A 288,358-nucleotide genomic window follows, 5' to 3' on the forward strand; every position below is an offset into this window, starting at 1 on the left:
TGACATGACAGTATCGTGGTGCCATTTTTTGTGGTGCACGGGTCCTCCAATCATGACACACGTTTTTATGAACTGTCTGAGTGATGCTGAGGTACTCCTTCGGCCAGCAAGATCCCCAGGTCTGTACGGACAGAATGTGTATGGGAACAGCTCAATGTCAAATCCGTCACTGTACCAGTTGGTTGGTAGGTTGATTTGGGGGAGGGGGCCAAACAGTGAGGTCATCAGTCCCGTCAGGTCAGGGAAGGATGGGGAAGGAAGTCGGCCATGCCCTTTCAAGGAAACCATCCCAGCATTTGCCTGAAGCGATTTAGGGAAATCTATGAAATCCTATACCAGGATGGCCAGAAGCAGGTTGAAACCATCCTCCTCCCAAATCAATCCCGTGTCCTAACCACTGCACCACCTCACTCGCTAACTGTATCCAGGATATTAAGGAACAGTTAAAAGAGTTGTGGGCCAGCTTGCCAGGGGACGCACCTTTTATGACACCCCTCCCATCAGTGGCCACACTCAGACCACAGTGAGTACAACGTCATACTGACAATTGTGCTCATACTGGCAAGTTTTTCGTAAATTTGATTCAAGTTTGCAATCACTGAAATAGCACCTCATACCCTTTCAACCTGTTAAGTTGGTTATTGTCTCCTCTTCCCCTTATGGGTGTTTCACTGTTTTTTTCAGTCAGCGTATTTTTAATATGCTCGCTTCCCATAATTGATCAAGTTCGATAATATACCAGGTTGGTTTAGTAAAAAAAAAAATTGTTTCGTAAACAACTGACCTTATTTCTCGACATAGTCGCCTTTGACGGAGATACACTTGGTCTAGAGTTTCTTCATCCCATCGGAAAAATAGGTTCTGTCAGACTCTGCAAAATACTTGTTGACTGCAACTATCATTCCTCATTTGAGGAAAACTTCCTATCAAGCCAAAGTTTCAAGTTAGTGAGCAGGAAGAAGTCACTTAGTGTTATGTCTGGTGGACAGGGTGGATGAGGAACCAATTCTAAGTCCAGTTCATTTACATTCGACATTATAACCGTTGATGTGTGGGATGGTGCATTATCCTGGTGAAAGAGCACAATTTTGCGTGCCAGTCTTGATCTTTCTTCAGCCAACGCAAGTTTCAAATGATCCATCAGTGAAGCATAATAGGGTCCAGTTACGGTTCTGCTTTTTTTTTCAAGTAATCTTTGAGGATCATGGCTTGGGTATCTTAAAAAAGCTGTGACTACCCTCTTACCAGCTGACAAAATAGTCTTTACCTACTTCAGTGCACTTTCATCAGCCTTTGTCCATTGTTTTGACTGCCGTTTTGACTCTGGTGTGTAATGATGGATCTAGGTTTCATCAACAGTTACAAATCATCGCAAAAAGTCTTGGGGATTGCGATTAGACATTGCCAGGCATGGTGTTTAAATGTTGCGCCAGATGCGCTTTTGGTCGACTCTGAGCAATCACGGCACCCACCTCACACATACCTTCTTCATACACATGCACTATATTACGCATTGACTCAGCTGAGATGCCTACACTCTCAGTAATGTCACAAATTTTTATTTGGGGGTCGAGCATTACCTTATCATGGATTTTGCCAGCGGTTTCCTTTGAGGTAACCTCAACTGGGCAGCCGGAGCGCGCTTCATCATCGGTGTTTTTCCGACCATGTTTAAATTCATTAATCCAAAAGTAAATGGTCCTCAATGATGGTGCAAAGCCTGTGTGAACTTCATCTAATTCTGTTTTGATTTGTGCAGCAGCCGAATCCTTCAAATGAAAATTCTTTATAACAGCATGAAACTCGGTTCTCTCCATTTTCGATTACAGTCTATATGCTCATCAATTCAAACGCCTGTCAGCAATGAACTGTGCACTATAGATTGTTGAAATCATTTAAGCGATTTTTGGAATAATCACGCTTACCAATCATGACGGCACAGCACAAATATTCTATTCTTTCATGGAAATTTACCAGACTTGCCAAACAACCCTCATATATCTAACGTGACTGGAGATCTCGCAGTTGCGCTTCATTCGATTCTGTCCGTCATTATTGGTAGTGTGTGTGTGTGAAATCTTGTGGGACTTAACTGCTAAGGTCATCAGTCCCTAAGCTCACACACCAGTTAACCTAAATTATCCTAAAGACAAACACACACAACCATGCACGAGGGAAGACTCGAACCTCCGCCAGGACCAGCCACACAGTCACTGACTGCAGCGCCTTTGACCGCTCGGCTAATCCCGCGCGGCCATGACAATTGCAGAAACGGTGATTTCGCTGTTGACACTAGCATTTTCATAAAAGGATACATCGAGGATGATCTACAGCAAAGTGTCTCTAGGATAATAAATTAGACAGGAAAATGGTTTAGCGATAATGCTTTGATCATAAATAAGGATAAAATGGTACTGTTGAATTTCTGTAATATTAAAAGTAAAGCTTGAACAAGAGTACAAGCTGAGTTAGGGAACTATGTTACTGCACAAGCTCCATACACAAAATTCCTAGGTATGTGGGTGGATTAGCACTTGAGATGGGTTGGTTGATTGGATTAAAAGAGGGGGAAATGGACCGAACTACGAGGTCATCAATCCCTTGTGCCGAATAAAACAGTGCCACAAGTGTGAGAAAAAAAAACGAGACTGACAACTCAAAACAAAATGAAAGGAAAAATCACAAGAACGATGATGGACAACAAACATGTAAATGGACAAAAGAAGACAAGATAACCACAGAAACGCAAGAAACGGGATGAAGATATTAAAACAACAAAGCAGATTACTATGGCTAGCTGACCATGAGAATAAAAATGGAGAAGAGAGCCACTCTGCAACACATTAAAACTCCACCCTAGAAGCGGTAGGGTGGAGGACACAGAGGAACAGAGGACATGCGCTTAAACTTAGATCAAATGATAAAACCCAACCTCACGAATAAAACGTAAAACTAAATCAGCTGATGAGGCGTTGGCAACGAGTCCTGTAACCCAAGATTTCGTCACTGGGCAGTCAAAGTGGGACAATGCGCTAGAATGTGGGCCACTGTAAACCAGGCGCCACACCGACACTCAGGTAGATCTTCACGGTGCAGGAGGTAACCGTGGGTCATCCAAGCGCGGCCAATGCGGAGCCGGCAGAGGACAACTGATTCCCTGCGAGAGGCCCGCATGGAAGACTTCCACACATTCGTAATCTGCTCCATGACATGCAGTTTGTTGTGTGTACTGTTATGCCATTCCGTTTCCCAAAGCCGAAAAACCCTACGGCGTAAGTCAGAACGCAGGTCAGGTTCAGAAATGCCCATCTCCAGAAGCAGTTTCTGCGTAGCCTGTTTGGCCAGCCTGTCGGCAAGTTCGTGGCCTGGAATGCCCGACGTGTCCTGGAGTCCACACAAACACCACTGAATGACGGGACCAGACCAGGGCATAGATGGACTCCTGGATGGACGCTACCAAAGGATGGCGAGGGTGACACTGGTCGATAGCTTGTAGGCTGCTCAAGGAGTCGGTACACAGAGGAAATGATTCCTCGGGACATGAACCAATATACTGAAGTGCACCAGACATGCAGCTGTGCAGTGAATACCCTGCAACCATTGGGCAAGGAATGACGTTCAAAATGGCCTCTGTGGACGTAGGCAAAGCCAACATGACCATCAGCCATCGAGCCGTCGGTGTAAACCATTACAGAGCCCCAGAACACGTCCAGAATCGAGAGGAAGTGACAGTGGAGAGCGGCTGGAGTCCTTGGGGTCATGCGAAAGGTCCAGACGAATCTGCGGCCTAGGTATACACCATGGAGGTGTATACAGACTGACCTAGATGGGAGGTGATAAAGGGAAGGACTCCAGACTCGAACTCGGGACCTCTGTTTTCGCAGGCAAGTGCTCTACCAACTGAGCTACCCAAGCGCGACTCAGGCCCCATTCTCACAGCTTCACTTCTGCCAGTATCTCGTCTCTTATCTTCCAAACTTTACAGAAGCTCTCCTGCGAACCTTGCAGAACTAGCACTCCTGAAAGAAGTGATTTCTTCTTTTCTTTCAGGAGTGCTAGCTCTGCAAGGTTCGCAGGAGAACTTCTGTAAAGTTCGGAAGGTAGGAGACGAGATACTGGCAGAAGCAAAGCTGTGAGGACGGGGCGTGAGCGGTGCTTAGATAGCTCAGTTGGTAGAGCACTTGCCCGCGAAAGGTAAAGGTCCAGAGTTCGAGTCTCGGTCCGGCACACAGTTTTAATCTGCCAGGAAGTTTCATATCAGCGCACACTCCGCTGCAGAGTGAAAATCTCATTCTGGGAAGGACTCCAGTTCAGACAGAATGGATCGCACACGAACTGCAATCGATAGCCGTGACCTGGGCCGCCGATGACAGAGATGAATTACCATGGGTCGAAAAAGGAGATGATAATTTGGATGCTCAGGAGAACTACAAATGTGTGTAAAGTAACTGGCGGGCAGAAGTGCACGTCGGATCGGCAATGAAGGGACTCCAGCATCCACCAGGACACTGCTCACGGCACTCTTTCTAAAAGCTCCCATCGCTAGGTAAACACCACAGTGGTGCACTGGGTCGAGTACATGCAACGCTGAGGACGTCGCCTAACCATAAATCAGGAAATTGTGGATAAAAATCGGGAACGGGCCTCAGAGACCCTACCCGTATAATGTGGCAAGGATATGATGTCACCAGGTGGTGTCATACGCTTTTGCCTAGAGCAAAAAAGACGGCAACCAACAAGGTGTTGGCGTCTGGAAAAGGCTGTCCGGATGGTGGACTCAAGGGACACAAGATTATCAGTGGTAGAGCGACCCTGGCGGAAGCCACTCTGACATGGAGCCAGTAGGCCATGTGCCTCCGGGACTCAACCCAACTTCCGACACACCATACGTTCCAGCAGCTTACAAACAACGTTGGTGAGGCTGATGGGCCGATAGCTACCCATATCAAGCGGGTTTTTGCCGGGTTTGAGCACCGGAACGATGGTGCTCTCCCATCATTGCGATGGAACGACGCCATCGCACCAGATCCGGTTGAAGATGACGAGGAGATGGCGCTTGTAGTCAGACGAGAGATGTTTAATCATCCGGCTGTGGATCCGATCCGGCCCAACAGCTGTGTCGGGGCAATGTACAAATGCGCTGAGGAACTCCGACTCTGTAAACGGGGCGTTATAGGGTTCACTGTGGCGTGTAGTGAACGAAAAGACTTTCCTTTCCATCCGCCATTTGTGGGTGCGAAAGGCTGGGGGAGCAAAGTGCTCAGAAAAGTGCTCAGCAATCCCGTTTGTGTCGGTACCTAGCACGCCAGGGACACCTGTTGGTGTCTGGTACCCAAACAGACGTCTGATCTTCGTCCAGACGGGGAAGGTGACGTGTGGCACCCAATGGTCGACACGTACCTCTCCCAACACCCTTGTTTCCGTCGTTTTATAAGCTGGCGTACACGTGCACTGAACCACTTAAAGGCTATCAGATGCTTTAGGGAAGGGTGTCGCGTATGTCGCTGTAGAGCTCGCCGACGCTCTGTAATTGCCTCGGCGATTTCCGGCGACCACCAACGGACTGTCTCTCGTCGGGTGCACCCTAAAGAGCGAGGGACCGCGTTTTCTGCCGCAGAAACGATTGTGGTAGTCATTTGCACAACCATCACACCGATGTTACCATGTGGAACAGAGTCAACGGTGACATCAGAGGTGAAAGTTTCCCAGTCTACCTTGTTTAAAGCCCATCTGGGCAGACGTCCATGGGCCTTATGCCGGGGCAGTGACAGGAAGATGGTGAAGTGGTCACTACCACATAGGTCATCAAGTGCTCTCCAGTGGATAGATGGGAGAAGTCATGGGCTGCAGATTGATAAATCAATGGCCGAGTAACTACATCAAGCCACACTGAAATGTGTGGAGACCCCAGTATTTTAAAGGCAGAAGTCGAACTGAGACAGTAAAGTTTCGACATATTTGCCTTGGCCAGTAAGCAAGGTGTCACCCCACAAGGTGTTACGGGCGTTAAAATCTCCCAAAAGTATTAAAGGTTTAGGGAATTGATCAATCAATGCAGGTAATACATTCAGGGGTACTGCTCAATCTGGAGGAAGATATACATTGCAGACAGTTATTTCCTGCGTTGTTCATATTCTGACAGCCACAGCTTCAAGAAGCGTTTGAAGTGGCACAGGTTCACTACAGACTGAGTTTAGGACATAAACGCAAATTGCACCTCACTCTCGATTATAGTGGCTACAGTTCCCGTAATATCTCTTATAACCATGGAGGGCAGAAGTCCGTATTTCTGGGAACCAGGTTTCCTGGAGGGCAATGCAGAAAGCAGATGTAAAGCTTAACAGTTGCCATAGCTCAGCCAGGCAGTGGAGAAAACCACCGCAATTCCACTGGCGGATGACATCATCGTGGGACTGGGAAGGCATGGAACATTCAATGAGGCAGTTCACGTCTCAGGATCACCTGCTGCCACCGACTTTTTGCCTGAGCAGTCTATATCCACTGTGTCTGAGAGTCCGGCGAGATCCAGGTCCCCAGCAGACGCTAGAATCTCCACCCCACTCAGACGCAGAGCTTGTAGGTAGCGGTGGTGTGGGTGCCACTGCAAGTTCTTTGTTCTTAGAGGTCTTCTTTTTGGATTTCTCACGCTTCCCTTTGGGTTTCCCTGGGTGGGAGGTCTTCACTGAATCAGTCTCTGGGACTGAGGATGAGCATGAAGTCCTACGACCAGCTGCTTTTCGCCTCTTCAGCTACTGGCAGGTGTCATCTTTCCCACTAGCAGAAACCTGGGAAAGGAGTGACCCAAGGGCCCCTTCCTAGTGAGAGGGGCTGAAGAAGCCTTACGCTTCTCTGGCTCAGAAGTGGGAACTGAAATCCCCCATGGTTGGGGGGGAGAAAGGGTGTTGCTCCCGAAGTAGGTGGTACGGGAGCAACAGGGAGGGAAGTGCCCCCCACCATCAAGGGAGCAGGTGTAGTCTCTCGGTTCTGAGAGGCGACAGAAATTCGAGTAACTGATGGGGTAACAACTGTTCTTGTAGCAGCGGTGTATGAGGAGGTCATAGCCACAGGATGCAGGCACTCAAATTTCTTCTTAGCCTCAGTGTAGGTCAGTTAGTCCAGGGTCTTATATTCCACGATTTTCCTCTCTTTCTGTAAAGTCCTGCAGTCCGGCGAGCAAGGTGAATGATGCTCTCCGCAGTTGACACAGATGGGAGGCAGGGCACATGAAGTATTGGGATGTGATGGACGTCCAAAATTTCTACAGGTGGGGCTGGAAGTGCAGCAGGAAGACATATGACCAAACTTCCAGCACTTAAAGCACCACAAAAGGGGGAGGGGGGGGGAGGTTACATGGCTTGACATCACAGCGATAGACCATCACCTTGACCTTCTTGGGTAATGTGTCACCCTCGAAGGCCAAGATGAAGGCACCAGTGGCAACCTGGTTATCTCTCGGACCCCAACGAATGCACCAGAAAAAATAAACACCTCACTGCTCTAAACTGGCGTGCAGCTCGTTGTCAGATTACAAAAGAAGGTCCCTGTGGGATATAATACCCCAGACCATATTTAAGCTCTTATGAGGCATGATGGTAACAGAAATATCCCCTAACTTGCCACAAGCGAGTAATGCCCGTGACTGGGCATAGGATGCTGTTTTTATCAAAACTGACCCAGAGCGCATTTTAGACAAGCCCTCAACCTCCCCAAACTTGTCCTCCAAATGCTCCACAAAAAAACTGAGGCTTCATGGACATGAAAGATTCCCCATCAACTCTCGTACATACGAGGCACTGGGCAAATAAGCTTCACTGTCATCCCTGGCCTGGCATTCCTCCCATGGTGTGGCCAAGGAGGGGAATGACTTGGGGTCATATTTCTTTCATTAAAGTTAGACTTTGCCCACTTAGAGACTGCTGGCGGCGGACCACAAGCAAGAGATGACATACTACACTTCATGGCATGTCATCTGCCCTGATGCCACCCACTCCAACCAGGGACCCTCTCCACAGTCGCCACTAAGACACAGCAAAGGCCACCTGGCAGGATGGATATTGCCGGGAGTCCCAATGCCCCAGGGTGACGAGCATCTCCTCCTTGGCATACGTGGGGAGTTAGCAGTACAGGCATCAGCAGAGTGACCCCTGTGTTGTCAGGGGGCTATAACCAACAGGGTACATGGTGGCCCCACCACAACAGACTGGCTACCGTGCTGGATATGAGGTACAAAGAAGTCCATGGTCATCGGCGGCACAGACAGTGACACTGCATAGTGCATGGTGGAAAAGGCATGTAGGAAGGTGTCCTTGCCCAAGAGATGTAAAAAGGGAGGGATTGCAATGCGACGACGGGGAAGTGGGCTAAAGATCTCAATGTACAATGGACACGATGCACCTTGTATGGCGCCCTTCTCCAGTTGGCTCACTCTTCGGGAAAATTTTGAAAAATGGAGGCCAAAGCTACAGGGGACCATCACATAAAGGCAGAAACGTGTGAGACTCCTTTTAGTTGCCTCTTATGACAGATAGGAATACCTCAGGCCTTTTCTTACCCCCGGAGCTGCAGGGGAGTACTTGACATGGGAAAAGCATCTAGAAGTTCTGACCAAAAAACTAAGTAAATGCTGCTTTGTGCTAAGAATGTTTTGGGACTGTTGCAACACTGAATCACGGCTGTGTGCCTATTATGCTTACATGAACAGTTTGCTTAGATATGGTGTGATCTTCTGGGGAAATAAAGGTATGGCAAAACAATCTTTCAAACTTCAAAAAAGGACTATAAGAATAATGAAATGGGTTCCCTGTAGAGTGTCATGCAGGGAAATATTAAAAGAAATTAAAATAATGATTCTTCCTAGCTTATACGTCTATGAATGTGTCTGCTTTCTGAAAACTCACCAGGAATTTTCAACATTAAATAATCATGTCCATAACCATGAAACAAGGAACAGAGATCATTTTTATATTGACACCCTCAAAGGAGCACTCTACCAAAAAAGTGTAAACTATCAGTCTTAAATACTTTTTCGTGCATTTCCTGCTACAGTAAAGAAAATTAAAGAATTTCATAAATTCAGGGTAGATCTTAAATAATATTTACTAACACATTGAAGAATATCTGAATATGGAAAAGTAATATTATTTATATATACTGGTATTAAATATTTGTATTTATTATCCAAGTTTTTCAAACAAATTAAATATAACAAATTATATTGTAATTCAATACAATACAATGTATATTGTTAACGGATGAATTAAGACATTGATTAATTGATTGATTGACTGACTACCATACAATGCTGCACTCCAAACGTACATTTTCAGGAATTTCTACCGCAAATTAAGGTCTATGTTTGATACTAGTAGACTTCTCTTTGCCAGGAATGCTCTTATTGCCAGTGGTCGTCCTTGCCCCATCTGTCACTGGTTAATTTGCTGCCTAGGAAGCAGAATTCCTTTACATCATCTACTTCATGACCATCAATCCTGATGTTCAGTTTCTCGCTGTCCTCATTTCTGCTACTTCTCATTACTTTCATCTTTCCTCTATTTACTCTTAATCCATATTCTGTACTCATTAGACTGTTCATTCCATTCAACATGTCCTGTACTACTTCTTCACTTTCACTCAGGATAGCAATATCATCAGCAATCTTATCATTGATATCTTTTCATCTTCAATTTTAATTCCACTATTGAACCTTTCTTTTATTTCCATCAATGCTTCTTTGATGTACAGACTGAACAGTAGAGTGAAAGAATACATTTTTGTTTTACTATCTTTTTAACCCGAGCACTTTATTGTTGGTCTTGCACTCTTAGTATTTCATCTTAGCTCTTGTTCATGTTGTATACAGGTGTAACCCCTCTCTCCCTGTAGATTACCCCTATTTTCCTCATAATTTCCAACATCTTGCACCATTTGATATTGTTGAATGCTTCTTACAGGTCGAAAAATCCTATGAAAATGACTTGCTTTTTCTTTAGACTTGCTTCCATTATCAACAGCAATGTAAGAACTGTCTCCTGGTGCCCTTACCTTTCCTAAAGCCAAACTGATCATCATCTAACACATCCTCAATTTTCTTTTTCATTCTCCTGTATGTTATACTTGTCAGGAAGTTGGATGTATGAGCTGTTAAGCTGATTGTGTGATAATTCTTGCTCTTGTCAGCTCTTGCAGTCTTCAGAATTGTGTGGGTGATATTTTACTGAATGTCAGATGGTATATCACCAGTCTAATACACCAATGTGAATAGTCTTTTTGTTGCCAGTTCCCAATGATTCTAGAAATTCTGCTGGAACATTATCAATCCATTCTGTCTTATTTGATCTTAAATCTTCATTTAAATTCTGATTCTAATACTGGATTCCCTACCTCTTCCCTATCGACTGCTGTTTCTTCTTCTGTCACAAGAGATAAATTTTCTGCCTCATAGAGGCCTTCAATGTACCCTTTCCAGATATTCACTCTGTCCTCTGCATTTAACAGTGGAATTTCCACTGCACTCTTAACATTATCACCCTTGCTTTTTATTTCACCAAAGGTTGCTTTGACGTTTCTATACACTGTGCCAGTCCTTCTGACAATCATTTCTTCTTCAATTTCTTCACTTTTTTTCATGCAGACATTTCATCTTAGCTTCCCTGCAGTTCCTATTTATTTCATTCCTCAGCGAGTTGTGTTTCTGTATTCCTGAATTTCCCTGAACATTTTTGTACTTCATTCAACAATCAACTGAGGTGTTCCTTCTGCTACCCAAGGTTTCATTGCAGTTACTGTCTTCGTACCTATGTTTTTCTTTCTAACTTCTGTGATTGCTTTTTTAAAAATGTTCATTCCGCTACAACTGAACTGCCTACTAAGCCATTCCTTATAGCAGTATCTATACCCTTGGAGAACATCAAGCGTATCTCTTCATTCCTTGGTACCAATGTATCCCACTTCTCTGAGTATTGATTCTTCCTGACTAGTCTTTTAAACTTCAGCCTACTCTTTATCATTACTAAATTATGGTCGGAGTCTATATCCGCTCCAGGAAATGCCTTAAAATCCAGTATCTGATTTTGGAATCTCTGCCTGACCACGATGTAATCTAATTGAAAGTTTCTCATGTCTCCTGGACTTTTCCAAATATACCACGTCTTCTTGTGATTGTTCAACAGATGATAATGATGATGATATTAGGGGTGTGGAGAGCTGAACTACGTGGTTATCAGCACCCATACAAATCCCAATCTTTTCACTCTCCAGTCTCGTCACTTTATAGTGTGATGATGAAATTGTGAGGATAACACAAACATCCAGTCCTCAGGTACACAAAATTCCTGACCTGGTCAGGAATCAAACCCAGGACACCATGACCCAGAGATAGCAACACTAGCCACTAGATCACGAGATGCAGACTCTCGAAGAGAGTATTCAATATTGCTAGCTGAAATTTACTGGAGAACTCAATTAGTCTTTCTCCTCTCTCATTCCTACTACCAAGCCCATATTTTCCCATAACCCTTCGTTCTACTCCTTTCGCTGTAACTACATTCCACTCCCCATCACTATTAGACTTTAGTTGCCTTTTACATACTGAATTACATGTTCAATCCCCTTTAAATTGTAAGATATTTCCAGGGGCAGATGTGGACTCTGACCACAATCTATTGGTTATGAACTGTAGATTAATATTGAAGAAATTGTAAAAAGGTGGGAATTTAAGGAGATGGGACCTGGATAAACTGACTAAACCAGAGGTTGTACAGAGTTTCAGGGACAGCATAAGGGAACAGTTGACAGGAACAGGTGAAAGAAATACAGTAGAAGACGAATGGGTAGCTCTGAGGGATGAAGTAGTGAAGGCAGCAGAGGATCAAGTAGGTAAACAGACGAGGGCTAATAGAAATCCTTGGGTAACAGAAGAAATATTGAATTTAATTGATGAAAGGAGAAAATATAAAAATGCAGTAAATGAAGCAAGCAAAAAGGAATACAAACATCTCAAAAATTAGATCGACAGGAAGTGCAAAATGGCTAAGCAGGCATGGCTAGAGGGCAAATGTAAGGATGTAGAGGCTTATCTCACTAGGGGTAAGATAGATACAGCCTACAGGAAAATTAAAGAGACCTTTGGAGAAAAGAGAAAATTAGTCTTTCTCCTCTCTCATTCCTACTACCAAGCCCATATTTTCCCATAACCCTTCGTTCTACTCCTTTCGCTGTAACTATATTCCACTCCCCATCACTATTAGACTTTAGTTGCCTTTTACATACTGAATTACATGTTCAATCCCCTTTAAATTGTAAGATATTTCCAGGGGCAGATGTGGACTCTGACCACAATCTATTGGTTATGAACTGTAGATTAATATTGAAGAAATTGTAAAAAGGTGGGAATTTAAGGAGATGGGACCTGGATAAACTGACTAAACCAGAGGTTGTACAGAGTTTCAGGGACAGCATAAGGGAACAGTTGACAGGAACAGGTGAAAGAAATACAGTAGAAGACGAATGGGTAGCTCTGAGGGATGAAGTAGTGAAGGCAGCAGAGGATCAAGTAGGTAAACAGACGAGGGCTAATAGAAATCCTTGGGTAACAGAAGAAATATTGAATTTAATTGATGAAAGGAGAAAATATAAAAATGCAGTAAATGAAGCAAGCAAAAAGGAATACAAACATCTCAAAAATTAGATCGACAGGAAGTGCAAAATGGCTAAGCAGGCATGGCTAGAGGGCAAATGTAAGGATGTAGAGGCTTATCTCACTAGGGGTAAGATAGATACAGCCTACAGGAAAATTAAAGAGACCTTTGGAGAAAAGAGAGCCACTTGTATGAATATCAAGAGCTCAGATGGAAACCCAGTTCTAAGCAAAGAGGGGAAAGCAGAAAGGTGGAAGGAGTAGATAGAGGGTTTATACAAGGGCGATGTACTTGAGGACAATATTATGGAAATCGAAGAGGATGTAGATGAAGATGAAATGGGAGATACGATACTGTGTGAAGAGTTTGACAGAGCACTGAAAGACCTGAGTCGACACAAAGCCCCGGGAGTAGACAACATTCCATTAGAACTACTTACGGCCTTGGGAGAGCCAGACCTGACAAAACTCTACCATCTGGTGAGCAAGATGTACGAGACAGGCGAAATACCCTTAGACTTCAAGAAGAATATAATAATTCCAATCCCAAAGAAAGCAGGTGTTGGCAGATGTGAAAATTACCAAACTATCAGTTTAATAAGTCACAGCTGCAAAATACTAACATGAATTATTTACAGACGAATGGAAAAACTACTAGAAGCCGACCTCGGGGAAGATCAGTTTGGATTCCATAGAAATGTTGGAACACGTGAGGCAATACTGACCTTACGCCTTATCATAGAAGAAAGATTAAGGAAAGGCAAACCTACGTTTCTAGCATTTGTAGACTTAGAGAAAGCTTTTGACAATGTTGATTGGAATACTCTCTTTCAAATTCTAAAGGTGGCACAGCGGTAAAGTACAGGGAGCGAAAGGCTATTTACAATTTGTACAGAAACCAGATGGCAGTTATAAGAGTCGAGCGACATGAAAGGGAAGCAGCGGTTGGGAAGGGAGTAATACAGGGTTGTAGCCTCTCCCCGATGTTATTCAATCTGTATATTGAGCAAGCAGTAAAGGAAACAAAAGAAAAATTCAGAGTAGGTATTAAAATCCATGGAGAAGAAATAAAAACTTTGAGGTTCACCGATGACATTGTAATTCTGTCAGAGACAGCAAAGGACTTGGAAGAGCAGTTGAACGGAATGGACAGTGTCTTGAAAGGAGGGTATAAGATGAACATCAACAAAAGCAAAACGAGGATAATGGAATGTAGTCGAATTAAGTCGGGTGATGCTGAGGGAATTAGATTAGGAAATGAGACACTTAAAGTAGTAAAGGAGTTTTGCTATTTGGGGAGCAAAATAACTGATGATGGTCGAAGTAGAGAGGATATAAAATGTAGACTGGCAATGGCAAGGAAGGCGTTTCTGAAGAAGAGAAATTTGTTAACATCGAGTATAGATTTAAGTGTCAGGAAGTCATTTCTGAAAGTATTTGTATGGAGTGTAGCCATGTATGGAAGTGAAACATGGACAATAAATACACTCCTGGAAATGGAAAAAAGAACACATTGACACCGGTGTGTCAGACCCACCATACTTGCTCCGGACACTGCGAGAGGGCTGTACAAGCAATGATCACACGCACGGCACAGCGGACACACCAGGAACCGCGGTGTTGGCCGTCGAATGGCGCTAGCTGCGCAGCATTTGTGCACCGCCGCCGTCAGTGTCAGCCAGTTTGCCGTGGCATACGGAGCTCCATCGCAGTCTTTAACACTGGTAGCATGCCGCGACAGCGTGGACGTGAACCGTATGTGCAGTTGACGGATTTTGAGCGAGGGCGTATAGTGGGCATGCGGGAGGCTGGGTGGACGTACCGCCGAATTGCTCAACACGTGGGGCGTGAGGTCTCCACAGTACATCGATGTTGTCGCCAGTGGTCGGCGGAAGGTGCACGTGCCTGTCGACCTGGGACTGGACCGCAGCAACGCACGGATGCACGCCAAGACCGTAGGATCCTACGCAGTGCCGTAGGGGACCGCACCGCCACTTCCCAGCAAATTAGGGACACTGTTGCTCCTGGGGTATCAGCGAGGACCATTCGCAACCGTCTCCATGAAGCTGGGCTACGGTCCCGCACACCGTTAGGCCATCTTCCGCTCACGCCCCAACATCGTGCAGCCCGCCTCCAGTGGTGTCGCGACAGGCATGAATGGAGGGACGAATGGAGACGTGTCGTCTTAAGCGATGAGAGTCGCTTCTGCCTTGGTGCCAATGATGGTCGTATGCGTGTTTGGCGCCGTGCAGGTGAGCGCCACAATCAGGACTGCATACGACCGAGGCACACAGGGCCAACACCCGGCATCATGGTGTGGGGAGCGATCTCCTACACTGGCCGTACACCACTGGTGATCGTCGAGGGGCCACTGAATAGTGCACGGTACATCCAAACCGTCATCGAACCCATCGTTCTACCATTCCTAGACCGGCAAGGGAACTTGCTGTTCCAACAGGACAATGCACGTCCGCATGTATCCCGTGCCACCCAACGTGCTCTAGAAGGTGTAAGTCAACTACCCTGGCCAGAAAGATCTCCGGATCTGTCCCCCATTGAGCATGTTTGGGACTGGATGAAGCGTCGTCTCACGCGGTCTGCACGTCCAGCACGAACGCTGGTCCAACTGAGGCGCCAGGTGGAAATGGCATGGCAAGCCGTTCCACAGGACTACATCCAGCATCTCTACGATCGTCTCCATGGGAGAATAGCAGCCTGCATTGCTGTGAAAGGTGGATATACACTGTACTAGTGCCGACATTGTGCATGCTCTGTTGCCTGTGTCTATGTGCCTGTGGTTCTGTCAGTGTGATCATGTGATGTATCTGACCCCAGGAATGTGTCAATAAAGTTTCCCCTTCCTGGGACAATGAATTCACGGTGTTCTTATTTCAATTTCCAGGAGTGTAGTTTGGACAAGAAGAGAATATAAGCTTTCGAAATGTGGTGCTACAGAAGAATGTTGAAGATTAGATGGGTAGATCACGTAACTAATGAGGAGGTATGGAATAGGATTGGGGAGAAGAGAAGTCTGTGACACAACTTGACTAGAAGAAGGGATCGATTGGTGGGACATGTCCTGAGGCATCAAGGGATCACAAGTTTAGCATTGGAGGGCAGTGTGGAGGGTAAAAATCGTAGAGGGAGACCAAAAGATGAATACACCAAGCAGATTCAGAAGGTTGTAGGTTGCAGTAGGTACTGGGAGATGAAGAAGCTTGCACAGGACAGAGTAGCATGGAGAGCTGCACCAAACCAGTCTCAGGACTGAAGACCACAACAACAACAACCCTTGTATACTTTCTCTACCTGTTCATCTTTGGCTTGCAATGTCAGTTTGTATGCCGGAACTAACGTTGTGGGGTTGGTTTGTTGTGAAGTGTTTCAGGTTGTCTTGGGCTGCATGGTGGTTTGTTGTACTTTACCTCATGCACCAAACACTTAAATAAGTCACCACCTGAACACTCCTTTTATACACCATGACCATTGCTTATTGAATATTCAGTTGCTGTTAAGTATTATTAATCAGGGTTCAGCTAGTCTGTTCCCTGAATTAGTGTGCCATCTTCCTTCAACTTGGTTCAGACTTCACATTCTTAAAGGCTGCAGATAAAGCACTGAAAATTAACTTCTCTTTCTCATTCACTCCACCACATAAAGAAGAAGTGAGATGCATTTCACCTTCTTACATGATCTTCAAAATTACAAGTCAGTACATGATAAATGAGGACAGCTACCAAAACATATACTACCTCTCTGTACTGCTTACATAACAGATCTGATATTCAACTTGATAATTAACAATTACAATACGTACATTATCTTTGACATTTTGTGTTCTTAGGTTTCTTCTGCACCGTCCACTCAATGGATCTCCTATCTCCACCTCAGCAGGTAGGGTCATCTGACTGCTACCCAACTCTGTAAAGTCACTGGATCATTAGCTCTGGTATAAGCACCTATGATGAAAACACCTCAACAGTGGGGTCCTCAGCACTTATCAACTACCGTCAGTCATGAACATATTTTCTCTGACATTCAAGGAATGAGATGTATCATTACAGCTGTTGATTCTGACGAGAACAACCCTGTCATTGAACTGTTCACAGTAGCTTATTCTCTGCCCTACCTACCTATTCTTATTGAATCCTACTCTCATTACACCATTTTTGCTGCTGTTGATATTACCCTGTACTTATCTGATCAGAAATTCTTGTCTTCTTTCTATTTCACTTTGCTGACCCCCATTACATCTAGAATGAGACTTTGTACATCCCTTTTAAGATTTTCTATCTTCCCTGTTCAAACTTCTAACATCCCATGCCCCAACTCATAAAACATTATCCTTTCACTGGTTATTCAAGCTTTTTCTCGTGGTCACCTTCCTCTTGGGTGTACCCTCCTGGAGATCAGAATTGGGGACTAGTCTGGAATCTTTTGCCAATGGAGAGATTATCACAACACTTTTTAATTACAGGCCACATGATTGTCCTGTGGAAAAACATTATGTGTCTTTAATGCAGTGGTTTCAATTGCCTTCTGCATTCTCATGCCACTGATCACTGCTGAATCTTCCACTTTTACAGGTAGTTTCCCACCTCAAGAGCAAGAGAGTGCTCTGAACCTCTGTCTAGTTCTCTGCCCTCTTTGACAAGGCTGTTGGTAAAATGAGAGTGACTTCTTATGCTGGAGGTCTTCAGCTGCCAATGCTGATGTATTTTATTCAATTTTTAAGCTGTGGTGCAGTTTGGACAAACGATGTTTTGATTACTAATCAATGACACTATCCCTAGGCCACCGGCTTTAAATAATTGTAGAGAAAAAAAAAGAAATTGTTAAGTAAAAAACTTCAAAGTGCCATTTCAGGTGTCATTAGCACTGCCAGGTGTCATTAGCACTGAAGTTAGCCAATCAGTTCATTGTGCACATAAATTCAAGCAACCTGCCAGATAGTGTCATCAAACGTGTTCTTTGATTGGTTTCTTCAAGCCCAACACAAGTATCAAGGTGTGATGCTTTGAGCATCACTTAGGTGCTGCGCACGGATTGCCAAAGAACGGATGACAGAGTTCTTCTGCCATGGCCTCATGGTGAAACGGAGCTATACAAGTTCCATGAATATTTGAACAATATGCATGGGAAGATACAGCTCACGCTGGAAGTAGAAAAGAATGGTGCTATCCCATTTCTAGACGTCGAAGTGTACAGGAGAACGGAGGACACAGTGGGGCACAGAGTATATCGCAAGCCTACACATACAGACAGGTATCTGCATGCCCAATCCTACCACCACCCAGCGCAGAAGAACTCTGTCATCCGTTCTTTGGCAATCCATGCGCAGCGCCTACGTGGTGCTCAAAACATCACACTTGAGCTAAAAAGGTTACGCACAACATTTCTAGCAAATAGCTACAGCCATAAGTCGATAAACACAGCCTTGTCAATGAACACAAGCAAGAAAGATAAGCAAGAAATAGACAAACTGCAGCCAACAGTGCACTTACCTTATATGAAAAACATTACTGACTGAATAGGCAAACACATTCGCCGTGCTGGGTTGCAGCCTGTCTTCTGTAGTGGTCGTAGGATCCAGGACGTGCTAGGCTCCACTAAGGACAAGGTGGATGCATTACACACTGCAGGCGTTTACAAGGTGGAATGCGAATGTGGAGAGGCATACATCGGCGAGACTGGTAGGCCAATAGCAACGTGCATTTGGGAACACGAGTGTTATATTCGTCTAGAGCAACACAACAAATCCACAGTGGCAGAACACCAGTAGGACTGTGGAAAAGAAATAAAATTCAGCAAAGCCTGTGTGTTGGCCAAGCAGCCAATTATGACGAAACGCAAAATCAGAGAGGCCATCAAAATACTTAAACACCCTAACAACATGAACAGGGAGGATGGACTCAGGCTTGCCCCACCTTGGCTGCCAGCAATCAGCACCCAACAGACCACACTGTCAACATGAGGCACGAGCACTACCGGCGAGTAACTGCCGCCGCACGGCCAACATCCAGCAGTTGGTAAACAGCAGCAAACTTCTCATTCGACGGTGACCACCAATCATGGTACATAACACAAGAGCCAATAGACAACAGGGGTCACGTTCTCCCCCCACCACAATAACCTATTAAAATAAAGCTCCCTCTCCTTCTTCCTTAAGTGACCAATGAAACTAACTACCTTTTTAAAATTATGACATAATGGCATGCGCAGTGAACACTAACAAAAAAATATAAAGAACACTGCATAGCTAGAACGCACCATTAGCCCCATAAGAAGGCCACTGCAATCGTGGCCAAAACGTTGGATTTTCTCCACCAGCAGTAGTTTTCACATTATGACGCGGCACTATACCCAGAAAACTTTTATGTCGAATTTTTCTTTTGTTTCTGTCATTGCATATCTGACGTATCGACTGAACAGCAGCAGCAAAAGACTGCATCACTGTCTTACTCCCTTTTTAACTGAACACTTCATTCTTGGTGTTCCATTCTTATCATCTCCTCTTGGTTCTTGTGCTTATTGTATATTACCCATCTTTCCCTATAACTTACTATTCAACATAGGAATAACTGTTTCATAATTTGACCAAGGTTTCAACACTTTTTTTATTTTATTTTAAGAAACTCTAAAGTTATATTGCGAGAGGGCAGTAGTCAAAGTTCAGAGCAGATATTCTCAAGTCAAAAAATTAAAATGAAACACATTCCAGCCTTTGGCACATATGCCTTGCTAGGAACAACATCAGACACAAAGTGGAGAAGCAAAATTAAACTTTAAAAATCACAATATTGCTCATTACATTCAGCAATGCTAAATCTGTGATTTAATAGTCACAGACCATCACTGCTTGAAATGTACAAATATTTTGTAACAAGTATGAAAAGGCTATATTCCCAGATTCCATGAGGGGGCAACTGTTCACTCTTGCAGATGCCTAAATATAAGTGCATTGCATTTCCCAAAATCCTTCCAATATATCTAAGTTTTCCATTCATCTTTGCTAATACTGATTTGATGTGATTGGCTCATTTCAAATTGCTTCTTAGTATTACCCTTAAACACTTTTATGTTGTGACATGGTTGATAATTTCACCAACAATTTTATAATCAGATACCACATGGTTGATGCTCTTTGTTGTAGGTATTACCTTTCATTGATTCACATATAAAGAGAGCTGTCACTCTTTACCACATGGGAATTTTGTCCAAGTCTTTCTGCAATTCCTTATGACCTCCCAATAATGATACTTTTCTGTACACAACTGTATCATCAGCAGACAGTCTTATAGTACTTCTGGTATATCATTGATGCTTAATTTTTTTCATCCCCTTCATTGCTTCAAGTGAAACAGCACTGACAATAAGCTGCTACCCTTTTATATTCTCATCTCTCTACATTTTACACTCTCATTGGCCCCATTTGATTAATGTAGATTATGTGTCTTGTCTCTGTCATTCAGTCTCATCCATCTTAAGAGTTTAGAAAATCATCATTCCATCTTGTGCTCTAATGGGCATTCTATAAGTCCACACTGATCTGAAGGGTTGGTACTTTTGAACATCAAATCAAATAATATTCTAGTTCATTACTTTCTACTGGTTTCAGTAATGCCGAACACATCAGACAACCTCCTATTGGCTTGAAAAGGAATTACACTGCCCTTATAGAAAATGTTTGCTTTGTTCATTGTAGGTGACAAGTTAAAACTTATTGGTGGATTTGTGATCAAACTCAGAGTCCTACTAGTTGTGGGCAGTGTGCTCATTAGTCACATGCTCTATGGAACATAATTGCAATCCTTTGCTGTGAAGTGGAAGAATTCAGTTTACAATTATATGTTTTCACAGTTAAAAGTACAGCAACATGCATAGATTCTGGTGACCAAAGTAACTGACAGATTTATATTCAGGGTGCTGTCTTGCAATTTTTGCAATTCAGTAGAGGTGTTTCCAATGTTTTCATAATTTTGAACATATCACCGTAAAATGGTTTTTTAAGTGTAGAGTTCAAATTATTATCTTTTATGAATGTATACAAGGGTAAGTAAAAAATTATCTGCAATGTAGCTACATCATTTATTGCAATACAAATAGGACATATATCTCGACATCAATTTTCAATTCCCATCGCTTTTCAACGCATTTGATCCATCATTGCGCAAGAAGGGTTTTGCCTGAGCAGCAAGCCACACATGTACTGGTCCATTTCTTGGTCCAAGATGAATCAACGACCCCTTACTGCTCTTCGAGGGGACTGAACAAGTGGTAGTTGGAATGGGCAAGATCAGGACTGTACAGAAGATGAGCCATTAATTCAAACTTGAGTTTCTGAAGTGTTTCAGTAGCGTGGGCAGCTGTATGTGGCTGGGCATTGTTGCGCAATATGTCACCTTTCAACAGTAGTCCTTGGCATTTGCTTCAAATTGCATGCTTCAGCCTGTCAGTAAGCATCTCACTGTAAGGTGCACCACTTATTATTGTGCCACTCTCCTGTTAACATTCCAGTACTGGGCCTAGTGCATCCCAAAAAATGGTAAGCATCAGTTTTCCTGCAGATGGTTGAACTTTTTCCTGGTAAGTAATTGTGGATGTTTCCATTCCATACTCTGCCATTTACTCGCAGGCTTGTAATGGTGAATCCTCGTTTTGTCACTAGTAATGATTCTGTCTAAGAAACCATCATGTTCATTACCATAGTGATTCAAATGTTTTTGGCAGATGTCCAAGTGCATTTGTTTATACAACACTATCAGATGTTCAGGACTCATCTCGCACAGACGTTATGAAACTCAAGTTTATTGTGGATGGTTTTGTAGGCAGAACCATGACTAATTTTCAGACAATGCAGCACCTCATCATCTGTCTACCAAAACTGTGTCAAATGCACGCTCAATGTTGTCACCATTTGTGACCAGGGATGGTCATCAAGCTCCTTCCTCATGAGTAACAGATTGGCAACCATTTCTGAATTTTGCAGTCCATTCTTAGACACTGCACTGTGGCAAGACACTGTCCCTGAATTGTGCTGAAAGATTTCAAATGGACTGCAGCCCCCAACACACCTTCTGATCACAAAACCCGAATCACCTCTTCTTGTTTCTGTTTGGTGAAAACTTCTAATGGAGTGGCCATGGCCAAACGGCAATAAAAGGGAGGCAAATGGAGGAATTATGATCAAACTTTTGTAGAAGGACAGCAACAGCATAACAATAAAGTGTACAAGGACAGAGGTCAGAATGAATAATACAAGAAGAGTTATGTCAACATTGCAGATAATTTTTGACTTATCCTCATATATGTAAACTGTAAGTATTTTGTTGGAACAACTACTGCTGTGTATATATGTCTCTTCAGGGTACACCATATCCCCAAATTCACACATAACAACAGATTACTGCTACCAAAGAAGCGGGAACAATTGACAACGACTGACGTGCAGTGGTGAATGACGGGAAAATTGTGGACTTGAATAAGCAGTCTGATATTGAAAATATAAGCTGTAAATCTTTTCAAGACAAAAAAATGGCTAACTGTCATTGGTACCCAAACGTAAGTGTATCAATCTGCATGTGTAGGTACACTGATTATGACCATCTACCTCATGGCTCGTATGTCTACCTATGGCATGGATAACAGCACCGATGCATTATGGCCTGGAAGCAACGAGGCCTTGGTAGATTACTGAAGGGGGCTGGCACCACATCTGCACACACCAGTCACCTAATTCCCATAAATTCCGGGGAGGGGGACGATGAGTTCTGACGCCATGTTCAATCGCATCCCAGATGTGTTCAATCAGGTTCAGATTCGGCGAGCTGGGGGGCCAGCACATCAATTAGAGCTCACCACTGTGTTCCCTGAACCACTACATCACACTCCTGGTCTTGTGACATCGCACATTATCTTGTTAAAAAATGCCACTGCCATTGGGAAACATGATTGTCATGAATTGGTCATCAACCAGTGTATGATACTCCTTGGCTGTCATGATACCTTGCATGCGCTCCACTGGGCCCATGGATGCCCACGTGAATGTTTCCCAGAGCATAATGGAGCTGCTGCCACAGTACTGGTATCAAGGAGCTGTTCCTCTGGAATTTGACAGATTTGCACCCTTCCATTGGCATGATGAAGAAGGTATCAAGATTCATCAGACCATGCAATGCTCTGCCACTGTGTCAAAATCCAGTGCAGATGATCACGTGCCCATTTCAGTTGTAGTTGCTGATGTCGCGGTGTTAACATTGGCACATGCATAGGTCAGCAGATGTGGGGCCCATCATTACGAGTGTTCAGTGCAATGTGTGTTCACACACACTTGTACTCTGCCCAGCATCAAGATCAGATGTTAGTTCCACCACAGTTCACCGTATCTCTTGTTTTACCAATCTGTCTGCCTACGATGTCTGACACCTGTAATGAGTGGTGGCCACCCATCCCCACGATGTCTGGATGTGGTTTCACCTTGGTTTCGCTACATGTTGAAGGCACCTCAGCATTCCTGGAACACCCAACAAGTCATGCACATTCTGAAATGCTTGTGCCAAACCTTTAGGCTACCACAATCCGCCCTCTGTCAAACTCAGATTGATTGCATACCTTTTGATTTTATGCACGGACAGCATGCTCACTGATAGTACATGCACCATGCATGTGTCTGATTATGAGACATTCTTCCCCATATGATGCTGCTATCGCCTGGATGGATATATATAGATAGTAGGTCGGCAGTGAAAATGTTCTTGCTGATCAACGTATATCAATTTAAACTAATTAAAACAAGTAAGTGAAGTGAACTGTAATTTGTGGTGGCAGAGAACTTTGTCTGATTGGTCATTAAAACCTTCACAGCAGTGTCTGTAGCTACTTTGTTGTAACCTGCCTGATAAAAAAAATTAAGTGCCCAGAAATGGAGAAGGAAACAAAATAAAATTTCATGGGTTTAAAGGGTACATGATGTTATTTCAGTGGCTGCAAAATCAAGTCGAAGTTAGAAACATTCTGGCAGTATGAGCCCACTTACGAGCATGATGTTGCATGTCATCTGGCCCAGATTCATCCAATGATTTGTTTGCAACAGTTGTCTTAAAGCCATTGTATTCTCTCCTGAGGCAATCTGGCCCACAACTGTTGTAAATGGTCCTTGATATCTTGGATACTGCCACTGGCATGGGGTCTGTTGTAACCGAGACCATTCTGCTCATGGGGTGGCCATGAAAGAAAGTGCAGCAGGACCGAATGGGAGCGGCCCGCGAACAAACAAGACAGATTAATGGGAAAGGACGGACACACACAATGACAGACGACCAAGCAAGACACCAAGAACAGTAACATGCAAGAAGCAATGGGTTCACAAGTGAAAACCTCACGAAATCAACAACATCCACTTGGACATGGAAACGAGCAAAGTAAACATGATGCCTGTAAGCGAGATATTGAGAGACTCACACAAATGTCAGACTGCAACACTGAGTGAGAGGCAGGCACTTAAATACATGATAGGGTACATCACTATTGGCCACTGGGACCATGTGCTCCACAGTGGCACCCTCACATTATACGTGGGCCAGGAGTGCACGAGGTCTGGTGCAGATCCGAAACCCACAACACTCGGTACCAGATCCCTCCCCCCTGAAACTTGCACGTAGGGGTGGAAATGCCCCGGACAGTGCCGCGGCAGTTGGCAAATGGGAGAAGACCCGGGCTCGTCAACCGCCATTGGCGGGGAGGAAGGGACGTCTGAGGTGCCCATGATGGCCGACCCAGAGGCCAGGGCAGCGGAGGAAGCCACCAATCCACCTGGGGGTGGGGAGGGCTGGTGGCAGGCTCGCAGGGAGGCAGCAGCCGGGGGCAGTGGCGGCTACTTGAGGACCATGTCTGTACCCAAAGGAGGCAGCAGAGGAGGAGGCGGTGCAAGGAGTCCCACGGGGTACAAGGATGGAGCTGGTTATGATGGCAGTGCTCCAACCCTTTCGATGTCTGCACTGACATCACACGCCACCCATGGGCTGCGACGACTGTGGCAGGTGTCCAACCTGCCTTGTTTCCGTACATGTGGGCCCACACGGCCGCCCCAGGGGTGTAACGCTGAGAGGGCCGGAAGTGGGGCAGGAGGCAGATGGCATCAGTAAATGGAGCAGGGTCCACAGCTGTCGCCCATGAAGGAGCTGCACCAGACTACATCCGCCAATTTGCATGGTGTGATAGGTGCTCAAGAACAGGATGAGGGTCGATGTGGTGGGAGATGTTGCAACTGCCTTCAACAACTGTTCTTTAAATATGCAGGCAAGCCTATCCACCACGCCATTGGAGGAAGGGTGGAAAGGTGGGCTATGGACATGTTTGATACCGTTGGCCTGACAGAGGTTGTGGAGGGAGGATGCCGTGAATTGGGGGCCATTATCGGAGGCCAATGTGTGAGGCAGGCCCTCAATGGCGAGAACCTGGGCCAGGGCCGTGAGTGTGGCCTCCGTGGTGGTGGAAGCCATGCGGATGACATATGGATATTTGGAGTATGCATTAACAATAAGTAACCATATGGACCCCAAAAACGGGCCCGCAAAATCGAGATGGATGCGATCCCAGGGCCAGGAAGGCACAGGCCATGGTGCAAACAACTGAGAAGGGCTTGCCTGGTGACATGTACACGCAGTGCATCCACGGACCAGGCGGTCAATATCGCCATTCATGCCAGACCAATACATGTGCCGGTGTGCCAAAACTTTCATGTGGGATGTACCCTAGTGCCCACGGTGTAACAAACTGAGGACTTGATGCTGCAAATCCTGAGGGATGACCACCTGATGGGCATCCAACACATGGCCAACGGAAGGACATCATCGACCATGGAAAGCCTGCGGGACAGGTGGCGCCAGGGATTGAAATCAGTCCGCATCTTACGAAAAGTATAGGAGGGCAACCCATGGACCATGTAGCAGAGAACCTGCTGCAAGATAGGGTATTGACGTATAGCCATGGCAATGTGAGCAGCCATAAGAGGCAGACTGACCAGCGCATCCCGGCAGATGGAATCAATGTGAAAGCAGAGGACCTCCTGTTGGTCAAATGCAGGATCGGGGCCTGCTGGGAGATGTGACAAAGCGTCTGTGTTAGCATGGTGAGCAGTGGGCTTATACCAGATGGTGTAAGTGTAATTCCGTAAAAATAATTCCCAGTGCTGGAGACGTTGAGCCGTCCACTCTGGAAGGTGAGAGTGGGGTCTGGAAAGCTTAACTAAGGGCTTATGGTCAGTCAGGAGGGTGAACTTCGCCCCAAAGAGATAGGTGTGAAATTTTTGGATGGCAAACACTATCGCCAGGGCCTCCTTTTCAATATGGGAGTAAATCTGATGTGCCGGGGTCAATGTCTTAGATGCATAAGCGACGGGATGTTCTCAGCCATCGGCATTCTGATGCTCGAGGATGGCTTCGATGCCAACACATCAGCCGCCAAAACCAAGGAGCGATCCATAGAGATGGGAGTAAGGCAAGGGGCGGACTTCAACATTGCCTTTAAATAGAGAAAAGCCTGGTCACAGGCAGGAGTCCAATCGAAAGGTGCCCCTTTGTGATGCAAGTGATTGAGGGCTTGAGCAATGGAGGCAGCCTGCAGTAAGAACTTTAAGTAATAAGTAACCTTGCCCAAAAACATGTGGAGTTCAGATAAGTCCTTTGGATGAGGAAGGGCCTCAATGGCCGTGACATTACGACCCAAAGGCAGAATGTCATCTTTGCTAAGCCAGTGGCCTAAGTATTCCACTTCCAGCTGAAAAAGACACTTGTCCAGGCGACAGCATAAACCTGCAGATTGCAGAGCATGAAATAAGGCGCTGAGTTTTTGCAAATGTTCCTGCCAGGAACGCCCAGTGACCGAAGATGTCAGCCAGATAATTCACGCAGGTGGGGATAGGCTGCATAAGCTGCTCCAGGAACCGCTGGAAAATGGCCGGCACTAAAGAGACACCAAACAGAAGGCACTTGTACTTGTATAATCCTAAAGGCATGTCGATAACCAAGATGGTCTGGGAATCAGTATGCGAGGGTAACTGGTGGTATGCCTCAGCCAGGTCGATCTTTGAAAAGTACTCTCCCGCCATCAAGCTTGGCGAGAAGGTCTTCCTGTCGGGGGATGGGGTAAGTGTCTACAAGGGACTGAGCATTGACAGTAGCACCGAAGTCCCCACACAGCCGAAGGGACCCATTGGGTTTCCATATGACCACCAATGGTGTTGCCTAGGCACTGTATGTCACAGGTTCCAGAACGCCAGCAGCCCAGAGCCGATCAAGTTCCCACTTGACTGCTGGCCGTAAGGCACCAGAAGGGGTCAGGCCCGGAAAAAGTGAGGCTGTGCATCTGGCCAAAGTGTGATGTGCACCTGAAAATCAGAAGCACATCCGAGATCCATTGGAAACAACTATACAAAAGCTGAGCACAGATCGTCCAAGTCGTGAAAAGGAACAGCCATAGAAATGACATTAACTTCATCGGAAATTGAAAAGCCAAACAGTTGAAATGCTTTCGGGCCAAAAATATTCGAAGCCAACGTATGGTCGATGACAAATAGAGTACGGAGTGGGGAACATGTTTGTATGTCGCCTGGATGATGAACTACCCACGAAGGGGAATTTGGTAGGCGACCAAATGCTGAGAGGGAGGTGACAACTCAGGAGAGCCCAGTCGGGCATATGTCACCATATTAATCAGGGAGACAGTGGCACTATTGTCGATCTGAAAACTGACATCCTCAGTGAAAAGGCGGAGCTTCTGCACTGATGGGTCATCCAGTGGGGCAACTGATTGCTGAGCATGTACAGTATCTTGAGGTCCAGGAGGGGCAGGACTGGAGTGAGTCGAGTGACTACGACAAACCGATCAGATGTGGCCCTCCTTGTCACACAGTGAGCACATTTTCCAGCAGTGGGAACAATCAGCTCAAGAACGTGCAGTAAAGCACTTTGGGCAAGATGGAAGTGGGTCATGCAACCAGCGACGAGGGGCGATCGGAGATGCTGATGCCATAAAGACATCGGACAAAGAGGAGTCCCAACAGTGCTGGCCTCTGGTGGCTGAGCCGCACCGACGTCGTCAGGGCAGAAACCACAGAGATGCATCGATTGCCACCACTTGCAGCCGCGCCATGAGACACTTGTTAGCCACCTGAGCAATCTCAAATGAATGGGCAATGCAGAGAATCTCTTCCAAGGAGGGGTTATCAAGCTTCAACGCCACAGTGTGGACCTCAGGATTGGGAACCAGCTGAACCACCACATCCCAGATCAGGGAGTCTGCACACAAAGCCTTACACTGCTGATTGGTGCACATAAAATCGCATCAACGGCTGAGACCCTGCAAGTCCATGACCCAGGAACGATACGATTGACCAGGCTGGTTTTGGTACTGGTGAAACTCCAGCCAAGAGGTGACCACATGGTAGCGTTTTGAATAATCTAAAGGCATATCTCCTGGAAAGAGAGAGCCACAGGATCGGACAATGGTGCCAACTTGCGACGAAAAAAGAATGCTGCAAGGAGTCAAGCCGTGAAATGTTGTTTCAGCCGATGTAAGTATGTTTCCCAGTCTTCTTTAGCATCATTAAATGGGGTGAATGACGGCGGATCTGGGAAAGCATTGGACACCTAAGGACTCAGAAGCTGTTGTGGTAGTGCATTCCTTGCATCAACTATGTCCATTAGCAACCGCAGCAACTGCTGTAAGATGTCTAACTGGAGCTGCTGTTGCTGCATGAGCTTCTACTGTTGCTCCAGAAGACAGATCAACTTTGCCTCCATACTAACAACTACTACCATTTACCTCATCACCAAAATGTTGTAACCGGGACTGTTCCAGTCACAGAACAAAAGTGCAGCGGGGCCAAATGGGAGCAGTCCGCGAACAAACAAGACAGATGAACTGGAAAGGGTGGACACACACAATGACAGATGACCAAGTAAGACATCAAGAACAGCAACACACAAGAAGCAACAGGGTCACAAGCAAAAACCCCACGAAATCAACAAGGTCCACTTGGACACGGAAACACGCAAAGTAAACACAATGTCTGTAAGCAAGATACTGAGAGACTCAGGCAAATATCAGACTGCCTCGCTGAGTGAGAGGCAGCCACTTAAATACATAATAGGGTATGTCACTATAGGCCACTGGGACCACGTGCTCCACAATTGTGTTCTCACATTATACATGGGCCGGGAGCAGTGCAGCCATGGCTTGTGGCGCAATGGTTGCAGAGACCTCTAGTGGTAATCGAGGTCCATGCCATCTTGTGCGGATTTGAAACCTGCGGCACTTGGTACCAGAGGGTCAACATCCAAGTTGGTCCCACACACATTCTATCAGCACATCTGAGGATGTTGCTTTCCATGGGAGTACCTAAACATTGGGAACGATGACCATAGCAGTCTGGTCCCTTTAATCCCACAAACCAACCAACCTAAACATTGTGCAGACAATTCATACAGTTACATGCTGTGTGTGCACAAGCTCTGTCCTGTTGAAAAATGGCACCACTATACTGTTGCATATGAGGAAACACATGAGAACACAGAATGTCCATGATGTACCATGGTGCCATCAGAATCCCCTCAATCACCAACAGCCATGACCTGATGTCACACTCAAACACTCCTGTAACAACACTATGCCTCTCCGAAACAATAAAAGAATGGGAACTATCCCTGGGTCACTGCCATGCTCGCCAACAATGCTCATTCAGAGTAGTGTAACATTGTGATTCACTGCTGAACACAATGCCACACCATCCATCAGGTGTCCAAACTTCCTGAGTCACAGCGCGACACCAAACGCAGCGATGCAGCGATTTGTGTTAATGGCAACCTATGCAAGGGACAATGATTCCCTAGACCAGCTGCTGCTAGTCTCCGATCAATAGTTTCAGATGACACACAATGTTGTAGGGAGCCCATTAACTGTTCTCAGATGGCAGATGTGACATTAAGGGGTTGCAATGACCTCCCTTGTGGTGGTCAGACTTGGTTGAATGAAACATTGTTATCGAGTATGCATGCCCCTCTTACTCCCATGCAGTCCAACATTAGGCCATTGTAACATCATAATACCCTACAAATTGCACGACTCAACCAGCCAGCTAAATAGAGACCCCCAGTGAGAACCTTTTCACACTCTGTGAGGTGGTGCTGACACTGTTTCATAGGAGTACACAGCATTGCCATGTCCTTCACAGTGATCACTCAACATCTGATACATACCCTTCACCTTCATATATGCTTCTATGCATGGTAACAACACTTCAAATAATGCACTCTGGTGGCAGTTCTATGTGTAAAGGAGTTTTCCAACTTTAATCATTTACATAACCACTACCAATGGTGTGTGTGTGTGTGTGTGTGTGTGTGTGTGTGTGTGTGTGGTGTGTGTGTGTGTGTGTGTACGTACATACAAAGTTACTTCAACATCTGACTATCTGACTTTGTCTCCTGGGTGCTTCGCTTCTTTTGTCATATATATTATATATAATCTAGCATCAACCAATTTTTTTACAAAACTGAATGGAATGGAAGAATTTAAGAAAATGGTGAAACAGTTATTAATGAAAAATAGACACAGGGATCAGATAGAACAGAAATACAGGAATCTGAGAGAACTGACAATGAGAGAAGAGGAGGAGAAGGTCCAGGAGGCAAAAGATAGAAAAGAGCGAGGTGGCACAGTGGTTAGCACACTGGACTCGTATTCAGGAGATTGATGGTTCAGTCTCGCATCCGGCCTTTCTGATTTAGGTTTTCTGCGATTTCCCTAAATCACTTCAGGCAAATGCCGGACAGTTCCTTTGACATGGCACAGCCGACTTTCTTCCCCATCCTTCCCTAATCCAATGAGACCGATGACCTCGCTGTTTGGTCTCTTCCCCCAAATCAGTCCAGTCCAGTCCAGTCCAGTCCAGTCCAGTCCAGTCCAAAAGAAAAGAGGATTAGGAATGTTAGAAGTAGCAATTATCTGTTTCTAAGAAAGAGGTTAGGGTGCACATTATACAAAAAGCTAATGACAATATAGAGGATGCCAATAATACTCTGAAGCGATAATTAAAATGTCAATTTGATGAATAACAACAAAATGCCATGATCCTGAACACTTCTCTACTTAATGCAAGTGAAGAGCACAGCAGATGAAATTAGGTTGATTTAAAGATACAATTATAAATGAAACACACATGTTGAATTCACAAACAATTTATTACACAGATTTATCAGACTACTGCAAATGTGAAACTAAGCACATCAATTTTTTGGTTTCTCTTACACATATTCATTATTAAGTTATCAGAACTGCATAGCACTTACCTTAAAACTGATCATGAACATGTGTCAATAGATTTTTATACATCCTCTCTATATTTGTTACTGTTGCGGAAGACATATGGTATTGTAATATTTCGAGAGCATGCTTCTAGAGTAGCTGCAGTTCTTTGGAGCACCAGGGTGCAAAGTATTGGAACTACTGCCGGATTATTTTTAAATGCGAACATTTTTAGGTTAGGCTTTACCATGACTGTTACTGACATTAAATGAAACAACAAGTTCACTGTTACCAGTCACCATTTTATTTATTTCCACGACACATTTCGAAGGTTTAAACCTCCATCATCGGGTGGATTTACATTAGTAAGTATTACATTTGTGTGTGTGTTGTGTTATGATTTTTGAAGGAACTTGTGGCACTGCCTAGTGGAGAAACAAGACACTATTTCAGAATACGGTTTAGGATTACTTTTGACAAAAAATTAAACTGATATCTAATGGTAAACAGTAAGTAAGTAAACGAGAGTACCTTCAGTGGTCACAGGTTCCTTCTGCTGTCGTAACACATCACACTTATACTGCCACATTTGTAAACAAATATGGCGTCTAGAACCAGCTGGGTGCAAGGTTTGTATAGCAGAAGAGAAGACATGATCGCAAAGTGCAAAGAATATACATTGTAACAACATTTTTGCAGAATAATTGTTTTAAGCATTTGGTGGTGTTTGTTTTGAGGTGTCAAATATATGTGTGTGTACTTCAGGTGGCATATAAATCCAATTCTGACAAGTTAAAACAGCTAAACATTCGTACTCGTTTATACAATCAGGTGAAATGTTAAAATGGCTTAAACTTCATACTTGTTGATAACAATTAGGTGAAATGTTACAGACTTTAATTACAAGGATCATATTGGCTACAACAGTAAAATCATACATACATTACAGTGAAAGAGAGAGAGAGAGAGAGAGAGAGAGAGAGAGAGAGAGAGGGAAGAGTGATTATATGAGAGCAAACATTTACATGGCAAGGGGTCCTAAGATTGCATGTTGCATATATTAGCTGCCTAAAGGTTGGCCGATGTTGTGGGGTAACTTCTGGCACACGAAACCCACTTCATCACACAGGTGTGTACAAAATTGAATGTTTGGACTGTGACTGCTTCTACATGGGCCAGACAGGCAGATCATTTGAGATTAGGTTCAAGGAACACATGTCAGCACTAAAAAACAAAAAAATATCACATATCAGCAATAGCATGTTAACAACACAAGTATTAGCATCCTACACATCCAACCAAAAGGCAGAAAACTAGACATCCTTGAAACACTCCAAATATACAAACATCAGAGTCCATCTTAAATGACAATATTTACAATAGTATCATCTCCGTTTTCAACAACTGCCTACACTCTTAAAAATGCACACACATCCACACACACACACACACACACACACACACACACACACACACACACACACACACACACACACACCTAACATTTATCATAAATATTGACAGCTGCAAAGAGTACAAGAGATTGACCTCATTCACAGATAATTCATCACACCAACAGCTTGTACCCCTTGCCAGCTTGAAACTGTATGTACATCAACTACTGGCACAAATGTATATCTATCTGCATATTTTATAGCACTGACCAATGTATTACCCCAACCTTTAGGCAGCTAATATATGCAACATGCAATCTTAGGACCCCTTGCCATGTAAATGTTTGCTCTCATATAATCACTCTTCCCTCTCTCTCTCTCTCTCTCTCTCTCTCTCTCTCTCTCACTGTAATGTATGTATGATTTTACTGTTGTAGCCAATATGATCCTTGTAATTAAAGTCTGTAACATTTCACCTAATTGTTATCAACAAGTATGAAGTTTAAGCCATTTTAACATTTCACCTGATTGTATAAATGAGTACGAATGTTTAGCTGTTTTAACTTGTCAGAATTGGATTTATATGCCACCTGAAGTACACACACATATATTTGACACCTCAAAACAAACACCACCAAATGCTTAAAACAATTATTCTGCAAAAATGTTGTTACAATGTATATTCTTTGCACTTTGCGATCATGTCTTCTCTTCTGCTATACAAACCTTGCACCCAGCTGGTTCTAGACGCCATATTTGTTTACAAATGTGGCAGTATAAGTGTGATGTGTTACGACAGCAGAAGGAACCTGTGACCACTGAAGGTACTCTCGTTTACTTACTTACTGTTTACCATTAGATATCAGTTTAATTTTTTGTCAAAAGTAATCCTAAACCGTATTCTGAAATAGTGTCTTGTTTCTCCACTAGGCAGTGCCACAAGTTCCTCCAAAAATCGTAACACAACACACACACAAATGTAATACTTACTAATGTAAATCCACCCGATGATGGAGGTTTAAACCTTCGAAACGCGTCGTGGAAATAAATAAAACGGTGACTGGTAACAGTGAACTTGTTGTTTCATTTAATGTCAGATTATTGTTTTGAGCTAACTTTAACTTTTTGTGAACAGTCATTTACACATAACTATGTTCATTTGTAGAGATGCACCATTATATTCATACACATTCAGAGATTCTTCTGCGGTGGAAAAGGAGTTGTCAGTCCGATACGATTACAGTTTTCATGTCACCGGGTGAATAGTCTCAAAGGTTTGTATGGCTGAATATCTCATTTCTTTCTATGCCACACTAAGATTGTGTGATGGATAGTGGAAGTTATTTCCCCTTCTAGTCTTATATTTATGCACTGTACTGTTACTTTCACAATGTAATTGTTGGTGACAAACTTCATAAGAGATCAAATATATTGTGGAGATTTGTGAATATGCCCAGTTGTTTAAAGATCTGTCTACAAGATATTTTAGAGTGAAACACCTACTCACCTTAGAATATTCTTCAGTGCAACAAATGCTTTCTTCTCAGTGAGGAGTTGCTCAACAATATGCCAAAATAAATTAGTTAATGAAAATATAAGATTTATTCTAAAGATAAGGGTCATTTCCTTACATTTAAATGTTGGCACTCCAGAACAAAGTAGAACAAATGTAGCACCATCTATTGACAATAGCACAGTACTCATTGTTTTGATTTAGTAGTTGTTTGATTGTAGGTGAAAACAAACACTGCTTGCTTTGAAAATTGCTGCTCCTGCCAATTCCAAAATGCATGTTGTGTAATTCAATTTTTGTGTCCAAAAGAATCTACAGCTGCTATACTTCACCACAAGTTGTTCCTAGTGAATGAGTGAAGGGAATAATCAACAATTACATCAAACCTTTAAAAGTGGCTGTTCTAATGTTCATGATAAAGAGCACAGTGGCAGGCTTTATATCACATTGAAATCATGCAATAAGTGGACCAAAAACTGTGATTTGATTTGATAAGTGGTGTACTGGCTGATAAATTTTTTCATGTTGGACACACTGCTATTTACGCAATTGTCAGGGGAAGGCTCATATATCACAAAATTTGTGCAAGGTGGGTATAGAAAATTCTACCAGCTAACACAAAGAGCAAAGAATGTGTAACATACAAGTGTTTCTGGACTGTTATTAACATGATGGATATGATTTGTTTTCCCATAGGGTTACTGGTGATGAGAGGATTACCTACACCAATGCAGAATCCAACCAAAGGTCTATGTAGTGGCAACGTTACATCATAAGCTCATTACTAGAGTTCAAAAGTGATGGTTCACATTTTCGTAGAAAAAAAGGCAGAATTTAGCTGACATGACTATAAATAGTATTAAGCAATACGCTATTCATATAAAGTTTTCTAGATCTACTTATCTTTCACTAACATATACCTTAACCCATTCCACACCCCTGAAAATTCTCCTTCATGATGAGTACTAATAGAATATAGTAAATCAATGAATGAATCCTATTTCAGAGAGGAGAGTAGGCTCTTAAAAGAAAGAAAGAAGACAAATGTCAAGTGCTTTGGAAATATTCAGCACCTGGAGCACAGCAGGCATGACAACACCCTTGGCAAGGTGACAGTATCTTGCACACTGCAACCAGAGGGCTAACTAAATTAAAAATGAAGTACTGACAAGGACCACATTAATTTAAGGCTATAGAGGCGTTTATGAGCAACTGTAACTTTTGGTTTGGAAAAGTTAAAGTTTTCAGCTATGTATTATGCAACTCAATGTTAAGGAACCTGAATACTACTTAACATTCTAGCTATTCTGAAGATTGTTGCCAATGATTACACTAGATTTATTCATCATTATCTCATGAACTTAGTAATGCCTAAACTGCTTCAAATGTTCCAAACACAGGGGCTGTGATCATAATTACACACTTTCATCTAGGAATATACACTCACAGTCAGTCTGTCAAGGAGAACAATATAATGGTATATCAGTAATTCAGTATGACTACCATACTATCACTTTCTGTTAACTTTCAGCTACTTTTGACCTATTGCTGATATGATATGTTATGGTGTCTCTTCACCAAAGGTGCCAACCCAAGCAAGAAGAACCTTTGAAAATATTAATAATTAAAATAATATTATAAGTCAGAGTTTTATTACTTAAAACGACAAGGAGAAGAAAACAATAATTTTACACAGGCATTCTCACGTACAACTCTATAATATTCATTTCTTACCACAAATATTGATTCAGTGAATATGAGTAAGCACTTTAGGAAGAGAAACATGATGCACATTATATATCTCTGATATGTTATTTATATAACTAACTCTGTACAAAATATATTATTCAAAATTAACAAATTGGACACTTTTAGTAAGCCATAGAAAGTTCACACAAAATTAAAAATTGGAATGTTTCTCAACTATCATGATAATATTAAAATACTCCAACAGTCCATTTGGTGAAGCTCTCCCTATTGTCATTATGATTTTGTCGTCCCTAAAATGACAGATTTCATTTTCACTGTAGGCATAATTTGCCTCTATATCTGTTACAGAGACGAAATATCAATCCAAAACATTACAGGCAGTTAAGTGAATTATTTGTAAATAAGCGTCTCTTTCTGATAGCTGGAAAAGTCACTCCAGAGCGACGTACAGCTGGCCTAGAGAGTTGTGCTGGCCCATCTTCAGTGGTTTCTCTCAGCTCTACAGAGTTCCATCTGGATTGTTGGAGTGGAACATCAACTTGCACTGTGGGTGTGGCAGTTGAATTGATCTTCTGTTCTAGTTCCAGCAGTTTCTGGCAATATAAAAACACATTGTAAACTCATACAGAGGACAATTCTGATCAAAATTCAACATGATAATGTAATATTTTATGCAGAGAAATGACTGGTCTTCACATGGCAAAAAGTAGATAGTGTTCTCTTATGAGCATGAATGATAATATTCAAATTGGTGTCATATGAATTGCCTTGAGACCCCAAATTTATTCAAAGAAAGGAATCTTTCATATCAAATTTGAAAAACGTCTCATTATAATTAATAAAGAAAAAGTGGACCCTGTCAATTGCAACACATGCATGTATGTGTCCTATTCTTAACACTGTATAATGCATAAACAAATGGTTGTCAGTTCATAAATTTTTACATTTTACACTGAAAACATACACGGTCACATTTTATGATGTAAGATGCAAAAAAGTAAAGGATGCCAAAACTTCTATTGCGTGGGGGAAATCAAATAATTGGGATCAGACTGCAGTCTTGGCCCCATATGTAGAAAATTTCATGGATAGTTTCACTAGAAATAATAACAAACATTATATCACTAAATCTTTTCACTTAGAGCTCTCAAGCTCTGTTTAAAAAATTCATGGTAGATTCATTATCTTACAGAAATTTTATTAGCCTTACAGCAAAACATTCAACCATTTACATACAATCACTTAACGAAAATTTGTTTTGTACAGCCTGAATTGTTTCTGAAGCATCTGGGTTGTTCATGCATGAGGCTATTCATAAATTAATGTCGATCAACTGTTAAAATTAAAACAAATGCTTGCAGCTTCATGGTGCTTTAGTAGTTGGAAAAACAGACTTTGAAGGTCACATTATGTCTGTCAGCTCTCTGTTGTGTTTGTCAGTCTGTAAGCAGCAAGCAATTGAAACGGACAGTGTTATTTCATCTCCTGCCAGTTATGAGGTTGCCCACTTCCTGCAATCAACTGAGATTCATCGTCAATTGTGTCCTGTATATATGCCTGGTGTTATGAGTGATGATGATGTGAGGAACTGCTGCAGTAAATTCAAGGCTGGTCGCACATATGTTCATGACGAAAGAAGTCGAGGAAGTCTTCACATGTGACTGATGAATGTGTGCAACATGTTGATGAAATTGTGAATGTGAGACTGGGGTTTGCAACCACTGAATTTTCTCAAAATGTGTCTCATATTTCAAGGGTAACCCTCTTCAACACTATCACAGGGAGGTCAAGTTGCCATAAGTTTTGTGCAAAGGAGGTACCAAAATATCTAATCGATGTTCTCAAAACTGAAAGAATGGGTTTGGTGCTGGCATTCCTTCAGTACTACAATGGAGTGGGGGAGAAATGTCTGAACAGAATAATGACTCAGGATGAGACATGGGTGCAGTATGTGAACTCTGAAATTAAGGAACAAGCCAAACAGTAGATACACACTCATTCCCCCAATAAGTCCATAAACTTCAAGCAGGGGCTGTCTGACTGCAAAATGACGGTTACATTTTTTTGGATCACAAAGGAGTTTTGACAATGGATTTCATGAGGGTAACAAGTGAGAATACTGTGACATCGTTTTGGGACTCTTACAAAACTCTGAATGCCAATCCAAAACAAGTATCACCGGATGATTACTGAAGGAATCATTCTGCTTTACAAAAATGCATCTGACCCCATATTGCAAACTGAATGACGGAAAACCTCAGACACTTTTAGCTGGGACATTTTTCAACACCTTCCCTATAGTGAGCCCTTGCCACTGAATGACTTTCACCTCTTCTCCAAGGTGAAGACTTGGCTGACTATTTGACATTTCACAACCAATGATGAGCTCAAGAGTGCTGCCAAAAACTGGCTGATGAACAGGTGGCACCATACCCCGATGAAGGGATGAAGAAGTTGGTGTCACAGTACAATAAATGTTTGAATTTGGGTAGAGATTATGTGGAGACGTAATGTCAACATGTAAGTACAGGTTCTACATTTTTTTTAGATACAGTATTTTACTTTGTTTTAACAACGAATTGGAGGTTAATTTACGAATATGCCTCATATTTGTCTCAATATTCCTTGCAAAGAGGTTTTGTTTACCATTAATATTGACTTCCCAGATAATGACAATCAATCCTAGTGTGAACATCTACTGTCTTCTGGATCTTACAAATTAAGTGACTAAATTGTGTTTTGTGTAACTGCATTTTGTATAGTCCATAGCTATTCCTACAGGTGAGTTATTTAATTTCAAAAAGTTATACAGTATCAGGAAAATATTTATTTATCACCCCAAGTAATCATTGTTGCCATCAAGTCAAAGTATCCATACATCTTTGTTGTCAAGAGACCTGGTCTATATTACAATACTGTAAATTGTCTAAATACCTGTTGAAAGTAAATTTTGTAAACACAGAAATTTCTTTCTATTTATTTGGCACCATTAGGAACATCCCAAAATTTTGAACTGTTCTGTTGCTTTGATAGGGGATGCACTAACCAACTGAAAAAACAGTTACAATTTTTTGATAATTTTTAATGTTTATTTTCACTCAGTTTATTTTGCATTCTAAGTTGATATTTCACCACTTCCCTTGGCATTCAATCTATAATTGCAGTGTGCATTATCTCACTTTGAAACATCAAGGTTTAGTTGCTCAATGAATCTCTAACCTAAGAAACAATGTGTGTGCATGAAACTTCCTGGCTGATTAAAACTGCATGCCAGACCCAGACTTGAATTCAGGATCTTTGCCTTTCGAGGAAAAGAGCTCCACCGTCTGAGCTATCCAACTACAACTCACGACCCATCCTGACAACTTTACTTCCACCAGTATCTAGTCTCCTAACCTCCAAACTTCACAGAAGCTCTCCTGCGAAACTTGCAAGATTAGCACTCCCTGAAAGAAAAGATATTGGGGAAATATGGCTTAGCCACAATCTGCCACCAGATAAGAGATGAGGTACTGGGGAAGTAAGGCTGTGAAGATGGGTCATGAGTCATGCTTGGTAGCTCAGTCAGTAGAGTACTTGCTCGCAAAAGACAAAGGTCCCTAGTTTGAGTCTTGGTCCAACACACAGTTTTAATGTGCCAGGAAGTTTCATATCAGTGCCCACACTGCCACAGAGTGAAAATTTCAGTCTGGAATGTGTGTGAACGTTAATTTTTATATGTAAGAGTCATTCCTTGTTTTTAAGGAACACCTCACCTAAAATCTTTATCCAAAACCCTTAGAGAATCAAAGCTTTTTCACACAGCTCTGAAGAGATATTCATTATCAGTCTTGGCAATGTTTTGCAAATCACAAATTACACTACCATCACATTAGCTAGGCTTGAGGTCTTCACTAATGAGGTGCCAAAATGAACTGAGCTTGGGTTAGACATATTATCGGTGGCAACAAAACCTTGACATGCACTTCAATACCTGCTGGCAGAGCCCTGTCCACATCTTTCATGTGACTTTTCAGCTAACACACGAGTGTATAATTGGATCTATATCTAATGTTTCCTGAATTCTGTTACCTGTCCAACCAGTCAAGTTAGACAAATAGACAATTCATCAGTGTCACAGCCCTTAGAAAGTGTGCAAGGAACATAGTTGCCTGACTGCTTCATCACTATCACATCCATGAACAGCAGACTGAAGCATTTTGACCACAGGCAAGACAGGATGTCCCTGTTATGAAAAGTGTCCAGTTTCCCTTTGCCCATGCATGGCGCACAATCCCCTACCATCTATCACTAAATACAAAATTAATCAAACACAAGAATATTCAAAATAATTAACGGTGCAAATATATGAAGTCACCCACAGAAAATATTTCAAGGAAGATGCAATACATGAAAGTCACAGATCAAGTAAAGAGAGTAAGATGTGTGTACACTTTAACAGTCAAATCATAACTAAGACTAGTGGCCGTTAGATGGCTGGCCGCTTAGGTGGTGCTGCTGCTGCTGCATGGCTGGCAGACAGTGCCACATGTAGAGGACGCGCGTAACTGCGTGGCGGCACTTTGAATGATCGGCGAGTCACAACACTTTTCCCCCCTTTGAATTTTTTGCATGTCTTGATGCAGGTGGCCTGTAGATTGCTAACGTCCATAGGTGTTGTTTGACTTGCCATAAAGCCTCGAGGAGGAGGCTTCCCGTACGGACGGAAGTGTCTCCGATGATAACGGGTCGAGATGACAGGAGACGTGGGGGTCGAATCTGCTGTAGCCCCGTGCACCAATCTGCCCATTGTGGCAAGTCCAGTTGTTATAACAGGAGACATGGGCGATGTGTCCGTGTCCGTAGGAGGAGGAGGCAAGTAGACTTGCTCCGACAGATGATGGTCATCTGGTTCCTGGATGGGCACGTCTCCTGGTGGTGTCAGTTCTTGTGCTGGCACCAATATGATGGTGAGAGGACTGTGTTGTGAGTAATAAGAGATTGCAGTATCCTGAGCGTCACGTAGAGCCAAAGGTGGTGTAGCGGCATCTGGAACAGGCATTGCCGGCACACGAGGCCGAAGCTGGTCTGAATGACGCATTGTAACACCCGTGTCCGTCTGGATTTCATACAGGCGTTGGCCACGGTGTTGTAAGATGTGGCCAGGACTCCATTTTGGCCGCCTGCCATATCCCCGTACCCATACAAGGTCATAGACGGTGAACCGGCCAAGCGAAGGCACCCACAGCCGTGAGGTGCAAGGCCGCAGAAGATGAAGTAGCATGCGGGGCTGTCGGCCATGTAAGAGCTCAGCCGGGCTGTGGTCACCCATGGGGGTGAAATGGTAAGAAGCCAGAAGTGGGAGAAGCGCATCATCATCAGCAGTAGAAGTCAGGAATTTCCTCATCAGAGCCTTAAATGTGCGGACCAGTCGTTCACTGTTTGACTGTGGATGGAACGGAGGGGCCTTGACATGCATGACGCCATGACGGGCACAAAAATCCACAAAATCAGAAGAGGCAAATTGCAGACCATTATCAGTAACAAGAGTAGAGGGAAGGCCTTCCAAAGAGAAAATGCGAGCTAGAGCATTGGTGGTTGCCGCAGAGGTAGGCGACATGCAATGGACAATGAAAGGAAAGTTAGAGTAGGTGTCAATAACGAGAAGCCAATAAGTACCTAAAAAAGGTCCCATGAAGTCAGCATAAATATGATCCCAGGGCTTCTCAGGCAAAGGCCATGGTGACAAAGATGACTTCGGGGCGGCGGCCTGTGACGCACAAGGGCCGCAGGCAGCGACCATGTGTGCGATTTCAGAAGTGATGCCGGGCCAGTACACATGACAGCACACCAGAGATTTTGTGCGAGAGACACCCCAGTGCCCTTGGTGAAGGAGGCACAAAACCGAAGCACGCAAAGACGCAGGTACCACAACACACGGCAAAGCATTTTCGGTGGAAAGGAGGATAACACCATCCCTACCCATGAGGTGGTAACGCAAAGCGTAGTAGTTCCGCAATGGAACAGAAGTCTTAGCGGACGGACAATCTGGCCAACCCTTCTGAATACAGTGTAAAACCCGGGAGAGGGTAGGGTCAGCACCCATAGCAGCTGCTAGCCGGTCCCCGGTGATGGGGAATCCATCCACAACTCGCTGCTCGGCAACATCCAGGTGGAAACAAAAAATCCTGTCCCTATCGAACGCCAGATCAGGACACATGGGAAGGCGAGACAGTGCATCAGCATTCGCATGTTGAGCCGTTGGCCGGAAATGAATCTCATAATTGAAACGAGACAAGTAAAGAGCCCAACGCTGGAGGCAGTGTGCAGCCTTGTCGGGAAGTGATGTTGATGGATGAAACTTGGATCCATAGAGAAAAACACCAAACTTATGAAGAGCATAAATAATGGCCAAAGCTTCTTTTTCAATTTGAGAATACTTTCGTTGGGCATCCAAAAGCGTTTTGGAGGCATAAGCAATGGGTTGTTCAGAACCGTCAGAAAAACGGTGGGCAAGCACTGCACCGACCCCGTATTGAGAGGCGTCCGCAGCAAGAACAAGATGTTGGCCAGGTCAATAAGTAGCCAGGCACGGGGCCTGTTTCAGCATAGTCTTCAATTTCTGGAAAGCCACATCGCATGATGCGGACCTGTGAAAAGGCATGTTTTTATGCAACAGGTGATGCAACAGCTGAGCCACCGAAGCAGCAGACGGTAAAAACTTGTGATAGTATGCTGTTTTCCCCAAAAAGGCCTGCAGAGTAGGGTGAGGAATGGCATTGATCGCAGTGACAGTTTGCTGAAGCGGACGGATACCATCCCGAGAGAGTTGAAACCTCAAATACGTGATAGATGCCTGAAAAAATTTTGATTTCTGAAGATTACACTTAAAATCAGTAGTCTGTAAGACATGAAAAAGTGTGCGGAGATTTTGAAGATGTTTGTCAGTGGTGGAGCCAGTGCCAACAATGTCGTCCATGTAATTTATGCACCCAGGGACAGTGAGCAACAATTGTTCCAAGAATCGCTGAAAGAGAGCAGGGGCGCTGGCAACCCCAAATGGCAATCGTTGGTATTGATAGAGGCCGAAATAGAAAAATACTGGCCTCCAGCAAGTTTATTGAACAATTCTTCAGGTCAAGGCATAGGGTAAGTGTCAATAAGGCATTGAGCATTTACAGTGGCTTTGAAATCGCCACAGAGAAGAATATCACCATTTGGCTTAGCAACAACAATGACAGGAGAGGACCACTCATCGGAAGTGTCAGGAAACAAGACCCTGAAGCAGTGAGACGATCCAGCTCCCGTTTGACCTGATCACGAAGGGCCACAGGAATGGGCTGTGCCCGAAAAAACTTAGGCTGAGCAGTGGGTTTGAGCGTGATATGAGCTTCAAAGTCGTTTGCAGGGCCTAACCCAGGAGAAAAAAGGGACCAAAATGTCATGGACAAGGAATCAAATTGAGCATAAGGAATAGCATCAGAGACGATATCAACAGAGTCATCTATGGAGAACCCAAAAACGCAAAAGGCATCGAAACCAAAAAGATTCTCCGCGTTACTATGGTCAACCACAAATATGGGAACAGTGCGAACAACAGATTTGTAAGATACCTCAGCATCAAATTGTCCCAAGAGAGAAATCTTCTGTTTATTGTAAGTACGTAATTGCCTAGTGACAGGTGACAGGATTGGAGAACCCAACTGAAGATACGTCAGAGAATTGACGATAGTGGCAGCAGAACCAGTATCCACCTGCATGCGAACATCTCGACCAAGTATTTGGACAGTGAGGAATAACTCCCCTGAAAGGGAAGAAGTACAATTGACAGACAACACAGAATCAGAACCAGTGTCATGTTCATGAACATCATGTACGCGGTCGGATTTGCAAGCGGATGACACATGACCCTTTTTTGTGCATTTGTGACACACGGCCCAACGTTGTGGACAATCTTCTCGTGAATGTTTCGTAAAACACCGCAGACATGAAGGAAGTTGCCATGGGTTTTGCTGCAGTTTCTTAGAGATTTGTTTATGGTTAGGCCGAGGCTGTGCTTGGGAGCATACTGCAGCCACGTCGGCCGGCGGGGACACGCCACACGCTTCGTCAACATCGCACAGAGGTTGTATTTCCCCGACGTCACCCCATGCCTCTATTTGTGCTCCAGTGGTGCAAGAAATTTCAAAATACTGAGGGATGGATAGGACTTCATCGAGAGTCAGATTTGCCAACTGAATGGCATGTTGCCTAACTTCTTTGTTGGGCACTGATCGGATAATAGCATCCCGTACCATGGAACTGGCGTAGGATTCTTTGTGAACTTCAGTAACAAATTGACACTTTCTACTGAGGCCGTGAAGTTCAGCAGCCCAAGCACGATAGGATTGATTCAGTTGTTTTTCACAACAATAAAAGGCAACACGAGAGGCCACCACATGTGTTTGCTTTTGAAAAATAGGCGGATAGAAGTGAGCACATTTCAGCAAAGGAGAAAGACGCAGGATCTTTCAAAGGAGCCAATTGCGACAACAACCAATACATTTGAGGTGAAATCCATGAAAGGAACAGAGACTTACATGTTTGTTCGTCCATGACATGAAATGCCAAGAAGTCCTGTCGAAGACATTTTTCATAATCAGACCAGTCTTCCACGGTCTCGTCGTAAGGAGGAAAAGTAGGTAGAGACAATGACGAGAGACGCCCCGCATTTGATGCCACAACGAAATCATGAATCACATTTGTGAGAAGCATTTGCTGTTCTATGAGACCTTGCAATAGTTGCTCTAAAGTAGCCATGGAAACATGTGGGTCAACGATGGAAAAGAATAATCACTACCTCGTCGCCAATTGTAATAACTTCAAGTTGAACAAATACATTTCAAGCAAGACGCAATACATGAAAGTCACAGATCAAGTAAACAGAGTAAGACGTGTGTACACTTTAACAGTTCAAATCATAACTGAGTCCAAGTCTAGCGGCCGCTGGCTGGCTGGCCGCTTAGATGGCGCTGCTGCTGCATGGCTGGCAGACAGCGCTACATGTAGGACACACATAACTGTGCGGCGGCACTTTGAAAGATCGGAGAGTCACAACACAATGACTATTAGGGAATTACTTCAAAACCCAAAGTACCATTCATGAATTATATCATTAATAATTTTGTAAAAGCTGGAGGAAACAGGAATCAAATAAAACTGAATCAGACATGAATGTCAACCTGTTAGAGAATGTGAGTATGACGCGAGCTAATAAAATCTGTATTTGCGTAGCTCCAGCATGCTGGATTTTGTGGGACAGCAACTGATTTTAGATTGTGATGCAAAAAGAGACAGCCCGAGTTTCAGCTAACTGACTACATAAACATCCATTTCAGTTACAACACTATCTCTTTTTGCATCGCTGTATTCTTGAACTTTAGACATACTTGCTCACATTATATTTTTAAGATTTACCAACTTGTGTTAATATTCATGAAATGCAGTGCTAGGTATCACTATATACCCCTTGCTGTACAACAGAGCTTCAGCTGCCTCCACTTTGGACATATCAGGGGGGAAAATCAAGAGCCAAACCAGATACTATAACTGCTATAGTTCCCATTCAGTTCAGTCTCATAACACACAAGATTTTAAAAATCACACCTCACACCCGTTGTTAAAAATTTCAACTGCAACGGCAAGCTTTTCGTCACCAGCAGATAATGCACACAGTATCACAGAAGGAAATGGCTCAGGAATAGAGTACTAATCACACAATCTCATGACAAGAAGGTCTAGCTTTAGAAAATTCTTATTTATTTGCTAATACGGTTACTTCTGATCACTGTTATGTTCTCATTTATATGGCCAACACAGCTCACATAGTCAACATTTCTTACCCCTTCTGATCATGAAGTCCAAGCAATTAAATACTGTCACACCACGCATGTGATGTCAACAATAGTCGCTGGTAGAGCACCCACCACAGCCTACATTCAATCAAGTGATAAGTGCTGATGGAAGTATGGTTTTGGGTGCACCCTGAATCAGTGCTATGAATTAACAGTAACAGAGGAGACCAACACAATGCCAGGTATTTCCACAATAACGCTATAGATACTAAAGCTGTTCTCAATACTTATATCAACAGCCACAATTTTCAATGCCTCCAATTTTCCAAAACTCCTATTTGCCAGTGCCACAATAGAAGGCACAAGCTACAGTAACTAATCAGCCAAATCTGGAGATATCAGTCACAACACTCTGCTTCAGAGTAGCATTCAAGATCTAATTCATGACATATGTGAGACTGTTTTAGCTTTGACACAGCATGTTGGTCAAAGGTGTATTGGACCCAAACATCATACCACTCATTTGAGTCCTTCCAAAACTGGACTCTACGTGTGTACTATTCTGCAAGTCACCTCTCATTGGCCTAGATAAGGTGGAATGAGAATGCAGTTGACAAGCTCTTGCTCAGCCTGCTATAATACGCTTCAGTCTCCTCTACCCTACCTTGATAAAAGGTGGAAAGACTGATGCAACTGAGGAACTCAGTGGTCATTGCCTTCATTGTTCAAGTAACTTATGGGAATGTAGCTGTGAAATATCTTCAACAACAATATTTCAACAAGTATACACCTGTCATTTTCAAGACACAAATGAAATGAGATATCACACTGTGAATGGAAACTTAAATCAGCTAAAAAAGCTAAAACTAAGCAGCAGAATGTTGGGCAGCAACACAGCAAAACTGAGCCTGGGAAGCACTGTGCATCCAGCCAGTCCCAATAATATGCTTGAATTGGTGAAGCAACCTTCAAGTTGGACCAAAACATACTTTTAGATACAAAATCCAACTGTTGGCTGAGTATAACGGATTCTCCCACGAACAAGAGCTTGACTGATGCAATTAGTGACAAAAGAATTAAAGTGATGCACTACTTTGGCAAACCTTGAAACAATATTATGGTCTCAACACTGCAACAAAAACAAAATAACACATTGCAGTCTCAATAACTTTTGCAAGCAGTGATACATTTGCACCACGAAATGGAAATGTGAAACTTGAGCTCCTCCTGGCATACCAAATGTTAAAATAACTTACAGGAATGCAGCTGAGTAAGATTTGGCTAAGTTAACTATTGATAGCATCTGACGCTGGTTACCTTTGGCTGCATAGTGATGTTAGTTGTTTACAGCACATGTTGTCTTTCTGCACTTTGTTTCCAGATGATGTAGCATTATTCTTATCCACAGGTAAGATAACAATATTAGGATTCACTCTGAGAGAATGCAAAGCTGGGCTCTCCGCTGTTGCAATACAACTCTTCAGCAAATGCACCCTCATCAGCACATGATTTGCTTCTCTTCTAACCTCCTCAGCTGCATTCAGAAGTAGTTTTAAAACGTACTGTTCAGCAGAACATAAAATCAACAACAGGGAAACATTTGGGCACTGGGCTTCAGTTGACATTAACAGTTGTCCATCATTTCATTCGTGCCCTGAAAATGACAGGATGTTCACCTGTTGAAATATTTGAAGTTGATGAAGATGTTACCTGGTTTCATTCCTATAAGTTATTTGAACATTCGGTAAGCTGGAAGTAGCTTAACACATTATAAACTGGATGCCATGGTGTGGTTATTGTTGCAGTTCCCAGCAATTTTCATATGATGCACATGAAATGACCGTGCCTTCCTTATCTGAATGTAGCTGCACTTCCTGGTCTCTGCTGCTGATGAACTGGGCAGGCATGTTTCTATGATATTCTTTAAAGGTGTGATATCTCTGGAAACACTTGCCTTTATGTAATGGTACTTCACAAAACTGACAGTAGTATCTTGGTTTATTCCTTTTACAATGCACTGTACAAATTGTGCATGGTCCTGCTGGATATTTCTTTTTTCCACTTCCCACAACAGCCCAAATAGTACATTCTTTCAAGTTCCCTGACAATCGACCAAGTGGATCCTTAGCAGGTGCTTATTTTGTAGGTCAGATTGCTTCAGTTTCCTCCACAGTTGTTGCACCAACTTGTTGATCACTTGTCCAGGCTCTTGCAACTAATTTTAGGAACGTTTTTACTTTTTTTAAATCAGGGTTTATGTTATTTTACACTTCATATGTGTTAAACAATGCATAATTTATTAGAAACAGAACTACTTTCTTTGTCCATTTATTAACTTTCCACATTATCCCACAACATGAAAGATATTGATAAGCTTTGTCCACACCTTTCATAAATTTATTGTATATCACAATACATTTTGGTTTCTGCATGATTACCCCTTGTCGTGTTTTTTTCCTGTCACAACCACAGATACACTGTAAACTGCTGTTATCATTCTCACCTCCCTTTTATCTTTTCATACCTGTAGCAAAATGTCACCTTTCTTTAGAGATTTGGCTTCTGTTTGCAGACATTGAGGGACACCTCTATTGTTTCATATTGTACTACAAACTCTTGTTTTCCTTCCTAGAAGTGTTTTGGCAATAGGTGTACTGTTGTAATAACTGTCTTGATAAACATGGTGCTGCATGCCAAGGTGAGGTGAAAATACAGAGAATAGTGTCTTGAAGATTTATTCCTTCCACAGTGTATATTTCTAGGCTGGAGACATATCCACTTACACTTTCGCAAACCATACAAACAAGCAAACCATATCTCATAAGTTATCCCGGATTATATGCCCAGAAACGAAGCTGCCCTCTGCACGGTATCACTGATTCATCAAAAGAAAGCTCCTCTTCAGGTTTGTATACAGTCTGAAATTTATCTAGGCGGTACTTTAGCACAGCTTCAACTTTTTAGAGTTGTTTCCTTGACTGCTCTGTAATGAATTGTCAATGAAATGCCACAATTTCCATCTCTGCTCAAATCAACTTCCACTCATAGCTTGCCAAAAATCAGTGACTGTATTGGAGGACCTGTTGACCAGTAGTCCTTCTAATAATCTTTTTTTATTTGCCCCATCAAGATAATCTTACACAGAATTTTTTTACAATTCAACAGCAGAGATATTTGTAAATTTGGGAGACTTGGGAGATCCTTTATAAACATTTTTGTTTTGTTCCTAATACAAGTTTGATTGTGTTGACATCTGATTGAACAATTCATCGCCTTGAAATAATTCCTCAGTACTTATAATACCACTGATCTCGGTGGCCTGGAATGCCTCTAAATGTTTCTAAAATAATGATCTTGTCCTCCTTCAATCAACTTTCACTGTCAGAAGCTTCATCACTTAAATCGTTCATGATTATTTCACTTTGGTTGATTACTGTCATGTTTTTTCTCCTTCACCTCCACTACCACTGTTGGTAACAACCTGAGTCACTTGGAAAATCAGAACGATTGCCCACAAACAGTTCAGCAAACAGCCTCGCTTTTCGTCAACTGTTTCCACGCTATACTGCAAAAGGCAAGAACTACAGTACTGACTATTTAGCAGTACTGAATGTTGACGGTAAAACGAAAGATAAAAGTAAATTCATACTGCTGCTCACTGCACTGAACCCTCCAATTCATACATAAGTTATTCTAAATTGAAATAGTTACTGGCATGTAAATTTATGTGATAACAAGTAAATCTATGTCTGCCACACATAATGTGTTAAGTTTCATCAGCTATGTTTCCCATGGCTTTCCCATGTTAACTGAGTAATTGTAGCTGTCATAATATCACATTGGATGTGTTAAGATCTGCAGCAGATAGTAGAATCAGGCCACTGCCAAGTCATGATGACATCACTGTGTGTATCCCAATTTTGGTGGTCAAGACACTGGCGAGACACCATGTTAATAGTGTGCAATATTGCTTCTAGGCTTATAAAAGACTCAATTTGGCAAAAAAGAGAATCCACATGTTTCTTCAGGTATTTCATATCCATCTGAAGTTGCTTACTGATAATTGGTTTCTGTAGGGCTACCAAATTGTGTAGGTGTTAATTGTCATATTTCAGCCACTGTTCCAAGTACCATAGTCCTTCACATATTTTGTGGGGTTAAGAGTGGATGACTTTGCAGGCTGAACCTTTCTCAAACCAGGAACAAATGTGTGCAGCCCTGTGAACACAGCTATTGTCAGTCTTGGAAGACAATAGTGACAACATACTCACCATCAAGGTGTAGAAGAAACAATGACACTTGATCACTGAGAATGTTGAAATAAACATCTTGGTTTATGTTCAGTGTAAATTAAATGAATGGGCCCAATTCATGGCATAAAAAATACCCCAAAACATCATAGAATGACCTCTGGCTTGGTCTACACCCTCCATAAGAGGCAGGTTAAAAACCTCATTGGACAAATAGTGCACTTGATGCCTCGCAACATTAGAAAACAGGGAAAAATCATAACTCTTCAGACAACACTACGCTCCTCCAGTCTGCAAATGTTTAGTTTCTGTTTTTTGGCCCATTCAGATGTCCTTTGCATGCAGTACCCTTTGCAGTGTTTACATAGAAACTGATTCAAATGGATGTGCATTCACTCACAGCAACAATCCCTCTTGCATCTGAAACCAATTGTCATTGACAAGGTGCAACATTCTTCTCCAATCCCGGTCAGTTAGAATGTTTTTGCAACCACAGTTCTTGAGGTGTGTTAGTATGGATATAAGGAACAATGACCACTTGTAAATACATTGGACAGTTCATACTGATACACCAACACTGGGCAACTTCATCCACAGTGTTGCCATAGCCACTTCCAAATAGGATGCACTACTTTACGGCCATGACTTATGTCAGTGGTGAGGGGTCACATTACTGCTTGATATCAGTTCTACATCACCTATAGGGCCACAAAATGACAAGTGTACTTGGGTGTCATCCCAGAACAATATCCAGGATATCAAGAACCAGTTACAATATTTGCGCTTCAGGAGAAGATACAATGGCTTTATGAAACCCTTCCCAACTAAATAAGTACATTCATCCATGTCAGAGGGAGTACAACATGATATTGATAAGTGTGCTCATACTGTCAAGTTCTTTGTCAGCTTGATTCAATTTTTTTAACATTAAAATAACATCGCATATCCTATCAAACAGAGAAGTTTTATTTATTTTCATCCTTCTGCTCTGGATGCTTCAAAAGTCACTGCCAGGACTTTGATTGCAGCCTGTCATGGTGGACTTAATCAAGACATCCTATCCTCTGCAAGCCTCCTCGGCAATCCGATCGACCTCTTCATTTCCCGATATCCCTACATGTCCAGGCACCCAGCAGAATGACACCTGCTTACCCTGCCAATGGAGCAAGTACAGTTGGTCATATATCAGCCAGACCAGCTCCTCAGCTGGGTACAGGTACTGTGACGATTGTAAGGCATTAAGGGAACCAGACCAAATGAGAAACCATTTGCCCTGAAAACAATACATCTGCTCCAGTAGCTTCAGGATCACGTGAAGCTCTGCTGACAAAATGATATACTCATCAGGAAGGTGAATCCTAGTGACACGGTCAGGCAACACGACTGAGCAGCCAAGGGAATTCCCTTGCTTGGAACCATCAGTGTACACTATTGTGAAACCGTGATGCATATCTAAAATGTTAGAAAACAAAGATTGAAATGTAAAATCTGGTGTATGATCTTTTTCTAAAATTTGTCAAGTCTAAAATAAGTCTGGGCCTCCAGGTGGAAATCTGCTCCCACCGCAATGCAAAACATGAAGACCGCCCGCACCCATCTCTAAAAGGCAATCCTGTGCACAAATCCCATAGAGCCTCACTGCCTGTTGCCAGTTACAAAAAAGCCTTTCTAGTGGAGGCTGAGCAACGGTATGGTAGGTGGGTGTGTATGATGGGGACAGTGTTTTATACACCTGGCGCACTGTAAGTAGCCATTGCCTGACATGAAGTGGCAGTTCACCAGCCTCTGCACAGAGGCTTGGTATGGGGTTTGTTCTGAATGCCCCAGTGGCCAAGCGAATCCCTACATGGTGCACCACGTCCAACATCTTTAAATAAGAGGGTCTTGCAGACCCATACTCCATGCACCCATAATCGAGCAAAGATTGCACAACTGCCCTGTAAAACTTGAGCAGACAAGTGGCAAAGACATTTTAAAATACTTAAAACCTTAAGTGACCATTTTTTCATGTCCTTAAGATGTGGTAACCATGTAAGCTAAGAATTAAATATAAGGCCCAGAAATCTCACTGTGTCTTTTAAAGTAAGGACAGTGTCCCTCATCCTCAACTCAAGAAAGTTTAAAATGGAACGAGAATGGTTAAAAAGAACACATACAGACTTCTCGGTGGAAAACTTAAAGCCACTCCTATGCACCCATTCACCCAAACATTGCAGAGGTAGTCAGTCACAACTGACATGTTGTCGTTGCAAAGCTTGAAGAAGAGCAAAACACAGAGAAGTCATTCACAAACAAAGAACATTGGACAGGACTTCTCATTTTGGATGTAATACTATTAACAGCTATGACAAAGACAGTCACACTTAAAACGCTACCTTGAGGGACACCGTTTTCCTGCTCAAAGTGATCAGAAGGATGTCACCGACTAGGTGTCTAAAATATTGTGGCGAGAGGAAGTACTGAACAAAAATGGGTAGACAACCACAAAAACCTTATTCATGGGGCTGCCTCCAAGTACTATCGTAGGCCTTCTCGATGTCAAAAAATATACTTACAAGGTAATGCCTGTTGTATAGCCGCCTCCAGGAGGGCAATGTTATCAAAGACGGAGCGATACCTCCTGAACACACACTGGAAGTGACTAAGGACTTGCCTGGAATCTAAGATCCAGACCAGGCGGCGGTTGACCATCCACTCCAAAGTCCCCATGCAGTTAGTGAGGGCAACACCATGGCAACTACTTGGGTATGTATGGTCTTTCCCAGGTTTTAAAAGAGGAATTAAAATTGCCTCATGCCATGAGTTGGGAAAGTGACCTGACACCAAAATGGCATTAAAAAGTGCAAGGAGAATATCTTTATTTCGCCTTGTGAGGTGTCACAGCGTACTGTAATGGATCCTGTCATGATCAGGGGATGTGTCACGAGCTGCAGACAATGCAGAATCCAGCTCCCACATGGAAAATGCACAGTTGTAATCTTCATTAGAGGTGGACCAGAGGTCCAAACTACACGTCCCAGCAACCACTCTATGGTGCTGCAAACCTGGATACTGAATACTGTTGCAGTAACTGTGCCAAAATACACCACCATAGTCTTGGCAATGTCTCACAGATTGGTTTGGAGAGTGCCCTTCCCCATTACAGCAGCCATGGGGCACTTGCCTCATCTCCCAGAAATTCTCCTAATAGTCTCCAATACAACAGAACTGTTGGTGGAATGATCAATGGTGTTCAGAAACTGTTGCCATTACCTCTTCTTGCTCTCTTGTATAATTTGGTGACACTTTGCCCTAACCATCTGACAGGCTGCAAGATTCTCTGCAGTTGGTCAACACTTGAACCTATGCAGAGCCACACACCTGGTCCTGATTACAGAGTGGCATTTGGCACTGCACCAAGGGACAGGCTGCCTCTTCTGTTGTTCCGTGGACTGTGGAATGGAATATTGGTAATATGATCCACCTGTGCCTTGGCGTTCCCACAATGTTCAAACTGGGCCAACTGGCTATAAAGAGTCCCGTTGGCTCTTCCGAGCACCAGTCGTGGCAGTTTCTTTTTAGGTTCAACCCCAACTGCCAGGTGAATCCAGATCGGGAAGTGATCACTTCCGTGCAAGTCATCGACCACTTCCCATTGAGCAGTGTGAGCAACAGCTGGAAAGCAAAGTGAGAGATCAATGGCAGAGAACAACCCAGTTGCTATGCAGAAGTGAGTTCTCTGTCCTGCATTTAGCAAGTATGTGCATGATAACACAAGAAGCCTCTCAATTGCTCTACCCCTGGGGCAGGTAGTTGTAGAGCCTCAAAACACACTGTGTGCATTAAAATTACCACAGAGGATGAAGGGGTGGGGCAGCTGTGTAATAAGGTCAGTTAGAGCCTCTTCACCAAGTGCATCATGTGGGGGCAAGTAAAGGGAACATATTGTCAACGGATGACACACACGCACTGAAACAGCAACTGCTTGTAAAGTCATTGTAAGTGAGAGAGGTGAGAAGTGGTAATAATAATGAGCGTATAGCATTGGTGGCCGGGAGACCCCTCACGGGGCGGCCGCTATGGCAACTTGCAAGTGAATGAGGATGAAATGATGATGAAAGACACACAACACCCAGTCATCTCGAGGCAGAGAAAATCCCTGACCCTGCCAAGAATCAAACCCGGGACACCGTGTGCGAGAAGCGAGAATGCTACTGCAAGACCACGAGCCAAGGAGTGGTAGTCGGTGCTGACAAAAATACCTATGCCTCCTACAGCTCTCTCTCCACTCAGGGCGTCCTTATTGTGGAATACATAGCCTTGTAGCTCAGGGGTGTATGACTGATGAAAATGAGTCTCCTGGGGACACAGATAGAGTGGTCTACCCTGAGATAAGAGACGGAGTTCCTCCACATACGCGTACTGAACCCCTGCAAGTTCCACTGTAGGATGGGAGCCATTTCATTGATGTGGTTTTAATTTACCCCTATCTTTGCACTGTGGAGGTGAAGCACTTGTAGAATGAGGAGGAGCGGAGGGGCTGCCTGGACCCAAGGCATCTCTTAACTTCATGACGTCCTGCTCACCAGTCACCAGTCTGACGGTGATCGGGACAGCTTTTGACCCAAACGTCGTGAACCTTTCCTGCACCCTGTGCCTTCATGGATGAGGGGAAAATGGGCCATTGAGAGGCTCTATGTTTGTTGTGTGCCTTCTTGACACTCACTATGGAACTGTTGCTGGTCTTTTATGTTGTGGCTGCTTGGATTGCTTTATCCTTACTCATTTTGTCTTGGCACGTACACATGCAAGTACAGGTGCTGGTGGTGGATGCTTGTACATTGGATGACGTCTGCGTCGAGGTGTAAACTTTACGAACAGGTTGCCGTGCCATGGAAGCATAACAAGTGGTAAAGATGGGACGTTTTGTCACCTTAAATTCCTTTTTGACTTCAGCATAGGGGATCCACTTGGTGACTTTTAGTACCTGAATTTTTTGTTCCTCTGCAAAAACAGGGCAGTCTTGGCACCAGACTGGATGGCTCCAAGAGCAGTTAACACAGACTGCTGGAGATTGACATTAAATCCCAGCTTCACTGGCTGCCTTTCCATATTTCCCATGAATCACTTCACCCCCACAACTCAGCGTTGTGTGACCAAAATGCTGGCATTTGTAGCACCGCATGGGGTTAGGTACGAAGGCCTAACCCTAAGTTGGAGGAAATGTGCTATGATGTGGTCAGGCAATGTTGGAGAATTAAAGGTCACAATGAAGGTGGCGGTCTTCTCAATTTCTCCATTACTCCTACACATCCTTTGCTCTATGTCTACTATCCCCTGTAATGCCCATTCCTGTTTAAGTTCAGCTATGTCACGGCATGTGACCACACCCTTGCTAGAGTTATGTGAGTTATGCAGTTCAACAGTTACATCATATTCACCCAATTTTTCAGTTTTCATAAGTAGTTCCACCTGCTTTGTCCTGTTACTCTCAACCAGTACAGAACCGTTCTTCAGCTGCTTAATAGACTTCAGGCTTTCAGGAAGTCCTTCTAAGCCTTTATGGATATAGAAGGGGGACATGTTTTTAAATGTCCCCTCCTTCCTCTTAATGAATAAAAACACATTTTGGTTTATGACTCCTGAGCCCTGTTACTATAATTCAACTGGTGCAGGTTACCAGGAGGGCTAGCCTCCCTTATTCATTTGGAGGATTGGGTGTGAATACTACCAGGCAGTAAACCTTTCCCATTGGGAGGAGAAGATGATGAATTCGAGGGTTCCATCTTGGTCCCAGAAGCAGCTATGGAAACAAGGTCCACTTAGACAGAGCCCCACATGCCTGAGTAAGCCTTATACAACTGAGGTGTGGCAGGTTCCCCAGAGGTTGCCTGCTAACAACTGTTCCATCTCAACAGCCATGCATTTCATCAGAGCACAGCACGCCTAGAGATTGAGAGTTTTTTTTAATAGAGGTTTTTACCATCCCCATGATCCAAGCAGTTAAGCGACGATCCCCATTCCCTGCAACACACAACATTCCACTGCCACGCCATACAGTGATCATTGACATATGCCCAGAGCTAATGGTAACAGGAGACTGGCAGCACTTACCGTTCCCCAGCTCAGGAATCCCAGGGTCACCAGGCCCATACTCAGCAAACAAATGCTGAGTCCCTGAGGGCTCTTCCATTGGTGTGGTGGCATGTTTTAAGTGCCCACAAAATGAATTGTCCACACTTATATTTTATGCTTTGCTGACAAGGTCACCAATTATATGGGTAACACTTATACAACACATAACATAATGCATATAGTGTACAGAAGTCCTTGTTTCTCCATGAATACATTTGAAAACAACATACAATATCACAATGCTGAGAGTAACTTCAGATATAAACTTTGTTCTAATCATAACACATACTAAAGTCAGCTGTCTGATCAATTATTCCCTAAAGGTAATGCAGTGTGTGTATAACTTCCATAACCATCTCTAACATATGACCTACTGGGTGTCAAATTCAGGATTGGGGCCCCCTACAATGTTGAGAGAGAGCCTCTGCATTAAGGTATTGCAACATTTTTTGCATAAAAACTCATAATTGTATTTACTTGTGAATAAAGAACACCACTGCAATCTTTGTGGCCTCTTTCCCACAAAATGTGTTCTGGCAATGAGGTAATTAATAGTGATTTATGACTGCTTACAGGATGAAATTTTAGGCTGTACAAGAAAAGGTGAAATTCACACATCTAATACACAATGGACAATGTTTCCTTCTCTATTTGTATATATTTTGTCTGTGCAGGGCTCCAAATTTTTTATACCCATGAGATCACCTTAGTTCCTTGGAGTCTTGTCCAGGATAGGAAAACCATTTGCTGTGGATACCATATTAATTTGTCCACGGACAGAGAAATGAAAAGTTCAACCAATTAGGTTCCTTTCAGAATATGCTGATGCAATGGCTTCATACTTAACAATCATATACAACTGCTCACTCAATGAAACAGCCATACCCAAAGACTAGCAAGTCACACAGGTCACACCAATATTCAAAGAAGACAGTAGCAGTAATCCACTAAATTACAAGCCCTTATCGTTAACATTGATATGCAGTAGGATTCTGAAACATAAATTGTGTTCAAACACTGTGAATTACTTTGAAGAGAATGGTCTATTGACACACAGTCAACATGGATTTAGAAAACAATGTTCTTGTGAAATACAACTAGCTCTTTACTCACACAAAGTGTTGAGTTCTACTGACAAGGGATTTCAAACTGATTACATATTTCTAGATTTCCAGAAGGCTTTTGACACTGTACCTCACAAGTTTCTCGTAGTCAAATTGCGTGATTATGGAATATTGCCTCATTTATGTGACTGGATTCGTGATTTCCTGTCAGAGGTGTCACAGTTCATAATAACAGATGGAAAGTCGTCAAGTAAAACATAAGGGATTTCTGGCATTCCCCAAGGTAGTGTTATAGGCCTTCTGGTGTTCATTATCTACATAAATGATTTAGGAGACAATCTGAGCAGATATCTTTATGATGCAAAAACTGTTAACTGACCCTAAATAATGAAAAGTATGAAGTCATCCACATGAGTGCTGCAAGGAAACCATTAAACTTTGATTATACGATAAATCAGTCGAATCCAAAGCCCGTAAATTCAACTAAATACCTAGGAATTACAATTATGAACAACTTAAGCAGGAAAGAACACATATACATGTGAGAGGTGAACCAAAGACTGTATTTTATTGGCAGAACACTTAGAAGATGCAACAAATCTATTAAAGAGACTGCCTGCAATACTCTTATCTGTTCTCTTTTGAAGTACTGCTGCGTGGTGTGGGATCCTAACCAGACACATTTAGTGGAACACATCAGGAAAGTTCAAAGACAAGTAGCACGTTTTGTATTATTGAGAAACAGGGGGCGGGGGGGGGGGGGGGGGGGGGGGGCGAGGGAGAGTCACTGGCATAATACAGAATTTGGGTGGACAGCATTAAAACAAAGGCATTTTTCGTTGCCATGGAATCTTTTCACAAAATTTCAATCACTAACTTCCTCCTCTGAATACAAAAGTATTTTATTGGTGTTGACCTACATAGGGAGAAACTATCTACATAATAATTTAAGGGAAATCAGAGCTTGCACATAAAGTTATAAGTGTTTGTTTTTTCCTCGCACTTGTCAAGATTCGAACAATAGGGAATTATTGTGAAGGTGATTCTGTAAGCCCTCTGCCAGGCACTTAAGTGTGATTAGCAGAGTATCAATGTAGATGTAGATGAGAACCACCAAGACGAAAAATATTTCCCATTATAGGTCATGACCCCACTAAGATGGTTAAAGTATGAGCAACTAATTTGTACAACACTTCTATTGTTATTTGGATCTGAGTAGGAATTTACTATCTGCTTTAAGTTAAAAACACTCTTGCATTAATGTAACACTACAAAGCCAAGGAAAATATATGTTGCTGAACTTATGAGATAGACTGATCACAGTGTCCACTTGTAACAGAATTGACAAATGTTTTTCTTGCAAATAGATGATTAATTTATATGACTTGCACATTCCTGGATCCCACACAGCCATAATAGCACTTAGCACTGCTGTACTACAGCTGTGGTGTACACTGAACATATCACCTGTTTTGTGGCAATACTTGCCCTTTTCATTTTGGTGAGAAAACTCGAATTTATTGTGCTTCAAAAAGCATCTGAGGTTGGGTAGTCACCTTGGCTGCAGCATGCTTTGCCAGGTTGATTCAGCGACTCATGAAGAATAATGGCATGATGCACTGCTCACAGATTTCTGTGCAATTCTGGGAATTGGTGTTTACTTATAGATTTGACTGTGGGTTCACGTGATTCTCTAGACTCACAACATCAGCTCTCTATCTACTGAAAGGGTTATTATTTCCATGTTGCCTTGTAAATGAATTTCAAATATCTTATACAACTGTAAAGCCTAAGAAACTGTCTATGATTCCTCAAAAGAGATATCTTTCAATAGCTGCTTCACAACCAGAGCCATCTGGCTCCTTCCTCCCACCACTAGCTTCTCTGAACTTACACGTATGGTTGTTACCCTTACAGCATATTCTCTTGTAATCATCCTGGCCTCAATGTCAAGTAACCCACCATCCCTGCACCCTCCTTTCAATCATTTCCCCTGCCTCTGTCCTGTCATCTCCTCCCAATTCAAGTCCCTATGTTGCCTATGTGTGACTATGTGTGCCACTTGCTACAGCCATTATGATCGTGTGTGCCCATTTACCTGCCACTTCTCCCTCCCACATTCCTAGCTGGCAAACGGACCACCTCCCTCCAAGCCACTAGCTGCCCATACCCAGTCTCTCTTCCTGCCTCCCATCTGCCTCTCCATTAGCCACATCAACCAACACTAACCCCACCACAACCAGTCCACCTGCCAATAAATAGCATTGGCACTGTCAATCTAGCAGGCACAGTATAGAGGCATAGAGGTGTGTTAGTAATGCAATGTTAGTGCTGCCGCCAGTCATCTGTGAATGGTTGCATATTGACATCGAACATAGACGGTGGTCACATTAACATGACTGAACTGTGTATAACAGTGTGCCTTACTGCTGTGGCTCTGGCTGCAATGTGCAGGCAAACAACATCTCTGGAGGACTGGTGAATGTGTCATCTCCTGAGACCAACAAAGGAGGAAGCATTCAGATGTGCAGATTTGTTGTCAGCTCCTACATCATGTAACTTTTGTAGGGCATAAATTGGTCCAGAAAAGCTCTGCAGATTTTGAATGTCATTACACCGCCAGTAAAGACAAACCTGTTAAAAAGTACCATGGATTTTGTACATATGTTTCAGAGGCAATTTTCACTGGCCATCTGGAATGAACTTGGCTTAAAATTTTGAAGAGATAAATCCAAGGGCATTTTGCTTGTTTGCAGCAAGAGTCATATCCAAGGTGGCACTTTTTTTTTTATAAGGTCTAACTCTGCACTTGAATACTGCGAAATCCCTGTTTTAATAAATTATCCAAGGTGGCACTTTTTTTTATAAGGTCTAACTCTGCACTTGAATACTGCGAAATCCCTGTTTTAATAAATTATGCTTTGACAGTGTTGTGGGCAGGCTTAATTGCATGCTAGTGCTATTGAAATTGTGCCAAAAACCATTGACCTGGAGCTAAGACATGCAGAAAATTAACAATTTACACTTGTGTTTCACCTTTTATCAATTTTTCTTCTTTATTCATTTCTCTCCTTATAATATACATGTCTATAATCAATGTTTTACATTTTACATCTATTTGGCTCATTTTATGTAAAAGTGACCACTGAATTACAGAGAGTATTTACATAGGCACTAGCCTACATTATTTCCCCCCCTCCCCCCTCCTCCCCCCCCTCCCCCACCTCCACACACACACTTTGAAATATATTTAGGAATAAAATCTCAGCACTTTAATTTTCAGATGTCATATTTTTAACCTTTGTTCATCCTCAGGGAAACTAAAATATTAATAGCACAAAATCATTCTCCACATCATGAACACTAGTAGTATAGATTCCTATAGTGACTACCTTGAAATAAGCACAATGGTTTGAAAATCTAATAACAATGAGGAAATGATTCAGATTATCATATAACAATATTATCTGCAGGTGAACATTGCTCAGGATGTGTGTACACTCACTTAACTGAGTGACTGGCAACTCACTCTCACACTACCAAATTTTTCTATCTCTTTTCTCATAACTATTTGACCACAAAACCATATAACTTAGCCCTACAGATTTAACCCTTCTGTCCTTCATCTCTGTTAGCTACTATTGCACACCCATACCCGCCCCAGTTCACTCATTCTATGCTCACACCTTCTTCACTGTTTGCTTCTTTCTCTGATCTATCCTCCCCTCCAGAACCACACCTCCACTTTGTACCACAAGAAACTCTTTCTGCCTGTTCCCAGATGAGTGAACTGGTACTCAGTTCCTATCCTATCCTATCCTCTTGTTACCTCTCGTACCCAGTTGTCAACCACTCTTCCCTCCACCCCTCCCGTCTTTCCTCTCTCTCTCTCTCTCTCTCTCTCTCTCTCTCTCTCTCACACACACACACACACACACACACACACACACACACACCTGTGTGTGTGAGTGTGTGAGGGGGGGGGGGGGGGGTCAACATTTCAATGGATGAAGAGCTGTTACATTTAGTCCTTTCCATATTTGCACTATGTGCTAATATGTTTCAACATATAAAGTACCTATTACTAATATAGTAACTATAATAAAACCACTGTGGCACTTAACTATGAAAAGTAACTGTTCCTCCCAAGACACATTTTGATTTGCATCTTTAGCAGCAACACTTATTCACCATTATTGTTACTAATAAATAAATGGGTAAAAATATAGAAAATATATTACTAATGAAACTATTGCTCTTAACACAAACTATAAACAATCTGAATTATACTAAAGTTAGGGTAACACTCCCAATTTGATATTTGCAACAGGCAGAATGTTACGCTCACTCCATAGATATCCCCACTCTATGGAGTCCATCCACAATGTAATAAATATTCTGATATCAGTAAAGATAGCAAGCAATGACAAATATCCAGGGACATTAATAACAGTTGCTGCTGTTTAAACACTCAAGAAGTAAAGAAGAATACACTCTTACCTGATTATAAAGAGCACTACTGGCTGCAGATCTTTCTGCCAAGTGATGATTTTCTTTCTTTGCTGCATTTAACTGGTTCTCCAGTGACGTAATTTTTTCTTCATACTGAAGGAGAAAGAAGTGAGGCTTTGGAGCCAGTTCATTACTCGTGAACAAAATGTTGATGATCTGTTTAACCCAAATATTACTCAGGTAGTGTACACTATGTTAGAATTAAAGTTTTAGAAATGCTGTGACTGTAATGTAAACATATTCCTCTTCAACATATACCTCTCAGTAGATCACAGAGGAGGCATTTTTCATAAGGGGAGTAAATGAAGAAAAGAGACTATTATAAGACATGAGAAAGAGAAAAATAAAATTTGTTGGACGTGTCATCAGGCACAACGTCTTCATTATTAATATTCTTGAAAGGAAAGGGCTGGGAAAGAAAGAAAGATAATGGCATAGGATATGTAGTTACATGGAACTGAAACAAACAGCCAATTACAGAACAGAGTAATTGCAGCAACAAGGCATTAGCCTATAGAATATGTATGTTGTTGGTATACTGAAGAAAATAAAAAGATCTGGGATGTGAGGTCATATAAAACTATTGAATTAAAAGATTTCAGGAGGATTGACCCTTGGTGGCCGAACTTCCCTGAATGGGGGACTCCCAGCCCACAATGACATACACTCATTTCCATTTTAGGAGGATTGAGAAACACAGGTATGAAGCGAACTGTGCTGGCAAGAATCAGGTCATGTACATGGTATTTAGCATACTGTAGTAGCAAATATATTTATGTAAAAAAGAAGTCTGAACATGCCTTGAAGGCCCAATGATACCGACTAGCTGCCATGTCATCCCCATCCTCAGCCCTTAGGCATCACTGGATGCGGATATGGAGGGGCAGCATATGGTCAGCACACTGCACTCCCGGCCATTGTCAGTTTTCATGACTGGAGCAAACATACAACAGTAAATACTGTCACACTACAGTGAAATCTCACACAAAGTTTACTGAATACTGTGATGAAACATTGTCTCGAAATTAGGTATCCTGAAATCAATAGCAAGGCACTTCATTATAGAAGCAGTACTGTAATTACTGCTTCACATCTGATGTATATATTTAATTTCCTTTTATTCGGTTTTTTGTTCTTTGCTGTTTATCATTGATTTGCCTAATTATTTCCAATACAGCTTATTTCATTTTGTATCTTTTTTCTCTTGTTTATATCCTTAAACAGGTAAACACGAATTTAACAATACATCTTCAGCACACATTTTGGATTTGTTATTAGCTACACTGACAGTAACTTTCACCCATACAGAAGTGTAAAATCAGTAGTGATGACAAACTCATACAGAAATGAAGCTCTATAAATTAACCCCTTGACTTAAAAGCTCAGGGATACTCAGGACTTTAATTTTTACAAAAACTTAAAACCCCAGGAATACTTGTCTATATTGACAATATTCTGTTCAGAAACTTAAACCCTGGAGAAAATCATTGCATCTAGTTAGTTACAAATGTGGTCACAACAGAGCACAAGAGAACATAACAATGCTACTTTGCTCGGTTTCACAGCTACCTGATGCCCTCTGTTGGCCAGCTGAAGTCAAGGTTAGAAGTGAAGAGATAATAGTTGCCATTTGCTCACACTGTTAAAGGCATTATAATGTCGCTGGTTTTTCTCTTCATTTTTTCATTATGTAAAGTCATGAGAGTTTGATATGGAATTTAGAGGGTCAGAAAGTGACACTTCAGACACTGACAGTGTTAGTGAAGTAACGACAGATCAAGAAAGTGATTCAAGTGATGTTAGTTTTTCCAGGATCTGAAAATGATATGAAATAGATCTGACTGCAGAATTGCCTCCCACATCTCCAAGATTTCTCTTTACTGGAATGCCTTCAGACTTCACACAAAATGACTCTTCAAATGTGATGGAATAAGTAAGTAAAATAATTAATGATGACAATATTATGAAAAGGATAGATTGCTACTCACTATAATGTGGAGATGTTGAGTCACAAATAGGCACAACAGAAAGACTGCTAAACAAGTAAGCTTTCGGCCAAAAGGTCTTCTTTTGAATTAGACAACATAGGCACACATGTTCACACAAACACAACTCGCACATACATGACCACTGTCTCTGGCATACTACGAGCAACAGTGCACAATAGGAGGAGCAATCTGGGTGGTGGTGAGGAGGAAGCTGGGGCAGGGAGGGGGAGGGTAGCAAGGGTGGGGTGGGGGATGGTAAAGTGCTCCATGTGGGGGCATACAGGGAAGAGGTGGGAAGAGGGTAGGGCAGCTAGCTGGAGTCAGGAACTTAGAAGGAGGTTGGGGGCCAGAAGAGGAGAGAAAGTAGAAAGTGGGTGTGTGAGTTGGTGGAACAGAAGGCTGTGCAGTGATGGACTGGGAACAGAGAACTGGTGAAGGACAGTGATTAATGAAGGTTGATGCCAGGTGGGATACGGGAATGTAGGCAATACTGCAGGGAGAAATCCCACCTGCGCAATTCAGAAATGCTGGTGTTGTTAGGAAGGATCCAGATAGAACCTGCTGTGAAGCAGTTATTGAAATAAAGAACACGTTATTGGGCTGTGTGATCAGCAGCTGGATGGTCCAGCTGTTTCTTGGCCACAGTTTGTCAGTGGCGATACACGCAGACAGACAGCTTGTTGGTTGTCACGCCCACATAGAATGCAGCACAGTAGTTGTAGCTTAGCATGTGGATCATGACTGATCCCACAGATAGCCCTGTCTTTAATGAGATAGATGATGCTTGTGACTGGACTTAAGTAGATGGTGGTGGGAGGACACATGCGACAGGTCTTGTATCTACATCTATTACAGGAATATGAGCTATGAGGCAAGGAGATGGGAGCAGAGGTTGGGTGGAGATGGACAAGGATACTGTGTAACTTTGAAGGGTAGAAGATTACCACTATGAGAGGGGTGGGAAGAATAATGGGTAAGACATTTCTCATCTAAGGGCCCGACAAAAGGTAGTCGAAATCCTGGCGGAGAATATGTTTTGCTCCAGTCCTCCAGTCCTGAGGGGGTACTGAGTCATGAGGGGAAAGCTCCTCTGTAGCCTGATGGTGAGATTTTTGGAGGTGGTGGGTGACTGGACATATAAGGCACAGGAGATCTGTTTCTGTACAAGGCTGGGAGGGTAATTATGGTCTGTGAAGGCTTCAGTGAGACCCTTTGTATATTATGATTCACAACAGATCCAACAACCACAGGTGGCTAGGCTGTATGGAAGGGACTTCTTGGTATGGAATGGATGGCAGCTGTCAAAATGGAGGTATTTCTGGTGGTTAGTAGGTTTGACATGGACGGAGGTACTGATGCAGCCATCTTTGAGGTGGAGGTCAACATCTACAAAGGTGGCTTGTTGGGTTGAGTAGGACCAGGGGAAGCAAATGGGGGAGAAGTTGTCGAGGTTCTAGAGGAATGCGGATATGGTGTCCTCACCCATGATCCAGTTCACAAAGATGTCATCAATCAATCTCAACCAGTTGAGGGGTTTGGGATTATGGGTGGTTAGCAAGGATTCTTCTAAAAGGTCCACAAATAGTTGGCACAGGAGGGTGCCAAGTGGGTGCCCATTGCCATACATTGGATTTGTTTATAGGTCATGCCTTCACTTCAAAGGAGAAGTAATTATGAGTGAAGATGTCACTGGTCATGGTGACCAGGAAGGAGGTTGTTGGTTTGGAATCCATTGGGTGTTGGGAAAGGTAATATTCAGTAATGGCAAGACCATGGGCATTAGGGATATTAGTGCAAAGGGAGTTGACATCAACAGTTACAAGCAGGGCACCAAGTGGTAAAGGAACAGGAACTGTGGAGAGTCAGTAGAGGAAATGGTTGGTGTATTTTATATAGGAAGGTAGACTGCAGGTAATAAGCTGAAGGTGTTGGTCTACATGAGCAGAGATTCTTTCACTTGGGGCACAGTAACTGGTCACAATGGCGTGTCCTGGGTTGTTGGGTTTATGGACTTTAGGAAGCATGCACAAGGTAGCAGAGTGAGGAGTGGTAGGAGTTAGGAGAGAAAGAGACTCTGGGGAGAGGTACTGGGATGGGCCTAAGGATTTGAGGAGAGATTGGAGATCCTGCTAGATTTCTAGAATGGGGTCACTGTGGCACAGATTGTAGCTGGAAAAATCTGACAGCTGGCAGAGTCCTGTCAAGAAATCCTTGCTGTTCAAAACCACGGAGATGGAGCCCTTGTCAGCAGTCAGGACCAGTTTTTAGGTGATGGATTGCGATTCTTCCTGTGGACATAAGGTTAGCTTGCATGTTGAGGGATTTGTGGAATGATAATGAAGCAAGGTTGGAGGTTAAGAAATTTAAGGAAGTTAACAGGGGGTAATTTGGGAGCAGTGGGGGTGGATCACAGCTGGCTGGAGGAGTGGACTGAGTCAGACAGGGCTCAAGTCTGATTGGTAGGGTTGGTGGCGAAAAAGTGTTTCCACTGCAGGAAACATCAGAAGGAGAGAAGGTCTTTAACAAGTCCAGCATGATTGAATTTGGGAGTCGGGCAAAAGATAAGGCCTTTGGAAAGGACTGATACTTATATGGGACTAAGGCTTTTGGAGGAAAGGATCATGACTGTGTCTTTAAAATGCCAAAATGTGGGAAAATCACGAAAAGAGTAGAAATGATAAAGTATGGGGAAACAAGATTAAACCTGAGGGACTGAGCCCATAGTGAAAGGTGAAACAAACTGAAATTGAAGTAAAAACACAATGAGATCAAAGACAAAAATAAATGAAAAGACTATAATATGGACTGCAGGTCGATGGATTGATATGTACGAAGAAGATGGACAGCAGATGAGACCAGATTAGATGAGGTTAGTATGTGCAAACTGGAATCAGAGATGAGAAAGAGAGGGAAGTGGGGAGGTGTCGGTAGGATGAAATACAAGCTTGTGTGTGACAGGAAGGTACAGATGATGAGTTAGTCAATACTGTAGTCACCGAGACCAACAGATATGCTCAAGGTAAGAACACTGCTGTTAAGAAGAACACAGTGATGAAATAAGAATCTTCTTTAGTAAAATACTGTAGTAAGTAGTGTAAAGAAACCAATTACAAAGAAGTATAAAGAAACCACACTACCAGATGTATTAGTCTAAACATCCACTACTTGCAACTCTAGTATTTTGCTAGTTAGCTAAAGATGATTTTTGATACTAAAGAAATACTTTCATTTTTTTAGACAAATCAAGATACGATCCTGCTAGCCATCCACAGCCAAAGCTAAACAAAACCTGGTCCGTTTTAGAACAGCTCAACAATAAATTCAAAATTCTTTGTAGTCCATATATGAGAGTCTTATATAAATGGAGATTAGGTGGTTTCAGTATCTATCATTAAAGAGAGCAAGATTTTGAATAAAGACATACATGTTGTGCGAGTGCAAGTTGGCTACGTAAGATCTATAATTATATATAGCTAAATGCACAAAATTTGTTCTGTCCTAGACACCTCAAATAGTACTGACCCAAACAAAATCTCTCCTGAGCAAAGGCGACTGCCTTACAATTGATAATTTTTACACCTTTCCACAACTCGCAGATCTCATTACTGCTAAGAAAATTGACTGTCTAGACTGCATGATCTCGAAAAGATCTGCCACCAAACTTTCACAATAAGAAACTCAAGAAGGGAGATATCGTTGCTTTACACAGGGGTACAGTTACAGGAATGAGAGGGACATATAAGTATGATGTGTTTATTTTGAGCACTATCCACAATGCAGACATGAAAAATGTAAATAAGAGGGGTAAACAAATAATAAAACCAGCAGCTGTCAGATCATATAATGACACAATGGGCGGAGGGGATAAAGTTGACCAGCACATAGCAAACAATCCAGTAACACAGAAAAGAGGGAAAAATATAACAAAAAATGTTTTTCCATTTCCTTAAACTGGCTCTCTCAAATTCATTCAGATTGCACAAGAAATATGGAGAAACAAAGAATGCTCTCGATTCTCATGTAGCAGTGATTGAGAAGATGAGAGGCAAACATCACAGGAAGGAATTCCCTTCGAAAGTAGCCCGTGTCCATCGAAGAGCACCAATCCTATTCATCTGACTGACTGTCAATTCCCGTTGTTCATCTCATCTACTTCAAACAATCAGAGTACTACAAAAATATGTGGGATATGCAGCTGCGTTCAGGATGCAAATGGGAATGTTCCAATAAAAAATTTGAAATTTTTGCACACACTTTTACACAAAAAATGTTAAGTTAAGGGGTTTAAAATAGAACAAACAGAGGAATATCTAGCAGAGAGTAAGCCTTACTTCTATACTGTCAATGAACATAGATCCAAGATTGAAGAAACTTGTGATTTAAATTAAATCATCATAAAAATGTGTACATGTATTACAGAAAGAATAACAAGGTAGTGATGTCCACATTTATACTAGAAATAACATTTAGTGTGGAAAAACTGATTGGCCAGATGCAAGGGTACCCATACAACAGTTTACAAGGTGGGAGGTGGAGCCAAGACCTGTGGGTATGGAGTACTTTTAATATTTTGGAAGACAAATGGCAACTTATAATTACCATCAAAAAAGTTCCAGTTCCAGTCCTGTCAAAACCTGCATAATACTGACTTTTAAATCATTTTCTTGAAAGAAAAACACCTAGCTACACTATATTTTTTCCTTTCCCTGAGAGCTAGGGGGAGCCAGGTCTGCCCTTTCTGTGGCTATGGGCACCCTTGGTCAGACAAATTTGTTGCGGAGAAGGGTTTTGAATCAGTGATAGTAAGGATAAAGTTAGGCATAAATACCTTACAAGCAAACCTACTCAAGGGATACACTTTGATTTTGATTGGCTTTGAATATGTTGTTGTATAGAGAAAATTAAGACACATTTTTTAATGTGGGACAGGTTCTTTGCTAAATCTTCTCCAGCTATTATTTAGTCTTTTATTTTGGCATTTGATGAATAGCAAAACAAATAGCATCATTAATGCAAAGTTCAATCATATATGATTGATTCCAAAAATGCACCTGTCGCAAATAAGCTAGAAATATCTGTATATCAAAGTACGCATACCCAATATGTATTTGCTTCAAGACAATTGTCATGTTGGGTTGTTTAATATGTCTTTCCAGGTAAATATATTCTAAATGTATATTCTACATATACTGTTCTATATATTTTTGTTTTTAATTTTATGAAATATAAAATACCTTGTGTTGCATTTGTGTTTTCTTTTTACACTTGGTGTGCTTTTTGTTTCCAGGTAGTAATTTTTTCAAAATTAAATATGTTATATTTGAAATTGTTTGCACTTTACTGTAAATCTGGACAATAATGAGGAACTGCAGAATTGTCTGGGTGACAAAAATGCTGAATACAATTTGATTTTGTGCACCAAGCACATCAAACAATTTCAATACCATTTCATCATATATGATTGAATTTGGTGTTAGTGAAGCTATAGTTATGCTATTAGTCAAATGTCGAAATGAAAAACAAAATAGTAGGGGGGAATCAGGATTTTCTTAAAAAATGGCTTTTTCAACAAATCTGGGTGTACTGTTCAGGGTTGCCACAAGTTTCCCCAAGTGAAATTCCCTGATATTTCCCTGATTTCCAGACAAGTTTTAGAATTTTTTCCTGACAAATTTGGAGATCTCAAGGGTAGATAAAGATGTAAGTTGACAAAGAAAGTAAGGATTTCTGTACTTCTAAATGTGTGAGCAAAAATCTTATGTACTAACATCAACATCTTGTGTAATGAACTGCTTTTAGATGGAGAAATCAAGCCAAATGGTATAAATGTTTCATTAAGACCACTGATGTTATTTTATTTAAATAAACTGAAACACATTTGGTGACAAAAATATGCATTTTGTTGGAGTCACAAGACAGATTTAAAATACCTTCACTGCTTTCAGAAATATAACCTCAGAAAAAAGTAGGCCTCTTGAAAGAAATGTATAGGGTGGGGAAGAGTTGTATAAACCAACACTGCAGGTGACCATGAATAAAATGTTGGTTCTACTATGTTCATTATTGCTGGTTATTACGCACTGTCTTATATCTATTATTCTACAGGTATTGTATGATTTTTCTTTCAAGTATTACATGAGTACATAGTGTGCAAACTGCCAGCGACTGTCACAATTTTCTTCTTGTTATCGTCCGTACTTTCTAATATATAAACTACTTTTGAAATGCAAAAATGTATTAGAATAAATAAAACATCTATAAAATGCCGCACTGTACCACGTACTTGCGGTGAGACAATCACAACTCCTGAAATCCATTGGCTGTGGCCTCTGGCCTGCCGAGGAGCATCGTAGCCCTGGGTTCATGGATAAACCATGAAAATCTGCCACATTACACCACACACAGGCAGTCCCAGCCTGTGGGAGATCAGTGACACTAGATCTGACAAGCAGGGCCATACATTTGTGGGAAACTATGGGCTTCAGATTGGCAGGCCCGATCCATTAGAGATACCCACAGAAATGGCCTGCAGGTTTGTCCCGTCACGGAAATCCACTCGTTTGGCCAGCTATTGATATGTCACAGACACCATGTTCATGAAATGAGAATGCGGTGATCACCCACGCAACATATAACTTGTGCAAATACTCTGAGAATCAATACTAATGAGGATAGGTAGCAATTTACCATAAAGATGATTGATGAGCCGCATACCAGCACATAGAAAAGACAGTCACACTCTCACACCTAAATTTTTGGCCTTAGCCTTTGTCAGAAAATAGAGCGCACACACATTCACACACACACACACACACTCAGGCGCAACGCATGCACACATGACCGTTGTCTCTGGGTGCTGCATTAACAAGCTCTGAGAATAACATCCAAAAAACAAAGCACTCCTTGCGCCATTCCGCCTCTCATCGGCAGCTGCTAGGCTAGCAGCAAGTAGTGGTGGCAGCACTGACTGCAAGCTGAGGGGAGGGGTGGGAAGGGGAGAAGCAGTAAGAATAAGAGAGTGAGGAAGCGGTATACGTACTCAGCTGCACCCAGCCAGCAATGAAGCATGACATCTCAGTAAACAAACAATTTCAGGCTACTGAGACAAAAACGTGATTTTTCCAGTGTTTACTTTTTTTTCACATTTCTGTGATATTTCCTTGATACATTTGAAATTCACTGATATTCCCTGATTCCCCTGATTTCAGAACTTGTGGCAACCCTGCTGTTGTAATCTGCATTAAAAACTGTAGAAACTTTATCAGAAGAGGTTTTTTTTTCTTTTCTTTTTTTATCTGTTACCGTCTAAGTGGCATTTATTCAGAAATATTAAAGCCAGTTTTTTTCATGTGAGTGTTTCACCCCTTCAATGGCCGTACAGGTATGTATAATAAAACTATGTGTGTCTTATTTTTCTCTACATTACGACATACTCCAGGTCAATCGAAATTGAAGTGTATCACTTGGGTATGTTTATTTGTTAGTAATGTCAGGCTGAGTTCCATTAGGACCATTATGTTCAGTGAACATAATATATCATTCGAAAACAAAGGAAGTCAGCAATTGTTGTAATTCAATCTGACTGCTAAACAGCCTATGGAACCGTGATTGTTCCCAAGCATGCACCTCTTTGTCCAAAGCAAACCGATGGTCACGAATGTCTTCCTTCAGGGCTCCAAAAACATGGAAATTACATGGGGAGAGATCGGCACTGTATGGAGGCTGTGTAAGGGCTTCCCAGTGAAATTCCTGTAGCACAGTCAAATTAACCATGGCAAAGTGTGGGCAGGGCCACATGTTGCCAAGGTCGTTCAAAGTCCAATGCCGTAAGTTTGATGTTATTCAGCAATATGGACAACTTCAGCTAAAGAGTCAGACGAGGCCAATGCTCAAGTTTGGACCTTGGGGTCAGATGCCAATCAGACAAAGAGGACCCTAATGAGCAAGTCCATATACGAGGTACCACACTGGGGATGTTCAAACCCACACTTGTGTGAGAGATCTTAGATATTTCTGACAACTGGCAAGTGTTGAAGTTAAATACAAGTGTTAAACAGCCCCCAGTGCCCCATGGGATTGGCCAGAGCACCTTACCTACTGCTGAGCTCCCATGTGTTGATGTCATTGACAGTTCGAGTGTGGTCGCCCATGCTGAGCTGGGTGAGTACAAGTAAGTCATCTCCCTGTCCATGATGTTTGTAGCCTCTCGACATGACTTTCCTTCCTCATCTACTTTTGCTCAATAGGCAAGTTGGCTTTCCTGCTTCAACAGCCATTTGATGTACATCAGAGAGGACTGCCCATACATTGACAACAAGCCAGTTTGTACATGGTATCAGGCTCTCTGCTTCCACTCCCTTCCCCAGTAGATTGACCTCCTTTTCAAGTTTACCCTCTTTTGGGGTTTAGCTCCCTGGCTTTGTGGCTGATCAACCACTGTCAGCTAGCATCATGCTGACAGTATGGTTTCATAGTGTTGTTACGCATGTGGAGATATCAAATGCGGCAGATGGTTTTCCTCTAATCATGCATGTTTCTGCAGTCTTTCATTTGTTCTCTAGCCATTTTGCATTTTCTGTCAGTTTCATTTTTTAAGTGTTTATATTCCCTTTTATCTGCTTCTTATTTTTTCCCTTCATCATTTAAATTCAGAATCTCCTGTGCTACTGGGCCTTGTCTTTATGCCTATTTGATCCTCTGCTGCCTTCATTATTTCATCTCCAAAGATATCCTTTCTTGTTCTGTTGTATTGCTTTTCCATGTTTTATTCACTTGTTGCCTAATGCTCCCTTTGAAATTCACAACTATCTCTGGTTCTTTCAATTTATCCAGGTCCCACTTCCTTAATTTCTTACACCTTTCTGCAATTTCTTCAGTTTTAATCTACATCTATGGCCAATAAATTATAGACAGAGCCCACATCAGCCATTTGAAATGTTTTGAAATTTAAAATCTAGTTTCAAAACCTCAGTCTTACCAATATGTAATCAATCTGAAACCTTCCAGTGTCTCCCTATCTCTTCCTTATATAGAACCTTCTTTCACAATTCTCAAACTAACTGTAGCAATGATTAAATCATGCTCTGTGCAAAATTCTACCAGGAGGTTTCCCATTTCATTCCTTTCCCTCAATCCATGTTCTCCTGCTATTTTTATTCTCCTCCTTTTCCTACTAATGAATTCCCAGTCCAGTCCCCCAACACCTTAAAATTTTAACCTCTTGGTGCTACTTCCACAAACCACATACGCTAATGACTAGCAACACTTTACTGTTCAGAAACCACACATGAAAACATCGGAAACAATTTAAGTTTGTGTCAGGAGTTGAGGGCTTTTCAGACAGCCTAATGGTTAGGTAACTCCTCATAAAAGGCCTGGTATGAAACAAATTTTTTAGTAATGACATATTGATTCGATGGGGTTGGGGTTTTGGTGGACCACTTACAGTCTACACAGACAGGCCATTAAGGTTACAACATATTTAATTTACAGTAATTGCTATTTTTGTAAAAAATGAATATTTTAGGAAATGTTCAGCAAGTATAATTTGCACAATTAATTTGATATTAACAATGTATTCTGTATATGATCTTAAGACAATTATGTTTGTAAAGAAAAAGGTAACACAATGAGTGGAGTTATTCAACATTACAATACATGGGACAGTGCTGATTATCAAATGATACCTACTAACATGAACACTGACATATTAAAAACACATCAACTTATTATTTTTAATAAACTTATGATGAATAGTTAAGCATTAAGATAATGAGGTCTACAACCAAATACTGATAAATATAACACAAACAGTTCCTGCTGAATACCTTAGGTTTTTCCAGAAGAATCTGTGTCCTCCTGATGATACACTACATAATAACACATTTCTGCACAACTATGAGAAATGGGACTTATGAATTACAGCACTAAAATCAGTCGTTCTGTAACTCTATTTCTTCTTCTCCAACTTTTCTTTCTCAGGCTTATCATTATCATTTTTTGCTTTCTTCCTTAAGTTTTCATCTTTGTTATTGTACATTTCCTCTGGATCCTCACCAAACATAGTATTCTTGTTGTTAAACTCATTCTAATTTGAGGTTAATTTTCTTTTCCCTGGCTCAACAGCAATTTCACCATCTTCTCCCCTCCCTCCGTTTCATCACCCAATTCTTTTTCATCCACTTCAACATTAATCTCTTAACCCAGATGACCCATTACAAGAACAGGTCCATTGCCATGTATTAAGCTGAATGTAACTGTTGAGTATGTAGAGCCAGCCTTCAGGACACAAAATGGCACTTCTATGCTCTGACAACATTCCAAAGCTTCCACCAGTGCAATATTAATTTCACCCACCCTTTGCTTTCTACATCTACATCTACATCTATACTCCGCGAGCCACCTTACGGTGTGTGGCGGAGGGTACTTATTGTACCACTATCTGATCCCCCCTTCCCTGTTCCATTCACGAATTGTGCGTGGGAAGAACGACTGCTTGTAAGTCTCCGTATTTGCTCTAATTTCTCGGATCTTTTCGTTGTGATCATTACGCGAGATATATGTGGGCGGTAGTAATATGTTGCCCATCTCTTCCCGGAATGTGCTCTCTCGTAATTTCGATAATAAACCTCTCCGTATTGCGTAACGCCTTTCTTGAAGTGTCCGCCACTGGAGCTTGTTCAGCATCTCCGTAACGCTCTCGCGCTGACTAAATGTCCCCATGACGAATCGCGCTGCTTTTCGCTGGATCATGTCTATCTCTTCTATTAATCCAACCTGGTAAGGGTCCCATACTGATGAGCAATACTCAAGAATCGGACGAACAAGCGTTTTGTAAGCTACTTCTTTCGTCGATGAGTCACATTTTCTTAGAATTCTTCCTATGAATCTCAACCTGGCGCCTGCTTTTCCCACTATTTGTTTTATGTGATCATTCCACTTCAGATCGCTCCGGATAGTAACTCCTAAGTATTTTACGGTCGTTACCGCTTCCAATGATTTACCACCTATGGCATAATCGTACTGGAATGGATTTCTGCCCCTATGTATGCGCATTATATTACATTTATCTACGTTTAGGGAAAGCTGCCAGCTGTCGCACCATGCATTAATCCTCTGCAGGTCTTCCTGGAGTACATACGAGTCTTCTGATGTTGCTACTTTCTTGTAGACAACCGTGTCATCTGCAAATAGCCTCACGGAGCTACCGATGTTGTCAACTAAGTCATTTATGTATATTGTAAACAATAAAGGTCCTATCACGCTTCCTTGCGGTACTCCCGAAATTACCTCTACATCTGCAGATTTTGAACCGTTAAGAATGACATGTTGTGTTCTTTCTTCTAGGAAATCCTGAATCCAATCACAAATCTGGTCCGATATTCCGTAAGCTCGTATTTTTTTCATTAAACGTAAGTGCGGAACCGTATCAAATGCCTTCCTGAAGTCCAGGAATACGGCATCAATCTGCTCGCCAGTGTCTACGGCACTGTGAATTTCTTGGGCAAATAGGGCGAGCTGAGTTTCACATGATCTCTGTTTGCGGAATCCATGTTGGTTATGATGAAGGAGATTTGTATTATCTAAGAACGTCATAATACGAGAACACAAAACATGTTCCATTATTCTACAACAGATTGACGTAAGCGAAATAGGCCTATAATTATTCGCATCTGATTTATGACCCTTCTTGAAAATGGGAACGACCTGCGCTTTCTTCCAGTCGCTAGGTACTTTACGTTCTTCCAGCGATCTACGATAAATTGCTGATAGAAAGGGGGCAAGTTCTTTAGCATAATCACTGTAGAATCTTAAGGGTATCTCGTCTGGTCCGGATGCTTTTCCGCTACTAAGTGATAGCAGTTGTTTTTCAATTCCGATATCGTTTATTTCAATATTTTCCATTTTGGCGTCCGTGCGACGGCTGAAGTCAGGGACCGTGTTACGATTTTCCGCAGTGAAACAGTTTCGGAACACTGAATTCAGTATTTCTGCCTTTCTTCGGTCGTCCTCTGTTTCGGTGCCATAGTGGTCAACGAGTGACTGAATAGGGGATTTAGATCCGCTTACCGATTTTACATATGACCAAAACTTTTTAGGGTTCTTGTTTAGATTGTTTGCCAATGTTTTATGTTCGAATTCGTTGAATGCTTCTCTCATTGCTCTCTTTACGCTCTTTTTCGCTTCGTTCAGCTTTTCCTTATCAGCTATGATTCGACTACTCTTAAACCTATGATGAAGCTTTCTTTGTTTCCGTAGTACCTTTCGTACATGATTGTTATACCACGGTGGATCTTTCCCCTCGCTTTGGACCTTAGTCGGTACGAACTTATCTAAGGCGTACTGGACGATGTTTCTGAATTTTTTCCATTTTTGTTCCACATCCTCTTCCTCAGAAATGAACGTTTGATGGTGGTCACTCAGATATTCTGCGATTTGTGCCCTATCACTCTTGTTAAGCAAATATATTTTCCTTCCTTTCTTGGCATTTCTTATTACACTTGTAGTCATTGATGCAACCACTGACTTATGATCACTGATACCCTCTTCTACATTCACGGAGTCGAAAAGTTCCGGTCTATTTGTTGCTATGAGGTCTAAAACGTTAGCTTCACGAGTTGGTTCTCTAACTATCTGCTCGAAGTAATTCTCGGACAAGGCAGTCAGGATAATGTCACAAGAGTCTCTGTCCCTGGCTCCAGTTCTGATTGTGTGACTATCCCATTCTATACCTGGTAGATTGAAGTCTCCCCCTATTACAATAGTATGATCACGAAACTTCTTCACGACGTTCTGCAGGTTCTCTCTGAGGCGCTCAACTACTACGGTTGCTGATGCAGGTGGTCTATAGAAGCATCCGACTATCATATCTGACCCACCTTTGATACTTAGCTTAACCCAGATTATTTCACATTCGCATTCGCTAATAACTTCACTGGATATTATTGAATTCTTTACTGCTATAAATACTCCTCCACCATTGGCGTTTATCCTATCCTTGCGGTATATATTCCATTCTGTGTCTAGGATTTCGTTACTGTTCACTTCCGGTTTTAACCAACTTTCCGTTCCTAATACTATATGCGCACTATTTCCTTCAATAAGAGATACTAATTCAGGAACCTTGCCCTGGATACTCCTGCAGTTTACCAATATTACGTTAACTTTTCCTGTTTTTGGTCTCTGAGGACGGACGTTCTTTATCAACGATGATAATGTCCTCTCTGGTAAGCCGTCAGGTATTTTATCGTTTCGCCCAAGGGGGGGTCCCTCTAACCTAAAAAACCCCCGTGTGCACGCCACACGTACTCTGCTACCCTAGTAGCTGCTTCCGGTGTGTAGTGCACGCCTGACCTGTCTAGGGGGGCCCTACAGTTCTCCACCCAATAACGGAGGTCGATGAATTTGCAACCATTATAGTCGCAGAGTCGTCTGAGCCTCTGGTTTAGACCCTCCACACGGCTCCAAACCAGAGGACCGCGATCGACTCTGGGCACTATGCTGCAGATATTAAGCTCAGCTTGCACTCCGCGTGCGATGCTGGTTGTCTTCACCAAATCAGCCAGCCGCCGGAAGGAACCAAGGATGGCCTCAGAACCCAAGCGGCAGGCGTCATTCGTTCCGACATGTGCTACTATCTGCAGCCGGTCACACCCAGTGCGTTCAATAGCTGCCGGAAGGGCCTCCTCCACATTACGGACGAGACCCCCCGGCAAGCACACCGAGTGCACACTGGCATTCTTCCCCGACCTACCCGCTATTTTCCTGAGGGGCTCCATAACCCGCCTAACGTTGGAGCTCCCTATAACTAATAGGCCCGCCCTCTGTGACTGTCGGGACCTTGCCGGAGAATCGGCCACTGGCCCAACAGGCGAGGCATCCTGTGGTGGCTCGGAAACGATGTCATCACCACTAGGAAGCACCCCGTACCTGTTGGAAAGGGGTAAGGCAGCTGCCACGCGGCCAGATCCCACTTTCGCCTTTTGGCCAGGCACGCGAGAGCCCACCACTGTCCGCCATTCACCCTGGAGTGATGGCTGACCGGTAAGATGCTCACTGCCGGAAGACGCAGCGACATCAGGGGTTCCATGTGATTCCAAGGCCACCGAAGTAGGCATAGGTCTCACCACAGTTGCCCCAACGCCACTACGAGCCGACGCCTGCGCCTCGAGCTCGATGAGCCTAACAGACAAAGCCTCCACCTGCCCCCGAAGAGTGGCCAATTCTCCTTGCGTCCGCTCACAACAACCACAGTCCCTACACATGACTGTTTACCCTACCCTATACGGTGACAAATTCCCAAGATAATCTTCTGATGAGCTACTCTGATAATCAAGAAACACTCACTGAAATACGAGACGCAAAAACTACGCTAGGTTTTCCCAGAAAAACTATTTAAAAGCTAAGCGCAGCAAATAAGTACAAAAACGCTTTATACAAACAGTACTGTGCTGCTGCTGGTGCTCTCGCTCTCGCTGTCACAAGACAACTGCTGATTCAAGTGACTAGTGGCTAACGGCCGCGAAACAAACAAAGACGGTTTTAGGGCGCTTTCTGTTCTAAACGATCAAGAAAACACTAAGAAATCTAACACGAAAACTACGTAAAGTTTTATCAAGAACTGTTAGTTACTATGCAGAGCAGATAAACACAAATAGAATCCCTTCCTTAGTGGAAGGTCGTAAACAAAATGCAAAATAAACGCTTTATACAAACAGTACTGTGCTGCTGCTGGTGCTCTCGCTCTCGCTGTCACAAGACAACTGCTGATTCAAGTGACTAGTGAATACGGCCGCGAAACAAACAAATGACGGTTTTAGGGCGCTTTCTGTTCTAAACGATCAAGAAAACACTAAGAAATCTAACACGAAAACTACGTAAAGTTTTATCAAGAACTGTTAGTTACTATGCAGAGCAGATAAACACAAATAGAATCCCTTCCTTAGTGGAAGGTCGTAAACAAAATGCAAAATAAACGCTTTATACAAACAGTACTGTGCTGCTGCTGGTGCTCTCGCTCTCGCTGTCACAAGACAACTCCAAGAAGAATCTGTTTCACATCAAGTGACTGATTCCTGCAGAAGCCATGTTCAGTTATCTCTTCAAGATCACAGACACTCACTGAGAAAATGATGTCTTCCCATCTCCAATTTTCAGTTGCGATATCAAGAAATGTCCAGCATAAATAGTGACTGTTCTCCTCTTTAGAAAATACAGTCAACAAGCTCTGATTCAAAGATGTACTTATTTTCACAGCTTGTGCGCAGAACTAATCAAACCATACACATTGTCTTGCCTTCAGTAATCACTGTGACCAAGTAACAAAAGAGTAAACGGTCACAGTTCATTTGTTGCTGGACAACATTTCTTTAATAGAGTGGCACATGATGCAAAGCTGGGATGTACAGACTTGTTAGTACTGCAGACTTCAAACCCCTCACTATGACTACTTAAGGGCTGGGCGAGGGGGAGAAGCTTACATAATTAGTTCATATTTATTTCATAAATATTCACTTTATTTAACAAAGGCAACAACAACGTGTTTTTACAGAAACATTATCTCCTTTCCAACAGGGAATGAAAAACGAGGGAGGGGCGCCGGGGGTGGGGGGAGGAGGACTGCTACCAGATCAACAGCAGGCCACAGTCTGTGCTCCCCTATATAAAGCATATCCATGCAAATATTTTTAAGGACAAATTAAATCAATTATAAATGGAAATTGTTTTAATTGCTATTATTATTGCTACTATATATGCACTCTTACTGTTTGTGTGATAAGATTAATCTTCTCATTTTTCTCATCTTGCAAGGCCTTCAGCTGTGCTCGAACATGAATCAGCTCATTGCTCATTCTGTCTCCTGTTTACAGGCAGAGAAATTATCTTGAAATAATCAATAAATAATTTTGCTTTATTTTATTTTATTAAGTTAATCTATCTTTCCCAGTGTTTACTGTTTCCACAGTTTGGCAAATTTATTTTAACTTTGTGGCTAGATTCTTCCTGTCACCACAGTCGTCACTTAACCTAAAGGAGGAAACTCTTGAGCATCATATTTTCTGAACTGAAAATTGGGGACGACACCAGCTTTTGGCAAAACAAGTATGAAAAGCTGCCTAAGAAACACACTTAGGCTGGCCAATTTAGCAGATCCATGATCGCTAATGCAACATGTGGATTTGATCTGGTTCTGCCTCTTTGACCTCATAATCAATAAAATAACCTTTGTCTAGATCTTTACGTCATGATAAAGCATCAATTGCTTTTTCCCCCCACGAATAATAGAATGCTTTATCACAGCCTAAAGATCTTGACAAGATTATTTTTTTCATTATAACAGAGGTTATTCTATTCATTATGAGGTCAAAGAGGCAGAACCAGATCAAAGCCACAATCCACATTAACAATCATGGGTCCGCTACATCAGCCAGCCTGAGTGTGGTTTTTAGGCAGCTTTCCACACTTTTTTTGGCGAAATCTGGGCTCATCCCCAATCCCCAGTTCAGAAAATATGGTTTGCAAAAACATTGTTCTTACTGTCATATTCAACACACCTCCAAAATATTGCACATTATCACCTGCCATATTAAAACTAGAGGTAGAAATTATTTGTGTTGCCATCTTTACATTTGTATGTTGTCCATTTTGTGTTTAATTAGTGGTTCTTCTTCTCCTTCTTCTTCTTTTTCTTTTTCTTTACAATAGTTTCTCACAATGCTATTTCTGGTTGCTTTGTGTGCTCTAACCAGTAGTACTCACTCTGTGAGACAAACCTCCACAACATGATATGACACTGCCTCAGCCTATGAGAACTAGATCTGCAGAAGTATTGCATATTTTGAGAAGTAGGAATGTGGTCTATTTACAGTTAAGTTCATTGATAAGAGGTTACTAATTCATTTGTATGCTTTGCTAGGTCTTGTGATTAAGTTACTAAATAGTTCCATTAGTTCTCCATGATTCTAACTGTGTGGGAATTGCAGCTACATATGCATGTTTCTGTGCTGTGTAATGATGACAATTTTAAAGCTCACCATTTTTACTGAATTAATGGAGTGATGAATTATGTGTATTATAGATTCCAAACATCAGCTTTGTGAACTTGTTTAACCCTCCCATTACCAAGCTTTTTCACACCTCTATTCTACCAAGTGGGGTATTTGGACTACCCCAAAAGAATTTTGTGTTTTATTGTAATATTTGTTCTCGGATTTCATTATTTCCATTGAATGGGTTTATTTGGTATTGAAAAACAGCTTTTCAGGTTATTAGAAGTATTTAATCAGATCACAGATACAAAGTACAAAAAAAATTTTATATCTTTCACTAAATTCAGTACTCAACGAACAGAAAATTAATAATCTATGTACTTCAAAAGAGTCACTGCAGTAAAATAACACAAGACTTTTTTTAACTTTTCAGTCAAGTACATTTTTGCACTGCATGCACTTCACAATAACAGTTTCTTCTCTGTGTATATTACAAACAGGTTTCTAGCACATTACACAACAGAATCTTGTTTTCCGATCTTCGTTTCTCTTGCAATCTTGACATTGTTGTGACGTTGGTAACTTGGAACACTGGGTCTGGATCACTGCTATAGGAATTGCAATGCCACAAGCTTTCAGTGCATCTTGTACATCTTTATGAAGACCGTTGATATTTTTGGCTCTTTCTTCCATGTTGCCTTTGCTGAGTCCAAATGCCAGTTCAGTCATGAAGAGTTTACATCAGCTTCGGTTATTCTTTTGCCATTCAGGAAATCTTTGAGTGTACAGAACATATGCATTCAGTGCTGCAATATCTATCATTTCCATGAAGATTCCTAGTGGCCACCGCCTCGTTCCTCTAACACAACTGTATTCTCTTGTCATTTTGTCCCCATTATCTACAGCACCTTTGGTTTTGTTGTAGTGCAGTATGATTTCGGGTTTGCGTTCACTTTCTTCACCACTCACTTGTCTCTCATAATGCTCAGCAGAGAGTAGTATTACTGCCTTTCCCTTTGTTGGAACATAGAAAACTAGGGTCAAGTCACTTGTGAAACTAAACATTGAAGAGTGAACATCTCTCTTTATGTTTGCAAGAATTCCTTCAGAATCTCTTTCTTATTGGAACGCAAGGTACCAACCAATGTTGTGTTTCATTTTAGTAGAGCAGCAGCCAAACGAAAACTAGTGAAAAATTATCAGTTGGTACACCATGACCGTTATTCAGAAATGGTTCCATTAGATCCAAAACAACTCTCTGTCCTTGATTCCCTTCCCAAGTAGTGTCCACCATCCCTGTGTAAATTTGGATCCATAATAAGTAAGATGTCTTCACATCAGCACAAACCCAAATTTTAATGCCATACTTGCCAGGCTTGCTCTTCATATAAACCGTAAAAGGGCAGTTTCCTTGGTACATTGCTAATTGTTCATCAATAGGCATGTATTCACAAGGATAGAAGTTCTTGCACAAGTTAGATTGAAATTTGCCGAACACTGCCCTGATGGCTTGTAGCTTGTCCTTGGTTTCTTCAATTCTCTGTGCTCTTGTGTCTCTGTTGTCAAATTGCAAGAATTTAGTATAGACAAAAATTGGTTTCTTGACATGGCAGCAGAAAAGAATGGTTCCCGAAAGGCAACATTTCCTCCCCACAGATCGGAAGCACTTGTGCAATGTCCATCAGTTCGACCAGCTCCTATTAGCATTGCTAATACAGCATACACTTCAGTTGCATTTATCCCTCTCCACGTGGTTTTCGAAGAATGAGCTGCATTCCACAAAGAAATTACTCATTTATCTTCCCTGTTCATTTCTTCTACAATGATGTTCACGCTTTTCGGTGAGATGAATAATAAAAATGACTCGGTTATTGTTTTGACAGTTTTCCATCATTCATTGGGCCAGGTGTTCCGTTCAAAATGTTGTGACGTCGACACTGCCCACCTTTTGGTGGTTCACTAGAAAATTGCAGTCCACTTCTAGAAACAAACAAATTTCCAGTGTCTTCGTCTTCTTCTTGTTCCCCGGTACCAAATGTAGAGACTCATTGTGCTCATGTTGTGGACGGCTGTGATGCAATGGTATGCCATTCTCCAGGGCTGCATCAGCGCATCAGGGATTCCATGCGACGGAGGGTGGATGCATGTATCCTCACTAACGGGGGACATTTTGAACATTTCCTGTAACAATGTGTTTGAAGTCACGCTGGTACGTTCTGTTGCTGTGTATTTTCGTTCCATGATTAATGTGATTTGAAGAGAAGTAATAAAATGAGCTCTAACATGGAAAGTAAGTGTTTCCGGACACATGTCCACATAACATATTTTCTTTCTTTGTGTGTGAAGAATGTTTCCTGAAAGTTTGGCCGTACCTTTTTGTAATACCCTGTGTTATATACACAGACACAAGCAGACATTTGTAAAGGCCTTTACAAATGTCTGCTTGTGTCTGTGTATATGCGGATGGATATGTGTGTGTGTGCGCGAGTGTATACCTGTCCTTTTTTACCCCTAAGGTAAGTCTTTCCGCTCCCGGGATCGGAATGACTCCTTACCCTCTCCCTTAAAACCCAAATCCTTTCGTCTTTCCCTCTCCTTCCCTCTTTCCTGACGAAGCAACCGTTTGTTGCGAAAGCTAGAATTTTGTGTGTATGTTTGTGTTTGTTTGTGTGTCTATCGACCTACCAGCGGTTTTGTTTGGTAAGTCTCATCATCTATCTTTTTAGATATATATTTTACACGTGGAATGTTTCCCTCTGTTATATTTATATATCTAAAAAGAAAGATGATGAGACTTACCAAACAAAAGCGCTGGTAGGTAGATAGACACACAAACAAACACAAACATACACACAAAATTCAAGCTTTCGCAACCAACGGTTGCCTCATCAGGAAAGAGGGAAGGAGAGGGAAAGACGAAAGAATTTGGGTTTTAAGGGAGAGGGTAAGGAGTCATTCCAATCCCGGGAGCGGAAAGACTTACCTTAGGGAGAAAAAAGGACAGGTATACACTCGCGCACACACACACATATCCATCCGCATATACACAGACACAAGCAGACATTTGTAAAGGCAAAGAGTTTGGGCAGAGATGTCAGTCGAGGCGGAAGCACAGAGGCAAAGATGTTGTTGAAAGACATGTGAGGTACGAGCGGAGGCAAATTGAAATTAGAAATTAGCGGAGATTGAGGCCTGGCGCATAGCGAGAACAGAGGATATGCTGAAGGGCAAGTTCCCATCTCTGGAGTTCTGACAGGTTGGTGTTAGTGGGAAGTATCCAGATAACCCGGACGGTGTAACACTGTGCCAAGATGTGCTGGCCGTGCACCAAGGCATGTTTAGCCACAGGGTGATCCTCATTACCAACAAACACTGTCTGCCAGTGTCCATTCATGCAAATGGACAGTTTGTTGCTGGTCATTCCCACATAGAACGTGCTTTCACACGTGGCTCTGCCTTTGATCATGTACACCTTCCGGGTTACAGGACTGGAATAGGTGGTGGTGGGAGGGTGCATGGGACAGGTTTTACACCGGGGACGGTTACAAGGGTAGGAGCCAGAGGGTAGGGAAGGTGGTTTGGGGATATCATAGGGATGAACTAAGAGGTTACGAAGGTTAGGTGGATGGTGGAAAGACACTCTAGGTGGAGTGGGGAGGATTTCATGAAGGATGGATCTCATTTCAGGGCAGGATTTGAGGAAGTCGTATCCCTGCTGGAGAGCCACATTCAGAATCTGATCCAGTCCCGGAAAGTATCCTGTCACAAGTGGAGCACTTTTGGGGTTCTTCTGTGGAAGGTTCCGGGTTTGAGGAGATGAGGAAGTGGCTCTGGTTATTTGCTTCTGTACCAGGTCGGGAGGGTAGTTACGGGATGCAAAAGCTGTTTTCAGGTGGTTGTTGTAATGGTTCAAGGTTCCGGACTGGAGCAGATTCGTTTGCCATGAAGACCTAGGCTGTAGGGAAGGGACCGTTTGATGTGGAATGGGTGGCAGCTGTCATAATGGAGGTACTGTTGTTTGTTGGTGGGTTTGATGTGGACGGACGTGTGAAGCTGGCCATTGGACAGAAGGAGGTCAACGTCAAGGAAAGTGGCATGGGATTTAGAGTAGGACCAGGTGAATCTGATGGAACCAAAGGAGTTGAAGTTGGAGAGGAAATTCTGGAGTTGTTCTTCACTGTGAGTCCAGATCATGAAAATGTCATCAATAAATCTGTACCAAACTTTGGATTGGCAGGCCTGGGTAACCAAGAAGGCTTCCTCTAAGCGACCCATGAATAGGTTGGCATACGAGGGGGCCATCCTGGTACCCATGGCTGTTCCCTTTAATTGTTGATATGTCTGGCCTTTGAAAGTGAAGAAGTTGTGGGTCAGGATGAAGCTGGCTAAGGTAATGAGGAAAGATGTTTTAAGTAGGGTGGCAGGTGATCGGCGTGAAAGGAAGTGCTCCACTGCAGCGAGGCCCTGGACATGCTGAATATTTGTGTATAAGGAAGTGCAATCAATGGTTACAAAGATGGTTTCCGGGGGTAACAGACTGGGTAGGGATTCCAGGCGTTCGAGAAAGTGGTTGGAGTCTTTGATGAAGGATGGGAGACTGCATGTAATGGGTTGAAGGTGTTGATCTACGTAGGCAGAGATGCGTTCTGTGGGGGCTTGGTAACCAGCTACAATGGGACGGTCGGGATGATTGGGTTTGTGAATTTTAGGAAGAAGGTAGAAGGTAGGGGTGCATGGTGTTGGTGGGGTCAGGAGGTTGATGGAGTTAGGTGAAAGGTTTTGTAGGGGGCCTAAGGTTCTGAGGATTCCTTGGAGCTCCGCCTGGACATCAGGAATGGGATTACCTTGGCAAACTTTGTAAGTAGTGTAGTCTAAAAGCTGACGCAGTCCGTCAGCCACATACTCCCGACGATCAAGTACCACAGTCGTGGAACCCTTGTCCGCCGGAAGAATGACGATGGATTGGTCAGCTTTCAGATCACGGACAGCCTGGGCTTCAGTAGTGGTGATGTTGGGAGTAGGATTAAGGTTTTTTAAGAAGGATTGAGAGGCAAGGCTGGAAGTCAGAAATTCCTGGAAGGTTAGGAGAGGGTGATTTTGAGGAAGAGGAGGTGGGTCCCGCTGTGACGGAGGACGGAACTGTTCCAGGCATGGTTCAATTTCAATAGTGTCTTCGGGAGTTGGATCAATATGAGTAGGATTAGGATCATTTTTATTCGTGGCAAAGTGATATTTCCAGCAGAGAGTACGGGTGTAGGACAGTAAATCTTTGACGAGGGCTGTTTGGTTAAATCTGGGAGTGGGGCTGAAGGTGAGGCCTTTGGATAGGACAGAGGTTTCGGATTGGGAGAGAGGTTTGGAGGAAAGGTTAACTACTGAATTGGGGTGTTGTGGTTCCAGATTGTGTTGATTGGAATTTTGAGGTTTTGGAGGGAGTGGAGCTGGAAGTGGGAGATTGAGTAGATGGGAGAGACTGGGTTTGTGTGCAATGAGAGGAGGTTGAGGTTTGCTGGAAAGGTTGTGAAGGGTGAGTGAGTTGCCTTTCCGGAGGTGGGAAACCAGGAGATTGGAGAGTTTTTTAAGGTGGAGGGTGGCATGCTGTTCTAATTTGCGGTTGGCCTGTAGGAGGATGCTCTGAACAGTCGCTGTGGATGTGGGAGAGGAAAGATTGAGGACTTTTATTAAGGATAGGAGTTGATGGGTGTGTTGATTGGCTGAGTGGATGTGTAGGTGAAGGATTAGGTGGGTGAGGGCAATGGATTGTTCAGTTTGGAACTGGTATAGGGACTGATGGAAAGAAGGGTTGCAGCCAGAGATGTGAACTTTAAGTGTGAGGCCTTTGGGGGTGATGCCAAATGTCAGACAAGCCTGAGAAAATAAAATATGAGAGTGTAATCTGGCTAGGGCGAAGGCATGTTTGCGGAGGGAATATAAATAAAACTTAATGGGGTCGTTGTGGAGGTGTTGTGAGGGTGACATGATACTAGAAGGTGGAAAGTGTAACACGAGGCTGAAATGAACTAGAAAGCAAATGGAGATCTGGTGTGAAAAAGGCGAAAAAGGGTTGGTTAGAGCTGGGCTATGTTGATCCTGTGGTGAACTTGTGTAGGTAGATAATGATGTGCATAAAGGTTAGGTGGTTGTGTTGCCGTCAAAACACGTTAAAGGGTGGAGAAATTCGGGAAAATTTCGAAAAAACTACGTGAGGATGTATTAAAAGGAGTGGTTTGGTGGTGGCAGATTATGGAAATGAGGCTAACAATTGTCTGATGAAGAAATAATTACGTTAAAACCTGCCAAGATAATCCCATTCCTGATGTCCAGGCAGAGCTCCAAGGAATCCTCAGAACCTTCGGCCCCCTACAAAACCTTTCACCTGACTCCATCAACCTCCTGACCCCACCAACACCCCACACCCTTACCTTCTACCTTCTTCCTAAAATTCACAAACCCAATCATCCCAGGCGTCCCATTGTAGCTGGTTACCAAGCCCCCACAGAACGCATCTCTGCCTACGTAGATCAACACCTTCAACCCATTACATGTAGTCTCCCATCCTTCATCAAAGACTCCAACCACTTTCTCGAAAGCCTGGAATCCCTACCCAGTCTGTTACCCCCGGAAACCATCCTTGTAACCATTGATGCCACTTCCTTATACACAAATATTCAGCATGTCCAGGGCCTCGCTGCAATGGAGCACTTCCTTTCACGCCGATCACCTGCCACCCTACCTAAAACCTCTTTCCTCATTACCTTAGCTAGCTTCATCCTGACCCACAACTTCTTCACTTTCGAAGGCCAGACATACCAACAATTAAAGGGAACAGCCATGGATACCAGGATGGCCGCCTCGTACGCCAACCTATTCATGGGTCGCTTAGAGGAAGCCTTCTTGGTTACCCAGGCCTGCCAACCCAAAGTTTGGTACAGATTTATTGATGACATTTTCATGATCTGGACTCACAGTGAAGAACAACTCCAGAATTTCCTCTCCAACCTCAACTCCTTTGGTTCCATCAGATTCACCTGGTCCTACTCTAAATCCCATGCCACTTTCCTTGACGTTGACCTCCACCTGTCCAATGGTCAGCTTCACACGTCCGTCCACATCAAACCCACCAACAAACAACAGTACCTCCATTATGACAGCTGCCACCCATTCCACATCAAACAGTCCCTTCCCTACAGCCTAGGTCTTCATGGCAAACGAATCTGCTCCAGTCCGGAATCCTTGAACCATTACACCAACAACCTGAAAACAGCTTTTGCATCCCGTAACTACCCTCCTGACCTGGTACAGAAGCAAATAACCAGAGCCACTTCCTCATCTCCTCAAACCCGGAACCTTCCACAGAAGAACCCCAAAAGTGCCCCACTTGTGACAGGATACTTTCCGGGACTGGATCAGATTCTGAATGTGGCTCTCCAGCAGGGATACGACTTCCTCAAATCCTGCCCTGAAATGAGATCCATCCTTCATGAAATCCTCCCCACTCCACCTAGAGTGTCTTTCCGCCGTCCACCTAACCTTCGTAACCTCTTAGTTCATCCCTATGATATCCCCAAACCACCTTCCCTACCCTCTGGCCCCCGGTGTAAAACCTGTCCCATGCACCCTCCCACCACCACCTATTCCAGTCCTGTAACCCAGAAGGTGTACACAATCAAAGGCAGAGCCACATGTGAAAGCACCCACGTGATTTACCAACTGACCTGCCTACACTGTGAAGCGTTCTATGTGGGAATGACCAGCAACAAACTGTCCATTTGCATGAATGGACACGGGCAGACAGTGTTTGTTGGTAATGAGGATCACCCTGTGGCTAAACATGCCTTGGTGCACGGCCAGCACATCTTGGCACAGTGTTACACCGTCCGGGTTATCTGGATACTTCCCACTAACACCAACCTGTCAGAACTCCGGAGATGGGAACTTGCCCTTCAGCATATCCTCTCTTCTCACTATGCGCCAGGCCTCAATCTCCGCTAATTTCTAATTTCAATTTGCCGCCGCTCATGCCTCACGTGTCTTTCAACAACATCTTTGCCTCTGTTCTTCCGCCTCGACTGACATCTCTGCCCAAACTCTTTGCCTTTACAAATGTCTGCTTGTGTCTGTGTATATGCGGATGGATATGTGTGTGTGTACGAGTGTATACCTGTCCTTTTTTACCCCTAAGGTAAGTCTTTCCGCTCCCGGGATTGGAATGACTCCTTACCTTCTCCCTTAAAACCCAAATTCTTTCGTCTTTCCCTCTTCTTCCCTCTTTCCTGATGAGGCAATCGTTGGTTGCGAAAGCTTGAATTTTGTGTGTATGTTTGTGTTTGTTTGTGTGTCTATCGACCTACCAGCGCTTTTGTTTGGTAAGTCTCATCATCTTTCTTTTTAGATATATTTTTCCCACGTGAAATGTTTCCCTCTATTATATTTATATATCTAAAAAGAAAGATGATGAGACTTACCAAACAAAAGCGCTGGTAGGTAGATAGACACACAAACAAACACAAACATACACACAAAATTCAAGCTTTCGCAACCAATGGTTGCCTCATCAGGAAAGAGGGAAGGAGAGGGAAAGACGAAAGAATTTGGGTTTTAAGGGAGAGGGTAAGGAGTCATTCCAATCCCGGGAGCGGAAAGACTTACCTTAGGGGTAAAAAAGGACAGGTATACACCCGTACACACACACATATCCATCCGCATATACACAGACACAAGCAGACATTTGTAAAGGCAAAGAGTTTGGGCAGAGATGTCAGTCGAGGCAGAAGTACAGAGGCAAAGATGTTGTTGAAAGACATGTGAGGTACGAGCGGCGGCAAATTGAAATTAGAAATTAGCGGAGATTGAGGCCTGGCGCATAGCGAGAACAGAGGATATGCTGAAGGGCAAGTTCCCATCTCCGGAGTTCTGACAGGTTGGTGTTAGTGGGAAGTATCCAGATAACCCGGACGGTGTAACACTGTGCCAAGATGTGCTGGCCATGCACCAAGGCATGTTTAGCCACAGGGTGATCCTCATTACCAACAAACACTGTCTACCTGTGTCTATTCATACGAATGGACAGTTTGTTGCTGGTCATTCCCACATAGAAAGCTTCACAGTGTAGGCAGGTCAGTTGGTAAATCACGTGAGTGCTTACCAACTACTTCCAGAGAATACAGTGATATTGTTGTAAACTCAAAACAGCCCTTTTGCATTTGATAAACATGTTGTCCCATATAACACTTTCATGCATAATCGGGATTTGAACCATTTTTTTTCTTTTTTTTAACATGTATACACTTTCATTTACAAGATGAAGAATTATGTTTAACAAAACTCTTTACATCTAACACTTTTCAGTACGACAATTTTTTGTTTTCATGGGTATCTTGTGAGTGCCTTCCAAACTGAATTTGTTAATGCTTGCCTATGCCATTTAGTACATTAATTTAGTTTTTTGTGAAAACAGATGCACTACATTTATACATTTAAACAGTAGGAAATCAGAAAACATTGAATGCAATAAGGAGCTAAATTACACAAAAAAGTGGAATAATAATTATAATAGTAATGTCTTTTCACTTATTACTAGTTTGGTCACAGTGATATTTTATGTTGTGTATGATTTCTATTTTGATTGGTTGGTTGGTTTGGGGGATGAAAGGGACCAGACTGCTACGGTCATCGGTCCCTTTCTCCAAATACAAAGAACACCCACAGAGAATAAAAATGAGGAACAGAATAGATCACAGACGATACAGAACAAGAGAAACTGAGACAAGGACAAGACAAAACGAACTAAAACCACACAGGGTGTGACAGTGGTTGGCCGACCATAGAAATAAAAAAGGAAAAGCCAACCACTTAGAAACACATTAAAAGATCAGTTTAAAATCATAGGCCAAAGGCCAGAATCAACACAAAAAATAAAATAAAACAGAAACACTCAGATGAAAGAATAAAAACTCCCTGCCCTAATAAAACTTAAAACTAAGGCAGCCATAACAGGGTCATCAGATAAAACGGCAGGGAGTGTATCAGGCAGCGCAAATGTCTGCCTGACCACAGCTAAAAGGGGACAGGCCAACAGAATGTGGGCCACCGTCAAAGCCGCCCCGCAGAGACATACAGGAGGGTCCTCCCGGCGCAGTAAATAACTGTGTGTTAGCCGGGAGTGGCCAATGCGGAGCCGACAAAGGACGACTGAGTCCCTGCGGTTGGCTCGCATGGAGGACCGCCACACAGTTGTCGTCTCCTTAATGGCACGGAGTTTATTGGGTGTAATCCGATCGCGCCATTCAGCGTCCCAGAGCGCAAAAACTTTTCGGCGGAGGACTGCCCGCAAATCAGCCTCTGGGAGGCCAACATCCAGAGATGGTTTACTCGTGGCCTCTTTCGCCAGGCGGTCAACATGTTCATTGCCCGGGATACCGACATGACCGGGGGTCCACACAAAGACCACAGAGCGGCCGCAACGCGCAAGAGTATGCAGGGACTCATGGATAGCCATCACCAGACGAGAACGAGGTAAACACTGGTCGAGAGCTCGTAAACCGCTCAGGGAATCACTACAGATAACGAAGGACTCACCTGAGCAGGAGCGGATATACTCTAGGGCTCGAAAGATGGCGACTAGCTCAGCAGTGTAAACGCTGCAGCCAGCCGCCAAGGACCGTTGTTCGGAATGGTCCCCTAGAGTTAGCGCATACCCGACACGACCAGCAACCATCGAACCGTCGGTGTAAACAATTCCAGAGCCCTGATACGTGGCCAGGATGGAATAAAAGCGGCGGCGGAAGGCCTCTGGAGGGACCGAGTCCTTCGAGCCCTGTGCCAAGTCGAGCCGAAGGCAAGGGCGAGGAACACACCACGGGGGTGTACGCAGAGGTACCCAGAAAGGAGGTGGAACAGGGAAAAACCCAAGCCCGCAGAGAAGCTCCTGGACGCGTACGGCAAACGGACAACCCGACCGGGGCCGACGGTCTGGCAGATGGACGACTGACTGCGGGAACAGGACACGATAATTTGGATGCCCGGGCAAGCTTATAACATGGGCAGCATAAGCGGCCAGCAAACGTTGGCGCCGGAACCGCAGTGGAGGTACACCTGCCTCCACTAGTACGCTGTCCACAGGGCTGGTGCGGAAAGCACCAATGGCAAGGCGTATCCCGCTGTGGAGAATTGGGTCCAGCACCCGTAACGCAGATGGGGATGCTGAGCCATAAGCCAGGCTCCCATAATCCAGACGGGACTGGATTAACGCCTGGTAGAGCCGCAACAGGGTAGAGCGGTCGGCGCCCCAGCGGGTGTGGCTCAAGCATCTCAGAGCGTTTAGATGCCGCCAACACGTCTGTTTAAGCTGCCGGATATGAGGCAGCCAAGTCAACCGGGCATCGAAAACCACCCCCAAAAACCTGTGGGTCTCCACCACAGCAAGGAGTTCGTCGGCAAGATAAAGCCGCGGCTCAGGATGGACTGTTCGGCGCCGGCAGAAATGCATAACGCGGGTCTTGGCTGCCGAAAACTGAAACCCATGCGCTACAGCCCAAGACTGCGCCTTACGGATAGCACCCTGTAGCTGACGTTCAACAGCTGCAATGCCAGTAGAGCTGTAATAAAGGCAGAAGTCGTCAGCATACAGGGAAGCAGAGACAGAATTTCCCACGGCTGCAGTGAGCCCGTTAATGGCTATTAAAAACAGGCAGACACTTAAAACAGAACCCTGTGGCACACCGTTCTCCTGGACGTGGGTGGAACTATAGGAGGCTGCGACTTGCACGCGGAAGGTACGATACGACAGGAAATTGCGGATAAAGATCGGCAGAGGGCCCCGAAGACCCCATCCATGAAGCGTAGAAAGGATGTGATGACGCCATGTCGTATCGTACGCCTTCTGCATGTCGAAAAAGACAGCGACCAGGTGCTGATGGCGGGCAAAGGCAGTACGGATGGCCGACTCCAGGCTCACCAGATTGTCGGCGGCGGAGCGGCCTTTCCGGAACCCACCCTGAGACGGAGCCAGAAGGCCCCAAGACTCCAGTACCCAATTTAAGCGCCGGCTCACCATCCGTTCGAGAAACTTACAAAGAACATTGGTGAGGCTAATGGGACAGTAGCTGTCCACCTCCAGAGGGGTCTTTCCAGGTTTCAAAATGGGGATGACAATGCCTTCCCGCCATTGTGACGGAAACACCCCCTCGACCCAAAGACGGTTGTAAAGATCGAGAAGGCGCCGCTGGCAGTCCACTGAAAGGTGTTTCAGCATCTGACAGTGGATGCCATCTGGCCCAGGAGCGGTGTCAGGGCAAGCAGCTAGGGCACTGCGAAATTCCCACTCACTGAATGGAGCATTGTAAGATTCTGGGTGGTTGGTGCGAAACAAAACGCTCCGACGTTCCATCCGCTCTTTAATGGAGCGGAAGGCCTGGGGGTAATTCACAGAAGCGGAACTCATAGCAAAATGCTCTGCTAAGCGATTGGCAATGACGTCGGAGTCAGTACAAACTGCTCCATTCAGTGAGAGCGCAGGGACGCTGGCAGGGGTCCGATAGCCGTAGACGCGTCGAATCTTGGCCCAGACCTGCTAAGGAGTGACATGGAGGCCAACGGTGGACACATACCGCTCCCAGCACTCCTTCTTGCCTTGGCGGATAAGGAGGCGGGCCCGTGCACGCAGCCGTTTGAAGGCGATAAGGTGGTCTAAGGAGGGATGTCGCTTGTGATGCTGGAGCGCCCGCCGGCGATCTTTAATCGCTTCAGCGATCTCAGGCGACCACCAAGGCACAGCCTTCTGCCGAGGGGACCCAGAAGAACGGGGAATGGCAGATTCGGCGGCAGTAACGATGCCGGTGGTGACGGATTGAACCACCGCATCAATGTCGTCATTAGAGAGAGACTCAAGAGCGGCAGTGGAGGAGAACAAGTCCCAGTCAGCCTTATACATAGCCCATCTGCTAGGGCGCCCAGAAGAGTGACGCTGTGGTAGTGACAGAAAGATCGGAAAGTGGTCACTACCACACAGGTCATCATGCACACTCCATTGGACAGACGGTAAGAGGCTAGGGCTACATATTGAAAGGTCAATGGCGGAGTATGTGCCATGCGCCACACTGAAGTGTGTGAAGGCACCATCATTTAAAATCGAGAGATCGAGCTGCGACAATAAATGCTCAACGATGGCGCCTCGACCTGTTGCCACTGACCCACCCCACAGAGGGTTATAGGCGTTGAAGTCGCCCAATAGCAAGAAAGGTGGCGGCAATTGGGCTATCAGCGCAGCCAGGACATGCTGCGAGACATCACCATCCGGTGGAAGGTAAAGACTGCAGACGGTAACAGCCTGTGGCGTCCACACCCGAACAGCGACAGCCTCTAAAGGTGTGTGGAGAGGGACAGACTCGCTGTGCAGAGTGTGAAGGACATAGAGGCAGATGCCACCCGACACCCTTTCATATGCTGCCCGGTTCTTATAATAACCCCGATAGCCACGGAGGGCGGGGGTTCGCATTGCTGGAAACCAAGTTTCCTGAAGAGCAATGCAGAAGAAAGGGTGAAGGCTGATAAGTTGTTGGAGCTCAGCTAGATGGTGGAAAAAACCGCCGCAGTTCCACTGGAGGATGATATTGTCCATGGCTGAGAAAGGCGTGAAAGGACTGGGAAGGCAATTTACGCCGCTTGTTCACTCACTGCCACCGATTCAGTACCCGTACGAGAGGCATCCATGGCGTCTGAGGGACCAGCGAGATCAAGGTCCTCAGCGGACGCTAGAATCTCGACTTCATCCTCAGACGCAGAGCGCGAAAGGTGCAGTGGGTTTGGTGCCACCGCAAGGTCTTTGGCCTTAGAGGTCTTTCTCTTGGACTTCTCTCGCTGAACCTTGGGTTGCACCGGCTGGGAAGGCTTCACCGATTCAGTCTCCGGGACAGAGGAGGATCGTGAAGCCCTACGCCCGGCCGCTGGTGAGGACTTATGCCACTGGCGGCCGTCATCCTTCCCGCTGGTGGAACCCTGGGAAGGGAGGGTCCCAACGGAACTCTTACGGGCGAGAGTAGCCGAAGAAGTTAGACGCTTCTCCGGCTGAGAAGCGGGGACGGACGTCCCCGACGGGTGGGAGGAGGTTGCTCCTGAGGTAGGTGGTGCAGGAGCAACTGGTTGGGTAGAGCCCCCCACAGGCAAGGGGGCAGGAGGAGTCTTACTGCTTATCGAGCTGGCTGTAAGTCTCGAAACTGATGGGGCTAGCACAGTTGTCGTAGCAGCTGCATAAGAAGATGTCATTCTCACAGGATGGAGTCTGTCATATTTCCTTTTGGCCTCAGTATAGGTCAGCCGGTCCAGGGTCTTATATTCCATAATTTTGCGCTCTTTCTGAAATACTTTGCAGTCAGGCGAGCAAGGTGAATGGTGCTCCCCGCAGTTGACACAGATGGGAGGCGGGGCACATGGAGTATCGGGATGAGACGGGCGTCCGCAATCTCGACATGTGAGGCTGGAAGTGCAGCGGGAAGACATATGGCCGAACTTCCAGCACTTGAAGCACCGCATCGGGGGAGGAATATAGGGCCTGACGTCACATCGGTAGACCATCACCTTGACCTTTTCCGGTAACGTATCACCCTTGAAGGCCAAGATGAAGGCACCGGTAGCTATCTGATTTTCCTTCGGACCCTGATGAACGCGCCGGACGAAATGTACACCCCTGCGCTCTAAGTTGGCGCGCAGCTCGTCATCAGACAGCAAAAGAAGGTCCTTATGGTAAATAACTCCCTGAACCATATTTAAACTCTTATGCGGCGTGATCGTAACAGCAACATCCCCCAACTTGTCACAAGCAAGCAACCGTCGTGACTGGGCAGAGGATGCCGTTTGGATCAGGACCGATCCAGAACCCATTTTTGACAAGCCCTCCACCTCCCCAAACTTGTTCTCTAAATGCTCGACGAAGAACTGAGGCTTTGTGGAGAGAAAAGACTCCCCATCAGCTCTCGTACAAACTAAGAATTGGGGCGAATAACTATTACCTCCATCCTGAGACTTACGCTCCTCCCACGGCGTGGCCAGAGAGGGGAACGTTTTCGGATTGTACTTTTCAGCATTAAATTGAGCCCGAGAACGCTTAGAGATTGCTGGCGGCTGGCCGCCAGCGAGAGATGATGTACCACGCTTCATTGCGGGTCATCCGCCCTGATGCCACCTACTCCAACCAAGGGCCCTCCCCACGGGTGCCACCCAGCCGCAGCAATAGCCACCTGGCAGGATGTCCATTGCCGGGAGTCCTGATGCCCCAGGGAGACGAGCATCTACTCCTTGGCATACGTGGGGAGTTAACGGCGCAGGCATCGGTAGAGTGATCCCTGTGTTGTCAGGGGGCTACAACCAAGAGGGTACATGGCGGCCCCACCACAACGGACTGGCTACCATGCTGGATCTTAGGTGCAAAACTGTCCAAGGTCGTCGTCGCAGTTAAAAGAAACACTGCAGAGTGCAGCGTGGGAATTGCACCCAGGGACGTATCCTCGCCCAAGAGATGGAAAACGAGCGGGACACCATTGCAACGACGGATACAGTGCACCACGTAAGGCGCCCTTCCCCAATTGGCTCGCTCTTCGGAATAATTTAGAAAGATGGAGGTCAAACCCGAGAGGGGACCATCACATAAGGCCGAAACATGTGAGGTTCCTTTTAGTCGCCTCTTACGACAGGCAGGAATACCGCGGGCTTATTCTAACCCCCGAACCCGCAGGGGGATTCTATTTTGAGGCCTGCATAAATGGAAGAGGGAGCAGCTAACAATTCTTGTTCTTTCTTTTACATCAATGAAGGATATTTCCTGGTTTTCACTATATGTTAAGAACTGTTTCGGCATTTAAAATGATGTGGTATTTTAACTATTTAAATATTATGTCTAAGCAATGGGAAGGAAGAAATTAGTTACATTGTGTCAAGAAACAGACCCCGTTAAATTTAGACAGATCAAGTGAGAAACAAACACTTAGAAGCAATGGAATAGCAAATATAAATCAGATTTGATAAAGATGGGTACTGAGAGTAAGAGAGACTGAAAGGAGAGAGAGGGGGACAGTCATGGTGAAGGAGAGGACTTATTTAAACATGCAAAGACTAGCTGATTTCACTGCTAAGCTGTAAAGATATTGTGGTACTCCCTGTTTGGCACACATATTATTTGCACACAAGGGAAATAAAACACACTCAACAATGATTATGATGATACTATAAGAAAACTTTACATGTGAGAACTTTAAGAAAAGAAAGCACTTTTCACTGTCACTTTTTGCACTTTGGGACACACATATCAATTCTTGATGATTGTGTGTGTGTGTGTGGGGGGGGGGGGGGGGGGGGGGGAGCATTGGTGGCAGTGACGAGGCATGAGGGTTGTGAGGGCAGGCAGTGGCGGGCATGTCACGTGGCAGCAGACAGGGCAGCCCTGAAAGCAACAGTCGCAGGATACCTACAAAGTTTTGGAAAGTCTCACGGCATTTGGCACGTAGTTTTTCCTTCTTGTGTTCTTCCCATAAGTCCACTAGGAATTGCACACTGTCTGATTGTTTTTTGGTGATGACTGCATGTGTATCCACATTGTGGCCATGTGTTTCGGTCTGGGGAATGGTTTCACATCATGAACCATGATTGCCATGATTTGTACATTGTGTGGATTGCTCTTGTTTATGTGGGCTACCATTTTTTTTGCATGTCACCCATACATTACTGCTTGCACTGCATAGGAACTGGCATTCTGTGGTATCCTTTTCATTGCAAATTTTGCAGTTCAGCATTGCTTTTATATGGATTAAAGCCAGCCTCTTGTTTGTTGGTATGGTGAGGACAACCTCGTACCATGTAGATCTGGCCTGCCCCGGTATTGCTCGTTTTGAGTTCCAGACTACCTGCCAATCATGCTCTGGAAATTTTGTCTCGATTCTTGTTTTGCTCGTTTGCCCTCTTAGTGCACCACAGATGTGTTTCACTGTCCATAGTGGTGGATTAGCCACAGTGTGGAGTGCGTAGCTCTTGTTGGGTGTCAGTTACCTTATGTGTTGTTTCTTGAAGGAGATATGGCTGGTATCTACCGGCACTTCCTCTGACCATGGCTTGTAGGTATTTATTAGGCAGGCTGTGATGCTGTCTCCATTCTTGTTCTCTACTTGGATTGCTCTGTCCAGCAATACCGCAGCACAGTTCATCTTCAAATCAACCAATCCCAGCCCTCCTTCCTCCTTTCTCAATGAGCACATTGCCTGTGACACTGAATATCTCCCATCTCCACAACAGGTAATAGACACCCCCTTGTATAACTCATGCAGTTTCTGTTGGTGTGGTGTGCATAGTATCTGTGCCACATACCAGGCTTCCAACATGATTGGTGTGTTGACGAGTTCGACTCTTTGTCCCAGTGTTAGATATCAATTCACATGAGTCCTGAAAAGCCCTCTTATTGTATGTAGTATTGTTCGTCAGCTTTGTGCCACAACCTTTAGTAGACATTTTTGTATTTCTATGCCGTGCCTGCTGGTTGTCACACTTCCTTTGCCAATGGTAAGCAGCACTGTTTTCCTGGGATTCACCCATGCTCCTGATGTGTTTTGGAAAGTTCTTATGATTGGCTCTATTTCGTCAATGTCCTTCTCATTGTTGACAAAAATTCCCACTTCACTGGCACAGGCCATGCATCTGTTTGTGTTCAAATTTGCTAACTATTTAGGCTGGCTGCCAGTTTCGGTAGAAGTGGGTCAAGTGCCCCAGAACCCTTAGAATGATGACCTATCACTCTAACAGATTACCTACAGAACCCACAGTATCAATTGCTCACAGATAGCTTTTCCTGTGTTCTAGTAGTTCTGGTGTTACCTTTAATTAACATTTATGCCCGTTCTGCTTAACGACAGCACATAGTATTAACTAAATCAGAGTTGTGGTTGATATTCTATCAACATACAACATTTGGTATACATCTGAGTGTCTGACATCTGAAGGTTTGGATTTGAGAAACAAGGAAGTTTACTATTTATTGCTTAAAGCAATAATATGAATTTAGTAGATTAACTGTTTATGATTTTCTAAAACTGTTTGTCATTACCATTGCAAAATCATAACTGCTACTTAAACTTCCTGTTTTGGGAAATCCTAATCCTGATATTGAACCACACTGTTCAATTTTTGTTCAGTCTTTATCACTTATGTGCCTTTTGACATGGTTGAAAATCACTTATCCATATCTTTTTAGCACTTGATGTGTTTTTCTTGTTGTTCTCCCTTTATCTAAAACAAGCCCTGATACTACAATACTGGGATACCATGAATTTTCAGGTTTCTGTTCAACTAATAACACGTTTTATCAATGACTAACACAGTTTGCTACTCTAAGATAAAAATAATTTTAATCCAGTTAAATGCCATTTGCCCATATGTTAATAATTACTAACTTCCATGATGATTCACAAACAGACACAAGTACAAAAACACACAAATCAGAGATTGTTACTTATGTAAACAACCATTTATCTAGTATTATGGAGAACTTGCAACAAAACTTACACACCAAGACAGTGATGTTTCCCACAACAGAGCTTGAAGTCTGGAAGACAATACAGGAATTAAAAAATATGAACTCAGCAGCCAAGATGAAGTTCCAGTCTCTGTTCTGAAAGCATGCATAGACAGCATAAAGGCCCTATTAACAAACATAAATGGGTCCTTTAGTTCAGGTATTTTTCCAGGGTACCTAAACCGCACACGAGTTTTGCCCTTACCAAAGACAGGTAACGTGGAGAATATTGAAAACTACAGGCCAGTTTCACTACTGTCTTCATTCTCAAAAATAACTGAATTAATCACGAAATGTATACTAATGAGTTATATGAATAAATAAATCTTTTAATGAAGCACAATTTGGTTTCTGAAGTGAGAAAAGTGCAAAATTGGTCATTACCGAGTTTACGGAAGTGATAATTGAAGTGCTTGACAAGAATGGTTTTGTTACTGGAATATTCTTAGCTTTGCCCACAACCTTTTGACACTGCTAACCATAAAATACTGCTAAACAAGCTAGAAGTTATAGATGTAAGAGGAATAGTGAATGAGGGTTTCCAGTCTTACCTGGAAAACAGGAGAAAAGGTAGAAATAGTTTACACATCTGCTGATGAAGAATTTGGAGTAAAACAATCGTCTGACAAGAAATATGTAAACATAGGCGTTTCTCAGGATAGTGCATTGGGTCCAATTCGGTCCTTAATGATAGCAACAGCACAGTCATGATAAAACACTATAACTGCTGTTAGAGAAAGCAAATGAAACCATCAAGGATGTTTATGATTTGACAGTTTCTAATAAATTACCACTGAACTTATAGAAAACAAACAGTATGCACTTCAGCATAAAGAGCGACAAAATTTTTTTGTATTAAGATACACCACACACCTATAAATTTTGTAACAAACACAAAGTTTTAGGAATGAATACTGTCACTTAACATGAATTTTTTTTAATGGTGGAGCCTCTCAACACCCACACCAATGTGGTGATCATCTCAATAGGTCTACTGTCACCTCTGTACTGTTTACAAATCGAGGAGTTCATGAGATGCGGGGCCATGTTGTCCATATACCTGGGTAGGGTTACCCACAGACACAGCCCCATCAAGGTGATAGAACTGGTCGAAAAGTGATGAAGAGTAGAGGTTTTTAAGGTCAGAGGGAAAAAAGTGCCAAGGCAAGCACAAAGGGGAAAAAGACCTCTGCGAAAGTCTGGATGGGTTGTAAGAGGGTGACTGATCATGCAAGAGTAGGTTATGTTAGTGGTGGGTATCATGCATCTCAATACCATGTCAGAGCTAGTGTTCATCATAGTAAGATTGGTCCTGTGTATCAGTGCAGTGTTGCTGTGAGCTCTTCAGCTGTGCCACGTCAGCTTTAGCCAGGGCAGCTCGCTGTTGTTCAGCCTCTTCCGTTACTGCATGGTGCAGTTTTTCTGAAGATGGTCTTCAAGCAGGGCTGCCTGGTAGGATAGCTGTGTTGCGTCCTATTTGGTGAGCTGCATGCCAGCTTCTCATGCTTTCGTGATGAGTCTTTCTTTTCTTCTCTTCCTTGGCACAGTTCAGCCCAGAGACTTGCACAGCATAGCTGATGAGGCGACGAATGTCTTCATGGCATCTTTCTCCTGTTGAGCTGCTGGAGCAGTCGGAGGGGCAGGCACCCTTACAACTGTCATCTTCTTGGTGATGGCCTTCTGCGATGGTGCAGAGCGGGCATTGGGGTTGGCACCCCTGCGGCCCATCTGAGGCCTTGTGCGAGCACTGCATGCAGTCGTCTCAAGGCCTTCTCTTCCTCAGCAGCCAGGGCAGCTGCAAACGTGGCCCTCTCTGTCACTTGACAGGGTTGTTGCTCATCTTCTTCTCAGGGACGGGAAATGCTTCCCGACCGACTGCCTTCGGCCAGTTTTCCCCATTGTTGGCGGGAAGGGTTGCTTCTGCAATGTCCCTCTGGTGTGCTGGGCTGATCTTTGTCAGTCAGCATTGTAGCCGTCTTCTCTGCTTTTACATCACTGTGGCTGCTGCACTGCCATCAGTCTGGCTGTAGCTTGAGAAAGCTGGGCAGCCACATCAGCTGGCAACATGTGGCTCCCTGCACTGAGTGCAGGTCAGCAAAACTTCTCTGCCACAGCTGCAGGTGTGGCTGTCATGCACGCCGAGCACTTTACACAGTGCACTGTGAAACAGCAGTACTTTGCACGTGGTCTTTGCCCTGGCACTTGTAGCACTGGGTCTGAGGGTCCATGCCGGTCAGGAGAGCTTCCATTGTCATACGGTAGCCCAGCAGCTTCCATAGAGAGAAGACATCGCTTGCATATTTGCATCGCTGTGGCAAATAGTGGTGATCTCCTCCTGTTGGTCCTGTTAAGCAGTTTACAGCTGCATTACCAAACCCAGTGTGGAACAATGCTTCCTGGACTGCTGCTTCATCACATCACCAAGGCAGCTCTCTCAGGAGTGCTTTGGTTGTCTTGTCTCACGTCGGTAGAGCATTGATGATATGGGCGGCCACAGTCCTCTTGATTGCTCCATGGTTGGTCATGCTCGCTGCTTGGATGCAGATCAGTGAGCCTGAGTCAACAGACTCGAAAATCATTTCAAGCCTAGAGCAGCTCGACATTGTGTCAAGAGGACAGGCTGCAACTCTTCTTCACAGTTCTTCTGGGGTCAATCAACATTCTTGGTGAGCTGCATGACCAGTGGCTCCTTCGTGGTGTCGACTTTCTTCTGCCAGACTTTTTTGCCCCTGTGTGGCATGGAGAAACAGGACAATTGTGATAACAAAGCTACAATTTGCTATATTTGCCACTAACACAGCAAGACACGTCTTCGCAAGCTCTCCCCTTTGGCCTTAGTAGTGGTGCGTGCGGCAGCAGCGATTCGCTCACCTACTGGCTTAGGCCGAACTCATTTAACATGGATTGAACAGTCAAAGATACTGACTAAAACAGTGTCATCACCATGTTATGATCTTTGAGTTTTATAATAACTGCCAATGTCTTGTGGTGACACATTATTCCCACGGTATTCAGTTCTTATCGATGCGATTCTTTTCTGGGAATCAAAGGTACAAAACATGGACACAAGTTTTAAACTGCAGAAAAGGATCATAAGAATAATAACTGGAAGTAGCAATGTGGATCACTGTAAAAGATCACTTAAAATCTCTTGTGTGTATCATAGAAAACATTACTAAGTGCTTCACTAATATTTCTATATGTAATCGTGGGGCAGAAGTCAGTTTGGATTTGCATTCACCAAGGAAAAACCGGCAAAAAAACTGAAAACAATTTTTTCTATCAAGGAATGAAATTGTGTAATAAACTGTCCAATGAACAAAAAATTACTAAAATATGTCTGTTTAAAAAAGTAGCTAAAGCATTCTTTGTGAGTGATGCATTCTACTGAATTAAAAATTACTTATAAGTTTCAAAGTAGTTTTAATAAGGAAAGGAGATAGCTACAACACACTGTCACATTACAATACAGGTCAAAATGTACTGCTTTTACAAGAAAATCATGTGTCAAATGCTTCAATAAAATCTTCTCAGTTCATAAGACCCAAGCTAGCAAGAGGCCAAGTTGGCTGCATTCCTTCCACACTGTGAAACAACTATTAGCAAGATGGGACACATGCTGAAGAGACATGGACTGAGACCAGTGTTCTGGCCTGTTAAAGACAACGTACGTTTTTGAGTTCCTGACATGTATGGTGTCTCCTGTGAATGTGGCAGCATTTACATAGGTCAAAGTGGTCACAATGTTGACGAGCATTGTGCAGGGCATTCATGACATGTCAAACAAAGGGAAATTAAGAGGTCAGCAGTGGCTGAACACTGCCTAGGAAACAAGCATTGGACAATATGAGAATTTTGGCTCAAACACCATCATACTGGAATTATGTGATCAAAAAACTTGCTGAAATTAGAATACAGAGGAACAATTTTAACAGAAACTAGGGGTACACACTTAGTAGGGCATGGGGTATGAGTGTTGGACAGAGTTAAATCAAAGCCATAAGCTTGACACTTGCAGAGATGCGGGAGCATCAGTTTTAAACATGGTGCAGGCCCATCATGCCATGTGACATCACTCAGTTCTGTGGTGGACAGAGCTGTCAGAAGCTCCTCATCTTGCCTCCCATCACTCCGGCCCACTCTGGAAGGTTTCAGATGCTGCCATTACATCTCTATAAATGGAATACTGTGCAGCCCCAGAAATCAGTGATTTTTAACTCCCGATGACAGTGGCAAAGATAGCTATTGAAGGCTTGAGTGTTTCATTCATTCTGACATGGCTTGTAAGCTGAGAAGATTTGATTGAAGACATAAAATGCATGTTGTGATGAGATGTCATTCTCCTTAGTTCAACATCTTATTCATTATGGAGGTCGACTCATTTTTTTTTAAGTGGACTGATGAGAGGACTTGAAGACATGTAATGAGCATAGTTGCATGTTTATGAGCCTGGAGTCAGGTTTCTGAAAAGACCAGAGTTCATGCAAGGGGCCTGGTCTAGGAGTCACCATCAGGTATCCTTATTGTGCAAGGTGATGAAGAGCAAAGCTAAGTTTTTATGATAAGTAATCTGGAGAAAATTGAGTGTAAATCAAAGAACAATACACAATAGGGACCAACGGCATGAGACAGTGCAGTTGTTAGGACACTGACCTCGTATTCGGGTGGATGGATTTTCTTCCGTCTACCCACCACGATTTAGACCTTCCTGAACCATTGCCTATGGCCTAGGTGTAGCATCTTTGATTAGTAATCAAAACATCATCTGTCCAGAGTTTGAGAACAGCCACTGCTCAAACTTTGGATAAAAATCATCAGCAATGGTGGACGTAAGTAGCCTCCCTCTTCTGCCACTGGTCTTGTCAAAGATTGCACAGGAGCAGACAGAGGTTCAGGGCACTCTATTGCACAGCAATGATCAACAGCATGAGGATGCAGAAGGCAACAAAAACCACTGTATTAAAGACATTAAATGTGTATCCACAGGACATGTGACCTGTAAATGAAAATCTGTCATGATGTTCTCTCCACTGGCAAAAGATTCTGGACTAGTCCCCCATTCGGATCTCCAGGAGTGGATTGCCAAGAGGGAGGTGACAATGAGAAAAAGATTAAATAACCAACAAAGAGGTCTGGAATGTCAGAAGTTTGAATGGGGGGAGGAAAGCTAGAAAATTCGAAAAGGGAAACATTAAGCCCCAAATTAGTCAATGAAAAATGAAAAGAAGAGAAGGATTTCTGGTCAAATGAGTATAGAGTAATATTAACAACAACAGAAAATGGTAAAAAATAGTGTAACAGGAGTAGAATTCATTGTGGACAGGAGAAAGTGGATTACTAGAATGGTTCAGTGACAGGGCTGTTTTCATCAGAATCAACAACAAACCAGCACTGAAAATGATAGTTCCAGTATACATGCTGATGTCGCAAGCAGAAGATAAAGACATAGACAAAATATATGAGGATATTGAATGGGTAATTCAGTACGTAAAGAGAGACGAAACTCTAATACTCATTGGAGGTTGGAAGGATTGGAAGAAAAAATTATGGAATAATATGGGCTTGGTACTAGGAATGAGAGAGGAGAACGACTAATTGAGTTCTGCAATAAATTTCAGCTAGTAATAGCAAATACTCCAAGAATCACAAGAGGAGGAGGTATGCTCGGAAAAGGCCAGAAAATAAGGAAAAATTTCAGTTAGACTACATCATGCTCAGGCAGAGATTCCGAAGTCACATACTGGATTGTAAGATATTTCCAGGAGCAGATATAGGCTCAAATCATAATTTAATAATGATAAAGAGTAGGTTGGAGTTTAAGAGATTAGACGGGAAGAATCATTGCATAAAGAAATTGGATACAGAAGTATTTAGGACTGAAGGGATGCTCCTGAAGTTATTTCGGGCTATAATACTACAATAATTAATAGTTCAGTAGGCAGTACAGTTGAAGAGGAAGAGACACCTCTAAATAGGGCAGTCACGGATGTTGGAAAGAAAAACACAGATACAAAGAAAGTAACTGCTAAGAAACTATGGATTACAGAAGAAATACTTCAAGTGATCAGTGAAAGAAGTAAGTACAAAAATGTTCAGAGAAATTCAGGAATACAGAAATACAAGTCACTTAGGAATGACATAAATAGGAAGTGCACGTAAACTAAGGTGAAATGGCTCCATGAAAAAAGTGAACAAACTGAAAAAGAAATGATTGTCGGAAGTAGTGACTTGGCATACAGAAAGTCAATACAACATTTGGTGAAATTAAAAGCAAATGTGGTAACAATAAGGATGCAAAGGGAATTCCACTGTTAAATGCAGAAGAGAGAGCAGACAGGTGGAGAGAGTACACTAAAGGTCTCTTTGAGGGGCTGAGGGCATGTCTGATGACGTGATAGGGGAAGAAACAGGAGTCAATAGGGAAGAGAGAGGAGATGAAGTATTAGATACAAAATTTAAAATACCTTTGGAAGATTTAAAATCAAGTAAGCTAGAAGGGATAGTTCACATTCCATTGGAATTTCTAAAATCATTGGGGAAAGTAGCAACAAAATGAATATTCATGTTGGTGTGCAGAATGTATGACACTGGTGATATACCATCCGACTTCCAGAAAAACTTCTTTGCTACAATTCCAAAAATTACAAGAGCCAACAAGTGTGAGAATTATCGCACAATCATATTAACAGCCAATGTATCCAAGTTGCCGACAAGAGTAATATTCAGAAGAACTGAAAAGAAAATTGAGGATCTGCTACATGACAATCAGCTTGGCTTAAGGAAAGTAAAGGCACCAGAGAGGCACTTCTGACGTTGTGAATGATACTGGAAGCAAGACTAAGGAAAAATCAAGACATGTTCACAGGGTTCGTCAACCTGGAGAGAGTGTTCGACAATGTCAAATGGTGTAAGATGTTGGAAATTCTGAGGAAAATAGGGGTAAGCTGTATGGAAAGACACATAATACACCACATTCATTAGAACCAAGAAGGAACAATGAAAGTGGAAGACCAAGAACAAAGTTATCAGATTAAAAAGGGTGTAAGACAGAGATGTAGTCTTTCATCCTTACTGTTCAATCTGTACATCAAAGAAGCAATGATGGAAATGAAAGAAAGGTTCAAGAGTGGAATTACAATTCAAATTGAAAGGATATCAATGATATATTTGCTGATGATATTGCTGTCCTCAGTGAATGTGAAGAGGACTTACAGGATGTACTGAATGGAATGTGGATTAAGACTAAATTCAAGAAATACTAAAGTAATGAGAAGTAGGAGAAATGATAACAGTGAGAAACTTAACACAGGGATTGGTGATCACAAAGTAGATGAACTTAAGGAATTCTGTACTTAGGCAGCAAAATAACACATGAGGGACAGAGCAAGGAGAACATAAAAAGCAGACTAGCACTGGCAAAAAGGGCATTCATGGCCAACAGAAATCTACTAATATAAAAAATAGGCCTTACTTGAGGAAGAAATTTCTGAGAATGTATGTTTGGAACACAGCATCGTACAGTAGTGAAACACGGACTGTGCAAGAACAGGAACAGAAGAGTATCAAAGCGTATGAGATGTGACGCAACAGAAGAATATTGAAAATTAAATGGACTAATAAGGTAAGGAATGAGGAGGTTCTCCACAGAATCAGCAAGGAAAGGAATACACAGAAAACACTGACAAGAAGAAGGGACAGATGATAGGACATCTGTTAAGACATCACGGAATAACTTCCATGGTATTCAAGGGAGCTGCAGAGGGTTAAAATTGTAAAGGAAGACAGCAATTGGTATTCATTCAGCAAATAAATGAGGACATACATTGCAAGTGCTACTCTGAGATGGAAAGGTTGGCACAGGAGGGGAGTTCCTAATGGGCATCAAACCAGTCAGAAGACTAGTGGGGGAAAAAAACCATTTCAGGCAAATACTTGGATAGTTCCTTCATCAAGACCATGGCCAACCACTCATAAAAGCATGCTTATATATTCTGTGTGAATATATATTTTGAGCTTTTGAGTTATTTATACTCATTGTACTACTGTTACATATCATATGTTGGTGAGGGTTGATCCTGCGATGAATGAATGGAAAAATGAAAAAATAAATGAATGGAAAAGAGTCAGATTCTGTAGCATATTTTAAATGCCCTCCATATTTTGAATGGAACTGCATACATTGACAGACAACTTATTTTTATGCAACTAGGACAAGTGGTAGTACATTACGAGAAATTATAATCTGCTGAAGAAGAGAACTGGACTAACTTGATGACAGGAGAACAGGGATTAAATAAATGGAGAGAATACTTATTGAAATAAAGAAACAGGTGTGTGCATTTCACATCAGAGGCTGCTACTCAGGTAGCTGACTGTGTGTGGGGTGCACACAAGAGTTTTTTTTTAGATTAGGTGACTCTCCATCCAATCCAAATAACAATGGCTGTAGGAAACCGGGAAGTATCGATGTAAGATTGAAAAAAAAAAAAAAAATACCTCCCACAGGTGACAGTATAAAATCCTAATGGTAAACTGTCAAAGCGTTCATAACAAAGTGCTGGAGTTTGAAGTGCTCACAAAAAGCAGTGAAGCTCACGTAATACTAGGTAGAGCAAGCTGGTTGAAATCTGAAATTGATAGCAGTAATACTTTTGGGGAAAATTTAAGTGTATATTGAAAGGACAGGCACATGGATGTGGTGTATTTGGGACAGTAGACAAAAAACTCAAATCTGCCATAGAAATTGAATCTGCATGTGAGATTGTTTGGGCAAGACTCAGTATCAGGGATGGGCATAAAATGATAATTGGATCCTTCAATCACCCGCCAGTTTTGTTTCGTTTTGTTTTGCTTTAGGGCACAAAAAACAACTGGGGTCATACACGCCCAAATCACCCACCAGACTCCTCTCCTGATGCAACTGGAAACTTCAGAGAAAACCTCAATTGGCTTGTACGCAAGTTCCCCAATCATATTATAATCATGAGTGGAGACTTTAATCAGTCAACAATTAATTGGGAAAATTACAATTTCATTAGTGGTGGGTGCAATAAGACATCCTGTGAAACTTTACTAAATGCCTCCTCTGAAAACTGCTTAGAACAGATAGTCAGGAACCCCACTCATGATGGAAATATACTGGATCTAATGGACACAAAAAGAACTGACCTCTTTGATCATGTCCACATTGAAACTGGTATCAGTGACCATGACATGGTTGTGACAACAATGATTACCAAAATACAAAGGACAACTATAACAAGCAGAAAGATATATATCTTTAGTGTGTGTGAATTTCTAAGGGACCAAAAGCATAGGGCCGTAGATAGAGAGATGCCAAATGAAAAGTGTTTGGCCCTATTTAATCCTTGTACCACTGAAAAGGTGAATGAAATAAGTATTAGCATCAGTGGTGTTGAGAAACAGCTGGAATCGCTAAAACTGAACAAAGTCCAGGCCCTGATGGAGTCCCTGTCAGATTCAGATTCTGAGTTAGCCCCTCTCCTCACTATAATCTAACGCAGATCCCTTGAACAAAAAACCATGCCGAGTTCTTGGAAAAAGACAGAGGTTGCACCTGTCTACAAGAAGGATGGTAGTGTTTCTTGATTTCCAAAAAGCATTTGGCTCAGTAACACACCGACGGTTATTGTCAAAAGTACGATCATACGGGGTATCAAGTGAAATTTGTGATTGGACTGAGGACTTTTTGGTAGGGAGGATACAGTATGTTATCTTGGATTGAGTCCTAGATGTAGAAGTAACTTCAGGTGTGCCCCAGGGAAATGTCTTGCGACCCATGCTGTTCATGTTGTACATTAATGACCTTACAGACGATATCAATAGCAAAATCAGGGTTTTTGCAGATGACGCAGTCATCTATAATGAAGTACTATCTGAGAGAAGCAGCATAAATATTCAGTCAGATCTTGACACTATTTCAACATGGTGCAGAGATTGGCAACTTGCTCTAAATGTTCAAAAATGTAAAACTATGCACTTTACAAAACAAAACAACATAGAGTCCTATGACTATAATATCAATGAGTCATGTTGGATTCAGGAGTCATTGTTGGATTTGGCCAATTCATACAAATACCTGGGTGTAACACTCTGTAGGGATTTGAAATGGAATGAACACATGGGTTCAGTCGTGGGTAAAGCAGGTTGCAGACTTCAGTTTATTGGTAGATTACTGGGGAAGTGCAATCCGTCTACTAAAGAGATTGCTTACAAATTACTCATGCGACTCATCCTAGAATACTGCTTAAGTGTGTAGGACCCGTACCAGTGGATATTGAAAGTATACAGAGAAGGGCAGCACAAATGGTCACAGGTTTGTTTAATCCATGGGACAGTGTCACAGAAATACTGAAGGAACTGAAATGGCAGACTATTGCAGACAGACATAAACTATCCCAAGAAAGTCTATTAACAAAGTTTCAAGAAACGGCTTTCAACGATTACTCTATGGATATACTACAACCCCCTACATGTCGCTCACACAGGGATGGTAAGGATAAGATTAGAATAATTATTGCATGTACAGGGGCATTAAAACAATCATTCTTCCCATGCTCCACATGTGAATGAAACAGGAAGAAACCCTAATAACAGTACAATGGGATGTACCCTCTGCCATGCACCTCATGGTGGTTCACAGAGTATAGATGTAGATGAAAGAAATAAGAAAACAGTAGGTTCAGATTGGATGAATATATGACCAGGACATGGTACAGTAAAATTTTGTGTACTTTTAAATCTGAACAGCCAATGAACCATGCAATATAAATTTTCGTAAAAAACAGTCATAAAATTACATAGCAATATTTATTTCTTGCTGCATAAATTAATCTTTGTCAACACAGTGAAAGTTTTAATATACAATAAGATGAAATTAATTTACATGTTTCATCCACAGTTTCCTAGTAAATACTTTACCCTTCTGTTGCAGTGCAACCCTTTGTTCTTCAAGACGTCTTGCATGTTCCTGACATGTCACTTCCATTTTCTGCTTCCACATGAATGTCTCTTGTTCCAGGTCCTGAAACCAGCTAGAATCTACACATTTTGGTCAAAGATATCTGCAGACAAAATTGTTTCTATATGAGTATTAGTACCTGATGACCAGAAACCTGTACCTAATATGAGTGAGAGTTCAAAGCACCATTTAGTACAGAAAACACATTTATTAGAAAATAAAGCATAAAGCACAGATGAAACTGTACTATATGAGTAATATGAACAGGGGGTGAAACTTCCTGGCAGCTTAAAACTGTATGCCAGACCGAGACTCAAACTTGGGACCTTTGCCTTTCGGGGGCAAGTGCTCTACTGACTGAACTACCCAAGCATGACTCACACCCCATCCTCACAGCTTCAGTTCTGCCAGTACCTCGTCTCCTATGAGGTACTGGCAGAATTGAAGCTGTGAGTCATGCTTAGATAGTTCAGTTGGTAGAGAGCACTTGCCCCCAAAAGGCAAAGGTCCCAAGTTCGAGTCTCGGTCCGGCACACAGTTTTAATCTGGCATGAAGTTTCATATCAGTGCACACTTCGCTGCAGAGTGAAAATCTCATTCTGTGAACAGGGGGTGTTTCTTTGTAGAAACAACGAAAATTTTATTGAGACATAAAATCTTTATCACAATTAAAAATCCAATTTTTTCATAACTTTTAAACCAGTACATAATAAATACAGAAGAGAGACTGACATGGAACTTTTGACATTATGAGTGGCTTGACTGGATTTTTTTTGTACAAGAAGCAGTCAAATAAAATGAGAAAGATGGAAAAAAGTAAGTAAACTGTTTAACAATAATGGAAATTCCTAGACGGAACAATACGTAAAATAAGGGAAAGGCAACCACTCACATAGAACAGATCAATACATGGAGCCTAGAAACACGTAACAGAAAACAGCATTCACACTAGATTTCAAGCACTAGCTCTTTTTTTTAGATAAAGAACACACATTCAAAACAAATAACAACACAGACACTCAAACATACACAAACACACACAAACATACACTCCCACACCCAAGGCAAGACTGTAAAGTAAACTGTTTGTTATTTCAAAAGTAATCACCATAACAGTTAATCAATTTATCCCCCTATGAGATGAGACTGTCTATGCCTTCATGGAAAAATGTTTGCAGTTGCCTGCAAAACTATGATTGCACCCAGGCATGCATCTCTTCATCTGAAGCAAATCAACAGCCACAACTCTTTCTTCAGGGCTCCAAAAATATATAAATCACATGGGAAGAGATCAGAACTATGTGGATGACATCTAAGAGCTTCCCAGACACATTCCGCAACATAGTCAAAACAACATTGGCATCATGTTGCCAAGGTTGTTTTGATTGTGCACAAACAGCTTAAAGTAAATCAAAAACAATAAAAAAATCATTCTTATGATTAAATTGAAAACTCCCTTCTAAAGTCTAGCTTCACTCAGATTTTAAATGCAAAAAACATATTTTTTGTGAGTTTTGTATGTGTGCCACTTCTATGAGGTCTGTTCAAAAAATGGGCCACAGAATTTTTCTGTACTTGATCTTGTAGTTATTGTGCATGATCTCCTTCGAAATACTCTCCTCCACAATTGATATACGTCTCCCAACACCATTTCCACTTCCCGAAGCAGTCTTGATATGCTTCCTGCTGGATCGCGTGAAGCACCTTCTGCAAATTTTCTTTTCTCTCATCTATCATTACAAATCTTTGTCCTTTGAATGGGTTTTTCAATTTTAGAAATAAAAAAAAGACAACAGAGGCTAGATCTGGTGAGTATGGAGGATGAGGGAGGACAGTGATTTTTTTTTCTGTGCAAAAGTCACACACGAGCAAGGATGTGCATTATCGTGATGCAAGAGCCATGAAGTGCCTCGTCACATTTCAGGCAGTTTCCTTCTCACATTTTCTCAAGGGCTTCACAACACATCCCGATAGTATCATCAATTAACAATTTGTCCCTGTGGCATGAATTTCTTGACGTTCATGACATGAGTGTCATCAGCAGACGTTGAATGGCATCCTGAACAAGGATCATCTTTAACTTCCTTCTGGCCATTTTAGAACCAGGTAAACCAAATGTAACACTGAGTACGGCTTAAGCACTCATCACCATGGCTTCCAGTATCATTTGGTTTGTCTCTGTAAAGGATTTCTTGAGTTTCATACAAAATTTAATGCAGATGTGTTGTTCCTAGCCTACCCTAGCCAATATTTGGGGACAAGGTACATTGTATGTGGTTTGCTGCCAAACTGTGCAATGAGAGGGAACCTTTTCTGACTGTAAACTAAGTTTGTTTTTGATAGAAACTTCACAACCACCACACAATTGTAAAGATATGGCATTCATAATATGTGCAAGATGCCGGGAAATTTAATGCTTCCACTCTTTTTACAATGAATATTATCCCCGCATGTGTAAATCAACTGTAAAATAATAAAATATTTAATTTTATATATGAAGTTCTCATGCACTCCTTACATTACCTCCCTGGAAATTTATCTGCAATCCCAAATTTTCCTTTGCCTTTCCTTTTCATGTTTTTTTATGTAAATATTAATAAACACAAGTCCAAATAGGACTTGCTCCCTTCAGCCGCAGATCCTGTATTCTTTCTCCCATGACAACAGCTGCCTGGCAACTGTGCTCACATAAAAGGCTTGTGTGTTGCCTAACCTGTGCCAAAAATGCTAAATGCTTGCCCACCTGGAGCTCCCACTTCTTTCAAGCTCTGCATATACCATACATTTGGATGAAATCGGTGACAACGAGGAGGCACAGTCTTCTTGTGAGCTAAAGATGCACAGTTTGAGTGCTGGCTAATGAGAAGACAAATTCTGGAGTCTATATGATGATTCACAATGGTACGTTTTAACACCACTCTGCATTTGAAAGCAATCAGTACTTGGACAATAGGGAATGCAGAATGCACATCAACATTACTCCATGGTCAAGCCAGGCCACTTGCAGTAGGATAGTAGTCTGTCACAGCAAGACAACTGTGACTTCAAAGGGGAGCAACTAGCCAGTTCAGCTATTGTTACTCGAGGTTGTCAATCTGAAACTCTGATCTTCCACATTCTATAATAAATTTTGATGTCTGCAAGAAATATCATTTGATAACAACATTCATTTTGTATGCATTCTGGAAAAATATAAATTCACAGAGCTGTGTTCAGTCACAGTAAAAGTAACAGTTGGTTGGGTACCAGTTTGTTGGATGTATTTTCCTATTTGTAACCTTCAGTACAATATCTACATTTTTTCCTTAGCTGGTGTCAGAAGACCTTAAATATCACAGAAAAGAAAGTCTCAGAGGTAATACATTCCACGACAGATTGATCAAAATAGTACCAATGACAATGCACTTTGTAATCACAAAGACAATTGTTGTCCTTGAAGGATCTCCATGAGTTCTGGAATTTTGTAGATAGATTGTTGACGCATATAGTTTTCCCAATTTTGGCAGTTACCTGAGCAGCTGGAACCTCTGGATGACATTTTGAGGTGTGTAACTCAACAGACCCATTATTACTTTTATCAAAAGTGGTAAACAGTATGTTCAAGATTCCCACAGAGGAAAAAAACCTGTGTGTTGCCCTCTGCCCTCTAAATTCTTGTTGTTCTCCATTGCATTTGATTTTTCAATGGGACTAGTTGCTCTAAAGTTGGCTGCTGTTTGACATCTGCAGCATAAATCAGAGGTGCCAATTTACTTTTTAAAATGGGTTTTTCTGGTGTTAGGTAATGGTTCCACAGATCAAAATATATTTTCTTGAACATTTTATGCTACCTCCTGTCATCTATGTTTGACATTCATAGTCGTCATTAACTCCCATAGCTCTTCTCTTACTGTCTATTTATTATGGGTACAAGATCCTAATGGTCTTTTATGACTGCCATAGATATGACATTCCAAAATTAGTCAATCTACTTTCAACTTTCTGTTTTCTGGTGTACTGTCCCAATGAGCTTGAACAACATGATACATTCCACTGTTGCCTTGACACCCTTTGCAAGGCTTGACTGATAAACGGTATCTACCACACCTTTCATTAGTTTGGAAGGTTTATTCACCATTGGTAAAGTGGCAAAATACTATGTATAATGGCACAGGCTGACCATCACAATGGATCTCTATAATTGAGATTCTTAAAGTCTGAGGCACACCCCAAACTGATTTAAATATAGGTGTGAATGCAGTATAAATATCCAGTTTTCAGAATGAGACTGTGTCTAATACGAACTGGACCTCATCAGAGATAGAGAACCAAAATAATGTAAATGTGTCTAAGCCGAAAATGTTGGTATCTGATGGGTAAATAAATGACAAATAAGATGGTTGGCATTGTGACCTGTTTGTAGGTTTCAGTGATTGAGAACTGACCCTGAAGGGTGCTGCAACTGTCACTGTAAGCTACCAAACACCAAGAAGATGGGACAACTCAGAAGAGCCTACCCATACATTTGTTGTTGTTGTTAATGTTGTTGTTGTGGTCTTCAGTTCAAAGATTGGTTTAATGCAGCTCTTCATGCAACTCTATCCTGTTCAAGCCTGCTCATCTCCAAGTAAATACTGCAACCTACATCCTTATGAATCTGCTTAGTGTATTCATTCATCTCTTGGTCTCCCTCTAAGATTTTTACCTTTTACCCTTTCCTCCAATAATAAATTCGTCATCCCTTGATGTCTCAGGACATGTCCTACCAACCAATCCCTTTTCTAGTCAAGTTGTGTCACAAATTCCTCTTCTCTCAATTCTATTCAGTACCTCCTAATTAGTTATGTGATGTACCCCTCTAATCTTCAGCATTCTTTTGTAGAACCATGTTTCAAAAGCTTCTATTCTCTTCTTGTCTAAACTATTTATCATCCAAGTTTCACTTCCATACATGGCTACACTCCATACATATACTTTCAGAAACGACTTCCTGACACTTAAATTTATACTCAATGTTAACAAATTTCTCTTCTTTAGAAACGCTTTCCTACCCTTCACCAGTCTACATTTCATATCCTTCTACTTCAACCATCATCATTTATTTTGTTGCCCAAATAGCAAAATTTGTTTACTACTTTAAGCGTCTCATTTGCTAAACTAATTCCCTCAGCATCACCTGATTTAATTTGACTACATTCCATTATCCTCATTTTGCCTGTGCTGATGTTCATCTTATATCCTCCTTCAAGACACTGTCCATTCTATTCAACTGTCCTTCCAAGTCTTGTGCTGTCTCTGACAGAATTACACTGTTATTTGCGAACCTCAAAGTTTTTATTTCTTCTCCCTGGATTTTAATTCCTACTCCGAATTTTTCTTTTGCTTCCTTTACTGCTTGCTCAATATACAGATTGAATAACATCGGAATAGGCTACAACCCCGTCTCACTCCCTTCTCAACCACTGCTTCCCTTTCATGCCCCTCAGCTATTAACTGCCATCTGGTTTCTGTACAAATTGTAAATAGCCTTTCGCTCCCTGTATTTTGCCCCTGCCACCTTCAGAATTTCAAAGAGAATATTCCACTCAATACTGTCAAAACCTATCTATAAGGCTACAATTGCTATTGACGTAGGTTTGCCTTTCCTTAACCTATCTTCTAAGATAAGTCATAGAGTCAGTACTGCCTTTTCCATGGAATCCAAACTGATCTTCTCCAAGGTCAGCTTCTACTAGTTTTTCCATTCATCTGTATAGAATTCATGTTAGTATTTTGCAACCGTGAGTTATTAAACTGATAGTTCAGTAATTTTCACAGCTGTCAGGGCCTGCTTTCTTTGGAATTGGAATTACTATATTCTTCTTGAAGTCTGAGGGTATTTTGCCTGTCTCATACATCTTGCTCACCAGATGGAAGAGTTTTGTCGTGGCTGGCTCTCCCGAGGCTATCAGTAGTTCTAACACAATGTTGTCTACTCCTGGGGCCTTGTTTCAACTTAGGTCTTTCAGTGCTATGTCAAATCCTTCATACAGTATCATATCTCCCATCTCATCTTCATCTATGTCCTCTTCCATTTCCATAATATTGCACTCAAATACACTGCCCTTGTCTAGACCTTTTATATACTCCTTGCACCTTTCTGCTTGCCCTTCTTTGCTTAGGACTGGCTTTTCATCTGAGCTCTTGATATACATACAGGAGGGTTCTCTCTTCTCCAAAGGTGTCTCTAATTTTCCTGTAGGCAGCATCTATCCTACCCCTTGTGATATATGCTTCTGCATCCTTACATTTATTCTCTAGCCATTCCTGCTTAGCCATTTTGCACCTCTTGTTGATCTCATTTTTGAGATGTTTGTATTCCTTTTCACCTGCTTTATTTACTGCATTTTTATATTTTCTGCTTTCATCAATTAAATTAAACATCTCTTGTGTTACCTACGGATTTCTACTTGCCCTCATCTTTTTACCTATTTGATCCTCTGTTGTCTTCACTATGTCATCTCTCAAAGCTACCAATTCTTCTTCTACTGTATTCCTTTCCCCTATTTTTGTCAATTGTTCCCTAATACTCCCTCTGAAACTCTCTACAGCCTCTGAATTTTTCAGTTTATCCAGGAGCCGTCTCCTTAAATCCCTAACTTTCTGCAGTTTCTTTAGTTTTAATATACAGTTCATAACCAATAAATTGTGGTCAGGGTCCACATCTGTACATGAAAATGTCTTACAATTTAAAATCTGGTTCCTAAATCTCTGTTTTACCATTAAGTAATCAATCTGAAACCTTCCGGTGTCTCCAGGTCTCTTCCACATATAGAACCTTCTTTCATGATTCTTAAACCAAGTGTTAGCTATGATTAAGTTATGCTCTGTGCAAAATTCTACCAAGTGGCTTCTTTCATTCCCTACCCCCAGTCCATATGCACCTACTATTCTTCCTACTCTTCCCTTTCCTACTATCGAATTCTAGTCCCCCATGATTATTAAATTTTCATCTCCCTTAAATATCTGAATAGTTTCTTTTATCTCATCATACATTTCTTCAATCTCTTCATCATCTGTGGAGCTAGTTGACATATAAACTTGTACTACTGTGGTCGGCATAGGCTTCGTGTCTATCTCAACTACAATAATGCGTTCACTATGTCGTTCGTAGTAGCTTATCCATGTTTCAATTTTTTTATTCATTATTAAACCTACTCCAGAATTACTTCCACTATATCTAACTTTAACCTATCCATTTCCATTTTCAAATTTTCTAACCTACCTGCCCAATTAATGGATCTGACATTCCATGCTCCAATCAGTAGAATGCCAGTTTTGTTTCTCCTTATAACAATGTTCTTCTGGGTACATATATTGTCCTATTAATCTGTCTAACCATGGCCCCAGTATCTACTTGGAAACTAGTATCAGATTGGAAATCCTAAGGATTAGCATCAATTTCTGCATGAAAGGATTGCCTGTAAGAGCTAGCTGCGTGTGTACTGCAGGACTGCCTAAGGGTGCTCTATTCTGACGCTTCAACCTGAAATGCCCTTCTGTTCTCCAGTATGTGCAGTGTGCCAACCAATCTGGAAAGTCTGCTTGTGAATGAGAGGAAAATTATTTTGGGCATGATGGTAGGGGCCTCCACACCTGGTGATGGGATGCAACTGGTGGTTCATGCGTTACAGATACGGCTAATGTTGTTGAATCATGACACTGCTATTGTCTGGAGATCACCCTGCATATGCTTTGTGGTGGCAGAGCCTGCTGTGGTGTCTTGGATCACTGTTATTTGTGGTCTTACTTGAGGCATTAATTAGCCGCCTGGGCAATTTTAAACGAGTTTATGATGTGCAGGATGTCCTCTGGCAATAGGTTGTCAAGTTTTAATGGTGGTGTGCATACCTATCGATGTGGAGCCAGCAGAATGCTGACGCTGCAAATCAAGAAGCCACCATAAGAACTCTTGCATCTTTTGTTTACACAGGTGAAATCACATTTGCACCTTAGTCCTTGCAAATCTTTTACCCAGGAATGGTACAACTGTCCTGGCTGTTTCTGGTACTGATGGAACTCTAGCCTCAGGGAATAGTAATGAGAAATAGTGCATGTGTGTCTGTGAATGACAGAGCAACTGGAGCAGACAGTGGCGCTAGCTTCCTGAGTAGTAAAACATATCTGGTGAACCCCGTGGGAGAGAAAAAATGGCCTCCATAAACGCATCTTTGGTGACCTGAAAAGCTGTGAAATGTTGTTTCAGGCAATGCAAGTATGTGTCCCAGTCTTCCCTAGTGTCATTAAAAGGTGGAAATGCTGAAAGACATGTGTGGATTTCTACTGTCGAATGCACTAGGGCTACAGTGATTGGCCCTCTTGTATTATTGGTTTGTCTGCCAGTGATTGGAGTGACTTCTGTAAAAACTGTTTGCTGCTGCTGCTGCTGCTGCTGCTGCTGTTGTTGATGATGATGATGATGATGATGACATTCCAGAAGGAAAATCAATGTAGCTTCCATGTTGCTGGACAATTTTCTTTTTCTATTCATCAATGCTATAGCCACAACGTGGCAGAATCTCAGACAAAGTAAGCAGGATCAATTGAAGCCTGAAGTCGGGAAAGACCTGGGCAGATCTGGAGGCCAACAGAAAGAACAAATGGCATGTGTTCTACATGAGGCATTCATGATGACAACACAAGACAAACAGGTGAATGACAAGCAAATTGGTTTCAAAGAGTGACCAAGTGAGAAACCAAGATGACTTGATAACATAGCAGAGCCAATTTGGATTCAGAGGAGTCACAAAAACTATACACAACAGAAGCGCATACCAGTCTAATAGACTGCTGGCTGTGGAATCATATTTATCTCAGCCATGGAGAGAGTTACTGTCCAGAGCATTTACATCAGGAATGATGGGTTGTGTTATGTTCGGGATTTTGAGGAATTTGAAATTGTGATAGGACTCAGGCAAGGAGATGGGTTGTCCCCTATCCTGTTCAACTCTGCCCTCGAGAAAATCATAAGCGAGACCTTCCAAGAGAATGAAGGGACTGAAATTGAAGGAAAGAGACTGGCATACTTAGCCTATGCAGAGGATATCTGTTTACTCTCAAGGTCTGAAGAGGAGTTGGAGCAAATGACCAAAGCACTAAAGAAGGCTGCCAGCAAATTTGGGCTAAACATAAACAAAGCCAAGAGAGAGTACCTCGTTATGACGTGTGGTCAGAGTCAGACTGCTGGTCATCTACAATCACTCAGTCCTAGAGAGTGCATGAATTCAAATACCTAGGGGCAATTTTCACTGAAAACTCGTCATGTGAAGCAGAGATCAATGCCACAATACAAGCAGGAAACCAATCTTACCACAGCCTAGCACAACTGCTTCAGTCCAGATATCTCTCCAGACAGTTCAAGATTCAACTGTACAAAACCCTGATCCAGCCTGTTGTTCTAGATGGCTATCAGACATGGAATATCCAGAAACAGGACTTCCATAAGCTCTTCGTTTTTTAGAGAAAAGTACTTCAGAAGATCTTTGCTCCAGTTCTGGATGCAGACACATGGGAATGGAGGATCAGATACAACCAAGAGCTTGAGGAACTATACCACCAGCCCAATATAACAGGAACTGTCAAAGCCAAATGAATGCAGTGGGTTGGCCATGTGGCCCAGACAGAAGATCACAGATGGCCTTGGAAGCTGTTGGAGGGATGGCCTCCATGAAGATTTAAACCAAGCGTCGATAGATGTGGACAGATGGCAGTTAGCAGCAATGGATAGACTACAGTGAATGAGCAAGTCGTGTGTGAAGTGCATGCTGAATGTTCTTTTTTTTTATGGTAAAGGAGTGATTCACAAGGAGTTTGTTGCTCATGGACAGGCTGTCACAGGTGACTTTTACGCTGGAGTGCTTCGCCGCTTGAGGGATTGAGTTCACCGTGTCTGCCCGGCGATCAAGGGCGATTGGGTTCTCCACCACAACAACACACCCGCTCACACGTCGCACACTGCCGCCAAAGTTTTGGTCAAGTTCAATGTGACAACACTGCCACAGCCACCCTACAGCCCCGACTTGGCTCCAAGTGACTTTTTCCTCTTCCCCCGAATCAAGGCAGGCCTAAAAGGGAAGCGATTCAACTGCATCGACGCCATCCAGCAGGCTTCGACGAGAGCCCTTGACAGCATGATGCCCGAGGCCTTTCAGAGGGGCTACGAACAGTGTAAGACATGCTGGCAGCACTGTGTTGATGCTGAAGGATCATATTTTGAAGAATTTTAGTCCGCTGTACTTAAATGTCCAATAAATTTCTGATTCTGAGTTAAGTCTCGAAACTTTTGAATCACCCCTTGTATACATCTCTTACATGCTTTAGGGTGTGTTTATGGTGTCATCTTGCTGCTTGTCGTCATGGTCTGGCAGTGATGAAACAAGTCCATACAGTCTTACCACCCATTTAACATGCACCATCACTGCACCCCCCCCCCCCTCCACTGCTCACTATGATCTTCATAAGGTGATGATATCAGGCTGGTTTGTGTTTTGTCCTACAACCATCCCCATATGTCCTCAAACACGAGCCATGATTGGTTGTTTCAAGGCTAGTCAAGTACTGCCCTGTTTGACTGCTCCTCGTTGCATGGGTTTCCACACAGCATACATATTTAAGGTTGAATAACAAGTACACTGTTTTTACCCTACTGACTTCAGTAAAACAAAGACAGTGTACTTGTTCAACGTGAAATATGGAATTGTTCTACCAGAAGTAACGGAAGAATCCATTAACAGCAAGCATGTACTTCTACATCCCCATCTTCAGCCTTACTCTGCAAACTACTGTGAAGTGTATAGCACAGGGTATTATCATACATTAAGCTATGGAACATGGGGAAAATGACATCTGTGCGAGCTTTAATTAGATTAATTTTATCTTCAAAATCACTGCAAGAACTGCCGTAAGCTGTAGTACAGGGTGATTATAATTAAAGTTCCAGTTTCAAAGCACTGTAAAAGGGGAACCACTGCTCAGAACGATGTCAAATTTGGATGGAATATTATCAAAGGTGGGGGAAATGTTATGGAACCAAAAACAATTAATGAAAATTTTCCCACTAGAATGATGCCATGTCACAATGTAAATGGGTTCGGCTGCAAATGACAGACAATGACTACGGTGTGAGCTGCATATTAAACCAACCATACTGTGTAATGCACATGACCATACAAGTTTCGCCATCATCAGTTGTGGCATATTTAATTAGGAAGCCCACCCACTAAGGCAAGGTTGTACCACATCAGATGGAAAAATTGGTTTTTAATTGTCCTGAGGCCAAAAACCACATAATAGGCAACAATGAGATCAGTTTTAATTCAAGAATGTTTTTGGCCACAAGTTGAAATCGAGAAAGGGCATGTTCCCCAGCAGATCAGAGTCTCTCAGAGAGAACATTCAGAATGCATGCCTTCAATTCAGCTATGTCTGGAATCAGAGCAGCACTGAACACAGCACCTTTCAGATAAACCCACAGCCAGAAGTCGCATATTAAAATTGGGTGATCTGGACATCCAGGTTGCAGCAAATGGTGGCTGATAATTCTAGCAATTTCAAAATGCCTCTGTGTAGCTACTTCCCTGGTTGTGCAATGTGCAGAGGAGCATCATCTTGCATAAAAATGATCTTACCCATATATCCATGCTGTTGAAGGGACGGAATGATGTTGGTGCAGAAATGAATCTCATATCATTTACAAATTATGGTACAGGTAAAAAGACCCACAGGACCCATTTTCTTGGGAAAAAAAGGTTCTACAATAAATGATGCTGTCAATCCACAAACACAGTTACCTTTGCAGAATGAAGTAGTACAGCTTGATGTGACAGCAGATTTTCTGCTGCAATATTTTGCAATTCTATGTACTGACACGTCCTTGGTGATGGAAATGGGCTTTGTCTGTGCACAGAATGTTCCACAGCCATTCACTGTCCACTTCCATGTGAGCAAGAAGTTCTAGAAAACATTTGTCTTAGTGGTAGGTCAGCATGAAGCAACTCCTGAACATAGGTAATTTTGTGTGGATAGTAATGCAGGATGTTTCACAGAATTTTAAGCACCATGCTGATACGTGTGTCTGAAGTTCGGGGAACTCCTCATGTACTGCATGTTTGTAGACCACCACTCAACTCCTCTTGCAGTGTTGTGGCCACATCATCTGTTGACATCAGATCAATTGTTTTTTTCCCTGTGCCACATTGAACTTCACATTAGCCTGTCTTTTTGAATTTCATAATCATTTTCTCCAGACCCTTGGCAGACATTGGATCAATGTCCTTTTTCATAGCCTTGAGTGTTTGGGACTTTTGCAGAGCTGCTGGCACGCAGCCACCATTCTTGTAAAAGAGCTTTACCAGTAGTGCACGATCCTGCATTGGAGTACAAACTGAGGAACAGCCGTGTACCCCACATCTTAAACATTTCACGCTTCTTCAAAACATTCTGTTTAAATCTGATGTCATTCTGAGCAGTTTCTTTCTTTCTTTTTTTTTTTTTTTTTTTTTTTTAACCGAAAGTTTCATTATAATCATTCTGTATAATCCTAAACTCCTCACTTAATACTGACACTTGAAACTTTGTAAGTAGCCTGTTGAGAAATAGATTGTTTGTAACCTCCAATATCCTACCAATGAAACCATCATACGTAGACAGTAATAATGTCAGGGCAAGTGACAATTTTAAACACCTGTTTTTGGATGCAAAGCTATCTGTGACCAAAGGTATACAGATCATCATAGCTGCTTTGTAATGGTTAACATTATATATAATAAGTTTTGGAAATTGGTTCCTCTGTTTCACATAATTTGTCTTTTTTCACTAAAATACCAGCACGAAAACCTAGAAGTGTTAGCAGTAGTATATGAAGTAAATGTGGATAAAAACTGATTAACTATTACATTACAATGAGCAGGCCTACGAGTTGCTCTTCAATAGGAATTACGTTAATAATTTTGGGTCAGATCTTCATATCTTAAACTTTCCTGGTTCAATAATATTTAAAATAAACTGAAAAATTTGTTTTAACATTCATAACTGTCTGGAAAAGTTCTCTGGATAATGTTTGAGCTGTTGTTAGAACTGACGAAAGTATCTGCAGTGTGGATGATCTGCTTTGAAAGACTACATCTATACCCTTTTCCTTTCTCATTGCCAATAACAACCTTTTTGGCATTAATGAAGCATTATTACCATCTTAAGACAATAGACAGAAGATAGTTTTTGCTTCACACACTGAAAGTAATCCACTCAACTAGAGTCATGAACAGCCACAGGAAGAAGGTTCCTGGTGGGAATGCAAGACACTGAGTGACCAGCAAGCAGCAATGTGACAGCAGTGAGGCTGCAGTGTAAATTTAACAAGGTTCCTGGTAAGCAGCGAGAGGCAAAGTGTGAGCAATGAGCTGCTAGTAATGAGGCTGCAGCCAAAGCATACCCTTACCCTCTGAATGCCTCTAGTTTTTTGGTGCAGCTGCTGAGTCATCTGCTGAAAGACAGGCCTTGCACTACCCTGTTAGCCCCTCCTCGACTCATGTGTCCTTCCCTACCCCTTTCAACTTCCATCATCCCAGGCAGCGAACATCAATAATCAGTCTTTCTGTGACCACAGGAGTGTGTGTGTGAGTGGCTGTGTGTGTGACTGACTGACTGTGTGTACTTTCAAAAGCTTGAAAGCTAGTGTGAATACAGCTTTCTGTTGCATGTGTCTACAAGCCACACATCAGTCCACTATATATGAGTGATTGCCTTTCCCTTATTTTCCACACAGGCGGGCAGGGGGGGGGGGAGGGGGGGGGGGGGGGGGAACATCGCATCATAGTGAAAATGCACAGTTTAAACTACGACAAGCTTCACATGACAGCAAAGTACAACAGTATGAGACCATCAAGTGGGCATTACAACAGTCCATGTGGGCATTTTAATGGCACAGCAAATACATATGGGTGACGTTAGACACAGCTCTACCATTGGGGCCAAACCTACCAATGTGGACAAGCAGTTGAGTTTTTCCCATACCATAATTTTATTGTTTCATTGGTAAACAGAATATTCCAGGGGGAAGAAAACATTTGACTTCCGCACAGACAAAACTGACCACATGCTACACCTCAGAAACTGGATGATCATTTTTCCGTAAGTGCAGCATACAGCTAGCACAGTATCTGCCCTGGCTAGAGACAACGCAACATCCTTTAGGCCCCACACCACCCAGATTCCTATGTATTGCTGGCTTCGAGGTCACCCTTTATGGTCAATAACCCACCAGACACATTCCCCTTACACAAAGGCAAGTATGGTGTCTAGCTCATCACGAATGGACCCAGGTACAGTAGGGTAGCGACCCATTTACATATATCTCAACAAGACCTGAAGAGAGTTTCGCATCATTCCTTTACGTTGGTGGCACTTGGATATGTTACAGTGCTGCCAATACTGTGGAAAGTGGCAAATATAACTAGGGTTCTTGTGTGAGATGCCACCTCTTTGGAGCACATACACCACTACATTCATTTCCTAATGAACTGTCACAGCTGCAATTTATAGGGATGACATCCTACAATATGTACAATTTCTAAATGGTACACATAGATTTGACCCAGTGGAGAACTACTTGCATGAAGAAGGCCTCATGTGTTAACGTGGTCAATATGCCTTCTAGACTAGAAGCTGATTGAACATGCATGGAATGTTCTAGGCCAATGGATTGCAACCCTAAGAACACTGATGATCTTCAGAGGCCATTTGTCCAGGAGTGTGAAGTAGTACTGCAAGCCATACCGGGAATCCTCACCCACAGTACAGGAGACTTTGTGCACTCTGTATTCATGCATGAGTGCATCACCCTTCATATTAGTGAAAAAGTATCACTGCACCACAATTTTTCAGTATACTTTACACATGCTTTACACAGTTACAATACTGCTAGAAATCCTTCTGTTATAACGTATTATTATTGTTCCTCGGTTGTTTACAGACTTTAAGTTATGGAAATAAGCTATGTGTATAAATACAAAAAAGAAAAAGAAATCTTCGCCAATATTAATGTTGTATAACAACTATGATATCATACAGTGACTATTTGTCTTAATGTATTATTCTGTCATTTCATGTCCAGGAAGTTACTTCTTGGGGCCTGTAAAATATTTCACAACTATTCATACTATTATGACTGAACAACTTTGAAACTTACTGACTTCAGCTGCCGCAGTTTCAGTTCCTGGTTCTTAACTGTTTCCGACAGTTTGGCATTTTCAGCTGAAAAATATTATGCAGCATGTAACATACCAAACAAATATACCCAATACACAAATTAGAATATGAGACTTCCAACTCTAGTTTACAGTGAGTGTGTAGAATGTATAATGTAAATTACATTAGCGACCTGCCTCAACTTTGCATGGGTAGCACTAACTACCTGCAGCTGGACAGCTTGTCTGGCGTAGCAGTAATATGAGAGCATGCTAAAAAGTAATGTCTGTTTTTATGTGAAAACTCTCATAGCTTTGTATATAAAACAAACTTCATTAATATTCTACATCTTTACTCTTCATTTCTACATATTCACAGCCTTCTGGCACTAGAGGGCTCTGAATAGTAGTGTGTAACACGACGATATGTGACGGAACTGTGTCATTGCATGAGAAACAGATGCTGTAACTGACTTTCGAATTCAAAGAGTTCATCTACACGTGGAGCACCCTGTCCTTTAGCATGACAATGTCATACCACACTTGAGTGCTGCAAAATCTGCAAAACCCTACATCATGGGTTCACTGTCATCCTCCATACTGTCCTGACTTGGTGCCATCCAATTTTCATCTGTTTCTCGAACTTAAAGAACACCTTTGAGGACTTCACTTTGATAGTGATGAAGCAGTGCAAGCAGAGGTGATGTAGTGGCTCCATCAACAAAGTCAAACATTCCACAGTGACAAACTAGTCTCCTGTTCATCACCAGGGTGACTGTAAAGAGAGATAAATATGTAAACATGAAGCCTCATGATGCAGAATGTTAAAAAAATATGTTTCATTTAAAAAGCTTAAAGAATTTTCACGAAAAATGCATAGGCATTACTTTTCAGCAACCCCTTGTAAATTATACATAAAAACCTTCCTCATGAATTATCTAACTATTAGTGAGAACCATCTCAAACAGTAGCTCCTGAGATTTATCTTCATGCAGATAAAGGTGACTTCAATTTATAATAGGAATAATAGAAAATTCCCATTATTGTTATACGTTGTCATTCAGTTCTCTTTCATACCACACCCTTTTACCTTTGTTTCTGTTTTTCTTTACTTACCCACAATTCATGTGGACAGTCTTTATTCCTTAGAATGACTATACTTCTTTCTCCTCTACAGAATCTGTCCTCAAAACACATGCCAGCCACTCTCTGTTGCACAATTTGAATGCCCTCTCTTGTAATGGCCCACAATGCTAAAAAGTGCCATACTACAACTCCCTGCTCCCATGGATATATCACCTTTTTGAACATTTAATTCCAATTCTGTTTTTAACATATTCTCAACTACTGACTCATGCTGTCCAACTTGACTGTTAGCTGATGGCAAGCATTTATTTACAATCATATTGTACAATCAAGTGTGTCAATCAATCAAATATATCTATTTACAAGTGCACCCACTATCCCCTGCTTCTTTAAAACATTTTATGACCTCTTCCTAATTTTCTACATTGCTCTCTACAAAGTACCTACCATTTATGTCCATTATTACACTTCAACTATAGTTTTTCACCTTCTCATTATCAACCTCTGTTAACTTTTTTCAGTCACTCCTGTTGCCTCCCAACTGGTCAACCATAAATTCCTGTTCATCCTACCTCGGCCAATTCCAAAAACTCTCCTCTGCCATTACAAAATGCTGAGCGCACGTCCTTTTCCTGAAATTTTGTCTGGCACATGTTATCCCTCCTAATTGGCTTAACATTAAAATTGGGATCTTGAGCTGTCAACCGTCCTACCACAAGCACCTTCACATTTTCCAAATTATCAGTCCTTCACCCTCATAATCATACAGTCCAAGCACAAACCTTGCTCGATAGCCTCTACTGTAACTTCCTTGATACTATCACTGCAACGGAAACTCTTGCTCTTCAACAATTGGAACAGCATTCTCACCATGATCCAAGGAAGGCGTTCCAGCTACTCTTGTCCATATGGCAGCATGGAATTACCTACATCCAAGAAAGAGCCTACCACTCTGATCCAAGCTCCCCCCGTCAGCCCCCTCATAGCTCTCCAGCCATGTCCTGTTCAATTATTACACTTTTCATATCCCCAAAAATTTCCTGTACCCTGCATGAAACACATTGCTCCTGAACATTCATTTCGTAACGCTGTTATCAATCTTTCTGACAAAAGTAAGACCACTGCAGAAGTCTCAATAATCTCTAAAAGACCTCACCTTCAGCCCAAAACCTATGTTCAAACCATGCAGGCCTTGTAAAGGACCTTCTTTCCTTTATTCATTCTCTGCAGTGGAAACATTTTTTTGCCGTGCATCCTGCTGACAACAGATAACCAAAACCCCACATAGAACCTTGTTTAAAACAGTTCCAAACTTTCTCCAACCATGATCTTCCACCCATTCAATCCATTCATCCCCTTGTTATGTTTCAGGAGATCACCACTTCTAACCTGCCTCACCTTCCTTTCCTAAACCCCTCCACAGTAAGCTGTCCTAATCCCTCTCCAGCAAGTCTAACATCAGTTCTATGGGACACACAGCTACCTGTAACCTGAAAACCAACCCAGAACTTATCATCCTTCCCAGAGACAAAGACTCCACCACAGTGGTCATGAAACATTGTCAATATGTTGCACACTCCACCTTTTACCTACTCCCAAAACCCAACCCCATAGGTCTCCCCACCGAGGCAGGGTACAACGCTCCACAGAACAAACCTCCGCCTTTGTTGATCAGTATTACTCAAGCTTTGAATAGCTCAACCATAAACTTACCCAGGGCTTTGACTACCTTTCCTCGTAACCTGACATGAGGGATATCCAACCCAAAATCCTACACACATAACCCAAAGTAGTGTTATGCTACCCACCCAACCTATGGAATATCCTTTTCCATTGGTACCCATTGGTCATTTATTAGAGGTCAACCCATATGCAAGATGTGTCCCATACACCCACTCATTCACCACCTCCTACCACAGTCCAGTCACTGGCATCTCCTACAATAAAAGGCATGGCCATGTGTGGAGGCAAATGTGTTACCATGTGTGGAGGCAAATGTGTTACATATCAGCTGTGCTGCAATTGCTGTACAGCATTCTATGTGAGCATGGCAAGTAAGCAACAGTCTACTCATATGAACTACCACCACCAAACTGTGGCAAACCTCAAACTTGACCATCCAGTTGCCAAAATGATGTGCACCACAACACTAATTGCTTCAATAGCTGCTTCACTACACAGCTCATCTGGATACTCTCTTCCAGCAAAAAGTTTGCTCAACTATATGGGTGGGAATCATCTCTCCAGCATATCCTGCAATCGCTCAATCCACCTGGCCTAGACCTTTACAATCTGCTCAGCTTAGACACTAACAAAGCTACACCGGGCTGTACAGAGCAAAAGGAGGGGTCGGCTGATAAAGGGAGCTCATTTGCACCATGACAACACCGCCTTCACGTCCGCTCTCCTGGTTCCCCCTGCCTTTTCTCATCTCTTATCGGTCAACAGCACTCCTTCTCTGTCCATATTATGTACTGCCTTCTCCCACCACTCCTCCACACACACCCCTGCCCCATCATGTGGCCATATTCTCTCTCTCTCTCTCTCTCTCTCTCTCTCTCTCTCTCTCTCTCTCTCTCTCACACACACACTCTCCCTTCCCCCCTTCCTCTGCCCTCCTTCCCTTTCTCCCCACCCCCTCCTTTCTGACCCCTCTCCCTTTCTCTCTAGGTAATGTTTTCAGTTTACAGATAGATGTAGGTTCCATAGGAGTGATGTTGGTCTCACTGAGAAGAGATGTAGGAAAGGAAGGTGAGGCGGGTTACAAGTGAGCAATTCCTGAAAGATAATCAGTGGGCAACTGGCTGGAAGGGGAAAAGGGAGGCTTGACTTGTTACTTTATAATCTGTATACATTAAACCTAATTTTAAAATGGATGGTTACCTACACATGTCTAGTACAAAAATTAATTAATTCATACAATTATTCACACATGTTCCATTGAACCTATCCTGAGATAAAACAATCAGAGGTATGGCGAAAGCCACAGAGAACAAGAAGTGTTTCCGTGGCCACAGTATTGCCACAAAACAGATAAAATTAAACTAGTGCAAGTGAGAGTGGCTTTCCTGCTTTTGCATTCCACAAGAAAAGAAAGTTAGAAATAAAAAGCAAAACCAAACATTGTGGAGGCATTTTTTTTTTAATTTAGGGAGCTGCTACTGAAACTGTAATTCATGTACTGATACTGGATACATATCTTTTTCTAGAAAAAGCAGTTATGTAAGAGTTAGCGAGACCAGGGACTGTATATGAGGTCTGTTCAAAAAATTCCGCAACATTTATTATGTAACTGCTGGAAATTTCATTGTTATATGTCTGTTAGCTATTGTTCTGTGCTGTATTGAGTAGAATGTTGTGTCGCACAATTAGTGAATTTCGAGATAGCAGAATTAGAGGAGCAATGCAACCGCATTAGATTTTGCGTGAAATTCAAGAAAACCTTTACAGAGACACAACAAATTATGTAGGAAGCATACAGTCGTAAGTGCTTAAGCCTTACTCAGTGTTACAAATGGTTCATATGGTTTAAAAATGGCTGGACAGAAGTTAAAGATGACCCTCATTCAGGACACAGAAGTTTTGATTGCAGATTGGCATGTGACTGTGCAAGAGATTGCTGAACTGATAGGGGACACCTGTATGAGTACCATGGACAAGAGTTTGACAGACAATTTGAAGGATCACAAAGTGTGTGCCAGGTGGGTGCTGCAGATGCCCACTGATGAACACGGAAGTCAGTGCACCGAAAGTGCTCAGAAGTTGCCGTGCTGTTACCGGGAAGAGGCTGAGGAATTTCTGGATTCAACTGTAACTGGGGACATGGCTTGGGTCCACTACTTCATGCCAGAGACTAAAGAACTATCAAAACAATGACGGTGTTCTGGTTCTCCAAATGTCAAGAAGTTCAAGCAAACACCATCAACAAGGAGGGTGATGGCTAGTATTCTGGGATAAGAAAGGCATCTGCTGATCAACCACCTGGAAAGAGGTACAACAGTCAACACGTCAAGGTAGTGTGAGACACTAACAAAGCTACACCAGGCTGTACAGAGCAAAAGGAGGGGTCGGCTGATAAAGGGAGTTCATTTGCACCATGACAACACCGCCATCACGTCCATCTCATCACCAAAGTCGCATAGGAAATCACTGACCATCCTCCATACAGTCCTCATTTGGCGCCAAGTGACTACTACTTTTTCCCCAACTTGAAACAACACTTAGGGGGAACAAAATTCTCAAACGATGAAAATCGAAGGCAGCTGTCCATTCCTTCCTGCATGAGTTAGTGGGAGAGTGGTACAACAAGGTATGAAAAAGGTTGCAGAGCATCTCCAAAAATAAATCAATCATGATGGAGACAACATTGAAAAATAGCTAAAAGTCCAAGCTTTCATAATCTGTACTTGGTTTTGCAATAAAATGATGTTTACTGTGTGAAAAGCATTGGAGATCTTAATTTATGGACAACCCATGTACATATTTAGCACTTTATTTATCTTAGGTAATAATAGTCACCAAAGTCAATTAACCTTTCACAGACAGAAGCTTGTTGATTGAATCCTGCTGCATTGCTAGCAAATGTCTGCTCTCAGCCAGTTTTGTTCGTTCTGCTTTCTCAGCAGCACGGCACTCGTGCAGCTCCTTTTGCAGTTGATCCACCATCTTCTCCATTTTTGCTTGCTGTTTTTGTGCTTCATGGCAAAACTACATAATTTCAACAAAGAACTGGTATAGATTACAATATCTTTAAAAAAATTTAAGGTACTCTCTATATAATACAAGTAAGTACATATAATTTTGCCCACATTCACAAAAAGGGTCCAGGCTATGTGTCCCAACAAGATACAGATATGAGTCTCACCAGTCTTTTAAGTTAATTTGTTTATTCACACATCCAGACAAACAAAAATGTGCTCATTGGTGAAGAACACAGGGCATCACGAGGAAGGTTTTCAATCAAGGCTTCAATACCTTTTTTTCATAAACAATATCACGTGAATTAAATGTTCACACCATTGCCAGCTTTTATGGATGACATTTCAAGATTTAATGAAGAATTCATCGCAGTGTATAGTCAGAAACTGCAAGAGGAACTGCATGTTTGTGGGCAGATCGCAGGGAGAATTCAATATCACCAGCCTTACTTTCTCAATGTTTTCTGGTATAATTGTGGATCCTGAAGGCCCTGTTTCTTTTTCAGCACACTATTGGTATCCATAAATGTGTCCACTCATGTAACAATCAATTTTCAATCAGGAATACGACCTGCAGGCATGGTATTAAAGTGTTCCGTGAATGCATGGTGGGTTGTCATGAGCGAACGGCCTATGGAAAAGCAAGTCACCAATTACAGATTAAAGGGGAGGGATGCTTTATATCTGTCTTGGAACTGAGAAATTTGAATCCTGAGATGAGTGTGGCCACTGGCAGGACACGTCATATTTACAATGTATCTCACCATCAGCAGACAAAGGCATTTCAGACTGTGTTGTGCTTTGCTGTCTAATACTGCTAACATTGTTCTCTGCTGCAACTGGCTATTTTGGATAGTCTTGCTTTCTCCATCCCTCACCACCACCACTTATTTCTCCAGAGTGTCTGACTGGATTCTGGCTTGACTACGGGCTCTAGACAGAAACTGATAAGTTATTCTCCCTGTGTCTGCCTATTCAGATTTCCTACCATTCTCTGTTGACATACTCATTAATTTCCTTCTTAAATGTAGCTCTTGTGCACAATAACCTTGCCGCCTTTCCAGACTCACTCTTGCTTGCTGTACACCTAGTATCTTCCTGCCACCTCCCACTCCATGAACGACGCTAGTGGTGAGGAAAATTTTGCTGGTAAACTGATGCTTTTCACTGGTGGTTATTTACTCATATTGTGCAGTTTCTCACTCATGCAGGCTGTTTTGTGTGTTAATATAATTGTTCTCTATGTATCAGTCATTTAATGTGTTGACATTTTTTCTATCACTTTCTTCTGATCTACTACTCTGTTGGCAACTACTATCACTACCAGCCATGTAACCTCAAGTCTTTCTTATGCTATGAGGATGGTTTAGTAGAGAAACTACACTGAAGACCCAAAGAAGCTAGTACAGCTGCCTAATATCATGTAGGGCCCCCACAAGCACGCAGAAGTGCCACAACACAACGTGGCAAGGACTCGACTAATATCTGAAGTAGTGCTGGAGGTAACTGACACCATGAATCCTGCAGGGCTGTCCATAAATCTGTAAGAGTATGAGGGGGTGTAGATCTCTTCTGAATGGCACACTGCATGGCATCCACGATATGATCAATAATGTTTATGTCTGGGGAGTTTGGTGGCCAGAGGAAGTGTTTAAACTCAGAAGTGTGTTCCTGGAGCCACTCTGTAGCAATTCTGGACGTGTGGGGTGTTGCATTATCCTCCTATTCCCCACGTCCATTGGAATGCACAATGGACATAATGCGTATGTATGTCACCTTTCAGAGTCATGTCTACATGTATCAGGGGGTCCCATATCATTCCAACTGCACATGCCCCAAACAATTACAGAGCCTCCACCAGCTTGAACAGTCCCCTGCTGACATGCAGGGTCCATAGATTCATGAGGTGGTCTCCATATCCGTACACGTCCATCCACTCAATACAAATTGAAACGAGACTCGTCCGACCAGGCAGTCCAATGTCAGTGTTGACGGACCCAGGCAAGTCATGAAGCTTTGTGTCATGCGGTCATCAAGGGTACACAAGTGTGCCTTCGGCTCCAAAAGCCCATATCGAGATGTTTTGTTGAATGGTTCACACGATGACACTTGTTGATGGCTCAACATTGAAATGTGCAGCAATCTGCAGAAGCGCTGCACTTCTGTCATGCTGAACTATTCTCTTCAGTTGTCACTGGTCCTGTTCTTGCAGGATCTTTTTCCGGCCACAGTGATGTCAGAGATTTGATGTTTTATCAGATTCTTGATATTCATGGTGCACTTGTGAAATGGTTGTACGAGAAAATCCCCACTTCATCACTACTTCATAGATGCTGTGTCCCATCGCTCATGCACTGATTATAATGCCACATTCAAATTCACTTAAATCTTGATAACTTGCATTGTAGAAGCAGTAACCAATCTCACAATTGCACCAGAAACTTTTGTCTTATATAGTCATTGCTGACCAGAGTGCTATATTCTGCCTGTTTACATTTCTCTGTATTTGAATACCCATGCCTATAGCAGTTTCTTTCGCACTTCAGTGTATATCAACACCACAAAACTCTTAAGTTACACAGAGACCCCTTGGTGATGTTCTTCATTATTTTCTTGCTGGTGCAATTCAGTTTTGTTTATCTTTGAAGCTGTTAAAGAGGTACCTGAAACAATCCACTGTTTCAGTCTACTGGACATGGTAGTGCACCAAAATTATCAGATATATCACCTATGTAATAATTGCAACAATGAAGTATTTCTCAGTTGAGGTGCTGACAATAAGCAGCATATGATTCATGACATCCTTGGTGGCCTTTCCTTACTCAGGGCGACTGATGCCAGCTGACTGCTAGCTGTCCATGATCCCTTGGTCAGCTGGAGAGGAGCTTTTCTTATATTTTAGTCAGAACATTTATCAAGCAAATTGGCCTGCAACAATTTGGCTCTCTCAAAAATTTTTCTTCCTCGTTTTTGTAATACAATGACATTTTAGGTCTTCCAGATTCTGAGAAACTTGCTGCTGCAAAAGTGATTAATTTGATAATGATGTCCAATATGGAATAAAGTGGTGAACCAACTGCTGCAACACTTCTGCTATAGCTCTATCTCATTCTGTTCTCATTTAGTCTGTAACAAATATATATCCCAGTTTTAAACTTTTGTTTTGTGTAACAGCTCTTTATATTCATATTTGTTCTGTGATGATGCAGACTTCTTTTCTCAGTTTCTTTCTCCCATTAATCTCTCGTATATATTGTTGTCTGTCATTTTGTACCTTATAGGCTACAGGGCAGATGTCCATATAACCCTAATTACTTTTGAATCTTTGATGGATGTTGGAATCACACTGACTAACATAATCTGTAATACCTGCATAATTTCATTTTCTTTGCTGTCAATGTCACATGCACTACCTTGTAATGGCTGTGTTGAATCCCCCTTTAAAAATTTCAAATTCACATTGTGTAGACTGCATATTTGCCTCAGCTGAATGTTATCATCTAAGCCTGTGCCAGTGTCTATTATTGTGAAATACACAAGAATCTGATCTGTTTTAGAACACCTACTGTAGATCTTCCAGTCTACAAAGTGTTCAAATGAGTTTCCACATTGCACGATTGGTATTTATATTTTGTTGCTGTGCCTTCGTAATTATGGAAAGTAGGTTGGCTGAGAAGTCTATTCATGATGTGAAATCAGAGTTTTTGTATAGCATTCTGAAGGCAGAATCTTCTTATCAGTTACTCTGCTGTGTTCCAATGCAGATTTCACATTAGCAGCCATCAAGGTGTGTCTGTAAAATTGGCCCAGTATTACTGCAGTAACTTTTCTTTATGTTATTGAATCTCTTGACAGTATTGAATACATTGATTAGTTATGAAGAAATTTCCAAAGTTACTCCTTACTTATATCACCACTAGGTTTGGCATATGGCTGTTTTATATTTGTTATACACAAGCTCTTATCCAGCACCACAATTGTGGCCATTGGATGATGGTTTGATATTATGACTTAACCAACATGTAGGACAATGTCCCATTTCTTGAACTCAACTTGTGTGTGTCTAGTATGTGGAGATCCATTTCTTCTGAGTTCTTGCATCATCATGGCTCTATAAACTGCTTTTATCTGACGCATTTTAATCTTTGCTTTCTATACTGAAATAATCAGCAACCAGTTGCATAAAAGAAATTTAATTTCCCTAACCAATGTCAGGGTACTTAGTGCCCTTCTTCAGAAGGCTGTACAGAAAAATATATCACAAATAGGTAGAAGTTAGATAATAATATTAAAATTACTTGTCACTATCATAATATTTGTGAGCGTCAACAATAAGGTGCATGCACCATATTGCTGTAGTCCTAAAAAAGAGTAATAAGTAATACAATAATGAATCATTAATACAAAAAGAGCTTGCAAATGCTCACATGTGGTTCATAGTGCCTGTACAAAAATGGTATAAAGAAGCCATGCAAATGCAGACATCATACCATAACTGAAATTAATCAGCTAACGGTATATATATCTTAAGTTTGGTCTATGGCTAGGAGTAAATGTAAGATACAGCAACAAAACAAAATCTTAAACAACTGCAGTTATCATTAGGCCTAAACAAAAAACTTAAGTTCACATAAGCAGCATTATAAATAATATATATAAACCTAACAGTTTTGTAAGTTCACATAAACAGCATACTAAGTAACATAATGGTTTTTATATATTACTTATGCTGCTTATGTGAACTTACATTTTTCCCTTATGCCTTATGAAAACTATAGTTGTGTAAGTTTTTGTTTTATAAAATTCTTTTATGCAACTTGTTGCTGTAATTTCATTCTAGTTTGTGGCCACAGACAATTTTGCCATGTGCCAACACTAACTACTTGTCTTGTTACTTAATGTTAAGTGTTTACTGTCTGCTCTGAAAACCAATATCAAATCACTTCTGCAATGTCTACATCTGGGGGTGGGGTTTAACATAGTTCTGAATATGATCAACTTCCTCTAGACAGTAAAATTTATGGTATAGAATTACAGATGATTGTGCCTAACCAGGTGTTTTATTACTACACATATATTTCGTTCAGCTTAGCCAGTTCCACTACATTTTCACATGTTTCATAAGTTGAGAATTTAACCTGAAACTACTACTATTTTTGTATCCACTAGTTTGTACTCCCTTCAGTATTCCTGTTGACAACTGCAATTTTGTAAATTTTCATACATGATATTCTACAAATTGTGCATGCAAGTGAACGGCCAGATACTCTCTATTCACATGACTCCCAAACATGTTTCAGGCTATTCCACACTTAAACAGTATTGACATCATGGGCACATGTTACACACCTTACAAATATCTCATTAGCATGAAACAGTTCCATGCCATCTTCAGAAACAAAGATATCAGTTCTGCGAGATAGTGTAACATGATTGCCGTTATTCTCGATACATATGAAGAATGTTTGACAGTATAAACAGCACACTCACAGCACTGAGCCACGTTGTCTCCTAATGTCAGTGGTGTGCCAGTAAGAAGACTGATGGCAGATCAGTGCACAATAGCAAGGGGCAGTGTACAACTTGATACTTCAGCCAATAGCATCATTTTTCCGCTTCTCTTAGCATCATTCTGCCACTTCTGTCTGTAGCTTGCACTTCTGGGTGCATAGAGAGCATTTAGCACTAATTTCCTTTTTTTTAGCTCAGATATGGTGGAGGCACTTCGCCACTGCAGTTTTCACTGTAGGTAGCATAAAGCAAACATTCCAAGAATTACACCAAGAAGTTGGTTAGTTGGTGAGGGATTAAGCTTAAAGGCCATCAGTTCCCCAGCCAAGAGACAGTTCATCTGGAGTCAGCGAGTCAGCCAGAAATTTGATGGAATTATAAAAGCATGAAAGAGTGGTAAAAGCAAGGCACTGAAAGCAATACTGATGCCAGAGCTGAGAAATAATTTAAAGGAATGTAAAAGTATATGGGTCAAGCCAGTATGTAGAACAGAGAACAGACAGGGCTCCCCAAGGGCAAATCTATAGTGAGAGTAACCCCGCCAGCATATGACCTCCCACCAACCTGCAAAGCCAGTCCCAGAGTAAACAATGCCTTCAGCCAGGAGATCGGGGTGATTGTAAAAGTGAGGAAGCTAAACATGTAAAGGACATCAGTTGGACTCTCAATAATAAAATAAGATGAGAGAAATAATCAAATAAATAAATAAATAAGCAGCTAGGGCCAATAAAATAAGGTGAGATTGGGTACATAAGTGGTTAGGGCCAGGCGAGTGTCATTTGGGGCTCTGTATGCAATGGGAGGCATCCCTACCATAGCCACCTAGTCCTCAATCCATTGTACTCAAAGTGTTAAAGAAGGGAACAGCACCCACTATTCATACGAGTGCTACCCCTAAAACAGAAAATATGGTGTGGCAGAAAAAAGGACTAACCACATCTAAAAGCAATTACAACAGTGTAAAAGAGGGATGGCTCAGTCAGCTGGCTAAAAAGGCTAAGAACAAGGGTCCTTGAGACCCAGCACGCAGCTGGTGACAATCCAAACCCAACCACCTTGTCCCCACCCCAAAAGTAGTTTAAAATTTTATTTCTCAGAATAAAAACCACTTTCGTGGAAAAGGTGAAGAACCAGTTCAAATGTGCATGGGTTTTCCACAGTATTACAGCCATGCTTAGCATGGACATTCAGAAGAATGAGGCATTCTACAATGATGTGTCCCACTGTCTGTTAGGCTCTGCTACCACAATGTGGAGGTGCCTCATTAAATAGTATAAAACTATGGGTGACTGATGTGGATGTGACATAGGTTGGTGGATTCCTTCCAGGAGGAATGGAAGAAGGAGAGCCATCAGCAATATTGTCTTTGATAGTGTTGGGTTCTTTGGAGGAGACAGTAGCCTACCAACTGTTGTTCCATTTTGAGTGAGGAGAGGTCTTATTTACACCCACAAATCCACAGCTGGGATTGTCAAAGCAAATGGCGGGCGAATAACCGGTCTACCAGTTCATTCCCCAGGATACCAGTATGACTTGGGAGCCAGATCACAGGATGACAAGAGTAGCATCAATCAGTGGTTTGGAGACTGCTCATTGAGCCACTATAAATTAATTGAGGATAGCCTCTTTAACAAAACATAAAACTCTCTCAACGGCTATCAGCTCCACCATAAAAACACAACATGTTCCCAGCAACAAATTTTGTTGAAACTTCCCGGCACATTAAAACTGTGTGCCAGTCCAAGACTCGAACTCGGGCTCTTTGCCCTTTGCAGGCAAGTGTTCTACTGATGGAAGTAAAGCTGTGAAGGCAGGTAGTAAGTCGTGCTTGGGTAGCTCAGTCGATAGACCACTTGTCCATGAAATGCAAAAGTCCCATAGTTTTAATCTTCCAGGAAGTTTCATCAGTGCACACTCTGCTGCAGTGTGAAAATTTGCTCCTGACTGGCAGGATATGTACATGTATACCCCATCCTATCCTTGATTTTAGAGCCATCAGTGTAAGTGATGGTAGAAACATGATACTCCTTTAGAACAGATGCCAAGAAGTCATGGGAGAGAGGGGGCGGGGAGCAATTGAAACATAAGGAGCACATTGTAAGTGAGTTAGGAAGAGGTTCCGGTGGGAGGCCTCAAGGTGCATTTGAATAGGTAATCCAACCTGAGAGTAGATGCCTCTTGTATGTAAAAAGGACTCGATAATTTGCATTATTAGGAAAGAGTCAGATAGTGGTTGGTTAAGTAAATTAGAGTTGGTATAGTCAGAACTGAATAGGTAAGATCCCCACTTTGGCAAGGAGACCATCTACAGGACTAGTCATGATGGCACATGTGGTCAGTCTTACCCCATGATGACAGACAGAGTCCAATAATTTCAAAACTTAAGGTAATGCTGAGCCAAAAGTCTGTCAACCACAATCCAACCGAAAACCTGGCAAACTTAATCCAATCGAGACAAAACCAAGGCCCAGTAAGCATGCAATAGTGTAATGCGATCCGCGCCCCAAGTAGTGTGGGCAAGAAAGCAGAGAGCGTTAAGCTTTCACATGCATATGTTTAGTTGACAAATGTGGTGCAGCTATGTCAGCTTTTTTCCAGAAGGGTTGTCACAAAAATCAAGACTGTGCAGTAACTTCCAAGTGCCTGTGTACCCAAGTAGAGTTTTGTAGAGTTCTGGGTCAGGATGGAATGTGGTATACAATGACAGAAATGCAAGACTCGCATTTTTGCTGGAGAAAACTGGAAGCCATGGGAAAACGCTACAGATTGAGAGATATACCAAACACTAAAGTCATCAATGTAGCAGCACAGGGGTGACTACTGGCCTGATGAAAGGTCACCAGTGTGCCGTGGCAATGAGGAAAAGTATCACACTTAGCATAGACCCTGCTGTGCATTGTTCCCCTGGACCTTTGGGCAGCTGAGTTATGTAACAACCCCAACCCGAAACAACCAGTAGGATGAAAATTCGTATAAAAGATAGAAATCCACACTCATGGAGGGTTGAGGATAAGTAAAATGTGATGGAATCAAGTGGTGTATGCCTCACTGAGGTCAAAAAGGACTACAAATGAGGTGTTGGATTTTATAAAATGCCTTACAGATTGCTGTTTCTAACCTAACCAGCTGGTCAGTTGTGGACTGTCCCTCCTGGAAGCCACAATGATGGTATGACAAAGGGCCCCTGATTCAAGAACCCAGCATAATTGTTGAGCTACCAACATCTCAAGCCATTTGCAAAGTATGCTGGTAAGGCTAATCAGTCTGTAGCTATCTATGGACATACCGTTTTTCCTGGTTTAAGGATTGGAATGAGGATACTATTTCACCACTGCAAAGGGAAACACCTTCTAGCTAAATATGGTTGAAGACCCTGGGTAGATGGAGTCTGAATAACATTCATTTGTTTGATTATCTGATTACAAATTCAATCAAGGCCTGTGGCTGTATTGTGTGATGAGTCAAGAGCTAGAAGCAGTTTCCAATCAGTGAAAGGAACATTATATAACTCAGCATGATGGAGGGTAAAGAATAAGGAGATGTCTTCAACTTGTCTTCTACACATTCAAAAGGTAGCCAAGTAAGGAGAGAATGCTGACACTGCTGCAAAGTGTGTTGCAAGGCATTTGGCAAGAACCGACACCTTGGTAGAAATACCATCATGAAGGGAGAGAATCTGAACAGCTGTTGATCTTTGGCCGTGCAGTACACTATGGAACTTGGTCCTGGCATGAAGAGGAATACATTCTCACGGAGGAAACATAGTGCTCTCAGCATTCCTTCTTACGGTGTTTAATTAGATAAGGAGTCTTGGTATGGAGCTGCTTAAAAGTGATGAGGGTTGTCTGTGAGGAATGTCACTTGAGACACTGCAGGCCATTGACGAACCTGAATAGCTGTTGCAATGCCTTTAGTCTATTATGAAACCACCCGGCAGTGGAGAGGGTCTGTTGGGCATTGGCTTTTAAGCACGTATATGAGTTTATGCAGTTACTGTGCGCAGATGATCTTCATCACTGCACACGGTAGATGCGATTTAAGGCAGTCTTCCCCTGTTGGTCCAGACTACAGAAAAACTCTTCAGCACTGGAAGAATGATAATGATCTTCTCAGGAAGCACTATTCAAGAACTACAAATATTCAAGACAGATAGTGAAAAGATTTTACTGCTTTCATCATACATCCCATGGAAAGTCCATAAGTACAGTATAAGAGATATCACAACAAATATGAAAGTACACTGACTGTCATTTATAGACAGTCATTTGTATACAGTAAGACCACAATAATCTGACAATTGATAGCCTATCAGATCCAATAGCCTGGCATGCCTAAGAAATTTTCCAATAGTTTTAGCTGGGCACTGTTGGCAGTAGAGTTGAATGCCTTTGAAAAACACTGAAATCGTTCAACATGGCACCTCGTCATTGACAACAGTCTGTCTCTCTGAGAAATTACATGCTCATCAAGATAAGCCAGTTGCTTTGCTAGCTTTGCACTAGTATCAACAACTCTGCATTCCCTAGATATAAATTTACAGTACTAAATTTACATCAGTTCTGTGGAGTTTTATTTAATACACTCCTGGAAATGGAAAAAAGAACACATTGACATCGGTGTGTCAGACCCACCATACTTGCTCCGGACACTGCGAGAGGGCTGTACAAGCAATGATCACACGCACGGCACAGCGGACACACCAGGAACCGCGGTGTTGGCCGTCGAATGGCGCTAGCTGCGCAGCATTTGTGCACCGCCGCCGTCAGTGTCAGCCAGTTTGCCGTGGCATACGGAGCTCCATCGCAGTCTTCAACACTGGTAGCATGCCACGACAGCATGGACGTGAACCGTATGTGCAGTTGACGGACTTTGAGCGAGGGCGTATAGTGGGCATGCGGGAGGCCGGGTGGACGTACCGCCGAATTGCTCAACACGTGGGGCGTGAGGTCTCCACAGTACATCGATGTTGTCGCCAGTGGTCGGCGGAAGGTGCACGTGCCCGTCGACCTGGGACCGGACCGCAGCGACGCACGGATGCACGCCGAACCCCTAGGATCCTACGCAGTGCCGTAGGGGACCGCACCGCCACTTCCCAGCAAATTAGGGACACTGTTGCTCCTGGGGTATCGGCGAGGACCATTCGCAACCGTCTCCATGAAGCTGGGCTACGGTCCCGCACACCGTTAGGCCGTCTTCCGCTCACGCCCCAACATCGTGCAGCCCGCCTCCAGTGGTGTCGCGACAGGCGTGAATGGAGGGACGAATGGAGACGTGTCGTCTTCAGCGATGAGAGTCGCTTCTGCCTTGGTGCCAATGATGGTCATATGCGTGTTTGGCGCCGTGCAGGTGAGCGCCACAATCAGGACTGCATACGACCGAGGCACACAGGGCCAACACCCGGCATCATGGTGTGGGGAGCCATCTCCTACACTGGCCGTACACCACTGGTGATCGTCGAGGGGACACTGAATAGTGCACGGTACATCCAAACCGTCATCGAACCCATCGTTCTACCATTCCTAGACCGGCAAGGGAACTTGCTGTTCCAACAGGACAATGCACGTTCGCATGTATCCCGTGCCACCCAACGTGCTCTAGAAGGTGTAAGTCAACTACCCTGGCCAGCAAGATCTCCGGATCTGTCCCCCATTGAGCATGTTTGGGACTGGATGAAGCGTCGTCTCACGCGGTCTGCACGTCCAGCACGAACGCTGGTCCAACTGAGGCGCCAGGTGGAAATGGCATGGCAAGCCTTTCCACAGGACTACATCCAGCATCTCTACGATCGTCTCCATGGGAGAATAGCAGCCTGCATTGCTGCGAAAGGTGGATATACACTGTACTAGTGCCGACATTGTGCATGCTCTGTTGCCTGTGTCTATGTGCCTGTGGTTCTGTCAGTGTGATCATGTGATGTATCTGACCCCAGGAATGTGTCAATAAAGTTTCCCCTTCCTGGGACAATGAATTCACGGTGTTCTTATTTCAATTTCCAGGAGTGTAGTTATTTAATATAGTCAGTGCACTGTATCAATACTCAGTTACTTGTACAACTGTCAAATAGACTACAGCACAGTAAATAGTTCATACATACTGTGAGTATATTTTCCAAACAGAGCAAAGGAGCACCTAAATGGGAAAATGCAAACACTTGAGCACATGACATCGACAATCCACCAAAAACTGCACATCATAAGACGATTGGAACAATGTGACAACTGAAACAATATTATGAAAAGGATAGATTGCTACTCACCATAAAGATGATACGCTGAGTTGCAAACAGGCACAACAAAACAGCTGTTACACAACGAATTGTCAGCCAAAGCCATCTTCAGGAAAAAAAACACACATACATTCTCACAAGCAGGCATACCTCACACACACGAGCACTATCGGTGGCCACAACATATGCGCGTGAGTTACGCCTGCTTGTGTGAATGTGTGTGAATTTTGTTTTCTGAAGAAGCTCAGTGTGTAACAGCCTTTCACTGCGCTTGCCTGCTGTTAAACGTGTCATCTTTATGGCAAGTAGCAATCTATCCTTTTGATAATACTGTTGTTATTCCAATCTGCACTTTCCACTGTTTGAATTTAATATTCCATCTACAACTATATACAATATAGTTTTAGACCATGTTTTTACAAATAACCTTGATAATCTGGCAATATTCTGAAAGCATAGAATACTACTCACCATACAAAGGAAACATTTCATTGCAGACATCCACAACAAAAAGATGCTATACATTTAGCTTTTGGTCAGAAGGCCTCCTTCTGAATTAGGAAACAACCATAAATTCACACAAGCAGATCTTACACACCTATGACCACTGTCTCTGGCCTCTAAGACCGGACAGTGAACTGCAACAGCACCTCATGGGAGAAACAATCTGGCATGGATAGGGTGGAGGGTAAGGAGGAGGCTGGGATGGGGTACAGGAAGGATAGCAGGGTAGTGGTGGGGGAAGGTGTAATGCTGCTTGTGGGAGTGTGCAAGGATGTGATGAGGACAGGGTAGGGCTGCTAGGTGCAGTCAAGAGGTATGAGAGGGGAGGAGAGAGGAGGGGAGCAGAAGAGAGGGGGAGAGAGGAAGAAAGACTGGTGGGTAAGGTGGTAGAATAAAAGATTATGTATTGCTGGAGTGGGAGCAGGGAAGGGGATAGGTAGGTTAAGGACAGGATTAGCGAAGCCCTTTCAATTAGCTTGATAATTTGGCATATTTGATATGCTGGCACTGACAGATACTGGATCATCTATGACTATCAAAGGCCCTACTGTAGTCACTTTGTAAATGGAAAATAAAAGGAAAGAACAAATTATGGTACAAAGTATCCTCCACTTTGCAACTGGACCTTTGGTATGTTCAGTGAAAACGTTAACAAGAAAATATTTCAGGATGGTTGAATTTATCAGTTTAGTTAAAGCAGAGGATACATGTAGCCAAAAGGCTGTTAGAGCATCAATTGCTTCAGGTGTTAAGGAAATGTTCAGAAAGACATAAAAACATTACTGCTTAAAGTACAACAACAAACAGCTTACTGATTACCTGAGCAGCAAGTTTCAAACATTCATCACAGAGGCTGAAAATGTGAAATCTCTATGGGCAGCCTTCAAGACTATTGTGCAGTACACTTTAGAGATGTATGTGCAAAGCAAGGTTGTGGAATGTGAGAAAGACCCCCCCCCCCCCCCCCAAATTGTTCAATAGCCAACTTCAAAGCTATTAAAAAACAAAGAGACCTTCACCACCAAACCAAAGCCTCATAAAAAGTTTTTGATAAATTAAGAAATAATATTCTATCCAATGATTATTCTAAAAGGCTTTAGTCTTACATAAAATCAGTAAACTCATCAAAAGCATTTACACAATCATTCAGTGACCTTTCTGGCACAAAGAATAACTAAAGAATACCAAATACTGAATTTCAATTTCTGAAATTGTTCACTGAGAAAGACCATACAACAGTTCTTACTTTTAATTGTATGAATGCCAAAACTGCACGTACTTCCATAAGTGGAACAGACAATCAACTAAAAATTCTTGTGTGAAGGAAAGGTCACTGGACTTGATGGAATACTCGGGGCAATGAAGGATTTCAAACAACTGTGAAAAGAGACATGTCATAGCTGTTTTCAAAAAGGGCCATCAGACAAATGTACATAAATGTAAGTCTATACTGCTGATGCCAATCTGTTGTGGGACTATGAAACGTATTTTATACTTTCATATTGTGATGGTTTTGTAGACCAAAAATCTCATGTGTAGGATTCCACAAACCATTACCTTGTGAAACTGAGATTTATCTGTTCACAATTAAATCAAGGAGGTAATAGATAATGGTGACAAGGCTGATGCACTTTTCCTTGACTTCCGATAGCCACTGAACACAATTTTGTACTCTTGCATAGTGAACAGAATATGGGATCATGGAACATGGGACCAGATTTGTTACTGTATTAAGGACTTCTCAGCCAATAAAATTCAGCAATTCATTAACAGGGAGAACTTGCTGGGTGTAAAACTAGTTTTGGGCATATCACAAGAGTGTGTTCACTATGTATATTAACAATATGGAATATAATTTTGTAATATCGATGGGTCAGCAAATAATGCTGTGGTACTTGGGCAACCCACAACACATGAAAACTGTAGTGAAATGCAGGAAGACCACCAAAGAACCACTGTTGCATACAGGAACTGGCTTTTGTGACCACTAACAGGTCATTTTAACAAAGAGAATGCAAAGAAAAGCATGGTCATGTGTTTAGTAAGTATACATGTCATCACAGAGTTTCTCATCCAACTCAAGTGGGAGATGCTACAAGAGTGGCATCCTGCACCACATAGAGTTTTACTCTGAAAATTCCTAGAACACATGGTCCAAGAAGAATCAAAGAAAATTTTACTGTCTGCCACAAATGTCTTGCAAAATAATCATGGTGACAAACTCGTGAAATTAAGGCTCATATGGAGGCTTACCAACTGTTATTCCCTTCATGTAGAATTTGCAAATGGAAGAGGGAAGTGGAGAAATAATATTGGTATTCATACTATCTTCAGCCATCCTACTTAAGATAGACTGTAGGCAATTTAATTTATTGAAACACTGTGACATGCAACGTGGAGATTATGCCCAAGAACAAGAGTAACTGATGTACATACATCTACAATTAATGTCCCAGTTTAAATTTATTTCAGTAATTTGGGATTCAGTAAGATTCTAATACACAGTAGTGAAATATGTGCCCATATGTGTTGCATTCCTCAGTGATCACAGTTGTAACACATATAAAACTAGAAGCTTACAACTTGCTGAAGTAAGAAACATTTGTCATTCAAGCATCTTCCATTTATGGAAGTAAATGAATTTACTTCCGTCCACACACTACAAATGTAAATAAGTGTAAAAAGTAACAAAGTGATTATTATTTTAATAATGTTTACAACAGTAAAAGAACAGACACGCTAGCAACATTTCAACAAGTATTTCCAGTAATGTTTCCCATGTTCAGGCAAAGTTTTCACTTCAGTTTCAGCTTAGTGTACTTTGTTGCTCAGAGAGAGATTTCCAGCAACTAACAGAATTATTTTACACATGACAGAATGATGCTTCTTTTTTCTGAATTTTTTTTAATTAATTATGACACACAAAATGCTTGTGTTACTGTTTTTGAGCTATTTCAAGCTGCTCCCTTTTTCCCCTTTATTTCAGTTTTGTGGTTCACAGTTTAATAGTAATATAACACAACAGTCTTCTGCAAAAAACATATAATGTTTGTATGATTAACGAATGCCCACAAAAAGAAATAATTGTAATTACCTCCTTCAGATGAATGAAGTTATTTAACACACTCTGCAGATCACTACTAAGTTCCACTACTTTTTCTGTCATACCACGAGAAAATAATCCCTAAAACAAAACAAACATCATGTCATCTTATAAATAAAAATTTCAGTAAAAACAGATGAAAATGTTAAGTCCTTTAAAAACAACATTTTTCAGACAAACTTTTGCAGTTCAAATTATAAACTGACAAATGGAAAAAGAAATATAGCACTCATTAAATTAGCCAAGAAAGACAGCACGAATATAGTTAATAATATCAATAAAACTTCAACTGGGAAAATTAATAAATTATAAGAAAGAAATTGTGGCAAAATGTTTAGTGCTGTGATACACGCAACTGAGAATTAGGACAAAAAAAGGACATGTTGTTACAACTAACTTGTGCCTACCACAGCCGGCCAGGGTGGCCGAGTGGTTCTAGGCACTACAGTCGGGAATCACGTGACTGCTATGGTCGCAGGTTCGAATCCTGCCTCATGCATGGATGTGTGTGATGTCCTTAGGTTAGTTAAGTTTAAGTAGTTCTAAGTTCTAGGGACTGATGACCTCAGAAGTCCCATAGTGCTCAGAGCCATTTGAACCATTTTTTGTGCCTACCACACATCATTTTATATAGGTATGGCAACCACTAAACTGGATGGTGCATGAATGGGCAGAGAAGAACTGTCTACCTTGTGGTGCCCAGTACCCATTTGCTGAACAAGCTCAACAGCATGACTCAAGGGACCTGAGTGCTAGCTAATCTTACAGGCTATTTGGATTCTCCTATATGATACTAGTTTCCCTGAATTCCATAGATGGGAACTTGCCCTACAACACATTCTTGCACCTCTCGACACCCTCCTGGATTTTCTCTCTGCTAACACATCGTGCTTTTTTATTATTTTTTTATAAAAAATTATTAAAACTCTTTTCTTCTGTCAAAATTCATAATTGCACTATTCTTCACTCTTACCAATAATCTGTACTTCTCACTTGATTCTTGTCATCTCTGGCCTCTAAAGCTAAGCACCAGAGCTCAATGGAATCCCTACCAGACTCTATACCAAATTTGCAGCTGAGTTAGCCCCTCTTTCAACCACAATCTCCCACACTGCCAAGTAGCAGAAGACATCACAGATCACACTCGTCTACAAGAAAGTTAGCAGAAGCGGTCAACAAAACTAACCCCAATATCCTTGACATTCATTGTTCCAGAATCTTGGAAAATATCCTGAGGTCGAATGTAATAACAGTTTAAGGTCCTCTGAAGGATGTTCACCAGACAATACACAGAGACGAGAATCCAACTGGGTACAAATTAATAACACGTCAAATGTCAAAATTTTAACTGTTAAGTGCCAAGTCATTCGAAACGAAGTAGCTGAATTTACTGCCTTCCAGGAAGGCTGTCATGTTCAAATTACACTTGAGACAGAGTGCTGCAAAAAAGACAAAGTAGAAAACTCCAAACTATATCAGAAGGCATGGAACGTATATCAAAAAGATGGGTTAAATGGCACTAGGGGGGAGGAGGGGGGAGTGGGGGGCGGGGGGGGGGGGGGGGAGAATTCATTGCAGACATCAAAATTATACTGCCTATTAAGGTCTAAACGAGTCTGTGAAGTTATCTGCATGTAAGTAACCAGCCTAGAATATCGCAAGTTAATCATCAGCTGTTTTTATGGGCCACCAGTTTCCACCATGGCAGCCGCAGACTCATTCAGAGTAAGTTTATGCTCAGTAGCACAAAAGAGCCCAATCATGCAATGACAGTTGGACACAACTTTAATGTACCGACTGTAAGCTATGGATTCATAGCAGGTCTGACAGTCTTGTGAAGTAGTTCTACACATTTTCTGAAAACTGACTAGAGCAGCTCGTTTGACAACTCACAGGCGATCGAAATACACTGCATGATAAGACATGCCAGTTCATACAACAACCTGAAAGCCATGGATCAAAGAAGTTAGGTAGAGGCATTTTTTCTTGATTTACAAAAAGCATTTGACTCAGTACCAAACATACACTTACTGTCAAATGAACATTAATACGAGATTACCAAGGAATATTTGCGACTGGACTTAGGATTTTTTTGGTGGGGAGTATGCAACATGTTACCTCAGATGGAGAGTCATCAACCTATGTAGAAGTAACTCCAGATGTGCCCCAGGGAAACATGTTGGGAGCCTCACTGTTTATGTTGTCTATTAATGACTTCACAGACAATATTAATAGTAACCTCAGATTTTTCACAGATGATGCAGTTAAGTACAGTGAAGTACTGTCTGAAAGAAGCTGAACAAATTTTCAGTCTGATCTTGATAGGATTTCAAAGTGATTCAAAGACTGGTAACTTGTTTTAAATGTTCTCCTTACGTCTTCAACCATTAGGTTGGTAGGCAGCAGCTTGGCACGTATTCCTGTCTTCCGCCTTGCCCTTGAGATTACTACAGGTTGTGCACAGCCAGCATCCTCCTTGATCTGACTGATGCACTGTTGCCTCGGTCTTCCTTTTGTATTCTTCCCTCCTACTGTATCTTCAATGATACTTTTAATGATACCACCATGTCTCAGCAGATGGCTGATGCATGTGTTCCTTCTGTGCTGGAAAAGCTTCAATAAATTGGTTTCTCTTCTTCCACTCTGTGGAGCACCTTTTCATTTGATATCTTGCCTACCCAGGAGATCTTTAGCATTCTGCAATAGCACCACATCTTGAGAGCTATTATTTTGTGTTTTTTCTGCATCTTTTAAGTGTCCATGTTTCACTTCCGTACAGCAGCATGCTCTACGCAAACGTCTTTATGAGGTCTTTAATGAGATGTATTGTCAATGAAAATGATTGTGAAAGCATTTCTTCTCTTGTTAAAAGTAGCTTTTGCCTCATGGATTTGGCTTACAGTATCCTTCCTTGACCTTTCATCTGATGTAATTTTACTCCCTCAGTAGGTAAAGCCTGGTATCCGCACCTATTGACAATGCCATGTCAACAAAGGATGTGGAACCAATGGTGCTGAAAGCCAGTGAACTGGTTATGGCAGTAGCCAACAGCTCTCTGGGTTTTGAGGTGCAAAGTTAAGGCAGCCACCAACTCAGGTCATTTGCATGTTTGCTAGCTCATAAATCTCACATGCCAATATTCTACCACACTTAGATTTTTACTTGTTTAGGGCTATTTCTTTCTCAGTTCTCTCTTGTCATATTAAGTGTGTTGTTGTACCTAAAAACAAAGATGATGTGACTTACCAAATGAAAGTGCTGGCAGGTCGACAGACACACAAACGAACACAAACATACACACAAAATTCAAGCTTTCGCAACAAACTGTTGCCTCATCAGGAAAGAGGGAAGGAGAGGGAAAGACGAAAGGATGTGGGTTTTAAGGGAGAGGGTAAGGAGTCATTCCAGTCCCGGGAGCGGAAAGACTTACCTTATGGGGAAAAAAGGACGGGTATACACTCGCACACACACACATATCCATCCACACATATACAGACACAAGCAGACATATTTAAAGACAAAGAGTTTGTTGTTGATATTTCTTGATTGTGTATCATTTTGATTGGTTTAGCTCATTGAATGCTAGAACTCTCACTGTTGAGAACACAGTATGGTGTTTTCCTCCCAGTTTCTGAATTCATACTTTTAAACCTGTACTCCAGGAATGAGTTGCTAAACAAAGAATTCGACATTCTTCAGTCACACATTGTTAAGTGAGCACTGAGCAATGGTGTTTTTTCTACCCCCCACTAATATTTTTGATTTAGCTTTCTTACTTTTCATGTTATAGGAAAAACTGAAGGTGGTTTCCATCTGGGCCAGCATCACTTCTGATTGTTCTGCTTCTTCACCTAACACTGCAATGTCATCAGCAAATCCCAACATAACTATTTTCTTACCATAAACTTTAATTCTACCTATAGCTCCTAGTTTTTCCATAACTCCATCCATTGCCCTCTGAATATATCCATTGAACAAGACAGGAGAGAGTGAGCAGTCATCATATGCCTTGCTTAATACAGTAGTAGTTTCTTGATCTTCTCAACATCTTATCAGAGCTATCTCCTATCTATATAGTCTATGCACTGTTCTCTATATGATCTCTGCATTACTCTTCTGCACTTATAATTCATATCACTCACTGTCAGCACCTTAAAAAGCTGTCACCAGTCTATCCTGTCACATGCTTTTTCTAAATAGACAAAGGAAATATGGGTCTCTTGAACCTCTCCACAATAATTACTTGAAGCTCTCCACAATAATTAATAATAAGCTAAGCATTGCTTCTTTTGTGTGTGTGTGTGTGTGTGTGTGTGTGTGTGTGTGTGTGTGTGTGCGTGTGTGTGTGACGCGCCTCGCGCGCGTATGTGTGTACACATCTTCCAAAGCCAAATTAGTCTCCATTATAATTTCATCATGCCCAGAAATGTAAAATACTATCCTATGATTATAACAACTTGAATCAGTAAATTCACACAAATACCCATGTGTAACAATTTGCAGAGATATGAAATGGAACAGTTACATAGGCTCAGTCATAGGTAAGACAAGTGACAAACTTCAGTCCATTGGTAGAATAGTAGGGAAATGCCGTCAATCTATAAAGAAGAGTGCATACAAAACACTCATGTGGCCCGTCCCAGAAAATTGCTCAAGTTTATCGGACTCATACAAAATAGGACTAACAGAGAATATTGAATGTATATGGAGAAGGACAGCACAAATGGTCACAGGTTTGTTTGGTCCATGGGAGAATGTCATGGAGATGCTGAAGAAGCTGAACTAGCAGGAATGTGAAGATTCATACAAACTATCCTGAGAAAGCCTAAATACAAATTTTCAACAATTCTCACTACAGATGGGTCTCTCTCATCTAGGGTTCTGAGTGACCTGCCCTTCCTTTTTAACCTTTCTCAACCTATCCCCCTCTCCTCCTTTAAGAAGGAACTGTTAGTTCCAAAAGCTAAGTACAGTGTGTTATACCAGAGCCAAGGTAGCCCCCGAGGGCCGGCAACCCATATTACATCACAGAGGATGAGGTTGTCAATGTCCAAGGCATACCAAAAGCACAAAGATAAACACCGGCTATTTACTTAGAAGATAATGGAAACAGACATTCCAAGCACTACTTCCTGCAGGGGGAGCTCGAGCCACGGCCTGCAGGAAGTATCACTACACCAAAGCCTGATTGGCTGGAGACATCTGTTTAGGGACTAGAACCAGCCCTGAAGTTCAGTTCACTCCGGATGCTGACCACGTGTACTTCGAGCGCTGAAGATTACGTCTTCATCTCTGAATTGGACTCTTACTAGTGTGCGTGTGCGTGTGCGTGTGTGTTACCACAAACCTTTGCGGAAATTTAGAAGTGAACTTTTGTTTGCCTCAATTATGAGACTTTTACTGGCATTGTTATTGCTACCTTTCGTTTGTTGTTCAGTCATTAACCTTGTGAACTTACATCAATAAAAATTGTGTTTGTGAAAAATTGTGAATTGTCAGTCACAACACATTGTAACTTTTACTTTTATACATGTCCGTTGCTATACTACACATTTTGTCTCCTGGAGGGCCAGCAATTCAGTCTCACAATTTATTAATACAAAAACTCTCCTTTTTTTTGTATGTTCCACGGACCATATCTGTGACAGTTCATTACGATGCAGAGTCTGTCAGAAGGTTTACAAATCAGACACATTTGCTCTGTGAAAACATGTTTATATATTGACCATTTACATAACTGTATTGTTTATGATCTTAAACTACAAAAAATTTGATAAATATAATACAACTGCATAAATAGCATCTATTCAGATATTCATCCATGTATTAGAAGAAGTTTACAAGTGGAAATGATTTCATTTAGTTTTTAAAGCTTTGACTACCTGCCAGCATCTTTAATACTCAAGAGAGGTGATCAAACATTTTTATGCCTGCATACTTTGCTCCTTCAGCATTAGTGTAAGGTTAAGCTGTAGATAGTGGAGACTATTTCTTTTTGCCCCCAATGCTATATTTGCAAATATACTGAAACTGTACCTGTCTCATTAGAATAAAATTTATAAGAAAGTAAAGGTATTGTGAAGTGGCTGTCAGTGTGCCAAATTTTGTAAACAGTTGCCTGCATGAAATTCAAGACTAGAATTGCCCCAGGAAATTATTTCACATGACATTAATGAATGGACTGTGTGCAAACAAGTTATTTTTCTAATGCTTTCATTGCCATAATCAAGTCAATTAAATAGACCAAATGTTGCTGAGATCAAACATTTAAGAAGCTCTGTAATATGTGATTACTGTTTCAAGTTCTGATCCATTCAGGGATTTTGAACAATAAGTTTCACAGATACCCTGTCTGTTGCTGTATTATTATTATTACTACTACTACTACTACTACTACTACTACTACTACTGTTAACGGTAATATATCTTGTTTCATACATAATTAAACTAACTTTTCTTTGACATGTTATGTGGTGGACCCTTTATATTTCTGATTTATTTACATCTCTTTCTGTTGTTGCAGTTCTGTGAAAATACTGCAAGCACAAATGTCATGTAAATGTTACAAAACTACAGCAAGCTATTGTCTCTACTGTAGAATCCTGTACATCTAGAATAAATGTTTACAACTCTCAAAGTATTATGCATTTTTAAGTGTCCAACCACATATAAGAAGGTGTTAATGGATGTACAGCAGTTATCGAATTAATTATCTTCATTCACACAAAAAACTTCCATTTACAACAGAATGTATGGTGATTTAATAGTCTGTTGTGTTACGATGACATAATTAGTCAAAATGCATGAGTTTTTGCTAAAGATTAAAAAATGAAGTATTGAAGGAGGTGTTGCTCTACAAAGTTCACCTTTCACTTATTGATTTTTACAGTTATCTGCCTACAGAGTCTAGAACTTTTTTATGTATTCCAGATGAAGAAGACATCTCTAAAATACTGTTTGCTGAAAAGCCTTTATCATCTCCATTTATTTCCAATTAGCTGATTTACTGAAGACAGTAAAAACAAAACCCCTGACTTTACAAATATTTATGTATTGTAATTTTATGTAAGCTACCCTTTTATTTCTATATGCAAAAAAAAGACAGTGGTAGAAGGGTAGGGGTGTCACATTACTTGTATGGACGAGAGAAATTTTACAGCTTTTGATGTAAAACATATATTGTTTCCTTCTTAGGCATTCTAGACTTTCAGAAGTGGAACAAATATTTGACACTTCAGTTATCACATATGAGAAATTTCATTCTCAAGTCTTCATGAGATCCTGTTTTCAACCACAAACTGCACTGCCACTTGACAGTTATAATAAATAAACCACAATGCATTGGAGCACGACTGGTAGTGAGGCACTGTGCAGTCTGTGTATCTGGAGTGTTTCTACATTATCAGCACGAATAGTAACAACTTTACAGTATCTGTACGTTGTTACAATTAAAGTATGAGACTGGTGTCAATATAGAAAAACAAAATGGCAGCAACTGTGTAGGACAGCAAAAGGTACAAGACTTCTGTGAGCACTATATTCTAGAAAGCACATTTGTGAATGATGTGACTACTTACAGAATCTTTATTCTTTTAATGGATCACCTTTGGCAACTGGCATACACTGGCAAACACATCAAACTGACACTGTTTTACTGATGAACATTCATGTTGTAATCATACAGTCTGAGTGCACGTAATCAAACAGTACACAATATAAGTGCCTCCACAGCCAACCTACACAGGTCACATTGAAAACTGGACAGATGGCACAGCAAGCTTTGTGCCATGTACACAACAGCCCAATACAAGCCCAGTGCACCAGGCCCTCGGTCTAACTTATGTTTATTTGCTTATTGTGCACTAACCTATGAGACTGTATATTGATGTGTTCTATAGTTATGAGAATTTGTAGTGTTCTATACTTCATTCAGTGTTATTGTGGCTCTCTTCATGTGTAAGCTGAATAAAACTTGGTTTGTTTTAGTTCTGATATTGTGCCTGTACAATGTTACAACATACTTGGCGACGGGTGTGATATTCTACTCTGTGTGTTTTGTTTCTCTGGTTCTATATACAGCCAACATGTCAGTAGAAATTCTTCAATCTCTTGTTGATGTCAGTGGAAGTTCTTCACTCTCTTGTTAAACACTGAGCTCTCAGCAATCAGCGGTAGGCTGGTACCATGGCACTAAACAATGTGGCAGCCTCACTGATGTGGAAGGCTTCTCCATCATTGACACAACCCCCACTGTTTCCTCCGTATGAAGAGTCTGCGGAAGACTGGGAAAGATATGAAAAACAACTTTGGCAACGATTTCAAAGTTTAGGAGTCTCTGACCCCAACTTGTGTAAGGCTTTATTTTTGTTTTGGATTTCTCCTCGTGTTCATCAACTTTTGTGTCAGCTAGCTCCTTTTCATGAACCTGCCCGATGAAAAGTGTCAATTGCTCGCAAATTATCTCTGCAAATGTACTCATGTTATTTCTGCTTGTGTTGAGTTCTACCATTGTCAAAAGCAGCCACAACAGTCATGTAGACACTGGGCAGTGGAACTTCATGGGTTTAGCTGTCATTGCCATTTTGTTATTGAGGCACACTGGGGCTCATATGTTGATTCTATGGTTTATGATGCTATAATACACCTGGTCCTTGACAGGAAAGTTTGTGATCTTGCTTTACAATGTGAAAATCCCTCTCTCACAAATGTTCTGAACAAAGCTCAGTCTTTTGAGGTATCTATGGCAGAAGGAAATCAGATAGAAGCATGGTGTGAAGTAGCCACCACCGCCTCCTCTCCTCCTCAGCCGCCGTTGGTTAGCTCAAGAAGTTTGCTCCTCTACTGATATGCCCTTATTGTTTTGTTCAACATGATCAGGCAGCATGCTCAAGGCGTTGGGCAGCATACAACCAGAGCACATTGCATGTGTGCACCTCTCAACCTCCTTCACCAGGCATGAGCATGGATGTGAACAGTGTCTCCCAAGCGACAGTAGCCCCAAACAAATTGTACATTAAAGTACATGTGATGGACAACATGATAAAAGAAGCAACTGGACACAGGTGCTGCAGTGATTTTATTAAATTCTGAAACCTACGTCGATCTGGGATCACTGGCATTTTATCGTCTCTTGTCAGCTCATGAATTACAACAAACAACAAATACCCATATTGGGACAGTTTTCCTACTTCCATAGTGTACAAACCAGTTGTTCGGACTTTGACCTGACAACTTATTTCCGTTAGATGCCTTAAGAATTTTTGGGTTCTCTATTTCTGATGAAGGGCACCTGGTATCAGATCAAGTTCCATACCAACAACTGGATGTGCTCAGCTCGCAATATTCCTCCCTGTTCAAGTCAAATTGGAACTAGATCAACTTACATTTATGGATGTTATCACATCTGTCTCCACTAGTAAACAGACAACTCCATTGGTAATTGTCAAGAAACCTAACACAAACCTTTGGCTCTGTGGTGATTTTAAAGTGTCTGTAAATTCACAGTCTATTATTGATATCTATCCCCTAACCCATCCAGAGGAACTGTTAGCATAGCTTTCCAGAAGCCAATATTTTACCAAAATAGATTTTTCAGAAGCGTACTTGCAATTGCCTCTGGATGATGATTCCAAATGTGTCCTCAGAGTGAATACCCCCTTCAGGTCATATCAATACCCGTACCTCTCATTCAGTGTGGCTAACACTACTCCTATTTTCTAATGATTTTGAGTGCAACTTACAGCCTGCGTGCCGAGTTGCATTAACTACCTGGATGATATTGTGGTCTGAGGTCCCTCATCTGATGAATGTTTGTGGAACCTTTGTGCCTTGTTCACCGTGCTACAGGCTGCTGCATTGAAATGTAGCTTGGGTAAATCATAAATTTTTCAGCCGCCTATCATCTAACTCAGTTTTGAAGTCTCCTGTGCTGGTGTCAACACTTTATGTCAGCATGTCAATGTCATTACAGATTTGCCTACCAACGTCAAAGAGATGCAAGCCTTTCTTGGAAAGATTGCATACTATTATAAATTTATTCCTGGTGGAAGCACATTGGCCCCGCCCCTTCAAGTACTCTTATGTAAAGCTGTCCCTTTTCACTGGTAGCCTGATTGTGAGTGTTCTTTTTATTAAGGTCCAAATTCAGTGGAAACACCTGAAATAATGATATTGTCATGGTAACTGATGCAGCCAGGTACAGAGACTATCGGCTGTCCTTAAAAAATGCTGAAAATTGTGAGCATCCTAATGACACCAAAAGGCAAGCACTGATATTGATACAGACACTTAGTGACCTCATCCATGGGGAGCTGGAGGTACACTTCCGAAAAATCAGTCTTGGAAAAGTAGTGGCCACCTGACAATTTTGCTAGCAACTTGTCAGGGCATAGCAAATGGTATGTATTTATCATGAACTGTACATTAATCATAACACTGAAAATGCGGCAGAGGCGAAGCTTACCTGTCGGCTTCTTAATGATGACCAGTGGTGCAGCCCATTCACTGGAAGAAATAAGCCGAATGACATTGAGCATCATCAAATGGACTAATCTGACCTTGACAGAGTCATGCAACGTGATTCGCACCTGAAGAAAATTAGGGAGCGGACTCTTTCATGGTAATGTGGAGCTGAAAACCAGTTGCACAATTGAGCCCAAGGGAAAACAAAGACAAAAACTAAGAGCAGAGAGATTTCAGTTGCTGATACAGAACTTGATCTGACACTAAATGTACCTCATCGGCAATGGAGAAATGGAAAGCGTTAAACATATCTAACCTAAACAGATTTGCAGTATAGTAATGATCTACAACAAAGTGACAGAGTGAACAACAGACTTGAAAGAGACAGGGACAGAGAACTGACCTAGGATCAGAATCTGCTGTTTACTGCAGCTAACCAACTTCCATAAAACCTGTGTGATCCAAGGGGAGCCCAAGCCCATTTATGTGTTTAATGAAGTCACTGCAGCTCCTATGTACACTTACATTTTTAGTGGCTCATTACACACAAGCAAGCCAATACACAATTTGTTCAGGGACACAGTCATTGTTGAGATATATATTTGTCCTTCGGTACCACTGTGTCCACCATGTTTGAAGAGGAATTACACACCGATGCAATGTGGCCTTCCTTTGTTGCACACCGCACAATGCTTAGGGCACACAGCATGTTGGATGAGGTAGTATGTGCTGTGGCCGTAACTGCGGCTGCCGCATGTGACGCTGAGTGCAAGGTTGTACTGCTGCAAAAGCTACCCTGTCATCTTGAACACTTGCAGCGTGCCTAACAGGGGTTGAGTTCACAACTTCTGATACCTCCTGACATGCAGCATCCCGATCGCCTGCGGCCTGTGCCACATCAAAGGACAGTGATATATTGAGCATATCTGTAAGCATTGGATTCTCACGCTGAATTGCTTTTTCAGACTTCCCTATCCACGGCCAGAGGAATAATAAATCATGCTCCATGTGATCAACGTAGGATTCGTGATGGGTACTAGTGAAACATTTACCTGAGGGCTCAACCCAGGTAATTCTGCAGCCCAGCCTTTGTAAGATTGGTCTGAGCATTTATGACAACAGTAAAATTCTACACACATCACAATGAAATGCATTCTGCACAGCAATATGTTGAGAGGAGCTTGCACATTTCATAAAATGATAAGCTGGCTGGTTCTTGCAAAGGCACAAGTTGGCACAACTGATAAGTGCGTGGCGAAATCTAGGAAAGAAAGAAAGCCCTACTCAGCTTTGCATCGTCCACATGAAAAACCTGTGGATGTTGGCGTGACCATGGCTCGTAGGAGTCCCAATCTTCAGCTGATTGATTGCATGCCAGAAAGGGTGATGCTTGCACTGATGGGAGAGTAGCCTGTCATGAACACACTAATGCCACTTGTAGAGCAGTGGCGAGATTCTGCTGTTGTTCTGAAAAAGTGTGCTACTGAGCAATGATACATTGGAGTATTCCTTCCATTGAGACATTCGTCACGTGACTTAGCACTGACACTAGCATGCAGAGAAAACATAACCGCCACTCATCACCAAGTTTGCTATACAAAGAACAAAAACGATTTATGGAGCAACACGTAAGATACAGGTTGCGCACAGTACTGAATACATTGACTGGGCAACAGCAATAAAGGGTAAAGAATAGGCCGAGCACTTAATTGTGATCACTTAAATAATAATGTTTCTTTAGTGGCTCAACAGAGCACACCAGGGGTCCGATCCAGGTGGCCGGTGAACTGTATGGACACACGACCTCTGAAATCACACGCATCAGTGCCCCACACGTGTCTCACACAATTATTGTGATGAAAAGCCAGAGAAATTAGAACTCATACAAAAGATTATCGACACTCATTTGATCACACACTATTCAGAAATGAAACAGAGAAGAGAGAACCTACACACTGTAAGGTGGCTTGCGGAGTATTGACAGAGATGTAGTAACAGATTAACTAATATATAAAAAGGAAAAGTCAACTGAGAAAAGTATAAAATTATAAGAATGTACAGCTACCCAGTAACTACTGTCCAGAAATGGAATACTTAGTACCGCTGATAGGCAAATAAGAAAAATACGACAAAATTATCCTAGCTTTCGAAACTACCGTTGTGATGATGCGGGGATCTCGAGATTAACTTTGTCTCTCTCATCCTCACAGCAGGTTTCTTCCACTCATCTTATGATCCGAGTGATCCGCCCTTCCTTTTTAACCTTCCCCAACCAATACTTCTTTCAGTTTGAGAAGGACATTAACAGTTGCAAAAATTAGGACACTTTCTTGTACTTCTGTACATGTCTATCAGCAGTACTAAGAATTCTGGCTACTGAAGATAATTACTGGCTAACAATGCTATCTCATAATTTTAGAGATTAAGTTGCTGATCCACCAAGTAGCATGTTCATAACACAAGTAATTTTGTATGGAATGGTATGAAAAGGTATGTTCAGACAAAAATAACTTTGACTTTTAGTAGTCACAGAGGAATATATGAACAGTTTCCATTATCCCAGGATCTTTGCAAGCTGGGTGAATCCAACAATCATGCCTTTTTCCCAAACAGAGATGACAACCCTGACCAAGTACAAGACAGTCTTCAGCCATGATCTTGCTGAAGGAATGCTGATGGGATTTGCTTGAAATAATTTAGGAAAACCAAACACGCGATGACCAGACAGGGCTTGAACTTCTGTCTTCCCAAATCAGAGACTAGCGTCTTAACAAATACACTGCCTCATTCGGTTTATATTTGCAGATAACTTCACGCCAATAACCCTGCTGCCCCGTGCTTCCCCATGTCTCCCCTCTTATCTGTCTGGACATATCAATAGATGATGCCACACTATCGATACACCTCACTACACCTGCATCCAGTGGGGTCGCATCTCCAGTTAGGAAGTCACATGGGCCCACCAGCTGGCCTTTTAAGGCCAAGCAGCCGTAGGTCCAGCCTGACTTCTGTTCACTAGCTGACGTATTCCCCTCCATAGCCAACTGAACTATGAGCAACAAATTTGCACTACGCTGGTTATTCCTGGTCTTATTGTTTTCCGAGCAGAAGGCCAGGGATAGTTGTCGAGGAGCAAGAGTGAAACATGAGCAGTTTTTGCTCGTCATGATGGGTCTGAGTCTTCCTGCAGGTGTGGTAAGGTCCGTAGATGATTTGAGCGTCACGGGAAACATTTTGGGAAGTGGCAGATGAATCAGCAGTGGACATATACACAGTACTTTATTCATTCAACCTGATTCTTCCCTGAACATGAACAAGTCTTTAATTATTCCATCCAGCTAGTACTGCCATTCAAGGGCATTTCATTCTTTTCATAATATTCCAGCACTGCAGCTGCAGGCAATTATGTATGACAAATGGCGCTAGTGCCTCCAGTATGTGAGGTGAGCTGATACAACAGGATGCAGCCAAGGGCAGCAACCAAGGCCAGTGGCACTGCCAGGGAACTGGCCGGGGTCAACCTGTAGCTGCCAAATGGAGAAGGCTGGCACAGTGTTGTCTGCCCAGGCTGGACAGACAGGCAGAGATCCCTTGTTTGTGACCCAGTGGCAGCAGAGTTAAGCTATGGCTCCAACTGCTACAGACTGGACGTCAGTTTCTGCTCAGCTAGTCAAATGATGATGAACTGGTTGCGCCGTAGTTAAATACAGCTTCCCCCTGCTGATTCCACAGTAATATCAGTGTTTCTGGGTCTTTTCCAAGCGTCTGGTGTGCATCAGTACCCAGAAGGTGTGGCATAAGCGGCAGTAGGTCAGCCAAACCGCACTGATTATGTGGTGCTGGGCCATGGCCTGGTTTTGGCAATTGTAGTTTGATCACACAGGAGCTGATCATGCAGTTCAATGATCAGCACCTGCTGTCTGGCTGTGACCTCGTAGCAGGATCTGATTTCTGCATCAGGCACTCCTATAGTTTTACCCTATTACACATGAGTGAGCTTGCTTGGGAGTTGTGTGTAGTTGCATCCACTAACTTCTATTTTGGTGGACTGTGATACCATTCAGCAAACTGATTATTTTCAGCCTCTCCTACAAGTGGTTTCCACTACAATAATTCAAGTTATGCTACTGCCGATTACGTCATTTGTAGTTCTGGACAATCATAGGATCTGCACACTTACAAAGAATACATCATTTATTTTCTGTATCAGTATAATCAACAAGTGTTAATAAATAACTTTTATGATCTAAATTGGAGACTACAAATGAATATAAATTACAATGTAGCAAGGGTATTTTAGTTGTTACCTTTTTTTAATCAACCCATGGTCTTAGTTTTCTAAGCAATCTTTATCTGTGTAGTATGCATCACTGAAGAGGTAAGTTTTGACTGCATTTCTTTAGTTGAGGTATTTCAATTTTTCATTTATTCTTCCTTAGTATATGTGAGTCCAAATGAATCTTCCTCCACAATCATATGTAGAACTGACTAATGTTTCTCCTGATGTGCACACTGTGTGACAGATGCATTCATTTACTATCGTAAGGATACCAACTTATTTAACATTTTTTATAATGAGCCTGACTGCTACTTTTGGTTTTTATTCTTAAGGGCCATTTCAGCATTTTGAAAATTATGTCAACATTTTGTGCACTTGATCCAAAGAGAACAACCACACCGTCAAGAAATGAGCTTAAAGATTTATCACTTGTGTTTAATGTGACAGAGTTGTTTACCCTCTTAAAGCTGAAGTTTATGCTATCCTTTTCCTTGGGTTCAACATCAGTTCATTACATTCTACCCAACTGTGAACATCCTTGAAGTTTCCAGTTTCCTACTAGGAAAGCAGTGACTATATTGTTGCTTTAATCAGCAAAGAGAATTTTTCTCCACGTCTTACACTATCTGGAAAGCTATTTACTTTTATTATGACTAAAAATAATCACAAAATATTGTCCTGTGGAACAGGTATGTTGATACAATTTTGGCTCTGATAATTATTTCACTAAGCATTTAACAGCAATGGAAGTATTGGCCATCTCTTATCTTTTGACTCTATTTTCCAGATATGACTGGCCCCCCTGTTAGCGCTCTCTCTCATCATACCTATAGTCGAGTTGGTGTAAACTGAACTATAACAGCTGGCAGCGCTTTCAAGTACTGAGCACAAACAGCTGCAGGCGAATAAAATAATAGCTGCTTACAGAACTCCGGCAACACTGAGACGTTGCCACAGAGATGTTTACAAAATCACATAGTGCGACTGATTACAGTAGGCATGCGAAACTGCTGTGACCAGCCCACTGCGACTGTCAGCTTTAATGTTCCTAATTTGTTTAGTAGTATTTTGTGGTCAACAGTGTCAGAAACTTGAGACAGGTTTAAAAATTTGCCTGTAGCACAGTATTCCTTGTCAAGAGCTTCAAGTACAGTACTTCTTATGTAAAGTCTGTTACGGCTGATACTGTACTTGTGCTATTTTAGAAATCAACTGTGCTTCATTAAGAAGGTTGTAGGTAGGCTATTCATTCCGGTATCTCATTAGTGTGTCTTTCATAACTGGTCCTACTATTTTTAATTTAGTTTTTAACATTTTCTGCATTCCTTTCTTTAATAGAGAGACAAGTAATGTACTTTATACATTCTCAATAATAAATCAACTAAAAGACTTTGCACACCTACCTTTTATTTATATGTAAATGGTTATCACTGCACAAACCAAGGGCTTGAAATACACAGAGCGAAATTTCAACATCTTAAATGATAACCAAAACTCACCATGTCTCTGTCCAGATAAAGCTTCTAGCATTGCATGGTTTGGCATATCAAGTCACTTAAAATATCAAATAATCTGTCTACTAAAACTGAAGGTGTAGAATTATTATAATAAAAAATTCTAAATATTTTAATTTCCTTCTATAAGCAGAGTAATGTAGTGTGATTCAGTACCATCACATAATGTTAAATTTTGTTCACGACAACTAGCTATATCCTTGACCTAAAATCTCCATACATCTTGCATGTTATTAAGATGCATGTTAGAATCCAGTGTAGGTGGACCAAAAGCATGGAGTATTGGCATCTGTGACACAGACATGACTAATGCATGCCCAATGCCAAAGGCTGCATCCAGGCAGAAAGTGGGGCTCAACACCCTCTGCACTGAACATAGGAGCTGCTTTTTTCCATACCTACCTCAACCCAGACTAATTTTGAAATGCAGTATTTGGTGGCACAGGTGATTCTGAATAATAAAGGTGCACCCATGGTCAAATTGGAAATGAGTAGAGGCCCAATAAAAGTGCAACATGAATAATGTATCAGATATCTTGGTCATTTTCCTTAGGCACTTGACTGTATCAACATATTTGAGGTTTTTCATTCACACCCATCAGAAGATTTGGTACATAAGACTTACTAATAAACAGTACACAGTTATCAAAGGAAGTTACGTCTCATCTGTATTTGAATAAAATGCTTTATGGTGGTAGGCAGTGTCATTGCGAAACATTAAAACAACTACAAAGGTGGCGTTTAGATAGTCTTTGCAGCTTTAAAGCAATTTCATAATCCATACTACGAGACATCATAACATGGTCTTATCAGCCATATGGAGCATGAACACAAAAAACAATATGCAAAAAGTTAAGATAATTAACACAGTGATGACTCAAAATACAGTGATGAACAGGAAGCAAGACACAATGATTGTTTCAGTTTTAAAGTTAGAAAAATATGCATCTACAGTGAGAAATCATGCCGGAAATCTTGGGTAAGTTTGACTGTGTAAGCGCTATGTTATCAAATAACAGTGATTACACCAAACGAACAAATGTGTCAGCCGTTGAAAACCAGGCTTATTGTGAATGGTGAAAGTGAAAATATTACCTTGTGTGTAGTGTTTGCAAAAGCCATAAATCTTCTACTTTCTGAGGAAACCTAAAGGCACTGTAACAGAACAATACCTACTAACAATCTACTATGCCTCATTTCACAGTTGCACCAGCTATGGTCTCATTCTAGAGGTCTACTCTGCAGGATGCATGAATGTGCTGCAGCTACAGATGAAAGCAGTGTGGATAATTACTTCTGGCGAAAATGGGTGCTAAATAACATGGTCATCAGCAACCTTTCACAATTCTGGCAAAAAAATTGACCTTGTAAACCCACGTCAACATGGAGTTACGATTGTTAACGGTCAATGTCTGTTCAACTGCATCATTCATGTGATGCTTAACTACAGCACATACAGGAAGAGACATCGAAGTTACCACCACAACACCAGTAATCAAGACACAAGACTGCTTGCCAGAGATGCCCACCACAGCCTACGACATATGTCAGATTCTGGTCGTACTAAGATTACAGTAATGTCCACTATTGTTGTTGTTATTGTCTATTGTCATATGACGAAGTCAATTTAGTCCTAACTTATCAATGACGTACCATTGGTCATGACGTAGTGACATCGTATACAACTTACAAAAAGGGCACGTGTATATCTCGTCAAAAGAGATTTTTGATTTACCCTGTCATACCACAATATATAAACCTGCATTTATGTTTCTAGTGTGTCTTCGAAAATTACATGTTTCTATATTTAATTATTCCCCAATAAGCAAGAAACAACAACAGTAGATTTTCAAGGCCTAACTGAACTATTTTTTGGAAAAGTACCTGCTACCATCAGAAGAAACATAAAAACAGTAATTTCCTGGTTAATGTTCGTTTTCTTCTGCACTCACTAGCTCGTTCTTTTGCACCAGAATAGAAAATCTTTATGAAATAATCCTTGCTTATTTTACTATCCCATGTTTGACTTACTCCAAGAAATGATTCTGATTTTGTTAACAGCAAAGTGCTCAAAGTGTTTGTTAATTCCAGCAGCCACTCTCTTCATTTCAAACATGGCGCTTCCTAAGCAATTACACATCGCAGACTGCACTACAGCGACAATGCTACCAACAGAGCGCGGAAATCACAGCAGACTGTGTTGAAAACCATGAGGGTAAAAAGAAGAAGGGAGATGGGGCTGTAGACTTTGTTTTGAAGCCAGAGTGGGTGGTACTTGCCGCCATGTTAAATAGCCCAAAATATTAGCAGACTACTGTTTACGAATGCTTCTTGTTCATTATTTCTAACCTGTATGCGCGACAGCTGTAAACTGTAATGCTTAAGGGGAGCCGGAAGTGGTCAAATCCAAAAAATTACGATTTTTTTTGCTACCGAACATTAATTGGAACATTCCTCTTTAATGTAAACTTTGAATTATTGTTCTACTCGCCCTAGAAGTGGAGTTATTACCATTTTCTCCCACGCCTGCAGAGGAAATGGGCGGCCTCTGAATGCATCTAACACCCTATCGTGAGTTCCTGGCGAACTGCTTGGAATTTTCTCGGTCTGTTACGCATACAGCGCCTTATGTTACGCATACAGTGAGTGTGCAAGGGTTGGTTACATTGTTTTCTGTGACAAATGAAGCGCTAAGAGCGCGGAACATCGTCTCTTTGCTGTTTACCGTTTCGAATTAGTTCAGTGTTGCACCTGTTGTTGGTAGTATTATACTTCTTGTGTAAAGCGTTGTTCTGGTTACGATGCCACGTTTTAGTAACCATGTATATAAGAAGAGGAAGAACGCAGGGAAAAGAAAATTAACACTAATACCAAGTTGCGATACTACAATTACTGAAACAGTGCGTTCTTCTGCTAAGCAACACATGGCCGGCCATAGCCGTGTGACATCTTCTAGCAAGAAGCTGACTGGTGGAAGTGACAGATTTCGTGAATATGTTAGTGACAGTGATGATATTAACGAAGTACTGAATATAGGATTATTATCTTCTGTGCTGAAAGAAAGTGTTGTGTGCAAAATGTGTTCAAGTGTAGGAGTGGGACTAGAGATAACAAAGCACTTTGGTTTAGCTTGTGAGATGAATATAATCTGCGCATGTTGCAAGTATCAAGTGACTTTCTACAATTCCCATGCCAGTCTCTTTGGTGAAAATGGACGATCTAGAGTGTTTGATGTGAATGTTCGACTTGTGTATGGTCTTCGATCCTTTGGAAAAGGATCTGCTGCTGGTAAACTGTTTTGTGGTATTATGAACTTGCCATCGCCTCCAAGCAAATTTGGGTACTACTGTGAACTGGTAGGATCCTCTGTTGAAGATGTGGCTTTGAAAACCATGAAGGAAGCTGTGGAGGAATCTGTAGAAATGAACGGTGGTTCTAGGGATTTGGTAGTGGCATTAGATGGTTCCTGGCAAAAGAGGGGTCATAAATCCCTGAATGGGGTTGTAACTGCTACTTGTGGTGATAGTGCAAAAATGATAGATGTTGCAATATTATCAAAACATTGTAGGTGCAAAAATAAAATCAAAGGAGAGCACAGTGGAACCTGTGAGGCAAATTTTAGTGGATCAAGTGGAGTAATGAAAGTGGATGGAGTGAAACAAATTTTCGAACATTCAGTTCCCAGATACAATGTTAGGTACAAATACTACCTTGGGGAAGGTGACTCCAAAGGTTTCAAGACTATAGAGGAACTGAAACCATATGGAAATGAATTTGTAGTTGTTAAGAGTTGGAATGCATTGGGCATGTGCAAAAGCGTATGGGTGCAAGGCTTCGAAGGCTCAAACAAACTTTGGGTTCAAGTAAGCTCAGTGATGGAAAGACAATAGGAGGGAGAGGCAGGCTTACTGATGAGGTGATTGAACGTCTACAGAGATACTATGGGTATCCTATAAGGCAAAATACTAGTAATGTTAGTGACATGCGAAAAGCAGTGTGGGCATTGTTCCTTCATACTGCCTCTTCCAATGAATACCCTGTGCCCAAAAGATTCCTGGTGCAAATATAATGCAAAAAAGGACTATGATCACAAACATGGTTTGCCAGCAGCTGTGATAAATGCAATAAAACCAATTTTTCATGACTTAGCACAGCCAGAATTGTTACACAAATGTCTACACGGAAAGATGCAGAATCCTAATGAGAGCGTAAACAATTTGATTTGGAAAGTGATTCCTAAAAGGGTGTTTGTAAGCATAAAAACACTGCACTTTGGCATTTATGATGCAATAGCAACCTACAACCAAGGGAACAGTGGAAGTTCTGAAGGCAGTAGGATTTACAGCTGGGGTGAACACTGTACGAGCACTAAGAAATATTGACAGAGAAAGGATAAGAGGAGCAGAGAGAAGAGAAAGGCGTATGAAGTATGATGGAACAACAGGCCAGAAAAGAAGACAGAAGAGGAAGCTTTTGGAGGATGAAGAAGAAGACCCTGATAATCCATCCTATAGTGCAGGAATGTATTGAGAAACTTTGATAGCCATTTCCCATAAATTAGAATTTTTCGAATATAAGGAACATTTTCTCAAAATCCACTCAAGCTAGAGAGATGAAATTTTTATACAGCACTCCTAGTGGTCAAACTTACATTGTAACACAGCCATTTGGCAATATGTTCAGTAGTTTCATTTCAGTTTAATTATAAAGCAATTATTTGTAAAAAAATTTGGCTCATTAATAAAAGAATAATTGGAAGGAAACTAGAAAAGATACTCCAAAATCTCTCTGTCATAACTGCAATACTAAACCATTCTATATGTAAAAAAAATTCAAATTTTTCTATTTGGTAGTTTATTCATAAATGTTCCTCAAACTTAGTGGTTTTAACATGGGCAGCATAGGCACATGCGGCTCCCCTTAAGTGAATAACATATTGGGCCATTTGTACACTCTCAGGAGAAGTCCAGAGATAGCTAACCGAGGAATAGGCTAACCATGGGTTAACTTGGACTGCATGTTATACAATGACATTTTATTCCCCAGTTATTCCCGGAATATCGTTCATGTCTACTTAAGTTGGGAACAACTGAAGAGCTCACTGGGTATTGTGTCCGCTTCATTTCATATTTACTTACAAGGGAAACTTCCAGTCTCACTCCCTCAGATTTAATGGTAAAAAGACCCAGTGTATAGTCTGTCAACAACTGAACACAGACCAAGCATGAAAACAAGAGGAAGGTGCACTGAACTTTGAAAAAAAGAAGCAAAATAGAAATGGTGAGCGGGCGAAGTTCAAGATGTGCAACATCGAGCGACTCGCAATAACGACGGCAACGTGGTTGTTGTATCGTCACAGTGTTGGACTGTAAAGCTGGAGATCGTGTTCAAACCTCCCCCATGCCCCCTTTTTTTTCACAAATTTATGAACTGTCCGTCCGGTCAGTGGTGTGTCTGTTCTCTTTCTGTTGCCTTGGCAATCGTCATACTATATACTGGTTTAGCATATGAGTCATGTGTAAAAATATGTTACCAAGTAAATGTGATGAATAGTGGCAGCAGGTGAGTACCTCATAGACCTCTCACAAAAATGAAAACAACAATTGGAATTGAAGAGTCAAAACCTCCACAATCGAAGGCAAGAGGTAAAACATGTGGTACTCCTGTAGAACAGATAGAAGGTATGCTCGTGTGGTGGTCACTTCGTTACATGTCGCTGTTACAAACGTACGTTACACCACGATATTGACACAAATTTGAATAAAGCGAAAAGACGTCAATGACCAGATGGACAGTTCATAATTTTGTGAAAAAAAGTGGGGCATGAGGGAGATTTGAACCTGGTTCTTCCGTTCCAGTCCAACATCGTGACCACATGACCACGACACCTCGTTTACTTAAAGTCGCTCGATCTTGCACTTGTTGATCTTGGACCATTCACTGCTTCTATTTTCCTTTTTCTTCCACAGTTCAGTACACCTTCTTCCTGTTTTCGTGCTTGATCTGAGTTGTTTTCGACAGACTGTCCACTGGGCCCTGTTACCACCAAATCTGAGGAGGGTGTGGTGGGGAGTTTCCCTTGTTAGTTGTCATCTGCAGAAATAGCGTGTCAAACATGAGTAATAAGCGTTCCAGATCGCAAACGTATTTGCTTGAGGATACTTTGAGGCTCATAGATACCGTAAATGAGATCAAGAGTGTAGCAGAAAACACGAAAACTACTGTGGTCTCATTCCATGAAAGTATTAGGGCAAAACTTTTAAGTAAATTGTTAGGATACTTATGCATGTAAAAATATAAAAATCCATCTTGAAATCAGTTAAAGGGTCAGGTATATGTCGTTTGACCAGTAAGAGATCTGTCTAGATTTCTGAATAAAGTATGAGAAAATATATGCAGCAGTTTCTATTCACAAATAACCTCACATAGACCGACAGAGCAGCTACAGCAGAAGTACTATTAAAAAACGAAAAATAAAGAAACACATAACAATTATGCCTAGAAAAGGTAGCAGAGGCTATATATTGGTGGCACCCCATATGTGGAATGTTAGTTCCAAATTATGTGTTATGAAATACACGATTTGATAAAGTTGTCAACAGGACACCACAGCCAGTCGATTCAGATGCAACGTTTCTATACACAATAGTATTCCATCAAATGCAGCTGCATAGTAGATGGCGAATTGTAAGTAGGTACCTAATATACAAGAAACTATGAAATGCTGTCTGTTTTGTGAAATAGCTGGTCTTTTCAGTCTCTCCAACAAACTGTGACAACACAGACATCTTGCAGATTAATTTGATCGAAAATTCTGAGAGGTATTACTGGCTAGCTTGCTGTTGTTTTTACACTTTAGAATGATTAAATCATTGCAGTAGCAATTCAAGTTCTACAGAAAATACCCTTGCTGAATTATTGAATACTATTTGTGCATCCACTTTTGCAGTTCCTGGGGATACATAAATTCTGTTTCTATGATGTGATGATTGTTAATTATATTGAGAGTATATATGAAAAATAATACGCCGATTTCACAATAAGAAACCGTTATCTTTTTTATAATCCTAGGTAATAATGTAACTATGGCACATATCAAACTGGAGGCTGTTGTTATTGTATCTCAATATAAATGTTTGAAGAACAGTAACTATTTGATACATAATTTTCGCTTGTGCAATCATCTCCATATGTGATCTGGGAGGGAAGAGGAAGTAAGTGGAGGGATGACACCTTCACTGTGTTTTTCCTTCTTTTGTACAGTCATCTCATCTCAGATCTGTCAGTTCTTTTTTCAGAATAAAAATACCTGTTTTCAATTGAGAAATAATTAGTAGAGTTGTAGGAGCTTGACAAGAACAGAGAAGGTAGGAAGAACTGTACTCGTTAAAAAAGAGGACCATAAAGCTGAAAATTAGGATCAAAAAATAAAAATTAAAACAAATGTTTCAGAATAAAAATATATTTATCCATGTACACTTGTTTACCTCATTTTCATTTAGTTACACCATAGAAATGAAATAATTAAAAAACTGTCTCTTGTGCATGTTGACCACTGTTATACACATCCTTTTAATAATCCTGCTGCCTGTTTCCTTACTAATATCAATGAAGTCTCCAATGGACAGACGGGAATCACCAGCGGGAAAAATAATCGAATATCAGTAGTACGGGTCACGTAGGATACTAGGCCGACGTGCAGTGACCATTTTTCGTCCAAAGTGCTGGGTGAGTTAATTCGTTTGTCCAGAAGGGGAGGTCGACAAACCTTTGCCACCTTGCGACCGGTCGACGACGACAGAGTCGACACGCATGCAATGCAGTCTTTCTCAAGAGATTTTTCAGAAACTATTCGATAAAAAAAAATTTTGCTTTACTTGTAGCTTTATATGTCAGGTTCATTATGATGTGCCCATCATTTCGTTAATGGTCATAGTTATTAGGATATTTACGTGGAAGTAAGACACTGAGCGAAATTCGAAAATGTTTGCAGTGAAAAAATGGGATCGCTATGATTTTGCGTCTGGTACATGTTACATAATATACTGCTGCGTGTGAAATTTAGCTAACATATTGAATGCTTGTTTGGACTTGGTTGGAGGTCTCTGTCTCAAGAAAACTGATCTGAAGTAGTGCACTCATTTGTTATCGTGCCGCGCCAGCGATAAAGCCAGAGTGAAATATCCACAACATTCCTTATACTTCATAAACGGTTTGAGATATCGAAATGAAAGTTTGGCAAATGGAAGCACACATAGGGGAGAGTATTTTGCAGTATGTTTGTTATGCAAAATTTCATTATCTACCGTGTTATCCCACTAATTCCAGACTTTTATGATGAAATTTCCAAGGTCCAACGATAGCTAGTGAAACGAGAAATTCTATGGGTTTTGGGACAACATAAGTGAAGTCATTACACTTTTATTTTGTACAGAGGATGCGCTTTCTCATAAGATGCTGACTTTACTTGACTCAGTTCCTCACCTAACAAACTTAACAACCATTGTTTCAGAATTCTGTCACGATTGCGTATGCACAACGTGTTAGTGAGGTGAGACTGAATGATCTCCGGTGAGTTCTGGCAAAAGACGCAAATTTTAACATGGCAAGAAGAGAAATGTGTAGGTTTTACTCGAAATTCCCCACTCGTGACTCTTCTCTGAAAGTTACAAATGGTTAACAAACTAAGCGAAAATAAATCGCTGTGTTTTTGGTGGAATTCTTTTTAGATACTAACCAAAGAAGAGGTGCATATCTTTTTGGTCACCATGTAAGTGTGGGTGTGGAAGGGGCTCCGCTTAATGTTTACCAAAACTGTGAGTGTAGGCTTCAGTTTAGAACGGCACTTCCCCCCCCCCCCTCCTACAGTGCTCTGAGCGATCCCCCACGCCTGCCACTCTCCCCACGCTTCCCCAGCCAACTGCGCATCTAGCGGCCACGGCATTTTGCGCGCACAATAGCTTATCCATTGGTGGAACAGTGTCATTTCTGAAAGAAAGAAAAAAAAATTACATGAGACAGTTCAAGGGAAATTTAAAAACATAACTTGCCAGCTACTCCTTCCACTCCTATGATTATGTAGATTCAATAAGTAAAGATTCATGTTAGCTTCTTACAACACAAAGATAACAATTACTTTATGGATGCGGTTATCTGGATAGTACTAATAGCTGAAAAATACAACAGCTATCAACAGCTGTCTGCTATAACTTCCTTAAAAAAATTGACTTTCTTATTCATTTTACTGTTTACGTGTTTCTGGGAATAATGCTAGGTTGTGGATAATTTTGTCAGTCTGAAGCATCCTCTAAAATATGGAATGTGGGGGATAAGAATCAACAGTATCTTGTGCTATAGATGTGGTTGAGTGAACTCAGCATTATCAAACGTTTTGTTACATTAAACAATTATAATAAGCCATCAATTTCAGAAAAATCGTTCTTCACACAAATGCCCTATAAGATATTTCGATTTAAATTATCCTCAACTAGCAACAGTTTGACATAAAAAAAGGACACTGAAAATCACTTGATATTCAACGAAACTTAAAAACATAGCATTCCAGTCACACCTTCTACAACCATGCAAATGGTTCAAATGGCTCTAAGCACTATGGGACTTAACATCTGAGGTCATCAGTCCCCTAGACTTACTAATACTTAAACCAAACTAACCTAAGGACATCATACACATCCATGCCCGAGGCAGGATTCGAACCTGCGATCGCAGCAGCAGTGCGGTTCTGGACTGAAGCGCCTAGAACCGCTCGGCCACAGCGGCCGACCAATCATGGAGATTCAATAACTAGATTCCTGTTATGCTCTTATTACATACATATTTAACCAGTCTCAGGACTGAAGACCACAACAACAAACAACATTTAACTATTATTTATGATAAATATAGATGGGTTTATGTCAATAATAGTAATAACTGAGAAACACAACAGCTATGTTTTATAGCTTGGGAAGCATCACCATTGTTTTAAAAAAAGAAAAAATGCTAATTCCCTCTTAATCCTACTGTGTTAAGCTTAGCCTGTGTAATCACAAACAGTTCACAGGCTTCAGTGAATAACGATGGGTGGGAGGTAATATTGTCACTCTGAAGCATTAATGGGCCTGTATTCCTAATAGTTTCACTAAAAGGCGGAAAGTTATTCTGACACTGCTGTAATGGTTACAAAAAGGAGCATTCCCAATAAATAAATAAATAAAAACCGAGTGGAACAATATTTCTGCTGTTGACGTAATGTGGCTGAGTGAAACTGTGACACTACTGTTATCAAAACGTTTTGCAACATGAAAAATCGCTGTTTTGTATAAGACAGAAAAAGTGTTTATACGAACAGTACGCATAACTTGTGTGGTTTTTAGATTTGGTTAAGATATTACAATATTTCCACTACAGCAGAAACTTGATAAGCGAAATCTGAATATAAACTCGGAATCTGTATCGTCTCACCTTCTTCGTTCTCGCAAACAGTTCAGTCGAAATCTTGTCACCATGGTCGGCATGTGTCACTATGCCTACCATCTTTAAAAGTTATTCCCCACTTAAACTCGGAGACAGACCAAAAATCACCGGTTAAGTCAGCCCGAGTTTATTCCCTGGTAACGTTATTCTGGGTTCGCTTGCATGTGTATTTTCTCTAGCAATATGACACATTTGGCCTCATTAATGTTACTTATTTCCGGTTGATAGGCTTTATTTACAATAACTAAGAAGAGAAGTATGTGATGTGGAAAGGACGTTTTCCTAATCCATTTAATTCCACATTTACTGTATTTGTATCGATAGCAAATGAAGCTTTAATTCTGAAACCATTGCTTGTTTGCTTACTGGAAAGAAGCATTGCACTCTATCGTATATTGTTCATGTCAACAAAGTGAACGATTATTGAATTGTCTGTGGGTGCAGGAGGATTTCGTAATGCTTTATTATAAGTAACACATTTACAGACTTAACTGTATAGTTCTACAGTAAACAATAGACTCACTGAGACTGCCAGACTCCTCGGTACAGGTCAAAGAAGATCTCGGTACAGATATTTCACATTACTTGATACATCGATCCACCACAGAGGCCTCTCCCCCCTCCCCCCCCCCACCACCACCACCCCCTCAGAGTGTGGAGCACAGAGTAGTAGCAGTGAGAGAAAGGGAGATGGATCAGGGTGGAGGAAAGTGAAGACACGACTTAATCTTGTAACCATGCTGGTTGGCGCAGAGATCAGCCTGCACAGGGGAGTGAGACCTGGATAGGTGTAGGTTGCAAGGGCTGTAGCTGATCACATTGGATGTGAACTGTAAACAGACCATCCTCACCAATGGAATTCTAAGAGCTGTCTACAAAGTTAGTATGTAATTGGAAAGGTTAGATGAGTGTTAGGTTACAATCAGAGTCTCCAAGGGAGCGAGGTGGTGCTTGAATAATAAACAAATAGTCTTTATGATGCTGCAAGAAAATATCCTCGCTGGGGTATGCAGAGACGTTGACAATGAATGTAGCCATAACACCAGAAGGTGTGTCCAGTGAGAAGAAAGGTATGGCTGATTCATCACGTGCAACACTTTAACTGCTAGGAACACTATCACTAGCACTGCCCTGACAAGCAGGAAGGGAGTGCGAGGTGGGAGTGAACACTTGCCAGGAATCGAGTCGCTCGTTGTGGCTGCATTTGGGGAGAGCTCTGAGTCCTCATCGTCTGAGGTGTGGCTTGCAAAAGCCCACACTGGCTTAACCTGCCGTAGGGAGACTGTTTGTGGTTCGGTGTTTAGCATGACAGTCATTGTATTTTCCGACTGACAGAGAACCCGATGAGGCCCTGAATATGGCAGTGAGAGAAAGGGAGATGGATCAGGGTGGAGGAAAGTGAAGACACGACTTAATCTTGTAACCATGCTGGTTGGCACAGAGGGAGAGGGACCTGGGACAGGGGAAGGTTGCAAGAGCTGTAGCTGATCGTATTGGATATGAACTGTAAGCAGACTGTCCTCACCAATGGAAGTTCTAAGAGAGACGAACGATGTCATCTCGTAGCATGACAAAGTCACTGCTTGCAAAATCTTTAGGGAGTAAAGCATGTGGGCATGTGTGCTGCGGGTTGTGGTATGCGCATGCGCGCGATATGAGAGCCAACTTGCATGACTAGAGAGGACAGTAACTCGTCATGAGTAGTATTGCAGTCCTCGACAAATTCAACAGGTAGTACAAGGGGCTCGCTGCAAAGGATTTCTCCCCGTCAGGCTTTCAAATCGTCTTTATAGGCTGTGTGTATGCCCAACAGAACCCATTGAAGTGGATCACACCAAGAGTATGAGTGACACATAGCTCGCTTTCAGCATTCGGTGCCAGTGTTCGACCAACCTGTTACTCTGTAGGTGATAAGCTGTCCTACGAAATCACTTGGCACCGCATAGAATATGCAAGCGGTCAAAGAGCAAAGATTGGAACTGGCATCCCTGATTCTTGGTGATGGATTAAGGGCAACCAAAATGGGATACCCAGCAGGCAATGAATGCTCGAGTCACAGTATATGCCAATACATCGTTCAAAGGGACCGACTCTACCCATTTCGTTATGCAGTCAGTGATGGACAGAAATTAGTGTTGGGCATTAGAAGGGGTAGGGTGCTGATGAGGTCCATAAATACGTGTTTAAAATGTCGCTTCAAAATGTCAAAGTGTCCAAGAGATGGCTGAACATGCCGACCAACTTCAGCACACTGGCACTGCATGCTTGAGTCCACTCATGGCAGTATTTCTTAATGTTTGATCAAACGAAATATTCAGTGACGAGCTGGTGTTCAAGTGAGTTAGTCCATGTTGTGAAGAAAAGATGGTCTCGTGAAGGAGAAGAGGTACAATTGGCCGTGGTGTGTTTGTCGATGTATTACAAAGGATCAGTTGTGCGACGCCAGGGAAAGAGCATGGTCGGATGTCAGGGAGGTGGAGTTGTTAGTAGTTAGTGACTGGCCCTGAGGATCTGTAGTTTGTAAATGCTCGAGTTCTGCCAGGTTGAAGAGGTTTGTGATAGTATGACTGCATGACATGTAGTCTGCTACAGTGTTATCCACGCCTTTGATAAAATGGATGTCTGTCATATATTGGCTGATGAAGTCCATGTGTCGAAAGCGCTGTGGAGGGCAATCACTGGCAGGATTACGGAGCATGTCGACAATGGAATGGTGGTCCAAGTGAATAGTGACGTCACATGCCCTCATGTACTCACGAAGATAGCGTATGGCTTCATACATAGCAAGAAGTCCCCTATTAAAGGCAGCCCACTTATGAGAAGCAGACAGTATTTTTAAAAAGAAGTAAAGTGGCTAAGACGTCTTGTCTATTGTCGTCGCAGCACAGCGCCGATCGCGGTATCGCAAGCGACAGTAGTGCGTGAAATTGATTAGTTGGCGCTGGGATGAGCTAGCGTGACTGCATCAGCTAGAGCTAGGTCATTAAAGGCTCGAGTCATGTCTTGGGACCACGTGATCATAAGGCCGTTGCAGCATCCCTGAATATGGAAGTTGATAGGAATATAAAAAAAGGGGGGAAGGTTTATCTGTTTAGGAAGAGTAATAGAAGGCAGATTTCAGACTACCTAACAAATCAAACGAAAATTTCTGTTCCGACACTGACAATGTTGAGTGTTTATGGAAAAAGTTCAACGTAATCGTAAAATGCGTTTTAGACAGGTACGTGCCGAGTAAAACTGTGAGGGACGGGAAAAACCCACCGTGGTTCAACAACAAAGTTAGGAAACTACTGCGAAAGCAAAGAGAGCTTCACTCCAAGTTTAAACGCAGTCAAAACCTCTCAGACAAACAGAAGCTAAACGATGTCAAAGCTAGCGTAAGGAAGTCTATGCGTGAAGCGTTCAGTGAATTAGAAAGTAAAATTCTATGTACCGACTTGACAGAAAATCCTAGGAAGTTCTGGTCTTACGTTAAATCAGTAAGTGGCTCGAAACAGCATACCCAGACACTCCGGGATGATGATGGCATTGAAACAGAGGATGACACGCGTAAAGCTGAAATACTAAACACCTTGTCCAAAGCTGTTTCACAGAGGAAGACCGCACTGCAGTTCCTTCTCTAAATCCTCGCACAAACGAAAAAATGACTGACATCGAAATAAGTGTTCAAGGAATAGAAAAGCAACTGGAATCACTCAACAGAGGAAAGTCCACTGGACCTGATGGGATACCAATTCGATTCTACACAGAGTACGCGAAAGAACTTGCCCCCCCCCCCCCCCCTCTAACAGCCGTGTACCGCAAGTCTCTAGAGGAACGGAAGGTTCCAAATGATTGGAAAAGAGCACAGGTAGTCCCAGTCTTCAAGAAGGGTCGTCGAGCAGATGCGCAAAACTATAGATCTATATCTTTGACGTCGATCTGTTGTAGAATTTTAGAACATGTTTTTTGCTCGAGTATCATGTTGTTTTTGGAAACCCAGAATCTACTCTGTAGGAATCAACATGGATTCCGGAAACAGCGATCGTGTGAGACCCAACTCGCTTTATTTGTTCATGAGACCCACAAAATATTAGATACAGGCTCCCAGGTAGATGCTATTTTCCTTGACTTCCGGAAGGCGTACGATACAGTTCCGCACTGTCGCCTGATAAACAAAGTAAGAGCCTACGGAACATCAGACTAGCTGTGTGGCTGGATTGAAGAGTTTTTAGCAAACAGAACACAGCATGTTGTTATCAATGGAGAGACGTCTACAGACGTTAAAGAAACCTTTGGCGTGCCACAGGCGAGTGTTATGGACCTATGCTTTTCACAATATATATAAATGACCTAGTAGATAGTGTTGGAAGTTCCATGCGGCGTTTCGCAGATGATGCTGTAGTATACAGAGAAGTTGCAGCATTAGAAAATTGTAGCGAAATGCAGGAAGATCTGCAGCGGATAGGCACTTGGTGCAGGCAGTGGCAACTGACCATATGTAATGTATTGCGAATACATAGAAAGAAGGATCCTTTATTGTATGATTATATGATAGCGGAACAAACACTGGTAGCAGTTACTTCTGTAAAATATCTGGGCGTATGCGTGTGGAACGATTTGAAGTTATATGATCATATAAAATTAATTGTTGGTAAGGCGGGTACCAAGTTGAGATTCGTTGGGAGAGTCCTTAGAAAATGTAGTCCATCAACAAAGGAGGTGGCTTACAAAACATTCGTTCGACCTATACTTGAGTATTGCTCACCAGTGTGGGATCCGTACCAGATCGGGTTGACGGAGGAGATAGAGAAGATCCAAAGAAGAGAGGCGCGCTTCGTCACAGGGTTATTTGGTAACCGTGATAGCGTTACGGAGATGTTTAGCAAACTCAAGTGGCAGACTGCAAGAGAGGCGCTGTGCATCGCGGTGTAGCTTGCTCGCCAGGTTTCGAGAGGGTGCGTTTCTGGATGAGGTATCGAATATATTGCTTCCCCCTACTTATACCTCCCGAGGAGATCACGAATGTAAAATTAGAGAGATTCGAGCGCGCACGGAGGCTTTCAGACAGTCGTTCTTCCCGCGAACCATACATGACTGGAACAGAAAAGGAAGGTAATGACAGTGGCACGTAAAGTGCCCTCCGCCACACACCTTTGGGTGGCTTGCGGAGTATAAATGTAGATGTAGATGTAGACTTGCGATCGCCTGAGGTATGCTTGTATTGTAAGGCGCCAGTTAGAGGCGTCTGAAGGGAGGCGGCATGAGGAATATGGCGCCTGAAAAAATTTATCACGCCCAAGAAACGCCATAGACCACGAAAAGTGACGGACTGTGGTAAGCTCGAAAAATGAGCCACACGTTTAGAGATGGGACATACGTCTTTAGAGTTCATGGTGTGACCTAGGAAAGTAACTTCTGTTAGATACAGCTTTGATATGTCGTCATTTATCTCAACGCCGTTATCCAGGAGTACACAAATATCTGGGAAAGGTGCTGCTTATGTTCAACAGTGGAGGCGAACAAAATTAGAATTTCATCAAGATAACCATGACAAAACGGAAATTGGAGAAATAAAGAGTCCACAAAACATTGCCACGTCCGAGCTGTATTGTTAAGTCTATGAGGTATAAAGCAATATTCGAACAAGGCAAAGGGAGTTATAATGGCAGTTTTTGGAATGTCATCTTTGTATATTGGAACCTGGGGATACTCCTTACGACAGTCAATGACGCTGGAATGCCGAGCACCATGTAACTGCAATTTAGAAATTGAATCTGAGGGATGTGGTAATCGTCTAAAATGGTGCGAGTATGGTTGCCATAATCCAAGGACGAAAATCAAGGACAAAATTTGGTGATTATAAAGATGTGGTTGAAACACGGATCGGTATGTTGTGCAAGTGACCATTGGTTTGCATTTCAGTTATTTTATGCACACACTCAGACACTGTACTGGAGGTTTCATTGTAAACCAACAACGGAAAACTGACACAATCGCAAAGAATCGATTATTGCACTGCTTCCACAGTCTGTTCTGAAAATAGCCGAGCGATTCTGAACTGACACGGAATATCAGCACAGGTTTCAACGGCTATCGTCAAGTTTGCAGGAGTTATGAAACACTTGATCGGTGGCAAGTGGCAAAACTTGGGTAATTTTTTTTTTTTTTTTTTTTTTTTTGCTTACTAGCCACTTTTTTCGCGGACATTTTCGTCTTCGTCCAGGACACCCGTCTTCGAGCATAAAATCGCGGATTGTCCGTGAAATCCGCGACGTATGGCAACCTTAAGTGCCAGCATTGAGCCTACGATAATCCCCATAAAGCCTGAAAGTTAAATTGTTTTTGGGTATGAGATGAAAAGGTGAAGACCAGTTGCTGTCAGAAGGACATACGATCCCTAAGCTTAACAATTCCTGAATGCACTCTTTGCAGAGCGACGTTTCTCAGCCAACAGGTGGCGTGCTATTGTGCGGACAGGACAGCAGGACTTTCGGCAGTATGAAGCGTATGACAGGTATCGTATCTAATAATCTTAATGTCCGGCCAGAGTGGCCGAGCAGTTCTGGGCGCTTCAGTCTGGAAGCGCGCGACCGCTACGGTCGCAAGTTCGAGTCCTGCCTCGGGCATGGATGTGTGTGATGTCCTTAGATTAGTTAGGTTTTAGTAATTCTAAGTTCTAGGGGTCTGATGACCTCAGAAGTTAAGTCCCATAGTGCACAGAGCCATTTGAGCCATTAACCTTAATGGATGCCAGATTTGCACAGCATTAGGCATTCTGGGCCAAGTGACATCACACGCAGCAATGTTAAACAGAGAAGGACTGACCTGAAGTGTAAGTGGCGAAGGCTGCAAAGACTGCCTCGTGTTGAGTGCAGCAAGGATGTGTTGGGTGTCAGCTGCAGTTGCAGAGGCTGGATTGGTTGCCATATGGCGCCGTGACTCAGCGAGGGAAAAGTGGTCTGCCTCAGCAGTGGGTGTCGTGGCACAGGCTTGTACAGGCTCGGCAGGAGCAGTAAAGCTAGCTACATATAGAGATGGGTCGAACTCGTTCATTCCCGTGAACTACTTCATTCATTTCACTCTTTGCCGTGAAGCGTTCAAATGAAGTAGTTCATTCATGAAGTACGGAAGCCTGGCGAAGTTGCCCAGTTCGCCGCTCAGCCGCGGCTACGCTCGCTTCGCCTCGCTCGTACAATAAAGCTTCTTAATACTTCATAATTTTACCAACAGATGGCCAACTATGCAGTAACGTGCACGCAACGTTTTACGCTCTTACAGCGTCTGAGCTAACTTAAATAGAGCGTGGTCGAAGGGGACAAAGGAAAGATAAACAGAGAAGCCTGTCACATATAAAGAAGGTATTGCATTTAATCTTGTTCGACATTTTCTCATGAAGCGCCCAAAAAAGTCTTTATCTGCCAAGTGAAACATTATTTGTTGTATTCATGGACTGAAAACTAGGGCTACCAACAAAATGCAGTCCAATTTCATGTTCCTTTTAAAATTTAATCCAAAATAGAGTAAGTATGTTTATCACTGTCACAAAGTCTATATATCTACGTTAAGTAATTATTCAGAAGTTTTCCTGTAGACTTTATTTTTGTTGAGAATAATATAACCCTCCAGATTCAAAACGTAAACTGTCACCTGTAGTCATTGGTACGTTTTTAGGTAAAATCCCTCTTTCAGTGTTATTAACAAAACTTTTATTTTCATGTTGGCTGAGCGTGCTCACACAGCCAGCCTCTTCGTTTGTATCTGTAATATTAATTTGTCCGAAAGCGCTGCCAACGGTAGGCTACCGGTAGACGCGAAGTATAACAACTGCACAAATAGTCACGGATAATGATGTCAGTACTGCAGGAAGCAGCTGACGCTGCCTTCCCCTCGCCCCTCACCTCCCCCAACCACGCGCAAACCTATCGTTTCCCACAAACGCCGCGCGATTCGTCGACTCCCGGCGGGGTCAGGGATTTTCTCTGCCTTGTGATGGCTGGGTGTTGTGTGCTGTCCTTAGGTTAGTTAGGTTTAAGTAGTTCTAAGTTCTAGGGGACTGATGACCATAGCTGTTAAGTCCCATAGTGCTCAGAACCATTTGAATTTGATTCGTCGACAGGCAGTAGAGGGGAGACTGAAGTGAAGGGAGAATGAGTGACGTAGCGCCGATGTAATGGGATGAGGGAGAGGGAAAGAGAGTGAGCGAACTAGAAGAAAGTGTGGAGTGTGTTACCTGTGACGAGTTTGAAGTACCAGTTCATTGAAATTGAGTGGTTAGTTCACACTTCACTGGAGTGAAGCGTTCATTTGAACGACTCATTCACGGGCTCCCCATCACTAGCTGCATACCTCGCTGGCTCGACCATTGCGAAGGGGGCATTGTCTGCCTGAGTGGCAAACATTTTGTTCAAGTTCTGTTGTGAAGAAAGAAATTTGCTCGTCATGTGAGCAAGATGCCAGTTCGACGTGAACCTTCAGAGACTGCCGTGACTGTAGTTGCATTATTTGGATGCACATGTTTGGTAGCAATTGGTGTCCTTGACGCTAGTGCAGCGACGTTTGTCTGTGCATGTACTAGATCTGCTGATGTGTTGTTGATGAGTGCTTGCAGTGATTCATTTGTCACACGTAGAGCTGCAATGTCACGTTGCTGGTTGAGCAGTTTGCAATGAATTTACCGAGTCAGAAGTAAGACATGTAGTTCATCTAACTGTGGTGGGGAGGCAGCAGTTGACACTCTCAAAACGTATAGGTGTTGAGATGAAGGAATCCACGACGCATTCACCAGAAGAATGTCATAACAGCGTGGCCGTCAAAAGTTCTGGAGAGAGTCCGTAGTGTTGCAAAATGTCTGTGTCTAACACAGGTTCATCGATGTCAGCCACGTTAAATGTCCAGTAAAAACAAAATGCTGGTTGAAATTTAAGTTTAAGGTGAGTAAAGCTATAGGCTACGACCAACAAATTATTAGCCACTCGCAGAGTCACGGCGGAAGGTACCAGTGGTGTAGTAGACAGTGTTGTGGGTCTAACACTAGTTAGTATCTGCACCAGTATCGACAAGGAAAGGTGTGTCATTGATGAGGTCATGAACGCACAGTCTGCCTGTTAGTAGTTGTTCACTATATGATGACTGATGCTGACGTAGGTGTCCTGTAGAATGCCCATGAGATGATGTGCCTAATTGATCCCATGATGCAAGTTTGGGTCCCGCAAGCAAGGTGGACGGCACTTCTGAGCCACATCCCCGTGGATGATGTGATGCCAACACAGTGGATACATGGAGTCTGTTTGCTAACTGGGGGTGACATCTGTCATTGTGGTGGTGGACACGGTTGAGGCCTTTTGGAGGCTGGGCGAGCAGGAGTGGTGGCTTCAGCAGACTTGCTACCACCAACACCAGGTAGCTCTTCGAACAAGGTCGTCGACTGGCGTGAATCCCCGTGGAATCTCGGGAAACTGCACATTGAAGTGTTTATGGGATTGCCAACGGTCGGCAGTGTCGATAAAATGGGCACAGAGATGAGCTGATCAAGTCTAATGATTTTGTAGGCGTCGTCTGCCAGCTGTAAATGGGTTTCTAGTTTGTCATTAGAATGGAATTAGAGCTGTAGTCGGAGTGGTGAAGGTATTTTAACCACCCAGAGCGACCACAGCCCTTGCGGGGTTCTCGACAATCGTTTGAAAATTGTGGATTTAGCATGTTCGTAGCGGTCTCTAAAATGGTTCAAATGGCTCTGAGCACTATGGGACTCAACATCTTAGGTCATAAGTCCCCTAGAACTTAGAACTACTTAAACCTAACTAACCTAAGAACATCACACACACCCATGCCCGAGGCAGGATTCGAACCTGCGACCGTAGCAGTCCCGCGGTTCCGGACTGCAGCGCCAGAACCACTAGACCACAGCGGCCGGCTCGTAGCTGTCTCTCGTTGGTGCCATGAGGATGAGATTGGACGTCAGATCCGTATGCTCGTGCTGAGCTATAAGCAATCAGTGAACCACGCTTTGTCTGACACGACGCTGTGAACGTTCAGAATCCTGTCCACTAGATAAAACCATATCTTCGGACTGTCCTTAGTAAGTGGTGGCAGTTGTGGTAAACGTCCTGAGAAAGACAGCAGAACAGACGGTGAGAAAAATGATGAAGGCGTTAAGACAGCAGAGGCTGGCGCCATATCTGGGTACTTGAATTTACCCTATCCTTGAGATACATGCATATAAATTGGCGCAGCAGGTGCTCCATCAGACACAAGCGGCGCAGCAGAAACTGCCGTGACCATCTTAAAACTCGGAATGCACGACTTATTGCACTGTGTATTGTTTACGGGTTCAGGGGCACTAAAAATGCTCGATGTAGAAGCGCCAGACGAGGCGGAAACGGCTAAAGTCATATTGTTCATTGATAAAAATTCACTGTTCATGTACTGCTGCTGTTGCACTGGGTTGAACACCTGTGGGTTGTCGTCAAATTGGACGAGGTTATTTGTATATGTCGGCAATATGGCATCTTAGTGGACGGCCAGTGGCCTGGGTTGTAGGTTAGGCTCAGCAAGTGTAACAAACGGATCACGCGGCAGTACAGAATGTTCAAGCACAGAAAAGCCACTTGACAAAGAGACTTAATGAGTAAAATTTCACGGGAATTGTCCATGGGGCATAGAAACATGTGCAGCAAAGTTCACTGTCTGCTGAGCAGTTGTGCTGGCAACGATGCAAACGGTCCATAGTTTTCAAATGTCACACGATTCGAAGCGCCATAGTGGCAAGCTGCGGCGGGAGAAATGAGCATAGGCGACGATGTGCAGCGGCGGATTTAACAATGGGCACACCATATTATATGAGCCACTCCCCCCCCTTCCCCCCAAAATGTTTTACATAATAACTGCTACCCGATTACTTCACAATTGCCGTTTTGGGTGGGAGCGCTGTGAGCTGTTTCCGTACTCTGCTATTTGTTGTTCTGAAGGACGCGTCAGCGGTCGTGTCACGCTCAGTCAAAAGATTAGATTACATTAGTAATTGTTCCATATATCATGAATACGACACTTCGTAATGATGTGGAACGTGTCAGGTTAACAAAAGGAGTCTATACAAGATATTACATTACGCAAAATGTTATATGACACTTCATTTCTTTTCTTTTCTTTTTCTGTGGGGGTTGCGGAAATTACCCACTTACTACACTCCTGGAAATGGAAAAAAGAACACATTGACACCGGTGTGTCAGACCCACCATACTTGCTCCGGACACTGCGAGAGGGCTGTACAAGCAATGATCACACGCACGGCACAGCGGACACACCAGGAACCGCGGTGTTGGCCGTCGAATGGCGCTAGCTGCGCAGCATTTGTGAACCGCCGCCGTCAGTGTCAGCCAGTTTGCCGTGGCATACGGAGCTCCATCGCAGTCTTTAACACTGGTAGCATGCCGCGACAGCGTGGACGTGAACCGTATGTGCAGTTGATGGACTTTGAGCGAGGGCGTATAGTGGGCATGCGGGAGGCCGGGTGGACGTACCGCCGAATTGCTCAACACGTGGGGCGTGAGGTCTCCACAGTACATCGATGTTGTCGCCAGTGGTCGGCGGAAGGTGCAAGTGCCCGTCGACCTGGGACCGGACCGCAGCGACGCACGGATGCACGCCATGACCGTAGGATCCTACGCAGTGCCGTAGGGGACCGCACCGCCACTTCCCAGCAAATTAGGGACACTGTTGCTCCTGGGATATCGGCGAGGACCATTCGCAACCGTCTCCATGAAGCTGGGCTACGGTCCCGCACACCGTTAGGCCGTCTTCCGCTCACGCCCCAACATCGTGCAGCCCGCCTCCAGTGGTGTCGCGACAGGCGTGAATGGAGGGACGAATGGAGACGTGTCGTCTTCAGCGATGAGAGTCGCTTCTGCCTTGGTGCCAATGATGGTCGTATGCGTGTTTGGCGCCGTGCAGGTGAGCGCCACAATCAGGACTGCATACGACCGAGGCACACAGGGCCAACACCCGGCATCATGGTGTGGGGAGCGATCTCCTACACTGGCCGTACACCACTGGTGATCTTCGAGGGGACACTGAATAGTGCACGGTACATCCAAACCGTCATCGAACCCATCGTTCTACCATTCCTAGACCGGCAAGGGAACTTGCTGTTGCAACAGGACAATGCACGTCCGCATGTATCCCGTGCCACCCAACGTGCTCTAGAAGGTGTAAGTCAACTACCCTGGCCAGCAAGATCTCCGGATCTGTCCCCCATTGAGCATGTTTGGGACTGGATGAAGCGTCATCTCACGCGGTCTGCACGTCCAGCACGAACGCTGGTCCAACTGAGGCGCCAGGTGGAAATGGCATGGCAAGCCGTTCCACAGGACTACATCCAGCATCTCTACGATCGTCTCCATGGGAGAATAGCAGCCTGCATTGCTGCGAAAGGTGGATATACACTGTACTAGTGCTGACATTGTGCATGCTCTGTTTCCTGTGTCTATGTGCCTGTGGTTCTGTCAGTGTGATCATGTGATGTATCTGACCCCAGGAATGTGTCAATAAAGTTTCCCCTTCCTGGGACAATGAATTCACGGTGTTCTTATTTCAATTTCCAGGAGTGTGTATCCAAAAATTCATCTAATGAGTAGAAGGAGTTGCCATTAAGAAATTCTTTTAATTTCCTTTTAAATGCTATATGGCTATCTGTCAGACTTTAGAAGCTATTAGATAAGTGACTAAAGACTTTGGTGGCAGCATAATTTACCCCCTTCTGAGCCAAAGTTAGATTTAACTTTGAGTAGTGAAGATCATCCTTTCCGCTAGTGTTGTAGCCATGTACACTGCTATTACTTTTGAATTCGTTCGGATTGTTAATATATTGTGAGGCTACAGTGAAGATCTCTAGCTCTTCAAATAAGTGTCTGCAGGATAATCTGGGATGAGCTCCAGCAATTATTCTGATTACACGCTTTTGTGCAATGAATACTCTTCACTCAATGATGAGTTACCCCAGAATATGATGCCATATGAAAGCAGAGAATGAAAATAGGCGTGGTAAGCTAATTTACTGAGATCTATATCGACAAAATTTGCAATGACCCTATAGCATAAGTAGCTGAACTCAAACGTTTCAGCAGATCTTCAGTGTGTTTTTTCCAGTTCAACCTCTCATCAATGCGTACACCTAGAAATTTTGAATATTCTACCTTAGCTACCGATTTGTGACTGAAGTCTATATTTATTAATGGTGTCATTCCATTTACTGTGTGGAACTGTATATATTGTGTTTTGTCAAAGTTTAATGAGAGCCCAAATTTTATATGGTTCCTGAACTGTACTTGGTGTACAGCAGCGGATAAAACAAACTTAAAACTGCATTGTGTTAACACATTCTTCTGTTGAAAGACAACAGAAACGAACACAATGAAAATAACTTTTCTTTTATGGCCTAAATATTCAGCAGAGCGTGTAGGCGACAACGGATTTTTGTTATACATTCACTTAATACGTTCTTTTTCACTAAACCGTTGAAAATGAAAACAAAAAAGTTGTGTTACAATCCAAAAATTGAAGCGAACGTCTCTTACATTAGAAATAAATACGCACTTTTACAGAGATGCGTTCAAAATTAAAATTAAACTATCGTTTTACGATCTAATAACTTAAATGTGTAGAAGGTACAAAAAAAAAAAAAAAAACGGTTCGATATTACTACGTGAATGTATAAGAAAGCGTAAGAAATGGAAATGAAATAGAGATTTCGGTGCACGAACTAATAACTAAATACAGACGAACAAACGCAGAACTGAAATAAATGAAACGATCGTATGGCATTGTTGGCCGGGAGGCCCCATGCGGGGAAGTTCGGACGCCGTATTGAAAGTTCTATTAAGTTGACGCCACTTCGGCGACTTGCATGCGTCAACGATGATGATGAACACACACCACCCAGTCATCACGAGGCAGAGAAAATCCCTGACCCCGCTGGGAATCGAACCCTGGAGCCCGTGCACGGGAAGCAAGAACGCTACCGCAAGACCACGAGCTGCAGACAAACACAGAATTGGGAACTAAGAACATGCAGTTATATTATTTATGTTGAGTGTGTATGTTAAACTACACTATATTGCCAAGTTATGTTCTGTTGCAGTACGGTACTAAAATATAGTAATCTGCAAGAGTCCAAAATAGCGGAAACCAGTAGAAGATGCATTTCTCTGTGTACATAAACAGCTAATGATGAGTCAATAGATTTAGAAAGTCATTCGTCTGCTGAGGTGAGCCAGCGAGCTAAGGCTATCCTGGTCACGTGACGCCAGGACCTGCCTTTTTCGTCGGCAACGCTCGTGACTGACTGACGTCAGGTGGTGCGAGAGGCCGACGCCACGTTTGGAACTTCCAACCCCCCCCCCTCCCCCCCCCCACTCTCTATATGCGTCAAGTATCCGTCTTGCCTTTTTTTCGATATCCAAATTCCATGCCCACGTCCTACTATGTGTTTATTCCTGGCCGTTGCTGTTTATTCTAAGTTCGGCTGCTCCTTTGTAATGGAATCCCAATATATTGATGCTTGAGCCAAGACACTCGTCTTTTCAGATTGTGTGTTGTGTCCATTTTCCAGACAAAGCTCAGCTATGGCCAACTTGTCAAGCTCCTTTGTTTAGTATGTCGCTTGTGCTTGACAAGTTTACGTCAGCATACAAAATGTACTGTGCAATCTTATTGACGTTTCGTCCCATTCCGTCCCGTCAGGTGTGAGCCGAATTAAGGTACCCACTCTATCGACTGTTCCTATCTATCCGCGTGTGTATTCGTGTATTATGTACATAATGGCGGAACCAACGGCAGAATTAAACGTAAAGAAAGCCCTGAGCGACACTGCACTGCAGCAGAGCGGCATAGCACGACGCGACAAATATTACGATACTGCACGCATATCCAAAGGAACTTTGCATTGTAATTCAGAATAAAGGCCCGTCCACACGCAACGATCTGTCTGCGCAAATGCCTGCGCACATCACATCTGCGCAGACAGATCGTTGCGTGTGGACAGAAGATTTGCAGCAACCAAAGGTGTGTGCAAACCTGGAAGTTGGAGTTGGAGGTTTAAGCGAAACCTCTCAAATCTGTGGGTTCAAACCACATCTGCACAGACAAGTTGGAGCGTGTGTACAGGAGATCGCCGCAAATCTGGCGCGAAACAGCTGTTTACTCAGTCTAGTGTTTGTATTTGTGCGTACAGGGCATTAAAATGGCTGATACTCGTCAGTGTTCTCGAGAGTTGGTAAGTGAATTCATTGAAATATATAGAAACCACCCATGTTTGTGGAAGATTAAGAGTAAAGAATATAATGACCGAGACAAAAAGACAGCAGCATACAATGCTCTAATTGAAATATTGCGGGCAGTTGACGCCTCGGCAAACAGAGAAACGGTAATTTAAAAAAAAATTCGTCGCGAACTGGCGAACTTATTTGCGGATGGATGTCGAAACTTATAATTATCTCTTAAAGCTTGTAATCCCTCATATTATGAGAAAAAATACTTGTATGAGAAGGGCAATTTCTCCTCATGAACGGCTGGCGGTAACATTAAGATTCCTAGCAACAGGAAGGAGCTACAAGGATTTGGAATTTTAAACTGCAATATCGAAACAAGCGTCGAGTAAAATAATACCCAACACATTTGAAGCTATTTACGCTCTCCTGAAGGATGATTCATGAAGGCAAGTAAAGTAAATTAAGTCTGTCAGCGGACTGTTTACCGAAAAGAGTTATCCAAAGTTCAGAAATCTAGAAGATCTGGTGTAAGAGTAGATCAAGTATACCAGCCAATGTTATGGTATTTTGATCTGCTTGGCTTTCTTGGTGATCAAGAAACGCCAAGACCAAGCAGGAGTACAATTGAAGATGAAATTGGAGTGTCAATGTGCCAGGAAATGGAACACGAAGTAATGTAAAACAAAACAGGTTCGCCCTGCAACTCTCGCACTAAATGTACGTGAGAAAACTGCTTTCGCTTTAGCAGCCACTGTCTACACCATTTTGACCACTTTCTCTGTTTCCTGCGGTTGGTCTGAATGTTTTTTGCAACACAAGCTGCGAACACAGACCACAATAGAACTTCCTACATTTCTATATTTCAAAATAACTGAATTAAATTTTTGACGTTTACGGTGAGGGTAATCGTTTGCCACTGATATTTCTTTTCTACACCGACAGATGGCGGGCGAGTAGTAGATTGGGGTTTGTGTCGTGTGAACACACCACATTTGCAGCGATCTTTTGCATGTACAGACATCTGCGCCGATGTCTGCGCAGACAGATCGTTGCGTGTGGACCGGGCTTAATACAGGCACTGCAAGCGACTTTCAAATAAAATGCCTCACCTGTACAGCGGAACTGCGCGTCGCAGCACTACGAGGGAAAGTTCACCAACTGGCCAACTATGAGGTGCCGTGAACCGTCGCGCAGTTCTGTTGTCGGAATATAGTTCGTATAGTACGGTACAGCAAGCGTCACGACACTGCACTCCATTCAAATCATAACTCTGTTGACGCGCAGAACGTAAGTTTATTTACCAAAATGGCGTTACAAGAGGAAAAGTTCATTGTATGTGTAAGTGAATATCCAGAGTTATATGACCTTCAAAATAAACTGTGTATGAATAGTACCAGAAAAAGCAACATTTGGAAGGAAATTACCATCTAGGAATAAAGGGTAAGTATACTTCACATTGTTTCTGTGTTGGTGCAAGACATTTATTTTTAGTCAAACATAACGTACAAATACCTATAAATTACATTTTTTGTTTTTTTGTGAAACAGAGGATTAGCTTTTTATTTTTTTACTACATACATACTAAAACGTTTCTCAAAGCATTTCTGAGGTAAATCTGAACAGACAAACCACATATCCATTACCTCGGATGGCTTTGTAGCGGCAAAATGTTACATATGTTGCATCAGCGTAATAAGTTATAAATGCTTATCTAATAGTTATCACCAGTTTTTCTTCCACGTCTATCGGTTTTCGGAACAGCGCATCCGTTTTTGCTATGTGGGACTTCATATTCTGATTTAACTTGCTGCATTTATCTTGAGGCATTCCAAAGTACGTATGAAAAACTTCTTGGAGTCTTTTTAAGAACCCAACGGCAAGTGCCTTTTTACACCGCAACAAAAGCGTATAATATTCTCCTTCTTCATATAGTGAATTCGAAATATTATGCAACCATATTCTTCGCATTTTTCTTGCTTGCTTTTGCTTTAAACTTTCTTCTTCCTGACATAACAAAGACATCATCGCATAGATACAACTGTCGTCCAGTTTGCTTGGAGGTTGCTGAACGACTTACGTACAAAATTTGCTGCATGTTGTCCCTCCGCCGCAGTAAATGCGGTACCAGTAAACGGAGCAGCGTCCTGACGCGCCTCTCTGTTCTAGTCCACTTCCTCTCATTACATTCTTACCTTCACAAAAGATATTTTTCATCGTGACGTTCATAATATCTAAATACGAAACGTCAAGGGAGCCGTAATCTTAAAAGTTCGAAATTTGTGACAAAACAAGAAATATGATTCTGTAGAACAGAGCCCAGCTAGCACTCAAGCTTATTTCAAGGTGGATTTGAGTTTAGGTTCAGCTGAAAATTCAGGATTGAAAAATCAGCCTGTTACACAGCTTATTTCAAGGTGGATATTGAGTTTAGGTTCAGTTGAAAATTCGAGATTGAAAAATCAACCTGTTACACAGTTTATATCAAGCTGTAAAAATTTTGCTTGAATTAAAATAATTTTCTCAAGCTTGAAATAAACTGTAATTTCCCTGGAAGGTTGTACTCAGATGCGCGCGCAGCATAGCTTCCATAGACGTCCACGGGAAGCGCCACAAGCGTTTATAAGCCTTGCACTGACTCTGCTAGGTTTACGGCCATTTTACCTTTGTGACACATGTTAATGATTGTTGACTGTTGTGAAGTTTGTTTTATACTGGAAAATAGTTCGGTAAGTGTGTGGCGTCTCCTGCCTTACTGCTACACTGGGTCTGAAGAGGATATATAGTGTATTACAGGTACGTTGGTGCATTTTTCTCTGGTGGTACGTTAATATTAGAAATGTTAAACATTATTACGTAATGTAAAGAAATATCATATTCTTTTACATAGAAAAATTGAGCCTGGATGAAATTGAAATGGATTACCAGCTAATAATACATATTACAATATGTTCAGCAAAAAGAGGTCATTTTAAACTAGCTCTCTAGTACGTGGCACCAATAAATTAAAACTTAATGTTATTTTACCTTTTTAAAATGTCGCTCTTTTTTGTTCTTTTACATTTCAGTTCCACTGAACTGGTAATTTCTGAAATTCATTTCGATTTCATCTTTTATTTCATTTTGATTCCGTTTCACTCGCCAAAAAATAATTGTGGGTAGAATAAAACGTCTACATTTTTCTAAATGGTAATTTCCTTATAAGCTTACAGTATGAGATGTATACGACTTCAAGTAACTGTTTCTTTATAATTCAAATTCAGATTAAATGGCCCTGAAACTGTTAGAAATAGTGATGTGTGGCTTCTTCATGAAGTCATCGCAAAATTACCCATATGTCATCTTTACTTTAAAAATTTCAAACAAAAAGTTATTTCAAATTACTTTAAAACTCTTTGGAATGAAGTCACCAGAAGCAGCTGCTTACTCAGTGACATTTATACTAGTTAATGATTCTTACTACATCAGTGAGTTTGAAGTTATTTTGCTAATCTGGGGCATATTTAGGTTGATCAGTTTCAACTTTTTACATTTTTTTATGTTTAGGTATGGCTAACATTTTCTTTTACCTGTTACAGGATCATTATACCTGCAGAAGTCAGCGATATTTGATCCTGCTCTGGTCTGTGTGCTAGGGCCGGAGGGGCTTCAGAATAATTAAATTTTAAAATAAAACAATTTTAAACACTTTGAAAATAAAAAATTTTAAACATACATGTCTTGATAATTTTTTTCACACCATTTCCATTCTGATGTTTATTTAATTAATTAGGTTCAATAAATTCAGATTAATAATCATATAGCTTAAAACAAGCTGTAAATATCAGGCTGTATTCCACATGTGTAGATACAGCTGGAGCCAAACTTGATAAGTCAAGCTTGAAATATAGCTTGAACTCTGCCAACTTTGATGTTTGTTTCAAGCTTGAATCCAACTAACAGGCCTGAATATTCCAGCTTTGATCAAGCTTATATACTTGAACTTTACATCTGGAAACAAGTTTGAAACCGGCTTACTGTGCTATCTGGGAAGGTACGATTGAATGTAAATTCTAGTAACTTACTGTTTTCTAAATGAGTATTTGATTTTTACTATCTGAGTTGCTTCTCATGGGATCACATTTGTTGACTTCCCCATCCCCAACTCATAACAAAACACATTTCGACCCAATATAGCAGTCGGGGTACTCTACAGTCGAGTCTATCCGCACAACCTATGTTTCAAAAAATTGTTTCGAAGCTAAAGATAAAATTGTCAGTCAGTAGCATATGTTTCCGCGCTCGAAAGCTACCCGCAGTAAAGCCGGGTTCACACACGCAACGAAAGTATCTCCACAAATCAAGTCATTCTGGAGTGGCGCTGTGAGCTACCGTTCACACAGGACGCCACAAATTCTTCGTAATTGCGCAGTTTGCAAAATGGCGTCACCTGTCTCAGCTGATTAAACGGCTGTACATATTACTAAATAAGATGTTTTGGAAACATAATAAATGTAAAATATTATTTACCAAAGTGTTTCTCGTCTCTCTTGTCTCGACTACATATTTTAAGATCCTGTCTGCAACTTCAAACCAAGCAAGGCTCGGTTTATAAATACCATCTGTAGACGCACCACTCTTAAGTGATTTCAGTACTTTTTTTATATTCATTCATGTAAGCATTTCGAATGTTTCGAATTTTTAATTTTGTTGTAGCTACAACAATTCCAGGTACATATTCACGCATACTGTTTACTATTTCAATTAATGCAGCATCTCTCAAATTTCTGTCTTTGTATGATTCGCTTTTGCTGTTCCAAAGGCATTCTCGTTCTTTATACACCTCCAAGAATCTCATAATTGTCGCTGTTGACCCGTTTTCGAAATATTAATAGCAAACGCACAAACAAAAGCTCTACCTGCGAACGAATACTCACTAGAAAGGTTTGAATCCAGCCGCGAGGTAGCAATCAAATGACGTTACTCGATTGTGGAGAAGGCAAAATGGCGCAACAAAGTAGAACCAAGTTCAACTTTTTGTGGCGTGACAAAAGTTGCGCTTCTTAGATGGCGCCGCCGAAAACTAGGCATTCACACATGCAACTACAAAGCAACTGCAGTGCGCCATTAGCAGTGGCGATACTTTTGTTGCCTGTATGTACCCGGCTTAAGACAAATGCATGTCGCAGGTAGACTACTTGCAGTCTTGCACTAGTTTGTAGTTTGTGCAGATTCCGGAAGAGGCGCTAGGATCGTTCGTAAGCCGTAAACATTCTACTCTCAGCTCTGTCGTTTTCAACTTTCAAAGATGCATACCAGTGCTTAATTATAACACAATTTCGAGAAATATTCGTCATTTATTAGTCAATTGATTTGATATGTGTATGACTGTGGACCATTTCTCAAACGTTACAGATAATGGCAGCACCAAGTGGGCGTGACATTCTAAGGCTATATAAAAGTTTACTTCAGTATGGGAAAGAGTTAAAACTAACGGATAAAAAGTACTTTCGTGATAGGATTACTGCAGAGTTCAAGGCAAACAAAAGACTCGTAGAAGACGGCGAAGTAAAATTTCAGTATGAAGTACGTCGCTGCAGTAATTCACTTCGTACATGCTTTTATTTCAAGTTCAAATTTGTGTAATTACAAAAACGTAACGAAGTACATTATACATCATCATAGAATTATTTGATTCATCGATCCTCAAGCATTTTGCAAAGTTATTTTTGTTTTGCTGTGATCACTGTTAATGTGTTACAGTTAGACTGAAAAATTTTCCTGCTGATAGAGGTCCAGTAATATGTAAGTTGTTTACTCTTTTTTTTCCTTACAGAAAGGTCTGAGACTTTTGCAAAATCGTCGTATTGTCTAGAAGGGTAAATATTGAAGTGAATGATGTCTGTTACTGGAATAAGGCAAATTATTTCAAGAAGTAGACCCATTTTCCAGAGTGAACACACAAGCACTGAATTGGCTTCTGTCCTAACATTTTTAAGACACAAACATACATTGGATTACTCACGTGTCCCTACACTACAAGAAGAAGACCTCGAAGAAGTATTTGTCAGGGGTAGTGGACCTGGTGGCCAGGCTGTTAACAAGACAAATAATTGTGTTGTGCTCACCCATAAACCAACAGGTAACAATATATATTTACATGTGTGTTTATGTAATGTGCAAGAAGTTCACATAATGTATTTATGCTGCCCAGTTATAAGGTTCTGCTGCAGATTTTTGCTTCATTTTCTTTCCCCAAAATCGCATTAGATCATAGTTATTTTAAAGTGGGAAAACATATTCTTATGAGTATCTGATAAAGAGCAGGGATGCATTACTTTGACTGGTGGATGCTTGAAAATGTGACATATTTATTCCGTTCATGGAATAGATAGAATGCCTGTTCTGGCTTGATCCAGACACTTCCTCTCATCTTTTCAGATGTTGTCCAAAATTTCATTCTTTACGTCTGCCATATTCTGTTTGTCCAGAAGTACTCCCTCATTCATTCTCTAGGTATCACCTTTCCATTTATTCATATTTTCTTCAATTTTTGTTGCAGTTACAATATTTCATTTGGTTCTTATTTCATGATTGTGTATCCTATACAACCTAGAACATCCTTCTTTTCTTTGGAATCTCATTTTTGCTGTTTGAATACTGTCATTTTTCTATAAGGAGACACAGGCCTCATGTGTCAAAATTGATTATCCCATTAGCTAATTTAAAAATAAATCTTATATGTTTCGTAAACCTGTTATTAAGCATTAGCTGCCATTAGTCCCAAACATACATTTCAAGCAACATATCTTTGTTTCTAAAAGGCTATCTTTGTGGTAACTTAGTGAATTAAATCAACCCACAAGTGGAAAATGGTGACATTTGCAAAGAAAGCGTGTCATTGATAACTATCTTTGATTGGGTAGAACATTAAACTTGGAAATCTGCCACTTTTGATTTTAGTACTGTTATTTTTAAGTTGTTTGCTTACAAACCATTGCAATTTGAACTTGTATCATTTGAGTTCACCTATATTTTGTTTAAGAGAAGTCCTGCAGTGGGCTGAGTACAAAATACACATAGGACAAAAAAACACTGTATTTGCTGGTAAGATCTGTTGCAAAATTCATGATGGTGGCTCTTCGAGGCAGATAACCAGTCCAAGCAAGAAAAGGATTCAGTGGAATCTTATGTAGCATCAGATAGTAATATCAAACCCCACAGAAGGTGATAATTGGATTGTGAGTTGGCAAAACCAACCAATGAATTGTGTAAAAAGATGTTTTCTCTCAAAGTCAAGGCTGTAGGGACACTAATCTGTAGGGTAGCCCAAGGCCTAGGTTAGGTTGGAAGGTGATTATTTTGTTGTGAGTTGGCAAAGCCAACTAATGTGGTATGACACGAATGTGAGACACATGTATTGAATTCGTGTTGATATTCAATACATTATTCCTTCATCTCTTGGTATGAAACACGTCATCTCTCCCTCTTTCATTGGCTGCATAGAACCAGCAGCTGACACACCCACTTTGATTGCTGTGATCCCTCATAGCAAGCACTGACAATATTCCTACACATAACATGTAAATATGGCTTTGTCGTGGCTGTAAACTTCTACCAGAAAGAATTTATTTCTTCACAGGTAAGGTTGGTATAGACCAAGCACATAGAGGCAAACAGAAATTGTTTTATTCTCACTGCCAAAGCAGCATAATGTGGCAGACGAAATACAAATAAGCTATGTAAAGATGAATTGCTTATCATAGTGCTCATTACAATTATTTATGTTGTGTTTTCTGTATGTACTAGCTGCGTAATTTATCTTTTTCTTTTATTCCATATGTCACAGGTACCGAAGTATGTAATGATTAGATTACTTGCAGACTTACTTTGTTGTAGTATGTTCAACTTGTTCTTCACTGATATATGTAACTGAAAGTTTGTCAGCTGTTTATATTAACTTCATCATGATCTCAGTTTCTTTCAGTCCATCATCACTGATGCTCATAGGTAGAGATTATTTAAAGTTTGTTCATCTCTAATTATGAATGATCTCAGTAGAACTCTTCCTGTGTATTATTTATCATAATGTTTTTATGTAGGAATGAATGTCTTCCATTATTTTCATAGAGGCCTCAAAAATAGTGTTCCCATATGTCAGCAGTATAAAGTAGGTAAACTATGCACACAACAATATATACATTTTTTTTTTTTTTATTTTCATTCTACGTAGAATGCATTTGTGGTACCTTAATTAAGTTGACAGTCATATGCATAATTTAAGGAATCAGGTTAACAACTCAGCGTGTAGTAGTCATATGAGAAGTAGTGATGTTCTGTGTCGTGTTTATTTGCCTATCAACGTCTCTGTGCCTTAATTCCTAGAAGGGTTGTTACCTTTGGTCTTTAAATTATTTGTATTCCACCAAGGACTTTCTATTACAACAAAGTCTGTATTTATACATTACTAGTTTTCCATATATCAGTTCTTTACCTTTTACATCAAACACTGCATAATATTAAACTGCTTGTTATTTACAGGTTTAGTCGTAAAAGTTCATCATTCAAGACTGCAGAGTGAGAATCGGAAGCTAGCACGTGATTTGCTAGTAGAGAAACTGGATGCCCTCATAAATGGGGAACACAGCTTGCAAGCACAGCGGAAGTGTCTTCAACAGCAGAAGCAAAAGAAGGAAGAGCAACGTCGAAGCAAACGAGAACTTCTAAAGAAACTTTGGCGTGAACGTGAAGGCTTGAATTCATGAGAGGGATCACTTGATGTGCAAAGACGATAGATAAGTAAATCAGTTGGTTTGCACTGAAGTGGGAGCAAATAAGCAGATAATTTTAGTTCTTATCATTTGTATTTTACTGAAAAACAGATAAATAATTAAAATTATCAAAGGGTTGAACTGTAACACTATCCTCAAAGAAAGTATATACAAATTCAAAAAGTGAATAGTCATAACCTTTCTTAGTCTCCTCCTCCTCCTCCTCCTAACATAAATTAAAGGTGCTGTGCTGGAATAAGACATGTAACTCGGAACATAGTGTTAAACAGCTTATTATTGGGACCTGACATATCCAGATAGATTATCAAATTTGTTGACAAAATACACCCAACTTGCAATGCTAATATTGCATGACTGAACAGTATTTGACAAATGGGAGCAGAGTGAGTCACAAATTATGCAGTGTTCACTAGCAACTTATAGGTAACAAGTATCTCAAGCAGATGAGAGGGGCACCAGGATAACAGCATTTGTCATACTATATTCAGATAAAAAAAAAAAACTAAAAACACCTTTTGTAACAAATTTGTTAGGTTTTCTTAGACACAGTCAGGAATCAAATTAATGTAATTGTGTTGTTGCAAATCAGGGTTTGAATTTAAAAGTTTTATAGGTATTTTTCATTTTGAACAATGAAAAGAATGTTATCTACTTTACTTCTGAACAGGTTTGCTTTCATAGTTCGAAGTGGGTTAATCGTCAGCAGACTCTGAGCAGTATATATGTTTTAACCAGAAACTGCATTTACAAAACATACTACATGTAACATTTGAAAGCCAACTGTGTTGCTTATGTGTTACTTGCAAAATTACACTTAAAACACACCCTATTACTGTTAATTTTCAAGAAATATCTGTCAACATTCTTTTGGTTTTCTTTTTCCTCACATTCTCATTTTCTGGGTACCCAAGTCATCGATATAGTCGGACTAATTTTGTCTTGCGTGCTTCAGTGAAAGATCAAAACATTTCAGTAAGTTGGTGTGTGTGATAATGAGTTCCTCTATCTTCTTATTTTTGCTCTCTTTTGCTAGCAAACACATTCATTTCACTGTATCTGCATCTCCTAGCTGTTCAAATCTCTGTTCATAGGCATTGCTAGTTAACCATTCAGATATGTTTTCATCATCTGTGTCTTCACAACCAGAAATTTATATTCTAAATGAAAATATTTGTTTTAATTTTAATAGAATATTTCAGGCTTGCTTTTTTTTTTATGCATTCAAACAATGCCAGTCTGTGGACGGATAATCCACGTGGATAATTGGGAGTTGGCTGTCTGTTACTCTTATTTATCACATAACTGGTCCGCTGAGTCAGAGTGTAGTCAGATGTTATTAGCACGTGAAACACATTTCTCAGAATGGCAATGTTAAATTATCAAAGCAGAAGCAAAAACCACTGTCTGGCTGCTGAGGCCAGACTTCAAGCAGTTGTGCATGATGACAGAAGCAGTCTGGGTGGTCGGGATAAAGAGGAGGCTGGGTTGGGGAAGTGGAGCGATAGCAGGGAAGGGGTGATGCACAGTAAAGTGCTGCTTGTGGGAGCACACAGGGATTAGTTGGAGAGGGTAGAGGATCTAGGTGCAGTTAGGAGGTTAGACGGAGGGTGGGAGGGCAGCAGAAAAGGAGAGAAGACAGTGGGTGTGTTGGTGGAATAGAGGGCTGTGTATTGTTGATGCTGGAGTGAGAACAGGGAAGAGGATAGACGGATTAACAAAGGTTGAGGCCAGAAGGGTTATAGGAATGTAGAATATGTTGCAGGGAGAGTTCCCACCTGCGCAACTCAGAAAAGCTGGTGTTGGTGGAAAGGTGGCACATGCTACAAAGTAGTCATTAAAATCTTCTCACTGGCTCTATCCTCATAATCAGAAGGTAAAAATTTATTATGACTCGTGATCCAGTAGGACCATTCTGGAATTTCTGTTAGGGCCATATTTTATGATTATCATTTTTTATGTAGTGTTCAATGTGGGAAACTAAAAGGAAATATACCATGTGTTACACATGCGAGTGAGTACAATAGTGTCATAGGCAGAAACTGAGTTAGCACATGGAGCATAGGCCCATCATTAATGATATTCGATTTTCTTAGGTCGAATAAATAATCTAACTTTCTTAATAAATTAAAAATGTTTTGTGAAAGATGAATGACCATGATGAATCCATTTACAAACATGTTGTGTGTACACTGTTCGCAACATATTCATTGGATCTTGAGCTATCAGTGGAAGTGACAAAATTAGAAACCTGCATGTTTCTCTAAAAGTGATTGTATTTATCTGAGAAGACGCATTACATTTCCACTTCATGGACTGAAACTTACAACAGGAACAAGGGAATGAAATGCCACAGTAGCAAAGGAGAAACTGCTGCACACAACTACTCTATTGTTATTAGACTAGTTGTCATCACTTAAGTCTGATAATAGCTGTAGCTGAGATTATTTAAACTAATACTTAAGTTTTTTTAATTGATAGGTAGTATAAAAAAGAATCATCCAATTTGGACCATCTATATTTCTGATATTAATAAACATATACAATGAATTTTGTAATTTGATGAACGGAAAACTTGACCCCCCCCCCCCTCTCTCTCTCTCTCTCTCTCTCTCTCTCTCTCCCTCCCCCCCTCCCCCCCTCCCCCCTCCCCCTCTCCCTCCCCATACCTTTGCATAGGTGTTCAATATGAGATGCACAGATGCAGCGTATGTCAATGTGGTGTTCAAATTGTCCTCACACTGCAGCGAACACGTCTAGAGTCCCTCTCGTGTTGTACAACTTCATTCGGTTGTTCTATACCCCATATTCTCACATTGTGATGGTTCACCTTTCCATTTAAATGGAATATTGCCTCATCACTAAACACTAAGCATGGAAGAAAACTGTCATCCTCCTCCTTGCCAAGAACGAAATTACAGAAATCTACACATTGTTGTTTTCACCTTCACGATGAACTAGCAGTAACTGAATTTTGTGTCGTTTCATTTGTAAACATCAACACAACACTCTGGACAGACATCGGGGGCATGTTAAGCTGTTGAGCTGCATGGTGAACAGATTTCTGCGGACTCCTTGTGAAAGTGTGGCAGATGAGTTTCACATCTGCGTCAGACACTTGGGGACAGCCCAGCAATTTCCCTTTTCACAAACAACCTGTTTCTCGGACTCAAGAGTTTGCTCTTACCAACTGTACATTGTTCACCCACGTATCTCAAATAACATAACAGTTATGGTTTTTTTTTTAATCGGATGATTCTTTTTGATACATCCTGTATATTTCAGCCTAAGGTCACATACATGGCATTGTAACTGGTTTTGACTTATTAGCAAGTCATCAGATGACGTGTTTAAACAGAAAGAAAAATGATTGTAGTAAAACAGCAGGAAATTAAATTATAAATCAAACTAACTTCCATACACAATTATACATATTTCAATGGGCTACACAGCAACTCATAAACCGGAGATGTGCTCTGATTGTAGGAATTGAATGCTACAGTTAACTATGCCAGATACTAGTTTGTTAGTTCTGGTTCACATCTGCAGCTGGATGTCATCTAGACTGCTTCTAGGGTACGTCTAATGTGTCTGCACCAGTAGGTAAGTAGTGTCTTCATAGTTTATGCCCCGAAAAGTCTCTCTCTTGCAATTGAGGGGTTGCCCCAGGCTCTGGAAATCAGAGAATTTCAAACACCTCAGGGATTTATCAGGGAAATTTGTAAGAAAAAGAAAAAAAAATACATTGGAAAAATATCATTTTTGTCTCAGTAGATGAAATGGTTTGTTTACTGAGGTGTCATCCATTGTCGTTGGCTGGGTGCAGCTGATCACCTGTGCCGCTTCCCTTCTCCCCTTCCTACCATTCCCCTCAGTTTGCAGTCAGCGATGCCACCACTTCCTGCAGCAAGCCTAGCAGCGCCGGCGAGAGGCAGTGAGGAGTGATTTCTTTGGATCTTATTCTCAGAGTGTGTAGGTGCAGCCGCTGGAGATGGCGGTCATGTCAGTGAATGTGTGTGTGCGTGTGCGCACTATCGTTTTCTCACACTATGGCTGTAAATGTAGTTGAGTGTGTGATTGTCTTTTCTACGTGCCTTTGTGGCTCAGCAATTATCTTTATGGTGAGTTTCTACCTATTCCCATTATTGATTCTCCGAGTATTTGAACTAGTCACCTGTTGCTTGAATTGATCACCATGGTCTCAGTTCACAAGCGTGCTGTCTGCGGCTCGTGAACAGCCGGCCATATGAGTGGATTTCCGCAATGGACCAAAACCAGAGGCTGTTTCTGCGGGTATCTGTAATGGATCAGGCCTGCCGATCTGAAGCCATTCCGTTCCCACTAATGTGCAGGCCCTGCTTGTCGTATCGAGTCTCACCGATCTGACTGCAGGCCAGATCTGTTTGTGTGTGGCATAATGCAGCAGATTTTCATGTTTTCTCCATGGACACAAAACTGGTGGCCCTCAGCAGGTCAGAGACCACAGGCAATGGATTTCAGGAACTGCAACTGCCTCGCCACAAGTATTTTGTACAGCGTGGCGTTTTATAGATATTTTACTTGTTCTAGTACATTTTGGCACTTCAAAGGTAGTTTATATGTTAGAAAGTGTGGATGATAAGAAAAAGAAATTTGTGGCGGTTTGTACACATGTACTCGTACATTTCTCGAAAGAAAAATGTCACAATACCTGTAAGATAATAGATATAACACAGTGGGTAATACCGGACAATAACGAACATAGTAGAACCAATATACAGTGCTAGCATACATAATTCTTCCCCACCTTATACATGACTTCCAAGGGGCCTACTTTTTTCTGTGGTGTTTTCTTAAATCAGTGAAGGTATTTTAAATCCATCTTGTGACTCCAAGGAAATGTGTATATTTGTCACCAAATGTGTTTCGTTGTATTGAAATAAAAATAACGTCAGTGGTCTTAATGAAATACACATACCATTTGGCTTGCTTTCTCCGTCTAAGAACAGTTCATTACAAAAGATGTTGATGTTAGTAGTTAAGATTTTTTCTCACATCAGGAAATGCCACCTGGTTGCAAGTTTTTTTTTAGATATTCCCTCATCTGCACTATTGTTTCTTTTTCTGTAGCTGCCAAGACAAATTGTCAACTTGCGTCTTAATTTACCCTTGAGATCTCAAAATTCGTCAGGGAAAAATGCCAAAACTCATCTGGAAATCAGGGAATTTCACTTGGGGAAACTTACGGCACCCCTGAATTAGTATTATACTGAAAATATACACTCCCGGAAATGGAAAAAAGAACACATTGACACCAGTGTGTCAGACCCACCATACTTGCTCCGGACACTGCGAGAGGGCTATACAAGCAATGATCACACGCACGGCACAGCGGACACACCAGGAACCGCGGTGTTGGCCGTCGAATGGCGCTAGCTGCGCAGCATTTGTGCACCGCCGCCGTCAGTGTCAGCCAGTTTGCCGTGGCATACAGAGCTCCATTGCAGTCTTTAACACTGGTAGCATGCTGCGACAGCGTGGACGTAAACCGTATGTGCAGTTGACGGACTTTGAGTGAGGGCGTATAGTGGGCATGCGGGAGGCCGGGTGGACGTACCGCCGAATTGCTCAACACGTGGGGCTTGAGGTCTCCACAGTACATCGATGTTGTCGCCAGTGGTCGGCGGAAGGTGCACGTGCCCGTCGACCTGGGACCGGACCGCAGCGACGCACGGATGCACGCCAAGACCGTAGGATCCTACGGAGTGCTGTAGGGGACCGCACCGCCACTTCCCAGCAAATTAGGGACACTGTTGCTCCTGGGGTATCGGCGAGGACCATTCGCAACCGTCTCCATGAAGCTGGGCTACGGTCCCGCACACCGTTAGGCCGTCTTTCGCTCACGCCCCAACATCGTGCAGCCCGCCTCCAGTGGTGTCGCGACAGGCGTGAATGGAGGGACGAATGGAGACGTGTCGTCTTCAGCGATGAGAGTCGCTTCTGCCTTGGTGCCAATGATGGTCGTATGCGTGTTTGGCGCCATGCAGGTGAGCGCCACAATCAGGACTGCATACGACCGAGGCACACAGGGCCAACACCCGGCATCATGGTGTGGGGAGCGATCTCCTACACTGGCCGTACACCACTGGTGATCTTCGAGGGGACACTGAATAGTGCACGGTACATCCAAACCGTCATCGAACCCATCGTTCTACCATTCCTAGACCGGCAAGGGAAGTTGCTGTTCCAACAGGACAATGCACGTCCGCATGTATCCAGTGCCACCCAATGTGCTCTAGAAGGTGTAAGTCAACTACCCTGGCCAGCAAGATCTCCGGATCTGTCCCCCATTGAGCATGTTTGGGACTGGATGAAGCGTCGTCCTACGCGGTCTGCACGTCCAGCACGAACGCTGGTCCAACTGAGGCGCCAGGTGGAAATGGCATGGCAAGCCGTTCCACAGGACTACATCCAGCATCTCTACGATCGTCTCCATGGGAGAATAGCAGCCTGCATTGCTGCGAAAGGTGGATATACACTGTACTAGTGCCGACATTGTGCATGCTCTGTTGCCTGTGTCTATGTGCCTGTGGTTCTGTCAGTGTGATCATGTGATGTATCTGACCCCAGGAATGTGTCAATAAAGTTTCCCCTTCCTGGGACAATGAATTCACGGTGTTCTTATTTCAATTTCCAGGAGTGTATTTAATCTTAGATCTGCAATTTAAGAGTTACCAGATTCATCCTATTACATGGCTAACTGTAGGCTTCAGATCCATTAATCAGCTCGCAGATCTGGTTACACTGAATGCCTCTCCAGGCCTGTTCAGTTGATCAGCAAGTGTGTATAGCTGAGAAAAAGACAGTAGTATGGTTTGCAATTGTTTCTGGTATTTTACTACACCGCATTTTCCTCCTGTTTAAAAAGATGATCTGATGATGATTTAGTAATAAGTCAAAGCTGTTAATGATACCACTTCAAACAATGGCAACCCCAGGTAGGAATATCAACAATATAAGGAAAAGGATAAATTGCCACTTACTGTGAAGTTGACCCATTGACAGGTGCAAATAAAGGCCATTACACATTCAGCATTTGGCCAAAGCCTTCTTCAGAAAAGAAAAAATGCACACATTTACTCAAGCAAGCACACCTCTTGCATACATGACCATCTCTGGTAGCTTTGACTGGAATGCAATTGTCATGTGGAACAAAGGCAGCTCTCTGGAGGGTGCAAGAAAGGGATAGTGGGTGGGGGGAGAATGCTGTCTGGTGGAGGGTGCAGAGGGACTAAATGGAGGCATGACAAGACTGCCACCAGCTACAGCATTGGGAAACTGTTGGGCAGGGTGAGGGAAGGGGGAGTGGTAAAGGAGAGGCACAGGGAAGGGGAAAGATGGGCAGATGCATTGGCAGAGTACAGCACACAATGCGGGTGAAGTGTGAATAGGGAGTAGGAATGGGGAAACGTTGGATGGTGGGGTGGAGGCAGTAGGTTACCTCAGGTAGAGACCGGGTTAATTTCAGGAGCAGAAAATGTGATATCAGGATAACTCCCATCTGTGCAGTTCAGAAAAGCTGGTGGTGAACAGGAGGATCCAGATGGCTCAGATTGTGAAAATGCCACTTAAATCAAACATTTTATGTTCAGCTGAATGTTGTGCCATAGGATGGTGTACTGTGCTGTTGACCACAGTCTGACAGTGGCTTTTCATCCTGGTGGACTGCTGCTTGGTAGTCATACCAACATAAAAAGCAGTGCAATCATTGCAGCAGAGCTGCAGGTGGCCAGGATCTGGTGGGGACAGGATCTGCTTGTGACAGGCCTGGAATAGGAAGTGCTGGGTGGGCAAGTCCTGCTCCTGGGTCATCCATAGGGATATTATCCTTGTGGCAGGGGATTGGAAGTGGCATAGGGATTGACTAGGATTTAGTGTAGGTTGTGTGAGTGACAGAACACCAGTTTAGGATGGGTGGGAAGTATCTCAACAGCTATCATCTCTTCCACACCAAAAAAACATTCGCATATAGCCTGCCCACCCGGGGACGGTGTATCTGCAGTGACAAGAACTGTCTTGCCCTTCATGCTGAAGATCTCACCAAGGCCTTCACAGACAGGCACTGTCCCTCCTCTCTGTGCCATTTCACCACATGCCCCCAAAAACTAGCTACAAAGGTGTGCCCCCTCCATCACCTAATACCACCCCAGACTAGAACAACTGAACCACATCATTTCTTTGATAAACTATCATCATGCCCTGAAATGAGGGACATCTTACCCAAGATCCTTCCCATCCCTCCTAAAGTGATGGTCCATCACCCACCCAATCTCCACAACATCCTAGTCCATCCCTATGCCAGGTACTGTTGGTAGTTGGTGAATTTTATGTGGACAGGGGAGTGGATGAAGCTACCAGAGAGGAGAAGCAATGGGAGAGCACCATCCTTCGCCAGGGCACTTCCTAAGAACACCAGTCTTTTGGTAGATGAAAGGAAAGGCACAAACAGCCTCAAAACAAATCATGACCTAATCATCCTACCTGCAGACAATGGTTCCACCACTGTTGTTATTAATCAGAATGACTATCTGGTGGAAGGTGTGTGCTACTTAACCTCAAAACAAATCCTGACCTAATCGTCTCACCTGCAAAGGTTCCACCAACCCACCTGCAAAGGTTCCACCACTGTAATAACTAATCACAGTCACTACCTGGCAGAAGGCCTGTGCTAATGATCTGACTCGTCGAACTATAAAATGTGACAGAGTGATCACATCCCAGAAGTCGAAACATAACCTCCAGTCTCTGCTTAAAGCCTTAGGTCCTTCCCAGATCCTCTCCCCTGAATTTATTTCCCTCCTCACCCTGATGATACCCCGTGCACCCACTTGTACATGCTCCCAAAATCCTCAAACCCAACAATCCTGGATGCTCCATTGTAGCTTGTTATGCACTCCCACTGAAAGAATTTCAGCCCAAATTGACAGATACCTACAACCAGCTGCCCGTAGTCTAGTCTCCCATGTCAAAGATACCAACTGGTTCCTTCTCATCTCTCCATCATCCCTATCCTTTTACCTCCTGATTCCCTACTTGTCACTTTGGACACCACTTCCCTATACATCAACATCCCTCATGTATATAGTCTTGTCGCTGTTGGACACTAACTTTCCCAAGTCCTTCAGACTCCAAAGCCATTACCTCATTCTCCTTACTAACTCACAACTTCTTCTTCTTTGAAGGTGAAGTATACAAGAAATCTGCATCACAGCTGTGGGCACATGCTTAGCACCATCCTATGCCTACCCGTTTATGGGCCATCTAGAGGAGACCTTAGCCTCCCAGAACGCCAAATCCCTAGTTTAGTTCAGGTTCATTGATAATATCTTCATGATCTGGATGCAGGGCCAACACACCCTATCCCCATTCCTTCGCAACTTCAACACCTTCTCTCCCATCTGCAATGGCTGGTCCTCCTAAGCACAGTATGCCACCTTCTTGGACGTTGACCTCCTCCTCTCTGATGGCTCCATCCACACCTCTGTCCACATTAAACCCATCAGCCACCAACAGTACCTGCATTTCAACAGCTGTCATCCCCTGCACACCAAAAAATTCCTCCCATACAGCCTGGCCTCCTAGGGACAGCATATCTGTGGTGACAAGAACCCCCTTGCCCATTATGCTGAAGGTCTCACCGAGGCTTTCACAGAAAGGCACTACACCCAGACCTAGTCCGTAAACAGATCTCTGTGCCATTTCCCCACCCATCCACAAGAACCAAGTACAAAGGAGTGCCCTCTTCGTCACCTAATACCACCCTGAACTGGAACAAATGAACCACATTGTTGGTCAGGGCTTTGATTACCTATAATCATGCTCTGAGATGAGGGACATCCTACCCAAGATACTTCCCACCCCTCATAAAGTGGTGTTCCACTGCTCACCCAACCTCCATAACATCCTTGTCCATACCTATGCCACTCTCAATCCCAAGCATTTGCCACAGGGGTCATATCCCTATGCAAGATCTGCCCAATCCACCCACCCAGTACTTCCTACTCTAGTCCTGTCACAGGATTATCCTACCCCATCAGAGGCCAGACGATCTGTGAAAGCAGGTATGGTGTGCTGAGATACCACACAAGAAGAGTTAGCGACAGTTGGTATCAGAAGTACTAATTACATGTCCATCAGGAAGAATGGCTACTGCCAAACTGTTGTCAGTAGACCACCCTGCAGCACAACATTCAGCTGAACATAAAATGCTTGATTTCAATGGCTGTATCACAACCTGAGCAATCTGTATCCTCCCCTCCACCACCAGCTTTCCTGAATTGCGCAGATGCGAGTTATCCTTACATCACATTCTCCACTCCTGACCCCCCCACCCCCTGCAGGTCCAAGGGTTAGAATAGGCCTGAGGTATTCCTCTCTGTTGTAAGAGGTGACTAAAAGGAGTCTCACACTTTTCAGCCCCATGAGTTCAGGTCCCATTCTATCGTTTGATCTGCCACTTTCAAAATTCTACAGAAGAGCAGCCCATGTGGGGAAGGATACCTTACGTGGTGCCCGAGTGCCCTTAGATTCGATCTCCTGAATCTCTTGTCATGGCTTTGCATCTCCACCTGCGATTCAACTGTTTAGGCGAGGACACTTTCTGGGGTATGTCATCTTCTTCTGTTGTCTCCTGTCCCCTTTCACCCCCATGACAATATTGGATTTCTTTGCACCCAATATCCAGCATGGTAGCCAGTCTGCTGAGGTGGGGCTCTCATGTACTGATTTGGTGGTAGCCCCCTGTTAACACAGGGGTTGCACTACTGATGCCTGAGCTGTAAACTCCCCACATATGCCAAGGAGTAGACGCCTGTCTTCGTAGGGCATCAGGACTCCCAGCAATGGCCATCATGCCAGTAGGCCTTTGCTGTGGCTGGGTGGCTCCCATGGGGAGAGTCCCTGATCGAAGTGGGTGGCATCAGGGCGGATGACCCGCAATGCAGCAGACTAAGTCATCTCTTGCTGGTGGCCGTACCACACCAGCAGCCTAGCCGGCCGCGGTGGTCTAGCGGTTCTAGACGCTCAGTCTGGAACCACGCGACTGCTACAGTTGCAGGTTCGAATCCTGCCTCAGGCATGGATGTGTGTGATGTCCTTAGGTTAGTTAGGGTTAAGTAGTTCTAAGTTCTAGGGGACTGATGACCTCAGATGTTAAGTCCCATTGTGCTCAGAGCCATTTGAACGAGCAGCCTCTAAGAAGGGGGAGATACAATACAATGCCGACCTGTATGTCCCTAAATCGTTTCCCTCCCTCGCTACACCATGGGAGGAATGTAGAGATACAGAACGGAGAGACCCATATTCACCTCAGTTTTTAGTCTGTAGCAGAACCGATGGGGACTCTTTTCTACTGACAAAGCCTCAAGTTTTCGTTGAACACCTTGAGGATAAGTTTGTAGAAGTGACAGCACTGTCCAAGGTGCGAAATGAGGCAGTCTTGATTCAGAAAGCATCCCCAGCCCAATCTCGAGTGTTACTCGCCTGTGGCAAACTGGGTGATATTCCTATTTCCGTCAGTCCTCATAAAAGCCCCAACATGGTCCAGGGGATTATTTTCCATGATTTACAGGGGACCCAAAGACAACATGGTTGCTACCGGTGCCTTCATCTTGACGTTTGAGGGTGATTCATTGCCTGAAAAGGTCAAGGTGATGGTTTACCGCTGTGATGTTAAACCATATGTTCCTCCCCCTATGTGGTGCTTTAAGTGCTGGAAGTTTAGGCACATGTCTTCCCACTGCACTTCCAGTGCCACATGTTGAGACTGCGGACGTCCACAGCACCCAGATACTCCATGAGTGCCACCTCCCACCTGCATCAACTGTGGAGAGCATCACTCCCCCTGCTCGCCAGACTGCCCAGTACTCCAAAAGGGGTAGAAAATTATGGAGTACAAGACCCTGATCCGGTTGACACAGAGGCTAAATGTAAATTCGAAAGATTAAATCCCACTCGGTTGATGTCAACACGCTGCAGATACATCACCATCACCATCCCAAGTGTCAGTGGTTCCTCTCTCTGTGTTACCAACAGTGGGCCCTCCAGGCCACCAGAATACATCTGCCCCCTTGGTGGTAGGGGGCAAATCTTCCTCCAAAGTAGGTGCTTTGGGAGCAAGCCCCCTGCCCCCGCCCCCAAACGCAGGGGACATCAGTCCCCTCCCCACTGCTGGAGAAGCAACATTCCTTGGGGCCCTCTCTTCCAAGGTCTCCACTAGTTCCACGGCAGACACACGCCAGTGGCTCAAGGAGCCAAAGGCTGCTGGACAAAGAGCTTCACGGTCTTCCTCCATACCTGAAGCTGCTTCAGAGAAATCTTCCCAGCAAGCCCCTAAAGAGAAGCGAGAGAGAGCAAGCAAACTAGAAGAAGCCTGCTAAGAGACAGAACCCTCTGGTGGCCCCAACACCGCCACTCCCTATCAATTTTGCATATGAGCCTGCAGTGGAGATCTTTGCGTCCCTGCGGACCTGGATCTCACTGATGTCTCATCCACCATAGAAATTGCTACAAATACTCAGTCATAGGCAGCAGGTGACACTGAGACATAACCTGCCTCCTTGCGCACCTGATGCTGTCCCAGCCTCACAATAACGTTATCCTCCAGTGGAACTGCGGCAGTTTTTCCACCACCTAGCTGAGCTACAGCAACTGTTAAGCTTTACACCTGCTTTCTGCATTGCCCTCCAGGAAACCTGGTTCCCAGCAATGCAGACCCCTGTCCTCTGTGGCTATAAGGGATATTACTGGAACTGCAGCAACTATAGTACAGTGTCAGGTGGAGTTTGTGTCTATGTCCTGAACTCAGTATGCAGTGAACGTGTGCCTCTTCAAATCCCTCTTGTAACTGTGGCTGTCAGGATAAGGACAACGCAGGAAATAACTGTCTGCAATTTTTATCTTCCTCCAGATGGTGCAGTACCCCTGAACGCATTGGCTGCACTGATTCATCAACTCCCTAAACCTTTCCTACTTTTGGGAGATTTTAATGCCATAACCCCTTGTGGGGGTAGCACTGTGCTTACTAGTTGAGGTAGAGATGTCAAAACTTTCCTGTCTCAACTTGACCTCTGCCTCTTAAATACTGGGGCCGCCACACATTTTAGTGTGGCACATGACACATATTCGGCCATTGACCCCTCGGTTTGCAGTCCTGGCCTTCTCCCATCTATGCACTGGAGAGCACATGACAACCTGTATGGTAGTGACCACTTCCCCATCTTCCTGTCACTGGCCCGGTATCAGGCCCATGGATGCCTGTCCAGATGGGCTTTAAACAAGGCGGACTGGGAAACTTCAGCTCTGCTGTCACTGTTGAATCTCCCCCACACGGTAACATCGATGTGGTGGTTGAGCAGGTAACTACAACGATCGTTCCTGCAGCGGCAGATGCGATCCCTCATTCTTTAGGGTGCCCCCGGCGAAAGACAGTCCTTTGGTGGGCACCCGAAGTTGCTGAGGCAATAACGAGCGTAGCGAGCTCTACAGTGGCATAAGCGGCACCCTTCCCTGGAGCATCTCGTAGCCTTTAAACGGCTCCGTGCCCTCCGTTCGCCAGCTTATCAAAAGACGAAAGCATGAGTGTTGGGAGAGGTACGTGTCGACCATTAGGTGCCATACGTCACCTTCCCGAGTCTGGGCAAAGATCAAACGAGTTTTTGGGTACCAGGACCCAACAGGTGTTTGTGGTGTTAGCATAAATGGCGTGTTATCTACCGACGCAGAGGCGATTGCTGAGCACTTTGCTGAGCACTATGCTCGCGCCTCTGCAACAGAGAATTACCCCCCCAGCCTTTCGCACTCTCAAATGGCGGATGGAAGAGAAAGTCCTCTCGTACACTACACACCACAGCAAACCCTATAACGCCCCATTTACAGAGTGGGAGTTCCTCAGTGCCCTTGGACATTGCCCCAACACAGCTCGTCGGCCCTATCGGATCCACAGTCAGATGATTAAACATCTCTCATCTGACTACAAGTGACATCTCCTGATGATCTTCAACTGGATCTGGTGCGATGCCATCTTTCCATTGCACTGGTTGGAGAGCACCATTATACCTGTGCTCAGACCCGGCAAAAACCCTCTTGATGTGGATAGCTATCGGCCCATCAGCCTCACCAACATTCTTTGTAAGCTGCTGGAACATATTGTGTGGCTGCAGTTGGGTTGGATACTAGAGTCACGTGGCCTACTGGCTGTGTGCTGGGGCGGCTTCCGCCTGCATCGCTCTACCACTGATAATCTTGTGTCCCTCGAGTCTGCCATCCGAACAGCCTTTTCCAGATGCCAACACCTTGTTGCCGTCTTTTTTGATTTATGAAAAGCGTATAACACTACCTGGCGACATCATATCCTTGGCACATTATACAAGTGGGTTATCCGAGGCCTGCTCCCGATTTTTATCCAGAATTTCCTGTCGCTTCGTACTTTCCATGTCCAAGTTGGTGCCTCCCACAGTTTCCCCCATATCCAGAATGGGGTCCCGCAGGGCTCTGTATTGAGTGTATCTCTATTTTTAGTGGCCATTAACGATCACGCAGCAGCTGTAGGGCTGTCCGGCTCACCCTCTCTGTATGCAGACGAATTCTGCATTTTGTACAGCTCCACCAGTACTGGTGTTGCTGAGCGGCACCTACAGGGAGCCATCCACAAGGCGCATTTGTGGCTTCTAGCCCACAGCTTTCAGTTTTCAGCCGCAAAGTTGTGTGTTATGCACTTCTGTCGGTGTCGTACCGTTCATCGAGAACCAGAACTTTACCTTACTGATGATCAGCTCACTGTAGTGGAGATTTTTAGGACTGGTTTTTGACATCCGATTGACTTGGCTTCCTCACCTTCGTCAGCTTAAGCGGAAGTGCTGGCAGCAAGTCAATGCCCTCCACTGCCTGAGCAACACAAACTGGGGTGCAGATCGCCCTACACTGCTGTAGCTATACAGAGCCTTTGTTCAATCCCGCCATGACTATGGGAGTCTGGTTTATGGTTCAGTGGCACCTTCAGTGTTGCATTTACTCGACACAGTGCACCACTGTGGCATTCGACTAGCGACGGAAGCTCTTAGGACAAGTCCGGATATCAGTGTCCTTGTGTAGGCTGGAGTTCCTCCACTGGCAGGTCAGGCGTGCACAACTGCTCACCAGTTACGTTGCACATGTTCATAGTTCTCCTGCGCATCCTAATTACTGTCTCCTTTTTCCACCCACAATAGTTTATCTCCCCCACATCAGCGGCCCAGGTCACGGCGTACAATAGCAGTTCACGTCCGATCCCTAGTGTCTGAACTGGAGTCCTTGCCTTTACCACCTATACTCGAAGTCCAATTGCGTACACCTCCATGGTGTACACCTAGGCCACGGCTTTGCCTGGACCTTTCACATGGCCCAAAGGACTCAGTTCACCCCACAGCTCTCTGCTGTCACTTCATCCCAATTCTTGACATGTACTGAGGTCATGAAGTGATTTACACTGACGCTCGGTAGCTGATGGTCATGTCGGTTTCACGTATGTCCATAGAAAAGTGTATTGAACAGCATTCCTTGCCTGATGGCTGCAGTGTTTTCACTGCAGAGCTGGTGGCTATATCTCATGCTCTTGAGCACATCCGTGTACTGACTCCTTGGGTAGCCTACAAGCTATCAACCAGTGCTACCCTCGTTATCCTTTGGTAGTGATCATCCAGGAGTAACCTATGCCTTGGAACGGTCCGGCCATTCAGTGGTGTTTATTTGGACCCCAGGACATGTCGGAATCCCAGGCAACGAACTTGCTGACAGTGGCCAAACAGGCTACCCAGAAACCACGTTTGGAGATTGGCTTTCCAATAACTGACCTGCGTTCGTTTCTACATCGCCAGGTTTTTCGGCTTTGGGAGACAGAATGCCATAGTCTCAGTACACACGCCAAATTGCATGCCATTAAGGAGACTATGAATGTGTGTCAGTCTTCCATGTGGGCCTCAGTGGTTCTCTGCCAGCTCCGCATTGGCCATGCTTGAGCGACCCACGGCTACCTCCTGCGTCGTGGAAGACCCACCTGCGTCGATGCAGTGCCCAGTCGACAGTAGCTCATATTCTGGTGTACTGTCCACATTAACTGCCCAGCAACGAAATCTTCGGTTACTGCACTCGTTGCTGCTAATTTTATCTGACAACTCCTCATCAGTTGATTTAGTTTTACGTTTTAATTGTGTTGGTGGTTTTTATCATTTGGTCTAAATTTTAGTGCATGTCCTTTGTCCCTGTGTGTCCTCCACACTTGTGCTTTTAGGTTGGAGGTTTTAATGTGTTGCAGAGTGGCTGGCTTCTCCTTTTTATTCTCATGGTCAGCCAGCCATGGTAATCTGTTTTGTCGTTTTAACCTCTTCTACCTGTTTCTTGCATTTCTGTAGTCTTCTCCTCTTTTTTCCATTTAAGTGTTTGTTGCCCTTCCGTCGTTCTTGTGGTTTTTCCTTTCTCTCCATTTTGTGTTGTCAGTCTTGCTTGTTTTATTCTCACCCTTGTGCCATTGTTTTATTCGGAACAAGGGACCAATGACCTAGCTGTTTGGCCCCTTCCCCCCTCTTTTAAACCTACCAATCCACTCCTGAAATTATCCCAGCCTCAATCCAGGATAACCTTCCAACCAACAGTTTCTGCCCCCCCTCTGCATCACCTCCTCCCTATTCTTGTTCCATCATCCTGATCGTGTACTGTACTTTGCCAATACACCTGGCTCTCCTTCCCCTACCAAGCTTCTCTCCTTTTCTGCTCCCGCCCCCCCCCTTCCCCCATGGCTTCAGCACTGTGCCTGGTAGCAGTCTTCTCATGCCTCCATTTAGTACCTACACACTTCACCAGACAGCTGTCTTCTTCCCCCACACACGTACCCTGCTGTTCGCTCCAGATTGCTGCTTTTGTTCCACATGACAGCTGCATTCCAGACCGAGCTGCTGGAGATAATAGTCACGTGCGTGATGTTTACTAGTTTGTGTAAATAAACATACACGTGCGTGTATGTCTTTTTCTGAAGCAAGCCCTCCACTGCCTGAGCAACACAAACTGGGGTGCAGATCGCCCTACACTGCTGTAGCTATACAGAGCCTTTGTTTAATCCCGCCATGACTATGGGAGTCTGGTTTATGGTTCAGTGGCACCTTCAGTGTTGCATTTACTCGACCCAGTGCACCACTGTGGCAGTCGACTAGCGACGGAAGCTCTTAGGACAAGTCCGGATATCAGTGTCCTTGTGTAGGCTGGAGTTCCTCCATTTGCAGGTCACCAGTTATGTTGCACATGTTCATAGTTCTCCTGCGCATCCTAATTACTGTCTCCTTTTTCCACCCACAATAGTTTATCTCCCCCACATCAGCGGCCCAGGTCACGGCATACAATAGCAGTTCACGTCCGATCCCTAGTATCTGAACTGGAGTCCTTGCCTTTACCACCTATACTCGAAGTCCAATTGCGTACACCTCCATGGTGTACACCTAGGCCACGGCTTTGCCTGGACCTTTCACATGGCCCAAAGGACTCAGTTCACCCCACAGCTCTCTGCTGTCACTTCATCCCAATTCTTGACATGTACTGAGGTCATGAAGTGATTTACACTGACGCTCGGTAGCTGATGGTCATGTCGGTTTCACATATGTCCATGGAAAAGTGTATTGAACAGCATTCCTTGCCCGATGGCTGCAGTGTTTTCACTGCAGACCTGGTGGCTATATCTCATGCTCTTGAGCACATCCGTGTACTGACTCCTTGGGTAGCCTACAAGCTATCAACCAGTGCTACCCTCGTTATCCTTTGGTAGTGATCATCCAGGAGTAACCTATGCCTTGGAACGGTCCGGTCATTCAGTGGTGTTTATTTGGACCCCAGGACATGTCGGAATCCCAGGCAACGAACTTGCTGACAGTGGCCAAACAGGCTACCCAGAAACCACGTTTGGAGATTGGCTTTCCAATAACTGACCTGTGTTCGTTTCTACATCGCCAGGTTTTTCGGCTTTGGGAGACAGAATGCCATAGTCTCAGTACACACGCCAAATTGCATGCCATTAAGGAGGCTATGAATGTGTGTCAGTCTTCCATGTGGGCCTCAGTGGTTCTCTGCCAGCTCCGCATTGGCCATGCTTGAGCGACCCACGGCTACCTCCTGCGTCATGGAAGACCCACCTGTGTCGATGCAGTGCCCAGTCGACAGTAGCTCATATTCTGGTGTACTGTCCAACATTAACTGCCCAGCAACGAAATCTTCGGTTACTGCACTCGTTGCTGCTAATTTTATCTGACAACGCCTCATCAGCTGATTTAGTTTTACGTTTTAATTGTGTTGGTGGTTTTTATCATTTGGTCTAAATTTTAGTGCATGTCCTTTGTCCCTGTGTGTCCTCCACACTTGTGCTTTTAGGTTGGAGGTTTTAATGTGTTGCAGAGTGGCTGGCTTCTCCTTTTTATTCTCATGGTCAGCCAGCCATGGTAATCTGTTTTGTCGTTTTAACCTCTTCTACCTGTTTCTTGCATTTCTGTAGTCTTCTCCTCTTTTTTCCATTTAAGTGTTTGTTGCCCTTCCGTCGTTCTTGTGGTTTTTCCTTTCTCTCCATTTTGTGTTGTCAGTCTTGCTTGTTTTATTCTCACCCTTGTGCCATTGTTTTATTCGGAACAAGGGACCAATGACCTAGCTGTTTGGCCCCTTCCCCCCTCTTTTAAACCTACCAATCCACTCCTGAAATTATCCCAGCCTCAATCCAGGATAACCTTCCAACCAACAGTTTCTGCCCCCCCTCTGCATCACCTCCTCCCTATTCTTGTTCCATCATCCTGATCGTGTACTGTACTTTGCCAATACACCTGGCTCTCCTTCCCCTACCAAGCTTCTCTCCTTTTCTGCTCCCGCCCCCCCCTTCCCCCATGGCTTCAGCACTGTGCCTGGTAGCAGTCTTCTCATGCCTCCATTTAGTACCTACACACTTCACCAGACAGCTGTCTTCTTCCCCCACACACGTACCCTGCTGTTCGCTCCAGATTGCTGCTTTTGTTCCACATGACAGCTGCATTCCAGACCGAGCTGCTGGAGATAATAGTCACGTGCGTGATGTTTACTAGTTTGTGTAAATAAACATACACGTGCGTGTATGTCTTTTTCTGAAGCAAGCCCTCCACTGCCTGAGCAACACAAACTGGGGTGCAGATCGCCCTACACTGCTGTAGCTATACAGAGCCTTTGTTTAATCCCGCCATGACTATGGGAGTCTGGTTTATGGTTCAGTGGCACCTTCAGTGTTGCATTTACTCGACCCAGTGCACCACTGTGGCAGTCGACTAGCGACGGAAGCTCTTAGGACAAGTCCGGATATCAGTGTCCTTGTGTAGGCTGGAGTTCCTCCATTTGCAGGTCACCAGTTACGTTGCACATGTTCATAGTTCTCCTGCGCATCCTAATTACTGTCTCCTTTTTCCACCCACAATAGTTTATCTCCCCCACATCAGCGGCCCAGGTCACGGCATACAATAGCAGTTCACGTCCGATCCCTAGTATCTGAACTGGAGTCCTTGCCTTTACCACCTATACTCGAAGTCCAATTGCGTACACCTCCATGGTGTACACCTAGGCCACGGCTTTGCCTGGACCTTTCACATGGCCCAAAGGACTCAGTTCACCCCACAGCTCTCTGCTGTCACTTCATCCCAATTCTTGACATGTACTGAGGTCATGAAGTGATTTACACTGACGCTCGGTAGCTGATGGTCATGTCGGTTTCACATATGTCCATGGAAAAGTGTATTGAACAGCATTCCTTGCCCGATGGCTGCAGTGTTTTCACTGCAGACCTGGTGGCTATATCTCATGCTCTTGAGCACATCCGTGTACTGACTCCTTGGGTAGCCTACAAGCTATCAACCAGTGCTACCCTCGTTATCCTTTGGTAGTGATCATCCAGGAGTAACCTATGCCTTGGAACGGTCCGGTCATTCAGTGGTGTTTATTTGGACCCCAGGACATGTCGGAATCCCAGGCAACGAACTTGCTGACAGTGGCCAAACAGGCTACCCAGAAACCACGTTTGGAGATTGGCTTTCCAATAACTGACCTGTGTTCGTTTCTACATCGCCAGGTTTTTCGGCTTTGGGAGACAGAATGCCATAGTCTCAGTACACACGCCAAATTGCATGCCATTAAGGAGGCTATGAATGTGTGTCAGTCTTCCATGTGGGCCTCAGTGGTTCTCTGCCAGCTCCGCATTGGCCATGCTTGAGCGACCCACGGCTACCTCCTGCGTCATGGAAGACCCACCTGTGTCGATGCAGTGTCCAGTCGACAGTAGCTCATATTCTGGTGTACTGTCCAACATTAACTGCCCAGCAACGAAATCTTCGGTTACTGCACTCGTTGCTGCTAATTTTATCTGACAACGCCTCATCAGCTGATTTAGTTTTACGTTTTAATTGTGTTGGTGGTTTTTATCATTTGGTCTAAATTTTAGTGCATGTCCTTTGTCCCTGTGTGTCCTCCACACTTGTGCTTTTAGGTTGGAGGTTTTAATGTGTTGCAGAGTGGCTGGCTTCTCCTTTTTATTCTCATGGTCAGCCAGCCATGGTAATCTGTTTTGTCGTTTTAACCTCTTCTACCTGTTTCTTGCATTTCTGTAGTCTTCTCCTCTTTTTTCCATTTAAGTGTTTGTTGCCCTTCCGTCGTTCTTGTGGTTTTTCCTTTCTCTCCATTTTGTGTTGTCAGTCTTGCTTGTTTTATTCTCACCCTTGTGCCATTGTTTTATTCGGAACAAGGGACCAATGACCTAGCTGTTTGGCCCCTTCCCCCCTCTTTTAAACCTACCAATCCACTCCTGAAATTATCCCAGCCTCAATCCAGGATAACCTTCCAACCAACAGTTTCTGCCCCCCCTCTGCATCACCTCCTCCCTATTCTTGTTCCATCATCCTGATCGTGTACTGTACTTTGCCAATACACCTGGCTCTCCTTCCCCTACCAAGCTTCTCTCCTTTTCTGCTCCCGCCCCCCCCCTTCCCCCATGGCTTCAGCACTGTGCCTGGTAGCAGTCTTCTCATGCCTCCATTTAGTACCTACACACTTCACCAGACAGCTGTCTTCTTCCCCCACACACGTACCCTGCTGTTCGCTCCAGATTGCTGCTTTTGTTCCACATGACAGCTGCATTCCAGACCGAGCTGCTGGAGATAATAGTCACGTGCGTGATGTTTACTAGTTTGTGTAAATAAACATACACGTGCGTGTATGTCTTTTTCTGAAGCAAGCCCTCCACTGCCTGAGCAACACAAACTGGGGTGCAGATCGCCCTACACTGCTGTAGCTATACAGAGCCTTTGTTTAATCCCGCCATGACTATGGGAGTCTGGTTTATGGTTCAGTGGCACCTTCAGTGTTGCATTTACTCGACCCAGTGCACCACTGTGGCAGTCGACTAGCGACGGAAGCTCTTAGGACAAGTCCGGATATCAGTGTCCTTGTGTAGGCTGGAGTTCCTCCATTTGCAGGTCACCAGTTACGTTGCACATGTTCATAGTTCTCCTGCGCATCCTAATTACTGTCTCCTTTTTCCACCCACAATAGTTTATCTCCCCCACATCAGCGGCCCAGGTCACGGCATACAATAGCAGTTCACGTCCGATCCCTAGTATCTGAACTGGAGTCCTTGCCTTTACCACCTATACTCGAAGTCCAATTGCGTACACCTCCATGGTGTACACCTAGGCCACGGCTTTGCCTGGACCTTTCACATGGCCCAAAGGACTCAGTTCACCCCACAGCTCTCTGCTGTCACTTCATCCCAATTCTTGACATGTACTGAGGTCATGAAGTGATTTACACTGACGCTCGGTAGCTGATGGTCATGTCGGTTTCACATATGTCCATGGAAAAGTGTATTGAACAGCATTCCTTGCCCGATGGCTGCAGTGTTTTCACTGCAGACCTGGTGGCTATATCTCATGCTCTTGAGCACATCCGTGTACTGACTCCTTGGGTAGCCTACAAGCTATCAACCAGTGCTACCCTCGTTATCCTTTGGTAGTGATCATCCAGGAGTAACCTATGCCTTGGAACGGTCCGGTCATTCAGTGGTGTTTATTTGGACCCCAGGACATGTCGGAATCCCAGGCAACGAACTTGCTGACAGTGGCCAAACAGGCTACCCAGAAACCACGTTTGGAGATTGGCTTTCCAATAACTGACCTGTGTTCGTTTCTACATCGCCAGGTTTTTCGGCTTTGGGAGACAGAATGCCATAGTCTCAGTACACACGCCAAATTGCATGCCATTAAGGAGGCTATGAATGTGTGTCAGTCTTCCATGTGGGCCTCAGTGGTTCTCTGCCAGCTCCGCATTGGCCATGCTTGAGCGACCCACGGCTACCTCCTGCGTCATGGAAGACCCACCTGTGTCGATGCAGTGTCCAGTCGACAGTAGCTCATATTCTGGTGTACTGTCCAACATTAACTGCCCAGCAACGAAATCTTCGGTTACTGCACTCGTTGCTGCTAATTTTATCTGACAACGCCTCATCAGCTGATTTAGTTTTACGTTTTAATTGTGTTGGTGGTTTTTATCATTTGGTCTAAATTTTAGTGCATGTCCTTTGTCCCTGTGTGTCCTCCACACTTGTGCTTTTAGGTTGGAGGTTTTAATGTGTTGCAGAGTGGCTGGCTTCTCCTTTTTATTCTCATGGTCAGCCAGCCATGGTAATCTGTTTTGTCGTTTTAACCTCTTCTACCTGTTTCTTGCATTTCTGTAGTCTTCTCCTCTTTTTTCCATTTAAGTGTTTGTTGCCCTTCCGTCGTTCTTGTGGTTTTTCCTTTCTCTCCATTTTGTGTTGTCAGTCTTGCTTGTTTTATTCTCACCCTTGTGCCATTGTTTTATTCGGAACAAGGGACCAATGACCTAGCTGTTTGGCCCCTTCCCCCCTCTTTTAAACCTACCAATCCACTCCTGAAATTATCCCAGCCTCAATCCAGGATAACCTTCCAACCAACAGTTTCGGCCCCCCCTCTGCTCCACCTCCTCCCTATTCTTGTTCCATCATCCTGATCGTGTACTGTACTTTGCCAATACACCTGGCTCTCCTTCCCCTACCAAGCTTCTCTCCTTTTCTGCTCCCGCCCCCCCCCTTCCCCCATGGCTTCAGCACTGTGCCTGGTAGCAGTCTTCTCATGCCTCCATTTAGTACCTACACACTTCACCAGACAGCTGTCTTCTTCCCCCACACACGTACCCTGCTGTTCGCTCCAGATTGCTGCTTTTGTTCCACATGACAGCTGCATTCCAGACCGAGCTGCTGGAGATAATAGTCACGTGCGTGATGTTTACTAGTTTGTGTAAATAAACATACACGTGCGTGTGTGTCTTTTTCTGAAGCAAGCTTTGGCCAAAAGCTAAGTGGGTAACAGTCTTTTTGTTGTGCCTCTATGTAACTCAACATTTCAATTTTAGGGTGAGTAGCAATCTACCCCTTTCTTCATATTAATGATATTTCAGTTACCTAAATCTGAAAAAGATTTTTTTTTAAATATAGTGTTTCCCTAATGCAGTATACCTGGGTGGTGTAATTCCAGACAGTATTGCCACTGCATCATTCACAGCTCACTTGAGCACCACCAGCCAACTTAGTTTCACCAACCGAGCTGAAGAAGAGTCAAGATTACTCATCTTGATTACAAAGACCTTTTTTTGCTTGAGTGACTCTGAAGCAGATGTGTAGCTCATGTGCAGAATACAGTTGTGTAAAGATGTATTGTGCCTGTGTTGTCGTATTTCTCACACCTATTGAACATGTTCTTATCACCATTTATTGGCTGATAACAACAATCCACTTGTTAAAACTTTTTATGTATGCATTTTGGGAATGACCCATCATCAGAATACCAAAGAAAATACCTTAATACAGAGTATTGTGTCAAGTGATATCTGATATACCATTTGATATCAAGTGCAAGCATACAGTAAATTTTAACTTGAAATGTGCTGAAGTGTAATATTGTAATTCATGTTGACTGAAATTTGAAGGCAATTAAATGGGAACTCGATGGAAATGTTTAGACTTGAAGTACATTTCCACTAAATAGGACACTATTTCATGCTGAAGTTACTCGTGACTCGTAACCACGCATTATTAGCAATTATTTCACAAATGGCTTATTTGTGGACTCATGTTTACTAGTATGTATCTTATTCTTCTGTGTTAGTTGTCTGGTGTTATGATACACACTGTATCATTGGGAAAAACTAGACACAGAAATAAACTGAGCAGCAGCTAAGTAGGATTTTGATCAAAACCATCTCTTTAATGAAACAGAACCATTACACAAAGGAATTAAAGAGATTAACTGCCAGTGGGCATTGATATATATCAATGAGGGAAGTTGAACATTAGTGCCAGACCGGGATTTGGACCCAGGTCTTCTGTTTACAAGGCAAATGCTCTGACCACTATCCCATCTGGATAAAGTGGTCACCATAACTGCATGGACTACCATAGCACACTTCTCATCCAACCCAAATTCTCAACCTATATCACACTACATCAGTAGTTCCCACACTCATTAGGCTCATTACTCGTGGCAGTACGCCAATTCCTGCAGAAGTTCAAGCTTGGTGGGCATCTGCACTGAAGGGATCACTGGTCATCATTGCTGTTGTTATGTGTGGTGTCTGTTCTCGCAGACAGAATGGCCACACATATATAAATACACTGAGTTGACAAAAGTCATGGGATACCTCCTAATATTGTGTCAGACCACCTTTTGCCTGGCGTAGTGCAGCAACTCGACATAGTATGGACTCAAATAGTCACTGGAAGTCTCCTGCAGAAATATAAAGCCATGCTGCCTCTGTAGCCATCAAAAATTGCAGAAGTGTGCACAAACTGCCTTTCCTGTCATGTCCCATAAATGTTTGATGAGATTCATGTCAGGCAATCTGGGCAGCAAAATAGTTCACTCAAATTGTCCAGAATGTTCTTCGAACCAATCGCAAACAATTGTGGTGCATTTTCATCCATAAAAATTCCATCATTGTCTGGAAACAAAGTCCATGAATGGCTCAAATTGTCTCTAAGTAGCTTAACATAATCAATTTCGTCACGGTGCACACCATTATGGAGCCAATACCAACTTGCACAGTACCTTACTGAAAACAGGTGTCCACACTTTATGGGGTCTGCACCACACTTTAACCATACCTTCAGCTCTTTATCAACTGAAATGGGGACTCACCTGACTGATCACAAGCCCAGGAGAGGTGCTGCAGGCGATGTCGTGCTGTTAGCAAAGGCACTCACATTGGTCTTTTACTGCCATAGCCAATCAACACCAGATTTCACTAGTAGATACATTCGTCGTATGCCTGCCAACTCTACGCAAACGCCGCTACTCTCGGTCATTAAGCGAATGCTGTCAGCCACTCCGTTGTCTATGTTGAGATGTAATGCCTAAAATTTGGTACTGTTGACACATTCTTTACAGTAGGGGTCTCAGTATATTGAACTTCCTAACAATTTCCGAAATGGAATGTCCCATGCATCTAGCTCCAACTACTATTCCACATACAAAGTCTGTTAATTCTCATTATGCAGCCATGATCACACCGGACACCTATTCACATGAACCACCCGAGTGCAAATGACTGCACTGCCCTTTTATATCTTGGGTATGCGATACTACCACCAACTGTATATCTCTATCCTTTGACTTCTGTCACCTCAGTGCAAGACTTTTGCCAGCCTTCTCTGATGATCGCACCACAGTGTGAAGACATGCTGAATTATTCAACTTCAAATAATTTAATACTAGTATTTCTCAATTTTTTTGAAAACATGTACAAACTAACTTCACTGTCAGTGGACAACAGTAACAGTTCTTTTTCTAAATTAAAATTGATAAAAAAATAACTCCAGGTCTATCTTCTTGCAAAGTAGATGAACCAGTTTATCTTTGACTAGTACTGAAGACAATATCTGTATTGAAGTGAGCTGCATTTTGTGTGTAATCAATCTCAGAAAGTAATCTGTTTCCAGATCATAGGTATAATAATAAATCATTGAACAAAATGTTTACATGTAAATCTTAACAAAACCAAAATCTCAATGAGTTTCTGACTCCTAACGCTATATTGACTAGCCACGCTAACTTCAATATCAGCCCGAGTGCCAGTGTAGTTTTCAAACCCTGTACCCTCAGAGCAATAACACCCCCCCCCCTCCAAAAAATAAACAAATAAAATAAAATCTCCAACTGGGGATAATAAATACCATGACTACAGTTAATGGTGAGCTTGGTTTTACTATACTATCAAATCAACCAGTTTATAAGAAAGAACACCTAACTTACATTTGCATGTGCCCAGCCCAGTTTCAATTATTGCACAAGAACTTAACATTTTACTGATGTAATACATATTGCATTTTGAAGAGAAACTGAAAGTTTTTTTACAAACATTTGATATGCAAACCATGAGTGACCAGCCAGGTGTCACTACGGTAACTGAATTCTTGCCATACCTGTCCCAGCATGGCATCGTCAACTGTGGCACTCACTTCCCGTATTCTCTCCCGGAGCTCTGCTACATCATGTGGTAGAGATGGTACATACACCAAATCTTTAATGTGTCCCCACAGAAAAAAGTCACACAGAGTGAGATCTGGTGATCAGGGAGGCCATATCACAAACTCCAACACACAAAGCTCGCCCCGCACCTGAACTCACCATGTTTATGACAAGCACTATCAGCAAATTACCAAATACGCTGTGGCAGTATACATGGAAAAAAAAATTGTCATGGTTTCTCTTCAAAATGATATATGTATGTTTGGTTCTTGTGCAATAAATATTTGAAATTGTTCCAAGACTTTATGTACACTGTATTTCCCCACTGAATTTCTAAATTTCCTGTAACAGACTGTTGTATGTGTGTTACGTCTTGCTTTACAAAATCCATCTAGGACTGAAAACAAGACACACACAAAATTGAAGACTTATTGTTAAGAGAAAAAAAAAAAAAAAAAAAAAAATCAGTTTTAGACTTGTCACAAGTTCGGTGCAAATTTTTTTAAATATTTTCCACTGAGAAAACTCATTCGTTCAGGCTTTTTTAACATTGGACTACTGTTAACATAGAATATATATAGAGGCGAATCATTATAACTACTTAATAGCTTGTCAACCCACCTTTGGAAAGCAAGACAGCAGAGCTTGTGTCACACACAAGTCTCAGCAACTGATAACCACACTACTGCCAGTTGCTTGAAACAGAAGTCGTGTGTGTGTGTGTGTGTGTGTGTGTGTGTGTGTGTGTGTGTGTGTGTGTGTGTGTGTATGTATTGTTGACAAAGGCCTTAATGGCTGAAAGCTTTATTCGTGACAGTATTTTTTGTTGTGCCCATCTGCAACTCATCTCCACTATACAGTGAGTAGCAACATTCCTTTTCATAATATTGTTACATTCCATCCTGTACTTTCCCATTGTTTGATTTCTACTGGTAGTAAGCATTACTAGAAAATATATCCTTCACTGTCTGCCCTTAAAGTCAGAATATATTTCTTAACATAACATTTTTGATGGATTGTGCTGTAGGGCACAAATACCTTATATTAATACACTATCTAATGCCTCATCCCAGACAGCAAAGTTAAAAACCTATAATGTTACACAATACATACTTTTTGTGAGGGATGTGAAAGGGTGAATGTTTCAAAAACTTCTCTATGTATTCCTCAAAGCATTCCTTGCAAGAGTATAGAGAACGTAATCACGTTTGACACCAAAACTCCAAGGCAGATAACATTTACCTTGAAAAAGAAAATATTTAAAATGGTTGTGTGGCCTATTTACAGCAAATGATAAGTGCAATTAGGTGGACCTAACAGCCAACACACAAGGAAAAATTCATTTCAGTTGAGCTGTACAATTCATTTTGGATGAGTGGAAATGATATGAGTACTGTAACTAATGGAAACATGAAATTGTGCACCTGCATACATTTCGAAGACACCTCTCACCCCCCACACAAAAAAGAAAAGTTTATTGTGTCACCATAAACCTAACAGTATGTATTTTATTAGTTTTCTTTCCAGCAGCCTTATGTGATTACTTCTAACTTCACATTCACTAAGTGTAAATTGTATACATCATCTATGTATTTCAGCTTTGAAACTTACTTAGTTGAGAAGTCACTGTACTAACAATATGCTGTAGTATATTATGTATGACGTGTAAAATATTAAAAATGCAATATCGTGAAAATTTTAACCACTCACTGCACCATCTGAAATGGACACTCTTAGAACAGATTTTTGTTTGTTCCTGCAGTTTTCATGGTAACATGGACTGAATATATCTAGAAAAATAAAAACCTGCACAAGGGCAATTTGTCATTTAATGTTGTGCAAGGATGAATTACTGTGAAAGTATCAACAAATGCCAAAAAAAACTTTCAGTGATATACTGCATACATTTTGTCACATACTTGGGGAAGCGTCTTCCTCAAATCACTTTTGTAATGACTGCTTTTAGTGCAAGATTTGAATCTATTTTCAACATACAGTATATCAGGAAAACATGCAGTCTGCTAGCTGCCTTAAGTGTTACACAGGAACAGCATAGTACTTGAGGCTGTGTACGTAGTAGCACTGTCTTGTTGCAATATAAAATTTTCATCTACTTATATAATGCACTGTGTATTATTCCAAAAACAATTTTTCATACCTATTTATCATTACTTTGTATAATTACACCAAGTTATCTATTATTGCTTCAATGAAATGCACTTTCCAACTCCAGCCCTCCTCATTAACCTCCTAAAAAAGTAAGACCTGCCTGCCTCCTTAATATGGTTGGAAGTATTATACATGTATGTGTTGCAACTATGTTAGGTGTAAAGATAACTGAAGTGAAATCTACAAAATTAAACTCCATTAAGAGATAATAAAACATCAACTCTTTACTATTTAATTTCACTGAGCACACAGCAAAAACTACTGTTTTTTGTTTTTCTTCTCACGACGTGTTATGCTGAGTATAAGTTGTAATGAAATTATAAGTTATGTCATCCACCCTTTTCAAACCTAGTATGGGAATAGTTTCTCTTAAAAAAGAAACTGAAGAAAACTGATGTTTAGAAAGTAACCTACTTCATTTTTTTGGAAGTGAACCTGCATCTCCAACATAAAAACAAAGAGAGGCAAGACAACCAAAGCAGTTTCTTTAGCCGTTTCTTACTTTTTCGAGATTCCATTTCCAGCACCACTTATGTATAACACATGTGATAAGAAGTACAGGGAGAAAACTTCTTTCAAGTATCATTTATTCAAATTATAAAATGCAACATTTGTACAAGGAATCTCATCCATCTTGAATTTACAGAGTCCTTATACATCACGCTGAGGATTGGAACCTGCAACAGGGCGATTATTCTTGTATAAGTAATCTGCAAATTCCTCGTAGGGTGTCTTCGTGAGTGGCTCCTCTTTCCACAAATCTGGAGTCAGGTATGCGTACGTTTTTGCAATAGCAGCATACGTTGCCTTAGCTGAAAAGAAATTAATGAAATAATTGGCATATTCCCATAAAAATGGTAACCCTTACAATGTACTGCAGCATGAAAGTTACAATAAATGTTAAGCATCAATACAAAGTGAACATACCGAAGTTTCCTAGGGTTCCAGTTGAACCACGAGCTGATGTATAGCAATCTTCAATACCTGCCATCTGCAAGAGCTTCTTTGGTACTGGTGCTGACACAATACCTGTACCACGAGGTGCTGGAATGAGACGCACCTGAACAGAGCCACATTTTCCTGTGACCTGAAAACAGTAGATTAATTTTTAAGTGCACAATAGGAAATGGAAATCTGCAAGAAATGTTATGTGGATAACTTGATAACATATTTCTACACATTTGAAAAAGTTATATAAACTGCTGTCAAAAGAAATTACATCACAGAACAAAAATGGTTAAGATCAAACATACACTCCAAAGTGATGGCCAAAAGATCTATGCAGATCAGAGGCTTCTACAAGATCTATACAAATCAGAGGCTTCTACATCTACATATATTCTCCACAAGCCACTAGACAATACATAATAGACACATACTTGGTACCAATATTAGTCACACCATACATTACTCCATCACAAATAGAGATCAATTCCTGTCTATTCTCCCAAACTATTGCAACACCTACCCAAAATACACAATGGAGATAGGCGAATTACATCTTACATGATCTTTACAGATGCACCAAATATTCCATTCACCTTCCTACTGCCAGTGTTGTGTTCAACCCATTCCACATTCCTTCTTGGCATGATTTTTAATTTTCTAGGTCTGCACCAAAGTTAGTTATTTTACTTTCACAATATTTGGAGAACGTCCTTGGCAAAGACCTGAACAGCGAATGCATATTTCATTGCTCTGCAGATTTCATCACTCAGAGTCTGGACTTCATACGAATTAAATGAAGGACACTGTATGCTACCCTGGCAGTTGTTTCATTGCACTATCAAAGATGGACCAACAGTGGATAAGGGCTTCCCTTTAACACAGAACTTCTTCAGTTTGGCTGGTATTAAAAATCTATAAAAAAGCTTTGTCCCTTGACAGTAGGGACAACTGATTAAATGGTATATGTGAACAGTGTGGCATGCTTTACAATTACTATATTCTGTCTCTTGCTTACAGTTATTTTTTTACTCCTATTCCACGACAGCTGCCACCCAATACGCAAAAAGAAAAACCTGAAATTCATTAGTCATCCAGAAATGATACCTATCAGCCTCAATGCCGACTATCTCCAGTTAACATTTAAAGTACAAATGACTAATAGTGTTTCCATATTTATATATAACACGAAACTTAAAAGAGTTTTACAAATTACACTAAAATAACCAGGATGTATACACAGACAAGAAAAAATTCCCAGGTCTCCCAGTTAAAAAATCACTTTTTCTCATGTGAAAATACACTTCAATAGTGAAAAACTTTTTCAACGGTAAGTGACAGTGTACTTTCTCTCAGAGCTATAAAACCATCAATCCATTGAATGGTAAAGGTTTTACACACCAGCGAGAACTTCCCACCACTTTAGAAAATGAGACTTGGCAGGGGGGAAGGGGACAGGGAAGTGTTTTGGAAAGATCTTTGATGTGCAGCAATATGTGCACTGCACTTTTTCATAGTATGAATTCGAATTCCATTAAACACAGCACCTAAGTTTCCAAAGCATTGAAATAGAGACTGCAATGTGCTATTGTAGCCAATCATATAGCTCACATCACATGATCAAGTCAGCGAGTCACAGCAGATATTCAGAATATAGGACATATGATGATGTAGTTAGCCAACAGCAACACTATCACTGTTAAGTAGTGTGAATGCACAAATAGCCAAAGTTAATGGTTTAATTAATGTACCTAGTGTAGCTACCACATGTAGCTTTCACATGTAATACTTGTCTTGATGATTAATAAGTAACAAGGAAAGTTAAGCTTTCATATATAGCATTGATCTTTTTAGCGTGAGTTGCACTTTAAGATACATCACACAAATGTGCCAGTAAAATTTTGAACAATGACATCAATGTCTGGTCTTCTGGGCTTGATATTATTCTAAGTGGCTGATCCTGAAAGTTTTAAGTTTTAAATGAGAGCCAAATGCTCTTGTGATTTAAGAAATTCATTGCACATTCTCACACGTAACATACTCCATCTTGATTAAAAGAAAATTTCCCTTGAAAATAACACTTTTCGAAGAACCAAACCATTTGCAGTATTTTCCTATGACCTCTTAGACATGGGTTCTTTTAAGCAGCCACCAGAGAGTGCCAAAAACAGGTGTCACTGCACATGGGCAGCTATGATGATGTAGAAAGCCAATATGCTCATACACATACAGCGTTAAGAGATCTTTTATGATGCCACAAAAGAAACAGGACATCAGAGGATACTCAAAGAGCACAGGACTTTCATAAAATGCATAATTCGCTTTGAAGGACACATTCATTATGTCCAGATTCACAATGAAGTAGGCCCTAACCTGGTATCAAGCTTTTCAGTGCACTTTTTGGGATGAAAATTTTCTTGGAGTACCAGTATTGAATAGTCTCACATTTGATTCTTTATTGTGGCATAATGCCATACGTGCCAGAAGATAAGAAACGTGCCCTTGGAATTCAGTGAACAATCGAAACTAGCCAATAATGTAGCATGAAACACTTCGTTTCTTGTAAATTGACTGCATCTGCGTAAAAGATTAATAAAAGCCATATTAATTTAGCAGACAGACAAAAATTACTCCACTGTTGTGCAAGGTGATTAATGCATGACAGCCAGAAAAGTGAAAATAAAATAAAATCAGAAAACTGAAAATAACAGCCTTCCATAATTACATGCATTTTTTTTAAATTGGCTTGATAGCTCCCAACCATAGAAATCAATTTGTATTCATTTGGCGTGTGAACTGTAAACGAAGACGAAATAGGACATCAGGAAACAGCAAAATCACCAAACAAACACGGGTCACTATACTCCCCACTAAAACCCAGACTGCTCTACCCACACGTGTGAATCTGGCAGCTTGGGTGCACCAGAAAAATTTTTCTGTGTGTCATGACCGCTTCTTGCTACTGCTGCAGCCACACTTCAAGTAGCAAGAAGCGGGAGAAGGCACTGCTCACATTCATCAGAAGACATCTGCTGTTATTAAGCATTCCACAGTCTTCGACGTAAAGCCTTTGATGCATTTTGCTATTTATCAGGTCTTACCAGCCAAAATCACACGAAAAATTCCCAGAATTTAGCCGGATTTCCCGGATTGTATACACCCCGAACAACATTCACATCATCTCCAATGTAGAAATAGTTTACTAATACATATAAGTCATCTCCATATGGCTCCCAAAGCATAACTCTGCTGACATTCTAATCTGGCAAATGATTGAAAGATTCCTGTCTAATACTAAAATTTAGTCAATTATTAAATTTCCAAAACCAACCTTGCAAGGCACTGTGTGTGGTTTTCCAATCTTGTTACCCCAGTAACCTCTTCGAACTGGCACAACAGACAGCTTTGCAAGAACAATTGCTCCACGAATAGCTGTAGCAACTTCCTTGGAACACTTCACACCAAGCCCAATGTGCCCATTAGAGTCACCAATAGCTGCAAAGAAGTGCAATTATAATGTCAATTGGGAAAGACATGCTACATAAGATTTGCAAGTTAATTAGTGAACTATTAAACCACTTGCCAAAAATAAACAATCTGCCAAGACTAAATACAATTACTCCCAATACAGGGTTGAGATCCACAATTAAAATAATTTTAGAAAAACAAAGGCATTAGAATCCAATTGGAAGTATGGGAACAAATACTTTGAACACTACATCTACAACTGTTAATGAAAAGCACATGAAATAATGTAACATAAAATCATCTGTATGGCCCACATCAGTGTGGAGACTCCAAATCAGGACTGCCCAATGGTTCAGGGCCAAATGATTCTCTTGCACCTGAACTGCCATAACAAGTCATCTAGACATGATGGGGTTTTTCGGTGCTACTTTCAAAACAAATAGGGAAAGGCACAGGTATTCTCACTACAATATCTTGTGAAATTAAGGATAATATATATCAAGAGATGAATAAAAGCTTAATTCCTTACCAACAAATGCTTTGAATCTTGTCCTCTGACCAGCACGAGTCTGCTTCTGTACTGGCATGATTTTAAGAACTTCATCTTTCAAAGAGGTGCCAAGGAAGAAATCAATTATTTCAAACTCCTAGAAAGAGAGAAAATTTATTGAGATTCTTCTTATGTCATTTCTTATCAGCATTACATGGGAAAGCTATATACCTTAATCGGCAGTGAGAACAGGTATATTTCCTCAAGTGAGCGTATTTTCCCATCCTTCACCAATCGACCCAGCTTGGTAACAGGCACCCATTCCTTCTCAGTTTCTTTGCCTCCACGGCCCCTGCCACGTCCTCTACCACGACCACGACCCCTTGGGCCTCCACGACCACCTCTGGAACCAAAACCACCACGAAAACCCCCTCGTCCACCGGCTGGAGCAGCGTCCGCCATGTTCTGTAATAAGAAGAACAATCAACACAAAGTTTGCATTGGTGGAAATTTAAACAATAGTTATTGTGTTGGAGACTTAGTTCTATCACTAATAACAAGTAATCTATCTCAAGAATAATGTACTAAGTGTTTTCTGTCTATGGCCATGAACAGATTTTGACGTAAGTCATGTCATGGCCAACCCTTGTGTTATAAATTTCTTTTGCATCACATCTATGGTCACAATTTTTTTTGTCATCAGACTACCAGTTTTGGTTAATAATGACATCTTCAAATCTGCAGCAAAATATGGGTAAACACAAACACACTAGCAGATTATCAAAGGCTTAAAACAATAAAATTGACCACAATGAAAAGTATTACTGACATTTTTATATTGTTCTGTGCACTCTGAAAAAGCTGTTTATTAATTACATCATTATCTTTAATATTACCACTTGAGCATATGTCCATAATTGTCTCTTAACATTTTCCTATTTAACAATCTAACTTTAATCTTAATTTATTTCATTGCTTTTTATAACTGTAACGCCTCTTCCACCTTATAAGCCCTTTAGAGAATTTCCTGATTGTATCCCCCTTTATTTTACATTTAACAATTAATCACTGAAGACTATGTGTATGCCTACAGTAGTGAAATCTGTTGAAAATGCTACACAACATTTTGTGGCTACTGTGCGGCAGTTTTGAATAGTGCTGCTGCTGATAAGATGACTTACTTATGCTGTTATTCGTATGTATCTGACAATGCTGGTGCTGATTTCGTGATGCCACTATGGCTCCAATATATTACGGCACGTTTTTTATAAAACAGGTCTCCCTCTCCACAGTTAAAGAGCATAAATGCACATATGTGTCAGTAATACTTTTCATTATGGTGTATTTTATTACTTTAAGCCATAGACAATATGCTAATGTATTTGTGTTTTCCCCATATTTTGCTGCACATCTGAAATCGTCATTATAGACCAAAACTTGTAATCTGATGACAAAAAATTTGTGACCGTCGACATGAAGTAAACTAAATCTATTCTATATTCAGGACACTTAAGATTCGGGACCATGTCACAGCTTGTGAAATCCTTGTATTTTTCGTACACACAGCAGCAATATAATAGAAAACTGAATTTATATTGCAATTTAATAATTTTTAAGAAAAGTGACAATTACGGAGAGAAAATTATCACAATTCGTGCCGACACTCGGCACAGTGGTTGATGGGAGTGACTGCACATGTAAAATGCCGTTACATATGCTCCCATCAGCCACTGAGCTTAGAATGTGAAAAGAATGTAACTAAAAAATTAGAACCACCTGCAAAGCATACAGCACAAAAACAAAATACTTATGACTGATATATAGGCAAACGGGAGAGAGGTGTACGGGCCTAGCACTATGCACGCCTACTACTTCAAATGCACTGCAGCATCTAAGATCAGTAACAAAAATCCTTTTTCACAGGATTGTAGGACCGCATTAGAACTACAAACACGTAATCTTACTCCAGGAACAAAGTTCATTCCCTACCTTTAACTGATATCAAGGCCAAAGTTCAGTTTTTAGTGCAATATGCTCTATTCTCTGATTGTTCTTCCTCTTTATTAATTTTTTTGGAGTCACACCCTTATGCTTTAATAATCTGATCCACAAATTTTAACAGCAGTTTGTTGTACCTTCTAACCCCCCCCCCCTTACTTGTAAGTTAGTAGGTCATCAACTGCGATGACGATTCGAAACTTTATTAATTTCGTTGATGTTATAATGAGATGTTAAGAAAGGATACGACCGCTTACAGAATACAATGGGGAAAGGCGGATTCTGAAACGTGTTATGAATATAATTAAAAATATGATTCCTATTGCCATCCCAAAATCACGACGGCTTAGTGAATTACACGTTCAACTTATCTCGTTCACAACGAACTGGCACCACCATGCAATATTCACTGAAATAAATATCAAATACGGAATATCTTCGGTTTGCTGACAACTTTTTTTTTCTTTCTAATGAAGACATATTATGCAGTAGACGGTATGCATGCAAATACAGAGAGAAAATTCCTATCCAGTTACGTGACTGGTAACATAACTACGGATGCACGTGGCCATTCTGGCATGTATTCAGCCCGTTTTAAGCAACAACAAAATAAAATTTACACAATATCTATAAAACGACGGAACTGGCAAGAAATGCACGTCTCACACACAAGGGGAATTATGTGGGATAGGCTTATAACGTAATATGATGATCTGTTATCCGAGTTTGTATGATTAAACACAAACTCAAATCATCTTATTATATTACTAAAACACATGTTTTGAATTATAAGTATTGAAGAGCTACTATAATTATCATCATAAACACAATTTGACAACAAAAAAACACGAAATAACACAAAAATCAACAGAATCACGATTCCACGCTACTTACTGGTAGACTCTTCTATCGACTGAATGACGAGAAAGACTTCCGGCTTTGTTGTCCGGTGCCAGCCGGAAACAGGAGGTGCTTTCCATTTCTCACTAACAATATCGATCTCTCGAAGTCTGTTGCCCTGGAACATTTTTTTGTTAGTCAGCAAGTGAAAATAAAGGGCCTGCACATGCAACAACAGAGCGACAGACCGACCGATAAAATGACATATGGAGGCATTCTGACCAACCGATAGACGAAATTCCTTATTGGGATGTCGGTCGGTTGGGAGCACACGACAGTCAACCCCTCCTCCCCTCTCCCGCCCCCCCCCTCCCCCACCGGCACACGAACACCGCCAAATTGAGTCGCAGGTAACGCTGTCGTGCCAACCGCCCCACAAAAGTTCGTTTTTTGTCACTGCGTGTGGGATTAAATACTGTGCTAGAGAGTGAGAGGAGGACAAAACTTTGAGAGAGTTTGTGGAGAAATTTAAAGACTCGAGATTTTTGTAGAGAACGTTATGCGAGGATTACAGCAATGAGACGCAAGAAACGAAGCACTTTTTTCATTTTTTAACGAATCCATAATGGTTATGTGACAAGTACAGAGAGTAAACGTTATACATTTTATGAATAAAAGTCCGTCGACCTCCTGTATTTCAATGTTAAGGTGTTAGTTCCGATACTTATCGGAAATTAAATAAAAAAAAACAAAAATATAGACAGATTAGACGCTAGATTTCATTTACGATGCTTATCGGAAGTAAAACCGAAATATAGACAGTCAGTAGACATTTATCTGTAAAATATACTTGCCCAGCCTTTGTCCAAGCCTTCTGCCATGAAAAGAAACGTGTGGGATCTTATTTACAGTTCTAACAGTTGCTAAATGCTTCATTTCTTAGATATCTTATTAGATGACTTGCACCTCTACCATTTCCAATCTTCCTTCTTCTCATCTGAAATTAGTTTATTAAAAGTACAGGGGCACCTTTCATGCTAGATATGTAAATAAATTTATAAATTGTTCATGCACATCGTTTGTTTTAATTAGTTTGCTTTACCACGACGTATTTCCTCATGGAACTATAAACCGTATTGCAGGTTTCAGGAATTATTTTAGATATGAATTGCGGGAATAAAACAACACTAAAGTTGAGGTTCTCTTAACTTCTACCAGTGGCTGGAAACCGTAATGCAGCTGACATCCTCTTCTCATAGCTTACAGCCTCTCTCACGATTGAATTCCTTTCCGTTTGATGATGTTTAGCTGCTCCGAAATGCATGTTTCATCCATTCTTAGTTACTTACGAAAATCATTTTCTCCCAGCTCCTTATTAACAGAGTGTGGGTGAATTTGTTGCTGTGCATTAGCCACTTCTCTGCCCACAACTTTCCCTTGGATTCTTTTGGCCTTGTTACCTCTGTCACTGGTGCTGGTTTGAAGTGCGAAATCAGTGAACAAACATCGCATCCATATAATGAAGAAGACTGTGTGCACAGTTAAACTCAACACTTTATTTCTAATGACTCGTATTGTGGTGTACGTCTGACACAGTAAAAAAAGAAAAATAATGTTCAATTAAGCGCAGTCAGTATTAACCATACAGTCTCCATAAGCAACAGATTATAAGTAAGAAGCAAAGAAAGGTCGCTGTACGGAAAGTCTGTGCCTCAGTACAGAACAATCACTTGCCAGCGCTCCTTACGGCTGGCGTAAAAACTCAGCTGACGTTTTGCAATCATCTGATTGCTAGCTGTAAGGCGAGAGCCGATTGTGACCTCCCACAGTCTCTACCTCTACACAGCCCCCCCCCCCCCCCCCACAGGAGAGCGGAGTGTCGTCCTGTGTGTTACCGTAGGCGTTATACATGTACTTCGCCAGGAAGTGCATACTGCAACCAGAGCATGTCTTATGAGCTGGCGTCATTGTCGAGGGTTCTGTCTGGTCTTCAACAGTCTTCGACAGTTGAGGCATGTAGCATGGTAGGACGGGGGTGGATACTAGCAGGTTCTTATATGACAAATACAGGCTTGCAATGGCCGATGGAGGCGGTATTTTGTTTTCCATTGACCATGATCTTCAATGTTTTGTCACCTATGGTGACAACTCAGTGTGGGCCTGTATACAGAAGCGTTAACACTGGCTTAAGCCCATCCCTCCATAGCATGACCTGTGTACATCTGTTGTAATATTGTAACTTTAATTTGGTATGCTGATATCGGTGCTAATTGACAATGAAAGTGGGTTAAAAGCCGTGATCTGTCTGGGGACGTTAACCGTGGATTACTGGGCAACTGTTTCATCAGATATTTAGTCTAGGTTTACCAAGCAGACTAACATTAATGATAATCTTTTAATAGTCATACAAAACCGGTAATATATATATATATATATATATATATATATATATATATATATATATATAAAGGAGAATTTAAATAAAAAGAAAGAAATCAGTTTATATTTGGAAATTTATTTTAAGATTGTTCATTGAAATTTCAGCATATTATACGTGAGTTATAACTGAGCTGGTGCCTTATTTACGATTGAAAAAATGTGAGATTGTAATCTTATGAAACACATAAAATATGGAGCCAAGATTGGGACACTGCATACAACACTGCATTCATAAAATAACAGACAAAGAACATTGAAACATAAGCAAGAAGAAATTAACCACAACCAACAGATTCAGTTTTTACCCAAAGAAATTACGTTCATACCACAATCCTGTCCGTCATGTAATTACCACACACTGGTATACTAAATTCATATTAAATCTTTGTGAAGACTTCACAAAAAGAATAGCTGAGGGCTATTTTGATGATTACACCATATGCTTCACGTCGTCAACTTGGTTTACACAAAGCGTACAACTCCACAATAATTTTGATAATTAAAATAAATTAGATCGAAAAGCAATTGACAAAAGAAAAACCTTGAACTGGTTACTAACGTCTTACTATTAACCTGATGGGTCAAACAGTTATATAAGCACGTGGTACTGGTCTCGCAAAGTACACCCCACGTGGGTTGAACATAAAGAAAAGCATAAAGAAAAGTTGCTATATTAAAAAAATATTCTCAGGACGAGACGTTATAATCTCACGCACATTCGGATTTAAGATTGATGAACTTAGTTAGAGTTACTGATCAACACGTGGTTCCACTTTACTCACAAAGTAGTAACAAAGCAACTACCGGAAAATAATCTGAACTTCACACGATAATTACACTGCGCTGCAATTTAAGATAACATCGGATATTTTAGACCTAAACCCGAAATAAAGGTGATTAAATTTTCAGTTTGGCTGAACTTAAGAAATCCATTGTCCTACGGACTTAACAGACACGCGCTTAGCCAGAGATCTTACCACTTCAGACGCTCGCCACGGCCACACTGCAACTGCCCTACTGCCCAGCGTGCTTCCTGAGGGTGGCTCACAAAGACCAACGGAAGTGGCCAGAGGGGCAGCTTCCTATACCAACATGACAACGGACGGACAGGACCATACTAAGGATAGAAACCTCTTTGCTTTTAGGAAGCGTAGCTATCTGTTCCGACGTTGGTCCTACTGTTCTCTAGCAGACAGCCTTGTCTGCTACCCTCAAGCATGCAACTAGAAATACATATGCTCATTCATCCTCTCACACAAAAGGGAAGGGGGATGACAGTATCTTATCATATACAGTATATAAAAGAAAGCGGATGTAGGTTCCGTATGAGACTGTGTGACATGAATTACATATAAGAATTACATATAAACTGTGCTTTAAAGTGTAGTAGTGTGACAGATCGTTCTTGTTTATGTGTAAAAGTAACACGTTCCACTGCTCAGTCTCCTCCCAGATAGTCAGAAACGCCACAGTACATTTAGAAGAGGAATTTATTCCATAAATGGCAACAGATTTAAGAAATTAAACATGAAAGGACTCCAACAGAGACCTTTCATAACCCCAACGCTCCGGGAAAAGACTGTGCAGGGAATTTTCTGGCCATGCTAGGACATTCCCAAGCAGGCTTCTCACACCCTACTTAAACCAAAAGTGTAAAAGAAAAGGCAAAAGGACACCAGCTACTTGCTAAAACACCATAATTTCAACACATCTTTAGAATCTACCAATTTCAAACAGAAAAAAAAGACACAATCTGTGACACCTATTTAAAAGGTAGTGTAGACCTAATTCGGTCAGCAAGTAAAAACAATGGTTCCTGTGTCATTAATATGAAAACAATTTCTGGTTGTTACCCTTATGGAGTTCACCAGTATTTGCTCATTGCAAGAGCCAACTGATCACAGGAAAATTTATGACTGTTTATTAACAAGCAAAATTTATGAAAATAGCAAAGGTGCCACAGCAATTAAAAAAAGAACATCAAATAACATCGGTATTAAAAAGCAGAACATAACAATGCACAATCTGCAAAAGCAACAAAATGATAAGAGAAAAAACATGTTTTACAAAGTGGTTATTGCAAAAAAATTCTATATCGTATAAAACTAATAATTTGTAGAATTAAAATAACTATGTGGCACTCATTTAATCACTCTACTATATTTCAATTAGCTAGCAAACAATGAGCACTGTGTCATTATACTGAAACTACAATAATTATGTGATTTTTACCCTTAAGTGGTTCCTCACAGTAAATATGCCCCATGCAAAGGCTAATCGATCACAGTTCAATGAGAATAAAAAGCTATCTGACAGATAAACGAAGCAATGCCACAGCAATGAATTTACGAAACAAAATATCACAAATCTAATACATCACACAAAAACAAACATTGATTAATAAAACAGTACAATAGTCAACATCTAAAACAAAACAAAAAACACCTATATATAAAACACCTGCAAAATACAAGAGTCAAAGTCTAAAAAAGATAAATAGAACACCTGCAAAATACAAGAGTCAGTCTAATAAACACCAATAAATCGAACTCCTGCAAAACACACGAGTCAGAGTTTCCCTGACAGAAACACACGTATATGCACTGGACTAAGAACCGTATAATCACTGTTCACTGACACACTCAGTACTTCCACTGTTCCGAGGCACAATATAGGGGAAAGAGGGGGGGTTCGTCGCCGCAGCTGTCAGCAGGGATTTTTTTTGTCCATCTGTTGCGTGCGATCCCGCCGTCTCTGCCCTCTCATGAAGTTTCTCCCGTGTCACGTCATCTCGATTTGGTTCCATTTTTGTGTTGTCAAATTCGTGCGGTATCCTCGTTTGACACGCCAGGTTGATATTCCTGGGCAAGGATGACACTTAATGGCTCTTCTTTTGTGCCACCCTTAGCGACCAGAGAACATCGAACCATGATTTACTGTCGCTTGACAGTGGGCATCCGTCAGGAGATGTTGATAGGCGTCATTGAAGTCTGCCAGTTACTCTGGACAGTATGTGTCAAAAGGCTCCACGCCCTTTGTGTTGTTACATTCTTGGGTTATCCTCAATTGGCTCGCCGGTTTGATATTCCTGGGCAAGGATGACACTTAATGGCTCTTCCTTTGTGCCACCCTTAGCGACCAGAGAACATCGAACCATGATTTACTGTCGCTTGACAGTAGGCATCCATCAGGAAATGTCGATAGGCGTCGTTGACGTCTGCAAGTTTCTCTGGGCAGTACCTGTCAAAAGGCTCCACGCCCCTTGTGTTGTTTCACCGCGGCCGTCTCGTCACGGTCGCGTGCGTGTGGTGCGTTGCCAGCAGATGGATTTCCGCGCGGTGGACCGCTCGCCCATCTCAGGTCATCGCCTCGAGGAAGGGTCGCCCGGGGCGGCCGCCCATTAGCTCCAGGTACAAGGGAAAGTGTTTGCCGCGTACCTTCTTTTGTTGTCGGCCGCGCTCCCAAAGTAACCTGGCTGACAGCGTGTCCTGCTGGGAAACCCACCAGTTTACAACTAGTCCGGCTGCTCCCGCTGTCTCTTAAGAGTTTTGCCAGTTCGCTTTCACGTTCTCAACTGCATTCACAGAAATTTTTCATCATCCTTATGTGATTACACAATGTCATACATAATACCACTTAGTACTGTCTTTCACAATTTTTAAGAACAAAGTGAGACTTAATATTTTTTTTAAATAAAAAAAATTAGACGAATCGACAATATAAAATAAAATTTAAATGACTTGACAATGTAAAAAAAATAAAAGTGAAATGACTTGACAGTATAAAAATAAAAATTTAAATGAACTGACAATATAATATTTAAATCCACATCACTAATGTGGTTCACTTACGTTTTAATAAATCAAATGCTATTTATTAATTCACTAAAATGAATAGGATTATGCCTTGTGCAAGTATAGGTCAGGACAGCATAGGGTTCACATGTTATTTACACACACATACATGCACACCTGTTGTCTATTCTACAAACTAACTACCCATAAACATGCATTACTCAATATTCTACTTCTATCCACTACTAGTTAAGCCAATAAGCTACTTCAATGCTATTTCAACACCGTGTATATACCACTACAACATTGTTCTAATTCGTCCTCTTCTTGACGCTCACGGCATATGTCTTGTCACATGATAAATATGGAGAACTTTCCTTAAACATACACATTAAAAAGAACAATGGTTATTTACACGCCAAAACATTTATACCAGTTCGCACACCTGAAAAGAGACTCGCAATTATACATTTATCATACTCATATATTCACACATAAAACAGTAAGAAAATTTCACCTAAAATTACGTTATCACAACAATTAATCACGCAGATGACTCTGAGAAGGTTAAAAATATTTGCATTATACAGGTTATATTACATTTTCTTACCCATTTTGCTGCGATTTCGTTCCTTCTTTACGTTACCTTTCGCTTCCAAATTAGTTATTTCGCCTGTGGTGGTTATTCTGGATTCATTTCTCATGAATGGCAAAATTGTGGTCACCTCTATTCTGTAAAACAGTATCATCTTAACATATTGAACTTACAACAGACACAAAAGATCCGAATCCTCCTGTAGTTTAAATGACAAATGTTTTGCTTTATCCTTATTACCTTAAACCAAGCTTTCCTTCGTTCCCATAATCAAAATTATTTAATCATCCTCTACCTTCAAGAGGGAAATTTCCTCAGTACAAATCATATAGGCTGCAGTGCATCCCGCACCAGCGAAAACAGTAAGCTGTAATGCTCACAGCATCAGCAAAACACATAAACGTCGCTTTTCTAGGACAAGTATTAACGCAGAATAATTTTTTTTTTAGGCTTTGGCTCAACATCAATCAAGACTACAAAAAGGATCCATATTTCCGTTCCATTCTCCATTTGCTGAAAAGCTGCTCGTATTTGACTACCACAATAATATTTCAGAGCCACGTAAATTACGCAAACCACAATTCTTCTTTCACCTTGAAGGGAATCAATATACTTACGAAATCCACAGACAGCACTTTACGTACTCAGCTATAAAGAACAAAAAAAAGAGATATATCATCAATATTAACATATCATCGCATATTGGAAGCCAATGTTCAACAACCGTATTATCGCATCCTGTTTTCAAGACTCCAAACTTACTCATTCCTTTCTCAGAGTTCTCCTATCTTAAAATATTCATACAGCACGCATACTATAGTAAGAGATCCTCATTTATACTGACAGATATAGAATAGTAATAGATAGATAGTAGCACTGAAAGCAGAAAATCGGAAACAAGGCTACTAACAGCTGGGGACCTGGGTTTGCCAGACCCATAATACCCACAGATCGGATATTCCCCTGAGTTTCTTGCACTAATTCAGCACAGATCTTGCTTCTGTCAGGAGCGACTCTTTTCAATTTACACAAAAAAACATAAACAGCATTTTACTCGTTCACAAAGAAACCTTTTATCTTCACGTTTGAATCAAACTAAATCCTAATTGCACAAGGAAAGAAAAATAACTAAAAACGTCACTTCAATCAGTCACATAGAAACAGCTTTTCAAAATGCATACGTCACAAATTTAAACTAATCAATTCTTTCTCCTCACCGTCCTCTCTACTTCTCACTGTCCTTTCTACTCATTTGCCATGTCGCTCATTTGTTCCGATTGGGCGCCTTCTGCGCTGATCGTTTGTCATTGCCGGTTTCGTTCATTTCCATTTGCTGGATTATGTCTAGGATTAGCCGGCCGAATTTCCACATCATGAGGTGCTCCGCCTATAGTCCTATTCCCACCGTATTCATCATAGTGTCGATTCTGGTTGCCGTACCTGTAGCGTTCACGATCCTGTCTACGTCCTCGATCATTTCTGTTGTTCCACCTGTGTTCGCGACTGTCACCCCAGTTTCTATACGGCCGGTCCCGATTATTGTTCCGTTCGCGTCGCGACGACCAGTCACGCCGTTGATTAGTAATACGGCCACGACTGCGGTCGCGCTGCTGTGCCCCGTAATAACTTTGTGCCTGATTAGGCGGGCATTCTCCTGTATTGTATTCCAACTCTTGGAGAAGCGTCTTAAACGTTTCCACGTCCTCTTTGCATCGTCCCGCAAGAATGACGTGCCGCAAGTGCATCGGCAATTTGGTGATGCATATCCTAATTAGTTCCGCAGGCCCGTATGGGTCGTATAGGAATTGATTTGCCTGCAGCATGTGGTCGAATAGGCGTGCAGGGCTGCCGAAACCAGACTGGTTCAAATTTGGCAGCATAATTATGCCATGTTTGACCCTATCTTGTGCCGCTTCCGACCAATAGGCGGACAGAAAGGCTTGTCGAAACCCCTGAGTGGAGTTGCAGTGACGCGCTGCCGACCTCATGCGAATCGCCGGTTCGCCTTCCAAATAGCCACACATATATTCTATCTTATGTGAACTTGCCCAGTCGGGAGGAAGACAGATCTCAAATTGCTCGAGCCATGCTCGTGGATGTATTCCTTTTTGCGAATTTCGGAATATCTCAAACTTTCTCACTGTAAGGAAATGTTTGAAATCAAATCCCCGCATTTCCTCCTGGCGAGGCCCTTGAATGTTTCTATTATTCTCATGTCTGCCCCTCAAATTACATTCTTCCCTGTCGTCAAAATCTCCCTCGTGGCCGGAGTCCCTCTCTGCACTGTTCGCACGGCTATTTTTAATGCTATTGACGAGTTCGGAATCACACGCCATGCGGTTTTCCAGATGCGCCACGCATTCTTGTAATTCGCCTGTTACAGCTCTGTTTTGCCTGTTCACTTCGAACTGTCCCTTCTGAAATCTCAGAAGCGAACGCACTTCTTCGGTCTCTGCGGCCGCTACCGGTGTAGTATTGTTCTCGCTTTCCGTCAGCTTCATCGTGCCTACAATGTCCGCTAATGCCGCAATCTTATCATCAATTTGTCTCTTGTCCTCCGCCCCAGTCTGCTTCAATTGTTCTACTTGCTGTTCCAACGCGTGGATCGCTAAACTGTTGTCCGCTATTGTGTTGCTAACGGACGTGGGACAATGCGTTTCCGCCTCTTGGACACTCGAGAGTACCTGCTGGTGCTCCCTTTGGCATTCTTCCCTCAGCTCTTGGAAATTCCTAAGTAGCCGTTCTTCGCTTTCTTTAGATTCGGCATCGCCCCTCCGCTTGCTCTGTTCTAAGGCTTGCAGACGATCATTGATTTGTTCAAATGTACGGCCTAATTCTTTCATAATATCACTTTTTATCTCACTTGCTAGATTGTTTATTCTTTGTGAGATATCATCGGACACTCTCTGCATCGACTTGTCGACTTTATTTGTCTGCTGGATTAGTTTTTCGTCTATTTGTTCGCCTAGCTCTCGGATCGATTTTTCAGATTTTTGTGTCATTTGTTCGCCTAGCTCGCTGATCGGTTTTTCGGATGATTCTTTTTGTTCTCGGAACGATTTTTCTGATTTCTGCGTCATTTGTTCGCCTAGCTCGCGGATCGATTTCTCGGATTTCTCTGCGTTTTCTTTATTTTGTTGCAATAAGGCTTTCATGAGTTCTGCTACATCAATTTGGTTAGTTAGAGGCAAATTAATTTCTGGCTCTGATGTGAGCCCGTTCGTGCTGTTTTGCATTTCGTCTGAAGTATTCCCCATTGCATTTTCGGAACCGCCCGACGCGTTAATATTGGAAATCAAATTATCCCCTTGGTCCATGTTGCTTAAGTTGTTGGACCGCTTACTTTTAGCTTGGTTACGTGTTTGCATCAGCGCAATTTATACTCAGTACGCAACACACTAATCACGATAAATGTGTCCCCCAAAAATTACGACAGTCACACGAAAGATACACAACCTAGTACGCACTTTTTCACACGCAAAACAAATTTTTATCTTAGATCGAAACAGTGGAATTTACAAGCGAGAATAAAAAACACACAGACATATAAAACACACAAGTATAAAAAACAAAACAAGACAAACAACGCAACGCCGATCAACAACGCCGTGAATCTTTTGAAAGTCTGCTCGGAAACAACACAGAAGTTGTTTGAGCGCTGTAGGAAAAAAAATTAAGATTATAACACGCTCGCAATCTAACGTTTCAGAGATTCCAGAGTCTAGCGGAATCACAGAACAGGGTCGCCATGTGTAATATTGTAACTTTAATTTGGTATGCTGATATCGGTGCTAATTGACAATGAAAGTGGGTTAAAAGCCGTGATCTGTCTGGGGACGTTAACCGTGGATTACTGGGCAACTGTTTCATCAGATATTTAGTCTAGGTTTACCAAGCAGACTAACATTAATGATAATCTTTTAATAGTCATACAAAACCGGTAATATATATATATATAAAAAGGAGAATTTAAATAAAAAGAAAGAAATCAGTTTATATTTGGAAATTTATTTTAAGATTGTTCATTGAAATTTCAGCATATTATACGTGAGTTATAACTGAGCTGGTGCCTTATTTACGATTGAAAAAATGTGAGATTGTAATCTTACGGAACACATAAAATATGGAGCCAAGATTGGGACACTGCATACAACACTGCATTCATAAAATAACAGACGAAGAACATTGAAACATAAGCAAGAAGAAATTAACCACAACCAACAGATTCAGTTTTTACCCAAAGAAATTACGTTCATACCACAATCCTGTCCGTCATGTAATTACCACACACTGGTATACTAAATTCATATTAACTCTTTGTGAAGACTTCGCAAAAAGAATAGCTGAGGGCTACTTTGATGATTACACCATATGCTTCACGTCGTCAACTTGGTTTACACAAAGCGTACAACTCCACAATAATTTTGATAATTAAAATAAATTAGATCGAAAAGCAATTGACAAAAGAAAAACCTTGAACTGGTTACTAACGTCTTACTATTAACCTGATGGGTCAAACAGTTATATAAGCACGTGGTACTGGTCTCGCAAAGTACACCCCACGTGGGTTGAACATAAAGAAAAGCATAAAGAAAAGTTGCTATATTAAAAAAATATTCTCAGGACGAGACGTTATAATCTCACGCACATTCGGATTTAAGATTGATGAACTTAGTTAGAGTTACTGATCAACACGTGGTTCCACTTTACTCACAAAGTAGTAACAAAGCAACTACCGGAAAATAATCTGAACTTCACACGATAATTACACTGCGCTGCAATTTAAGATAACATCGGATATTTTAGACCTAAACCCGAAATAAAGGTGATTAAATTTTCAGTTTGGCTGAACTTAAGAAATCCATTGTCCTACGGACTTAACAGACACGCGCTTAGCCAGAGATCTTACCACTTCAGACGCTCGCCACGGCCACACTGCAACTGCCCTACTGCCCAGCGTGCTTCCTGAGGGTGGCTCACAAAGACCAACGGAAGTGGCCAGAGGGGCAGCTTCCTATACCAACATGACAACGGACGGACAGGACCATACTAAGGATAGAAACCTCTTTGCTTTTAGGAAGCGTAGCTATCTGTTCCGACGTTGGTCCTACTGTTCTCTAGCAGACAGCCTTGTCTGCTACCCTCAAGCATGCAACTAGAAATACATATGCTCATTCATCCTCTCACACAAAAGGGAAGGGGGATGACAGTATCTTATCATATACAGTATATAAAAGAAAGCGGATGTAGGTTCCGTATGAGACTGTGTGACATGAATTACATATAAGAATTACATATAAACTGTGCTTTAAAGTGTAGTAGTGTGACAGATCGTTCTTGTTTATGTGTAAAAGTAACACGTTCCACTGCTCAGTCTCCTCCCAGATAGTCAGAAACGCCACAGTACATTTAGAAGAGGAATTTATTCCATAAATGGCAACAGATTTAAGAAATTAAATATGAAAGGAATCCAACAGAGACCTTTCACTGTTTAATTCCTTATGCACAAAAGTTTGGTGCTCACCACGTCAGGATGTTGGTTGTGGGCGGATTTGTGAGATTCTGTCTCTTAGGTCATCAATGAAATGTAGAGAGTCTGTGCTGTATTTTGGTAAGGCTCTCAAATCAACAAACTTAACAGTAGGCATAAGGTTTCACCGTACACAAACTCAGTTGGTGATGCATTCAGTTCTGGCTTGCACTTTGTCCAAAGCCCCAGCAGAACTAGTTGCAAGGCTGACATACAGTTAGTCTCATGGCACATTAGGGCTTGCTTAAGGGAACCATACCACTGTTCCACCATGCTATTGCTGGCAGGGTGGTAGATCATAGTAGAATGGTGGACTGCTCCACAGAAGCTTCTCAGTTTGGTAAATAAGTCAGATTTGAATTGTCATCCGTTGTCCACAGTTATAGGGATTGGGCATCCAGAACTTGCAACCCACTGTGACATAAATGCAGTCGCTAGAGTTGTAAATCTGCTCATGATGTTTAGTAAGCAACGTTGCCTTTCAGAGTGGGACAGTGGCCCGACATCAGTGTGCATATGTGCAAATCTTTCTGTTGTATCTGGGAAGCTGGCTACTGGTGAGTGCCCATACTGTACTATTTTGCTACATTGACATTGTGTACATGTGTCGACCTCCTGTCAACCATCCTTCTCCACTCCTGGCTGGAGGTGACAGTTGCAGACTATTTTCACCGTTGCCTTAACTCCTGGGTGGCACAGACTATGTAGAATTTGAAATACTTATCTACAAAGTGGTGCTGGCACGAACGGCCTGGTTTTGGGATAAGATACCTCACAATTGACTTCAGTATCTGAGGCTGGAGCTTCAACAAGCTTAAGCTGTAAGTCTGGCACAGTGTCATCCAGGCAATCACAAAGCTCCTTGCCAGATCCTTGAGCTCTGGCCAGGTGCATGAAGTCAACTGTCTGTGTAACAGCGGGATAAACGGTCTGTCACCACATCATCAGACCCAAAACATGCCAAATGTCTGTAGAAAACTATGAGGTAAACTCTGGCTGGTTATACTTTCGTGGAGAACATTTATCATTATTTTGCTGGACTGTTGATGTTACAGGCTTATCAGCTGCACATATTGTTTAGAATCTGGCCTTGAGTTGCGAACACAAGTATTTTATAGCGATGTAGATGGCTAACAATTCTCTATCATAAGCACTGTATTGGAGGTGGAGGAGAGTAGTGCTTAATGTCCATCAACAACGAGGTCATTACAGACAGAGCAGAAACTAGGTTGTGGGAAGGATGAGGAAGGAAACAGACCACGCTTTGTCAAAGGAACCATTCCGGCGTTTGCCTGAAGCCATCTAGGGAAATCAGAGAAAATCTAAATCAGGATGGCCAGATGCTGGTTTGAACTGCTATCCTCCTGAATGTGAATCCAGTGTGGTAACCACTGTGCCATCTCGCTCGACCACACTGTATTGTGGCTGCATTGGCGTCAGCTTTTGGGAGAAAAAGGCGAACAGCTGCCAGCCACTGTTCACATATTATTGTAGTGCGACGCCAATGGCTGATTGGCTCATGTCAACAAGTGCGAGAGTAGAGTCCAATGCAGGCTGTGCTAGTAGTGCCCCCTCAGCTATGCTTTGTTTGGCCTCCTCAAAAGCGTCTAACTCTGCCTGGGCCCATGTCATGGGAACTTTGCCTTTAGGCTAGTGTTGCTGCTACATTGCTATTTGCCACATTGGGCAAATAGCAATGATAAAACCTGAGAACCCCTAGAACCGACCAAATTGCTCACCCATTTCTGGTCGAGATATACTGAGGATAGCATCTGGTAGCGGGCATGACCACTCAGACGAAATAAGGTGTCCCAAGAATGTAACTGCTGCATTGCTAGAGCAAATAAGGTTTCTCAAGAATGTAATTGCTGCATTGCTAGATACATACTGTATTCAAAACGATTCCAGACTCGTTGAGTCATTAAGACCTTCTAAAAGGTGACATTCATGCTCTTCCAGAGTATCTGAATAGATGAGGCTGTCGTAAAGGTAGGAAACGCAGCAGAGATGCAATCTTCTCAATGCAGCGTTTATAAATCGCTGTCATGTCTGTGCAGTATTTCTAAGTCCAAAGGTCATATACAAACTTTTCAGTAAATCTAAGGCTGTAATGATGACTGTTTATGGAATATCTTCTTCAGCAAAAGGGATCTGAGTATATGCTTTTGCACAATCTAAAACTCTGAAAACCATTTTGCCGGACAGGGCACGATTATTACCTTTTAGCAGCAGGATTGGATACCTGTCCAGGATCGTACATGCAATCACGGCGCAGTAATCCTCGTATGGAAACCACATACCATTCTTTTCAGGCACCAAATATAATGGTGATGACCATGCCGACTTGAGAGATAGATGATGCCTTCCTTCAACATCATGTCAAACTCTGATCAAGCTATGGCATATTGGCTGAGTGCAAGTCGCCTAGATCGACAGGAAAAGAGGTGGGTCAGAAGTAGTATTAATATAGCGTACCGTATTATGACATACCTTCTATGGGGCCCAGGGGGACACTTGACTGACAGAAACTGCTCGAGTTGGTGTATGTGTACCTGCCTGCAGTAAACTGGACCACTCTGGCGTCGAAAATGGCAACACATTGTCGAAAGCTGACAATAGACAGCTCAGTGATGGTGTCTAGCAGGCGGGCATGCGGGACGTCAAACAGTAGGTGATAATGAGCCAAAAGATTCTCACCAAAAATCGGTTCTCTCATGTCAGCAACCGTAAAATTCCAAGCCAGGACTCCATGTGTTACAATTCATATGTAGCGGTAGTGAAATTATTGGCTGCCGACAAGTTGAACGTAGTAGTTGGTCGATACTTGTGGCAAATACTGAGGTCTGAGCTGGTGTCAACGAGAAATTTGTGCCCAGTCTTCCAGGCAATTATGAAATGGTGTTAGGATGAATGCCCAAAACTTCTACCTCCGACTGATGCTTTTGGTGGATGTATAAGCAGGACAGGTTGCAGCTCTGTGCTTGCTCACCAAACTGGTGGTGCCAGCAGCACATTCCCGTCGGTTTTGAGTCGTCAGAGGACTGGTCTGATGAAGATTGACAGTATGATCTATGGTGGAATCTCTCCCTTGTGCCATCGAGCAGATCATTCATCTGTCTGGCCAGGGAGTCTACCTTTTCCAAGATATTCTCATTCATTCGCTTGTCCAGGAATTGAGTTTTTCTCTGTAGGCTCTTGTAATCCTACTTGGCTTGTATTATAGAACTGCTGTACGATGCGGCTGTATCTGGACAGGAGGCAGGCACAATCGTATCGTCTATGTGAACAGCTAATTCTGCAACAGTGTTGAGAGACATCTCTGTCTGAGATGCTATGATAGTCTTCACCTGCGCTGGTAGCCTGCTAGTCTGTAAGGTGCTGAGTATGTATCAGGTATGACGAGTGCGTCGGCCTTGCTTCTCAGATATTAGAGATACCGTGAGGGCCTGCAGTCCCCTGTATCCTCTTGTTTGAGAACTTACCACATACCTTTGAGTCTCGGTTCCGATACTTCTTTGGGTGGCGATGTAATGATATCCTCTGCCTCACCGACATATCTATGGTCAAGCTGGCTACCCACAAAAGCAGATTTTATAGCATCCACCGTTACTCCAGCACTCAGATAGCTCGCTTCTACTTGAGCAAACCAAAGTGCCAGATTATGCAGCCATAACAGCGGGAGACATACTGCTAGCCTGGAGACGGCTGGCCCTTCTGCCTGTTTCACAGTTCCACTTCTGAAATATCCTGTCTTGAAACATGCAGGTGTGTTTAAATGTTTCCTTGGCTGTAATCACGTCGGGTTCACCAGAGCTGCAGAGCTGAAGTGTGAGAACGGCAAACCAGCATCATGTCCATACACAGAAGAAGACTGCACGCACAATTAGGCTCAACACTTTATTTTTAACGACATGTAGAGTGATACACATCTAACAAAGTAAAAAAAGAAAGTTCAGTGAAGCATAATCAGTAATAACCAAACTGTCTCTATTAACAACTGAGTAAAAGAGAAAAAAGTAACAAGCAAAGAAAATTTCACTGCACAGAGCGTCTGCGACTCCACAAAGAGCAGTCAATTGCCAGCGCTCCTTGCGAGCAACACACGAGTTCAGCTGTCGTTTTGCAATCAGCTGATCGCTAGCTGTCAGACGTGAGCCACTCATAACCTCCACGGCCTCTGTACCTCCATAATAGCCTGGACAAACCCCAGTTTCTGTTTCTGTGTAAAACCAAAGGGAATCATGTCAAATATAAACTAAATGAATTTTAGATACATAAATCCCAACAACATGTGGGCGCTGTAAACGCTGAGTGCAGTTGGTCAGGATGTGTGTAGGCTGCCACAAAAATGGTCAGTCCTTCAGTCAGCCAATCAATTGGTGCTTGTGTAGGGGCCTTAACAAGTACAAGTATTCTGGTTCAAAGGTTCACCACTACTCCTTACAATAATAGATGCTTAGATGGTAAAAACACACTGCATGCTAATTATGTACCTGACAGAAAGCTACATCAAAATATTCCACAGTGTATTTCAAATGGTGGAATTCACAAAGGCCATTAACGCCCAAACAGAACAAGATGAGACAGATTGGGACCTCAGGGTCACTATGTCTAGGGAAGAAGTTTAGCTGTTGACACTGGTGGTACGAACAGTGTCGCCTCTTCTAACTGAGAAAGTTAACCTGTCTTCACCAGTTCACTCATCTTTTAATAGTAGATTTAGTGTTTTTATGTCTTCTTAGTACTTATTACTTTGCTTTATTTTCGTGACACATTGCGAATGTTGCATGGTGACTTGGATATTGTTTTACTTTGAATGTTCTTCCACAAGAGAAGCCAGATATCTGATAGTGAAAACTTAAGTATGTTTTATGATAACCAAACAGAGTTGATAAATACACTGTGCCTAAATAAGAACTAAATTGATGAAGCTATTTTCATTAAATAATCTTTTTAAGTAAAAATGTCAACTCTGTGGAAGTCGAAAAATACATTTCTTTCTGATGTTATTTGCTAGGTAGGAAAGAAATCTCTAAATATAAGATAAAAAGGCTCTATATATTCCCTTATCAATACTGTCTAATGTGTTTGTATGTATATAATTTCCACAGATAGTAAATGTCGATTATTTGAAATGTTGCTATGCTTCTCAGTAGTTTATCATACAAAACTGATAAATGTTATCGTTGCTAGTTTCTCGATCCAGACGCCATAGTGTGAGAATATTAATCCAACTTTTTGCATCATGGATGGTACCTCAGTCTCACCATCGCACTCTGGTACTGGGCTATGCGAATTGATATGTAATTGACTTTCACTCTGTAAGGCCGGGTTTTGACATGCATGAATTACTTAGCCCGTGTTTACATTGAGTACAAAAACATTTATCTGTCAGCAACAGTGTTCTATCAAAGTCTGCAACATGTTGGCAACAATTCTCATTACTTGTGTCCCTATCAGTACTAGCAAGAAGCATTTCTACATATGTATTCTTATCATCTGCTATGCTAAACTAGCACGAAACATTTCACATTGTGCATTTACATCAAGAGCTACGCTATAACAAGTGAAGAGGATGAATTAATGAGATATGATGCAGCATTAATAATACTTGACGAAATAAGCAGGCAAAGAGGAAGATGTAGTTGTCTTACAAACTATGGAAGATATCCTGGAAATGACATACTGTGTGAGCTGAACTTGGAAGATGGTTCTGGTTTTAGGGACCACACTAGGATGCCACCATCTGATTTTGAAATTCTAATTTATGCTATAAAGACAGTTATTGTAAAGAAAGACACAAATTTCAGAAAAGCAATTCCTGTGAAGCAAAGACTTGCTGTTACTTTTCGACATTTTGGCAACAGAAGATATCTGTTGAAGTTTTGTATATTTATTCCACGTTACAAAGCCAGACATAGCTCAAATAATTCCTGCACTTTGTGAAGCTTTGGTTGAAGCACTGAAGGATCCTGTGAAGGCAATAAGGCAATTTAGTTATGTAAGTAGTACTAAAATATATATTTTATTGATCATAATTTATTTTTGGTGCATGCATTAAAACTATTCCAGTTTATTCCAAATCATCGCCACCATTGTCATCAACAAATAGAACTTCTTCCATTTCAGTGTTAAGTGCAGTTCACACAAATGTGACAAGGGAATCTGTACCTGATGATATCTGTGACACATCCTTGTTCACTATGGACTTCTCCCTCCTATACAAATTCACCTATTAGTTTTGTTGTAAGTGAGCTGTTGAATCGTATTATCATTGTTCTTGTTGCTACAGATTATTCTACAACATTATAGTATCCTGGTTTAAAAGATCTCTACTCCCACTTGCCCCCCCCCCCCCAATCCAACTCCTTTTTTGTGAAGGAAGTGTACTTGCCGATTCATCTGGAATCACAGATCTTTCATATTGTCTGCTGGTATCTCTTGTGATACATGAAGTCAAATTTGTTTCAGATGCCAGAGAATTAAAATGAATTGTATGAGAAAGAAAATGTATTGAGACAGATACTCCACTTCCTCCTTTGTGTCAGAGCAATACTGAAATGGAAGGTTATTGCCCTAAAGTGCCTTGTTGCTGTGAGAGCGAATTTTCTATTTACAAAGAGTCATTACGTACTACGCTGCTTGCTGTTGTTGACACTAATTACAAATTTTTGTATGCTGATTTTGGCTGCCAAAGAAGGATTTCACATGGAGGTGTCTAACTTACCACCTCATGAATGTTTACATGGAGGGACAAAGCTGCTACCTTATATACTCGTGGTAGGTCATGCTTCTGTATTACAGGAAAACATCACGAAGCTGTGTCCAGGAAGGCACAAAAAAGGCTCAAATGAAAGAATTTTTAACTAATGATTCTCTAGGGCTAGGATGGTTGTGAAGAATACATTCGGTATTGTGGCCACAGTGTTTTATGTCTTTTGTAAACCAATGTTGTTGCAACCTTAGAAGGCATGAACTACCACCAAGAGAGCTGTGTGTCTTCATAATTTTTTAAAAATGTGGAACTGACTGCATCTATAAAGTTACCCAGATGCAGATATCTAATTCTGAGCCAGACACACCTTTAAGATCTAGGTCATAAATTTTAATACGCACGACTCTAATGGATAACGTGATTTTTAAGGCCCTAGATGTAGATTCTAAAGCGTATATTCACACAGAGTACATCTGAATGTGATTGGAATGAGTCCAACAGAAACACTCTTTCAGTTAATACATTAATTTACTCAATAAACTCATTCATATGGAGCAGAATATGAAAGGCAATCAATTGGTTTACAAACTCTATGCATATAAATTCTACTTAGTGAATTTCCATCAATTTGCAGTTACTCGACTGAATATAAAAGTATGTCCTTCTCACACATTATCGATCTAAACATGAATCTCACAGTTCACTAACACCAAACGAAAACAGTGGCTGCAAATCTGCAGGAACAACAGTGGTGATTGCCACTATGTGCAAAGGGTTCTGACGTAGAGAAGCCAAGGACGCATTCCTGCTGCCACAACTATGACCCCATTGATCTCCTGGGATGCACATTGATTTCCATCACCAAGATGTGTACAGCTCCATATCTGTTCCAATTCACACTTCTAGGCATCTAACCACCGACTGCCCAAATTTTCACTGATTCCGACGCCCTGGTATAATTTTCCGCCAAACACTGCATACCTGCCAATAGCGAGAAATGCATAGATGCTGACCCAGTAGTGTGGATACTTCCAGCACACAAAACCCTGCCAAGACAACGCACATCTTACCATGAGAGTCACATGACAAAACATCTTTCAACATCTAAAAAGCGGCCGCCGCAGCTCCATCTCCCTGACGTTACCGACTAATTTAGCAATGGCGTATTTTCACGCCCAGCACTTGCCTCACATCAGAGGACCTCTGAATGTGGAAAGCAGCTCACAAGGCTAGGCTATTATTTTCTGCAAGCTGTAATTCTTTTGGTAAGCGAGTGATGTTTATCTGCAAAAAATTCCCAGTAAAACATGGGACAGCGGCGCTCTCCTGCTGCTAGTGTGGCATCCCAGATACAGTTTGGCCACTGGACTGAGCCAAGGTTGTAAATACACAATAAGTAGCAATCCTCTGGTTCGCCGCAGGCATTCTAGCTGCTGCGAATACAGACACTTGAGGTTCTAGGCTGCGCTGATGACAAAGGACCCCTTTTTTTGAACAATTATTTGCCCAATCTGCCTCAAATACAATGAGCCATGCTTTCCCATGCACATAAAAATTATCCAGGGAACAAGCCATCCCAGCATGATGTTAAATGAAAGAAAATGAACATAGAAAGAGCACAGTATGTCCAGTCTCTGTCACTCGATATATTTTAAATAAAAACATTGCGAAGGAATCCAACTATTGTCTTCCTCTAATTACCTAATCAACCTCAAACTGAATGAAAACTGCATGAAAAGTTGCTTGCCCTGTTTCAAAGAGAAATGTCGAATCAAGGAACTATTACAGTATCGATTATTACAGCTTCGATTATTAATGCCTGCAAGCTGGTGAAGTGATGCCTGGGGCATAGGAACAAGATATTACTGCATCATCGTTTACTGCACTCCCAAATATACCAGCGAGATCTTCAAACACAGGCAAATATATTCGTGACGAATCTGCAAATTACTTTTAAGCCCGCTAGGATTTGTATCATGCGAAAATAATTACAGCTGAATAGTGTTGTTCAGTATAGAATATAAATAAACATAAGCAAGTGTAACCTTCTTTACTTCTTCGATTTTATTTTTATTTCATTTGGCTCCTGAATGTCTACCAGGAACCATAAACAGTCAAAACCAAACTACTTTGGTTTATACAAAGAATTTATACCACTTCCAGATTTCTTGCAACCTTCAATTTTTTGTCTCACGTCTGTACTGAGCTATGGAGAAACTTCAGTATTTTCTCCAATGTGGTGATTTTCTGTAGAGAACAATCTTCCATTTTAGTAGTTTTCTAAGTGGCATTTTGTACATTCCAGGGGCACCCCTCTGCCTGACAGTCTGTGACAAGTTCGTATATATTGTTTCCTGTGCAGTCTGTATTCGAAACACAACGCATAACATAATCAAAGACAACATGCAACACTATACAAAGTAGAACAGGGCATAAACATTGCTCCCTAAATAAGATGGTAGCCAATGTAAAAATATTTCATGCATCTCGTACAAAATATGTGAATATTTCCGGTAAAAATAAACCATGTGCAAATTGTAAGGTCGAGATATCTAAACTAAATGAACTTTTATCCAGCCTATAATTTATTGTCAGTGCACTAAAAATGGAAATTACTAACTTCAAGCACCAAAATGAATCGCCGATGAAGCAAAATGCGCCGAAAATTTCGTCAGAAACGGTGTACTTCTCTGATAAGTGGCCTATAGTTATCAAGGACGAAGATTAAAAAGTGCTGCAAGAAAAAACCAGTGTTATGAGGTTAAAAATCAGGGATTCAGAAACACAAATAACTCGCTATGACCAAGAAGAAGTACAAAACTCGAGTTATGTTTCATGTGAAAACACGTGATATTTTAGGCCTAAAACAACTGTTAGTAAAGGACATAAAATTCTTATTGTAAGTGATAGTCAAGGTAAGAACTGTGAGAATATATTAAAGAACAAATGAAATATTAATTTCAGTGTGCAAATTGTTATAAAAACTGGTACTCCAATCAAGGAAGGTGTAAAAAATTTGGACAAATTAACTAACAGATTCTCAGTAAACGATCCATTAATCGCTATTGCTGGCTGAAATGACATTGAAACCCCTTTGGAAGAATTGCAGAAGAATATAATGAATTATCTGCACTGCATACTGAAAGTTGCACACAAACTGAACGTAATTATTCATCCGGTACCTCTTAGAGACAACACCCAAGGCCTGAGCGGAAAAATCAAGTTTGTGAATCGCTTCATGTTAGATAAAATCAATACTGCTGCAAGTGTATTCAGGAAGAGACTCTCTGTGAATTTCGAAATCGAACGATAGCAATGAAACGAATGTACAGCTCATGGACTCTGTCTAAACAATCGAGGAAAGATTCACCTCTGGAATAGACTTGTCTCTTGCGGCAGTTGGTGTGTTGCATTGGATTGCTGCTGCATGCCTCCTTGAAGTTATTGATACGAAATTCTCAGCGGAAAAAGCTATAGAAAAAACAGCTGTCCACATTGTAACCACAAGTCGCAGTCAAAGTTGTTTTATTGGTGGAAGGAATAGTTAAATGAAACTATATATGTGCATAAAATTTCACTCTATTACAGTAAGCTTGTATACACCAGTTACTACCAAGCCTTATTCTAAACTATACAAAGTCTGATAAGTCCACATGCATACGTCATTCATAACTGTAGCCAGTTTATGGTAATTATCAGGAGAAAGAAAACTGGCGTTCTACGGGTTGGAGTGTGGAATGTCAGATCCCTTAATCGGGCAGGTAGGTTAGAAAATTTAAAAAGGGAAATTGATAGGTTAAAGTTAGATATGGTGGGAATTAGTGAAGTTCAGTGGCAGGAGGAACAAGACTTTTGCTCAGGTGAATCCAGAGTTATAAATACAAAATCAAATAGGGGTAATGCAGGAGTAGGTTTAATAATGAATAAAAAAATAGGAGTACGGGTAAGCTACTACAAACAGCATAGTGAACACATTATTGTGGCCAAGATAGACACGAAGCCCACACCTACTACAGTAGTACAAGTTTATATGCCAACTAGCTCCACAGATGACGAAGAAATTGATGAAATGTATGATGAGATAAAAGAAATTATTCAGGTAGTGAAGGGAGACGAAAATTTAATAGTCATGGGTGACTGCAATTCGGGGGTAGGAAAAGGAAGAGAAGGAAGCATAGTAGGTGAATATGGATTGGGGCTAAGAAATGAAAGAGGAAGCCACCTGTTAGAATTTTGCGCAGAACATAACTTAATCATAGCTGACACTTGGTTCAAGAATCATGAAAGAAGGTTGTATACATGTAAGAACCCTGGAGATACTAAAAGGTATCAGATATATTATATAATTGTAAGACAGAGATTTAGGAACCAGGTTTTAAATTGTAAGACATTTCCAGGGGCAGATGTGGAATCTGACCACAATCTATTGGTTATGAGCTGTAGATTAAAACTGAAGAAATTGCAAAAAGGTGGGAATTTAAGGAGATGGGTCCTGGATAAACTGACTAAACCAGAGGTTGTACAAAGTTTCAGGGAGAGCATAAGGGAACAATTGACAAGAATGGGGGAAAGAAATACAGTAGAAGAAGAATGGGTAGCTTTGAGGGATGCAATAGTAAAGGCAGCAGAGGATCAAATAGGTAAAAAGTCGAGGGCTAGTAGAAACCCTTGGGTAACAGAAGAAATATTGAATTTAATTGATGAAAGGAGAAAATATAAAAATGCAGTAAATGAAGCAGGCAAAAAGGAATACAAACGTCTCAAAAATGAGATCGACAGTAAGTGCAAAATGGCTAAGCAGGCATGGCTAGAGGACAAATGTAAGGATGTAGAGGCTTATCTCACTAGGGGTAAGATAGATACTGCCTACAGGAAAATTACAGAGACCTTTGGAGAAAGGAGAACCACTTGCATGAATATCAAGAGCTTTGATGGAAACCCAGTTCTAAGCAAAGAAGGGAAAGCAGAAAGGTGGAAAGAGTATGTAGAGGGTCTATACAAGGGCGATGTACTTGAGGATAATATTATGGGAATGGAAGAGGATGTAGATGAAGATGAAATGGGAGATATGATACTGCGTGAAGAGTTTGAAAGATCACTGAAAGACCTGAGTCGGAACAAGGCCCCCGGAGTAGACAACATTCCATTAGAACTACTGACAGCCTTGGGAGAGCCAGTCCTGACAAAACTCTACCATCTGGTGAGCAAGATGCAAGAGACAGGCGAAATACCCTCAGACTTCAAGAAGAATATAATAATTCCAATCCCAAAGAAAGCAGGTGTTGACAGATGTGAAAATTACCGAACTATCAGTTTAATAAGTCACAGCTGCAAAATACTAACGCGAATTCTTTACAGACGAATGGAAAAACTGATAGAAGCTGACCTCGGGGAAGATCAGTTTGGATTCCGTAGAAATGTTGGAACACGTGAGGCAATACTGACCCTACGACTTAACTTAGAAGAAAGATTAAGGAAAGGCAAACCTACATTTCTAGTATTTGTAGACTTAGAGAAATGTTGATTGGAATACTCCCTTTCAAATTCCGAAGGTGGCAGGGATAAAATACAGGGAGCGAAAGGCTATTTACAATTTGTACAGGAACCAGGTGGCAGTTATAAGAGTCGAGGGGTATAAAAGGGAAGCAGTGGTTGGGAAGGGAGTGAGAGAGGGTTGTAGCCTATCCCCGATGTTATTCAATCTTTATATTGAACAATAAATCAAGGAAACAAAAGAAAAGTTCAGAGTAGGTATTAAAATTCATGGAGAAGGAATAAAAACTGAGCTTTGCCGATGACATTGTAATTCTGTCAGAGACAGCAAAGGACTTGGAAGAGCAGTTGAACGGAATGGACAGTGTCTTGAAAGGAGGATATAAGATGAACATCAACAAAAGCAAAACGAGGATAATGGAATGTAGTCGAACTAAGTCGGGTGATGCTGAGGGAATTAGATTGGGAAATGAGACACTTAAAGTACACTCCTGGAAATTGAAATAAGAACACCATGAATTCATTGTCCCAGGAAGGGGAAACTTTATTGACACATTCCTGGGGTCAGATACATCACATGATCACACTGACAGAACCACAGGCACATAGACACAGGCAACAGAGCATGCACAATGTCGCCACTAGTACAGTGTATATCCACCTTTCGCAGCAATGCAGGCTGCTATTCTCCCATGGAGACGGTCGTAGAGATGCTGGATGTAGTCCTGTGGAATGGCTTGCCATGCTATTTCCACCTGGCGCCTCAGTTGGACCAGCGTTCGTGCTGGACGTGCAGACCGCGTGAGACGACGCTTCATCCAGCCCCAAACATGCTCAATGAGGGACAGATCCGGAGATCTTGCTGGCCAGGGTAGTTGACTTACACCTTCTAGAGCACGTTGGGTGGCACGGGATACATGCGGACGTGCATTGTCCTGTTGGAACAGCAAGTACCCTTGCTGGTCTAGGAATGGTAGAACGATGGGTTCGATGACGGTTTGGATGTACCATGCACTATTCAGTGTCCCCTCGACGATCACCAGTGGTGTACGGCCAGTGTAGGAGATCGCTCCCCACACCATGATGCTGGGTGTTGGCCCTGTGTGCCTCGGTCGTATGCAGTCCTGATTGTGGCGCTCACCTGCACGGCGCCAAACACGCATACGACCATCATTGGCACCAAGGCAGAAGCGACTCTCATCGCTGAAGACGACACGTCTCCATTCGTCCCTCCATTCACGCCTGTCGCGACACCACTGGAGGCGGGCTGCACGATGTTGGGGCGTGAGCGGAAGACGGCCTAACGGTGTGCGGGACCGTAGCCCAGCTTCATGGAGACGGTTGCGGATGGTCCTCGCCGATACCCCAGGAGCAACAGTGTCCCTAATTTGCTGGGAAGTGGCGGTGCGGTCCCCTACGGCACTGCGTAGGATCCTACGGTCTTGGCGTCCATCCGTGCGTCGCTGCAGTCCGGTCCCAGCTCGACGGGCACGTGCACCTTCCGCCGACCACTGGCGACAACATCGATGTACTGTGGAGACCTCACGCCCCACGTGTTGAGCAATTCGGCGGTACGTCCACCCGGCCTCCCACATGCCCACTATACGCCCTCGCTCAAAGTCCGTCAACTGCACATACGGTTCACGTCCACGCTGTCGCGGCATGCTACCAGTGTTAAAGACTGCGATGGAGCTCCGTATGCCACGGCAAACTGGCTGACACTGACGGCGGCGGTGCACAAATGCTGCGCAGCTAGCGCCATTCGACGGCCAACACCGCGGTTCTGGTGTGTCTGCTGTGCCGTGCGTGTGATCATTGCTTGTACAGCCCTCTCACAGTGTCCGGAGCAAGTATGGTGGGTCTGACACACCGGTGTCAATGTGTTCTTTTTTCCATTTCCAGGAGTGTAGTAAAGGAGGTTTGCTATTTGGGCAGCAAAATAACTGACGATGTTCGAAGTAGAGAGGATATAAAATGTAGACTGGCAATGGCAAGGAAAGCGTTTCTGAAGAAGAAAAATTTGTTAACATCGAGTATAGATTTAAATGTCATGAAGTCGTTTCTGAAAGTATTTGTATGGAGTGTAGCCATGTATGGAAGTGAAACGTGGACGATAAATATTTTAGATAAGAAGAGAATAGAAGCTTTCGAAATGTGGTGCTACAGAAGAATGGTGAAGATTAGATGGATAGATCACATAACTAATGAGGAGGTACTGAATAGAATTGGGGCGAAGAGGAGCTTGTGGCACAACTTGACTAGAAGAAGGGATCAGTTGGTAGGACATGTTCTGAGACATCGAGGGATCACCATTTTAGTATTGGAGGGCAGCGTGGAGGGTAAAAATCGTAGAGGGAGACCAAGAGATGAATACACGAAGCAGATTCAGTAGGATGTAGGCTGCAGTAGGTACTGGGAGATGAAGAAGCTTGCACAGGATAGAGCAGCATGGGGAGCTGCATCAAACCAGTCTCAGGACTGAAGACCACAACAACAAGAACACAATGAAATGTCTTCCATCAAGACTTTACAAATGGACTCCATCTTTTTAGAATAGCTCGCTCAAATGTTGCTATAATCAGTCACACAGAACAAAATGTTCATTTTCGTGAGTAAGCAACATGCCGCGAAAAATTTAATTATTTAAATGTCACAAAATGCTCCAAATTTCACACTGTGCTTTAAATCGAAATCCCTTCCACACTTTACGGCACTTCCCAAACATTTTAATACCGAAATATCAAAATGTTAATAATTTTCAATGGAGCACATATCAATAGGTCTGGTCACTATGAAATCCAAGCCCCGACTCTACTCATCTCCCCACACAAAAGAAGTTTCTAGTTACCACAAGATGCGTGAATATGTTAATTTCTGACTGGCAGAGACATCACAGCCAATGGGAAAGCAGCATCAAGCCATTCAATCCCGCACCTATATACAGAACCAATCCAAATTTTTCACTAAATTAGAACAGTAAATTAACATAGTCAGATTTTGAAATTCCATATCCTCTTAGCAAAACCAATTTTTGCGAAATCATGATCTTATTTTCCCAGTAGCATAAACTGAGGAACTAGTTTCTAATAAATTCCCCAGTACAAATGCCTAACACACTTGTCATTCTCGAGCATTCCTCACATAACTAATTACTTCACTGTATAGTATAAACACTTTACAGAAAACAATATTTCATATTCACACCTTCATTCACTCGCATAACTAAACACAATAAGAGTAGTAATTAATAAACAATTAGAAAATTAAACAAACAGAAGTGCAAATTATAGTCGACCATATTTTAAATGCAGCTTAAACAGTGTTTGTCAGCTAGTGATCGCTACCAGATCACATAGAAACCACATACGCTTGAGCAAGCTGACGCCACCTGTCCTGTGCATGACTCATACTGCAAGTCTGATCACTGCTGTAATGTCTTATCTAAACAGGCAAGTCGTGAAGGCACTATGCCTCATTCCTTCATACACACGAGAAAATTAGAAAACCCAGTTGAGAAATAAAGCACACACAAACAGACAAACACGTAAAAAGCGACTGTCTTAAAGTAAAAGTAGCAAACAAGAAAAGACAGGCAATTATGGACCAGTATGTAAACAGAAAAAAAAACAAGAAGAAAGAAGGAGCAACACACCGGGCTGAACTTCAAAACACCAATATGGCACCAAGACAGTCATTAATGGGTAGATGGATGTAAAAGGGCTGTAATAAAGTACCCAGTGGAAGCACCTCAACAAAAGAAGGCAGAATCCCACATCCAGTGGACCAACAAGCCACAAGTCAAACACCAAGAATACCATCCCTGCAAAAAAATGAGAATTTTTTTTTACTAGACACATTACTGCAGGAAGTGAGGTAAGTGGTCAAGCATGAAACGATATATTCCCTGTACCTAATTTTAAATCGCTCCATCAGAATATTCAGTGACTGTTCAATACATTTAAGGAAATAGAAAGAATGTTAAGTAATCTGAATGATGTTTCTGTCCTATGCATTACCAAACACTGGATTAAAAAAGATACGTTAGAGCTAAAATTCCTCTGTTGGTTCAAATTTCCAAACATGTTTTGTAGAAAAATATCGAGTTACGGTGGTTCCTGCACATTGGTTAAAAATATTGAATTCAACATCGTAATTAAATACAATAATCTGTCCAGTAAAAAGATATAGAACTCACAATAGTTGAATTACCGAGGCACAATGGAATTATTATTTGTGTATACAAGTCACCTGCCAGGAGACAAAAAAGTGTTTAATACTCATGTGGAGGAACGTCTAGCAGAAATTCACTCTCCCAAGAAAAATATATGTGGTGACTTCGATACTGATTTCTAAAATACAATAGGCTCAAAGATGGTGATATAAATTATCTATAGTCATTTACATTTAACATAAGCTCGACAGTAGCTGAACCAACATAGAAAACACTTTGTTTGCTTCAGTGGCATTACATGTCCTTTAGCTAAAAGCTGCGCAACTATCACACAAATACTTGCCACCCTCTTGAAAGATACGTAACTAGCGTTTCTGGCTACAGCGCATGAAAATGCTAACTTGTATGACAGCATAGTGGTGGGTGCCTTAAGAAAGATTTCCACAGGCATGAATTGCTTATTACAGGTGAAGCTCCCCTTCACTATTCTTACATCAAGTTAGCATTCCCACAAGCCAAAGTTAGAAATGCTACTTCGTGACTTTTAAGATAGTGACAAGTCAAGTTATTCCACAAGCTGCAGTTAAGAGAAGTGGTAATGCTGTGAAGAGGGCCTGCTGAACTGATGTATCTCTGCCTTATGCGATATACAATCGGTGACAGAATTCATAATAACCCTCGCCTTATTGTTACGAAGAACTGCACAACCTCACTGTCTCTGATACAAAGTAACATGCAAGGAGACAATGTGCTATCAACATATTGTCAACAACAGTGAAGTCAGAAAACTACCCAAACATCCTCAAAGTGTTTAATGTGGGACACTATATTACTCATGACTAATTTAGTTCTTATGTTTATCTGTTGTGTTCATTAACTAAGGAAAACACTATTTAGTATGAGCTGTACTAATACAAATGACTTATAACTTATTATAATAACGTTAAAAATGTCTTTTTAAGTAACTCAAAGACTCCCAAACCGTTACAGGTTATCAGCATAGTACAAACGTTCGCCTTCAAAACGGTCTGTGTTACATTCAGTCCACATTCATATTGAAGTAGCATTGCAGGAAGAACTACCACGAAAGTATGCAAATGTAGCAGTAGGTACAGCTGCATAAAGAAATCCAGTTAACACATCATTCAGTGCCACAATTAAGTCAATAAGATTGGTAGAAGCAGAAAAAACAGTCATTAACAAGTGTGCAATTTTCTAAGTTTTTCGCCTTTGGATTTGCAAGTAGTGACAAAACTTGAGGATGTGATTCTTGAAGTTTTCCCGGCGGACATAATGTTCCATCATCTTTCGGGCGTGCACTCGGGACAGCGACAGTTCTTCTTGCGATATTTCGGCTAGAAACCTCCCAGCCATCTTCAAGGCGAGTCGGAGACTGAGTTCATAGCTGCTGCTGCTGCCGCCTGACAGGGACAATGGAGCCCCTGTGGACCGGTGGAGTCTAAGCTGACAGTGCGTGTGATGTGGCCTGACGTCATGTGTGTGGTCCTGTCAGTCTGCGGAGATGGTGGTCTGGATGTGCTGGCAACTCAGTGGTTGCGAAGCAGGTGGGGCCATCTGGTTGCGTTAGGACGCTGCACCCGGTGGCCCAGGGCTCGAAGGTGCGGGTTTTCTGACTGCGCGGACTTCTCGTAAAGAAGCCGAGCAGCCTGATGAAACCGTTCTCGAACAGTAGGGATGTTGGAGATTCGGTTGAGGTCGTCCGACGGGAAGTCCCGAGGGAGGTGCAATGCCAGACGTAGAATCCGGTTCTGAAGGCGTTGTAGGCGATCGACGTGGGTCGCTGCAGCATTGCCCCAAACCACAGCGGCGTAGTCGTTAATCGGACGTATAAGCGTAAGGTAGAGCGCAACACCCAGTTCTGGCGGGAGCGCAAGTGTCGGATTGAGAAAGGGGTAGAGTTGAGTCAGTCTACCCCTGACCTTTTTGACGATGTCGTCGATATGATGTCTCCACGTGAGCCCTCTATCCAGTGTCACACCCAGATACTTGGCGGTAGTGCCCCAAGGTACGGCGGTTCCCCTGATGGTGATCTGTGGTAGGTCGGCTGGGATGTGCTTCTTGGTGATGAGGAGGGCTTGTGTCTTAGCCCCATTGAAGCTGAGGCGCCACCTCCTGGCCCACTGACTAAGTGTGTCGGCCGCTGCCTGCATGCGTCGTTGGAGCAGTGCTGCATTCATGCTGCGTGTGTACATTGCTGTATCATCCACATAGAGGGCAAGGTGGACCCTGTCCATTCGGGGCATGTCTGCGGTATACAGGATGTATAGTATGGGGCCAAAGATAGAGCCTTGGGGAACTCCAGCCCTAATCCTGCGGCGCACCGACAGGTCCTCCATGCAGACATGAAAGCTTCTGTCGGCGAGGTAAGATTGTAATAGATGGACATGCGGTAGGGGCACACCGAGGTCCAGGAGCTTGAAGAGAAGCCCCTCATGCCATACAGAATCGAACGCCCGTGAAACATCCAGAAAGATGGCTCCGAAATATTCCCGCCGTTCGATGGCATCAAGGGCCTCTTCAACTAGGCGAAGCAGTTGGTGCGTCGTTGCGTGTCCAGGGCGAAAACCACATTGTTCGTCCGGTATAAGACGTTCTTCCCTGATGTGGCGCGGGAGGCGGCATAGATACAGCCTTTCAAAGACTTTGCTGACAGCTGTCAGCAAACTGATGGGCCTGTAGCTGCTTGGGAGACGAGGGTCCTTCCCAGGCTTGCACATGGGGATGACCTCGGCGTGTTTCCACTCCTGAGGATAGCAGCCAGTGCGGAGGATGCTGTTGAAAAGGCGAGCCAGGTGTTCAGCGGCTGCCGGTGGCATTCTTCGTAGCATTTCATTTGTAATCTGGTCAGGGCCGCCTGCCTTGCGCATGTTGAGCCGTCGAAGTTGATCGGAGACTTCAGCACCATCCACCTCGTCGATATGGTCGTCACCCATAGGGGCAGCGAGAAACACCGGGAGACGTTGAGCAACCAGGCGAACGTGATCCGGATCCATTGGGTCCATGACTGGCTGGAAATTTTGTTCAAACACGTCAGCAATGGCGTTGGCTTTGTCCACGGGGCTGCTGGCGACGTTGCGACCAACTTGTAGCGGCGGAATCGTCTGACGCCGGCGGAGGAAGAGCTGCGTGGCTTTCCAGCCGGTACCATCATCAACCCGAAGAGTGGCCAGGCGGTTGGATCATTCCTGATAGCGGTGGTTTGCAACGGCGACTTTTATGTCCCTCCTCATCCTGTTGAGAGCCCGCTTCGTCGCGGCGTTGCGCGTCAGCTGCCATTTGCGAAAGAGGCGGTTTTTGGCAGTTATCGCCTCCATGAGATGCGGTGGTAGTTGCCGAGACCGGTCAGGGGGGTCAGATCGCGACCGCGGCGTGGCTCGGAGTACCGCATGTAGAGTACAGTCGTGGAGGAATCGGGCACAGCCATCAACCCCAACATCGTCTGCGTCAGGTGTGTCACCGAGACCTTCTTCCAACAGCGCCTGATACTGGTTCCAGTTGGTGCTCCTGGTCGGGATGCATCTCCGCGTCACTGGCTGGGCATCGACGTCAATGTCAAACATCACTGGGACGTGGTCCGAGGATAAGGCAGTGCGGGTGCTGGCGGAGATAACATAGGGCACACCCTTGGCCACCGCAATGTCGAGCACGTCCGGAGGCCCACCATTGTTGGGAAAGTGGGTGGGTTCGTGAGGCCCAAGAATGACGGCGTTCCACCGCTGGGCCGCTCGGAGAAGTTTGCGTCCGTGGTTGTTGGTGACACGGGAATGCCATTCGGTGTGCTTGGCATTAAAGTCACCACCAGCAAAGGTCCTTCCAGGTAATGCCAGCAAAGCTTCAATGTCCGGGAGGAGTAACTGTCGGCCAGGCGGACGGTAGATTGCAACAAACGTGATGCGCCCATGCGAGGTGTTGACAGCGACAGCAGTGGCCTCCATCGCTTGGAGCTGCGGAAGAGGAACTTGATGGTGCACCAGAGAAGTCCGAACGTAGACTGCGGTGCCACCGCCATGAGTTGGCCTGTCGGTCCGGTAACATACGTAGTTGGCACCCGGACATGGACACCAGGCTTGAGGAAAGTCTCGGAAACCAGGCAAATGTCGACGGCCTCATCCCGCAGCAGCTGTCGAAATTCGCCATCTTGGGTGCGGATGCCCTGGGCATTCCACACGCAGACAGTGACGCCTTGTTGACTACGGGCCATGCTGTGATGTCTGTGGTCCGGTGGAGATTGCCTGAACGGCTGCACTGACAGCGGCAATGAGTTGCCGTGGGATATCTTTGAGAAGCTCCCGAAGTTCTTGCAGGAGGAGCTTCATTTCAGCCATGCTGGAATCGGCCGCCTGGGATGGGACAGTTGCAGACTGAGTTCATAGCGTTTGCTCGTACCTATTTATACGGAGAGTCACGTGATACAAAGCTGCTGACAATTGAAAGCGCATGCGTCAAAGATATCAAAGTCGCCACTACTGCACTAGTCATAAATAAGATGTATATAGCAAAGATAAACATATAAGCGCAGAGTGCAAACAAAATAGTGCTGCTGCGAATCCACAGTGCTTGTGAATAAATAATTAATCTTTAAAAGTGGTAACATCTGTCGGAAGTGAAGATGCAGAAATTCTTTCCGAACGAAGGTGTGAAATAAGCGGTTTCCAAGCATTTCAAGATTAAATCCTTCGTCACGGTTTAGCAGGTTGTCGGCTAGTTGTATTTCTACAGCTTCCTTAACAGCTGAGTCCCAGAGAGATGAAGCAGTAGTTAAAATCTTAACATCTTTATAATCCATCACATGGCCAGTAGAAATGCAATGTTCGGCAACTGCTGATTTGTTGGACTGAAGAAGACGTGTGTACCGCTGGTGTTCGACGCATCGTTCCTGTACATTGCGCGTGGTTTGCCCTATGTAACGTTTGCCACACTCACTAGGGATTTCATAAACTCCCGCCTTTCGCAAGAGCAGATCATCCTTAACGGATCCCAACAAGGCTGCAGTCTTAGCTGGTGGGCGGAATATCACACCCACTTTATGTTTCTTCAAGATTCTAGCGATTTTAGAAGTAACATTACCCACGTATGGGAGAAAGGCTGTAGATTTCACTTCCCTTTTCACTTCCTCATCCTTTTCCTGTGATTTTTCTGCAGTTTTTATTTGCAGGGCTTTCTTAATCTGCTGTTGCGAATAGCCATTTCTCCTAAAAACTGCCTCCAGGTGAACAAGCACATCCTGCAGGCTGTCAACATCAGACACTACATGAGCCCTGTGGACCAACGTTTTCAGAACACTCATAATTTGCGACGGATGGTGGCAGCTAGACGCCTGCAGATACAGGTCTGTGTGTGTGGGCTTACGGTATACGCAATGACCTAGGGATCCATCTTCTTTCCGGCGAACCAGCACATCCAGAAACAGTAAACAGCCATTCTTCTCTCGCTCCATAGTGAACTTGATGTTTCCGTGAATGGAATTGAGATGTTCCAAAAACTCTATCAGTTTATCCTCTCCGTGGGGCCACACTATAAAAGTGTCATCCACGTATCTCCAGAAGACCGTCGGTTTTAATACTGCTGAGTTGAGGGCTTTCTCTTCAAAATCCTCCATAAACAAATTAGCCACCAGGGGAGAGAGAGGGCTCCCCATAGCGACACCGTCAATTTGTTCGCAATATTGTTCATCAAATAAAAAATAAGTGGAGATTAATGCATGCTTAAACAAAGCTGTTATATCATCCTCAAACTTTTTATTTTTTATTTCTAGCCGAAATATCGCAAGAAGAATTGTCGCTGTCCCGAGTGCACGCCCGAACGATGATGGAACAAAACTTGAGGAGTACCTTCAATATTTCTTTACTGATTGCCGATCTGCCTGCTAGCGACTCCTTCACAGAATAAGTAAAAATCTTATCTCCAGTGATGTTAGAACCTAAATCTAATGCAATCCTCCTCTTGAAGGGCAAACACTTTACTGCTCAGCTAGAATACAACTTCTATGAACCACTCTGTAGTGGAACCTCTGTAGGGGGTGGAGCGTATGTGGTAATGCCGTAGATGATGGGTAATCAGTGGCAATGCTGTGGACAATCTGACAATATAATTTTATTATATCTTCAATTCTATAGAAAACAGGCATGCCTCTCCTCGTGAGCTCCAGACGGGGCAGCTGGCGTCGGCTAGTGAGACAGCGTCTGCCAGTGCTGCATCAGAACTCTGGCCCAGCAGCCAAGGCAAGGCCACGGCCAGTTGCGACAGCAGCGTTGTCCGGCGGAGCGACACACCAGGTGGTGGCCCCACGTCTCTTTGCTCCGCGGAGTTGGGAGTTGGCTGCGAGCAGGTCCCCACCCATGTCCCTCTGACAATCAGTGAACAGCTGCTGGCGTTGTCATGCTGAGTCCGTCCCTGGGCCTCAGAGTCGGTGGCAGCAGGCATGGACAGCAGGCCAGCAGGGCTGTGCACCAAGTCCCATGAAGGACCCAGTGTGGCGGCAGATGCAGCCTGGTCTCGAACCAGAGGCTGCTGCTGGCGTTGCCCAATCGTCTCGCAGTCCAGCAGTGCTCCGGTGCCGTGGTATGGCTACTCAGTTATGATCAAGTCGCCGAGTAAATGACGTCCTGTCCTCAAATTCAAACACATTTATACTCCATTACTGCTAATTTGTTTCTCTAAAACCTGGTGTCTAGCCACGTCGCCCATAACAAAGATTCTCGCTCGAGTGTGGTGGCAACAGCCTGCTTACTACACCGTTCTTTCCTGTATGGGACAGTTTACTGCTACGCTCAGCTATCCTCGGTTTGCAGCTCTCTTGTGCACCTGTTATTGTGCCATACATGTCGACATGACATGGCTGACAGTCAGCACTGTTACCGCAATGTTCTTCGGCGGCCTCCATGCTACTTTCAGTCACTTACTCTAAAGATTTAATACCTTTACCTAAATTACTGGATAGTGTCACTTCTCTGCCTCCCTCTATGGAGAAGACCCAGTCCCTCAGGCCTTACTCTGATCCATTCCTCTACTCTGATAAAACTGTACTCTTTATCTGTACAGTTTCCCCAACTTGTCTATTCCAAACTATTATGTAAGCACTATATCAGATAAGTCGATCTATCTGTCATCTCTTATCCTGGAATGCAATCTACCAGAACCTGTATTAAGCCTGGATCGGGTTTCTTTACGCTTTGTTGCGTCAAATATATAAAAAAAAACTAGGCAGAGCAAAATCAGAATTACCATGGTGCTAGGAATTGCGACACTTTGAAGTCACTATTACTTGACGTCTCCTATTCTGATACTGCTCTACATGCTATAGCATTTGTTCCACAGCTCTTTGCACTTCTTGGGCTTCTGTCATCTGGCTTAAGGAGTTGTCCAGACCTGGCTGCCAAATATTGTTCAGAAAGTTAAGATTCTGTTTGGGTAAGATTGTAAGTAGGCTGTTTATGTTTTCTTATTGGCAACGTTACATAGCGCTCTGTATGAAAATCACTGGCTGTGCTGTGTGCAGTCTGCGGCTAGTTTGCATTGTTGTCTGCCATTGTAGTGTTGGGCAGCGGCAGCTGGATGTGAACAGCGCGTAGCGTTGCGCAGTTGGAGGTGAGCCGCCAGCAGTGGTGGATGTGGGGAGAGAAATGGCGGAGTTTTGAAATTTGTAAAAATGGATGTCATGAGCTGCTGTATATATTATGACTTTTGATGACTATTAAGGTAAATACATTGTTTGTTCTCTATTAAAATCTTTCATTTGCTAACTATGCCTATCAGTAGTTAGTGCCTTCAGTAGTTTGAATCTTTTATTTAGCTGGCAGTAGTGGCGCTCGCCGTATTGCAGTAGTTCGAGTAACGAAGATTTTTGTGAGGTAAGTGATTTGTGAAAGGTATAGGTTAATGTTAGTCAGGGCCATTCTTTTGTAGGGATTTTTGAAAGTCAGATTGCGTTGCGCTAAAAAATATTGTGTGTCAGTTTAAGCACAGTCGTGTATAATTGTTCTAAGGGGACGTTTCAAGATCTCTACTGGATCGTCTGGCCAGTAAAGATGTGTCTGTGTCACATAAAACAGATTAACTCTTGTCATAATCGCAGGCATATGAAACATAGATCCTACTATATCACACCTAGTCCTGTTAATTAGTAGTCTGCTGCCTCGCAACTCCAAATGTTTTAACCCGTGAGTTTCCCTTGCTGATAACAACTAGCGACCACCACTGTGTCATTGTGCACTGAACAGACTCAGTGGAGCCCTGCTCTTGGCAAAGATGTTCTCCTGTTTTCTTCTTAACTAGTTGCAGGACGCTTGTGCCCCTACTCATTATAACCTCCCAATTTGGGCATGTGGTGACCATCCCGTTCTGACATTCCTGGAATTCATGCACACTCCTCTCCACATGTTGATCCCTATGTTCTGCTAGTAGTGACACCATTTCTTCCCTTATTGCCATAAATTTCCCAGCTGCCCCTTGTTTCACCCAATAAGTGTGCACTTTGCAATACCTAAATAATGCGTCTTTTCCTGCTACAGATATTTTTACCGACATGTACAATGGCATGCTATCTGTTATTACAATCACAGCTGCACTATGGTAGTAAAATGGTAAATTCTCACTACTTGGTTCCACCAAAAGGTGTAATTATTATGGCAACTCTTCTTGCACCTTGCTCAATCCCTCCAGGAATTGCTCAGCAGATAACAATACAGGACGTAATTGATCATGTAGCGCCTGATGGGCTACTTCCTGCAAATTTGTTAGCTCAACCCTTGCATCCCAGATACCATCACCTGCCGAGAACAATAATCTTGTCAAGGTTAACCTTGCATCTAATACTTGCATAAATGCTTGCACTGCCTCCACATGCAAATTCAGGGTACTGGCTGATGTCCTGGCATAATCCTTGATTTCTTAGTCACCAGATGGAGCATGCATGTGTTGTTCAACATACCACTCTACAAATTCATTATTTGAGTGGAATGCCACTCTACAGTCACCTTATTCGCTTCTGCTAAACCCCTTGCAGCTCCTGCCATTTCATTCAATTTGCTCACTTCACTTGCGTCTGCTGTCCGGAAGGTTGTCTTAAATATTCCGCTATGTATGCTTCCCATTTTTACTCTCCTAAGCTCGTTTGGAACTTCTTCAAACACCTCTTGCATCTGCTCCTTCAATCATGCAAGTTCCTATAGTCCTTCGAGACCTCTCTCTGCTTCCCACTACTAATCACCAATTCTCGCACCCCTGAAAATACTTCTTCCAGCCTCCATATTCGATTTCGTAACCCCCACACACTGCGTACTAAACTTATTAAACCATTTATGGCTATAAAATACCACATCTGAATGTCTGGAAAACAAAACTCGACAGTGCAGCTGACGCTCTTGCAGTCCCATTACTTCACCTCCAGTGAAGAAGTACTGTGCTAGCATTATTTTTCTCCCTTGCCTGGCAACCTGAGGACAGCGATCTGCATCACCTCCAAAAAAAAAAAAAAAAAAAGGTTCAAATGGCTCTGAGCACTATGCGACTTAACTTCTGAGGTCATCAGTCGCCTAGAACTTAGAACTAATTAAACCTAACTAACCTAAGGACATCACACACATCCATGCCCGAGGCAGGATTCGAACCTGCGACCGCAGCGGTCGCTCGGTTCCAGACTGTAGCGCCTAGAACCGCACGGCCACTCTGGCCGGCTGCATCACCTCCCCTCACACAAGAAGTCTGCTGTCTCTTGACAGCGATCATTTTTTCTTCTACTGATCAGAATACCAGAAATAAATATATATGTCTACCCCTACTACTAACAACATTATGTCCTACACTACACATAAAAATAAACTGCACAAAATCGATACACATAACTACTCTCTTAATGTACCTCTGGGGTATACCGACTTTCCTCTCCTGTTGCGCATCGTTTCGCTTTTTCCTCTTAATATCCTTCCTTGCCTTTACTAGAATTTCTCGTGGAGTCGCCCCTGGGGCATCTTTAAATGGTAGCAGACGTCTCACATGCACAATCGTCGTCTTTGTTGGCAACTGCAGCTTCACATTCACCAGTGACGTAGTTTTGACTACTTGGTATAGGCCCTAGTACCCTGTTAACAACTTCTTTGTCTTTTCCTTCGACATATACGGATTTGACAACATCATCCATTGGCTTACCTTATACTGCAGTAACGTCCCCACACACCTCACTTCCTCTTCCTGCTTCTCCAAAACCTCTGTATTTGCTCTTTGTGCTCTGTTCCACACCTCCTTTACTTTTCTTGAAAAATCGCAAAGTGCTTCCCCCTTTCTGCCACTCTTCTGGTCAGTCATGTCGACAGGTGACGGCATCTTTTGGCCATACGCTACCTCGAATGATGATAACCCAGTGCTAGTATGTCCTTTAGATCCATATGCATTAACGATAAAAGCTAGGTATGTATCCCAGTAGTAACTAAACAGTTTCCCAACTGTTCTATGAACTTTCTGCCCGTCCACTAGCTTGCTGGTGTAGTGGGCTAGTCCTCAACTTCCTCACTCTCGGCAACCGACACAACTCCTTCTTCAGGTCTGACATGAAGTTCGTCTCCTGGTCCGTTATCATCGTCTGTGGCACTCCAAACTTCATTATCCATGTACTAACTAATGTGTATGCGCCTGTGATTGCCTGTTGGTCTGGTATTGGCAACACTCGACTTAACGAAAAAAATTATATGTTATGGTCAGCATAAAACGATTACTCACTAGTGTTTGGTTGAGTGGTCCTAACACATACATCCCATTGAAACTAGAGTTCTATTGCTTCTGGCAATCTTTGTAACAATTCCTGCTTCTAATTCAAATTGGCACTCTGTTCACAATTCACACAATTCTTGATGTATCGATTCACATCATCCTTCTATCCTTTCCATCAATACTTCTCTGCCACCCTTCTATTCATCGCCCTGCATCCACCATGGCCTGACAAAATGTGTTCATGCATCTCACGTAACGCTTCCAGTTTTAACTTGGCCCGCTACACCACTGGTGGTCTAATTTTGTCTCCCTGTACAATAATCCGTCATACATACCATATTACTGCTGTCTCTAATACTGCCTAGTTTCCTCGTCGGTGTTCTGTGTTGCTCGCCATTCCACAAGGTCGCGATCCAGAGCTTGTATTACAGCTGTCTTTCTGCTTAACCCGTCCACATTTCCGTGTTTCCTACCCAGCTTGTGGATTACTCTGTACTCAAATTCACTGTCAATGTCCATCTCGTTAATCTACTGGATGCGCCCTTTAAGCCTAGTAACAATTTTAAAGCTGCATGATCCGTTGTCACCTTAAACTTCTTCCTGTACAAATAACGTCGAAAATACGTTGTTCCGTATACCAGACTAATCATCTCTCTCTCCACTGTAGAATAATTTCTTTCTGCGGCCTTCAATTGTCTTGATACAAAGGCAACAGGATATTCTTGACCATCGACCTCCTGGTTCAAAACGCAGCCAGAGGCCTAGTTTGATACATTTCACGACAATACAATTTATTTTCTGAAAGTCTGGAAACACAAAAACTTTACTGGATGTCAACACCTTCTTTAACTCTTCAAATGCTCCCTGACATTTCTCTGACAATACAGACTTAACCTCTTTCTTCAACAATTGTGTAAGCGGTCTTGCAATATCTGCAAATCCTGTCACGAGCCTCCTATATTAATTCGCGAGACTGAGTAAAGATTGTAAGTCCATAGTAGTTTGTGGTACTGAAAAATCTTGTACTTCTTGCACTAACCTCGGATCAGCATTTACACCATTCCTACTTATGACAAGACCCAAATTGTTAATTCCTCCAGCGCAGAGTGACATTTTTCAGCGGTGAGTGTGAGATGTGCTGCCCGTAGTCTGCTGAATACTTCTTTTAGACGTTGTCTATGTTCCTGCATATCCTGTGAATGAACTATTCTGTCATTAAGACATACTAAGCACTGGCGTGGTTTCAATACTCCGTCCAGCAACCGTTGGAATGTCGCCGACGTTCCTATATTGGTAGTGTCCCCCATTTGCTTCAAAAGCTATTTTTGGTTTATCTTCAGGGGCTATTTCTAACTGATGGTATCCGCTCTTTAAGTACAACGTTGAGAAATACTTGCTTTTGCCCAGGTTATCTACGGTCTCCATGATATTCGAAATAAGGTATGTATCTGTTGTAGATTTGCTATTCATATGGTGATAATCGCAACAAAACCGATACTTCTGTGAACTCTCCATAGACATACACTATTACTTTCTTCTATTTGTAGGGAAGCAGCCTACTCACGCCGTATAAAATTCACATCAGTCTTTCCATTGTGTGCCGGCCTAGTCCGCTGTAACTAGCTCTGACGTCATAAATGTTGCGCAATACTTTAAAAATCAAGTAAATAACCTAAAACGTTTCTAGCATGTCAGGAGTAATACTAAATCATATGTGTTGAATATCAGTTCAATAACTTTAACCATTTTCGAAATTTGGACGTTTTTCTGTAAAAATCATTGGCGCAACAGAAAAGAGCTAGAAACTTAAAAATTTATATTTAGATTCCTTTCTCATAATAATTTAGTAGAAACAGTATTCTGGATCCCACAAATTAAAATTTTAGTTAAAACTCATGATTTTCTGGTTTTTGTCTTAAAAATTAAGGAAGCAAGATAGATTAAGTAGGCGAATAAATAAGGCTAGGATGTTAAAATTTAAGTAGAAGGGAGATCCGCTATAATCATAGAGATGTGAGAAGTTTCAATTGAATAACTATAAAACTATAGCGATAGCGTATGTCCTAAGGGCAAGTTCAGAGCTCGTCTACTGCGTGTGGTGTAACTAAATTAATTCTCTCGCCCAAAATAATTGACTTAGCCACGTCAGACTTTTATTATGATTACTTACCTGTGTGCTGAATGCACATTTAAATTGAGACCTTCATCGGCTATCAGCAAAGGAAGCGATGATTTATTCAGTAACTTAAAGTGGTGCATTACTAGCCCAGCGGCTAGTTGGGAGAGCCGATTTGATCAGGCGTTCCCTTAGCCGTCCGCACAGCGGCTTTATATATAAGAACGCTGCGCGAGGAAGCAAGGCCCCAGTTCTCTCCAGACGCTGAATAGCACACCACCTGTGCCAGGAGTCGCGTCGCGTCGGTATCATTGCTATAAACAGCCTCGGATGCCGTAATAAGTTACTCGGGATACGCGTAACCATGAAATCGTTTTCGACTGAAGTGTTAATTCTGGGATGACTTTAATGATCTATCTTCAGTTTTCGTATGTCGTATTTTCACGTGCCGTTGCGGGACAGACATTCTACCATTATTTAGCGTGGCGTTTGATGGACATTATCATCAAATTATGGCGAGCATTCACTTAAACATTTAATTTGAACAGTTATAGTTGTATCAGCGCATTAGACTCTGAACTGCTCTGTTAGTTAGATTATGTAGATTCTTTTTGGTCTGTGAATTTTAGAATATAGTGAACATTTTAGAGAGAATCGTTTTTTTTTATGAATCCCAGACAATCTCCTAATTCCTCTGAGCTATAAATGTATTTCTCAGATGAAGTGGGCACTAGGAATTCTAATTACAGGCTTCGCGTTTTGTTAATCACTTTCTGGTTGCCAATATTGTAGTTAGAGAGCCAGTGTTGAGAACGGCAAAAGACTGCATAAATAATAGGAACATTTAACAACAATTAATTTCACCCGCCACCCCACACATGGTTAATCGGCCGGGAAATGCATCTTTTCTACATAACATTCTACATATATTAACAATTAATTTCCACCCGCCGCCCCACATATTGTTCCATCAGCTAATTGTTCATCTATGAACTCTCCTAAAACTGGTTGCTGTTGTGATAGCCTAGAATCATCGTTAGTGTGAAATAACCGGAAAATCATCTACGAGCAGAATGCGTTAAATACAGGGTTAAATACAGGACATAAAAATTCCATCCCACGCTCAACTAGGGTAACCAACCTCGTCTTGTTATTTTAATTCCTCTCTGTCTTAAGCTGTCTGAAAACTGAGAAGCTCAATCATAAGAGGCTTTTTGCTTTTATTGACCAAGCGTCACCAGTAGTTATATTGTAATTGCTACAAATATTTGATACTTTCTGGCTCTTTGGTTTTATAAAGTGAACAACAGAAGTGCTTCTCCTGTAATGTCGTCAGAAGCTACAGTAGATCTTGCGCTACAATCATTCATTTGCTTGCTTTTTCTGCAGCTGCTGAGTCCTACTTTTCAGTCATTGCGAAAGATTTCATAGTACGGTTTGCTTTTCTGATTTGAAACTATTTGTTGTTTGTAGCTTATGAAATTTCTCTGTGGGTGTTCACGCTTTGTAATCAGTGTTATTTTGTCTTCTCATTTGTGTTATTATGTGTCAGATGTTGTGCCAATGAAAGTATTCACAAGGAAAAGTGTGCTCTAGTGTGTGACATTAAAATGAAAGATATTTACTCACTATTTTAATAGCGCGTGGTGCTGCTAAAAAGTGAATTCCTTCCAATGAAAGAGTTTTCTTAGTTTGCAGTTCACTTACGGCAGAAAAACAAAAATAGCTATAACAGCTACTGATGTGGAGAACACACCAAATATTTTTTCCTGCTCTTTATTTACGATGTTCAAGTTGCAGTCGATGCACATGGACATTATTCGTAACTGTGCTTTATACCCAAATAACAGTTACGAAAATGGAAAAAAAACTCATTGGCCTATACCAGGTACAGTAAAAGATGTCGGGACTGCACTCGACCCAGATAATCAAATATCTGGATAATTGCCAACTGGATAAATCATGAAAACAGGTCATTTCTTTTTTAAAAGAAAAGCTAAATATTGTGTGCATACTACTGTGATGACTACAGCGCAATGTTGTTAAGATTTTGTACAGTACTGTACTTACATACACTGTCAGTTCTTGAAGTTACCGGCAAGTCAGTTGTTTCGCTGTTTTAGCCGTTTTCGTGCAGCCAAGTCTCTCCTCCGCTTGACGGTGAGCAGCTGTGTACCGCCTCACTCAGGCTGCTGCTCCATCCATGTCAGCGCAGTGTCAGGACACGTAAACGCCTAACCAGTCGACGGTCCCACATTTGGTTCAGCGAGAATGTCATTCCCCTGACCATCAATTTCTTCTCTCACGCTCTGAATGATTTCATCGTCGCTGAGAATTTGGAATCCGGAGTTCGAAGAATCACAAGCAAACCACTCGTCTGTATCCTCTGCACTGCAATCAGAACGTCAGTAATTTTCCAAAGAATCTTTCTTACGTCCTCAAGTGATACTTCGTTCTCTGCCTCTTCCATTACTTCAGCTCCTTTTTCATGGTTCTTTCTGTCATCTTTAGTTGAAATGCCTTTCAATTTATTCCAAGCTCATTTTAATGGTGTTGTCAATAAATTCCATACTTCCACCACCAGGAAAGAGCGGTCTTTTAAATTCCATTTTTGGTGATGAGCCACAGTGACTACTTCATTCCTTCTTCTATCAATACGTTTCTCAGCAGTTATCTTCTGTAATGTCACTTCATAATTTCGATAACCGATTGGTCTACTGGCTGTAGCAAACTCTTTACGTTTGGCGGCAGGAAGGTTGTATTGAAACGTTCACCTTCTCTTTCAACAAGGCTTTCTGTGGGGTAGGCGGGTGCATTGTACAGAATTAACTCCATCTTACTGCTTTCTTTCGCTATGGCCTTTCGGTATTTTTAATTTCAGTTATGAAAATTGAATCACGTCATTCACAATACAAAGTAGCAGTCATCCAGGACTTTGGCTGATTCATGTAAAAAATACGAAATTTTTTATCATTTTTGACAGCCTGGAGTTTTAGATTTGTTCATCAACAGGATGGGTGTTTTATAGTTTCCCTTAGAGTTAGACAGTTCAGCACAGTAGTACAGTCTTTACTAATTTTATGTCCAGGAGCAACAGTTCTCCTTTTACAAGTTTAAGTTGTTTCAGGTAAAGTCTCCCAAATAAAGCTTGCCTCATCTGCACTGTATAAAAATTAAGGGCCATAAGATGTTGCTCCAATTTTGTATTTTTCAGTAAAATTTTCTGCTACTTTTGGGTCTGGTGACATTTTTACATCACTTTAATCCAACTCATGAAAACAGTGCCTTGCCATTAAACTCCATAGTCAACCATTGCTCGCTTTAAATGAAGGCAACCTGTCGATTTTCTTGACTAAAGGTTTTGCTTTTTGGCAAACAATCGGCCCTGAAAGAGGATTCCCTAATGCTCGCTGCGGCAAAAACCTCTTGAATACAGCCTCTTCAAGCGTTCGTCCGATCATTTAGGACTGATGCGCAAAATACAGCCTAAATGCGAAAAACTGATTTCTTCAGAACTGCAAGCACGAAACAGAGAAGTGGACACCTCTATTTTATGTCAAGAATAGTGGGTCTAAAGTTGCTGCTGGAAGTTCCGCAAGACATTTTTATTCACGAAATCGTTCAAGCTATTTTACCTCGAAAGGTAGAGGGACCAGGCGTTTAAAACTGCAAAGCAGTAATAAAATTTTAGGCGTGGGTCCAGTTAGGATGAAAGTGCATCAGGCTGAAAATAGGATGTGCCTAGTGAAGTTTATCTCGACCCACGTTGGACATGAAAATGATCTTAGTCTTTTAAATTTATCAGAAGAAGAGAAGGACAGCACAGCGGCAGATATAGCTAATAAAATACCGATTCGAGCTATTCTGAAGGAAATTCGGCACACAATGACTGATTCGAAATTGAAAAGAATATACCTGTTAACAAAACAAGTTGTGTACAATATGTAACAGTGTCCTAATCTGTGTTCTACCGCCGTCAAACACCAGAATGATGGGACCATTGTTGTGGCACGGGTACGAGAAGTAAACTGGAGTGAGAACCCATGCGTGTTGTTCTACAAACAACAAGACACCATAAGAGAATTGCACCCATAGTCACAAAGTTCAGACATTGTGTTAGTAATAATGAACACTGTGCAAGGTGAAATATTGAAGATGTGTGGAAATGACTGTGTATGTACACATGGAATGCATAGGCTTAACAACTATGGTTTTGAGCTCATTGCATTACTTACATTAGACGCCTTGAGACATGGATTCCCATGTGCCTTTCTCATTTTCAACAGGAGCGACAGTCAAGTGTTGTCCATATTTTTTCACTATATAAACGTGAAAACTGGGAAGATTTCCCAAAAGTCTTTCTCAGAATTAGCTGAGTCCTTCTACATTGTCTGGAATTCTACGATGGACGTTCCGAAAATGAGGCAGTACTGCGCATCGCACGTGAACAGAGCCTGAAGGAAGAACATAAACAGTAAAGCCAAGAAAATCAAGCAGACGTTTACAAGCTTCTCAGAAAGTTTTTGGAAGAGAGAGATGCTGATGCATTTTATATGGAGCTTCCAGCTGCTCTCGACATGGTGAAGAGTAATGAAGAAACGCCAGAGTTTGCAACTTACTGCCAGAAGAACTATGCTAATGACGTAGAATGCTGGGCTTTCTGCCACAGACTGCATGCAGGAATAAATCCGTACATGCATGTAGAGAGGATGCACCAAACTATTAAATACATGTATCTCCATGGAAAACACGTGAAACGTCTTGGTGAGGCAATATTCGCTCTAATGTCGTTCATTAAGGAAAAGCTTTTTACAGGCTCATTGTGCTTATGAAAGGAAAATTGACAAATAAAATAAAAGAATAGGCACGAGTCTAATTCAGCTGTTGAAAAAGGAGACGGTTATACACTCCTGGAAATGGAAAAAAGAACACATTGACACCGGTGTGTCAGACCCACCATACTTGCTCCGGACACTGCGAGAGGGCTGTACAAGCAATGATCACACGCACGGCACAGCGGACACACCAGGAACCGCGGTGTTGGCCGTCGAATGGCGCTAGCTGCGCAGCATTTGTGCACCGCCGCCGTCAGTGTCAGCCAGTTTGCCGTGGCATACGGAGCTCCATCGCAGTCTTTAACACTGGTAGCATGCCGCGACAGCGTGGACGTGAACCGTATGTGCAGTTGACGGACTTTGAGCGAGGGCGTATAGTGGGCATGCGGGAGGCCGGGTGGACGTACCGCCGAATTGCTCAACACGTGGGGCGTGAGGTCTCCACAGTACATCGATGTTGTCGCCAGTGGTCGGCGGAAGGGGCACGTGCCCGTCGACCTGGGACCGGACCGCAGCGACGCACGGATGCACGCCAAGACCGTAGGATCCTACGCAGTGCCGTAGGGGACCGCACCGCCACTTCCCAGCAAATTAGGGACACTGTTGCTCCTGGAGTATCGGCGAGGACCATTCGCAACCGTCTCCATGAAGCTGGGCTACGGTCCCGCACACCATTAGGCCGTCTTCCGCTCACGCCCCAACATCGTGCAGCCCGCCTCCAGTGGTGTCGCGACAGGCGTGAATGGAGGGACGAATGGAGACGTGTCGTCTTCAGCGATGAGAGTCGCTTCTGCCTTGGTGCCAATGATGGTCGTATGCGTGTTTGGCGCCGTGCAGGTGAGCGCCACAATCAGGACTGCATACGACCGAGGCACACAGGGCCAACACCCGGCATCATGGTGTGGGGAGCGATCTCCTACACTGGCCGTACACCACTGGTGATCGTCGAGGGGACACTGTATAGTGCATGGTACATCCAAACCGTCATCGAACCCATCGTTCTACCATTCCTAGACCGGCAAGGGAACTTGCTGTTCCAACAGGACAATGCACGTCCGCATGTATCCCGTGCCACCCAACGTGCTCTAGAAGGTGTAAGTCAACTACCCTGGCCAGCAAGATCTCCGGATCTGTCCCCCATTGAGCATGTTTGGGACTGGATGAAGCGTCGTCTCACGCAGTCTGCACGTCCAGCACGAACGCTGGTCCAACTGAGGCGCCAGGTGGAAATGGCATGGCAAGCCGTTCCACAGGACTACATCCAGCATCTCTAAGATCGTCTCCATGGGAGAATAGCAGCCTGCATTGCTGCGAAAGGTGGATATACACTGTACTAGTGCCGACATTGTGCATGCTCTGTTGCCTGTGTCTATGTGCCTGTGGTTCTGTCAGTGTGATCATGTGATGTATCTGACCCCAGGAATGTGTCAATAAAGTTTCCCCTTCCTGGGACAATGAATTCACGGTGTTCTTATTTCAATTTCCAGGAGTGTATTAAAGGAAGAATGCGGATGGAAGACAGCATCTTCGTCTAATATGAGTAAGTATATTTCTTGCATGAAACTGACTTTCAGTGTCAATATAACCTGATATGCAATGAAGGCAATAATGCAAACACTATTATTCCCTCTTATGTTTGGACTCTATCGTCAAATGGAACATGTGCAAACATATTCACAATGCATGAAAACTTCAAGTGCACGAGCAACCTGTTGTAAACTCTCCTGACAAGAACAACTTGATAATACGCAGCATAGAGAGTTGTACTGCAAACGCACATCAGACAATATTAGCCCAAATCAGTGCACCAGGAGCGTCCAACAGCTCCATATCATTGTTGTAATACAAGGATATAATCGCTGCTTAGTTATTTAATTTTGTTAACGACATAACGATGACAGATGAGCTTAATATGTTGAGAAGCACACTGCGAAGTTGAAGGCGACATTGGGAGCAGTGCGCAATGTCAGTGAGCTAGAGCCAACCTTCAAAATATAAAATGATTCGCTGAAGAGAAATATTATTGCACAAAGAAGACTGGTTTCCACCATAAAGAAAAACGTGTCATATAACATTCCTCTTTCAGAACCAGAAATAAATGAAGCAAAGTCAGTCATTATTTTTCTTTTGCAAGAAAGGTTGTTAAAAGAAGGTGAGGTCACAGAAGATGAACAAACATAAGGGAATTATTTGTAATTCCAAAAAGAATGTAAAGTGCATTAGTAGCTAACACAAGACTTTCAACTTTTCAGTTGTGTGTACTGTGTTTCTTTTGTTTTTCCTTATCGTCGCATTCATTTACGGTTTCTTATTTATGTCCCTGAATTGCTAAAATAGATATTGTGTCAACAGGTTAATGTTAAGGTCACTGTGACAGTGCGATAACAAATGTAAAACAGCTAGTTACCACTGAATTAGTTTAATATTCCAATGACTTAATTACTCCTTGCTGTTTCATAAGGTAATGCAGTACATATATGGGACGAACTGAAGGGGTTGGCGGAAGAAACTCCCAACAGCATATTTTGAGCTGCTATGTATTATGTGTTTGCTTAAACTCAAAGTCAGGAACTGAATTTCAGTAAGGCAAAGCTAATTACCAGCAGAGCTCTTTCTAGCTGTACATAGGGAAGAAGGATTACGTCTTTTGCACCTCAGTATAGCGCACGTTTCGTTAACAGCTGTCAGCGCTTGCTTCATGACATTTCGGCTGCCATCGTTAGCGTTCGGAGCGAAGCCGCCAGTTAGAAACAAACACTAGTTGGACTGCCTCAAGTGATTGTTGAAGATAAAGCTTTTCCATTAAAAACCTATTTGATGAGATCTTATGCTGGTACAGAATTATGTGACTAATAGAAAAAATGTGTGCTTAAAGACATAAAATATCCTGAAGAGTTCCAGAAACTGCCTTTGGAATACTGCACCAAAAGCTTAGGATTTACTACGTCAAAATCTGTCTCATTCCAGAACACGTAGAGAATGTGATTCTTACCACGTGCATCTTGCACAATTTTATCTCGCAGGATACAGAGACTGAAGAGACGCAATTACGAGACCCTCCTCATATAGGAGGCAACTTCGTAAACAATGCTTTCCATATATGTTGTAGATTCACATATTATTTCAGTTCCCTGCTAGGTAGTTTGGTCTGGCAAAACGACTTGGTAAACAGAGGATGTCGCTGAAGAGAAATAAATAGAAAAATGTGTAATAAGTGTAATAACAAGCATGTACTCATTAAAAATAAGGACCTAACTGTCCACTTCAGGAAATAAAAAAATAATTTTTTGTATTCCTACGCGAGATTTACTCATATTTCCTGGGCAAATGTTCCAAATGTTGCTTTTTCTATTATTATTCACATAATGTTCATTTTGAAGGTCATGTAACTCTGGACATAAAATTAATTAACTTTTCCTCGTCTAACATCATTTTAGTAAACAAATTTTCGTTTTGCACATCAAAAGAGTTACGATTTGAATGTCATGCAGTGTCGCGACACTTGCTCTACCGCGCAAGCGACAACGGAACTACGCGACGCCGTATGGCGCATCACGGTTGGCCAACTTTGCCCCGTAGTGCTGTGTTACGCAGTTGCGCTACCGCATAGTGCGTCTGTCTCGAACGATTTCATGTAAAGTTTGTAAACAGTGTCTGGTTCGTCATGCCGCGCTGCTCTGATGCTGTGTAGTTCCGCTCAGTAGTCAATTTTCTTCGCCTTCTTAATGTTCTGTCTCCTGTCACTGCCAACATCAGTGATCTAATACAGAACCTTGCATACGTGCCTAGCAAAAATATAGGGGAGGGAAACGATCCACCTTGGTACAACAAGCATATTAGGAAGTTGCTTAGAAAGCAGAGAATTTCGCACAGTCGTTTTAAACGTAGTCACTGCCCCACTGACAAACAGAAATTATGCGAAATGAAAGCAGCTGTCAAAAGGTCAATGGGAGATTCTTTTAACGAATTTGAAAGCAACATTTTATCTGCAGATTCTAAAAATAACCCCAAAAAATTTTGGTGGTATGTAAAATCTATGAATGCTACAAATAATTCAATACCTACTCTTGCTGACAGTATGGATGATGTAACTGATGATGACAAACAGAAGGCCGAAATTTCAGACGTAACTTTCAAAAACTCGTTTACAGTAGAGGAGTGCAGCACCAGTCCCCCTTGCAATCATCGAACAAACGCAAGGATGGATGCCATAGTTTTTAGTGTATCTGGTATTGTAAAACATTTAAGATCTTTAGACGCCAGGAAGGTATCTGGCCCAGATTGTATCCTCTTAAGATTGTATGTTGAGTATGCTACAAATACAGGTGGTCCATTGATAGTGACTGGGCCAAGTATCTCACGAAATAAGCGTCCCTTTGCCAACACAACAGAGTTTGCTCAATGTCACCTCACTAACATGTACAGATGCAATGCGAGAGAATCCTGAAACACTGGGTTATTAAGTTTATTAAGTGATGAACTGAGGACAAGTTATGAAAAAGCGTATGCTTGGTACAAAAATAAATGTGTTATGTCATCAGTTATGTTCTTCCAAAACCTCAGCATTTTTCGTTTCATCAGCTATCTATGTTCCTCAAAAATTACATTCTTTCGTCGAAAAAATCTATGGTTAATGGAATAACATAGTAGATAACGACGTTTTGCATGGTAGCAATATGGTAAAACACTCTCCTCTTTGCTGCTATCATTTGCCAAAATCTCGTTTCCATATGTCAAACTCTTTATGAGATATGGTGAATGTTATGTATATTTCATTCTGGTTCTATTGATAGCTTGCGCGATCGTAAATGAGTGCGCTACATAAGACCATTTTTGTTGAGATTGCTGATAGAGACCTCCACCAAGGTCTGAAGAAAAGTTCAATATGTTAGCTAAATTTCATATGCAACAACATATTATGCAATAAGCACCAAAGGCAAAATCATAGCGATTCCTATTTTTCATTGCAAACTTCTTCGTATTTCGCGGTTTTACTTGTATGCAAATATCACAATAACTATGATGATTAACAAATTGACGGACACCGTCATTATTAAGGTAACGTATACAAGGTGGTCCATTGATTGTGACTGGGCCAAGTATCTCACGAAATAAGCGTCAAACGAAAAAACTACAAGAAACGAAACTTGTCTAGCTTGAAGGGGGAAACCACATGGCGCTATGGTTGGCCCGCTACATGGTGCTGCCATAGGTCAAACGGGTATCAATTGTTTTTTTTTTTAAATAGGAACCCCCATTTTTATTACATATTCGTGTAGTAGGTAAAGAAACATGAATGTTTTAGTTGGACCACTGTTTTTTCACTTTGTGATAGATGGCGCTGTAATAGTCACAAACACATGGTTCACAATTTTAGACGAACAGTTGGTAACAGGTAGGTTTTTTAAATTAAAATACAGAACGTAGGTACGTTTGAACATTTTATTTCGGTTGTTCCAATGTGATACACGTACCTTTGTGAACTTATCATTTCTGAGAACACATGCTGTTACATCGTGATTACCTGTAAATATCACATTAATGCAATAAATGCTCAAAATGATGTGCGTCAGCCTCAATGCATTTGGCAATATGTGTAACGACATTCCTCTCAACAGCGAGTAGTTCGCCTTCCGTAATGTTTGCACATGCATTGACAACGCGCTGACGCATGTTGTCAGGCGTTGTCGGTGGATCACGATAGCAAATATCCTTCAACTTTCCCCACATAAAGAAATCCGGGAACGTCAGGTCCGGTGAACGTGTGGGCCATCGTATGGTGCTTTGACGACGAATCCAGCTGTCATGAAATATGCTGTTCAATACCGCTTCAACATCACGCGAGCTATGTGCCGGACATCCATCATGTTGAAAGTACATCGCCATTCTGTAATGCAGTGAAACATCTTGTAGTAACATCGATAGAACATTACGTAGGAAATCAGCATACATTGCACCATTTAGATTGCCATCGATAAAATGGGGGCCAATTATCCTTCCTCCCATAATGCCACGCCATACATTAATCCACCAAGGTCGTAGATGTTCCACTTGTCACAGTCATCGTGGATTTTCCTTTGCCCAATTGTGCATATTATGCCGGTTTACGTTACCACTGTTGGTGAATGGCGCTTTGTCGCTAAATAGAACGCCTGCAAAAAGTCTGTCATCGTCCCGTAATTTCTCTTGTGCCCAGTGGCCGAACTGTACACGATGTTCAAAGTCGCCATGCAATTCCTGGTGCATAGAAATATGGTATGGGTGCAATCGATGTTGATGTAACATTCTCAACACCGACGTTTTTGAGATTCCCGATTATCGCGCAATTTGTCTGCTACTGATGTGCGGATTAGCCGCGACAGCAGCTAAAACACCTACTTGGACATCATTATTTGTTGCATGTCGTGGTTGACGTTTCACATGTGGCTGAACACCTCCTGTTTCCTTAAATAACGTAACTATCCTGCGAACGGTCCGGACACTTGGGTGATGTCGTCTAGGGTACCGAGCAGCATACATAGCACACGCCCGTTGGACATTTTGATCACAATAGCCATACATCAACACGATATCGACCTTTTCTGCAATTGGTAAACGGTCCATTTTAACACGGGCAATGTATCACGAAGCAAATACCGTCCGCACCGGCGGAATGTTACGTGATACCACGTACTTATACGTTTGTGACTATTACAGCGCCATCTATCACAAAGCGAAAAAAGTGGTCCAACTAAAACATTCATATTTCTTTATGTACTACACGAATATGTAATAAAAATGGGGTTCCTATTTAAAAAAACGCAGTTCATATCCATTTGACCTATGGCAGCGCCATCTAGCGAGCCAACCATAGGGCTATCTGGTTTCCCCCTTCAAGCTAGACGAGTTTCGTTCTTTGTAGTTGTTTCGTTTGATGCTTATTCCGTGAGATATTTAGCCAGGTCACTATCAATGGGCCATCCTGTATAGCACCATTCTTATCCATCATCTATCAAGAGATCACTGGAACAGCACTGGAAGAAGGCCCAGGTCACAGCAATCTATAAGAAGGGTAGAAAATCGGATGCACATAATTACTGGCCAGTTTCTCTGACGTCGACTTTTTGCTGAATCATGGAACATTTTTTGTGTTCAGACATAATGACCTTTCTAGACTCTGAGAAGCTCATCTGCAGAAACCAGCACGGTTTTAGGAACCAGCGGTCATGCAGGACACAGCTGGCCCTCTTTGTACATGATATACATCAGGCTCTGGATACCGGCTCCCAGGTTGATGCCATATTTCTCGACTTTCGAAAGGCGTTCGACTCAGTTCCGCACTGTCGCTTGCTCCAAAAAGTGCTTGCTTACGGCCTATCAGATGACATATGCGGTTCGATAGATAGTTTTCTAACAGACAGGAAGCTGTATGTCGTCCTGGGTGACTTCAACAGGAACAAGCTTAACTTCAGGTGTGCCCCAGGGCAGTGTAATAGGTCCGCTGCTTTTAACGATTTACATAATCGACCTGGTTGATGGTACTGAGAGCGGCATTAGACTGTTTGTCGATGTTGCTGTAGTCTACAGGAAAGTAGTATCACAGGAAAGCTGTGAACGAATCAATGAGGATTTGCAGAAAATAAACGCGTGGTATAATGACTGACAGTTATCTCTCAATATTAGTAAGTGTAACCTACTGCGTGTAACAAGACGAAAATCCCCATTAATGTACGAGTAGAAAATAAATTCCCAGTCTTTGGAAATGGTAACATCCGTCAAGTATCTGGGTGGGGCTATTCGAAATGATCTCAAATGGAATGTTGAGATTACACAGGCAAGGCGAACTCTAGATTGCGGTTTATTGGTAGAATCCTGAAGGGATGCAGTCTTTCAACAAAGGAAATTGCTTACAGTACGTTAGTTCGTCCAGTCTTACAGTATTGTTCGTCTGTATGGGACCCTTACCAGTTGGGTATGATTCAAGAGATTGAGAAGGTCCAAAGAAGAGCGGCAAGATTCGTAACTGGTACATTTAGTCATAGCGAGAGCGTTACAAATCTCATAGAAAGTTTGAAGTGGGACACACTTGCAGATAGACGGCGCGCTAAGCGGAAGAGGCTGCTCACTAAATTCCGAAATCCGATCTTCGCCGAGGATGCAGAGCATGTATTATTACTACCAACTTTCAGATCGCGCAATGATCACCATTCAAAGGTAAGGGAAATTAGAGCTCGTACTGAGGCGTTCAGACAGTCGCGCGATCCGTGAGTGGGACAGAGGGGCAGAAATATGACTTTGGAGCGAATTGTGCCCTTCGCCACATAGCGCTTGGTGGCTAGCGGAGTATATATGTAGATGTAGATGTAGATATAGTGATTGTCATGCTGTGTTGTGTCGCAAATTAATACGTCTCTTGACTAGCCAACGAGACAAAGAGTGGCAAGCGCAGAAGCAAACCTATCTCTGTGAGAAGCATTCGGAATTTTTGCAAAGATAATTCTGGGAAATCAACAGAAACTCCCAGCACAAGGAAATAAATTTCGGTACAAATTATTCAGTTTGACAGTGATCGGAAGCTGCCTTCCCCC

General features: G+C 42.3%; 3 protein-coding genes across 4 annotated transcripts; 1 reads left to right on the forward strand and 2 right to left on the reverse strand.

Annotated features, from left to right (window-relative positions):
• Positions 1–35,543: 35,543 nt before the first annotated feature.
• On the reverse strand, positions 35,544–179,830 carry LOC126175954 (spindle assembly abnormal protein 6 homolog). Of its 2 annotated transcripts, XM_049923040.1 has the most exons (8): positions 179,678–179,830; positions 146,132–146,221; positions 130,632–130,806; positions 125,016–125,080; positions 109,774–109,876; positions 79,059–79,153; positions 61,295–61,399; positions 35,544–36,147 (listed from the first exon to the last, which is right to left on the reverse strand). In XM_049923040.1, the coding sequence occupies exons 1-8, from the start codon at positions 179,777–179,779 to the stop codon at positions 35,926–35,928; spliced, it is 957 nt and encodes a 318-aa protein (XP_049778997.1). In that variant the 5' UTR covers positions 179,780–179,830; the 3' UTR covers positions 35,544–35,925. The 2 variants fall into 2 exon arrangements, with proteins under 2 accessions (XP_049778997.1, XP_049778998.1); XM_049923041.1 differs by lacking the exon at positions 61,295–61,399.
• A 13,708-nt stretch (positions 179,831–193,538) lies between these two features.
• LOC126175956 (mitochondrial translation release factor in rescue) lies at positions 193,539–197,048 on the forward strand. The gene is made up of 3 exons (XM_049923043.1): positions 193,539–193,677; positions 193,928–194,233; positions 196,633–197,048. Exons 2-3 carry the CDS (start codon positions 193,987–193,989, stop codon positions 196,854–196,856), a joined length of 471 nt encoding a protein of 156 aa, XP_049779000.1. The 5' UTR covers positions 193,539–193,677; positions 193,928–193,986; the 3' UTR covers positions 196,857–197,048.
• Positions 197,049–226,207: 29,159 nt separating this feature from the next.
• On the reverse strand, positions 226,208–233,556 carry LOC126175955 (40S ribosomal protein S2). The gene is made up of 6 exons (XM_049923042.1): positions 233,433–233,556; positions 230,772–231,005; positions 230,580–230,697; positions 229,914–230,077; positions 226,565–226,724; positions 226,208–226,449 (listed from the first exon to the last, which is right to left on the reverse strand). Exons 2-6 carry the CDS (start codon positions 231,000–231,002, stop codon positions 226,289–226,291), a joined length of 834 nt encoding a protein of 277 aa, XP_049778999.1. The 5' UTR covers positions 231,003–231,005; positions 233,433–233,556; the 3' UTR covers positions 226,208–226,288.
• Positions 233,557–288,358: the final 54,802 nt, after the last annotated feature.

This window comes from Schistocerca cancellata, chromosome 3 (assembly GCF_023864275.1).
Source record: "Schistocerca cancellata isolate TAMUIC-IGC-003103 chromosome 3, iqSchCanc2.1, whole genome shotgun sequence".
Classification (NCBI taxonomy): Eukaryota; Metazoa; Arthropoda; class Insecta; order Orthoptera; family Acrididae; genus Schistocerca; species Schistocerca cancellata.

What these genes read in the sequence shown, in the direction of transcription:
- LOC126175954 (XM_049923040.1), bottom strand. Translation starts at nt 179,779, where the DNA reads ATGGCAACCAATCCAGCCTCTGCAACTGCAGCTGACACCCAACACATC. An exon ending in CAAGCTTCTGTCTGTGAAAG is followed by an intron (nt 125,081 to 130,631) that starts GTTAATTGACTT and finishes AATATTTTTCAG; the next exon opens with CTGAAAATGCCAAACTGTCG. An exon ending in GTAGTGCTCTTTATAATCAG is followed by an intron (nt 36,148 to 61,294) that starts GTAAGAGTGTAT and finishes TTATATTGCCAG; the next exon opens with AAACTGCTGGAACTAGAACA.
- LOC126175956 (XM_049923043.1), top strand. Translation starts at nt 193,987, where the DNA reads ATGATGTCTGTTACTGGAATAAGGCAAATTATTTCAAGAAGTAGACCC. An exon ending in GCTCACCCATAAACCAACAG is followed by an intron (nt 194,234 to 196,632) that starts GTAACAATATAT and finishes TGTTATTTACAG; the next exon opens with GTTTAGTCGTAAAAGTTCAT.
- LOC126175955 (XM_049923042.1), bottom strand. Translation starts at nt 231,002, where the DNA reads ATGGCGGACGCTGCTCCAGCCGGTGGACGAGGGGGTTTTCGTGGTGGT. An exon ending in AAGATTCAAAGCATTTGTTG is followed by an intron (nt 230,078 to 230,579) that starts GTAAGGAATTAA and finishes ACTTCTTTGCAG; the next exon opens with CTATTGGTGACTCTAATGGG. An exon ending in CACACACAGTGCCTTGCAAG is followed by an intron (nt 226,725 to 229,913) that starts GTTGGTTTTGGA and finishes TACTGTTTTCAG; the next exon opens with GTCACAGGAAAATGTGGCTC.